We start from the raw sequence: 288,358 nt of genomic DNA on the forward strand, positions 1-288,358 counted from the left end.
GGTAAGGATGATGATTTCTGAGTCTGCATTAAAACCAACAATTATTACAGTCATTATTTTTCTAAATCCATAACGGAGGGAAAAAAAGCTGAAAACCTGTAAGTCAAATTGTTTTCAAGGCTTCTACTGGCACCCATTAGTTCCTTGCAGCTCCCTCCAGAAAAACTGCTTAAATGCTGTTTCATAATGCTGTGCAAACATTCCTCTCATGATGACAGTCACATACAATTATACTTAATTGTGCTTTTTTGCTTTGTCAAAGTATAAGTAATGTTTGTTGCTTAAGTTTCCTAAGCCCTGCACTTTAATGCACATCCTCATTTACATGGTTGTAAATATTTTTGTGAACTGCAGCTTTCATTCCCACACTTAATAAGCTGTAAAATGCAAAAATATAAATGTCAGAATCACCTACAAAAAATCTTCAGTTTAATTTAAAGCTCTATCAACAGTCAGAGGGAGAATGCCATAGCAACTAAAGATTCTAAAACTATAGATTTATATAAACCAAATAAAAGCAAGATCCTTGTGGAATAAATACACATGTTCAAATTCAGAAAATAACAAGAAAGAATATGACTTTATATTTAAAATTTTGATTTCAAGAGTGCTGAGCTAATGTAACAGCAGAAATAATAGCATTTTTATGTAAATGCCTTGTAGCTCAATGTCTGAGGAAATGGCTATGGCATCTTATATCCTATTTCTTTTAAGGAGAAAAAAATATGGGGCATGCCTTCTTTTTCACTGTTCAGTTTGCAAACAGAAGCAATGAGGAATGAAGGCAATAAATTCAGACTCAAATGGAAAGAGTTTTTTTGTCCAATCAGTATTTTCAAGGACAAAACAACAACTCTTGTAGCAGTTGGATTCATATGACAATAGGGTTGCTACACCAAAACTACAACAGGGCCAGGGACATTTTCCTCCTGGCCCAAAGCAAAATTCTCTCCTGCCCTCTTGGTTTTGTCCTGTGGGACATAATGACACACCTTTGAAAAAAGAGAAACAAAACTATAAAAGACAAAAAAAACCCCAAAAAAACCCCAAAATGCCAGACAGGTGAAAACTACATGTTAAATGTGGAAATTTCCTGTAAAGGAGGTGATTTTTCCCATTTAACTGTCAGAAAAGGACAAGGACCTGCTTGTTTCCCATCTGTCTGACTGCTCCTTCAGAAAGATGAAACTGATGATATGGTACAGGGATTCCACAGCACCAGGAGTAAACATTTCAGAATTCATATCACAAACCCAAGAAAAGCAATATCAATAATCCCCTTCCCTGTCCCCTTCTGATAAGATATGAACAGATCAGATTGGCCCAGCTTTCATGGCACTGATTAGCTCTCAGCAGTTTCTTATACTGCCTCTGCAGCTCTACAAAAGATATCTGTGAACCATCTGTTTCCCTTTCTAATATTTTTTTTATTCCTTTGTTCATTGCTGTTGAGAGGACTGTTTCATCAATCTAGTTAGGAAGGGATAAGTAAGCAGTTTGCTTACTTAAGCAGTAAAAACGTTAATGAGCTCCAAGTTACGTGCCATCATTAAAAGAAATAGACACAGGGTTTTGGCTCTTTTGTCCTCACTGTACATTGTTCATCATCCCAGATGGAGTGGCACCTGAGACCCAGAGAAATCCAGGTCCATGTGTCCTTGGAGTCTCTCTGTCTAAGAGCCTTGTCTAAAACAATAAGCAGAATATTGTAATGGCCTTGCACTTCTTCCACTTCTAACCCAAGGAACCATCTGCTGTTGACTTTTTCCAGTGAAATTTGTTCTGTGTGTGTTGATCACCACTACATGTCTGTCCCATAAAAAAAGACTAGACTGTTTTTGAATTTATTCACTTTTATGAAGAGATATTTTTGGCACATGCAGCACAAATTTCACGACCTGATGCACTGTAGAGATATTACCCTGTTACCTACATGAAGAACAACTTTTCATTTGTATCCTGATGCTTCCAGAGCTCTATATAGTATGGCACTAAATATTGCAGAGATTTCACATAGAGGGAAATGAAACCTCACTCAGAGGCAAGTGAAACCCCACTCACACCAATACACTGAGTCAGTTACCACCATATGGTATGCTCCGTACCCTTGACTCCCTGATGAGGGAAGTATTTTGGGGCTTTTTTTCCTTCATTTATCCTTCCAATTCTAAACAAAATTAACCAATACAAGTTTTCCATAAGTGAAAAAAAAAATCACAAATCTTACTCCAAGCAAAGTTTTGGTCCATGAGAAAAGAAACACAGGTAAGAGCAAAAGAATTTGGATATTCTACAGAGACCATCTTAAAAGGACTTAAATACCACACCAGCAATGAGAAATACCAAATTTTTAAATAAATCAGAAAAAATAAGTCATATGTTAGCATTTAGGAGTGGCAGGGTGTGACAGTGTCATAACTTCACCATGGCTCTAGAACAATAACATAGATTCTGTTTCAAAGGTTTTAAAACAAATAAATTAAAATGAAAAAACAGTAAGTGAATATGAACAAACAGGGAACAAGTGAATAATATATTTTAATCAGAATTGCACACTGTTAATGCAATAACTCTCTTCATGGTGCAAGTCTCTTAAATAAGTGTATTTATACATTGAAAGTTTTAATGTAATTCTACATAAATGTTTTCGTTTTCTCCTTTCCACTGTCTAAAAGCCATCTGTGATCACTTACTAAATATAACCACAGGAAAACCAACAAGTCCCCATAGAAAAGGTAATGCAGTTGTGAAACTGCAAATATTTGCCCAAAATCAAAACTTTCTGGCTTGCTTCCAGGCACTGGATTTAGCATCTCCAAAGGTTGTGAGTAAGTCTTGAAAATACATTGTTATTTTTCTATTTCCTTGCATTAGGGTGTAATTCCAGGAAAAAAGCTAAGTGAGGAAACAGGCTAAGCAGAATTCTATTATTATAATGGAATATTATATGGGTGTTGAGATTTGTACAATCCCTGGGGGCTGCGGAGTCCTGCGATTGTGCAGGGTGAGGGCGGTGCAGGCTCTGCCTGTGGAGCCGGGGGAATTTTTCCGAATCCACCATCATTTGCCCCGGAAGCCCGGTCAGCGGGGTCCCCCTTGGACATTCCTCCGTCACTCATCACCAAAATAGGTGAGCCAGCTCTGCTGTCACAGTCAAGGTCTGTCAGCAGGATAAATAACGAATGCCACGTTTTGTATAATTCTAACGCTGCTGGGTCCCAAGTTGGGAGCTCGTGTCAGACAGCACAGCCAAGTTCCTGCCATAAGGCAAAGTCCAGGGCAGTATCTCTGTCCATGGAAATCCATTTTAAGGTAGCCCAATCTAATAATTCCCGAACTGAGTTTTCAGGAATGGAGGTGTGCAATATGCTAAACACACCTTTCCAGACCAGTACGACAGTGTCGTTCTGTGAGCCGCTGTTTGCCATTTCTCAGTCATGTTGGACTTCCCGGTCCCAGGGGGGAAGGGGAACAGCGTACCTCTAGAGAAATTCGGCTTTGCTCGCAACAGCAGGACACTTCGCAGTGTGCAAATCACATCGGGCAGCACCAAATATTACCGCAGGCCTGGGCCTTAGGGTATATCACCATGTCCCGCAGCCATAGAGAGGAGGAGGAGAGAAGATCCAGCAGGCAGGAATTGTGCAGCAAGATTGATTGATTTAATTATTTTACAAACCTTTTATAGACTTTTTTCTTCATAGTCTAATTGGACAAAGGATCAGCCACCCCTGGGGGTGATTGGCTAAAATCCTAAAACATCCATTGTCAAAATATTTTTCTACTATACCATAAACAAGACTTTTCAAGGTTGCAGGTGGCTTGGTTGTTTACATTCTCTGCTACCTCTTCTGTGAGAGAGAAAAGTCTCTCACGGACTTAGAAAATAGCAAGGAAATCCTTGCTAGCAGCATTTTTGTATCTACATACCTCGAGCTGAGGAAAATCCTTGCACAGAACCCTGTGGATGCGTGCAGTGTTCACGCTGAAGAGCGGCAAAGCTCAAAGCCATTGCTGGGCTTCAGTTCTCTCCACACCACAGAAGGCAAAGAACGAAGCAGCTGGGCACCGGGTTAATGTCCTCAGTGTAGTGAGTTTCAAATGTCCAGCCAAGAGCTGCTTCACAAGCAGATTCAGCTGAGAATGCTCTGGCTGCTTCAGAGAGTAAGGCACAGCCGTTGCACTCCATCACACAAGCTGGCCAGAAACAGTTTCTTACAGCCGCACTGTTGCAGAGTCCACGCAGCTTGAGCGCACGCAGAAGGAGGCGTCCAGAAAGAAGGCATTCCTTTAGTAACCCCCTTCTCTGTTGGGGTGGCTCAGCCTGCTCTCAGGCTAAAACCATCAAATGTCAGTCACCAGAAGAGATCACTGCGGTCTAGGTTACCTCCCCCTGGGTGGCTCCCAATCCTAAATTACCTCCCCCTGTTCCAGAAAGTTCTCCCTTTTTTCGTTATTAATTGGTTCCCTGTTACGACTCCCTGCCTCCCTGTTTTCCCCATTTGTTCTGAAAAATTGTATCCTCCCCTCTGCTTGTACCCCATTGGTTGTTTTCCCTTTCCCTGCCTTACTCCACCCCCCCATAAAGGGGGCTAGCCCGCGTCTCCTCGGCGCTCTTTGCTGGTCCCTGGTCCCTCCTGCAAATAAACCTGTTGGAACTCACACCAGAAGCCCCTCCCGCGTTCTTTGCCTCCGGGCTAACGTGAGCCTGATCATCTGCTGCCTGACGTGCTTCCTCTGAGGAGGAGCCAGCGCACGCACCCATCTCACGCTGATTCAACTGAGCTGTCCAGCGAGGACGCTGTGGAGGCTAACGCTGCGTCCCCTCTGCCCGAGGGCACGCTGGGGCTTGTGCTGACAAGCCCCCGGTTGCGTTACTTCTCCAAGCAGCCTTGAAACTGAGCACAACACACTGCGGCTTGGGAGCTTCCCTCTCAGATAGACGTGCCCTCACGTTATGCACTCTCGCAGCTCCGTTGCCGACTTGCAGCAGCTGCTGCCAAAGAAAAAGGCTCCAGAAGTAAAAGCCACTTCTGGGCTGAACCTTCCCCTTGCCTCATGTAAAGCAACAGAAACTGTCCGCTGCACTCTGTACTTCCCTTCTCCGCCGCATCTGCACTGTGATCTCTGCATCTCAAAGCATAAACCTCGGCACAATTCTTTCCAGGGAATAGTGGAAGAGAAATAGGTAGCAGCACAAGTAGCTGCAAGTTGCACTTTCTGTTTCCGACTGCTAACGTGAATCCGCAAACAAGCGAGTGGCAGGCACGCTCCCTCTTGCAGCCTGTGCGATGCACACACTATCCCGGTGCTCTGCGCCTTCATTCTTATGCTCTTTGTACCATGTCACGCTTTCATTCTGCTGGAGTTGAACCATCGTCTACTTCTCGCACAGAGAGCACGGTGCCGGCAGCACAGCCCTCCAGGCTGCTGCTTCTGCTGAAACACGCCTGGACGACGCACTTTCTCTCTCAGCGCTATGTACCATCACCTTCTGTGTGCGTTGTAGCCTGAATCTTAACAGAAAGCTTCTCAGCTACGTCTCGCACATAGAACTGTGCCAGGACAATACATGTTTTATTACCCCTTCTCTTACCAAGACTATGGTGCTGCGTTGAAACTGTGTGCCAGGGAAAGGCTAATCCTGCAAGTGCTTCTCTCCTGACACATTTCTCTGAGCGAGAGCTACACAGACAGTTTGGACTCTGTGAATCAGAAAGGCTATGCTTGCACATAGTGCTGAGGAAAATCTGTGCACAGCGCGCTCTGGATGCGTGCAGTAGACACACTGAAGAGAGCCAAAGCTGAATGCTTCAGTTCTGTCCCGTGCAAGTAAGGGGAAGAACGAAGCCTCAGAGCACCGGGCCTGCGTGCACATCGCCAGGCTTGCAAGACGAGCATGGCTGCCTCTCCCCCGCTTTCTGAATTCATTCTTAGCATTGGGAAGGAGGCAGTTCAAGGACCGTTACTTGTGCTGCTGCCTAGTCCTCTGCTACCTGGACGTGGAAGCAAGTGCACTTCCCTGCAGTCTCCGACTTTTGGAGAACACAATGGCAGGATGCAGCGGAGTAGGGAAGTACATACCAGGGTGCACTGCTGAGTTTGATGTTCCTTTTGAGCGGAAGGCGAAGGTGCAGCCCAGCACTGGCTTGTACTACTACAGCCTTTCTCCCTGAGAGCTGTTGTTGGAGGGTGGCAACAGAGGTGCGAAAGACACAAAGAATGGGGACGCCTATGTCCAGAAGAAAGGTACAGAGCCACAGTGTGACGTGTGCTTTTTGAAGGCTGCTTGGAAAAGGGGTAGTTGCAGGAACACCTTCTGCTTTGGCTGCATGGACCCTGCAGCACTGAGGAATGAAGAAAGTGCTTATCTCCACGCTGTGGGATGGAGCCGGAGCGGCTGCGTGTTACTTTTCGTGGCAGCAAGAACATTCTTGGCTGACTCGGATAGTGAAGGCGTGTCTGCTGGACTTCTGCAAGTCAGTGCGCCGCACCCACAAGCCCGGTGCTCTGTGGTTTTCTTCTTCGCCTGCCTTACGTTGTGTGCATGGAAGAGAAGCCCAGCGATGGCATTCAACTTTGCAGCTTTTCAACGTGCATACCACATGCAGAGCTACTGTGTGCTGTGCACGGTTTCTCCTCGGCTTGAGGTCCAAGGATAGCCTTTCTGTTTCGCAGCGTCCATGCTGTCCACGTAGCTCTTGCTCAGCCAACTTTGCTCGGGGAGAAGTTCTTGCTGGAGGAGTCTTTCAAAGTGCAAGATCTTTAAGCAGCACTGCAATCTGGGCCACGCGAAGAGGTGGGGAAGAACATGCTTTTGTCCTGGTACCTTGCTCTGTGCAAGACATCCACGGGGATCTTTTGCTCCCTGCGAGACTGCAGTGTGAGCCGTGGTACTTGGCGCTGAGAAGGACCGGGCAGACAGTCCCGCCAGCTGGACGGCGTTTCGCAGCTTCGAAAAGGAATGAGGTCTGTCCCCAGAAGGTAGTGCAAAGACGAGTTGCTACAAGAGTCCGGGGGCAAGCTGCAGGCAGGCCGGTTGTCCTGGCTCTGTTCTCTGTGCGAGACGCAGCCAAAAAGCTTTCCCTTTCGATTCAGATGACAAGAGAGGCAGAATGCGGTGGTACCGTAGCGCTTAGAAGGAAAGGGGCACGGCCCAGGTGTGTTTTGGCAGAAGCAGTGCTCTGCAGTGCTTCGCTGCTGGCACGGTGTTCTTGTGCGAGAAGCAGGCAAGTGTTTGCCTCTGGGACAACGAAGGTATGACGGGTTAGAAAAGACGAAGAATGAAGCCGCAGAGCACCGGGCTCGTGTGTGCATTGCACGAGCTTGCAAGACGAGGGTGCCTGCCTCTCCCCCGCCTGCCGAATTCATGTTACCTTTTGGAGTGGGTAAAGTCTGTGATGGCTGCCTGTGCCTGTACATATTCTCCTCTAAGCCCTGTATGGGATCATTTCTGTTTAGTCTTAGGTTCTGAGATTTAAAACATATTACAGCAGATGGTTCTCTGAAGGAAAGTACATAGTGAAGAATTGTGTTTGGTGTGGCTGACATGCAACTAGGGGAAGGTGTAGACGAACACTTGCTTTTTCTTCTCGAAGTTTCTTTTAAGGGAGCGGCTGCTGAATGCTTTCATGGTAGCTTCAAGAGTGTGAGCTGTGACTGCAAGTATATGTGAGAATGAAGGTACAGAGCTGCAGCTGCTAATAGAAAGGGCTAGTTTAGGAACGCCTTTTGTTTTGATACTTGCTTCTCTGCAGAGATATAGCTGCATGGATCCTGCAACACTGAAGGTGTATGAAAGTGCATGTGTCCAAGTTGTGTGAGGGAGTTCAAAGGCTGTGAGTTACATGGTGAGCCAGCAAGAGCATTCTCAGCTGATGCTGATTGTGAACGAGCTTTTATCTAGAGTTCAACAATTCCGTCCCTGGGCGTTGAAAGAGGCGTACTGAGATCTGAGAAGGAATGAGTGTAGACAGATGCTGAGGTGTGTAGTTGAAAAGCTGCGGGGAGAAAGGGCTATCCGGCAACGGTTTCTTTCCTGGCGCGGGAATCATTCTGGTGCCTGAATTGTGGTGCTAATTAAGGCCCTCGGATGGAAAGGGGAAGTTTCTTGTGAGTGGTGTGTTGAGTCTTGCTGAGACCTTCTGGATCTGCCGCCTGAAACAAAATGTCCTAGAACAAAAGAGCCAGTGCTGGCTATCATTTTTCTTATGCAGCTTTGAACTGCACAGCACACATATGTATTATGCTTCTTTATTTCAGCTGCATGCACTGTTAGGTTTTTGCTCGCTCCCTGATTCCAGCTCCATAATTTTCATCTGGAAACAATAGGCTTCATTTCATATCCACTTTGAAGTTTAGCACCATGCTAAACTGGGGGTATGAGCTTTCCTTTCAGGCTAAATGTATGATCACATTTTTCTTTCAGTCATGCAGCGCTCCTGAAACGGAACTTAACTGTATCAAGTGAAAATATTGTCCACAAAAGGAGTCCACTCAGCCAAGCTGTTGCTGTTTTCACGTTTAACTGGTATTCTGTGAGCTTATTATGGACCTTCTTCCTCAGTTACATGTCCCGTCACTTTTCTTCGCCCTTGCTGAGCCCAGCTTAGAAGTTTACCACATTGAGCTCCCATATCAAAACACCTAGAACAAAAAATAAGCGCTAACCTTCATTTTCCACTTGCAGCTTATAAGGTGCAGCACTCACACCTCTGTGCTCTCAGCTCTAAGCACCCTCGAGCACTTTCAGTCTCACAGAGTCCAGTTACAAAACTAGAAACGTTCAGCAGCTGGTCCCACAGAAAAAATTCTGGAAGAAAGGGGCAGTGCCAGAATTCCCATTTCTTTTGCAGCCGATGAGCTGTAAAACCAACAATGAAATGATTCGTCTTCCTTTCCAGCACTATGCAGGATCACGTTCTTTCAGTGTCCAACAGCCGGGATCCATAATGTGGCTCTTGCACCAACTGCTCCCATACCATCGGTGCCAGGACAAAAAAGCGCTTGGCTTTTTCCTGGCCACCGAGAGCGCTCATAAAAAATAACCACACGATGGCGCTGTCGAACTGCAAAAGAAGGCCATGTGCCTCACCTAGCTCTAAACAACTACAAGAGCCGATCCAAGCTGAAATCACTGCTCTCTAATCAATTGTATCAGGACAAAACGAGTTTGCTCATCTTCCCCTTCCAAGTTCAAACTCGTATTTGCACCACACTCAAACGGCAACACGAACTCCCTTCCAGCTCTTGCCATGCCATGTCTTCCTCCCTCTTGCTTGCCTTGCCATACTGTTTCTGTCGGTCCTTGCCTTGCAGAGCCTACCTGTCTCTTGCCTTCTTGAATTTCCGTTTACACCCATTCTGTGCCTTGACTTGCCTGCCCTTTTCTTGCCTGGCCTGGTTTACTTAGCCCTCCCTGTTCCTGCCTGGCCTACTCATTATTGGACTTTCCTTCCTATGTCCTGCCTTGCCTACGACTTCTGGGACTTCTTGTGCCTAACATTCCATTAGCTCTCCCCTCACTGGTCTTTATTTCCCTGCCTCTCCCTTTATTTGCCTAGAATCACCTACACTTCGGTTGCATTTGCCTTTGCCTGCAGGCAAGGCAAGCCAAGGCAAAGGAGTGATATTCAAGGCAAAGCAAAGCAAAGAAGACAGAGGCAGAGAGAGACAAGGGAGACCTAGGCAAGGGAAGGCAAAGCAAGGATAGTCTAGGAAAGACTAGGCAGTGGAACTGAAGGCAAAGCAAGGCCAAGTGATTCAGAATGCCTTGCCTTGAGAAGCAAAGAACGTAGTCCCAGTGTTGGTGGAGCAGATATTCAGGTAACATAGGAAAGTAAACCCCAGGGAGACATTTCTGGCCAGGCACCTTCGTGTAGAAGCAATTGGTGGACGTATTGTATATGTTGGTGCTATCCAACTTTTCGCTTGGTAAGTTCCTGAATGAGGGTGGCAATGCTTTTCAATGGGAAGGAAAGCACATAGCCCCAGTGTTTCAGGTGCAGATAAGGAGCTGGATGTAAAGGGCAGCAGCAACTTTCCATCCTGGGATATTTGTTATGGAAACACTTCTTCAATTTGTGCAATTATGGAGCTGGTATCGATCTTTTGGAGGTGGTGTCCTGAAAGATTCATTTTGGCATGTTGTTTCCACTTCTCAGAGGTGGTCTGCTGGAATCCTGGCAGTGCACTTCTTTTGGACAAGGTAAGAAGCTATGCTCAGAACTGTTGTGTAGCTGCTATAGTGCCCAGTAACTGTGTTCTGGTACCTTGGCATGGAATCAGATGGTTTCTGTTTTGCAGGAGGGCATCCCCTTTCTTTTGAGGTGGGCTTATAGTTGCTCTCTTTGGCAAAGAAACCAGTTTTTGATTTGCAGTTGGATTTTCTTGCTGAATTTACTGTCTCTTCCTAGAGTAGGCAGCTCTGTCGGTTGGAGCTGTTGAACTGGTACAGTGGGAATGCAGAAACCGAGCTGTAGAACTGTTTGTCCCGGTACCCTTAGTGTCTGAACAGTTCCTGGTGCCGTTGTTTTGGATCTTGACTCTGTGAGATGGCAGGACTATGACGGTACCTAGAGCTGAGAAGGGGAGTGCAGATACCAGGGTGTGTGCTGGTAATTTGATGGGTACAGTTGAACTTGTAGCGTTTACTTCCCTATGGTACCTGAACATTTGCTCTACTAACACTGGAGCCTGAACAACAGTTCACCCACTGCATCCTTTGATTTTCCAGGCAAGGCTTGGTGATGGGTGAACAAGGCAAAAGAAGGCAATGAAATGCTAGGAAGGGTAATAGAAATTGGATGCCCTTCTCCATAACAGAAAGCACAAAGTAGCTGATCCCATGCAAAAGTGCCGGAACACTCTTTCTGGACTGTAGAAGCAGGTGAGGTAAGGCCAGGAAAAATGGGTGGGGAAATCAAAGAGGCGGATGGCTATGCAAAGTATTTCTGTTTCCTTGCCCTTCTCTTCTTACCTCTTCCATGCCTTATTTTGCTTTCCATGCCCTTCCCCTCTCTCACCTTGCCTTTCCTTTCCTTCTCCACCAATGTATAGCCACTCCTCCATGTCCTTCTCTTGACTTTCCTATTAGTTCATTGCCTTGCCTTTCTCACCCATCCCCAAGTTTGACTTTCCCTTTGCTTTTTTCCCTGGCCATGCCTGGACTTGCCTGCTCTTCCTATTACTTTCTATCCCTTGCCTACATCCCAGTAGCCTTGGTTGTGAAGCCAAATCTTGCCTTGCCCTTGTACCCTTCTCTTCCCTTTTGTTATCTTACATGCCCATTCCCCACCTTGACCTTCCTACAATTTTCATCCCTAGCCTTGCCTACCCTTCTCTTGCCTTGCCCTGTCATTTCTACCCGAAGTTGCATATCCTTGCCATTTGTGGCACTCTCCTTGCTTTGTCTGGCTTCCCCACGCTTTCCCTTGCCTTACAGACCCCTCTGTGTTCTTCCCGTGCACTTCCTACCATGCCATTGCCTTGATCACTCATCTCCTACCTTGACTTAACTTCCTCTTTTTGCTGGCCTTGCCTTGCCTTGCCTTCTCTTCCTATGACTGTCATTGTCTTTCCTACCCCTGCTTTGCCTTACCTTTGCCACCCTACTACTGCATATCCTTACCATTCCTGACCATTCCTTCCCTTGCCCTACTGAGCCTTCCCTGTCCTACCATTGCCCGTCCCACACCTCCATTGCCTTGCTCACTCATTCCTCATCCTTCGTGTCCCCGTCCATGTTTTCCTCACCTTGCCTTGCCTTGCCTTCTCCTCGACTTCTCCTTGCCTACCTCACACTTGCCTTCCCTTACAAAGCCAATCCTCGACTTGCCATGGCTTCTTACCACTCCCTTGCACTTCATTGCCTTGCATGCCCATCTCCTGCCTTGACTTGCCTATGACTTTTGTCCCTGGCCTTGCTTAGCTTTGTCTGCCCTTCCTTTGCCTTGCCTTTCCCATCTGAACCTTGCAGTTCCTTACTGACACCTCCATGTCCTTCCCTTGTCCTTACTACCACTCTGTAGCCTTGCATTGCCATAGTCAGTCACACCTCATGTTGACTTCCTTACCCTTTTTTTCCTGTCCTTGCCTTGCCTTACTTTCTTCTCTTATGACTCTCATTGCCTGGCCTACCCCTTTATTGCCTTATTTTGCCTTTCTCTGATAGGTAGGCTGTACCTTGCACCAGAAACACTGAAGAGAAGTGCTTTCCTTCCCAAAGAATGGAACTGATGTTTCCTTGCAAGAGCTCACCACCAGCATTTAGATACCATTAATAATAAAGATCAGACAAATAGATAGACCCCACATGAAAGGTGGTAGGACAGAAAGTCCTCCTGATATCAGCTCCCTGGGCAGCCTATAACCTTCACCCTAAACATTGGGGTTACATGCTTTCCTTTCTATGGAGAAGAACTTCCTTAAACTTTCAAAAGCCAGCATCAAAACAAGGATATGACCTTCAACAATGAACACATTCAAGAAATACTCCCACACAAAAGAGGGAAGGACAGAAATAACTTGCTGGCATTTACTTCCCATGGGCAACTTACAACCTGTAATTTAGACACTGAGGCTCCACGCTTTCCTTTCCAGGAAAAAGGCCTTTCCATCACTTCTGTAGGCAAGCCACTGAATGTGGATACGACCTCTGATAAGGAATACATCCAAGGATTGCTCCCACACAACAGAGGAAAGAAGAAAAGTGATTTGTTGGAGAGGATGAAAGTTTGGTAAGAAAGTTTCACAGATATGTAGGCTTGGCAGAAAGATCTCTGAATGTAGAAACTGAGGATGAGATAGAAATGAAAGCAAGTTTTGATATAAAGTAAAAGATGTTTTGCTGAAACATTGATCACTGAATAACTGAGAAGGCAAAGGTTGGAGATGAGTTGGAAGGAGATTTTTATGAATAGGACAAAGGTATGTGACTACAAACAAAGACATGTTTTTCACCAAGTAAATAAGTCTCAAGAAGAGCGTAAGTAAATAGAAAACATGTTTTTACCAAAAAGAGAGATATCACAGGCAAACAAGAAATGTTGATGTAGGAAGAAGAAGAGAGGTCTGAGAATTTTCCACTGTAAGCTTAAATTGTAACTTACTTACTCTTGTGATTGGATAATAATGACTATAATATGGTGATGGTAGTAGTTATGATAGGCTATGGGCAAATGTGAAGGTATTGTGTATGGTGCTTATTGGTCGTTATGTATTAAGATACTCTGCAAAGAAAAGTATAAGATGCTTTGTAACTTGAACAGAAAGTGGCTTCAGGTATGCCTACAGCTGGAGCTGGCAGCTGTAGGGCTGGCTCTGGATAGTCACTCCCTGAGCTGCTATAACTTTGCCTATGCAATAAACAGCTTTCAAGAGAGCCGCCTGAAGTCCAGACATTCTTCGTGTACCCTTCTCCTATAGTGGTTGATGGCATTTACCTCTCATGGACAGCCTATTCCCTCACCTGAAACACAGTGGGTAGATGCTTTCTCTCCCAAGGAAAAGGACTTTCAACAGGCTAGCAGTGAAATGGGGATAAAGACTCTGAAGGATTGCTCCCACAGAAGAGAGGGCAGGACAAAAGTGATTCTTTGGCTTTTACCTACCATGGACATCCAATAACTTGAACCTAAAATGCTGCGGTGACATGCTTTCTTTCCCCTGGAAAAGCACTTTTTTACACTCTCAACAGGCCAGCACAAAACTGAGGATACCACCTCTAATAATGAATATGTCCAAAGATTGCTCCCACACAAAAAGAGGGCAGGAGAGAACTGACTTGCTGGCATTTACTGCCTGCTGGAAGGCTACAACCTATATATGAAACACTGGTGCTATGTGCTTTTCTTCCCATGGAAGCCAGGAACTTCCATGGGAAGAAAAGCATTTAGATACCACTGTCAATAATGAGCATGTCTAAACACAGTCCCAACACAAAAATGGTAGGACAAAAAAGTTGCTGATCTTTACTTCCCAGGGCAGTTTGCAATCTGTACCTGAAACACTGTGGCTACATGCTTTAATTCCAATGGAAAAGCACTTGTGAACATGCGAAAGTGTATGATGCTGCATATAGCTGAGAAGTAAATTGCACAGCACTGTGAGGTGTGTGCAGTTTACATGTTGCAAGGGAAAGGTGTATGCCACTTGATGTTGGAATACATGTTTGAAAATGAAAGGGTAATGTATGTGAAATCTTTCTGCCCTGGAACATTTTGTTTGAGAGTAGTGACAAGACTTTTTCTGTGTTGGATCTGCATATTTTGTGGTTTAGAAATAACCGTGATACATTTACTTCTTTTGCAAGTGCACACCGCCATCTAGTGGAGCAACTGAAAGGTGACATTGGGAAAGTAAAAGCCAAGAAGTGCTCTTTTTCTCCTGCCACCTTTAGTGTGGGATCAGTAAATGGAGCGGTTCCTTTTGGGATCCCGCGTCGGGGAGAGTGAAAAGATGTGAAGATATATAAACCTGAAAAGAATGTGAGTAACATCGTGTTATGTGAGCACTTCAGGTACTGGGAAAGGAAGGTAATGCCTACAAATGTAATTTTGTTCCAGGACCTTATTTTTGGGAGCACTTGCTGGATGGTTTCAATTTTAAATATCAGTTCCACAAGATAGAAAGAATGTGCTGCTGAGAAGAAAAGCACATAGCACCAAAGTTCAAGGGGAATAAGGTAAAGGTGAAGTCAGCAACAGCTTTCTCCTCTTGCCCATTGTGTGTACAAGGTTTCTGTGTGACATTTTCAGTTTCGTAGCTAGTGTCTTCAAATGTGAAGTAAGTTGATATTACATACAACTGGAAAGGAATTCATATTGCCCCTTGGCTGTGGTGCGAAGTAAGTGTTTCAAATGGAAGGTGAAAATCCTATGTAAATTCTTTCTCAGTTCAGTGTCTGCTGCCATTAAAAAAGTCCTAGAACAAAAAAGACTATGCTGGTCATCAGTTTTCCCCTACAGACTTAAACTGCACAACACACATTGTTGCTATGCTTTTTACTTTCAGCTTTTCTCTCTTGCTGAGCCCAGCTCTATAACTTTAATCTGGCCACAAAAAGTGACAGGCACAAAAGAGTGTTTGGGTTTAACATACATATCGAAGGATATCAACAACAGCATGTCACTGGGGCTTTGAGCTTTCCTATCCAACTAGAGGTACTAACACATTCTTTCTAACATGCAGGTTTTAGGACGAACGGTTCTGGCAGCTTTCTCTTGCTGCCTATATACTGCACTACAAGCACACCCAGGTGCTGTTGGTTTTTTTCCCAGCTCCATATACCTTTACATTTTTTCAATCTTGCCGAGTCCAGCTACGAAATTGAAAACATCTGGCAAAAATCTTGGTCACAAAAAGAGCCACATCAGAAAAATTTTGCTGGCTCCTCCTCTAACTTGTTCTGTTTGAATTGTAAGACACATCATAGAGCTATGGAGTTTCCTACTGGACTACATGTTCTGTTGTAGAGTTCAACTTCAGAACTTAAAAGGTTTAGTAAAATGTTACCATATTAAATGTCCTAGAACAAAAAGCCAGAATTTTCCACTTTCTTCTTACAGCTTATAAACTGCCACACACACAGGTCGATGTGTTTTCTTCCTCAGCCCTACATACATCTGTACATTTTCAGTCTTGCAGAGACTAGTTAGAAAATTAAAAACTTAAACTACTCATCAGCTAGTCCCACAGAAAAAGTTCCACAGGAAAGGGCAAGTTCTGGATTGAACCTTTCTTTTCAGCTCATAAACTACACTGCCAATAATAAGACTATTCTCTTTCCTTCCCAGATATAAGCAGGATCTCGTTCTTTCAGTCTCATAGAGCCAGGATTCAAAATGGAACTCCCTCCACTTACTGCTCTCAAGCAAAGCTGCCAGGAGAAAAAGCTCTTGGCTTTTACCCTGTCTCTGTCACTGTTCAACTGTTCGGTGTTTATTTGCAAAAAAAGTAAATGGCCCATGGCTAACTAAGCAACTCAAAATGCAGGCCTAAAGCTAAAAACATCATTACTCAAAGTGTGTCAGGACAGAAAGATGCTTGGTTTCAATTTCTGGATTCAACAAATGAAATTTATTGCTGAGTTCAACTATTCAATACAATCTAATTTTGTGGGCTTGCTTCCACAAAAAAGGTGCCAGGTTAGAAAACTGTAGCTGGCCTTTACCTATCACCGGCAGCCAGAAGAGACCAGAAACACTAGGGCTGGATAGTTTCCCTCCCGTGGAAAAGCACTTTCAAACACTTTCAAGAGCCCACCATCAAAATTTGGATAACATATCCAATAATGAATATGTCCAAGGATTGCTCCAACACAAAGTTTTCAGGACAGAAAGACCTTGATGGCCTTTGTCTCTGATGGGCAGCTGCAGTAGACTAGTTGTTTCCCTTCCCAAGGAAAGGGAGACCCAGCTTCGACATTTGGTGTACAGCTCCAACACTGAATATTTCCATTGAATTGCTCTCACATAAAAGGTCCCTGGACATAATGGTCTTGCTGGCTTTTACCTCTGCTGAGAGTATTTTATCATCTACACATGTGATAAGGAATACATAGAGAGACATAACAGGAGTTGTGTACTACCCTACGTTTGGATAGCAAAGGGCATGAAGACCATTGGTGCCACTTAGGTGGATGGAGACAGCAACACTGGAGGTCTCAGGGGAAGGAGTTAAATTTGTGCACAGGTGGACTGTGAAGGTTTAAAAACCAAAACCAAGGGGTTTCTTCTGCTTGGGGTCCCTTTTCAGAGGCACTCAGCTCAAGCTGTTTCTGTATTTCTCTGGCATGACTAAGTTGCTGGAACAATGGAACAGTTTGATACTATATTATCGTAGATTTAGTGTTGAACAGGTAAGGAAACCTGGTCTGTCTATGTGAGAGTGGAGCTGTGGAGAGAGTCAACCAAGGCATCCACAAGGCTCATTGGCATTGCCCGCTACAAAGAGGCTTCAGTCCCACCAGTTAAAGTATCTGGTAGTGGGAGTGTGACTGCAAGAGTACTTCTTGAATGGTCCAAACTGGAGGTTTCCTTAATACAGAAATGCAGAAAATGTGAGAAAACAGTGAAGTCCTTGAATACTAGCTCACCTGTCCTCTTTCAAAAGTATTTCAATCATAAGTAAAGTTGATAGGTCTTATATGAATCTAAATTCACAAGTTTGTATTTTCAAGAGACCACAGGAAAGGCTGAGTGGCTCAAAACAAGGCAGGAAAGCAGTGGAGGGAAAGAGTGAGCTCTGCGTAGGTGGGACAGTGCACTCACCTCCTCCTCCCACCCCCACCCTGGCTCCTTGAGCTTTCTTGCACTTGGCTGCATAGCAATTGTTCATTTGAGAAGTCAGCAGCAGGTGGGCACTGTAATGGGTGTGGTAGAACATCTGGGACCTCCGTACGCCCTGAACTGTTGCCAGAAGTTTTGGCATTGTGTAACACTCCAGGTGCAAGATTTTGGAGCCAAAATTAGCATTGACCTGCCTGGGAGAGGGCCCCAGGGGTCTGAAACCAATAAGAAGCAGCAAGGTGCGTGTCTTGTGGCACACTCTCCTGCCCTGGATTTAAAAGCTCTTGACACAATCCTGGATGACTCTCTCCCCCCTTTCCCTCACCTTTACATTCGTTTTCTTCTTGAAATAAATTTTAAGCCTGATGGAAAAAAAAATTCAAACCTTCAAACCTTCAAAACCTTGCCAAGTGTCTGATTCTATCTAGATATTCCAAAGTTCCCAAGTGCCTTATGTTGTCTGGATGTTCTAAAGTCTGCAAGCAAAAGTTTTTTATATTGAAATCTCTGAGAACTTTATTTTTTCTCCTGCACACCACCTACAGTATATCCAACTACCTTCTCCTAAATCTGCTGAACAAGACCAGATATTTCCCTTACTAGAAGTCTTTCCCTAGGGAATTTCACCAAGATTAAAATCTTGTCAAAATTAAGTCAGGATTTAAAATACTAAAACCGTTAAAGATGACCTTGAACTCTTCTTACCCATGCTGGAGCTGCCTAGGTTTAACCGACACCTGTGAAAAAAAAATTACACTGATCGTGTACTACACAGAATAGATTTCTTTTAATGTGAGGAAAAAAATTATAAATATATGCACATAGCGTAATATTTGTCTATAATTATGACTTAATCACCATTGTTATTGTTTCAAATTACAAAACTCTGCCAAAAGGTTTGCTTAGAATTCTCATTTTTCTTTTCATATCAACAAGCTAATTTTGTGGACATATGAAAGTAGATATTTGCCTTTTATTTTACACAAGCAATGATATGTTTTATTGAATTATTGCATGGAATATTTGTGGAATAATTAATGGGATTATTGAATAATACACATTCAGTTAACTCACCAGTCATTCAATCCTGTCTTGGGGTGACCTTATGATGTGTATCCCATATCGCTGCCTATGCCCAGAAATTAATTATTGGCCTTTCTATGCCTCTGAACTGAGCCTGAGGGGGGAAGAAAAAACTGAGCAAAACTTTCTCAAAGCAGTTTGCAGCTTGTTCAAGGTCACATAAAGATAGCAGGTTTTTTTTCCAGCTGGGGCAGGGGAGCGAGGAAGCACCTGGCTTGGAGCTTTTCCAGTCAGCTTTTGGCCAGTTTTTCCAGTTTCATGTTCTCCGGAGAGAGGCTGAGAGTTGAACTTCTCCTTCTCTGGAATTTCGGATTTTCTCCCTTTTCTACTGGACTGCTTGATTGCTGTAACATCAGAGCACATCGGGAGGACTTTCCACCGGGCACAGAAGGCCTGGCCCCAGCCCAAGTCCCAGCTCCGAGGAGACCAAAGGGAGGACTCGAACACTTTCCCAGGTTTTTCCTCTACAGCGAAAGATTTTACCATTTAACATTATTTTCCTTTCCTGTGTGTTTGTTAAATAAATAGTTTTATCTTCTTCACTTTCCTTCAAGGAAAATTTTTTTTTTTTTTTTTTTCCCAAACCTGGTGGGGGGAGGAGTGGTTGTACCTTCTCTCAGAGGATATATTTCTAAATTTGGCCAAACCGGAACAAATCCTTTCTCTTGAATGAGATCCTGTTGTTGGGCATACTGTTGTACTGTTTATTTAGTAAACTTTTATTTACAGAAAGATACCACAGAGCAGACTCCAAGGGAAATGAAGTATGAAAGAAAGGGACAAAAAAAGGGACAAAAGAATTGTTTCCACTGCAATAGCTCTTTCAAGTACAAGGGCTACAAGAAAAAAAAATAAAAAAAGGGAATTGTAGAATTGATATTTCTACATTTTGGGGTTTGTGAGAATGGGGATTGTGAGAAAATCCTTGAAATTCCAGTTCTGATTCTGATACTTACTTTTGCGTGGAGAGAGCACATTTCTTAGCCACATCAAGATTGTATTGTATGTTAGCAACTACAACTGGACTTTATACTTAAAAGAAACAAACACTTTCTAGTGCACTAAAAAAACCAATTTCTTATTTATGGGAGTATCTGATACCTGTATGTACAGGGAGAGCTGGTGGTTATAGGCTGCCTTTCTTGTGTTCCTGGTTTTGAGAAATATTTTTTATATAATCCTGAAAAATTCTTATCAGGGTTGCTTCTGTAAAAGCAGTTTTTCTGTGTATCCATTTAGAAGGTCTTAATGTACTTTGTGCCCTTTTGTACATCTGAAAAAAAAAACTAATGGAACGTGTTTTTGAATAAAATAATATGGAATTGTTGCTTTCTTTTTGAGATTTCTGTAATGTCAAGTACCTAATGTTAAATCCCTCTGCTATTAACAAACTGCTTGTCCATTTCTCTGGATGAGCGAAAAATAAAGTACAGTTTGAAGAGTACAGATGTCACTTGAGGACAAAATAAAAGGGAGTGGTAGAGTCCTAAGCCAAAACAGATATCTTAAAGATTTAGGATTATAAACTTTGTTTCTTTGTACGGCAATGATAGAGTATGTGCTGGTTTAATATTGTTTGTGTGCATATATACACACTGGTAAGCTATATATAAAAAATCTATATAGGTTTAAATTATCTGTAGAGAATGTATTAATAAACCAGAAGGCCTAAAGATCGAACACCTTTGAGATTTTTTTTTTTAGACCGCAGCTCATTAAATCTCCCTCTAGCAACTGAATTTTTCCAAATTATTTTCCTATCTCACTTGGAAAAGTTTGGTGACTGTGTGTGCCATCTGTTTACTTAATGGTTTTGGTTTTAATTCCACAGAGAGAATGATTATCACTGTTGTATTCTAGGATAAAAATTTATTAAATTCTGCAAGTATGTTGAGATCAAGAAACACTTTGCAGTAAATTTAAAGGGAGTCTAAACTTGTTATCTGACAGTTAATTCAGAATTAAAAGCTATTTTTTCCTCTCAAGAACACTAAATGAGAAAATGAAGGCCATAAAACTATGTTTTCAAGATGGATTATTCAAGATTTCTTGGAAAGATATTTGCAAAATATACTCAAGTGACAGGAGTCAGAGAGTGACAAAAGTTGATAGCTGTGCAGACCTTCTAGCCTTGGTGCCGTGAAAGCCGTGGGACAGATTCAAACCCAAGGCAAGAATAAGAAGCAAAGAGGAAACAAAGCTCAAGGTAACAATAAGAGGCAAACATGGAATGGACAAGATGCCATGACCTACGCCTCTGGCGTGAAAGGACGATTAGCCAGGACAATTGGCCTCTGTTGCAAGAGGGAATCTGTAAGGACCCGTTAAGTGTTGCTATGGGAATAGGGGCAGGGGGGTTTGAGCCTATGGAGCAGTAAACTATAAAACGCTGGTAATTTGTACAATAAACTGGCTTTGCTTGCTAACACCCAGCAGAGTCCGTGCCACTTCAATCTATGCAAATGGTGTACCCGCGCAAGGTGTGTGAGAAATCGCCTATCTGGCATCCAGTGGAGAAGCCCCACAGAACTTGAAGCGTCCACTGAAAGGAAGTGGGAATTCAGCCGAACAATCCTTTCAGGTTTTGAAGATGAGCTGTGGGGAAAATAGGCAGTAATATGTACTCAGAAGAGAAGCATGTTTATGAACTTATGTCTAAACTTTTGGAGAAGCAAGTCAGTTGCTTCTTCCTCTCTTAAGCTGATTCTGCGATGGGCTGAATCACACGTTAGAAGGTTCAGCCCTGCCATGGCTTTTTCAGTGGAACTATGGGATGAAGTGGGGGTGAAACTTTGGGATAAAGGGCTAAGGGTCATAAATTAGTAGCCGATTTGTTGCCTGTATGGTGAGCAATTTTAGAGACTCTTAAAGCTCAGGAAGCTGCCTGGGAAAAGTTAGCTCCCACTGCTGGCTCTGGCTGCAGCTCTCCTGTGCTGCCCGCCGTGCTGCTACCCACTGCTTTGCACACCATGCTGCCTGCCTCTGCCAGCTCTCCTGCACCACCTGCTGGGCAGTGCCTCACCGTGTCGGCCCCTCCAGCAATTCAGACCCCCTGCCAAAGCATTTTGGGAGAGTCTTTGCCTTCTTTTGTGCCACTGCCATCCGTGGAGCCGCAAGCTACTGGCGCTCCAGCACAGGCTCTCGCAATGCAATTTGTCGCTTCTGATGGGGACTTGGAATTTGACGATGATCCCTTTAATCCCGGACCTTTTGACAGCAAACCAGTTCTGGGAAACGCAAAACGGAGCGTGGGCCAGCTCCGCGCGCAGACACAAATCCCTCAGCAGCAGCAGGAGTGTTTCAGCCTTGCAACCAGCCACCTCTGGTAGTTCTGGCTTGGATCTCGCAACCGCTTGTACAGTAACTATTTTGGACTCCTCCATCCATTTGAATCCCCACACAGGTCAACGGACCTGTAGGACAAGGATGGAGTGCGTTGGTTTTGGGGCGTTCCTCAACTACTTTAATGGGACTGTTTGTACTTCCAGGTGTAATTGATGCAGACTTTTTAGGAGAAATCAGAACCTTGGTTTGGACTCCCTTCCCCTCATGTACTCTACCCCAAGGGTCCAAAATTGCTCAATTAATACTTTTTATAGCACTGAAATCTACTAACACAGTGCAAAAACAGAGCAGGGAAGAGAGCTTTGGATCCACAGGAGCGCCTCAAATCTTTTGGGCTCAGCAGTTAACTGTTCAGTGTCCCACTTGTAAATGTAAACTATCCTGGCAGGGACAGCATGTCATGCTCACAGATATTGCTATGGGATGTTACAGTCATTTCACAAGACCTGATGTTACAGTCATTTCACAAGCTAAGCGGCCCCCTACGTGGCCACTTATTGTGGTTCCCCAAGCACTTACTGGTTTTGGGGAGAGCAGCACCAGCTTTCACAGCAAAGATTTCATTCAAATTGTAGGTCCTGAGGGACATACTGCTACCATCAAGCCTTTTATTTTACAAATTCCCATGGTATTATGGGGCAGTGACATGCTTTCCCAAATGGGAGTCAGGATTGGATCTGATTTTTTGTAGGCACCACTGAGCAGTGCACTAGCCTAAAGCTGGTCTGGAAAACTAACAACCCAATTTGGGTTCCTCAGTGGCCCTTGCAACTGAAAAATTACGCGCTTTACAAAATCTGGTTAAAGAACAACTACAAGCAGGATATATTGTCCCCTCCACAAGACCTTAGAATTCTCCTGTATTTGTCATTCAGAAAAAGAATGGTAAGTAGCTTTTGCTTAATGATCTCAGAAAAATAAATGTTGCTGTTATGCCCAGAGAATGGCGAAATCACGGCATAAATCCAAGTCAAATAATATGGCCAAAGCAGAGCTAAGACCATGTTTAATGGAAAGCTCGTCTTTTATAGTGTGGTTTGCAATAAAGAAATTACGATTGGCTTATTCACTCACCACCTCTCAAGGTGATAGGCTGAGCAGTAAGACACCCATTTCCAAATATTATTCTCACAAGACTGGAAACAATTCCACTGTTCTCACAACAACTTGCAGGTGCAGAAATGGTTTACATTCGTACAAATGGTTGTCCATCCAGTTTGCATGAGAATGAAAGCTTTCACAGAGAAGCTGTGAGAAGCTGGATTTCTCTAGCTGCTCTCTTATGAGAAAGGAAAGTTTCACAGGAAAATTCCTCTGCTCCTGCCTTTTAGCATCCACAAATAAATGCAGTCAGGGAAGATATGGGAGCCCTGCAGCCAGGACTCCCATCACCTACCATGATTCCTTGAAATTAGCACTTGACAATCATTGATTTAAAGATTGCTTTTTTTACAATTCCTCTGCACCCAGAGGATGCACCGAGATTTGCCTTTTCTGTGCCCAGCTTAAATATGCAAGATCCTTTGCAAAGATACCACTGGGTGGTTTTACCCCAAGGGATGAAAAACAGTCCTACAATTTGTCAGTGGTTTGTCGCACGGGCCCTTAGCCCAGTACGACAGGCAAAGCCTCATGTGTTACTCTATCACTAGATGGATGATACTCTCATTGCAGCTGAAAAACAAGAAGACATGAAGGAAACCTTGGCCCTTACCTCAGATGCTGTAAAATGTGCAGGATTGCAAATAGCCCAGGATAAGATTCAACAAATGCCCCCGTGGTGATATCTAGGTTGGCGTATTAGATCCCAAACTGTACAGCCACAGCAATTACAAATTCAAAGCAAAATTTCTACATTACATGTAGCGCAAAAATTACTAGGAGTTATTAATTGGGTAAGGCCCTTGCTGGGAATCACAAATTCAGATCTAGTTCCCCCTTTTGCATTATTAAAAGGAGAGCCTGACTTGTCTTCCCCAAGACATTTGAATCATGAAGCACAATTGGCCTTGCAAAAGGTAGCAGATGCCATTGCCGGGAGGCAAGCATCATGATGTGCACCTGATCTTCCATTTTCACTGATTCTTTTGAATCCTTCACTACAGCCACATGATTTGTTATACCATAGGATGCTAATACGGCTGACCCTTTGCTTATCATTGAATGGATTTTTTTACCTGATCAGATGACAAAGACAATTGTTACTCAACATGAAATGTTTGCACAGCTTATCAGTAAGGCACATCAGAGATTGCAAATGTTGGCAGATCATAATTTTGAACAAATTTGTGTACCTATAACCACTGTTTATCTGGATTGGCTTTTGCAGACATCAGGACCTTTCCAGTCTGCACCTGCTGATTTTTCAGGTCAGATTACCCTCCATTCACCACCTCATAAATTGTTAACTACTAATTTTAATACTCTTTTAACCTAAGCGCTGTGAGACACCTTTACAAGCTCTTACAGTATTTACTGATGGTTCTGGAAGATCTCACAAATCTGTTTTACTTTGGGAAGATGGTAAGACTGGTACGTGGGCCTCTGATGTGACTGTAGTTTCTGGGTTCCCATAAATTGTGGAATTAGCTGCAGTTCTTGGTGCTTTTCAAAAATGGCCCATACCTTTAAATTTGATAACAGATTCTGCTTATGTTGCAGGTATTGTTGAAAGAAATGAAGCTGCTGTTTAGAGAAAAGTTTCTAATCTAGTTGATCTTTTTCAGTGGTTGCAACAATTAATTTTCCTTTTAGACACTAGGCAACACCCTTATTTTGTTATGCATGTTCACTCTCACACAACATTACCTGGTTTTATAGCAGAAGGAAATTGACAAGCTGATTTGCTTGCCTTTCCTGTTCAAGTACTTCCCGATCATTTTTACACAGGCTAAACTTAGCCATTCCTTTTTTCACCAGAATGCTGCAGCCCTCTGTTGCACATTTGCTTTAAAGCGCCAAAAAGCGAGAAACATCATTGCTGCTTGCCCTGATTGTCCGCATCATAATTTTGTGACAGACTCACTGGGAATTAACTGATGGGGCCTACAAAGCCTTCAGGTATGGCAAACTGATTTTGCTCACTATCCTGAATTTGGCCACCTCATATGTGTTCACTCATCCATTGACACGTCTCAGGTGCATTGTTTGCATCATGACACAGAAGAAAAACTGCCAAAGATGTTTGCCATCATTTTTTGGCAGCTTGTGCTGGTTTGGGCAAATTTAGAAATATATCCTCTGGTAGAAGGCAGGTTACAACCATCCCTCCCCCCACCAGGTTTGGGAAAGAAAAGAATTTTCCTCGAAGGAAAGTGAAAGAGATAAAAACTATTTATTTAACAATCACACGGGAAAAGGATAATAATGCTAAATAATAAAACCTCTCTCTGTGGAAGAGAAACCTGGGAAAATTTCAGAGTCCTTCTGTAGATCTCTCTTCCTCCCCTTCAGAGCTGGGATGTGGTGGTGGGCCCGCCTCCAGGGCCAAGGCCTCAGTGGAAAGTCCTCCCAATGTATTCTGATGTTGAAATAGTCCAGCAGAGAAGAAGGGAAAATAATGAAGTCCCAGGAAAACAAAAGTTCAACTCTCCAAAGGAAAAGGAGCTGAAAAACTGGCTGAAAGCTGGCTGGCAAGCAAGCAGTGCTTGCTCCTGCTCCTCTCTCGCCACAGCAGAACACAGAGAGGAGTCTGTATCTCTGTGTCCTTGAAACATGCAAACAAACTACAAACTGCTTTGAAGAGTTTGCTCATGTTTTTTTCTCTCCCCCCTCTCAGGCTCAGTTTAAAGGCATAGAAAGGCACAAAATTAATTTCTGGGCATAGGGCAGTGATATGGGGATACACATCATAAAGTCACCCCAAGACACAGCTTTTACAGCTTTAGGGATTCTCCAGCAGATTAAAACTGATAGTGGTCCTGCTTACACTTCTCAACAACTTTCCTTCTTCACCTTGTGGGGGATGTCTCATATTACTGGCATCCCTCACTCACCCACAGGACAAACAATTAGTGAATGTGCTCATTCAACACTTAAGTGTCTTTTAGCACAACAGAGAGGGGGAATACAATGCATACCAATGGAAAGGCTACACAAGGCACTGTATGTTTTAAATGTTTTAAATTGCTGTGGTGATGGCAAGGTTCCCCCTATAATAAAACACTTTTCCACTTCTAAGGAAATGTCATTAGACATAGGGCAAAAAGCACTGATACCTTTTCCTGCTCTTAAAATCAAGAATCAAACAAGGTTAGAAGGGAAAAAGGGATTTTACCTTTGTATTTGTTTTAAGGATCCTTAGGTGCACTATGTCCAGGTTGAATGCACCCCAATGCACACCGCAATGCACACCCACAATAGATCAAGTATAACATTATAGGTCTTACTAATTAGCATATCTATCAAAAATTCCCCATTGAGAGGCCTGAGTGAGCCCCCCTCCCTGAGGACCCTTCCCCTGGATGGTTCTATCTTAGTTTACAAAATATGTTGTGGAGAGGACCTTGGTGTCTGGGGCGTTCTGATCCCTAACTGTGAAGCTTCTAAAATGTTTAGTCTCTTAGCTTGACAAACAAGTCCAAGAATGTAGGCAAAAAGTGCTGAGAATACAGAAGTTATAAAAAGGTATAACAGGGGTATAAAAGAAAAGGCAAAAAATCATCATGGCATCAGCACAAGTCCTTGTAAAAGACAAGACCCAGAAAGTGGAAAAATCATAGGTCCATTTCCCCTTATTACATGGGGTAGGGATTATGCTCATATTTCCACAGATACTGGTCCTTGTTGGGTTCCAGACAAGAACATTAGACCCTTCATGACCACATGAACCTACTCACACGTTCTTCATAATGTCTGCTTAGGTTCACACTGAGTTACACAGGTTCTTCAGTGAGTATATAAGACAACTATTTCTATGCCTCCCTTACCTATATTCATTCACTTTTCTGTTTCTCTTAAAGTTCTTAGCAAGAACTCTGGGAAGGAGACAACTGGGAAAAGGCACTTTGGGTCAACTCTTTCTTTCTCTTCTGCAGAGTGTGTCTAGAAAGTGTATATCTGACCTATGATGTGGTGGGCCATTATTGTCTGTGTGACTGTTGATGGGAATGATGGGTATGTAAACTAGGAATGAGGTTTGCTCAAGACATGCTCCAACAGAATATGGGCAATAGCCTACAGATTTTGTTGCACAGCATCTGCTCAGAAAAGCTGTATCTTCCTATGTATACATAGTCTGCACTGGGAAGGAAGTAAATATAAATATAAATATAAATATAAATATAAATATAAATATAAATATAAATATAAATATAAGATCTCTCACTTCTTATACAACAGTTAATCATAACTCATTATATTTTTCAGCACACAAACTGTTCAGCAAGGCCTTAGCAGCGAGGACAAACTTGATTAAGGTAAACCAGAAAAAGAGCTGAGGCTTCAAGGCACTCAGAGGTAAGAACTGTATCTGCTTGCATGTTCTCAGGAAGGAAGAAACAAGGTGTGCAAGAGAAATATTAAGACATGCATTTTTTGATAAACTCCATGAATGTCTGTCTTGTTCCTAAACATGGTTATGACAAGAGAGGATCCGCATGTCACATCCATTTGCCATTAAGGCTATAGTACTTTTGAGCAGTCACTGGGAATAAACAGAACTCTGTCCAAGCAAAGTAGTCATGAATCTTGCCTCTTCCATTACATGAATTTGTAAAAACTGATGCACTGGGCAAAAGGAAAGTGATATCAACACTTCTATCTTGAAGTATAAGCAGTCAGTTTCCTTGCAATAAGCAAGCCCCACAAAAAGAACTTCGAAAAACCAACAAAACTAACAATGGAAAACCCAAACTTATTCATGCAACTTGGAAGAATAATTTTGACATTATGTTCAATTTTTTTATTTTGAGAAAAAAGTCATAGTTACAATGACTGGACTCTACAAATTAAGTTATAAATTAAGTTAAACTAAGTTAAGGAACTTGGTTTGGTATCATAAAAGTTGAATGGCTTTGAATATTTACATTTCTTATCTCTGAAAAACGTTGCCAGTGGCAAATAAATGTTACTTTGAGTTACACTTCACAGCACACAATTATTGAAATTTTGCAGGGACCGCCATATTATTTAAAAATATGGCAGATATTTAGAAGCATGATACAACTGAAGAATTAAACCACAATGTAAATAAGTGTCTGTCCTGGGGTGACTGTATGATACTGTATTCCCCTATCGTCTGCTTATTGCCCAGAAATGGGTCCTGCAGCTTTAAGGTGGGTCCAGAAGATGGGGGAGAGATGCTGGGTGAATTCTTCAGCACAGCTCATGTTCAAGGACTCACACTCTCCCAGGTTCTCACTGCTGCAGAGCTGAGGGAGCAGCTTCCTGCTTTTAGCCTGCCTGTTAGCTGAGGAAAGACATTTTTCTTTGGACTGTGGCAGCTGCTTCATCATCATCATCATCATCATCATCTTCTTCTTCTTCTTCTCCTTCTCCTTCTTCTTCTCCTTCTCCTTCTCGTTCTTCTCGTTCTTCTCCTTCTTCTCCTTCTCCTTTTTTTCCTTCTCCTTCTTTTCCTTCTTCTCCTTCTCCTTGTCCTCCTTGTCCTTGTCCTCCTCCGTCTTCTTTGTCTTCGTTGTCTTCTTCGTCTTCTTTGTCTTCTTTGTCTTCTGGAACTGGCCATCTTTGCTCCGGTCTAAAACACCAGAACATCGCCAGGAGCCCCACACTGTGGCCCGAGAAGGAACTGGTCAGCTTTGCTCTGGTCCAAAACCCCAGAACATCGCCAGGAGCCCCACACTGTGGCCCAGAGGGGAGCCCCTGGGACACCACACCCTGACCCCAGAGGACCTTGGGAGAAGCCAAGCAGGACTCTAAAACAATTTATCAGGTCTTCTCCACAGCGAGAGGTTTTATTATCTAACATTATTCATTTTTTCCTTCCTCGTGGCTGCATGCACCCTGCTTGTTAAACAAACAGTCCTTTTTTTCACTTTTCTCCAAGAAATTTTTTTCGAACCTGTGGGGGAGGGGCTGCCAAAACCTGCCTTCCATTAGAGGACACTTTCACCTCAAGATATTTCCTCCTATTTTGTCTCAAACTAAGACAGTGTCTAATGACCAGATTTATTAAATGCAATTATGGTTTATCGAGCAGCTTTATAATAGTAGAGTAGTTCAGACAGAATTTGGAGGAATAGCATGTTCTGATGCTTTTGGTTTGGTTAAGTATGTGTATGTGTGACTTTAAGTATGCAAATAAAGTTCTGAAAATGACTTCTGTTTCCATAATAATTACAATATTTTTATATGGTATTTATATGAGGTGTATTGATACCTATATTTGTAAAATCAATATTTTTCTATTGTTCAGATTTCTTGCCTGAAGTGTCAGTTTGCGATAGAGCAGGGAGGAAGAAACAGAACAGCTGAAAATTACTTGACTAATAAAAAAGAATTCAAACAGCAAAGAAGTTTTTGACATCAATTTGAGAAGAGGAAAAAGGACACAGAAAGAAAAGCGAATATGCCAAAGGAAATGGGGCTTCAGCTGCTCGCAGGCTAGATTAGCTGTGGAAGATGAAAGTAGATGAGTAGTGTTGGTTCCTGAACCTCTGGTTTGCTTTAGCATGAGAGAAAGATCTACAGTCATGTGCTGCCTTTCAGGTCTTCTACTGACCACTAACAAAATGCATTGTTTTTATATCACCATGAGGAAATTGAGTTCAACAGATTTGGAACTAAAAATAAATTAAAAATAATTGTTCTTGTCAATACCTTATCATCGTCTCCATTTAAAGGATGGGCCTTACTTTCTATCAGAGTTGCTTGGCATTTCACAGGGCTTGCATATGCTGCATAACATGTATAGACAATAGAACTCTTTGGACATTATCTAGATTGCCAGAGGAACAGTACCCTCTCTACTCTTGTGTGTAAATGTGTTAAATCAAAGAGAAAAAACCCTGTACAAATTAAGAAACAGTCTGTCAGAGACTGGAAAAGACAATCTGTTTTGAGACATCTTGGGAGCTTGGAATGTGTGGTACGGGGTGGGTCAGGCTTTGCTCTGGTGAGGCGGTGCCCTGCTGCATGCCGCCCAGATCCACAGTGTCTGTCAACCATGGCTCACTGGAGGCAGCTCCCCAGTGCCACCTAACCCACCCTTGGGTGGCCAAAAGATTGGAAGTCCCACTTGGGAAGAAGGCCCAGGATGGGCCAAGGCTTTAAAAAGCCTGGCCAGAGGGCAAGCACATTGTCCTTTAACCCTACTCCTAATCTTGGAGCCTTGAATTGCTGGAACCCAGGATTTGGTATCAATGTCTGTTTTTCTGTATCTTTCCTGTCTTTCTGTTTTTCTCCTTTTCTTCTTCTTCTAACTCTATTCTCATGGAACATAACATTGAATGGTTTCAAAAGTTTTCTATGTTCAGTGGGCTAAGTCAATGCTGTAGTAAGTGATGTCATATTGCATTTAGTCTTTTGCCAATGTTCCTTAATTTTCTAGTTTGGCAGTGAACTTTTGTGTAGTTTTTTACCTCTTGAGAACATTTGGTTGGAATTTTCTCCTTTGTGCTTACCCAGAGCAAAAGTACCTTGGTTTAGCCCTAGGTTTGAGTGACAAGGGCGTTACACAGTCACAGAGTGCTGAAGACATAACATGCTCTTGACTGATTTACATATTCAGAATTACATGGGAAACTTAACAGCAGCATAGTATTGAGAGAAAAAAAATTAAATCACATTGACATTAATGTTACTGGAGAACATAAACCCTTCAGATAAGGGATTGTACAGGAAGCGAAACTGCTTACATATCCAGGAAAAGTTACAAGAATCCAGCAAAAGCTAAGATAAAGTTCTTGGGACACTGAATATTGAAAAAATTATCCACCCTCTGGGCATTTGTGGTGTTCTGCCTTTAGAAGATTAAGCTACTTCTTTCTTTACAAGTTTTGCTACACTGGACTCATTTATGTAACAACTCCATGTAAAATACATTTTAAAATTTTTATAAGCAGGGAAGTGTAATTTAAGCTATGGATTTTTTTTTTTCTTTAGAGTAAATTGATAGGGCTGTTACCTCCTGTAAAATTTCTGAAAAATATAGCAGCCAACATTTTCATTTGGGGAAGTTTCTTTCAGAAGACAAAGTAAGATTACTTTAGCCAGCCATTATGACATAACTAGACTTTATAACATATATAAGAGAAATTGGAATAGAGGGCTATTAAAAAAAAAAGGGGTTTTGTCTGATATTTTTGCCTTTTCCCTTTCTTGGTGTAAGCCATGTTGGGTTTGCCTTCCAAAGAACACACTTGTTTGTTTTTCTGGTTATATAACCCTTTCTGAAGTTTTGTTTAGTGTTGTGACACTTGCATCAAGCTTTTCCTGCCCCTGATGTGCATTGATTGAAGTGAAAAGAAAACAAGTATTTCTGGGCTCCTTGGAAACCTTCCCCTGTGACTGATTTTTACAGTCCCTTTTCCATGTTTCTCTATTGGTATTAGCCTTTTTACCTCAGTTGTGTTCCTTGCTGTGATCATATCCAATCTAGATATTATCTCATATAAATTCCCTTAACCTAAATATTTAAAGTAGTATCACACTGGTAAATAGATCTATTTTTTTAAAAAATATAACTTGGTCCTGTTTGAGGATATATTTCTACTGCAAGCACATGAAACCTCCACCCGCTCCCTGCTTGCATTGAGATTATTGAGGATACCCCCATCAGCAGCTCAGTTTAAAAGCTGACTTATGTTTAAACCTGACATTTCAAAGTTTTTCAAGTTGAGTTTAGGATTTTGGATTAGTCCTGCTTTTGCAGGACAAGGGACTGTTTAGTAAAAGCTGCATGGCTGCATAGATATTTTGTATTTCGTTGCATTATTTTCTTCTCTTTCTCACTGTGCAAAGAGAAAATAAGAAAGGGATAGCAAGCTACTAGCTGGCAAATTGCACATCACCTTTTCTGTAACTCAGGTTCAGCAATTTTTCTTGTATGGCCTGTTTCAATCACTAATTCATGCTTTATGTGCTTTGTTATTCTTAAGGAATTTACAAGTTGGCAGTATTCTTCCAAGCCTCTCAATGCAGCGTGCCCTCCTCTGGAGCATCTTCTTGACCCTGCCTGGCTGCTTTGCAAGCTTCCCAGCATCTCCAAGTGGGTGACTACTTTGGCACTGTTTAGAGTGCTCAGAGGTCTGCTGGGACAGGTTAGAAAGAGATGGATCATTTTCATGTCTTGAGTTCTGTTCAGCTTTAGTGGCATTTAAGGAAACAAAAATGATAATAGAAAAGCTTGAAAGATTAAACCACTTTCCTTAATATTACTCTTACTTCATATTTTCTTAGAAAGACACATTTTTATACTCAAGGCTCTAAAATAATAAGCAGAGAAAATGTGAAGCATTTCTTATTCATTTTCGAGGAATTACATAGCTTTTGGTAATTTATCCTCCCACACACATCCCAGACAATGACTTGAGTGTTCACTAAGGAAACATAATTGTGGCACAAGTAACAAGGCACAAATGTCAGCATGGTTTGGGATGCGCTCATTCCCATTGGTATCAGCCCCTCCCAGCTGGACCCGTGGAGAGCAAAATGTGAGTTAAGACTCTTAAAGTTAGGAAGTCCACAACTTAGCAGGCATACAAATGTCTCTGCTTATCCCTGTTATTTTTCTGGCAGCTATTCAGAAATGTCATAATGTTGTTGTCACTGCAAGAACAGAAGAACTTAAAGTAGTAGTTTTCTATTTTAGAGAAGAGCTTCAATATTTACTAGATGCTCCAGAGCTGGAGGATAGAGTTTCTCTGTCATTGCTTTAACAACAACAACAACAACAACAACAAAAGAACCTGAGTATTTTGTACTGTTACAGTCTGGGTTTTTGTTTTACTTTCTTGTGATAGGGAGTTATTTTTGGACAGAAAGTTTGGGGATGCTGAACTAAAACTGGCTTCTCCTTTTATTCAGCTTTGTTTTTAATTTGATGTCTACTGAAACTATCAAAATGTCAGCTGTTATAATTGAACTGGATAAGATTTCTCCAGATGAGATTGAGAGCAAAAAGGATTCCAAGCCAGATTTTAAGGAAGGCAAATTCAGTGAATCATGTGCTGATTATCACGTTTTTCAACTTCACTGCTCATGTTCTGCACCAGCTGGTAAGCATGCATTTATATAACTTACTTCCTCAAATCTGTGTCTACTTACTCATGTAACATGTGGCAATTAAACCGTAAGACCCAACAAGGAAAACATAGGAAATGTTGCTGTCGTGCAGGCTTTATAGGATGTAATTTTCAGCTCAGATAAAGGGAAGAAACAAATGTTTGTTTAAAAAATATTAGTGTCTCCTGAACCCTCTAGCACATGGTGGAGATAGCCCAGGAGACTGTTACTTCGGCATTATAGGAAGATGAACTTTCCATAGGAGAGGATATAGTTTTTGTGTAAGTTAGAGCAGCCCGAGCTGCTGCTCTGATAGGACTTTATAAAGTGTGTCTATAAGCTGTGCTCTCTAATGCCTATCACTGTGGCTCCTCGACTGTTGTTTTCTGGGGTTTTGTCATATATAAAGAGGGAACTGCATATTGCTTCTTTTTATATCACAGCTGGTGTTATGTATAGGTAGAATAGGTCCACAAAAATGTCAATTTTTGTGACCATCATAAAACTTTAATTTTTCCCGAAGATTCAAAGTAATGAAAAATACAGAATGTAGCTGCCTCAGATTGTCTAATATAACCAAGGGGAAACACATCTGCAGATAATCAATGGAATCTCAGTTAATCCCTAAAAGTCTTCTTAACTATTGGATAGTTCTTCACCTAGGAAATACCTTCTAAGAATTCTTTTCTAAGATTTCTTTTGGACTACATCTATATTGTGGCTTTCACAACCCCAAAAGAATAATTTGATTTTCATCATGTTTTCACTTGCCCAAACTTGAACAAAACACAGTGGAAAATATCTGAATGTAATTGATGCTCTATGCTGTGGTAGGACAAATGAAGTGTAGTGGAAGTCTGCACCTTTCTGATTGGCTAAAGCAGGTGAATATATGAATGAGATGGTAATATTTTTAACTCTGCAACAAATGTTTGGAACATTTTCTAGTTATAAATTCAGTTCTTACACATCAAAATGGTCAAATAGTTGGGATCTTTCTTTTGCAAGAAAAGCAAATGGCTTGTGCTTTCCCTAATAGAAATTTTCTAATTTCTGTTTCTCTAAAGCCTTCAGTAACTTTCGTAAAAAAGAATTTTCACAGTCAATGCACTTTTGAAATTTTCTCTTGTAATGTCAGCAGGGTTTGTAAGGTCAGGAATAAGGTGTCTGTCTGTTCCCCTGGAATCCTATTACATAATTTTAAAAATACCTCTCCTACCCCATAAAAGTGTCACTAAAGAACTTGTGCATGTGCTAGGTGATTTGCTGAGCTATGTTCCTCAAATGTCAAACAAAACTTTTTAGCCTATCTTGTTGATAAAGAATGAAATGAACTTCCAGCATAAGTAACATACTGTTTGTGGAACTAAACTGCTCAGAATTCTGCACAAAGGACACAATATAAAGCCACATTTCCTTGTTGGGTTCTTCCAGTTTGAAAAAATTATTCTTTTCTTTCAAAAACAATTTTGTCTTGTGAGTGTTGCAAACACTATTTAATATTCCTGAAGCAGAAACAGTGCTAACAAACATCTCTGACAAATGTTTTGTCAGAGTTTGGAGATTTTCTTGCTTCATATTTTTGCATAATGGGCAGAATAAGTAAATACTGATGCATTGTCTTAGTGTTTTGGGGGTGTTATGAAGGATCATTTAAAGGAAATGCCATCTCATAGTTTGCCTTCTAAAATTTTCCTTGATATATTTATTTTACCAGTCTTTAAGCAAGCCTTTTGTAGTTTCTAGTGTTGTGCTGTATTGGCTGAAGTCTGAATGGAGAAGTATAAGCAAGTCTTATTTGGCTTCCACATGTCTTTTCCTAAAAGGAACTTCTACTTGCTCAGCCATGCGTATTGATAAAAATAAACAGCTCTTGGTTATACTACAATGATGGACCCTATTTCTTTGAGTAGACTATTTCCCAACAATGCTGCTTGTCAGGTAGAAGAAAACTTCAAGCTATGGTAATTAACAGAAGTTTTTCTCTTAGAATTTAGGTTTGGGTTTTGTTTTGTTTGTTTTCAAATATGTGCCGGTTTGGGCAAATTTAGAAATATATCCTCTGAGAGAAGGCACAACCACCCTCCCCCACCAGGTCCAGGAAAAATAAATTTTCCTCAAAGGAAAGTGAAAGAGATAAAAACTATTTATTTAACAAACAAACAGGAAAAGGATAGTAATGCTAAATAATAAAACCCCTCGCCCTGCTGAGAGAAACCTGGGAAAATTTCAGAGTCCTTCTGTAGATCTCTCTCTCCCCCTCCTTGGAGCTGGGATGGGGTGGTGGGCCCACCTCCAGGGCCAAGGCCTCGGTGGAAAGTCCTCCCAATGTATTCTGATGTTGAAACTGACTCGCAGAGGGAAAAGGAAAAAACCCCAAGTCCCAGGAAAACAAAAGTTCAACTCTCCGAAGGAAAAAGAGCTGTGGAAAAAAAACTGCCAAAAGCTGTCTGGAAAGAAAAGCAAGCTGGGTGCTTCCCTTCCCTCCTGCTCTCCTGCCGCAGCTGAAAAAAAAAGTCGCTATCTCTGTGTGACCTTGAACAAGCTGCAAACTGCTTTGAAAAAGTTTTGCTCAGTTTTTCCTTCCCCCTCTCAGGCTCAGTTTAAAGGCATAGAAAGGCACAAGAATTAATTTCTGGTGTAGGGCAGCGATATGGGATACACATCATAAAGTCACCCCAAGACAAAACAGTAATATGAAAACCTCCAGTGAAATCAACATCCTGCATCTGGGTGCTGGCCCTGAGGTTTGCTAATGTTGGTTTCTCTGCCCCATGGGACTCCACTTCCATAGCTGCAGCCTTGGGAATCTTATATTGAGTGTCACTGAACTTTAGATTTTGTTTTTTTGAAAAGAATTTAAAGGACTCATGTAAAATTGTTCATATCACCAACAAATGGTAGGAAAGGGTATGTAAGCTATGAAAACATTAGGTACTCAATGTTAACCTACGGAAAAGCAGGTTAAAAACACATCCTTGTTCTTCTGTTCAATTTGCTGTTCACAATATTGTTTCTTTTGAGAGGCTTATTGTTTAAAATTTATTATTCAGTGCTGGTCATATAATTCTTTTGGTACATAAAGCAGAGAATTCAATATAGAGAGATTTCACTTAAGAAAAGCTTTTTATGTAGTACTGATGTGTTGCTAATTTTAAACATATGACCTACAAAAAAGTGAACACTAACAAAGTACAGTGCTATCCTGAAGTACACTCTGATGTTCAAGAAATGTTGCTCAGACAGAAAAATATTAACCATATTTTTATTTTGTTTTATTTTCAATTCTGATCCAAGTACCAATTCTGAGATATATTTTTTTGGGATCTGCACATACATCAAAATATATTGCACATACATCATACTGCAGACTAGTAACACTAGAATAAGAACAAAAATATTGACAAATTCTGAGTACAGATTACAGATTTTTTTTTCCATTTGGAGCCTTATTGAAATATTTAGGGGTTTATCACTTGCAGAACAATATTGAGACACTGGTTTAAGAGATGAAATGCATAACCAAGATCAGTTGATAAATGCCCCAGGAACAGATCAGAGACTGTTGTTGGCTTCCATGGTGCTCGGATTACCTGGACTCTGGGTGAAGGCTTGAATGGAGCAGAAACACTTTAGACATAGCAGATAATGTGGGATTGGTAGGTTTTTAGAGATGTCAAGCAATCTTTAAAAATTCAAGCTTATTTTGATTTTTAAGATACTTACTCTGCAAAGAAGAATTTTTAATACAATATACAGCATGAATGCAAGTGTCACAGCCACAGCAGTTTGTCTTCACCAATGGAAAACAGGCTGTTCCTGATATAGAAATATAGAACCATTTCTCTGTTGTACTGGCCAGAATTTCCTCTAGGACTGGGTGTATTTGCTCTTCAGACTTCTCACAGCCAGCAAAGCTTATCTGAATATTGCAGATGTAAATATTTGTGCAGATTTAAACCTTATTATCCCTGATATTTGCTTTTTCACTTCATCTCTTGTTAGTCAGGAAGAGACTGAAAACATTCGACCTACAATCTTTATTGGTCAAGTCAGAGTACAGCACTTGAACTGTCCTGAAATTAGAAACGCATGAAATCACATGGGTTTGACTCTGTGACTTTTAGTAGAATGGCTAGAAAAACACCTACTTTTTTTTTTTGCCTTTAATGTGGTTCTTTCACTGATGAGCTTTTTGGGGCATCTTCTATAGTGATTGCAGGTGAAGAGAAAGGGGGAAGAAGAGAATATTATTTCATACAGGGGTGGAGACTGGGACTCAAATTTGTATAGTATCCCCTTGGTCTTCAATGCTGGCAAGAGTCAGTCTTTTTGCTACTAAGCCTAAAGATGTACCATGAGCTACAACTGGAAGATCTATCGTTCTTTGACACTGCCCTCTGAACTAAAATTTCATTAATAATACACAAAATGAGCCTATATCTAAAGAATAATTCAGAGTTAGCAGAGACACCTAACATACTGAGGCCCTGGGGGTCATGACTTCTATCCTTACATGGCTTGGATAAATGGAAACTAAACTGAATACAGAAATCTAAATTTTCCCAGAGGCATAATTTCTCTTCTGTCCTCTTCCTTCATTTAGTGGGCTATTTACTTTCAATGGAGAGTGGAGTTGTTCAACAAACTCCGAGAAAAGGCACTAATGATTTATAATAGTGGATTTTATTTCCCAGACTATCTCAGTAGCAATAGAAGTATGTCTATGTAAAGAATATGCTGACCTCACAGACCAAACTTTCCTTGATTTGAAATGTGAGGTCAATACTTGCAAAACAGATGAGTGCAGGCTTGGTAACAACAGTGAAAGCAAGAGTGAAATCTGAGCAGTCTTCCTGTAGCGTAGTGTATCTTGTACACATGTCCTGTATCCTGTAGCACAGTGAAATACTTGTATCTTATCTGTTAGAAGTGGGTCTGTATGCTTAAGTCCTTTTTACTTGAATAATGAGTATAAATTGTTATGCAGGTCTGCAGTATATTAGAAGATGCAAAATGATGCAGTGTGGATGGGGAGGTCACTGAGGAATTTCAGGTTTCTTAAAAGTTAAGTCTTGATTTATGTGTCTATATGCAATTGTAACAACATGTTTTAAAAAACCAAGTCTGAAACCTGTGAGCATTATAAGTAGAATGGACTGATGGCCACAAATCAATAACTTTGGTAAGTAAAGGACACTCCTCTGGTGATGCAGAATACAGTTGTATTTTGTGTTTGAACACGGACTTGACTGTAAATTCTGATGGCTGTGTTTAGACAATATGCAGTGAGGAAACAAATGATGTCATTCAGTACATTGTATATAAGTTACTACTTGCAATGTTAGAAACCCCAAATACAGGTTGTTTCATTATCACACCACCAAAAATGTATAGAAACTCTGGCAGACTTTATAAACCTTTGTGGTATTTATATCAGCATTGTAATATGATCTACATTAATCTGATTCAAAAAACCTAAAACAACAATCAAAGAAAAAAAACTTCCTGAAAATACAAGTTTAGTAAAATTTAGAAAGGACATCATGGGAGAGAGGGAATTATGTAGTGTTATCTCTGCAGGCAGCTGAATGTTATAAATAAAAAGTTCTGAGTGGTTCTGGAAGACGCAAGTGTGTTTTTCCAAAAGTACATGGTGAGAAAGGATTTGGCTGCCTATTAGTCTCAGTCCTAAAGTGTGCTGTTTTGCTGGTAAAATAATAAATTGGGAATGGTATCTTCAGGAATTATGTATCTATATATGCAAAAGTGTTCATAATCATTTAGATCTCTCTCATTTTTGTGCTCCTGCCTTTTGGGGGGGAAGAGGAAGGGCATGGTGAAGTCATTTAGATCCAACTACATCAACCTCTTGGGGCAGTACAATTATGTCAAAACTTTCTGGTTGTATAGTTTTTGGAATCAAGTAGCCTCAGGCTTCTGTTTTAAAGATTTGACTGCTTAAGATTATTATTTCTAAAATGCATATATTCTTTTGTATATGAAAATAAAATAGCACTTCAAAATAGCATCCTAAATTACGTTATGTATCATAAATCTTTTCAGTAAGCAACGGTCTTCCTTATTCTGCTGCTATACTTTTGTGCTCTAATGCAATGGGCTTTCTGTAAACTCAGATTGTAGTCAGATGCTAATATTAATTATTTTAAGGTGTTGATAACAAGAAAGGTAGCAAATTGTTTAACAAATTTGATTCAAAGGCACAGAATGATGTATGTTGAAGATGAACTGTTTCAGTCCCAGCCAAGTACTGAGATGCATGCTAATTTCTACAGTGCCTTCTTGAATATTTTGAAAAAAAAAATTTCTGGTGCTTCCTTTTAGAACATAAATTCTCTTGTTAGCGAAGTCTTCTTCTGGTAGGTACATTAACTATCCTTTTCCTTAATTTGTTTTTCTCCCATTCTTTCCCTGATCTAATAAGAAATAACAGTCCAGTCATAGTGCACATGGCACTGGAACCGTGAATAAGAGGTTAAACGTGATTTTTGCTTTCCCTACCTAGACATTGAGAAAGGACTAAATATCAGAAATTCATGAAATCACTAAAATAACATGAGTCAGTCCACATTTAAGCTTTTTCTGATCTTATCTTGGTACACCTTTGCCTTTTACATTCTAAAGGTTTTGATTGTGACACTCAAAAAATATTCAAGGAAAACACCCTTGTAGAAGTATTAGTTTACTCAATCTTTCCTTCACCCAAAAAACATTGTGCTGAACCCGAACAAGGGAACTAATGAATTATTTAACTGAACCACCATCAAAATCTCATGTTGCTGTACTCTAGATTCCTATTGTCTGATTCTCTTTTGCCCAAGGATGAGACATACAAGGTCTACATGCTTTCTCTTCCAGGATCCTAAGGCAAGCTCTGTTAGTGTAGCTTTAAAAAGAAAAATATAATGAATAGGCCCTGTCAGCTTTGGCAAGGCAAAATGGGTCTTTTTGACTCAATGCCACTTTGACAGAATAAAGACTGGATTTAATAAAGCCAGTCTTTCAGCATTTCTGAAGTACCTCAATCAAAGTACAATTATATTGACCTGCGCATCTCTTAATAATGTCTGTCTTGAAAAATCCATGAACTCTGGAAGTTGTCTCTGATAAAATAAAAAACAATGGAAAAAGAATATGAATTTTGCTAGGATGGTTGGGTTGCCTGCTCTTTGAGTCTCTGTAGAACACCTAGTTTGAGCTGCTGATTGTTGCTGCTCACTTCAGTTGACTAAACTTTCTGTCAAAACTAGACAAAGTGGAGTAACTCAAGAATAAGGAGCTCTGTCTATATGTTTATGCACCCTTTTTATTTTTATTTATAAAAACCTAAGGAGAACATAAATCTTCTCAATTAATGGATGATCAAAATAAGTTGAATGAAGTTTATTCCAATTGTTGACATCTTATTCTTCTTAGAGTGACTTTGCATTGTCCTCTGACTAATTTAACTAAATGATGTAACAAATGCTCAGGGGGTTTTGTCTTTTTTCTTCATTTCTGGAAGAACACACTTTGTATACAGTTTTCACACAGGATATGACTGGCTTGTTCACTTACCTCAGGAAGGAAATAATGAGGGCCATTCAAACAAGTACCAATGTTTTTTCTTAGTTTATTTATAGACATCTTGTCATCCTCAAAATTCACAAAGTTTAATACAATACATTTTTCGCATGTTCTCTTTCTGTTAATAGTATTTGTTACAGTAGAATTAAATGTGATGCCTATTACGGTTTTTTTTATAAAATTTTGTTTCCTGCTGTTCTAGTTTTGATTTCCATATGTTGTCCTTCTGAACTCCTTTGGTTTCCTGGGAAAAGCAAAGCACAGATAATGTGGGAGGTCTGGGAGGGAATGGTTATGCTTTTCTGTCCTTTGCAACCCAAAGGAATTCCTACACAGACTCAGGTCAAAATCACTTGTTTGATATCCTGTTTGGCAACAATCAGTATCTGGTATTTTAGAGGAAAAGAAAACAGGAAAGCCTGTTGTTGGTCAGGTTTCCCGTACCTCCTCAAAGATATCCTACCACCTGATCCAACTTAGCAGCACTGAAGTACTGCAAGAGTTATTGCACTCAGCTTGAGGAAAATCAATAATGCAGAGTTTAGTCACTTGAGATAGATGTTCCCATACCACTGCCTTCACCTAGTTCCAGCCTGGGGTAAAGGGTGCAAAATGAGTCTGGGGGAAAAAAAATTCTCTAGAAGTGATCATATGATTACCCCTGAAAACCCTAATTAACACTAGGAATTTGACTCATAAACTTGTTTTCGCATTTTGCCGCCAATGTCTATTCCTTGCTTTCTGTGTATCTCATATTTTTAAAAGTTTAACAAGGTCTGTTACTCTCATTTTTTCTTCACAAGGAAATATTCTCCTCTTCTATTGTTTTACTCAGCATAAAGCACTTGAAACAATCTTCCTCTCTGCTCAAATTTCTAACTTTTTTCCTTGCCTTTGCACAAAAGTAACTTTCCTCATCTGCCCATCAACATTTTTGGTTTCATCTCACTTGGGACTTTTCACTTCACATTACATGTCGTCTTTTTTTTTTTTTTTTTTTTTTTTTAGCATCAGTTTTCTCATTTCTTTACACTTTTGAAGTGACAATTATTTGTAAGTATAATATATTTTAAACATGTATCTTTGGTTTCTTTCTTAAAACCAGTTGTTTATCTTTCAGTTGCTTTCAGTACCTTAACATTCTTACACCACTTTTTTGATTCTCTAACTTGTTTCTCATTGTGAGACTGCAACTTTTTCTTGTGGTGCCAAATGGAAGAGTTTCCACAGAAACTGTAAATCTTTGTGCTAACTTGGGCTAGAAAACAACTGGACCTTAAGTTTTGACTTCCTTCTTTACTCTTCAGCCTTTCCAATTTGCCCCCTCTCGTTCTGTTTCAGGGCTGCCAATAAGCTCTATGTTTATTACTATTTTCACATTTAAAAGAGGAAGAACATAATTGTGGAGGCACTGTGTTCAGTTTTCAATCCTCTGTCAACATTTGTAATTTTGCAATTCCTTTTAGATGATCTTGTTATCTTCAAGGTTTAGTTCTTGTACTTCTTGCAGTAGGTGCTAATATATTACAAGATGCTTTCTCACTGCATGTTCTTCGGCATGATTTTAGTAACTAGAATCAAAGAGGCAGAGTAATTGGCAGTGTTTGGGACAATATACAAACCTGTAAAATTTCTACTAATCAAAATATCGGAGGTGACCAGTATTGACACTGGGATTTCCAGTGTTTTCTTAACATATAAATCATAGTCTTACAGTTGCACTACAGATGAAGTTATAGATGTGGTCTCTGTCTCTGCTTTATTTTAAGACTTGGAGCAAAAATTAACTTTTTAATATTTTCTTTTTCTTATTGTTGAGGTTTAACCTCTGCTGGCAACTAAGTACCATACAGCCATTTGTTTACTCCCCCACCAGTGGGATGGGGGAGAAAATTTGAAGGATGAAAGTGAGAAAATTTGAGGGTTGAGATAAAGACAATTTAATAGGTAAAACAAAAGCAGTGTACACAAGAAAAGCAAAAAAAAAAGAATTCATTCCCCACTTCCCATGAGCCAAAAGCTTCCCCACTTTCTCACTTCCGTGGGTCAGCCATCTCTTGGAAAGCAGGGCTCCATCAAATGTACTCATTACCTGGAGAAGACAAATGCTATCACTCCAAATGTTCCCCATTTCTTCTTGCCCCTGTTTTATATACCGAGCATAACAGCACATGGTATGAGATATCCTCTGATTCATTTGGGGTGAGGAGTCCCAGCTGTGTCCCTTCCCAGCTCCTTGTATGCCCCCAGCCTACTTGCTGGCAGGGTAGAGGGAGCAGCAGAAAAGTCATTTGCACTGTGTGAGCACTGCTCAGCAATAATGAAAACATCTCCACTTTATCAACCCTGTTTTCAGAGCAAATCCAAAACACAGCCCCATACTAAGCAACACACTTATAAAACTGTGGTGAATTTACTCAGGAAGAATGCAGAATTTTGCCCTGGCTGAACTTGGCAGCTCCATGTGGAGTTTTTAGGACAAAAGCTAGAGAGTGGTGGAAAAGCTGCTGTCTATTGACGGTGAGGAAGCCCATCTCCAACACTGAAACTATGATTCAACAGTTTCTATAAAGAGACGAGCCTGTGATGTGCATGTCACTGACTGATAGACTCTGGAATCAATCACTAAAAATAAATTAGCATTGTGTTACTTAGATAATGAAATATATTCTCATAATTTTTTTTGTTTTTTAGGTGTTGGAAGCCCTCTTTGATTTACTTTACCAGAAATTGCTATGTTAATAGGGTGGTTCTGAGAACTTCAGCCTCTGTTCTTATCATGCAGTCTTTCTACAGAACAAAAAAATCAATTGATAGGCATAGCTTCATGGCTAATTTCTCTTTGTCTTGTGTATTCTCCTGTCAATAACCTTTTTCACTCCATTTCTACTTGATTAAGATGGAAGATTTGTACCTGCATATATGACAGTACAGATCAGTAAGTAAAATGCGCTTTGACTTTTTTACATCTGTGTTCATAGAATCATTAATTAATTTCTTTGTATGAGTGTTGTGAGAAACAAAAGCTCATCCTGTGCTTCCTTGAAATCATTGAACAATGCATTTCAAGTTTGGACTATGTGCTATCCAAGCCAAGTAGAACCTAAGAGGGTACCTAGTATCCTCAGTCTGAGAGAGACTATAAATTTTTGTATTAATGCAATAATAATAAATAAATTTTAAAAAAAAAGAAAATAAAGATAATATTAATAACAATAATAGTAATAATAACAATAATAATAGCAAAAAAGTGGTGATTAGTGGTCCCTGCTGTTCAGTGGCTTCTTTGGAGTCCTTTGGCTTTCGTAAATTTATTGAAGTATGTAGGGCTACTTCTAGTTTGGGGAGCGGGGTCCTTTCTTTCTCCTTTTTTTCTTTTTCCCTGCCTTAAACTGAGCCTAGAGAAAGCTTGAGGAATCTGTCTCCATCAAAGAGCTACAGTAACTTTAAGCATTTTTAAACATTCTCTCAATGTTCATATTCCACTTTCTGTGTTGTGATTCTCATCTTTCTTAATGAGAATTTGAAATAAATGATGTGATTTATAGTTCAACACATCCTCTTTAATATGAAGAATGAAAAAAAATACATCCTTCTAAGGGTTAATGTATTTTCTTGCAAAAAACATTTTTAGATAAATTCTAAATTTCTGCTGCAGTTGCACATAAGCTTTGTATAGCATTGTCAATAAGAAACCTCTAAATATATACAAATATGGTCTGTTTTGAACTTATTTAATCTATACAACCAGCAGCATTCATCCATTTTTATTTTAATAATGACTGATTTTAATATTCAACCTAAATTGTCATAAAATGGCGTGTAGGTGTTCCTGAGCTTTCGCATCTATGGGGATAGTGCTACAGGACCAACTTAGGAGGATGCTGATGGCATGGTGCCATTAGAACTCATGGTTAGTAATCACTGACCTGTGTCAATTTCTGAATCATACAAAGGATACATGGAGTACCATGTCGGCCATTTGGTATGCCAGACACTGCTCTAATAACTGTGTTCCACACTGTTAACAACATCAGAGCCATCATGTGCTTGTGCCCACAATTGTTTAATTTGCTGGCAGATACATGGCCTGAGAAGCTCAGCATGTTGAAGCTACACAGAAAGTATGCTCATTCAATCAAAATTCCATTAACAAGCATTCTTTTTTTGTCGAGTTCCTATTCTAGAAAAGATGGAGAAACAATTAGAATGGCTGGGTTTTGCTAATGGAACTTCACATGTTTTTTCTCGTGTGTTAAACACCTTTTTATAAGCACCTCATAGTCTGGGGGAGAGGGAGGGGAAGGAGGTATTTTTGTACAGTAATAGCTACTTTTAAAAAGATAGACATATTTAACTACAACATGACAAAACCAGACTATCAGATGGGATTTCTTCCTGGAGGATTAACTACTTCTTCCTCTTCCCCATTGCCTTTTTTTAAGCTAAATGTTTAAAAACTTCAGGAAGTTTGACATCTAAATCCCAGTTCTTACTGAGTATTTTTATATTTGTCTTACACTAAAGTCTTGTTTTGGTCTAGTTCCATACTAACATCTGATTAAGGTTAGCCTTTTCATTTTCAGAATTTGGAATCTAATATTTGTGTTAATACATTCCTGCAACACAGATACCAGAGGGATTGAGTTAGAACTCATGTTCAAATAATCTTTTCCAGATTAAAGCAGATTTGCTTGTTTTCTCACTACTGTCAGTTCCCAGTACAAAAAACTGAAGGACTTACTGTTTTACCTGAAGGTAGAATCTGTTGAAGGGAAAAAACATAAAGACATTGATGTTCAATGGTTATATGTTTTGATTATTACATTTTTTTGCTGGCTTCTAGAAAACAGAATAATTTTAGTTAATCTCGTTCTTATCATTGAAGATGTAGCTGCATTATTAAGTGTTTCAGGGAAGATCACAGGGCAGGTATATACTGTATTATATCCTCTGTTAACTGCTTGTGTGTACATTCTTCCTCTGCACTATCCACTGAAAATTAATCATCTTCTCTCTGATCTGAATGTGAACACAAGCAGTTACCACTTCTGGGCACTACACTGTTTCTCATATTGATTTTTTTCTTAACACCAGAAAGTTTCAAAAATATCATCCCTGCTTTATTCCTCCATCTTTTGATTTGAACAGCTACTTGTAATAACTTCTCTTTGAAAACTGGAAGGTTCATGTTTCAGAGGAAGATTTATCATTTAAATGCTTTGCAGAAGGATCTTTTTATTTGTTTCTTTTGTTTGGTTTGTGTGGAGGGTTTTGCTTTATTTTGAAGCTATATATTTATTTGATAGCATAAATATTAGCCCAAGGAGTTCCAGGTATTGGCTGCATAGAAATTATTTACAGTCCTGGCTTATTTCCTTCTTTAAAACTCAACATCTGTCTTGATCGAAAATGATCACACACTACTTTCATACAATTTTGTGTAGTTTGGTAAAATTATAGATTTTTGTGCTTACATATTTATGTAGTTGCTTACATCCACCTGAAGTGGATCTTCAGTTGGTAAATTCCCCAAATCCTTCCTGCTCAGAAAAATTGTCTAAATAGATTTCATAAGACTTAACCTTTTTTGAATCACTCCTTGTTAAGGATAACATTCAATGGTCATAGTTTATCAAAAATTTCAAATGGATGTTAGAAGTTAAAATGTTCACTATATTGCTGTAATTTTTTCATTAGTTCTGCCCATCTTCACTCATCTGAGGTGTTGTTGGTATATTTTGATCCCACACCACAAGGGAGTCTGGACAAAATTTATGTGCTTATTTTATCAAACTAAATATATAAACTCAACATTTTTCATAGCTTCATAGCAACGTACAGTATATTTTTTTTTTGAGTTGATATAAATTATATAAATGAATCCTTTCTGTTATGATCTGGTTTATAGACAGAAGAGCACAGAAAATTAAGTCTCTGTGTATAAACCAGAAAGAACTTTGAAGGTTCAAAATATACCCAAAAAAGGTGATTAAAATCAAACAAGGTTAGATGTTGGTGCTAAAAAATTGATGTATTTTATTTAAAAGTAAAAGAGGCAAAGAGAAAGAAAGAGAAAAGAAAGAAAGAAAGAAATAGAGAAAGAAGTGTGCATGGGGGGTGGGGGGACAGGGAGTGGTGACAGGGGTTAGGTGGAAGCATATCACCCATCTGAGGGACCCAGTGATGTCTTGCTGCTCACCTCCATCTGGTCTGCTGGTGGTGAGGGTCCCCCGTGGCCACGCCATGCTGTGCCATGCCACCACACGCCGCCACACACCGAAGAGTGTAGAATCCAGTGGATTAATACACGCTTTGGGCCAGGTGGGAATGCCCACGTGCCTCTCTTGCAGGGGGCCAGTTTGACACTGCCCCTTGCAACACTGAGGGTTTGTTGCATCATGTCTGGTATAGGGTCTGGGGACCCCTTTGGGGAGGCCTTTGATGGGCCATGACACCCCCTCTGCTGTCCTTCACACAAATGTGGCTTTTTCCCCTCGTGAGGGGCCCCTCAGCTGGGCTCCTCTGCACATTGGAGGATGGGCGTTCACTGTGCCTCTGACCAGAGGTTTTTCCAACACACACACAAAGCCTCTCCTCCCTCCACCCTTTGGTTTGAGGGTCTGTGCGAGCCTGGCAGCTGATAGCCCTGGGGCTGTGGTCTCCACTCCTAAGGTGTTAAGCTTGTGCTCTGTGGATGTTCCCAGCCCTGAGTTATCTTCATCAGCGAGTGGTGTAGGGCCTCTCAGAGCCCCATTCAGGGTGTGGTAGTCTTCTCTGAAGCTTTTGTAATACAGTTTCAAAAGTCCTTCATGAAAATGTTTAAGTCACAAACTACAATATTTCAGTTACTGACACGGACAAAACAAGTAGTAGGCCTTACAAAGCAAATCAGATGAAGAAGAGTTATAAGAAATTTCTCTTAGTACTTAGATACAGGAATACCTAAAGTGGTGTTAAAGAATGCACTACAGATGGGAATTATTATTATTATGGAAATTTTAACTGTTTGGCTATAGAACTGGGAATAAATACTGCCAATTAATGTGAGGATGAATTATAAACGTTATATTGATTAGTTTTTTTCCATCACTGGCTGATACAAACAAAAGGAGCATGCTCTAGAAGAATAGGAAATAAAAGAAACCTATGGAAGAAACTATTTCTATCACAATAATATGAAACACATATGTGATAAGGAGATACAGCAGCAAGAATTTTTTAATTCTTCACTTTGAGAATATGTATCAAAGTGCACACATATCTGAGGAAAAATTCCAGATAGAATCAAACACCAAATGCTGCAGAATGCAAATGTTTTATTTGTTGCAAATATGCCATTAAAAAAAAAAAAAAAGGTATTTATAAAAGGAAAACTGAAGTCTTAGAGGTACATGAAGAACTAAATGCAAAATATGGTTTCAGAAATGTAGATTGTATTAGGAAGAACTCTTAACTTCTGCTGTTTAAAATTAATTTCTTCACAAACACAATGTGAGCCAACTTGGCTAATAAGAACTTAAATGAGATGGACAATCCCAGTTAGTAGAAGAATTTTAAGTGCTAAATTACAGTGAGAAAGAATGAATGATTCTAAAATGGTATGTAATGTTGTAGGTATATATTAATCACATACTTTCCATTGAGCTTAAGCAACATGCAGGAAAGTAATGGAGTCTCACATTTGGGATTTAAATGCTGGAAAACAACAGAAAAAGGAAATATTTACATGTTCTTTATGATTTTTAAATGCTCAAAAAACCCAAAGTATTTTGTCCAAGAAGCAAAATTACAGATTTCCTATACAGATCTAAGTAATAAAAGAGGAAGATGGGAAGACCATTAGGTAATAGAAAGGCTTTTATTAAATCCATGTAGTACAGCTACTTCACAAACCTGCAGCTCTTCTCTTACATACTTGTATTTCCCAATAAAATGAAAGTCTGAACAAATACAACAAACACAACAGATTTTACAGCACTTCACTTTATCATTTTTATTGTACATTAGTCCTTTTCCCAGGCGAACCTATTTATTTGAAGCATGTCTATCTGCTCTTGACTGTGCTGTCGCACTCAGATACATATGACCATGGGCTGTAAGTGGCTAGCAACAGTTCCTGTATTAAGGAAAATACATTTTATAATGTGGTTTTGGCCAGCTCAGTATCACTGGACCTTGATTGTTGGTCCCTGGAGGCCCTTATGACGTCCCATGGAAACATTACTGGAAAAGACAAATAAAGTGGTGCCAAGAACTAAGATGCTGGAGAGACAGTCGTCCAAGAAGCAGAGCTTCAAGTTTAAATGTATTTGATCACATATATTTGACCATAACACTAATGTAAATTTTTTGTCTTCAATTTGACCTGTAGTTCTTTGAATCACAGAGATTATTTTCTCACTGGGAATTTTTTTGGCTCCCTCTTGATGCCAGAGAGCAATACTTTGAACTGCGGGATCTCTCCAGCCTTGACTGTGTTGTATCAATCAATTTAATTTATAGTAGATAGTAGATAGTAAGTGTTGACTAAAATTTCATCTTATTGAACAGCCTTGTATCTAATGATCCTAAATGGTGGCTTCCAGCATTTTGATACGCACAAATGAGAACTCAGGAGGGGAACAGCTTTTAATTTTGTGGTGATAAATCCTTACAGTTTTGAAAACATGAATATTTTTCCTGTGGCAACTTGGACTAAAATGTGAAATCAGTTTATGTAGAAGGAAAAAGGAAAAACAAAGTGAAACTCAAACCCAAAACAAACAAACAACAAAACCCAGCATGTTTTTCTCATCTGAAGTTTTTTTCTTTTCAACTTTTTTTGAAGGTCAAGCAGAACAACACATAAGAATAATGAGAATTGATCTATTAACAGATTTCCCAGTGTTAATTTCTGTTTTTCAATAAGACTTTCTGGGAGAAACTAAGATTATGATTCTATATTGTAGTCTAATTTAAATGGAGCCTTCTTCAAAAAAAGTAGGATTTTTTTTCTGTTGCTAAAAAAATTGCAAGTTCTAGACTTATCAAGATAAGTGCAGGCTACAGTTCTGGTATTCCTTGACTAAATAGCAATTTAACTCAGTGTTAAACTCAACTGTGGTTTATAAGGACATGGCAAAAGACAGAATCTTGTCTGCAGTGCTTTGCTGGCTGAAATTTTTCTGGGATCAGTGAATTTGTTTTCTAAAAGGAGAAAGAAGTGCTTTACTAAGTAACTTATTTATTGCAACAATTGGTTTCCTGGTTCCTGTAAATTGATAATAAAATGTTATCTTTTACCTTTTATGTTATCTTTTGTCTTTTGAACGTTGTCTTAGTGACATGAATGGTATTATAAGATGTCCGGTCATCAAGAGGACTCAGTTCCATTGTTCAGAACAAGTTTCAATTTTAAAACTTGGCCGTTAAGTTACACTGAAGTATACAGTTCTGTAACTTTTAATATTCCATTTGTTACATGAAAGCAAATTCCACTGTTCTTTTCTGTGCAACAGTCTTCCTATACAAAAGCTATAATTCCACAAATATCTTTACAACTAAATTGAACTGCATACAAGTATGTCTCATGAAGCAATACACAGGTATTTTCAAAATTTTAAAAGTATTTGAGAACTTTTGGTGGTGCATGATTGATTTTCTTGATTGAAAACTAAATTGTCTTTGGAAATATTTGGGTGTCAGAAAAGCATTTTTCACTATTTTTACTAACAGAAACTTTTTTCCCTGTCCAGTTAGTTACAAAGCAGTTAAAGCTTATTCTTTTGCACCTATGCCTTTAAGTTCTGTATTTGCTTCATGTAGTGTGAATTATGATGTATTTCTGCTTGCTGCTTTTTTTTTTTTTTTTAATAATAGAGTTCAATTTCTGAAAGAGGAGCAGGTTGAAGGCTCTTCCTTTTTTTGACTACCTTGAGATTGTTCTTTTGGCTTTCTCTCTCGTTTTGGAAACATGAAAGTGGTGTAAGAAAGGCTGACTAAATGACACCTCAGCTACTGCATGACTGATGCGAAGTTTTTCTGCTCTCCCTGCTCTAGTCCTTATCCCAGGAGAGACCTTGAGTAGATGTCACAAGCCTTTGGCTATTTTCAGGTTTCTGGAGTGAATGAGATAGTAGCCTGAAGGAACAAATGGTGGAACTAGTTAAAAAAGTGTCTTCCTCAAGTTCTTCCTGGCCCAGATGCCTGAAAGGAATAAATAAGGATTGCTCTTGCTAGAGTGTAGCTAAACTTGTCTTGATAGATAGCATATTTCAAAGCCCAGGTGTTGATAACATGCTTTCTCTACTTTTCAGACAAAGAGAAACTCTTCTGTGTTTAGCTCTTCAAGGGAAGAATTGACTGCAATGAACAGTTTATGTAATATGAAAACCCCATGTTAGCCTTTTAAACCAAAGGTTTGCAAACTGTCTAGAAAATTTTCTCAAAAAAATGGTATGCTTTCTTTCACAGCGTGTAGAATGCACAGATAGTTCTATGAGGGCACAGTTCTCTTCTTGCTTGCTTGAAGCTCAAGCTCACAAACCGACTTCTGCTGTGGCTGCAAACACACAGGACCTTGCCTGTCAAACCACTGTCCCAGTGTCACTTAGTGCTCCAGCAGCTCTGTGTCCCAAGGACAAAGTCCTCTGCTGGACTGGAACTTCTCTTTTTGGGAGGCATGCTACCTCTTGGTGGCATGGGAAAACTTGGGGTGAAAATATGTTTTGCTACAAACAATTCTCAAATGTATTCAAACCCTTCAATGGATTTTGGATGACACTCAACATACATGTATAATGCACGAGGGAATTACTGATGATGGAATGGAAAGCATTAAAGAAATCCCCTGCCGTCTGGTATTGCTGATAGTTTGCTGGCGCAATGACTTGCAGATTCCTGTACATACTGCCTTTGAGAAGACATGTAAATATTTGTCTCTGGCATTATCATTAAAAGTTGTAAATATGTTTGGGAGGAAGAGTATGACCAAGATCAGTTATGTGCAGAGGAAAAAAAAAGGAAAATCAAGATCTACTTTGAAATAACCTGTAGCTGTTATCTACTAACAGTTAAAGCTTTGACAGTTTTTTGCTGACAATACTTGGTATGTAGTACTTGCTTATCATTGTTTTCCAAATGAGGTCATATGAACTTTAACTTATATTATTACACTTTCAACAAGTGCCATTCTGAGTTAATAAAAGTGTCTGTAGTGTCTCTGGCTAAACCAAACATAGCTGTTTACACCATGGAGCAACCAGGCGTAAGTGATTGGGTTTCATAGGCCAGGGTGCAGGTCTTATGTTTTTGATTGTGTGAGCCTTATGATGATTTACTAATTAATCAAAAATAAACAGGAAGAAGTGTGATTCAGATGGAAAACACATTTCCTAATTCCAATTTTATGATCTGTTGCTGCTTCATGCCCAGCCTTTCGTCTCAGTGTACAAGTGCTCCTCAAGGCTTGGGGCTGGAACGAGGTGACGCTGCTCCCATGGGTCCCACTTCTCTGGTCTTGGACTAGCAACTGGACTTCAGTTCACCTCAAGGCTGCTGAAAGATAGCTACTGCAGCTTCCTCAAGCCAGAGAAGGGAAAAGCTTTGTTGTGGTTTGACAGTGGCCAAACACCAGGCACCCACGAGAGCCGCTCACTCACCCTCCCCTGCTCAGCTGCGCAGAGGAGAGAAAATTTAAGGAAGGGTTCATGACTTGAGATAAGGACGGGAAGAAAAACACTCCAAGGGCAAAACAGGCTCAACTTAGAGATACAAAGTGAATTTATTACTAACAAAATGAGAGCAGGATAATGAGAAGTGAAATAAACCCCTTAAAAACACCTTTTTCCCCAACCCCTCCCTCCTTCCCACCAACAGCACAGGGAGACAGGACATGGGGGTTTTGGTCAGTTCGTCACCCAAGGTTTTCTTCCGCTTGGCTCAGGGAGACAAGTTGTTCCCCTGTGAGACTGTGGGGTCTCTCCCAGGTGAGACAGTTCTCTGCAAACCTCTCCAATGTGGTTCCAATCTCATGAGCAGCAGTCCTCCCAAAACTGCTGCAGAGTGGGTCATTCTTCCACAGGGTGCAGTCCTCCAAGGACTGGAGGCTGCTCCAGCCTGGAAGCAGGGGCCCTCTCTCCACTGGGTCTCCCATTGGATCACAGCCTCTTCCAGGCATCCACCTGCTCAGGCGTGGGCACCTCCCCCATGGGCTGTGGGTGGATCTCTGCATCCCCTGTGGATCCCAAGGGGCTGCAGTTGGATCTCTGCATCCCACGTGGATGCCCATGGGCTGCAGGGCACAGCTGCTTCACCATGGTCATCACCACGGCCTGCAGAGGAATCTCAGCTCTGGCCCTTGGAGCACCTCCTCCCCCTCCTTCTTCACTGACCTTGGTGTCTCCATGTAGTTTCCCTCACAGGTTCTCACCTCCTCCTCTTCTCTGGCTGGAATTAAAACTGGCCCCTCTTGGAATTGTAAAAGGACGAGAGCCCAGGGATCCTGGCAGGGGGAGGAATGCAGTCCAAAACCAATGTGGTTGATAAGCGCAAACTCCCTTTTATTAGCAATCCAAAGGCACTTATATAGCTTATATAGCTTGTTAACTCCTAAGTGGCTTAAAGCTTATCACAGCACATTTCTATTTCTACATAATTGGACTTACATTGGCAAGCTTCCATAGTCATGTTATGATTAAAAGAATTTGGTGTTCACCCCTCCTGTTCCCTGGTTAGCACCTTATCAGGACAGCTGCATCGTTTCAAACTCCCTCTTTATTCCCAGGCTTGTTTCTCACACACAGGCCTTTTGCTTCTAGGCCTATTGCTTGTACAGTCCTTCTATTGATCCCATAATTCTATCAATGATCCATGCCCCTGATCCTTTAATAATTGCAACAGGCCCCCACTTTTGTTTTGATTTCTTCATAACTATGTTATCACAGAGGCATTACCATCATCTCTCATAGGCCCAGCCTTGGCCAGTGGCATGTCCATTTTCAGAGCCACCAGGGATTGACTCTGCTCGATATGGTGGAAGCTTCTAGCAGCTTCTCACAGAAGCCACCTCTGTGGCCCCCTTGCTACCAAAAAGCAGGCTAGCCAAGCGAAACCAAACAACACACCACAACGGAACACCTGGGCAGTGAAGCTTTGAAAAATGACTGTGAAAAAGCCCAAAGCTCCCCAGTCCCACACATACTCAGTCCCACACCTTAAAGTTACAGCAACCATTTTTGGACATAAAGAAGAGGATCATGAAATAGACCATCATCATAATTCACTCCAAGAAACCATCTAAGCAATGCATGAAAATGTTATAAGCAATGATAGAAATTAGGTATATTTTCTCCTGTTACCAGCTAGTCTAGTGTTCTGCTGCTTCATGTCAACTCTAATTTAGCATCTCAGATATTTCAGATGCATTTACTGTAAAAACGACTAGAAATGAAACTGTAAAATCCTGAAGGATTGGCAGGATTTATCTTATTATCATTTTTTAGGTGATGTGAAAAAATACCATAGATCTTTAAGCAATTGCTTTAGAGTGAAGACACAGATAAAACAGATTTCCGCAGACAAGGTGTAGTAATACTTTGTATTCTTCATTCAAGCATAAAGTGCCTGAAGCATCTCAAAGAATATTAGAAATGTTAGTATACATAATAGTAGCTAACTGAATACAGACCTAGGATTTTGCATAGCATTACAGAATATGATGATGAGGAGGAGGACAACTCTACTCTTTTGATTGCTCAATTAATTCAGGTTTAATAGTAGCAATATTAACAAAGATGTAAAATTAATGAAAGCTCTGTGTTCATTCATCTGGCATAATGAGTCTTTGATGGCTTTTATAGAGGAGAACAATATTGCTGTACCTTGTTAAAAATTCTGGGCATGATTTTTCAACATGAAGTGTTTGCTTCTATCATTCAGTGCTTTGCAGTGTCCTGTCCTTCAGGATTTTTTAGACTGCTGACTTGAACTGTGATGCTGTTAGGTTTCAGATACCTGAATGAAGAAACTGACTTGTAGTTCAAGTCAAAGAGAAAATATCTCCAAAAACCTTTAATGTTAGTAGAAGTACTGTAGAAATCATTGTGAATACTTCTAAGACACTGCAAAGCTACCAGCTAGAAAAATCAACCTGTTTTCTTTTTGGAAGTTTTTTCCACTCTTCAACTGAAGCATATACTTCAAAAGAAACTTTCCCATTAACTTGCACAAAATCTCAATATGAAGAAACACAATACTACAAAAAATGTAATTGATGAAGACTAGGTACTTCCATAGGAAATCATCTGTTCCAAAGTTCTGGTCTCATTCCTTGCTGTACCCTGTGGTGGGCTATATGCCATCTAATGACTTAAAAATAAAGATGTATTTTAAACAAGCAAAATCAAACCACAAATGCCAAAAGGAGTGTTATCTTGAAAGTATCTGCCATCTCTTGGTATTTGAAGGAACTTTTATTGTCTTGATATGCATAGATACTCATCTCTGAACACACAAGGGCATACACTTACTTTAGCATTATTGTTCCACAGCTTCAGAAAACAGCTGCTAGGTCATCTGAGACTGTCTTGCCAACTCACCACATTTTGCTTCCTGAAAATGAGAGAGACATAGAACTGTGCCAAGGGGGGCGAACACCCAGAGCTCTTCCTTTGGGCTTATTAAATTCTGACTTTGAATGTATGGCACCTTGGGGTTGGGGGACTTTTAAAACTTAGCAATATTTTGAATTTCAACATACTCACATCCTAATCTGTTGCCATAACGTACTGCTTCAGATCACTTAATTTTTTATGGCCTAACAAATTCCAGTTCTCTTGTCCAAGGTGACATGGGCTCATTGTCATGGAAGGTCAGCACTTTTCCCAATGCAGCCATTTGCAAGCTGAATGGAAATGTCTAAGTGACAGTTGGCCATCATCATTTCAATGATGAATAATCATGATTTCCTAGGCTATTTCTTCATTTAAGTTAGTTCTTCAATACTTTTAAAAGGGAACAGGAATGCCTGTTCCTGTGCTTAAACACTGAATGTTAGTGTCCTCTCTCTGGTCTGGTTAGTGACATGAGAATTATATACTACACCAATTTAAGTCATTAAATATTTGAAACAGGAATTAATGACTTGTTTTTTCAGTGGTTGCTGGGTGTTTTCCTTATTTGAGTAACTAATATGCTCTTGCTGATATAGCTCAATTTTCAGAAGCAATTGTAGGGAACTTGTGGCACTGGAATAGATTTCTGAGAACTAGTAAACACTGAAAGCAAGAAGGTTGCACGAGCCTGTTGAACTGTAGGTAGCACATTATGAAAGGAAGGCATATGGTCTAGCAATTACATCAAGGCATTAGGGTTTCCTGGTTCCCTTTTCAACTGCTCTACAGTTCTGCTTTGGTGGCTTTGAGTAAGTCAGGTGAGCTTTTTAAAGCTCAGTTTTCTCATTCATAAACTGCTTTAGTACCCATGGTCTCAAGATGCTGTGTGTTTCCTGCCTTTTAAGTTAAGAGTTTAATCTCTATGTATTTGTATATTGCTGCTATTCATTACCAGTGGGTTCAAAACAAGAGGGGATTGAATTACAGAAATGGACAATCAGTATCAGAAAATACTACAAAATTTAGTTGCAATTACAGATAATTTAGACAAGGAACAGTTTAACTGCCAGTGTTCAAATCAAGAGAAATTACTGTCCTATCTAGAGAAAATATGGTTTATAACTATTAATTATACTTTTTTTTTCACCAGTAAAACTGGTGCTGAACTTACAATTTTTGGAAGTTTATTGTAATACTCTATAAGTGTATGTTAATTCATCTCAAGAGCCATGGCAGAATTCACTGTCATGAAACATATTTGGCTTTTATTGTTGAAATGAAATGCTATTGACACTACTTGAAGCTACTCAGCAAAAGATACACTGCATCTTCAAAATCTAGCAACCTATACGAAAGAGTTTTGCTTATGCAAATATATTTTCTTTTGGCATTTTATGGCATTGGCTGTGGGATTTTTTGTGTTCTCCAAATTAATATATCAATATGGATTTTACAAGGACACAAATGTTATGAGACGACACGTCCATAGGACTTGTGATTTTGTGACGCTGGTGGGTATCAGTGAAGTGAGAAACAGCCCAGTCACAGCAGAAACATCTTCTGCCTCCCCTTTCTCTCCCATTCCCTGTGTTTGGTTCCACCTGCAGCATAGAGTATGCACCAGCTGTTATGTGCATTGGGCCTTTTGAGCTGCTTCAGCTTGCAAATCTGGCAGATAACTTCTTTTTTTCCCTTCTTTCTTTCCTTCTTTTTTTCCTCCTGTTAATTTTTTGGTTATGTTAGTTAACTGAAGGATCCCTGGCAAGAATTTAATGGATGCCAGAGTGAGAGCAAGGGAGAAGGCAGAAGTTTGCGGCTCGGTCAGGGGAGAGCAAGTTTGGTGAGGCACAGAAGCAAAATGCTTTTGTAACCAGCCGGAATGACTTACTGCTGCCAGAAGTGTATGCAGCTCATTCTCTTCCACTTGTCAGTTTTTCAGTTTGTGACAGATGTCAGTGCTGAGAAATTTTGCAGTCTCCTTAAGTTTGCAAAGAACGTTTTTCCTTCTGTCTTTCATTTTGCCTTAATTATTTACTTTTTTGGTGTCTTTCTAGTGTGACCATTAAGTAAACCAATGAGGCAGGTATAACAGAGCTTATTTAACAACCCCTTGTTTATACACAAAGGCACTCTTCCTCCCACTTACTCCATACTGTCCATAATCTCCAGATGGAACCCTGTGGTACATCCTTTCAAGTGGGTGGTCAGTCTGTGCATATTGGAGTGCTCCCAGATTTGCCTGTGGAGGCTGAAGTGACTGCACTGTTGAGCTCTATTATTCTCTCCACTTTTTAGACGCTTGCGGATCACTGAATGACAGCGTATTAAAAATATTCACAACTATTAAGTGTTTCTTGTATTTTCTTATTCCATTGGATTTAAAGCCATTTTCATTTCATGAGAACTTTCTACATAAATAACAGACAAGATAGTTGCTTGAGCACTGGGTTATACTTGGCACCTTTTGCTGTCTCTTCCCATAAACACAGCTTTATCAGGTGTGATTCACAAGGAGCTGCAGAATCTGAAAGACATTACAGGAGGGATGGAAGTTTCCTCAAAGAAATGTGTGTGGTCATATGACAAAGTAATTGTTTTTATAGAACTGCACTAAAATAATGAATTATTACAATACACTGATTTATGGGGCAACCTGTAAAGGAGTAGTTTGCCATATTTTTCTTTTTGCCTTTTATCTTTTTTAGATTTCAACAGTATTTCAAAATAGGTTTTCTTGTTATTGTTGTACAAGCCAATGGTGAGTCCAGCACCATGTAAATCCAATTTGCTGCAGGCTGAAACCAGTAGTATGTAAAAGCTTCTTACATAGCGTGTCTTCATATCTCAGATCATATTAAAAGTATTTTTACTCTGATAGCCTGAAAGAAGCAGAAGAATGCTTTGACCTCTTATTCTTCGACCATTACCAAAATGCTCACCTTTACCCAACTTTAATTGTTAATACATCCAAGCACAGAGGCTAAGAATTTCATTAACTCATACTCTGCTGCTGATTCTGCACTGCTTGTGGCTCAATCTAGGATGTAGGAAAAGTCCTGGTGATATATAGTTTGTTGGTGCTTTTCTTCCTGACAATCTACCACATTTACTCCCACCCAGAGCTCAATGTGCATCTCAATCTGCAGCTTGCAGACCAAGCTACTTGCACCAGATGTATTCCTTAATAGGATATAAAAATAACTTTAGGTCTTATCAGTAGTAAAAACTGAGACGAAACACAGGTTGAAGTTCAATTTTTAGCTTAATCTACAAGTCTGATGAAGTACAGAGCTAGAAAACAGAATGTCAGCAGAACTTATGGTAAAAATAGGAAGAAAATTATAGCAAATGCACCTGGTGAGTCCAATCCTTGGTTTAAATATTGGCTGCAGGGGAAAGCAGAACTAAGCTTTTAAAAAAACTGGATTAAGTTACTCAACAGGGAAAATAGGTTTGTACAATATCACAGAATCACAGAATGGTTTGGGCTGAAAGGCACCTTAAATATCATCTTGTTCCAACCCCCTGCCATGGGCAGGGACCTCTTTCACTAGAGAAGGTTCACAAAACCATAGAATATGGCAAGTTGGAAAGAACCCACAAAGATCTTGGAGTCCAGCTCCTGGCCCTGCACAGGACCATTCCCTAGTCACACCATGTGCCTGAGGGTGCTGTCTGAACACTTCTTGAACTCTGGCAGGCTGTGACCACTTCCCTGGGGATCATATTCTGGAGCCCAACCACCCTCTGGGTGAAGAATCTTTTTCTAGTACACAACGTAGACCTCCCCTGACGCAAATTCAGGACATTCCCTTGAGTCCTGTCACTGCCAGCAGATTGAAGAGATCAGTGTCTATCCCTCCTCTTTCCCTCACGAGGAAGTTGTAGACTGTGATGAGGTCTCCCCTCAGTCTCCTCTTCTTCAGGCTGAATTTACCAAATGAGTTCAGCTGCTCCTCATACAACTTCCCTTCAAGGCCCTTCACCATCATAATTGCCCTCATTTGGATGCTCTCTAATAGCTTAGTATCTTTATTATATTGCAGTGCCAAAAAATTCACACAATACTCAAGGCAAAGACACCCTAGTGCAGAGCAGAGCAGGACAATCACCTTCCTTGACCAGTTGGTGATGCTTTGCCTAGACATGGTTGGCCCTCCTGGCTGCCAGAGCACTGCTGACTTATATTCAACTTTGTGCTGACCAGAACCCCTGGGTCCCTTTCCATGGTGCTCCTTTCCAGCGTCTCATTCCCCAGTCTGTCCATATATCCAGGGTTCCACATCTGGGGTTCCTCTATCTCAGGTGCAGAATCAAGCACTTTTCCTTGTTAAACTTCATATGATAGGTGATTTCCCAACACTCTAATTTGTCGAGGTCTCTCTGCAGGGCCTCCCTGCCTTCAAGGGAGTCAACAGCTCCTCCCAGTTTTGTATTGTGTGTGAACTTGCTTAGTATCTTTTCCAGTCCTGTGTCCAAGTCATTTATGAAGACGGAGCCCTACAGAACCCCACCTGTGACAGGTCCCCAGTTTGACATCACCCCATTCACTATAATCCTTTCCACACAACCCATGGGCCAGTTGCTCACCCATAACATGATGCATGTATCCAGCTGTGTGCTGGACATTTTGTCCAGAAGGATACTGTGAGAGACAGTATCGAAAGCTTTACTGAAATCCAAAACTATTACATCAATGGGCTTCCCTTGATCAGCCATGTGGGTTACTTTGTTATAAAAGGAAATTAAGTGTGGCAAGCAGGACTTTCCCCTCATGAGAAGCCATGCTGTCTGTGACTGATGACTGCATTGTCCTTGAGATGTTTTTCAATACCTCGCAGAATAATCTTCTCCATAATTTTACCAGTGACTGAAGTGAGACTGACAGGTCTGTAATTTCCAGGGTCTTCCTTCTTGCCCTTCTTGAAAATTGGGACAATATTCAGCAGCTTCCAGTCAGCTGGGGACCTCTCTAGATTCCCAAAACTGCTCAAAAATCACTGAAAGAGTTTTTGCAATGACATCAGCCAGCTCTTTAACGATTCTTGGGTGAATCCCATCAGGCCCCCTGCAAAATATCAGGGTTGACTGGGAGCTGATCATTCTCTCAGTCATAGCCCTCCAGCTCAGGGCACTGAAGACCCCCTTGGTCAGTGATCCACGTTGAGGAAGGAGGCAAAGAATGCATTAAACACCTCTGCCTTGTCTCTGTCCCTGTTTGTGAGGTTACCATCCTCATCCTGCAGTGGGTCAATGTTATTTCTACACTGCCTTTTGCCATTAATATATTTGAAAAACTCTTTTTATTGTCTCCCACAGTTCTGGCCATCTTCAACTTCAATTGAGCTTTGGCTGCATGATTTTTCTTCCTACAGCAGCAAGCAGCATCTCTGTATTCTTCCCATGTAACCTGACATTGTTTCCACTGCGAATACACCTTCCTTTTCTGCATTATTTCCAAGAGAAGATCCCTGTTCAGCCAAGATGATCATCTGCCTTTTCTGTTTAACTTGTGACATTTTGGAATTGCCTGCTCTTGTGCCCTTAGAAGGTGATGTTTAGATGCTCCAGTCCCTTAATCATCTTCACAGCTCTCTGCTGGACCTGCTCCATGGCTCTCTTGTACTGAGGAACCCGGAACTGGATGCAGCACTCCAGACGTGCCTCACCAGGGCTGCATAGAGGGACAGGATCACCCCCCATCAACCTGCTGGCAATCCATCCCAGGATAGCACTGACTTTCTTGGCCACAATGCACACTGCTGGCTCATGGACAATTTGCTGTCCATCACGACCCCAGGTCCTTCTCCTCAGAGCTGTTTTCCTGCAGGTCAGGCACCATCTTGTATTGGTGCATGGAGTTATTCTTCCCCATGTGCAGGACCCTATATTTCTCTTCATTGAATTTGAGACTCTTCTTTCCTGCCCATGTCTCCAACCTGTCAAGGTGCCTCTGAAAGGCTGTGCTGGGGTACTGACCACTTCTCCCACCTTTTTGTCATCAGCAAACTTGCTGAGGGGGCATCTGCCCCTTTGCCCAAGTCATTGATGAGTAAATTAAACAATACTGGGACCAGTATTGAGCCTTGGGGACACCACCAGTGACAGGCTTCCAACTAGACCCTGTGCCACTGATCACAGCCCTCTGGGATCCACTGTTCAGCCATTTCTCAATCCACCAAACTGTCTGCTCCTCCAGTCCACACTTCCCGAGTTTGACTATGAAGATGTTTTGAGAAACAGTGTCAAAAGCCTTGCTGAAGTCAAGCTAGACAATATCCACTGCTCTCCCCTCATCCATCCAGGTAGTTTTTAGTCTACAAGGCAATCAGGATGGACAAGCATGGTTTACCTTTAGTAAATACATGCTGACTACTCCTGATCACCTTCTTGTCATCCATGTGGGTAGAGATGGCCTCCAGAAGAAGGTACTCCACCACCTTTTTAAGGATTGAGATGAGGCTGACTTGTAGGTAATTCTCTGGGTCTTCCTTCTTTCCCTTTCTTTAAGATCAGGGTGACACTGTTTTTTTTTCCAGTTCTCAGGAAGCTCTACTGATCACCAAGACCTTTCAAAGATGTTTGTGAACAGCCTAGCTATGGTGTCTGCCAACTCACTCAGCACTTGTGGACGCATCCTGTCAGGGCCGATGTAGTAGTGGATGTCAAGTTTGTCTAAGCATTCTCTAACCCAATTGTCCTTGAACAAGGAAATCTCTTCTTTCTGACCTTCTTTTACCCTGGGCACCTGGGACAGAGACTCCTGAGATCTAGCCATGTCAGTGAAGACCGATGCAAAGAAGACGCTCAGTAACTCTGCCTCTTCTGTGCCCTCAGCTACAAGGGCCCCCTTCCATTTAATAATAGGCCACATGATCCTCCTTTTGTTATGGATGCATTTGAATAAGCCTTTCTTGTTGTCCTTGACATACTTGCCCAGATTTAATTCCAGATGGGCCTTGGCCTTCCTTGTTTCACTTCTACTTACTCTGATAACCTCTCTATATGCATTCCAAGTGACCTGACCCTGCTTCCATCTCCTGTGTATCTCCTGCTTATGTTTGACAGGAATTCTTTATTCATTCACACAGGTCTCTTGACTGCTTTGCCTAATTCCTTTCTCATTGGGATGCATCATTCTTGAGCCTGGAGAAAGTGGTCCTTGAATATCAACCAGTCTCTTGGACCCCTCTTCCCTGCAGGGCCTATTTGCATGGGATTTTTCCAAGAGATCCCTAAAGAGGCTAATGTTAGCTCACCTGAAGATCGTGGTTGTAATTTTACTTGCTGCCTTGCTTCCTCTTTGTCCAGTACTGAACTCCACAATCACATGATCCCTGCTGCCAAGGCTGCTCCCAACATCTCCAACAAGGCTTTCCATTTGTTAGTATGAGGTCAAGCAACATGCTACGCCTTGGGGAATCCTCTACTACCTGTTTCAGAAAGTTGTCATCAGTGCTTTCCAGGAACCTCCTGGACTGTTTGTGCTTCACTGTGTTGTTTCTCCAGCAGATGTCAAGGCAGTTAAAGTCCCTCATAAGAACCAGTGCTGTGACTTTGAGGCTACTTCAAGTTGCCCGTAGAAGACTTCATCCATTTGCACCTCCTGATCAGGTGGCCTGTAGCAAACACCCACAATAGTGTCACCCTTACTAGTCTGCTCTTTTGTCCTTACCCATAATCTCTTGACTTGCTCATCATCCACTCCAGGATAGAGCTGAATACATTTCAAATATTGGCTTAGATACAGGGCAACTCTGCCACCACTGCACCTCTTTGGTCTGTCTCTTCTAATCAGTGTGTAGCACTTCACAAAAATAGTCATGCAAGCTACCCCACCACATCTCTGTAACTGCAATGAAATCAAAGCTCTGTGACTGCACAAAGATCTCTAGTTCCTCCAGTTTGTTTCCCATGGGGGTGCAAAGGGACACGTGACATTCCTATCTTTTGTTTATATCTTTAGATGCTTGCATTCACTGCAGATATAACCTCTTATGATCCTTTCCACACCTTATTTCTGTCGAGCCCGGCTATGTCCTCACATTCCTTCAAATCTAGTTTAAAGCTCTCTCAATGAGCCCTGTTAGCTCCTGAGCTAAAATAATTTTTCCCCTTTGAGACAAGCAGACCTCATTTGTTGTCATCAGGCTTGGTGGCATATTAACCAACCTATGATAAAAACCCCCAAAATCTGCTGGTTGCATCAGTCCTTAAGCCAGTTTTTCATTTGCATGATTTTCTTATTTCTTGCCCCATCATTCTCTGACAACTGGCAACTGGAAGAACAGAAGAGAACACAACTTGTGCTTCATATCTCTTGACCAGTTGTCCCAAAGCCCTGAAGTCCCACTTGGTTGTCTGCAGCCTTCTTCAGTATCCAGCCTTCAGACTTCATCAGTATCCACCTGGAAAAATGGTAGCAGGTAATAATCAGTGGGTCATACCAAGCTGCAGAGTTTCTTGGTAATGTCTCTTACCTGGACTCAGGGAGGTTAACATACCTCCCTTTGGATCGGATACAGTTGGTGAACTTTAAAGTTCCTTCCAACACAAATTACTCTATGATGATGTATGAAGTATTATGATTTCATAATATTTGCTACTCAAGGTGTAACACAGAAAAAAGTTTTGTGTAAAAATCATGTCAAAAGTTGTGCTTGGTAAGACAAGCTTAGGGAACTTGGGGAAAAAGAACTGGTCTTTTCTATCTTCCTATTACATTTTACAGACGACATTTGAAAATTTGTGGAATAGTTGAAACATGAATTAATTGGAATTCACGTTATTTGATTATGTATATGCTTATGAATAGTTAAAGATAATTGGGGACATAAAAAAATCCATCAGAAACAAAGAAATACATAACCTGGTAACATATGGTATTTTTGTGAATCCCTATAAGATTTCTTTGGCAAATCTGGGGTGCTTTTGCACAGCAAAGTTCTATGTTATGGTGTCTATAAAATATCATGTCTTCTGGCTGAGGCAGCGTAAAAATGAAATGAGGGGTAGGGGGAGGAGGGGCTTGTCTCTGAATCACAGAGAAAAACCCTCAAAACTATCCAGAGAACTAGAAATATACCTGTAAACTTTCATGGCATCCCATGAACAGCTGAGTAACTCTATGGTGGGTTTTTGGTTTGTTTGTATATTAGTCTGGGGTTTTTTCCATTTGATTTGCCTAGTAAAATAGTTGAATAAAGAGAAACATATTCATTCAGACTGTTAAACTGTACCAAAACAAATGCAGAGATCCTTGCAAGTGCTCACTTTCCTAGCTATAAATAAACTCAGAGCTCCCTCTAGTGAGAGTTTAAAATACAATTTTTTCTCTCATTAGGAAGTTTTAAAGGAAAATCAAACATTCCATTAGCCCATGAATTAAAAATATATGGATGAAATTGGATTATTATTTTAAATCATTTAGGAGGTGGAAAAATGTGGAAAGATTTCCTCGCAGTTCCCTGTTTCTTACCTCACAGAATGTTGAAACTGGTTTCCGGACAGTGTGTCTCACTAGTCCTTCTCTGTCTGTTTTCATTGACTATTTATAAATGAGTTCCATAGCTGAGGTTCAGCTTGGGAATCACAAGCAATTTTTTTTACTCTTTTGAAGTACAGTAACTCAATGATTCGAGCCTGTACACTTACCAGATGTGTTTTCTCATGTGTTTTCCACGATTTCCTGCTCCTAGTCACTAGTGTGTGAAATGCCTTTCCTGTGATATTCTAGTGCTTCAGTGCCTGATTTCTGTAGGAATATGAAGAAGCACTGACAACTGTGAAGACAAAGAATTGTCAGAAAGTCCTTCAATCAGGTTAATTTTGGCTTTGTTTTGAGAAATGGGGAGAAGAGAAGGCTCAGGTCAACCAGTTGATATAAATAAACTATTTTAGGCCCAAATCGTATGTCTCCCATATCACTTAGAGGGAAGCAATATCTGGGATGCCTATATGTAGTACTTTTTTTCCTCACCCTATCAACATCCAGAGACCCCCCCAAAAATGAGACACTCTCTATAATAGGAAAGTGTTGTCCATTTCGTATGAGAAATTGTCAGTGCTCCAAAGTCCTCATGAGCTAAATATAACATAGATAAGACCTAGGGAAAAGTAGTATTATGCAGTTTGACAGAGAAAGGAGTTTGGTACTATTTCCATAAAGGAATCATGGTCATGTCCTTGATATTGGGCAGAGGTACAGATGGGCCTGCTCTATCTTGTCCTGAGCTTCCTTGCCTGAAATAATAAAATCTGCTAGGAGAAAGGGTATCTCCATTTGGACATGATGTCCATGTTTATAAAAGTGTACTGGAAAACAGCAGACTCTTGGTTTTCTTCTTCAGAACAGATGAATTGGTGTGTTTATTGACTGCATCTGTCTTAGATGCCTCTCTGCTGATAGCCATTCTTCAGTTTTTATGCTGCCAACAATCTGTAGCCCTAGCTTAAGACAAACTTATTTCTAGCTGTCCTGATTGAAGGCTTTGATCATGCTGGCATTCATTAAGCATACCTCTCCTACTCCAAAACCTCAGTTCAAGCCTTGTTAGGAAAGTTAAGAATTTAATTGCTGCTAGTAAATGCCATTCAACACTGAAACTGCATAAAGCCCTTCTGGAGTTCACTTTCAAAATTAAATACTGAAGAAGTTTGGATTGACTGAGTGCCTGTGCCAAATGAACTATTTATAGGGGACAGGAGTTATCAAAGAGAGGTTCTGTTTATTTGTGTTTCTTTTTCATAAGATTTTAAAAAATAAATATACCATGTTAATTCTTCTCTACAGGATGTTCTCTAAGTTGTCTACCCTAGTTAGCTTCATGAAGCTAGTCATAATTGACTGTACTATTAATTATGGTGCTTTCAAAGATTCATTTTAACTTGAACTGATTATTTTAGGACTCACTATTAATATATTACATCTCTGAAGGATAAGCAGAGCAGCTCGGCCCTGCTGATATTTGATCACAATGTATTTTATGCAAGAGAAATGGAAATACACTTTCTAGTAACTGTGTCTGGTATATACTCTACAGTACCATATTCTCTGCTTTATTCAGCCTTTGTTTGGGTATCTGCAGGAAGATTTTGGCACTCCTTTTCCCCCTACATTGTCTGGAGAGATATCTGACTGAGTCAACATTATTTTACCTTCAGTTTGTTATGCTTTACAGGCTCCTTTTTTTGTTGTTGCTGTGGTTTCTTAGTCTGCATATACTATTGGAAAAACATCTGTGAAGTTAATGGTTTTGTGATGTTTTCCTCAGGGAGCACATAGCACTTATAATAAAACTTGGACTTACATTATTTGTCTTAAGTTCATTTTTAAGGATGTTTATTTTGTAAGATTTTGAGATTAAATATTTTTTAGTGGGCATTTCCCAAATGTTGTTAATAAAGAACTCTATGAAGAACTGGTGCAACCTGGGGAAATAAAAAATTGTATTGGGAATAATTGTCATGACCTTATCCTACTGATTTCTTTCCAAAGGTCCATCTGAAGACATTTTTGACAATCATGCAATTAAAAAAGGATGCATATAGAGTACAGAAGAACAACATTCATCTTTAAATGCAATTGAACTTGTACATAAAGGAAAATAAAAATGTGGTTCTGTTTCCAACAGATCAAGCAAGGAGATCATATTGAGTTGATACTGTTGAAGTGATAATAAAGACAAGAAAAACACAAGAGCAGAATGAAGAGCCATTCACTTCCCATAGTCACACAATTTTCCATCTAGAGGATTGAAGAGCAGTAGAAATCACTTGGTCTTGAGGCAAGAAAACTCTCAAAGACTAGTAACTGCTGTTCAAGCTAATATTGTTAATTTCCAACAATTACTATCTTAAGTGAGTCAGTTTTAAAACATACACTGTTACCTGGAAATTAATTTTGAAATAACTATTATATTCCCATTTTACTTAAATAGTTTTTCTTTTAATAAAATAGTGTTTCACATTTCTTAATTTTCATACCATTAGTTTTCATGTGGAGAATAGATTCAATTATTCTTTTGGGTGTCTACTTTTAGATTTAAGTTGTAATTGTGAAAATGGATATTAGGAATCTCTTCAATAAGTTTCAACACTTCCAAAAAATATTCAAATGTATGTTTGGAAAGATTTACTGAAAACTTAAGTGTTAACATATCCAGATAAAAAATGAAAAACATGACAGTAAGCAACATCTTTTATTTTTCTGATCTTTGACATTGCTTTCAACCATATCACCTCCAGCACATCCTCAGATCTCTGCAGATTTACACACAGAAGAAAAGTTTGTATGGCTGAAAAGATTTTCATGGGATTTGGTGCGTCTTATTTTCTTATTGTACTAAGTGCCACAAGCTTTCTGGTTTGCCAGGACACCAGCAGTCCCATGGCTACTGCCCCTCTCCAGACAGAATTATTTAAATTTGATGGTCTTCATACTAACACTGCAGATATTATTTCCTGCTTATATTATTTACAGACCTATCCAAGGGAAATGTGCCATTTTAAAGGAAACAAAATTTCGTCCATTAGAGTTTTATTTTTTGCTGTAATAAAGTATGCTAAAGTGGCATAAGGTGGATACCAGTTTCTGTCACCAATGAGCAAATATATGAGCTGTGCACACACATGTTCATCTGTATGTAGTCCTAAAAATTAGCCACTGGTGATACCTGGGTCAGTGTTTTTCCTAGCTATTTACACTGATGGCATAAACCATGTTATTGATTTGTTTTGGAGTAAATTATTGTAAAGTATCTCTGAAAGACTCCTATTTGAAAACCCTTTTCAAGTAACCTTGTATAAGTAAAGTCTTTTGGGAAAGGTCAAAAAAATATATTAAATGCTTTCCACATGAATGTCCGCATTTATAATAGAAAGCCATCTGCGTCTTCTTTGCCTTTGAACTGACTTTCCATTGGGATTGATCCATGTAGTCAGTCCCTACCTCATGGTTAGAAACCTGGGACTTTTGTTTCTCCTTCTTGAATAGTTTCATGTAGTGAAGAGTAGGGGAAAAAAGGGGGAAAAAAAAACCTGTGGAGGATTTTTTTTAATTGGATACATCTGTTGAAGTCTGTCCAAAAGGAAATAATTTTGATACAGTTAATTTTTGTGAGTTCCTAGTAGATAGTGAGTTGGTTTTGCATTTCCCAAGACAGTCTTCATCCAACTAATGGACAAAGATCCAGTGTTTAGAAGCAGTTATAGAAATGCCCATTTCAGAATGTGTAACAATAGGATGGGCAGAAACCAAAAGGGACAATTTAAATGATACATTAACCTTCCTATTTATAATAAATTATAGTAGGTATAACATCTATCACTATTTAATAATTTTTATGCACTGGTTCTATAAATTTTATTACTTTTAAGGAATTTAGAGTTGGTGCAGTAGCATACCAGAACATACCAGGAAAAGAAATCTCTGGAATTGCTACCTTTTAAAAGAATTCTCACTTATTTCTGGATGAGAGAATCTGGACTGTAGGAAAGCTACTGTATCAGGAGGTATCTACACTGTTATAAAAATGAAATATTTAATTTTGGAGACTGGAGAAAAATAGAGTTAGATCTTACATTATTTTTAGGGACTGCGTCGAAGTTTGATTTAAATGAGTGACTTGCCATCACAGAAAACTTGTAAGGGAAAAGAGCAATATATTCCAGTATGATATGTATTCACAGAATTAGTTTTTAGACCCTTTTTCTTTCTCCCACTTCCATTACTTTTCATAAATCTTCAAAAAGAATTAAAAGGAATAAAAGTTAACTATTGTACAATCCAAATTCAGCTCTAGAGAAGATCAGGCCTAAGAATATGATTCCAGTTCTCTACTACCAGTCTTTCACTAACTGAATTGTGTATAATTCCTTTTATTTTTAATTAGGTCTGACAATTTTTTTCCTCTGGATACTGACATTAAGATTCTAAAGTAGTTACATATAACCTCAGTGTTAACATTTTCCCCTAATCCAATTTTTACTTACTATCTTCCTTTGACAAGGAGTTTATGAATCCACAATTTATGAAAACTCATATTTTTTTACTGCTCTAATCTTTCAAAAGACTTTAAAATTAGTGTTCTCTTCACAAGGGAAGAGGCTGCTTATCAATAGCTTTTTTTCAAGGGTCAGATTACACCATGTTCTCTGATTATTCAAAATATTAAGCATAAAGCAGACAATAAAGTCTATAAAAACTTATTATCTGCCTTTCATTTATATATATATGTATACATATTGCTTTCCAACCTATTTTCCTAAGTATTTATCTTCTTTTTCATGCTTTTTAGTATTTAGTGTTCTATAGTGTCCTACTCTTTTTTTCTTTCCCTTTATAAACTACAGCCTGCATATTTGGATCTTACTCAATTCTTCAGCATTACAAGATGTAAGTAGCTTGCGTGTCAGTGAGTACATAATCAACTTTTGCTTGTAACTATGAATGATATTCATGTAGCTTAACTTTATTTTGCTCTCCAAATCTGTCTTTCTCTCAGTAGATACTTACAGGAAAAATGGCGTTGGAGAGATGCAAGGGAGACTTTTGCAAAGATATTGCAGATAACTTGATCATTGGAAGTTAACCTCCTTTCTGATCTTCTCAGCACCACATATGGCATCAATCCAGCCAAATTTCTTCTGTGAGCAGATGTACCCAGGTCAACCCCAGCCCTACCAGTGGGCATCCTCTTGTCTATTTGGCTGCTGGAGCCTGGTGCTGTTAGAATGCTTACACAACCCCTCAGCTGCACATAACTCACACGAAGCACAAATCCTCAGGAAAATTTCTTAATGCCTTTAGCATGTACATACCAATGCTTCTGCTTTAGCAAAGCAGCTGGGTGGGTCATGGACAAGAATTGAAGAATGCAGAAGCTCCCATAGCTGTCTGTGATAGTGGGAGTGCTATGTCTCATATAGTGTAGAGTAAAACTCCAAAATTCCAGGTGTCTCCTATCAGCTGTTTCTTTTTTTTCTCTTATAGAAGCTATTCTAGGAGCCACTGCTTTGTATAAATTATTAAATGTTTTATCACAGTAACAATTTTCACTCAGCTGGAATAACATGACATCAAATACCTTCTCCTGTGGTCACATAAATATTTAATTGGTGTGAAATGGGCTTTGGGAGAACAGAGACTTGAATTATTTCTTATACTTTCCAGAACCTTCACCATAATACTTGAGGCTGTTTGGTAGTGGTAGATGCAGTTCCATTAACAACCAAGGAAAAGGGGAGGAAAACCTGGGACTGAATGCCCAGGTGTGGGTAGGGTGCAGACAGATAGGTCCAAGGCCAGGAAAGCTCAGAAAGGAAACATTTGAGTTTTTTGAAAATGATAGTATCCCTAATATCGTGTCTGTCCCTTACTCCACATATTGTTAAAACAGGGCCTTGTTGACCCCTAGAGGACAAAACTTATGGATCATGACAGTATGCAGCTTTTAAATTGTTCCTTGCAATTACTTGTAACCGGATTATTTTCTGGTTTCAGCACCTTCTGCCTTAAAAAAAAAAAAAAAAAAAAAGAAGTGGAGTAGCTCCTACCAGCCACTGCCTTCTGCAAGTGATAGTCTGCATCCAGCCCACTTAGCAATTGTAAAATCTACATCCATGTTATTGTCATGTTACCTTTGTGGTATTTCTGTTGTTCTCTCTATCCAGGCCTGAAAGGGAGGCTACATTGACATACTTCATGGGTACTTCAAGTTCTGTCTCTTACCTTTTCTGAGAATAAATCCATCTCTGTGCATAAAATGCTCTAGGTGCTAGGCTGATACAGCTCCACAAACACAGAGCTAGTGTGAGCAATCCCCTGGGAAGGAGGAAGAACAGTACCGGTGAGCTGTTCTCTGAGCATTCAATTTTTTTTATTTTTATCAGTCATCCTTGAGCCTTCTTACACTGAAAGAAATACCCCATGGCACAAATAACTCAAATAAATAATTAACTGATTTATCCGAAATAAATATAAGACTCTGCAGGCAGTTGCAGCATGCTTCCTTTTCCTGATGCCTCTCTCAAAATATGTATCTCAAAGCATCGTCATAAAACTGACAAGTGCCTCATATTCAAAGAGGCAGTTATTGCACAGAGGTATCAATGAACATTTTCCTCCCACCATACTCAAGCGTTGTTTTGCACATTTTATTTCTCCAGTACTGATAGAATGACAGAAATAAAAGACAGAAAAAGGTTCATCCATCCAAGGCCACATTCCTTGTTTACTCAGGTTCTCACCTGCTGCTCTGTTCTGCAAACACAGGCTCCTTTTTGCAGCATGAACACTTTCCCCATTGCGTCTCCCTTCCTGCAGAACAATTCATCAGCATCAAGATGAACTGATGCATGTTATTATCATTTTTCCTGCCACATGTCACCAGGGAAGAGGTCCAGATACATAATGTTTGTAGCAATAGGGATTAATGTCTTTTTTTTATGTGTACGTTTCTAACAGGACAGGCAGTTTACAGAGAGTATTCTGAGGTTTTTCATTAGGGATAGGGAGAAGAAAAAAAGGGATACCAGAGCCATATATCCTTTAAAGGAGCAGAGAAAAACTTTAACTCTGTGTAACCATTCTTGACAATGCTAGTTGTCAAGCTAGATTTGTCAAGCTACATTTCCATTTGTTATCTTAGGGTTATTCAGTCTTTGCAACATTTTGCTCAGAACATGAATACACTATGTATTGTTTTATAAGTATGTTTTCTTTTTTTCTTTTCTCCTTTTGCAATGAATTCTTCCATGAGCCATCAGCAAATAGGAAATGGATTTCTAATCTTTCTTTACTATAAATTTTACTTTTACCTAATTTCTCATACCATTTATTTCTGCTTTTCTAAAAGGGTAGTTGTCTTGCAACCTCCTAAGCTTAAAGCATCAGCTGAACTTTAATGGGGTGAACTTCCTCTGCTTCTCACCCTCCATACAACAAATATATGATTTGTTCTTACTGTTGCTTATCATGCCATCATTATTATATTGTTATGCGCTAGTATTATTATGTTGTTATGGTACGTTTATCACTGGTATAAATTTGCGCTAGTAAAAAAGGGAATCTCTATTTTGCAGTATCCAGAATTTAGTTCAATTTTAAAATGCCAAGAAATCCTACTTGATTATTTTATTGGCAACTGAAAAGCAGATGTCTTCAGAATAATTAAATATCTGCTTACCACTATTTTTTTGTAATATTTATTTTCAGGCTAGTTTTCTTTTGCTGCTATGTTACACTTAGTTGTATTATTGCCTTCTCTCCTTACCTGAGGAGAATAGGCCTAAATATAAAATGTGTGGTACCAAAGTACCATGATCTCTAATATATCCAATGTTTCACTGGACAATGAACAGTCAGATTTATTTGCTTTATTCCAAAATATTTCTGTTTAGGTATTTAATAACCAAGTCCTATTCAGCCGAAAATAACCTGGTGCTATTTATATTGGCCAGGGATGTCAGTATTACAGTGCAAATACAACTAAAAATAGTAACAGATAACTTTGGATAGTGGTATAAATGAATTAAAACAAACAAAAAAACCCCCTCATGTTTCTTAACAAGCCATTATTTCTGTGAATTGTTACAGCTGGGGACCAGAAAAAATAGAGACAATTGACCTCCTGTTGGTTGGGATGGAATCAATTGCTCTGACTGTTAGACGTAAGGTGGAGACAGGCTGTGGCTGAGGGAGCAGCTCTGCCAACGTTTCTTTTATAGCTCCATCATTATGATGTGAATGGAAGCATTTTTGTCATACACATGCAGTCATGTGATGGGAACTATCTTTTATTCAGAAGCTACATTTACATTTGAAAAATATGCATTGGATGCTATTATAAATTATTCCATAAATACTGGGCAATGAATTTGTTTGCTAGGGTGCAGTGTACTAAATAGTAAAATCAACATGGAGTACCAGGCTTGCACAACTCCTTGACACATTTTTTGCTGCTTTCTGTCAATTAATTCCTAATCACAAAATTGATGGCTTTCATTATCATTGCCTTTACAACATTGGTTAATATAAACAGAATGATTGCTTGGAGGGATGACAAATCTCTCATACATACGCAATTTTATTTATGTATATATCATTCATGTATATGTATATATTCCTACATATATATGTAAAGAAGTATGATTTTGTCTGAAGTACCACTACACAATACTAAATATTATATTTGGAAATAGAAGACTGTCAGAGTATTCAGAAAAAATTCTGCAAGACCATTAAAAGCATAAACAGAGGGGTTTTAATAGCATCACAGAATGGTTGGGGTTGGAAAGGAACTCTGGAGATCACCTAGTACAGTCTTCCCCCAAAAGTAGGGGAAGCCTAGAACAAGTTGCACAGGATGGCATCCAGGCAGGATTTTAATCTCTCCAGAGAAAGAGACTCCACAACTTCTCTGGCCAGCCTGTTCCTCTGGTCTGTCACCCTCACAGTAAGGTGTTTTTCCTCATATTCAAATTGAGCTTCCTGTGTTACAGTTTGTGTTACCCTTTGTCCTGTTGCTGGGCATCATTAAAAAGAGTCTGGCCCCATCCTTTTGACAGCTGCCCTTAAGATATTGGTATGCATTGATAAGATCCCTTCTCGTCCATCTCTTCTCCAGGCTAAACAGGCCCATGGTGGGCTCATGGTTAAATTGTTGTTTTCATTTGTGCTGCCTCTCTTAAAACATTCGGTTTGTAGTGATCCTGCTTCCTCTCTATAAGGACCTCACCATTTGTTGCCTTTGGTTGCAGCATGTCTTGCTTCAGTTAGATCAGTTAACTGAACCTGAAACTTTGGTGTTACCAGTGATCTGGCAAAACATTTTCCTGAAGTAGTCAAAAATACGACATTGCTTCTCTGAAGTTTAAAATAGGTGGTAGAATGGCTGATACCTACCTACTTTCTCCATGAGCATGCTGGCTGGGGCAAGTGGTACATTTGCTGAGTTAGCCTCTTTTCCTCTACACATTCTGTGCTGGAGACCTATCTTTGAGTATTCTGCTATACAGTTTTGGGGAACTGAATGATCTGGTTCCAGTGACATTTGCAACTGTGCAACTTATACAGTATTTCTGGAATATGCTTTTCACTTCTAAAGGAATAAAACAGAGAAGAATGCTTCAACAATAATTTAAAATAAATGTTTTGCCACTGTTCTTAAGCCTCTGGACACTCATCATAAAGCCATCAAGCTCTTTTGTGATGCTAACAGAATGTGCTTTTGAGATAAACAATGAAACAAGAAGCATGGGATAGGTAGACTGATGTGAACAGGCATTTTCCTTTTGAGAAATTACAGTCCTCAGATTTGGACAACACCTTAAAAAAGTACTATATATCTTTTGTTTTCAGTTCAGAGAGGGAAATTATATCTACTGATTTAAAGAGAAAAGCTTTCTTATAAATTTTAAAAACAAGACATTAAAATGAGTATGTGAATTTGCTTTGGATGTATTGAGATTGACAAATATCTTTCTGCTCTTGAGGTCAAAATTATGCTGAAATAAGATACAGTACAGTAAGTCAGTTTTTGTTACTTCTGCAGCAGTAGTAGTCAGGAACAACCCTCCCTTACAGAGCAGTACAAATGGTTGAACACTGCTGAATAGGCTGTTGTGGCATTTTAGAACATGTGAAATCACAAAGCTACATACAAGCAAGAAGTAAGTATGAATTGATCTTTTTGTATTTTATTTTTGTGACAATCATGGAAATAGAACTGATAACTAATGTCTTTTCATGCACAACCAGATCTATAATTTTCAATGCATGCAAGTAAATAAATTGCTAAGATTGCTACTTTCTTACACAACACCATTTAAAATAAGATTTTAATTACAGGAACACATTCTCAGAGTAACTGACATAACTTACTAAGAGCAATGAAGCATTTTGTAATTAATCAGTATAAGTCTGCATTAATGGAATAATATTTACATTACAAAAACGCTGCTTTTTCTAAACATTTAGTATGGCTAGAATCTTACCTAATAGAAAAGAAAAAGTAAACTTTGAAAGCTGTGTCTGTATATATACTATTACTACCTTTATTTACAACCATAATCTTCAGTAAAATAAATGTAATTCCACTTTGACAGGTTTGACACTTCCTTCAGGTTTTATAGAATCAGGTATTGAATAGCTGTTAAATTTATTTCACATGAAAGCCTTTTAAAAATGGATTTGGAAATACAGAATCCTAAGTTGACCTACCAATTTAAAGGTAAATAACCTGTTATACTTAAATTGAAGATATTATATACTTCCAGCTTTCTGTTAATTTGGGTCTGCAAGGTAACGTAAATTAATGTAGCCAGTAGGATGAAGTAAGACTGAAATCTCAGCCTGAATTTAAACAGATGATAAAATTCAGTTATTCAGTACTTCTACTTATGAATACCATATTCTGTCATTTGTGTTATATGAAATTAAGATAATCAACTGTCCCTAATGAAGCAAGACAAAAGCCTTATGAACTTTATCCTAATCTTGAACTCCAATTCTCTTCCACATTCTGTCGCGCCTCTATTAAACCAATCCCAACTCAAAAGCTAGTAACTATAAAACAACAGAGTTACAAATTTCCCATCAGGCCTAGTAATCCAAATTGTAGAAAGCAGTTTTGGGAAGGAGCAACCATTTTCCCTATTTCTCTGTTGAAGTTGGATGGAATTTGAGTCTCTCTTCTTTGGGGTAGACCCTGGCAGCAAACTGGTTCCCTTACCAATCCCCAGGAACCTTAGGGATCCTGCAGTATTGCATTGCTTTGACTTTCTGGGCTGCAAATGCAACAAAACTACATTTACATCTTGAAACATTTTTTTTTCTTCATTTAGACATAAATACATACGCTTTTTAAAAATTATTTGAAATTTTCAGAGACACTGATAAATCATGAACCAAATTAAAAGCAATTTGTGATCAAAAATACATTACATTAGAAAATATTACCCCAGTTGTGTATCAGTCTCAAGTATTTGGAAAATCTACATAAAATACACAGGTATGGAACAAAGTACTGTACTTTTGCCCTATAATGGAAAAAGCCTTTTTTTTTTTTTTTTTTTTTAATACCATGTTATTGCACTTGGATGGGATGTTAAGGACACTCTTGGAAAACAATTTTATAAAACAGCATCTGCAATATTACTATTGCTTATTTTATTGTTGTGCAATAGAATAGTTCTGTAGCCCAGCAGGCAAGTTTTGTGGTGGTGGAATACAGAAGTCTGTGGGACAGAATAATCTTACCTCAGTATGTTTCTTCCAAAATGATGGGGAGGTGATTGATGTATGGTAAACATGCATGTGGGCTTGCAGCTTGTTTGGCATTGATCCATAAGATGTCACTGTCAGAGCAAATACATTCCATATTTCTAATGGAAAGCTGGAATGAGAACATTGCACCTGGCATAGGATTTTGCAGTCATGAAAAAATCTTGTAATATAACAGGAAATAGGACCAAAGTTGAGTGTGAACATGATGCTGAAGAGAGAAGTTTCTGTGAAGATGCTAGTTGAAACACCCTGTTACAATTTCATTGAGGGTGCTACAATGAAGAAAAATGAATTATGAAAAACTAAGCAATTCTCAGTAACTCCTTTTGCTTTTGAAGATGATAGGTTGGCCAACAAAGAATGCAGGCATGTTGTGAGCTATATCTAAAGTTACCATATTTGAACTTCAGTGTTTTACACAAGTTGGAAAGGTTTGACATTGTTATGCAGTAACAATACATCACTGTGCTAGATGCTGCTCAGAGGATAGCCTAATATTTTTGTTGAACTGTTTTGATTGTATTATTGTAATCCTAGGACTTTCAGATGTGGATTTGGACTTTGCTATTCTGAGTTCTGAAAAAAAGTATAGTGGAAAAATTGTCTTTCCTGAATGAACTGTAACAATGAATTTCACTTCCCATTCTTGTGGAAGTAGTATGACAAGCTCAGATACTCTTGCCATAATTTTTCCATCTTGATATGTGTGGGAAGTGTGGAAATAGATTAATGACATAAAGATAGGGGGTTTCTTGCTGCTCCTTTTAATGGTGGTGTTGTTGTTTTGTTTTGTGGGAGAGGGTAAAACAATGCAGTTGGGAAAAAATCAGATATGTGGCCAAAGAAATCCAAATAATAAGAACTAAGAGGTTCTACACAAAACTAGCTTGAAGGTGATGAAAGACTTGGCTGTCAAAACTGCACTAAGCAGCAATAGAGGGTTAATCTCTAAATCAATGAGCTGATGACCCAGCAGACCAAATCTTAGAGACAAGAAAAGAAATTCTTCCTAAATCTAGCAAGAAATGCCTAAATGGTAGCTTTTTTTTTTTTTTTTGAACTGTAGATTTAGACTATGCAGCTAAGGACTATGTCAACATCTTGTTTCTAAAGGCATCTAGCACTGTAACTCTTGAAGCTAGCTCCTTGTACTAAGAACATGATACTCAAGAAACAACCCGCACATCTGCAAAATAGGTCTACACGGTGAAAACAAATTAGATGATGGATAGTTTCATCACTGACAGTGATTTTTATTAGTCTGGCTGATTATTTTCTTCCTTACTTGAAAAATTAGGCTGTTAATCAGAAATATAATTATATTGCAGCAGTTTGATAGCTGGTACTGCAGAATTAGAGAATAATCTTTCTTGCTGTTTGCTTCAAATAAAATGTGAAATAAGAAAACTGAGATGTGTAATAAAAGAGAAAAATATCATAATGTAGAAGTTTGCCGACCTGAAAAATTTTAGGCATGTAAATTGCATGCTGCTATTAAAACGCTGCTTTTTCCTCTTCACCTGTTTCTTGATATTAGTATTTTCTTTATACTCTTTCTGTATCACTATGTAAGAGTTTTTTAGCAATGGACATTTCACTCATTTTTTCACTTCTATATAGATATGTTCCAAGGAATCCAGTGTATACCATGCACAAGAATGAGGAACTCTTTAGAATTCTAGAATTCTAGTTTAGTGTTTGACCCAAATATTAACAACAAAATTGAGCTTCTTTGCTGAGGGAAATTAAATTTTACTAAACATACGAACTGTAAAGTTTCTTTCTGTTTCTCATGTTAGCTCGATAAACTAATCCCAAACTGGAAAACTAACTCCATTCAGGGAAAAGATCAGGATGCAAACATAAATCTATAAAAGTAATCTATAAGCTTGAAAGTAAGCATGCAATTGCAGTGAGCTACAGAATTGAGTCCCAAACACTTTATATCAGTCAGAAAACACAGTCAGTTTCACGGATATAAGAAAATTCTATCTATACCAAGAGCAAATGTCTCTTAAATTACCATAGAAATGAAATACTAAAATATGGAAATCAGTGAGATTTTAAGAGTTTGTGTCTTAGCAACACAAGGTAAAATCTTTATAGATATGTTCTTCAGTTTTTTAGTTCATCTACTACACACTTTAGCATGCTCCAAAATCTGCTTTCTAGACCTTCTCCATAGTGACTGACAGCTTCATGAGAGATAATCATTGTGCTAGTGTCTATGGCAAATTTCTCCCTGTTTTCAGTAAGATCAAAAAATTTGGAAACAACTTCATTGCAAATATTGAACAAGATTAATTTTGCATTGCAGAGCTTTAAGTACTATAGAACTCCTTGACAGGTGGACTCAACAATTCTGTAAACACTGATTTTTCATACTATTTAAATGTATTACATAAAAATTGATAGCAAAATAAATAATTTTGGGTGCTGCTGTAAACATTTAATGCTCTTATCCAGACAACATTTTATACTAAAGAATCAAAAATTTTCTTGCAAATTGATTAGAAATTGTACAAGAATTTTAGAAATTACTATGTTTGAGAAAGGACATTTAATATCATCTTGCTATTTTGTGCTTTGAAAAGCTGCATAAACATATATTCAACAAAATCCTTCACTGTAGATATGAAAAATTAACTTTATGGTTTATTTTAATTAAAATTTGAAATTGTGTGTCTACCTCCTGTTTTGAATAAATCTGGTTCCAACTCCCTTGCATTTTATTTTTATTACATCCTTTATTATAACCATTGCAGTTCCAACCTCCTGAAGCTTTACCATTGCCGTCACCAGACTGGGTCAGACACAGCTTTGTCAAGGCATATTTTGAAAACCTTCAAGGACAGATATTTCACCTCTTTTTGGGTTACATGTTCTGATGATGTACTACCAATGCTGTAAAAACTTGTTATTAGTGCTCAATCTGAACCTCCCATGCCATCATGTGTGGCTATTGTCACCAACGAGATCATTTAGCACTATAAAGAGTTTAGTACTGTAATCTTTGCAAGTGATTTCCAAGTAGTTGTAGGCTCCTGGAACACCTTAGATTATTTTTCATATTAAATTAAACTAGTTTATTCCACTTCTCACAGTTTATTTATTGTAGACCCCTGACCTTCCTGAGTAGCATTTTATGGACCTTTTCCAATTTTCTAACACCTTTCCTGAATTGAGTGGGTGTGAAGTGGGAAAGCTAGACACAAAATTGCAGGTACAGCTACAGTCATGCCAAGTAAAAGGGATTAATAACACTTTGATTAGCTGGCTGTATTTCTCCTAAGGTTTCTTTATTAGTGATGCAAGTGCACAGTTGGCTGGTGTTCAAGCTAGTGCTTCCCATAATGTTCAGGTACTTTCTACTAGAGCTGCTGCTCAGTCTGAATTGACGTATGGGGATTTTTCAGGTGCAGTATTTTGCACTTGCTGAACCTCATGAGTTTCTTTTGGAGTAAGTTTCATTTTCTTTCTGGGCAATAGTTAACACTGGCTGTAGTTAACTTTTGAGGTGGCTATATTTCTTAAGGAAATAACTGGCATAAGAAACAACACAGGTGAATTAGGTTTTAATTTAGGGTTCTATTTCATCTGACTTTCTGAAAAGCACCGTGGAAGTACAAAAATTAATTTAAAGCATGACTTTCTCATAGCCTGTTCTAGTGGCAAAACAACTCAGTCCTCCTGGTCTTATAATTTGAAAGTTTTACAGATCTCAAATAATAAAGATTTTCACAAGACTAGATGTATTATGATGAAACAAGACCAAATCTTATTTCCTAATCTCTTCTGACAAAGAGCACCTATAGTGCTGTATCTCAGCAGGAAAAAGCTGTTCCTAGCAGGTTTTCTGAAATTGCAGGAGTGCAGAGGAATGTCTCATCTATTACCTTCAGTGTGCAGAGAGGCATCGGAGACCAACAAATGAGTAAGATACACAACATTATAGCTTCTGCATCTTTTCTTAAACTAACAACAAACCTTCTGCAAATGTTCCAAATCAACCCAAAATGTGGTGAGCTATCCTGAGGAGGTAAGTTTATTTTTTCCCCTTATGGTGTCAATTGGATGTGTCAGCTGCGTGTTGTGTAAGAGCAGTTATCTGTTATACTCTAAAAAAAGTGCTGGGGAGTACCTCACCAGTTAGGATGCAATTTTTATTTTGCCCACCTTTCTATAAGAGCCCATGCATGGATGTTTTGGTTTATATATGGTTGTTGAAAATGTTTTCGTAGTGGAAAAAACATTCTGAAACTAAAATAAAAAGTGTGTATCCATCTTGGTTTCTTAACTACACTGATATAGAAAAAGTAGTACAACTTTATAGTACAGACTGGCCTTTAGTAAGGGGTGGCGATTATGTAATTTTTTTCGCAGATTGTACACTACAAGCCCCAGTCAGCTATGGGGAAGTTCTGCCTTTACTGTCAGAGGAAATCTGTTGTACATATCGCCCACAAATGGAGCCCCAAACTTTGAAGGAATGCTGTAACCTGTGCTAGTTAAGTGGTTGAATTAATTTCTGATGAGTAAACAATGTTTGTATCCCTAAATGGAGAAGAGAATATAGATATTGCTAGATACAGGTTAGAATATTTGAGTGAATGAACTTAGGAGGACCAAATCTCCAGATTATTGTGGTAGGAAAAAAAATTTAAAAATTAACCCCAAAACATTCTACAGGAATTGAATGATGCTATCACAAAACTTAGCATCCAGAGAGAATAATGTGAGCAGAGAGCAACAAGGAAAGAAATAAAAACCTTTTAAGTTTGAATCTTCTGTTGTCTGGAAGGAGCCACATGGCATACACTCTAGAGAAAAGGGAAATTGTAATACATATAGCATAGAAATGGGCCACATCAGGCTTGAATGTGCAATTTAGTGTCTTCTTGTAAAAAAATTATCTCCAGTAAGGTTGAGACTCTAAGTTTTATAGAATACATAGAAACCAAAAAAGCTGGTGATGCAACTCAGGGACATGGTGTGAGAAAGGGATGGAGGAGATGTAATACAAACTTAACTCACAACGCTGAGATTTAAATGCAGCTATTACTGCATAAAGGAGGTGCAATTTTTACTTCGCTGCCCTTCACCTCAATAGGAAAACCTCATGTCTTCTGAAGGGAAACAAGGAAGGCAGTAGGAATAGCACAGCCAAGATGGTAACTGGGCTGGGGCCGGCGCTCTCCCTCAGCGGAGCCCACACACACTTTCCCGCCGATTCCTGCTGACACAGTTCCCTTCCCCGGGGTGCGGGCGGAGGGACAGCCACCGGCTCCGCACCCGTCCCTCGCCACCTCGGGCCCGGCGTTACCGCCTCTCCTCTCCCCATCAGGCGCTGCTGGCGCCATTCCCTCGGCCTCCACTGCGCGGCAGGCCGGGCCGGGCCGGGCCGGGCCGCGCCGCGCCGCACCGCTGGGTTCCCGCCCCTCGCCGCCGCAGCCGGCGGGCTGGCAGTTCGGAGGCTGCTCTCCGCCAGGATGGTTCACCATTCGGGCTCCATCCAGTCCTTTCGGCAGCAGAAAGGTAAGTACGAACCCCGCTGTCCCCACGGCGGTCGTCGGGAGGCCCCGCGCAGCTGCCCGCTTTGCAGGTGCGCAGGGAGGGGGGGGGGCACACGGGTCTCGCCGCGATTTCCATGCAGTATCGCCCCGTGCGTGCCAGGTGCGTCCTATGTCCGTGTGTACACTCGTGCCTGTGGGTGTTCGCGTGCGGGCTGTAGCCCGGGTCCTGCTCTGGAGGCGCACTGATGCTATTGGATGCTTTACCGGGTGTCAAATAATGCGGCTGCAGCATGGACGCCCGGTGGCGTGAGGTGGGCCGAGCCGCGCCACAGACCATTCCGCGCCCCAGCTACTGAGGGCCGCAGGCCCCCGGTCCGGCCTTGACCCCACGTCGGCCCCCCCCCCCGCCCAAGTTTTTTTCCTGAAAGGCAGTGCTGCTTTGGTTCTCAACTGTTGTACAGGTGAATCTAGAGATGCCTATATGCGTGATACCGACGGGTCGTTGACCCTCTAGAGTTCACTGCAATTGTTACTAGGTTTGTTTCAGCTTTTAGTCTTCATAAAATCCCGTTATCCAAATACAAAAGTAGAGGAAGAATATTAGTTGTAATTGCGTGATTGTAATATTAGCTGGTGTTTTAAGTGCAGATACAACTTAGGTTCAAACTATGTATTGGCTTGTTTGTTTGTCTGGGATTTTAATTGCCAAACAGAAGCTCTTTACTGGTCAGCAAATATAAAGGTAAATTTCCAGTTGTGATTACTATCATGTCTGGAAAATTAATCCACAAACACCAGAGGTTTATGTCCCAAAAGGAGACAGAGGAGTCCTGTTACTTTATTCAAATAAATGCCATGGGGCATTCCCCTGGGATCTCTCAAACTTTTGGAGGGTGCAGCCTCCTATTTATTGTAATTTCCTGGCTGCATTTCCCTCTCTCTTTCCCTATTGGCGGAGGTACTTGAGAGGTACAGACTTCCTGAAACACCTAATACCGAAGACTCCCTTCTAATGTATAACCACCCTTCCCCCCCCCCCCCCCCCCCCCCCCCATTTATTTGTAAAGACAAATCTCTTTCTTTCCATTCATCAGTCAGTGGAATCCTTCCCATTGTTTCTTTTATCTCTCAGTACTAGTTTTATCTTTCAGCAGGCCCACAGCTTGTTTGTAAAGACGAGTCCCTCATTCCTTTCAATCACTATAAAACCTGTATTGTGTTCATGTTAGAAAAAAGAAAATTCCCTCAATGAACTTTATTTATTTTTTCTTGGTCATGGAACCAGTATTTTTACTATGTTTTATCTCTCTAATTCTACTTTGGTGGATTAGGTGAACCAAGATTTCTCTCACTTTGTTCTCTTTCAGTCATTAACAAACTTTTTTTTTTATTCTTATAGCATGCCATAAATTATGATAGGAAATGGTATTCTTTATACATAAATCATGAGGTTACTGGATTCTGCCTCATTCAAGTTCTTCTCTTTGACTGGTTAGTTGAAAATAAATAATTCAAAGCACTTATTCTATTCTGGTAATCCCATAATAAATTTACTTCTTTGTTCTAGAGGTTTTGCATTTAATGCCAGTCTTGTGTGCAGTAATGAGTGGTGCTGTCTCAGACCGTAAAAAGTCTAGTTTAGTCAGGTTCAAAGGTGATTAATTAGTATAAAAACATATTTTTTCAACTGTCAAGTCTACATTTATAAAAGCATTAGATGACTTGGAGCCACAGTGTTAGTCCTTACTTTTTAATCAGAAAATATTTCTTACATTACAACAATGGTTAGCAAGCTCCAGAATCATTGTCATGGCCCTTCAGAAAAAATGCAGCTGTTCTGTAATAATCTTTAAAAAACCTACTCCAAAACTAACTTTCAGTGTTCCAGTTCAACTTGAACTATGTTCAGGTTCTTTGCCTTATGACTGATGAAACTCTGTGTTTGCACAAGTCATAAAACTTTGTAATAACTAAATGAGCTTTGCCAGTTACTTTTTGAGAGGAAGATTTTTGTTCTCATCTCCTTATTCCTGAAGAAATCCTGATTAAGGTACCTTGCCAGTCATCAGGCTTTGGAAAAGAGAGGATGCTCTTATGGAGCTATGTAACCTGTATATTACTGACTAACATGAGTATCACTTTCCCAAACTTCTCAAATGCAGTGTGATATGTACAAAATGTACCTGAGTTCAGCCTCTGTTTTTCTCAGCCTAAAGCTTTTAGGAATGGGGGAGGACAGCATGTAATCTTGATCAAAAGGCTATAGCAAAACTAAGCAAACATAAATCATAATCAAGAATTCATCATTTTATCATGAGATATTTAGAAGAAGCTGAGCATCTGGTACTCTGAAGTTCATAGGCACCGATCTCAGAAGCAAAAAACATTGTGTCTTTTTTCTTTTAATTTAGTACTTTGTATCACTCTTTATTTAAAATTTAGTATTTGGTTACTGCAATTTCTAACTTACTGTTGCTGAGATTTTGACTAAATGTTTGTTTTCTAGCTGCTCACAAAATAGTGCCCTAAATTTCCTGTTTTTTACAGAATCAGTGGTACTTCATGAAATGGCCAACTGCCCATCACAGCTGTGTCTTGTATGCTTCACTTGCTTAAAGACCAAGCTTCATTTCTTTGGGGGGGATTGAAAAGGCATTATTTTTACGTGGATTCTCAGTCATATAGGAAAAATATATATCAGCAAATCTCATAGTTCCAGAAAACAAATAGAAAATACTTTTAAACTCTTCAGAAACAAAACCTAGCTTTTGCCAGGTAACATAATACTCAAACTCACTTGCTAAAGAGGAGTAACTTTTAAAATGGGAGGCAGAATGGGGTAGAGAGCATTTTTTTCCCCTTACCTACTCTGAGCACTTGTTCTAGCTGAGAAGTTGTGGTTTCAGTACCAAAGCTGTTTTTACAAGGTTTGGAGGAATAAGAAGACTGAGTTCTCCGGTCTCTTGGGTGTCTGGGAGCCTTCAGCACGAAGGAGAGAAGAAAGAAAAAAAACCCCTATTTATATCCCAAGGATTTGTTACTGTTTAGAATTTAGGTGTTGTTTTTCTTTAATTTATCTTTCCCTTGTTGACAGAGTGAGGAGGTGTTCAGGGTAGGAGGCTGCTGCCATCCTTTTGTCTTGCTCTTTGTTCAAATTGGTATGCAGAGTGAAACCCTCAGTTTCAAAACTTACAGCAGAGCTCAACATAGTTTTATAAAAAGACACAGAAAGGGTTGAAAAAATGAATCTCATTCTTCTTCATCCCCACAATTCTTGGTCTTCTACTTGTATCCAAAGATAATGTCTATTGAGAAGAGCAGTGTCCTAGAGGTAGACTAATCTGTGTCTCTGCACAGCAGTGTGTTAGATCTGTTTAGCCATTTATATAGTATTTTCTGGCTATTTTTAACCTCTGCTTTGGCAGAAACTGATTTTCTTAAATTATTTCCCTCAGTAATATTCTCAGATAAAAACCATATTATTAAATATATACCTTTATAGTTTTTACTTTTCCAAAAGGTGATGCAACCTATGGCCTCTGAGGAATTATGTCAGAGGAAAGGGAAATAAATGTTTATTATTTACTAGATTCTTCCCAACCATCCTTTACAAAGAATAATCTTCTTCTTCAAACTTTAATATACAGGTTTGTTTAAAACTGGTAAGTAATTAGTAGTTATTCATACAGGAGAAATAAGATAATGTTGATAAGAACAAAGATAATCTCTGCAGGTATTTTGTAGTTTAGTAATTCCAGGGAAAGATAGCTAGTTAGGAATCGCAATCTTTTAAATGCAGGACATAAAAATATATCACAGCCTTATGGTAGATTTTGTGTTTTCCGTAATAGGTGCGAGACAGGTGCTAAGCAATTGTTTGTTTTATTAGGGAACTCTACTGAAAACTTATATTCTTCAGAAGGAAAGGCAGTCGAATTTGCAAGAGGCTCTTGTAACAGATACTTGGTTGGGTTTGAATAAACCTGTGTTTAGGGTGCTGATCAAGGCAACTACTATGCTTAAAATTTTAAACATCTAGGACTTTTGTCCTGATACACAGACTGAATTTTCCTGCATACTTTGCTGGGTGCTTTTATTAACTAGTGTTGTTTTTTTAATACCCCTATCAAAGCTTTTTTATGAGGGAATTCAGTTCCCTCATAAGAAAAGGAAAAAGAAAACATGTTTGTGCTTTAAAATTTAGTTGTTTTCGTATTGGTGTATGAGATTTAAGAATGTGGACTGCAGATTGAAATCCAGTGGGTAACTTGAGGTGCTTCTCATGTTTCTTGTCAAGGAGTTCAATGTTTCCTGGTTCAGTGAGGCAGGAAGGTGTTAATCAACTTCAATATCCATTAAGTCTTTGACAGTACTGATTTAGCCTCTCAAGGGATTTACCTTGGAATAGCTTGAATTGAGACTTCTGAAGAAATCAGGGCTCTCTATAAAATATGTATTTCTACATGTATTCCAATTCTCATTTTTTCCAAATATTTTGATTCATTTTGTATATTATCCACTTGAAGTTGTAGTGTGGTTTAGAGGGATTGAGGATTGGCTTGAGAATCTCCAATAGCTCTGCCTTCACAGGGGAGCTTGTTGCTTTATTAACTTCTTTGTTAAATCACTTTGAGCTACTTTGAGAACCACTGTTGTAGAGTAGAGCTTGCTGGTATGGTTGCTTTACTCTGATTTTAAGATCTTAATGACCTGCATTCTAAAACAACTTGTGAAATTGATTTGCATTTCTTGTGAATTTAAATGAGAATTTGTAAACATCACATTTTTATATTGCTCCAGAGTTTTCAGTATTCGGGAACTTGGATTTGTGATTAAGAATCTCATGGAGAATTCTCCAAAGATGTTTGGTGCTTCTGTGGCATGAGTGAACCTAGCAAGCTTAATAATCTGAAGATTCTGCTGAAATTACTAGAAGATGGAATTCTGTCATACAAGTAATGAGAGAATGTGACCCTTCGCTACTGTTGTCCAAAGCAGAAAGGCCAAGTTTTCATGTCAGTGTGAATAAAGCAACTTATTTGGGCTTAGCTCTTCAATTTTCATTCCAAGGAGCACTAACATATACAGAAAATTTCAAAGCCATCCTCATCTTGACTCTGAAGGCTGAGAGCAGTGCAGCTATTAATACAGTCCCTTAAAACAATATCATATTTAAACAGTGTTACTTAAAATGTTCTTTCAGGGCTCTGATAAGCAAGATTCAATGTTTAATATTTGCTCTTACTTCTTTTGCCTGATGCAACTGTTCAACCTAGGATGCACTCCATCTTTTTCACTCAGACACCTTTGAAGGGCCCATAATATGTCTTTTTATTCCAGATTGTGTTGCTGGGGGTTGTAACTTCAAAAAAATGTAGAGCTTTTTGGAAAAAACCATTAAATATGACATATTAAACCTTACATTACGCAGGTGTATGAGTGCTGTGGAAATGAGTCAAATATAATTCTTTTTTTTTCCCTGAATGAGTATTTTAAATGAGAAAGCCAAGGATATCAGAAAATTTTGAGATGTCGCTTAACTCTATCTGGATACAGATGATAATGCTGTGATTAGATGTCTAGGCATTAACTTCCTACATTCTGATTTAAGTATAGCTTGATATAGTAGTATCTATGGACAAGCCTTGTACCTATTCCACAGCTTTTCAAAATTTCCTGAATAAGGACCTATGAAAATAGGCAACCCTCGCCACCACTCATTTTCTCTAGAACCCTCATCAGTTATATTTCATTGGGTATCACCACAAAATTGCAGGTTCCTTATCTGCCTTCATATTTTGATTTATTTATTCTGCTTTTTGTCATTTTTGAAATCTGATAAATGAGTATGATAAATTAAACAGCCCTGCCAGTTTATGTTCTGTTGTAGTAGTATTTTGAATATATCAGTTTTTGTTGTAAAGTCTTGCAGCAAAATCAGCACTAGTCAACGTATTTTTTGATTAGAGGTATTTTAAAGTTCTAACAGCTATGAGAAATTGAAACATTGTCTTAGCTAATAGTACCAAGAGCCTTGCATTACAGTTAATGCAGATGGCTAGGTAGTACTGGGAAATTAATGAAAAAAAATAGCCATCCATATTTTAGACATAGTGTGATAGCAGAAGGTAGCTATGCTAAATTCACAAGTCTGCTGAGCAACATGAAGATTACTTGCTTTCTCTTTGGCCTGTCTAAGCTGAAGAGAGTGTCTGTGTTGTCTTGAGTCAAACGTGCAATGAGGTTTGCAGAAAACATTATACATGTGGTTACCCAGGTTACAAATCTTTACCAAACTTGTTCTGGAATTAGGTCAGTTCTATATATTCTACAGCATATGTTACAGTAGATTATTTATCAGAGACAGGTGTGACTCAAAACCAAACTGCAGTGTACAGCAATATATTTTAACAACTCTGAGCTACAATGAATACAAATTCATCATTGTTTTCTCAGAAAGAGATTCTGAGCCTGCCTCAATTTGGATTATCATCTGGCTTGTGAGGGCTTTTAGCCAATGCAGTTACTTAAGGGAGGAATTGTTCATTTGTCTGACTGGTGAGGTCACGGTTTCATTCACAGTACATATGAGTATTTAAATGAGGTTTTGAAGAAACTGGTACCTTAAGTTGTCCTTTTGCACCATGTCTAATATTCACACATCAGGCAAATAGCAACATCTATCATGTAATGGTTTGATCTGCTTAAAGGTAGGGTCTTCTGAGGGGGGAAAAAAGGTACTGTGAAAGCATGCTGAAGTAGATTCCATCTGTAACTCAGGAAAAGGAAGTGTAGGTTGAGGAGTATCTGCAGAAATCCCTTTTGAACAACAAATTGCCATATGGTTTTCATTGATTTCTTTAGTAACAACATAGGACAAAGCCATACATGTTTTGTTGCTTCTTGTCTGTTGTTCTTACTGGATTCCTGTGTAGCCCCCTACCACAAGAAGGATGCACAAACAAAGGAATTTAGAGTTTGCTCAAATCTGCATTGAAAAATTTATAAGTACATCACAGTTGTGCAAGAGTTGTAGCTAGTCACGTATGCTCCAGATAGCTCCTGTGATGATGGCAAGCTCTGGAGTTAGAATATGTTTGAACTGTCATATTCTATTCTCTGCTTGTCGGATTCAGTAGAATTACTCTTGCTCAAGAATTTCCTTACTCCTTACTGTTTATTTGTTTAGTAGCTTCATCAATAGTATGTCTTTATAATCCAAAAGGTCTAATGTAAATAATATTTGCATTCTGTTATCTTTCTGATTCAATACACAAATAATAGCACTAGTTAGTGCTTTTAATTAATACTTTTTTTTTTTTTGTCGGAGGACAAAGTCTTTTTATAGCTGTGGGCTCATTTGTTGTCTGTCCTGGTTTAAAGGACAGGTGTCTGCCAAGGAAGGCGGGAACCTCCCTTGGAATGGAAAATGTGACCCCCTTCCCCCTAAATTACTATAACTTTGAAATTACAGGGCTTTCAGGCAAAGATATGGGAAAAGGAATAAGAGTTCTTTACTAGTGCATATATATATATGTATAACAAGACAAACAAACAATACCACTGGCAGCAACAGCAAACAAAACCAGAAGCCCAGTAACAACCTTCTGTCGGCTGTCAGGCCCTTTCCCCTTGGGTGCAGTTCTGCTCACAGCCGGCAGGGGCGCTGGTGGCTCCCGGCCGGGCAGGGTGGGAGCGATGATTCCCCCGCGCCTGCAGGGGGCGCTGTGGCGCAAGCTCGGCTGTCTCTCTGTAAGTGGGTGATGGTGGGCAGGCTGGCGGGAGAGATAGGAAAGGGGCTTCATCTACAAACCCACAGGGGCAGCTGGTCCCGGTGCCCCTCCAGATGGCAAAATGGGCTGTGGCAGGAACCTCAGAGCAGCAGCTGGAATGGCAGAGGCAGGCACACCTGGTGTGGCAAAAAAATGTAGCAGAAACTCTGCAGCCTTATCAGAAACCAAGGGGTGTCCTGGCAGGCAGGGAGTGTTGGGTTGAAGTGTACTGAGAAACCTGAAGCAGCAGCAGAAAACAGTGGGGCTGGGCAGCAGCAGCCAGGCTCCTACAAGCAGCTGGGAGACGCTCCCTTTGGAGGGCGTTGGAGGTCAGGGTCCTGGGTTTTCCCCTGAGGCACCTGAATAGATGGTGGGGGTCCTTTGCAGTGAGATCAGGTGTTGAAAAAAGGTTCCAGTTCAACGGCCACTCTTAGAAGCAAAGGCTCACCCATAGTATGAGAAGCAGTAAAGGGCTGGACCCTGTGGTGGTAGCAAATTCTAGCTGTGGTAGCAACAACTTGACTGTTCCCCTCCAGTCCCAAGAGCGAGAGAGAGCAAGGAGCTGAGCCCAGGCCTCTCACCCCGCAGCCAAAATCTCCTGGTATCTCTGCACTTCCCAAGAGAAAGCCCCCCAGCTAGGAGGGTAGCCAACTGCACCCTTCCCCCTCCTCCTTCTCCCAGCCACATTCTTTGTCTCTTAGGCAACAAATGGGAGAAAATTCCCTGAGAGAAAGAAAAGAAAAAAAAAAAAAAAAAAGAAAAAATCCTAACCTCCAAGACAGTCCTTTAGCTTCCTTTTTGGTGTGGTTACTTTAAAAGTAACTTAATAGTATGAGAAAGTAGCAGCAAAAAAGAAGAGGGGATCAAACAGAGAAAATATTGGGAGAAGCAGGCAATCCTAAGAGTTTCCAGCATTTTTGAATGAGTTGAGAGATCATAGGGAGGAATTTTTAAAACACATGCACAAAAAATTAAAAAACCCCAGATACAGATAGGTGTGTATTGATGAAGATATCTGGAAATGGTAAGTGGGTGGGTAAGTAGATAGATAAAACAATACCAGTTGGTGAAAGCAGACTTAAGCATAATGAGCAGGCTTCTCTGTGTAAGCAGCACTCCTTAGTTGGTCATGCTGAAGTAGGACTGTACACCAGGGATTTCCAGATATCACAACAGAGCCCTCTTCACATAAAGCCATTTCAGCAGGACCAGCTTCCAAATTCCCTTGCTAAAAGAAAGGGGACAAAGTAACTTAGAGCGACAAAGTTCAAATTTTGAAGAAGGTGGTACTGTGGGTGTATGTATGCGTGCATAGAGCCAAACACTTCGGCAAGAGAAATTCAGTACCATCTAAATGCAAAATCTGTATGTCTGAATATTCTGCAGAAGCTGGTTCTTTCAGGTGACCTGTGCAAGAAACTGCAAGACCTATGCATTACCATTTGGTCTCACAGAAAATAGTTCTGGGTTTGTATTACAGAGTTGAAACATGGCAAAAAGTACTGCTGGATTTTGAATGGTCTTAGTGAAGAGGACTGAAGACTTATATTCCTCTTGTGGAGAAAACTTGCATTTTGTTGATACATTTAATTATATATATTTTTATATTTTTATATATTGTAAAAGCTTGCTTTTGATGTATATTAAGCATTCAATAAACATTTGTATATCTCTGAATGTTGATCTTTTCCAGAGAAAAATTTTTGTATTTTCAAAATTATTTAGCTGAAATTCCACTGAGGAATGTCACACTTGAGGGACTTAGAAGTGTTCACAATTGTTACAGTGGGGATTCTGTAACACACATATCAAGCAAGGAGGGCCGTGGAAAAGCAATATATATGGACCGATTCTTGACAGATGTTTCAAAGATGTTTATTTCCCCAGCCGCATGGCCCGGGCTCTGCCGAGCAACAGTTACAGTCATGGGACCTGAGGGTCCTTGCCCGCGCAGGGGAACACAACCAATGGGGAATGAGGCTGACCAGGGGCTAGGGAAACCCTGTGTCTCCCCTCTAGGGCTCCTCTCCCAGGGCTACATGGCAGGGGGGAAGGAACCCCAACATTTCACCTGTTTATTTTTAACAAAAGAGATTTAAAACTTAACATTGAAAACAACTGGATAAACATAACAAGAATGGTTTCAAAACAAAACAAGCCACCCTCCTGAGTATTTAAATGTCCAAACAGATTCTCCGGAACATCTTCAGGCTGACAGAAGGGAGACAGGACTCTCCAGGCATGCAGTGGGGAAACTAAGGCAGGAGAGGGTTTAATTTCTTCCCTCCCCCTTTAATCCCCCACTCGGCATTGGAAAGGGATTTTTGGGGAAACAATTGGCAAAGGTATGGTTTTGTGAGGGAAACCATGGAGGAAAAAACGGATTGGGAATACACTGGGGGTAATAGGATATAGGGTAAAAGGGAACGGTGGGATTAGGAAAGGGAGACTGTAGGGGGGGCCTACAATGGAGACATTGTCTAACATGACTACGATTTTTAGCATATATACTGCCTTTTACAGAAACACCATCAGGCCCAGTGACCTTCAATGCTTGTAACCCTTTTCTACCTTGTACAATTTTGAATTCCACCACCTCTCCATCTCCCAAGCTTGGGATGTATTTTTCAGAGTTATTCTTTTTAATAGCAGTTCTTTGTCACATCTTGTTATAAAACCATAATTTTGTTTAACATTATACCATTTTACTTTTCCTAAAACTTTACCTACGGTGATTTTTTTCCTTTTTCTGAGTGGCTGCTGTTTTCTGTCTCGCTGCATTTTTGCTTTCTCTTTTGCTTGCTCCCGTGTTGGAATTGCCAGGGCCGCTAGTGCTGCTGGGGCCGCTGGAGCTGCTCGTGCCTGTGCGCTCTTCCCGGTGTCGCATTCAGGGCTGTGTGGGCTGGGCTGGGCCGCACTGCTCAGCTCTCTGCGCTCCGCCACTTCTGCTCTCAGCTGCGCTGCCGCTTCTCTCGGTCAGGCGCTCACGGGGCTCGCTCCACCACGCGCTGCGAGGGGCTGGGCGGGCACCGCCAGGTTGCGCCGCTCCCGCCGTGCCTCGCTCCACTGCCGACACTGCAGCTCACGTGGCTCCGCCCGTGCACGGGAACTGCCTCGCTGCTGCTCGGAGAGGGCTAGGTCCATGTGGCCGGGGTCGGACGGACTCTGAGGCATGCTTCCCTTTGCCAGGACACAGCTGACATTGCTCAACAGTCTCGGTAATTAAATAATATTCACGAAAATATTCTTCCATTGGCATATATTTTGACTCAAAAATTAACTGTGTCCAAACCGTGTTCCAAAAGTCTTTGGTAAGAATTAAATCCCAAGAAACATACAAAAAGTTCTTAAACAATCATGCCAGGAAGTGTTTCAGTTCCTTTTGAGCTTGAATTTAGCTAAAATTTAGAAATCGTTGTTCAAGAATCTTTTCAAGTTTAAGATAAATGTCCATATGCGGCTCTGAGAGCCAAGAGTCTTTCCACGGTTCCTCCATAGTTTAGATATGGAATAGCAAAACAAAAACAAGAAGAGGAATCCAGAGTTTCTTTACTCACACATCAGTCGCTTAGGGATCCGGGATCGTTCTGCTCGCAATTCTCCACCGTTTGTTACAGTGGGGATTCTGTAACACGATGTATCAAACAAGGAGGCCAGTGGAAAAGAATATATATGGACCGATTCTTGATAGATGTTTCAGAGATGTTTATTTTCCCAGCTACATGACTGAGGATCTGCCGAGGAACAGTTACAATCACGGGACCAGAGGGTCCTTGCCCATGCAAGGGAACACAAACCAACCAATGGGGAACGAGGCTGACTGAGGCTAGGGAAACCCCATGTCTCCCCTCTAGGGCTCCTCTCCCAGGGCTACATGGCAGGGGGGAAGGGACCCTGACACACAATCAAATTTTCTAAAAGATTTTTCAAAGGTGCAGGTGAGTGCTCTGTCAGGGCTTTTGATAGCACTTGGCTATCTAACAGGAATTGCTAGGAGTCATGTACCTAATGCTGTTTGCAAGGTTTTGGAATTTTTTAAAAAGTTGACCCTTAGTACCTAAACCATTTTAAAAACAGGTCTGTTTACCAGAAAATTCAGTAATTTCTTAAAAATATGTATTTAGACCTGAATAGGCGCCCCTAGTTCCATCTTTTATAGATGTGTTTGTTATATGATCATGGCTACACCCAGAGTTGGTCCTGAATTTTGACTTGGGCAAGCTGCAAGCTTCAGTACAAGTCATGTAGTCTCCTGAGGACCATTGGTAGATAGTGTGTTCGTGCATGTATCATTGAAGCAACTGCAAACTAAAGATGTAAAAGCTATGGAACCCTGTCAGCAGCTCTCTGCTCTCTACAGACTGGAGAGTTCCTGCCTAAGCATCCAGGAGATATCACTGGATGTAGGGGTAGAAGAGTATCTGAAGACTGTAAATGACGTGTTAGAGGAGGAATGACTTCAGGGAGAGAGAAATCAAGATGCTTTAGGATCATCAATTTACAACCACTACAGAAGATTTTTGTATTATGCAAAAGCAAGGATTTTCCAGATAACGTGGTTACATTATAAGCAGATTCTGTACATTCACCAAGCACCAGTGCATGTCTCTTGCTATTGTGAAGTGCCTTCATACACAGAGTTCATTAAAAAATGGAGGAGAAGGACTTTCAGAAACAAAAATAGTCTAGAGGAATGAATGCATGAATTAATGAATGAATATTACCGCAGGCCTGGTTCCTACGGTATATCACCGTGTCCCGAAGCCACAGGAAGGAGGAGGAGGAGGAGATCCAGCAGGCAGGAATTGTGCAGCAAGATTCATTTATTTAATTATTTTACAAACCTTTTATAGACTTTTTTCTTCATAGTCTAATTGGACAAAGGACCAGCCACCCCTTGGGGATGATTGGCCAAAATCCTAAAACATCCATTATCAAAATATTTTCTACTATACCATAAACAAGACTTTCCAAGGTTGCAGGCAGCTTGGTTGTTTACATTCCCTGCTACCTCTTCTGTGAGAGAGAAAAGTCTCTCATGGACTTAGAAAATAACAAGAAGATCCTCACTAACAGCATTTTTGTACCTACAAATGAGTAGTAAAAAGATGCTGAAACATGTTCCTGTTAATAATTCACAGTCAGGATATGCAGGACTTTGAAGTTCTTGTTTCAGAAATCCAGTATCTAAATAAAATGGAAAAACAGAGTGGAAAAACAACCTGTCATAAAAAAGTAGTTCTCATTTCTGCTGTCCTTCCTGAAGTGTAGTTGGACTCAAAGATATTTCACAGTGATTGATTTGATAACTATCTTGAGCATACTTGAACTTAAATAAAATTTTGCCATAAAGGTCTAGTGGATGTAGTCTGCACAGAAGCCCCAAAAACCCTCACTAATAACAGTAGGATTACAGTGCATGTACTGGAGATTCTGATTGGATTTACTTTTATGGATTATGCTTTTATTAGCTGTGAATAAGAAATGATGTCTTCTGTATTGCATTAGCAAATGTAAATAGTGGATGAAGAGGAATTAATAAGATTGCTTTAGCCATGCTCCAAAAGGATAAGGAGAATAGGCTATCAAGGTGAGAATAGTACTTCCAAGTTTTGACTCTGATCTTTATCTCCTGGACTGTCAGAGGTTTGTCCACATCTGAGGCATGAAACAAATACCTTTTAGGATATTACTTTGAATTAAATATAATGTGTTGGTAGGGAATAAGCAAAACTTTCTATTTTTTTGTGGTGTCAGAAAGGAGCATCTCCAACTTTTTATTACTTTATATTGTGGGAAATCTCAAAGTAAACCTGAGATTGACTTGTATTCAATCTCAGGCATAAAAAAATTCTGAAATATGAATTCATAAATGCTTGTACTTTAAGTGAAGTGTTTTCTTTAGAGAGCAAAATTATTTTTCATGTTGTGGTGACAAGGATCTGTTCATCAGTCTGGCTGGCCTGTTTTCCATCTTGGCTGCCACTTGCAGCTTTTTGACGAATTTTGGCATGTTGGTTCTGGAGTGTTGTCTGAGGGGCCTACTAGTGCCATCATCTAGTTCATGTATAATCTATTAGACATTATTAATTTCATACCTATGGCCATCATAGGTATTCCCTGTCAGTCTTTTCTGCCTAAGCAGAAGGAATTCAAATTTCTTGCAGCCTGGAATGGAAAGAAGGCAAAGCAAGGCATCAAGTAATGGATTAAACTGGCTATTCAGCATTTTTTCCTTTCCCTTTTTTAGGGAAAAAAAATGAAGAGAGAAGTGCTTTCAAAACAACTATCCCTTTAATTCTGAAAAGCATTTATACCAGTGCTAAACTCTGTCTGAGGCTTTCCAATTTCCTTTTCAACTTTCCAGTATTTTGTGTAGAAGACTATGGTAGGAGTAGTGTATGACAAGTATCTGTTATTTTGTGCTTCCTGGAGCCCTTGCATGGGCTTCTGAAGAGACAGGGAAGCAATAAGTGGCTAAAAAGAAGGTCACATTTTTTGTAAATTTGCATATGTGAATATGTTGAATATATGAAGCTGTTTCTTCTGCTGCACTCATCTGGGGATCCTTTGTGTGACACTGGGGCCTTAAATTACCCATTTCTACATGGTTATGAGATTTTTAGTTCATTTCCAGCATGCTTGTCAAGCTGCCAAATGTCCATTTATATTTTATATGTCTGATATATGTGTCCATACTTCAGGGAAAGGAAGCAGCAATGAGCACAAGGATGCTAGCTTCAAACCACAACTGTTACATTACTTATGTATTATTATGCAGAGAGAAATGATGACAGCTGAATTCACATCAGCAGCTTTGTCCAGAACATTTCATAGATTTCATCAAGAATATCCTCAAAGTGTATATTTCCATGGAAAATGCATTTAGTTAGACTTCTGGTTTACTTTAGCCTCTTTTATCTTCATTAGGGTAATATCCTCTTCTTTTTTCTCTCTTCATTTGAAATAAACTGTTTTCAGGAGGTGAAGGGCTGGAGGGGAGGGCAACACTCCATTTTGTTGCTGCTATTTTCATTTGTTTACTTATTGTTAGGTGATTACTGAATATAGTTTCCACTAGAAACTGTGTATTAATGTGGTTTTGGTTATGTGGTGTCTTTCCTATGCTGCTTTGCTTTTGTCAGAAAAATTAATCCACGATGTCAGAGGTTTATGTCCAAAAAGGAGACAGAGGAGCTCTGTAACTCTATTTGAGTAAAGGGAGAGGTGGCCATGGGGCATTTCCCATAGGGTCTCTCAAATTGTTAGAGGATGCAGCCTCCTTTTTATCCTAATTTCCTGGCTGCATTTCCCTCTCTCTTTCCCTACTGGCTGAGGTACTTGAGAGGTACAGACTTCCTGAATCACCTACTACAGACCCCCCTTCTAATGTGCATTCCCCGCTCCCCCCCTCGCCCCCGTTTTACTTTGTGTCTCTGTTTTTTTTCTCTAAGTCCAGGAATTTAGTGTGGCCTTGGATGAGCAACAGTCTGTGTCAATTAGTGGAATTCCTATGGAATTTATGGTTCCTCCCATTGCTTCTTTCACCTATCAGTATCTGGCTTTACCTGCCAGCAGGCCCACAGTTTGTAAACACACCTCCCTCTCATTCCGTTCACTTATGTTCCATGTCTTCATTTTTTTTGGTCATGATCTATCTTTTGTAGAAATAACGTTTTCCTCACTGATTCTGTTGAAATATCATTTTATACTTTTCTAAGTCACTGCAAAATGTTTCTTCCTAAAAATGGGATATAAATATTGGATGACAATGAAATAATTATTTCATTTTATGCTACACAATAATTGCTGAATGTTCCGGTTTGGCCAAATTTAGAAATATATCCTCTGAGAGAAGGCACAAACACCCCTCCCCCACCAGGTTCAGGAAAAATAAATTTTCCTCGAAGGAAAGTGAAGGAGATAAAACTATTTATTTAACAAACACATGGGAAAGGAAAATAATGCTAAATAATAAAATCTTTCGCTGTGGATGAAAAACCCGGTCTCCTTGGAGCTGGGGCTTGGCCCAGGGCCACGCCCTCTGTGCCCGGTGGAAAGTCCTCCTGATGTGCTCTGAGGTTGAAAGCAGTCCAGTAGAAAAGGGAGAAAATCCAGAATTCTAGGGAAGGAAAAACAAAGTTCTCAGTCTCTCTCCGGAGAAAAAGAAACTGAAACAACTGGCCAAAAGCTGACTGGAAAGCAGCAAGCTGGGTGCTTCCTTGCTCCCCTGCCGCTGCTGGGGAAAAAAACTGCTATCTCTGTGTGACCTTGAACAAGCTGCAAATTGCTTTGAGAAAGTTTTGCTCAGTTTTTCCTTCCCCCTCTCAGGCTCAGTTCAGAGGCATAGAAAGGCACAGAAATTAATTTCTGGGCATGGGCAGCGATATGGGATACACATCATAAAGTCACCCCAAGACACTGAGTTATCAATTCTGTGGGTTTTTTTGGGTTTTTTTTAATACTTGCTAAAACTAGTCAGGTAGCAGATCAGAACTTTTATTACTATTGCAAGCTTTCTGCAAGTAATTCTGGATGTTGCTGGACAAGTGAGCTTCTAGAGGTAAGTGTTGAAAAAAGCTTTTAATTATATCTTACTAATAAGAATTTGCTTTTTTTTAGAATTTATTTTTCCTAAGTATTGGTATCAGGGTTACTAATAAGATTATAACTGCATATTGGTGTATTCTAAGAAGTGAGCCAAAGTAATACATTTGATGAGAAAACTTTATTATCTGTCAACAGAACAGTATAGTTTTAGGGTGTTGTTTTGCCTGCAGATTGTGTGAATTTTAAAGTTACTTAGCTCTGATGGTCCAGTTTTCTTCAGATTTGTAAAATATGCTTTTATTTTTCATTTTTCACAATAAAAAACACCTAAGAATCTGACCAAAAATTACCATTCGTCGATAGTAGTCAAAAAAATCTGAAGATAGTAGTCAAAAAAATCTCCCTCTTTCCCTCTGTGTTTTTTTTTTTTCCTTTTTTTAAAAATTAGTCTAATAATCTGGGCATCCAATAAGTAAATACTCTATCACACTGCATTATAGAAGCATATGGAGACTGAAATACTGATGGTTCCTATCCAAGAGCCTGAACTGAAGGGAGGAAAGGTCTGGGCGAAGAAAGGCTTGAGACTGGGAAAGGGCAGAAGATCTAATCCTGCTAGTTATATCTATGGTAATGATGCCTTTCCTTGGTCTTAAGATCAAGAGTCAAACACAGTTAGAAGGGAAAAAGGGATTTTACATTGGTATTTATTATAAGGATCCTTAGGTGCACTACGTCCAGGTCAAATGAACCTCAATGCACACTGCAATGCACACCCCGCAAAAGATCTGGTATAACATTATAGGTCTTACTAATTAGCATATCTATCAAAGATTCCCCAGTGGGAGGCTCGAGTGAGCCCCCCTCCCCAAGGAACCGTCCCCTGGATGGTTCTATCTTAGTTTACAAAATGTGTTGTGGAGAGGACCTTGGTGTCTGAGGCGTTCTGATCCCTAACTATGAAGCTTCTAAAATGTTTAGTCTCTTAGCTTGACAAAAAGTCCGAGAATGTAGGCAAAAAGCACTAAGAATACAGGAGTTGTAAAAGATATAACAGGGGTATAAAAGAAAAGGCAAAAAATCATCATGGCATCAATAATATTTTTTCCCAATGCAGGAAAAAATAGTGCTCTTCAGAATAGGAAATAACACTCAAAAATACCATATGTGACGTTATTCTATAAAATATTATTGTTTTGTGATCTTCTTATCTTCTTATTTTTTTCTCAGTTTAATGCAAATTTGCTCTGTCAATTTTTTATAAAATTGTATTGGAGGTTAGGAGTTGCATCAATTTTAGTTCATGAGAAAGGAAGTCTTGAGGATGGCACTAGGAAGTATGTGACAATTGCTTAAGGAACAGAGCTGTTTCACAGTCTCGTGATTGTATGTTCTGAATGAATATAAGATACAAAGTAAATTTTCCACAAATAGTGCATTTTTCATTGCAGGAAGTCATGCAAAGATTCAGTCTGTAATGGTGGGAAACTGATTGTTCTACATGAAGTGCAATTTCTTGGTAAGCAGGTGGTTTTTGCATACAATTGCCATCTTGCTCTATTTGGAAGGTGTTTCTTTGAGAGTAGTTGCAGTTGGAGTATTGCATGCTTCTATAACTGCAGAGGTCACATATATTTGTCTATGGCCAAGTTGTCTGAAATGGAAACCACATTTTTAGTAAAAAAGTGCAGGAAAACCAGCACTTCTCAATAGATTACTTAGGAAAACCGAAGGTTGTAGAGAAACAGCTCAGAATTTCCATTTCTTCAGTTCTATAAAACCTTTACTTTTTTATGCTTAATTTAAAAAATAAATTTGCATATATACTATTAAGAATTAGATACTTGAACAGTAAAATATCCCTTACAAACACTATTAGTATAAAGAGATCATCTGCCTTATCAGCTTGCAGTATTAATCTCATAGATATGAAAGTTAAGCTTTGTAGTTTGAGAGGTGGAACTTCGAATAACAGCCACCATTAATTTGCTGGATATCTGATAGCAAAGGTTTCTTTCAGGAGGCTCTTTAAAAGTGGGTATGGTTGTGCCAAAAAGATGTCTCTGTTCCTTTGCATCTTTTATTTTCTTACTTCTTTTCTCTGCTAGTTTGCAGAATTTGTGAGATTCATATTTGACCATTTTTGACTTCTTATTGTCCCTTCTGTTCCCATATTTTGAACCTTCATCATGAATAAATAAAAAATCTTCTGTCTTCATTCTGCTGTAGTTGCTGTATTAGCTTAACTCTTTACTCTCTTACTCTGAGGAAAGCTTCCAGAACTTTATAAGAAATTAGGTCAGAAAATGTCTCTGGAGGCATCTAGATTAAAACTCCATTCCATCAGCCCAACTTTGAAACTAGGTCAGATTGCTCAGGGCCTTATCCAGTCAGGTTTTGAAAACCCGTTCCATGGTCTTCTCCGTCCCTGTATTTCAGCACTTTTGCTGAGATGAATTGTTCCCTTATGACCAGTTGAAAATTTCTACATTGCATCTTCTCACTATTCTCAGGTGTCTTTTTGTTGGGCATCTATGTATTTCTCCCTTCTCTCTTTAACTCCCTTTTTAAGGTAGTGGAGTTTTCTTCAGAGGGGATGTGCAGATAAGTGGTGTCTTAGACTGCTCTGGTAAAGTGCTGCTTCACCAGCTGCTCTTCCTGTTCCATGCCCTCTAGCTTCTTAACCATCTTTGTCATCCTCCATTGGACTGCCTTCAGGATGTTGAGGTGTCTTGTACAGAGGTGATACTGAAATCGGCTGGAAAATAAACTTTCTAACACAATTTAAAGCATTATAAAACAGGCGTTCTTTATCAGTGCTGGACATGTTACAAGACTATCTCCTTTAATCTAATGTGTGTGACAGGACTTTACAACAACGTATCTATCCATCATAATCATACATATTCATTATAATGTACCTCCTAGATAATACATAAACATCACTTTCCTAGAACTGATTTGCATGCAAATGCCTCCTACTGGAAGTCCTTTAATGGCCCTGGAGGGTCCTCTAAAGGGATCTCTGGTGGTTGTGTTCACTGAATGCTTCGATATTACAGGCTACCTTTCCTTGAACTTTTTCTTTGGGCATCTGCTATTGCTTTTTGTTACATAACTTGCCAAAAAACCCACTGTAGTTCTCTTTATCTATTTCTCCACTGTTTCCGGCTATAGTTATCATCCTGTGTGCATACCTTTGCATCCTTCTATCTTTTTTGCTAATTTGTCTTGAAGTGCTATTCAGCAGCTTCAGGGGAACTGAAAGTTTTTATTTTCTATGTTACTCATTAGGAACACCCCAAAGCTGGATGCTGTTTGAGATGTGGTTGCAGGAGAGTCAACTAGAGAGGAGTAATCTCTTCCCATGACCTCCTAGCTTCACACATGTTGAAGTAGCTCAAGAAGGAATCAGCCTTTGTTTCTGCAAGGTCTCCTCTGCTTACACCACTGGGAGTCAACCTGTTGAATGGTGCAATGTCAATTATTATAGCAAATAGCCACTGCCGTTAATTTCTAAATTAAATTAAATTCAATTAAATTGTTTTGTTGGTTTCACCAGCAAAGTGAGGAGGAAACTGTTCAAAAGAAGTATGCATGGGCTCTGTTGGTTGGTGTGAATGGTGAATGGTTTGGCTGCTGGAGTGGTTTGTCTTGAGAAGCAAAAGCTCATTAAGTATTTGAATAGGTAACCGGGCATCTGTGAAACATTTCAAGGCACCAAATACTGAATGCCTACTAATTTGGAATCCTGGCTGTACTTGGAAGATCTTATAGGCATAGATGACTCAAAGAAGGGCAGATCACCAACTGTAGCTGTGCTATTTTAATTTGCCTTTAACCCAACACACTGAATGAATTGGGCCTAAAAAGTTGCCTTCAATAAAATACCTATAATCAACTAATGTGTCCTACTAGTAGCAAAAAAAAAAGAGAATAAATCGTTACCCTCCCTAAAGCAACCTTTCAAAGGTTTGGGTTTTTTTTGGTGGGGGTGAAAAAACACTAAGGGAAGACTCTTCCATCAGTGTGACAATTTGTCAGTCAGGAATCAGACTAGCAGTGATTTCAGTACTTAAGAAAACTAAGTTCTTAGGGCAAGTGGGCAACCTTCCTGGTGTGAAGTATAGAAATGTGCAGCATTTACAGATAGAGCTTTGGAAAAAGTTGAAGGCAACTGAATGTACTAAAGAGGACTAGAACAAAAGCAGCTGATGAGCCCCAAGAGATGTGAGAAACGTGTCTGTTACCATTGTTGTTTACATTGGTGTGCAAACCAAGATGATGTAGGTGTCTTTAGATGCAAGGCAAAATTGCATACTAAAGCTTTTCCACAAGAAATGTGTTTTGTGGGTTTTTTTTCTTTTCCCCCAAAACTTTTTACTTGCCATATTTTTTTGTTTTTTTTTTTAAGTTCATCTTTTAAAATAATTAATTAAAAGCTGTAAGCAGTAGTAAGCTATTCTATTAGTGTCTGTGAATCACACCCAGGATTCAAATAACTTAAGAGAATATTAATGACTAAACCAAAAGTTGTAGTTATCATTTTATTAATTATGTTTGAAAGAAAAGGAAAACTTTGTACTCAAACTGTTCTTAATTATTAATGTTAGCAGTGATTCTATTGAACAGCCATCACTTTACTGGAGTTTTAGAAGAATTTTATTTTCGTATTTCTTTTTCAGTCAGATCAGGATTTCACTTGATCCGATTTTAATAAATCCAACATTTAATATATGGAATGAATTTCCAAATCACGTGTAACATCCATTGTTATGACAGTGATTCAGTGAATTCAGAGAGTATCATACATCTACTTTGAAATTCTATTTATTAAGCATTCAAAAATAAATCTGCTTATCTGCATTCAGTAACTATTCTGTCCTCTGATCCTGACTGAAGATCTCCTAGAAAATTTCAGTTCTTTAAATGTGAGCTTTCTTGGCACTGCTTCTTCCAATCTGGTTTCACAAAAGATGGGGAAGTACAAATGATTTTTCATTCAGCCAATTTTTTTTCTACCAAAAAGAGAAGCTTTTATGAATTTAAAATTTTAGAGTAGCAGCACACTGAAGGCTTCTTTTATCTGATGTTTTTACTTTAGAAGTTCTTTTTCTTTAACTTAAAAATAGAAGCAAATGATTTTTTTTTTCAATTTAAATAAAATAATTTTCAGACAAAAATTGGTGATTTCCATCATTTATGTGTATCAGAAAAAGCAGATTTTAAATCAGTTGAAGGAAATATGTTATTTTTTTTTTTCAGGCTAGTTGCTATAGGCCACATATGTAACATTATGCACAGCCTAGTTCAAAATGCACTGTCAGAAATGTAGAATAGAAAGCTGATCTTTTGCAACTGCCTCACTAAAATTTTGTATTAATATCACAGGAAAGCATGGTGCTTATGGTTTGTTTTAAGAAGATACTCCTATAAGGTTGTTTTTTCTCTGGTAAGATAGGTAATATTTATTTTCATTGTCATCACTATTTATGCTTCAGTAACTAGTTCAGCAAGAAAGTAATCAAAATGAACAGTTTCTGTGATACAGTGTTTCTGATGATAATGCGCAAAGGTTTCCAATCAGCAAAATGTAATTCCCAACTTGAAACAACTTTTGAAATCAAAAGTGGAAAGATTGTGGAGACAGCTGGAATCACTGCAGCAGAAGATGTTTAATCTCTTGGTTTCTTTGCAAATATCGAGTAAGATTAATTTTTTATTTTATCTGAAGCTGAATCTAAGCAGTTGGTCAGATTTAGTATTACGGTATTAATTCAGTATCCGGGTTAAAAATCCATTTGGTGAATTGATTCATTTGGGAAATTTTGTGGTTTTTTTAATGGTGTAAGTAGAAATGTAGTTCTTATTGGAAGGCAGTTTTACTTTTATAACCACCACCCAAATTTCATGTAATAAGGCAAAATAATTGCTTTTACATAAAAGAAAGAAAAAAAAGGACAAAGAATGAAGTTGAGATTCTATGTTTTTTTTCTTTTCTAGAATGTATTCTTATTTCTTTTGCTATTTTACCTGAAGGAATAAGAAAGCAGAATTGTGGGTACAGCTTCAGAGCTTTCAGCTGAAGCCAAGGAAAAATATGAAAGTTTTACACTATCAAAGGAATGTTTCTATTGAATTGCTTCCTAGCAAGCATTTTATAAAAAGTTAATTTGTCCCTTGTTTACAGTAGTCAAACTCTAAAACACTTTTTTGAACAGGGAACATGTAAAAGGTATTCTCCAAACTCCTGTCATTCCTTCATCTCTCCCTTGTGTAATAGCATCTTGTTACTTCTCTTTTTCTTTATTTCCTTCTTTTCCCTGTTGTCTTTTAGGCAAAGAAAACTTACCCAAATGTCTTAGGCATGAAAAATAATAATTCCATAGAACCAGTTGCTGATTGATTTTTAGTTGGCTGCCATTTGATTTTGGCTTATAGGTATGTAGCTCTCCTTATCCTTTAGGATAACGATTTCTGTTGCATTCTTTTCATGCTTTTATTTAAGCAATAGAAGTTAACAGAAACTCTCTCTTAAAATTCAAACACTGAAATTGTTATCTGTCCTTGTCTCTCCCTTCACTATTTGGAAATAGAGTTAAATCTTTACTATGTTTGGAGAGGTTATATTCTATTTGTGCTTGGCATGTTGTTAGTACCATTTCAAAGGCAAGAGGATTTTGTTTCGGCAAGTTTATAGTATTGTATGTTTTTGTTAGAGCAAATAAATATACAAATAAATGATTTGTTGTCCCACATTTCCTCATGCTCCTTGCAAATTTTATGACTATTCTTCAAAATATTAGTTCTGGACATGTCAAAATGAAAAAACCTTCAAGCAGTATAATAATAATATACGCATATTTATGAGAATGAGCTGCTTTCTTGTCTGACACTTTCATTTCATGTAATACTACAATTTCATAAAGATTCACAGATACTCCTTTGTAGTGAAATCCTCTTTATAGGTTACTTCTAGAATGTAAAATTCTCCATCCCATTCCATTTTTACACTTCTGCATACCAAAAAAACCCCATGCCTTAGCTTAACCTGATACCATGATTACCCTGTCTGCATACATACTTTTTTTGCTGCTCTGTTAACTTACTTGTACTGAAGTAGGACAAAGATGCCTCACACATATGGAAGGGTTTAATTTTCTGTAAGGTGAAGCTCTGCTTTGCTCCAATAATGAATCTGTATGCCCTGCCTTAACCATACTAGGTATGGTTAGCATGACTCTTCTATACCTTCCTCTATTTTTTTGTTGTTGTTGTAGAGAAACATTAAGAATTATCAATGATTATAAAATTTTATAACCGTAATGCTAAATGATTAATTTAATACCATAGTGGGATCATTAGGAATGTCCATCCATTTTCATGTCAAAAGAGGAGGGTGACAAATTTCTGAGAGTGTGGTCAAACACTGGAACAGGCTTCCTAGAAAGGTGGTCAATGCCCCAGGCCTGTCAGTTTTTACGAGGCATTTGGACAATGCCCTTCATGACATACTTTAACTTTTGGTCAACCCTGAAGTGGTCAGGCAGTGGTCACACAAGATGATCACTGTAGGCCCCTTCAAACTGAAATTATTTTGTATTTCCATTCCATTCTAATCTAATCAAAATTTCTTTTTTTCTGGTGAGACTAGGGAGCTCTTCCCAGCTTGTTTCTCTCTGGCAGTGGTAGTTTTCTACGTGTTGAAGCTTATAATATTAACCAAGAAGTTTGATGCTCTTTCATAATGCCCAAGGCATTACACTTTCTCCTAAGGCAGAAGCAGAATGTGCAAATCAGCCGTCATCTTTAAACTGCTTTTACTGCACTGATGTTCTGGTGATACCGAAATCTGATGAAGAATAAATTTTTTAACACAATTTGAATATTAGAAAGCAGGCATTCTTTGGACTGGACACATTCAGAGGATATCTCCTCTAATTGAATGTGTGTCACAACAAGGTATTTATTCCATCATGATCATGCATATTCATTACAATGTACTTCCTAGCTAATACATAAACATCACTTTTCCTAGAACCAATTTACATGCCTCTGTCCCTTACTGGAAGTCCTTTTATGATCTTAGGGGGTCGTCTAAAGGGGTCTCTGGTGGTCATATTCACTGAGATGTCCCAAAATTTTAGGTGACCTTGCCTTAAACTTCTCCTAGGGCATGTGCTGTTGTTTCTTGTTACATAACTTTGCCACAAAACCCACTTAGGTTCCTCATTATCTGTTTATCCACTGGTTCCAGCTATGTTTAGCATCCTGTGTCTGTAGTTTTATATTCTTTTATCTAATTTGCTAGTTAGTCTTTAAGCTCTGTTTTGCAGCTGAAAATTTCTCTAATTCCTGTTGTCTGTCACTGGGCATCCCCAGGGTTGGAGAGTCTCAGGTGGTACTTTAGATAGCCTTGGAAACACAGTAGCTGATGAAAAGGCAGCTCTGCAGCTGCCTTTTCATTAGTCTTCCATTTGCCTTCCTTCCCCTGCAAAAGGTTCAGTCCCTCTGAAGGGCCTTCGAAGGCTTGGTGTAATGTAATGACCTGACTGGGACAAAAGGCAGCCTGCAGCATCTGTGGATGGAAGGACAGGAAAAGCAGAAGGGTCCATAGGTATGCTCTTGGCAGCCTAGCCAGGGCAGCATCATTACAAATTATTAAGAAACCTTCCAGATATGGAAACAAAAAATTAAATTGAAGGCAACTTTTTTGTTTTACTTGGAAGACACTTATTTTCCTCCGTTTGAAGTGTTCTTCATGGCTCATGAAGTGAAACCAGACATCTATAAATATAAATAATTAGAAAATAATTGTCAGGTCTTGTAAATCATGGTTTGTCATTGCTTTGTGTGCTGATGCTCAGAAATGGTTGTCAGCTGAACATTGCTGTCTTTAGAATTAATATATCATCAAGAGTTTTTTTCAAGTGTATTTGAAAAGAGACTTTATACACTTTGTTTCTTTTCCTCTCTTTAAGGTTATGTTTCTTTCAAATAGTTTATCAACCTTGGCAGTTTATTAAGAAATTCTGTTCCTGTTCCTGCTACTTTCTTTATTTTACTCTAATCTATTATTTGTGATGGACAAAAGAATTGCAGAGAAAGAAGCACTAGGACAATCTTTCTACTTACGCTAATTTCATATTAATGACAGGTGTTTACATATCTAACTGTAAACATTATATTATATCCTGTAGAAGAACAAGAAGTTTTTTATAAACCCCAAACGCTAAGTAAATTTTGCATGAAATTAATTTATATATATATGTATAAATAATTTCATGCTTTAGTAAAGGTTTTATGAAAGTATTTCTGACAAAAGATAATTAATTATAGAGGTGTTCAGGCTCATTATCTTCAACCAAGAAAAAAAAAAAAATTTATGGGTGGTGGCAGCAAGAACTATCAGTATTTAGTCTAGCTAGAAACCTACACAATATGAATCCAGAGGAGCATGATAAAGTTTTGTCATAGCACCACATAAAATTTTGGACCCATTTTTGTAGTCTTGATAAGTTGTTATAGAAAGGCAGATTTTAGCTGTCATTTTGATGTAACGATTTGCCTATATGATGGAATGAAGAAAAGAGTGGACAGTGAGTGTCTTGGGGTGACTTTGTGATGTGTATCCCCTATTGCTGCCCCATGCCCAGAAATTAATTTTGTGCCTTTCTATGCCTTTAAACTGAGCCTGAGAGGGGGGAGGAAACTTCTTCAAAGCAGTTTTGCAGTTTTGTTTTCATGTTTTGAGGACACAGAGATACAGACTCCTCTGGTTTCTAACAGCAGCGGCGGGAATGGGAGGAAGCAGGTTTTTTTTCCAGCCAGCTTTCGGTCAGTTTTTCAGCTTCTTCTTTTTCTCCGGAGAGAGACAGAGAGTTGAACTTTTGTTTATTTTCTGGAATTTCGGATTTTTTCCCTTTTTCTGCTGGACTGCATCAATATCAGAACACATCTGGTGGACTTTCCACCGAGCACAGAGGGCCTGGCCTGGGGCCAAGTCCCAGCTCCGAGGAGGAAGGAGACCAAAGGGAGGACTAACATTTTCCCAGGTTTTTCTCCACAGCAAGAGATTTTATTATTTAGCATATTTTCGTTTTCCCATGTGTTTGTTAAATAAATAGTTTTTATCTTTCACTTTCCTTTGAGGAAAAAGTTTCTTTTTTTTCCTGAACTGGGTGGGGGAGGGGTGGTTTGTAACCTGCCTTCTCTCAGAGGATGTATTTCTAAATTTGGCCAAACCTTCACAGTGAGAAATGGTTTGGAATTCTGTTAGCAACTGGTCTCATTGTCTTCTTCAGCATGACCCCTGTTAGGGATAGCTATTGGATTGAGAGCATGTTGGCTGTGATGGCTGGAAGTGTATAGAAATGAAATAAAGTTCTTTAGTAGACATTTTGGCTGCAGACCAATATTCATAAAATAACTCAAAATCAAACAGACATTAGACTAGCAAATCTCAAGGATTGATACATCTTTATTTCTGAAGTCCTGATATGGCTGATCCATCTACTGTGGTTGATTCACTAAAACCTTGCTATATTTCTTGGTTAAATTTTAGTCTGCTATTTGAGCAACTTTTTCCTGGGTCAACATCATTCTTGCACCTTTTGATTTTGGTCACTAGGTCCACACACTCTGCTGGGTGTTTAGAGTGGGCTTTTTAGTCAAGTTTTACTGTTCTGAATTGTGCTTCAGGAAAATTTGAAAAAAAAAAATAGGTGGGTCTTCATATTAAGTGAAATGGGTTAATTCCAGATTACAATTTTTGCAATCTCTTTAGCGCCAGCTATTCATAATATATTCACTTTTGTTTTACATCCTTAAAAATTTAAAGTATTCCTTTTTTCCCCCTTTTATGCATTAACATATATAGACATGGTTTTCAAATCCTTAAATGGAAGTAGTAATTTTAAAAAGGTCCATAATCACTTCCAGAAAAGCTTTTCATGGATTTAACTTAGGCTCTGATTTTGTGTTGGATATGCTTCCTCTGTATTTAATTCCACAGAACTTATTATAATGTTAATAATTTTATAGGCACTGCTCTAAGAGTGAAAGTGAGGCAAGTTTTGCAGTGCTAGAGAAAGTATCTTTTAATTGCTACCATTACTGGAAAAGTCAGATAAGCTTCTTAGCATGTAAGAACTATTTGCAAATCTGAAATAAAAGCTGCAAAGTTCAAATGCAAATTAAGAAATTGTTATAAGTTTAGTAACATCTGTTAAACACGAAACCCTGTCTTTTCTTTCAGATGATCTAATTGATTTAACTGAATTTTAATTAATCAGAGTCATCCTGGTGTTTAGTAGCTCTTATTAAAGTGTTTTACTTTTAATATACTTGATAGGTTCTGTAGGATGCTTCATTTGGCAAAGATAAGATCAATCTTTGTAGCTGTATGCATTTATGATGGGGGTGTGTGTTCAGTGAAGGGCATTATCAGGAAAGACCTTTTGTCACTCCTAATTTCTTGTGTGTATGTGTGTATATTAAGACGTATCCTGCAGGATGCATAATTCTGCAACCTCTCATGAACCTGTTGCAAATTAAATCTTTTTCCACTCAAGGTCAGAGATGGTTGGAAGGATGTTCCATGTTTTTATGAAAGGAGATGCAGTGTATATTTTAAAAAGTGACAAAATAATGGTTAAAACGCATTTGCATCTGGATTTGAATCAGAGAGAGAAGAATTATGTTCTATATGAGCAATTCTGTAACTTCATAAAGTTATAAAACATTAATAAAATATATTATGCATGCAAAGAAAAAATATCTTCCAGTAATATTGAAATTTTAATTAGGTGCAAAGATGAACATAGAAGAGTTACATAGTTTTGTACATTTTGCTTAATTGTGTTTGTTGAAAGGATAGCATTTTCTCTTTAAATCATAAGCTTTGAAAGAGCACGGGTAACTTTTTTTTCAGATATTTAACCTTTAGATTTTTTAAGTACTTTAGTAATAATCTCAACTTTCCCCCTGTAATTTAGGAAAATTTTAAAATTACAGATTTTTAAAATAGCTCTGTACACCTCCACAGCATTGAGTTGCCTACATGGGCCTAATGTTCAAGTACCTGAGTTGAGTTTGGTACAAAGTTTGGTGAAGAAGGTGAAAAATAAAAGCTGTCTTTTAAACACGCTTCTCACTATATTGTGCTCCTTCCTCCAAGCAGCCTTTGTCACATGCTGACTCTCATCAGTGACTTAAAGCTAACATGAAACTGCACTGCTGTTCGAACAAGAAAAAAACGCTGAGTTCTTCAGGATTGAGAGCTCTAATGATCTGAAGACAAGTTCTCAGGTGAACAGCAGTTCCACAGCCGTGAACTGCCAACACGTTATGCATGTGGCTTTCATATACGGCTATGAGCAACAAAATTGCATCTCAGTTTGTTTCAGTGTGAGCAAACAAATGTGTGAGAACAAAAACTGAACTTCACTTTCACAGGGGCAAACTGGCAGCTAGGGTTAAGGAGAATCCTCTGTTCTTCTAGGTATCCCAACTCATCGATTCTTCTGGGTATCACATCAATGTACTGTGTGCCTCTTTGTTAGCCTTTGTCTATAACTTCAGATGTGAAGTCATCCGGATCTGTGTCTCACCCAAATGCATTTAGGAGAGAAATGTATATAGCTCTGCTTCTAGATAGTGTTACTTTGCTTTGATTCTGCTACCAGTTGACTTTATGCAATAAATGTATCAGTTATAAAGCTTCCATTTTAAAAAGCTTGGGAGTTACACTAGAGTTTCATGGTGAAAAGTAGACCTGTTAAATAAGCAAATTTAAAAATTATGGTCTTAGAAAGGCTTCTGAGCTTGCTTCATCATGTGAAGATTTAGAGTAGTCTAAGTTTTTTTCTTGGTCCAGATGGAGCTGCAGTCTATTTGATGGAACATAAGCACAGTGTGTTTTGCAGTATTTGAAGAATTTATGTTCCTTGTTTTTGCAAAGCAATTCCCACACAACAAAAGTAGTGTTGCCCATTCTGAATAGAGGATACCAACATCTCTGGTTGAGAAAACCTGAAGTCTTACACGGCTGAGGCTCCTAAGGATAGCTTGTTTGTTCAGTAAACATTTTTAACATTCTTCTGGTGTGCTGTGTTTTTCAGCAATGAGATGACTGTTAAAGAATATAACCTTTTAAATTAATAACATTATTAATTAGAATAAATAAATATTTTAATGGATGCTTGATTGGTGTAGCCATTAGTGCTAGAGGTTATGGTAGCTTTCAGGCTTCAGATGCTTGATATTATCCCTGTATGGAGTATTTTTAAAGTAGTAGTAAAATACATGCACCTTTTCTGCAGAAGTTTTTCAAGACTTAAAAATATAACCTAAGCATTTCAAATAACCCTGTGACAGGGAAAAAAATATCACCACGGCAGTTGGAAAACAAACTATGAATATACAGAGTTCTTAGAAAAGAAATGTTGGATTCAATTCCCTCAAGACTAAACTTTGTTATTTATCTACAATGTAAGTGCTGCATACCTAGTAGTAGTTTCCGCTACCTAGCAGCACATAAACTGCAGTCTCATGGACATAATTATGTCAAAACTGTACTAATTGTGCCTGTTGAGTGAGTGTTGCAACTATGTTTGTCTGGTGCTTATTTTAATTTTTTTACCCAGAAAAACTGGATACCGATAGAAATAACTCAGCTTCAGTTACTGAAGCAAAATTGTTTCTTTTATAATAAAATGAATGATATTTTTGATGACACACACAATCTCAAAAGATAGATGATTCAGGACCAGAGGATCCAAAATGTTTAGAAATTAAACTTTTAAATACTTAAGAAATCATTAAAAACAGATTTACTTTTATCCTATTTATTAGATACAGGCAGGAAATATGCTAGAAGCAGGAGGGAAAGGACCTAGACATTATTTCCTGTAAATATAGGAAGGAAAATATGACACGTAAGTTGAATACATACAATCTCTGGTCCTTTTTTGGTCACATCTTATAGTAGAAACAAGACTTTAAAATAACTTTTATTTCTTAACTAGTAACAGATGAATTTAGTTTTGGGCCTGCTCTTGGGAGTTTAAAAGTCCATAACATTATAGTTCAGCCAGGTGCTAAAGACAGCGATTTTGTGCCAGCAAAAGATAGCTGCTATCCAAAAACTTTTAAAACCTCGTAAAATGAGCCAAAGCTTCAAGTATCTGCTGAGTAAATGAGGTAAAAGATTACATTTATATTTGAAAGTATTAATAAAAATTGGAATTGTTTGATGTTGTCCTGCTGGTTCTGCAGTAAGGTTTAAATGCTTGACAAATCAAATGGTGAAAACCATGTCATGCAGAAGGGCTGCTTTGTGGGCACTAGCTGCTAGCTCAGAAAAGGGTGTTGTGTAGGGCACTGTTTGGTTCTTGTTGAATCATTTTATGTTGGGATGATTATCACAGCATGGAGAGAGTGAATTTTGAAATGAGAGATGCTATGATAATGCTGTATGCTTGATGTGAGAGAGTGAAAAAATGTCTTGAAAATATGTGGGAAAGCTTCCATATTTCTCCATTGCTTCATAATATTTTGAAGTGTGTGGAAAAGCCATGCTATGAAAAGCCATTGTTCACAAAGGAGACAGAGGAGTTCTGGAACTTTATTTGAATAAAGGGAGAGAGTCCACTGGGGACTGTGGGATCTGTCCCTAGGTTTTGGAGGACTCAGGCTCCTTTTATCCTAAACTCCAGACCACATGTTGTCGTTTTCCTTTCCCTGTTGGCTGAGGTACTAGGAAGGTACAGACTTCCCATACCAGCTAATACATATTCCCCCTTGAACATGTATTGTAATTTTCCCCTAAAGTTCGGAAGTGCAGGCTGTCTGGGTTCTGAGAATCCATCAGAAGTTCAGACTGTCTGGGTTCTGCAATAGACTTGTGCAGACCCATTTCTCCTATTACCCTAAAGTGCAGAAGTTCAAACTGTTTGGGTTCTGTAACAAACTTGAGTGGCTTGATGTTCATAGAGACAGTAAGACCCTCTTTCTCCTAAAGACCCCTACAGCCATTCTTCCAGAACCTGGTTGGTTCTTTCAGACCTAGTCGTTCCTGAAGACATTACGACCCATTTCCCCTATCAGTAGTGAAGACCCCCACACCCATCGAGTCATCTGTGAAGACATTTAGACCCGTTTTTCCTATGCAGAAGTCACTGCTGTAGTTCTGCAGCTTTTCCTTCCTTCTTGGAGAGTATAATCAGACAACAATCTTTACGTGGGCCTCAGGTTAATTACCATACTACTGCCTCACATGGCATGTTTGAAAGGATAACAGAAAAAATGCAAAATTTATAACTGAGAAAAAGTGCTAAGTTCCTGCTTCCAGTGAGGTCCAGTGGGGTCTCTTATAAAAATGTTGAGACCTTATCAGGATGTCTAAGCTGTCTCCCGGTTTGTGTTCTCTGTGACATGCACAGCAAATTCACTACAGTGTCTTCTGCAGAGCTCAGGAGTCTGTGGCTGGTGCTCTGGTCTTCTGGACAAAAAATCCAGTTTATGTTGCATGGACATCGTAAATGGCTTTCAAAAAGGGATAGTGTCAATATGGGTTTGTTTTGTTTTGTTTTTTCCCCATTAAATTACAAGGCGGTTTCTGACTGGTTTAAGAGAACCTCTTTAAAACTAATTTAAAAGATGGCTGAGACTTATCCCAGATACAAAACACTAGAACAACGTGTATGTGGTGTATGAGACACATGGGACAAATACAGGTTGCAGTCATTCAAATAAATGCATTTATTTTAAATTTCTCATTCCAATCTAGATGACATTTAATGAAATATTGAAGTACTATATTCTGTATACAGATTTACCCAATTTACTGCAAAAACAGTGTACCAGCAAACTAGGAAGTGTCAATGATTTAGTTTGGAGCACTGTCTAATACTGTATGCAAAACAGATGTATCTTACTTTACTCAGAAGTGTGCTTAGCATACTAAGTATTCCTTCCCAGACATCAGGCAGCAGTCTGTCACTGCTTTAAATTAAAATACATAAAGGAATGATATACAATGGCAAGTATAGTCATTTGTACAGGTACTAAGGAATCTGAACACAAGTGCTTCTCTCCAAGTTATAGGAAAATGCAAGAAGAGAATGAGTTACGTAACAGCTGCTGTAATTCAGAGTAAAGGGAAAGGCTTCTCAGGGGTGATGTTAATGTCTGCAAGAGTAAGAACAAACTTTAAAGACAATCTGGCAGAGTACCAAAATGCATGCATGCATAGTTGATTTTAAAACTGAGAATATGTTTTTCTTCCAGGAAAAAATAGAGACCTTAGAGAGTAAATGGGAGAAAAGGATCTATCTAGTCTTTCACCTTACATCCAAGCATTTCTCCTTGCTGAATATGCCTTTGGGAATATTTGTCCTCCTCCTCTCACCTCAGCAATAATAAACCAAAAATAATACTACTGGAACACATTGAACCTGGAAACACATTAATAAGAAGAAATGTTTGCTTGAACAACTCTGTGTTGGCTTCACATGGTTTCTCGTAATGTCTCTGCAGTAGTTAAGATGTCCTCAGCAGAGGGTCAAGACACAAAGGTGGGAACCAGAGGCTTTTGAAAGTGATGCAGATGATTTGCAGTCTTGTCAGTTTGGAAAGGCACACTTAAGAATTAAGATATTTTATCTTGGTGGAAAGTGAATTAAACTTTACAATTACCTGTCATCATACATTTCTAAAATTGCTGATTTAGCTTTTAATGCAATTAAAAAGCAGGAGTAAAAACAATCATGGGGAAATGAAGAGAAGAAAAACCCCATCAGTTCTCTCTGTTTTGTTCTGCTTTTTTCTAATGTGAACCATGTTGCATGTGCTCTAGGTACCTTTAACAGGTATTACCTCAAAATATTTTATAAAGGACCTTGCAGATTGCCTTCCTGCTGCATGGTACTTAGATTCTAAATTATCTTGCAATAAATCACTTATTATGTATCTAGGTTTAAAGATTTCTAATTCCAGTTAGAACTGAATTCAAACATACTCTGTTATGATAATTGTAACAAAAATTTCTGAAGGCAAAATTGACGCTTTTGACTATATGTACCTTAAACAACAAAGAAGACATACTATATGAATGTGAGAGTAGAATTGAATTTCAGTAGTGCTATGAGCTAAGCCCTCCTATACACAGATAAGAACAGAATAGGATAACTGAAGATTTAATCCTTACTTTACTGAGCACACAGCTAAATACACAATGGCCTTTGTTTTTCCCAGGTAAATACTTCTCAGTGGATGTAGGCTTTCAATCAGTTTTTCATTCAGGAGGACTGTGAAATTTCTCCATTCATCAGAGACTGTCAAGCTAGTGATAGACGTGAAAGAAAACTAGTTTCTCTGATTCTGAACTCTTATCTTCACATATCTGCACATAAGTAATGGGTAATACAAGTTCATCTTATGTATTTGTTGAAAATAGTAAGAGGGTTTTGGTATGATTTACTGCTTTTGTTCTCCTATAACAGATTCAAACTGATTTCCTTTACCCTTCATGCACTTGAAATGTTTTTCTTACATCACCATATAAGTCATGGTGATTCCCAGTCTCAGTTCTACATACATTTTGTGTACTTTGTGTTATGTGTTCACTACCTTAGCAGTATTTAGAGGCATTATGAAATGCATATTGACACTGAACTGTGCCGTAAATCAAGTCCCTCCGGATGGGAGAGAATTTGCTGAAAGTCCTTGCAAGGAGTTTCAAAGATAAACCGAGACTTTTCCTTGAATTTCAATGCTTCCAGATAGTTGTTTATTAAGTCTTATCAGAGGAACAGAGCCACTAGCATGACTCAGGTGCAGCATAGAGCACAGAAAAGCAGGAGTGAGAGCTCTCTATCAAGATTTACACAGCCTTTTAAAGATATTTTAACCAATAGTTACTAAAAAAGTACATTATTTTCGTTTTCCTACCAATTATTCAGTAACACGACTAGGAACTGCGTAATTTTCTATCCAATCATTCCAAACTACTTTTACTGCAGAATATGGAATAGTAGAAGAAGGAGAAGAAGGTTTAGAGAACAACAACAATCCTCCATTTTGGTATTTTTTACTCTTACCTATTTACTACAAAGAGAAGCCCAAAACCTCTGAATTTTTCACCCTGTGACAATCTTACATAGTAGTCTGTCACCTAATTCACACCACTGTATTTTCTAGTTCTTGTCTGACTGTTGGTAATTTTTTCCAAGGTTTGAGGCTAAAACACTGTTGTTCAGGGGGGTAAGAACCCTTAAAAACAGGCAGAGAAATATTCTTGGCACTCTGGGTTCCTACACATATGACCATATAAATATTAAAAGTCTGCAGAAAAAGTTTTGAAGCCATTAGTGTCACTTTTGTAGGTTAAGTACTTAAGGATTCTTAAATCCAGGGATTATTTGACTCACATGTTGAGCCATTAAATCCTGATATGAAATGTAGTATGAAAATTTTGTTGATTATGGATTATTTTGTCACAGAATTTAGCAGTAAACACATTTATTCTCATTGAAAGTGGAAGAGAACTAGTAAGTTAAGCAACGGGAGGACTGGTTGATTCTCAGCTCTGGAAGCACACAACAACATGAATAAAGAACAAACCTCTCCAGATGCTGATTTTCTGTTGTGTCATTAGTCCTGAGAGGTTGGTCCATGATTTCCTTCTGAAAGAGTTAAAGCCTTCAGCACAGTTTTGGTTGCTGAGATAAAGCCTGCAAGGCTGTGAATTCTAGTGGAACTATTGTGAAAACTAGGCCATCTGCAGGAATGGCTGTTTTTTCTATCACACTCTTAAAAACACCATGTGAGCACATCAGCAGGGATTGGTTCCTCCATTTTCTCCAGTCTTTTGTATTTCTCCCAATACTATTGAATAGTGTATTTTTTCTAGTTTTGCATACCAGAGGCTGGAGAAGATCTTTACTGAGTTACCTGTTGAAGACAACTTAAAAAAAAAAAAAAAAAAAAGATTTTACCTTAACATTCAAGGTAAAGGGAAACTAGAGCATGTGTGTTGAATTGAAAGCAAGGAGTTTGTGGGCTTGTAGTGGTTTAAAACCACTAGGAATTAAACGCCAAACAAACCACTTCCTTTCCTTAATTTGGCAACTTTTGTGAAGGATAATAAAAAATGTTTTTACAAATATATTAATGGCAAAAGGAAGGGTAAGAACAACCTTGGTTCTCTACTGGATGCGGGAGGGAATTTAGTGACCACAGATGGGGAGAAGGTGGAGGTGTTTAACACCTTTGCCTCGGTCTTTATCGGAAAGACGGTTTGTCCTCAGAACAGTTGTCCTCCAGGGCTGGTAGATGGTGTCAGGGAGCAGGATGATCCCCCTGTTATCCAGGAGGAAGCAGTCAGAGAACTGCTGAGCCGCTTGGATGTTCATAAATCTGTGGGACCAGATGGGATCCATCCCAGGGTGATGAGGCAGCTGGCAGATGAGCTTGCGAAGCCGCTCTCCATCATTTACCAACAGTCCTGGCTCACTGGTGAGGTTCCAGATGATTGGAAGCTGGCCAATGTGATGCCCATTCACAAGAAGGGTAGGAAGGAGGATCCTGGAAATTATAGGCCGGTCAGTGTAACCTCGGTACCTGGTAAGGTAATGGAATAGTTTTGAGTGCCATCACACAGCACCTACAGGATGGCTGGGGGATCAGACCCAGCCAGCATGGGTTCAGGAGGGGTAGGTTGCATTTGACCAAGCTGATCTCCTTTTACGACCAGGTGACCTGCCTGATGGATGTGGGAAAGGCTGTGGATGTTGTCTATTTGGACTTCAGCAAGGCCTTTGACACTGTTTCCTATAGTAAACTCCTGGAAAAGCTGGCAGCCCACAGCTTGTACAGGTGCACTCTTTGCTGGGTTAAGAACTGGCTGGATAGCTGGGCCCAGAGAGTGGAGGTGAATGGTGCTGCATCCAGTTGATGGCCAGTCACTAGTTGAGTCCCCCAGGGATCTGTGCTGGAGCCAGTTTTAATATTTTTATTGACGATATGGATGAGGGTACTGAGTCTACTATTAGTAAATTTGCAGATGACACTAAGCTGGGAGTGTGTGTCGATCTGTTGGAAGGTAGGAGGGCTCTGCAAAGAGACCTGGAATGGTTGGATAGATGGGCAGAGTCCAATAAGATTAAGTTTAACAAGTCCAAGTGCCAAGTCCTGCATTTTGGTCACAATAACCCCCTGCAACACTATAGGCTGGGGACAGTGTGGCTGGACAGTGCCCAGACAGAAAGGGACCTGGGGGTACTGCTCAACAGCTGACTGAACATGAGCCAGCAGTATGCCCTGGTGACCAAGAAGGCCAACGGCATCCCGGCCTCTATCAGGAATAGTGTGGCCAGCAGGACCAGGGAAGTCCTTCTTCCCTCGTACTTGGCACTGGTGAGGCCGCACCTCAAGTACTGTGTCCAGTTCTGGGCTCCTCAGTTCAGGAAGGATGTTGAGACGCCTGAACGTGTTCAAAGGAGGGCAACAAGGCTGGTGAAGGGCTTGGAACACAAGCCCTATGAGGAATGGCTGAGGGAGCTGGGGTTCTTTAACCTGGAGAAAAGAAGACTCAGAGGTGACCTTATCATTCTCTACGACTACCTGAAAGGTGGCTGCAGTCAGGTGGAGGTTGGTCTCTTTTTCCAGGCAACAACTGACAGAACAAGGGGACACAGTCTCAAGCTGCACCAACTGAAATTTAGGTTAGATGTTAGGAAAGAGTTTTTTACTGAAAGAGTGATAAAGTTCTGGAATCATTTGCCCGGGGAGGTGGTGGAGTCACCATCCTTGGATGTATTTAAAAAAAGATTGGATGTGGCACTCAGTGCCATGGTTTGTTGAGGTGGTGTTAGGGCATGGGTTGGACTTGATGATCTTGAAGGTCTCTTCCAACCTGGCGATTCTGTGATCTGTGTGATTTGATTCCCTCTAGCCCCTCCAGTGAGAGAGGAACAAAAGCAGAGACTATGGGTTGAGATTGCAGTTTACTGAAAACAAACAGCAATAGGATAAAAAACCAAACAGTAACAGCAACAATATTAATAACTAAAGTATACAAAAGAAAGGTTGATTTACACACAGAAGGTGCTCAGCACCTCAATTCGGTTCCACGTGTTGGATGAGACAGAGACAAGATGGTGGACATTTCTGCAGCTAGTGCCACATGGCCTCCCCAAAACAAAGGCAAGAGGGTGAACACTCTCTGCAAACCAACATTTCCCTTCCCTGAGCCCAAGACAATGAAAAACAATGAGGGACAAATGCTGAAAAAGGCAGCGTGTTGCACTGTGCTGCTCACTCCCAGACTGCTCCACTGTGCTGGGCTTGGCTGTGGTTGGCAGTGTTCAGCCATGCTTGGCCCAGCCCCCTGCTCTGCCCAGCTTCACCTAGCTGTGTTTGGACTCTGCTCGGTCCTGCCCTGCTTGGCTCCTCTCTATTGCCCGAATATGACCAGAGGTGTGTATAATATCCACGTATGCTGGCTTGAAGAGAAGGCCGGAGGTCTAGCCGTGCAGCATCTGATTTACTGTGGCACACACAAAGGGATCGGGGTGGGGGGGGTGTGTGCTCCTTAGCCGAGGGAGCTGTCCCTTGAGCAGAGTGTGAGAGCATGCAGGTGGAGGTGAAGAAGTGAGAGAGGGGACTCTCGGTGTAGGTTCCACGCAGAAGGTTTATTCAGGTAGAACGACAGGGGGAAGAGATGAAGAGCCGAATTTTTGGCAGGGTCCAGGGATTTTATAGTGGGGATAGGGAAGGCAGGGAAAGGGATTACAGTCAGTGGAATACTTGACAGGAGGTGGGATTGAGGGTAAGGGAACCAATGGAAATAACACAAAAGACTTAGGGAAGGAACCAGTGGGGTGTTGAGTACGATAGACCTTTCTAGAATTTATGCATATTAAATTGCAGTGGGTTAAGTTCAAACACTGGGCGGAAACACCAATTTAGTGTAGTGGTTCTGTTCAAATTATCGCTTACTTATTTTCTTTCGGTGAGATAAGAATTAGGAGAAAGCAAAGCAGGCACAAACCTTAAACAGTTGCAGTACAAAGGAAAAGTTTTATTACTAAACGATTTAAAAGAGAAATAACAAGAAATTAAATTCCCCCTCCCGCTCTCCAGCCACTTTCCTCCTTTTATTCAACTCACACAAAGGGTAACAGGACATGGGATTTTAGTAAGTGTTGCAGTTCTTGATAAGTCTCTTTCATATGCTTAAGGAAAAAAGGGTTTTCTTCAGCTGCACATGGTTCCCCAACTGCCACCAACAGCAGACCTGCCCAGAAAGAAGCAATCTGCTGTGGTATAAAGCAGCTCTTCCATGAAAAATCTCACAGTTCCTTCACACTGCCAAACATAGGCTATCACATGCGGTTATTAATTTTTTTTAAGGATGAGTTACTTTAGTCTGAATACAAAGACTTTTTTTTTCGTGACAAGAAGTCTAAAAGCCTCTCAATACTTCTATATAGCCAAGCATAGGCACTCTTAATAATTTTCACGGGGAACTTTTCATCCCCCCGTGTACTTCAAATGGATTAAAGAGACAAACAGTTTGTGATATTACAGTTTCTTACCACGGCATGCAAGAAGTTTTTTAAGCTACTTGCGAGAATCGTGGCACCGCCCTTTTCTCTCCCGTCGCCATGTTCAGCTTCGTCTCAGGTGACTTGCTTTCTCTTTCTCTCTCACTCTGAAACTGCCATGTTGAAGAGTGTCCTTGTCAGGCTTTACGGTGGAGAAAGCCTTGTTCCCTTTGTGCTGCTGGCTGCATGGTGTCTTTTTCAGTTTGGCACGAAGTGTGCTGGCTGCAGACAGGAGGCTACGCCGGCTCCCGTTGACTCCGCCGGCTCCGCGTAGAGAGGAGGGAGAGGGGACCCGCCCTTCCCAAGAAGCCGTGCTGGATGGTTTTAGCTGTGTGGCAGGCCATGGCTGGTTTTAGCTGCCTGCAGCTCTGGGACAACTCCCCCCGCAGTGACCCAGGGTCCGTGCCGTGGCATTGGGAAAGCAGGGGGCAGGGGCCCCGGCCCGGCAGGGCCCAGAGGTTCGGAGCCCCTCCACCTTCTGGCAGGCGAGCTCGGACCAAAGGCAAATCCCGCCTTTCTGTGCGGTTTAAATATATAAATTGTGAGAAGCGTCATTAGTCTAAAAGACTGTTCATCGACTCAGGTTCAACCCACTACATAAATTAAGGGAAATAAATACACATAGAATTATACATAAAATAGGGAGGGGGAAACATTAACCAACTATACAAAAGTATGTAGATAACTGAACTGGGGGATTATGGGCTCTCACCCTAACTACAGAGTGAGACATTAAACCTCGGGGCCTGAGCACCACAGCTTGGTGTCTGCGTTGTCCTCAGGGGTCCGGGTGGCTGCAGCCAGTTGCACTGACACAGGTGTGAAATTAGAAGTAATAAATGTGTATGCACTTTTTAAAAAATGTATACCTGTTACACTGTAGGTATTTATACGATTTTCTTGATGGTTGCCTATACTGCAGCACACAATGTAGAAGATAAAGTGTGTATGTTCTTTTATTACCCCATGCAAAAGTTGAAACTTCCCTGAATTTTTTTTTCCCCATTTGCTGGCAGAAGAAAAGAGTTGGTGAAGAGAGAAGCTGAGATGATAATAAGTAGTCTATAAATGAGGCAATAGCTATACGTTAAGTTTAGAATTATTTCTGGAATTAGAATTTACAAAACAAGGGTGAAGAAAGAATTAAAAGGATGATGGTTCAAAGATTTGGCAGGAAAAAGGGACTGATTCACAATTTTACAGTACAGATTCTGTCAAACCTATGAACTATGGAATTGGTTATTTATATTCTCTTTTACCCTGTATTTATACTCTGTTATACTTTTTTGGTGACATACTGCCATACTGGCTTAGAGATTTTTTTCAGGCCTGTGGGTTTATTCTTTCTTGTGATTTTGGGGTGTTTTTGTTGGTTTGATTGTGGGTTGGTTTTTTGGATTGGTTGGGTTTTTTTCCCCCTGACTGATTTTTTTTTTTCTTTTTATGAGAAGTTCCACTAGGAATGCTTCCTTTAGAGAAGGAAGAAAGGCAGCTACACCTCTCCAGATTTCTTGCTCACTACTGTTTGTCTTAATAACTTTAAAAAAAAAAAGAAAGAAGCTTTATTCTAAACAGTATTCTAATGCTATTAGATGCTTTCTTCTGAGTATCTCAGTTTATTTACTTTGATTTTGCTCTTTAGATTGTGTGTTTATTTTGCACTGTTTTTTGCCTCCTCAGTGAGAGACCTACATCCACAAAATTTGAAAATGCTTTTTTTCACGTTAATTACAGCTATTATAATAAAGTACTATCTTACACCATATTTTATGTTTCTTTCAGTAAAAGTTTGTATTTAACTATTTTCAACCATTGAAACTGTTTTGTTTAAACTTGCGTTTAAAAATGCGTGGTTTATTTTACACTGCAGCACTTTACACTCTGTGTTATGAGTACACCATAACCTGGCTGGCCACAAGCAGCACTACCCTGCTCAGCTTTGAAAGCACTGTTACAGGACTCCACTTTCTGCAAAAGGACCATCCATTCTGCACAATGCACAAAAATCTATCTTAAGCGATGTACAGTGCTTTAAACTTCTGGTATATTGTTCATCCATGCAAAACTGTAGGATCTCTCTTCATCTTAATATTTTTGATAAATGGGAAAATGTACACAGAGTTGGTTTTTTTTTTTTTTATTTACCACCAAAAATATTAAACTCTGTTATTATTCTTTAATAATTTTTTTCAATGTTTATATTATTCTTATTTTTCCTACCATCTCTTTAATTACACCAGTCTATCTATATAAAGTATGTACTAATTCTACTCAAAAAATATTGGGAATTTTTTCTGAGAATGCTTATTCTTCAGTACACTCAGATACAATTCATAGTAGAATATTATCCTCCCAAAAATATCTTCTGGCATGAATTCGGTTTTTAAATCAGTTTTACTGCAGCACTTTTCCCATGGAAATACTGTAAGCCTTAGCCAAGTCATTGTCCTGGGTACCTTTTGCCTACCTGCAATTCTCCACTGAAGTTTTGCCAGCATCAGGTTTTCAGCTGAATATAATCAACCTTACTGGAATTGAATAATAGGACCAAGAGCCTGGCATTTTTTATAAACCACAACTAGGTCTGTCTTTGTAAATTGAAATCTAGGGACAGGGTTGGAGGAGAGGGAGGAGGGTTAGGGGTATTTTTTCAGATCTGACTGGGACTATGTAGAGCAGTATTGGTTATGACTGAAAATACAGTGACCAAAATAAGTGAATTCTTTTTTTGTAAGTAGATAAATGCCTAAACACTGTTCAGGGCAAGACCTCAAGCAGCACAATGCACACGATGTGTGTCTAATTAACCAGCCATTCCTAATTCTGGATCAATTTCTGGAACTGAAATACAAATTGAAGTAATCTGCAAGTTGCTTTTTTTGTCATCCAGTTCTCTTACAGAACTAAATTCCAGATAGATTTGCACTCAAGTCTGAGGTATATTGTGTTTTAAGCTCTGATTTGCTCTGTTCAGTACATTATCCTATATACCAAATGCAGACCTTACAAAGGTTTTATATATTGTTCTGAAAATACATATGCAGAAAGATGAGCAAAACCAGAACTTTGTCTTCATATTCCTATTGACTTCTTAGTTAAGTGCGCAAAATAACACTGCTTGGTAATGTACTTTGTCTTTTGTCTTACCTGATTACCTTTATTGTTGCATCAATCATAATCAGAATTAGGTCCTAAGACCCCACTTCTAACTTGTTGACTTCTAATCTGACCAACCATGACAGAATACAGAATGTGAATAAAGACATTTCATAATTGATCTTTCCCACAGAGGAGCTGTTTTCTGTCTGACCTTTAATCTCCTAAGGTGAAAAGGGAATGGAGCTGCTTTGATATACAGATCAAAGAAACCCCCACCATCCTGAATTTTATGTCTTCTTGGGCTGTCCACTCCAGTTGTTTCCTCTTTTGTTTGGCTAACAAATAAATATTATAACCTAGATCAAAACACTTGATGCCTGTTCATTTTATGCTTGGTGCATTTAAGCCCTGTCTTGGTCTATTAAAAGGCAATATTGTGCTTTCTTCCTTTTCAGTAACCTCATTACATTGTTGCTAAATCGACTCAGTTGTACCAGTGCCAGTCTCCCAAGGCTGCTGTGAGAAAGCATTTTCTGAAGATTTCTGAGAAGGAGGCCTGAGGAATAGGCTGCTTTGATGAGGATATATAGCCTCCCAGAGATTTAATATGTTGTTGGGTTCAGGGAAGAAAATAGAATGTTTTGTTGGTTTTCTAATGTTTTCTGGCAGATATGTTTACAGCAGCTTTGTAGATCTTCCAGACTGGTCAGCAGCCTTCAGAGGCCTTCTAATTCCCATGTTCAATTAAGGACAAAAATATTTTCCTTTATTTGTATGGAAATATTATTGATTAGCCAGGCACCAATTTTATTTGGTTAAAATTAGGCTTTATTTTATGTAAGACAAGATATTAATGGAGATAAACTTTATAAAGGTATTGCACAAATCTTTAGAATGAAATCAATATTCAAAGCTACTTACTTTTCTTAATTATGTTTTTTATGGTAAGTACACCTCCTTGGCAAAAAGCATCACTCTACTTCTTTGAACTGTTCCTTTCTTTACAATGGTATCTCTCCTACTTTGTTAATAAAGATCAAAAGTATAGGTTGTGATCTGCAAATAAGACACTTAAAAATGCTTTTAAAGTACATCTCACTAACACAGATATTGTCAGGAAAGTGTATTATTTTGTTTGTTAGAGTGATCATAAGATAGTCTCATGTTTTGTACAAATTAACAGCATTCTTTAATATTTTAAATTTAGTATAAGTCCTGCCTTACTGAGCGGCACTAAAAAGCAACATTTTGTATTTAACTTCATTACAGTTTTTGCAGACAGAAAAAAAAAAGCATTTTTCCTTTCCATTTTGATGCTTTCTAAAATTCATAAATGTTGCTGTTTCCCCCAGAGAACGGTGACAATCACGACATAAATCCAGGTCAGATGATATGGCCGAAGCAGAGGTGAGCCATTTGATGAATAGCTCGTCTTCTATAGTGTGGTTCACAATAAAGAAATTACATGATTGGCCTACTCACCCACCACCTCTCAAGGTGATAGGTTGAGCCTTAAGTAAGACACCCATTTCCAAATATTATTCTCACAAGACTGAAAACAATTCTGCTGTTTTCACAACAACCTGCACCTGTGGAAATGGTTTACATTCTCTCAAACTGTTGTCCATCCAGTTCGCATGAGAACGAAAGCTTTCACAGAGAAGTTGTGAGAAGCTAGATTTCTCTGTTTCTGAGCTAAAGCATGAGAAAGGAAAGACTTCACAAATGCTTCACTAGCTGGAAAATTTCTTTGCTCCTGCCTTTTAGCATCCACATATAAACTAAAACCTGTTTCACTAAAAGTAATTTCCTTGTGGAGATGATGAGAAAACGAAGTCTTAAAGCAGTTCTCAAACAGCTATAAGGAAAGAATAGATTTGGGGCCTGTATTAGAAAATGAAGAAAATTGGATGAAGTAGTGTAAGGTGAGGATGTGAAAACTGCTATTTTCAAAATTTAGCTGAATCATGTTCACTCTAAACTTGGTAATGTGATTGTTGAATGGGAATACTAACAGTTCTTATGTGCATAGGTGGCAATCCATGTTGTACCGGGGGCCTAAAAGACTAAGAGCTGTTGGTACCAACATATGGCCCCAATGTAATAGAAGACTTAATTTTCTCCAAATTCTGTGTGCATAATTATAACAGTACTCCTTAAAGATGTAATGAGCTAAATGCCTTTATTTCTCCCCAAACCCCCAAAGAAATTTTTAATTGTGTTTCCATATAATGTACCTTAAATATTATAGAATCATAGAGTGGTTTGGGTTGAAAGGTATCTTAAAGATAGTATCTTTCCAACCTCTGTGCTGTGGGTAAAGACATATTCAACTAGACCAGCTTGCTCAAACCTATCCAACCTTGAACGCTGCAAGGAATGGGTTATCCACAACTTCTCCAGCAATCTCTTCCAGCGTCTCACTACCTGCAGAGTAAAGAATTTCTTCCTAACATCTAATCTAAATCTCTCTGTAGCGGGTTGAGTTCGAAACCAGGCAGAAACACCAATTCAATGTAGTGGTTTTGGTTCAAAATATTCATTACTTACTTATTTTCCTTCTGTGAGATAAGAATTAGGAGAAAAGCAAAGCAGGCACAAATCTTAAACAGTTGCAGTACAATGAAAGAGTTTTATTACTAACAGAATTAAAAGTAAAGAGACAATAACAAAACAAAAACAAATCCCCCCCCCCCCCCTCCAGCCAGCACTTCTCTCCTTTTACCTAGCTCACACAAGGATGACAGAACATGGGATGTTAGTCAGTGTTCCAGTTCTTGAAAAGTCTCTCTCTTATGCTTAAGGGAAAAAAGGGTTTTTCCTTCAGTTGCACGTGGTTCCCAAACTGCCACCAACAACAGATCCGCCCGGAAACAAACAATCTGCTGTGTGTAGAACATCTCTCCCATGAAAAATCTCACAGTTCTTTCACACTGCAAAACATGGGCCATCACATGGGGTTATTCATCTTTTTAAGGATAAGTTCTTTTGGCCTGCACACAAAGGCTCTTCTTTGCCACAAGTCTCTAACAGCCTCTTGCTACTATAACGCCTGGCATCGGCATTCTTCACAATCTTCACAGGCACACGAAGATACTCCATCCCCCCATGTTCTTCAAATGGATTAAAGAGACAAACAGTTTGTGGTATTACAGTTTCTTACCACGGCATGCAAGAAGGTTTCTTTTAAGCTGCGCGCCAGAATCGTGGCACCGCCCTCTTTTCTCCCAGTCGCCATGCTCAGCTCTGTCCCATGTGACTCACTTCTCTTTCTCTCTGACTGACACCGCCATGCTGAAGAGTGTTCTTGTTCGGGCTTTACGGTGGGGAAAGCCTCGCTCCCTTTGTGCTGCTGGCTGCGTGGTGTCTTCTTCAGTTCAGCACGAAGTGTGCTGGCTGCAGACAGGAGGCTCTGCCGGCTCCCGTTGACTCCGCCGGCCCCGCGTGGAGAGGAGAGGGACCCGCCGGTCCCCAGAAGCCGCGCTGGATGGGTTTAGCTGTGAGCAGTCCATGGCTGGTTTTAGCTGTGAGCACTCCATGGCTGGTTTTAGCTGTGAGCACTCCATGGCTGGTTTTAGCTGTGAGCAGTCCATGGCTGGTTTTAGCTGCCTGTGGCTCTGAAGCAGTCCCCCCCCAGCCACCCAGGGTCCGTGCCACAGCGTGGGGAAAGGGGGAAAGGGGCAGTGGCCCCGGCCCGGCCCGGCGGGGCCGGGAGGCCCCGAGCTGCCCCCACCTCCCAGCAAGCGAGCTCCGACCAAAAGGGGAAGTCCCGCCTTTCTGTGCGGTTTAAATATGTAAATTGTGAGAAGCGTAATTGGTCTTAAAGACTGTCCATCAACTCAGGGTCAACCCAATACACTCTCATCTTTTAGTTTAAAACCATTCCCATTTGTCCTGTCACTTACCTGCCTGTATAAAATGTCGCTCTCCTTCAATTTGCAATAACTTTTCTAAAACTTGTAGATACATAAAACCATAGGATATTCTCCGTTGGAAGGGACCCATAGAGATCATCAAAGTCCAACTCCAGGCCCTTCCCCAAAAATCACACCATGTGCCTGAGGGTGCTGTTCAAACACATCTTGAACTCTGGTAGGCTGTCACCACTTCCTTGGGGAGCTTATTCTGGTGCCTAACTACCTATGGATGAAGAGCCTTTTCCTAATATCCAATCTAAACCTCCCTTCACACAGTTTCATGCTGTACCTTTGGGGTCCTGTCACTGGTCCCCAGAAAGAAGAGATCAGTGTCTATCCCTCCTCTTCCCCTCACAAGGAAGTTGTAGACTGCAATGATGTCCCACCTCAGTCTTCTCCAGGCTGAACAGACCAAGTGACCTCAGCTGGTCCTTGGTGCGGCTTCCCATAGGCACTTCACCATCTTCATAGCCCTCCTTTGGATGTTTTCTATTATTGCGGCACCCAAAATTGCCCCCAGGACTCAAGATGAGGCTGCAGAAGCTCACAGCGGAGGGGGACGATCACCTCCCTTGACTGCTTGGCAATGCTGTGCCTGATGCACCCCAGGACACAGCTGGCCCTTCAGGCTGCCAGGGCACACTGTTGACTCATATTCAACTTGCTGTTGACCAGGATTTTTCCACGTCCCTTACTCTTCTCTAGCCTCTCCTTCTCCTGTCTGTCCATACATCCAAGCTTGCCCCATCCCAGGTACAGAATCCGACATTTTTCCTTGTTAAACTTCATGCAGATGGTGATTGCTGATCTCTGTAATTTGTTGAAGTCTCTGCAGGGCTACTCTACCTTCAAGGGAGTCAGCAGCTCCTCCGAACCTAGTATCATTGGCAAACTTACTTCTTATCCCTTCAATTCCTGCACCCAAATCCTTTAACAAGATATTGAAGATCACAGGGCCAAAGATGGAGCCCTGTGGAACCCCGCTATTGACTAGTCACCAGCCTGATGTCACCCTAATCAGTTTAGCTCAGTGTGCCCAGCCATTTGCTTACCCATTGCATGATGAGTTTATCCAGCTGTGGAATGGGCATTTTGTCCAGAAGGATACTGTGAGAGACAGTATCGAAAGCTTTACTGAAATAAAAAAAGATTACATCAATGGGCTTCCCTTGATCAACCATTTGGGTTACTTTGTTATAAAAGGAAATTAAGTGTTGCAAGCAGGACTTTCCCCTCATGAGAAGCCATGCTGTCTGTGACTGATGACTGCATTGTCCTTCAGGTGTTTTTCAATACCTCGCAGAATAATCTTCTCCATAATTTTACCAGTGACTGAAGTGAGACTGACAGGTCTGTAATTTCCAGGGTCCTCCTTCTTGCCCTTCTTGAAAATTGGGACAACATTCCAGTCAACTGGAACCTCTCTGGATTCCCAAAACTGCTCTAAAATTGAGAGAGGCCTCACAATGACATCAGCTGGTCCTGGATATCCTCAGATGAATCCCATTAGGCTCCATACACGTATAGGGATCCAGCTGGCCCAGCACATCCTGTACAAGTTCAGGGTCAGCTGGGAGTTTATAATTTGCACAGCCATGGTCCTACTGCCCGGGGCAAGGCACTGGGGGCCCCTTAGCACATCACTGGTGTTGAAGACAGAGGCAAAGAAAGATTAAACATCTTTGTCTTGTCTGTGGCAATGAGAACACATGTATACTTTAAAATTTTACGTCTCTCATCCTGTCAGTTAATTATATAATTTCTATCAGGGTAAAGGTTTCTAAATTAATAGACTTTACTTCAGTTTTTCCTCTGAATTATCCTGATAGACACCATGTGGGAGCAAGGCCAACCTCATGTTATATTATGAAGGAGAGTTTTGGGCAGCTTGCAAGTGGTTCTTTAATTCCAGCAGTTGAATTTCCTGCTGCTTCCAGAAGGAATTAGGTCTTTGCTTCACTGGTCTGAGTGTGAGATGTAATTAGAGGAAGTAATGTAATTTCTGGTTCTCCATGAAAGCGCTGTAGTAGGTCTGTGCTTGAGGGTTTCCTTGTTTGTTTGTTGTTTACTCCTCATTTGTTACAGTTGTGACAAAAATAAGACCATTATCGGTGACTGAACATGGACTTTGCCAGGTGCATGCAAAGCCGAATTTTATAGTACAAGGCACGTCTTTATATACTGTAACAAACCAACAGTTCAGCAGCTACCAACTTCAGCTTCTAGGGTTACATGTTTTACATCTTCAATGGCTACAGATTGCAATCTCCTTGCCCAATCTCCCACTAACTATCCTACTCTTTGTCTCACCTCCTGCTCTTTGTCTTGCCTCTTGCCAGACTAGGCCCGCCCATCTCTCCCAAGGCCCCACACTCACCAAAGCCGTTATCCCTGGCTACACTCTGAACCCCTATAGACCATGGCTGTTGAAAAGAAGTTTGCAATCCAAGGTGCAGAACAACAGAATTCTGTTTGTAAACCTAACTTAAATGGGAGGAATGTCTTCTGCATTCTTTAAATCCTTAGATTTTGTTGCACTATTGGTTTGTTTCCCCTGGTGCAATTGAAATGCCTAGGTGAAAATGATGTCTCTAGAGAGTATTAAATAGAGTTCCAAATTAATGGGGATATCAAATGGGAACCCAAACACAAATATAAAACTCAGAAACTTAAAACCAGCAAAACGGTTATTCCTTAATTTTCTTTTCCAGTAGATTCTCTAGGAATCACTTTTAACCATACCTGGTATTTTTAGTAGTGACCTGGAAGTAACGTCCAGAGGTCTTGAGTACTGAATATCTCACTAAATGGAGTGCTGGCCAACAATAAGCACTTCAGAACAGAAGCTGGGAGTCTTTTCCTGGGAAACAGCATCTCGGGGATTTTTATTTTTGCAAGGGGCAACTCTTTATAAGTAAAAATTATTGTCCGTGCAAGGCCTATAGCCAAAACGGCTTATGGGCTTCTAAACTTTTGTCATTGTGGCTGTTACAGTGCTATTGGAAGGTTGAGTGCTGTTCTATTGTCAAATCAAAGAAAAAAGCTGAAATATTGGTAGAGTTCCATTAAGCCTTCCTTGTAACGCTATACTGAAGCTCTTTCTAAAGAGCTCATCAGAAAAAAAAATTTAAAAAAGAGGTGATCTAGTATAAAAATCTCTGGACTATCAAAGTAATAGCTTTCTTTTAATCTAATGGATAAGGTATTGTTAAAAATTAGAAACTGAAGCTTGCACAAAATGTTGATCCTGTTTACAAGATCTATGGGGAAAAATTCACCATCTCTGAAAACTGTTATACCAGGTTGCAGTATTTTAAATCATTAATTGATCTTATAATATATTTTTATAAGTCCTGTCGTGTATGTGTGTTTTCATTGAGAGCTTTCAGATAATTCCATCAGTTCCTTTGTCTTTCCTCAGCTCTGCTTCTGGATTGAAGGTTGTTTCTCACATCTTATCATGAGAGAAAAGAAAACCTAGCAGAAGTATAGGCATTTACAATTAATTTTATATGTTCATCTTTTCACTGTACTTAAACCTGCAAAAGGTTGAAATAAAATTATGGTATTTAATTGAAGTAATCTTCAAAGGCATGATTGATTTATAAAGATGAGGCTCAATGTTATCATCAGTGTTATTTGTGTAGGGAGATGACATTGAAAAATAGTATCATAATGACTTACTATCATTCAGGATGTAATTACTGGCCAGCCTTGAAGTTACACTCATCCAAGTGGCTGCATTTAAAACTTTTATTAGGAGTAATATTGAACTTGATGATCTACGGTTGCATTTGATCATCTTAAATGTCTTTTCCAACTTAATTGGTTGTATGATTCTGTGTTGACATGTTTATTTCACAATGTAAAAGGCAGTTAAGATGATCTGAAAAATATACTTAAAAATTTGGATTCCAAAACTTTCATGACATTCTGATAGTGTTGAAGAGAAAGAGGTTTCATCCATGTAGGCTGCTTTTAGCCACGTTTAGTATGTGTCTCACGTTTTCTTTTTCTTCTCAAGATAAGGGTTAATTAATTTTTTTCAGCCATGATAAGACTTTTTAAGAGTGCTAATATAGTAACAATATTTGATGCTTGTCAGTGATTCATGCACAGACCCAGACCGGCAAGGAATCTGGATTGTTTATTCAAAGAAGTGAGCTGGTTTTATACACTTTTCTAAGGCACAGTATTTCCTTATATGGTAATCTTCACTACATGACCTATCCCGTGTTGCCACATCAGCAACACTCTTCCTTTTATGGGATGATCACTTGCTCTTTGCCTGCCCGTCAGCTCCCGGCAGGTTCCTCTCCGTAGGGGTCTGCCGTGTGACACCTCCTCCCCCCAGGGTCCGGTGGAGACAAGCCTCTCTGTGCCGCCATATGCTCCTTTGTGCTGCCATGTGCCTCTGCAGGCAGGTTTTACAACTTGTAACTCAACTTTATTCCATCTCTTCCCACAATTCCCCCTTTCTTGTTTTATACAAATAAGAATTACGAAACAAAACCCTTCTAACATTAGAACGTTTGGCCCACTGTTTGAACCAAATAAGCTCCGTTCTTCACAAAAGCAGTATCTTTCCTATGAACAGCGGGATAGATGAAAACACCCAATAACTACTCCTATGTGTGAAGACAATGATTAAATAGATTGAACTTTGAGAAACAACATAAAGTTGTCTAAAACTTTTACCATCAGTGTCTGCAATGCCTGGATGGTCCTGTATCACAGTGAAGACTTAGAAAGTCTTTCCTAGGCAAGACTTCCAAGTTTACTTTGCAAGAGAGTCCAGCTTTTATAAGATCAAATCAACAAGTCAAAGTGACTTGATTACACTTTTAGGGCAAAACCACCTGGGTCTGATGGTATAATCCCCAGTCAGCCAGGTCTAGGGCTTGGCCAGAGCCTCAAGCCTTGACTGAGAGGGTTTCCCTAAAATACTTACACAATTGCTTAAAAACTTTATTAGTATCAGTTAGGAACATGACTTCAGAAGAGTTTATCTTCCCTACAAGCTGATTATGAAGCTGGAGTATATAAGGCTGGTCAGACCACTCTTGCAGGTACCCATCTTGGACTGGAATCTGTAGAAACACAAGCATATCCTCACCCTCAGGTTATTAACGGAAAGGGGCCTTCCCATTTCCCACTTTCAAGAGTCTTAACAAGTACCTTAGCTTTTTCTAAGTGAGCCTGTGATCATTCTGAATGCAATTGAAAAATTAAGAACATATAAACCTCTTTGCAGTCTTTTGCGGGGGGCACATCCCATACCTGCACCCCCCCTTTTCTGTTCTAACAATATGTAACAGGAACATCTTTCAACTTACCAAATTCAAGAAAATGTGTAACATAACATGTAGTTTTCTTACTATGAACAGTAAAATAATGCATCTAATAAACAAACAAGCACTCATCGAGCAAAAATAAGCAAGGTAATATCATCAACTGCTTAAATACTGTACCATTTCACAGAATGTATATAAATCCAGGCCTTGGACATTACAATTATAATAACATTAGCTCTCTATGTGGTTTCAAAAGGTAACAAGCCTACTTTCTGCTTGAAAAGATAGCTTAAAAATTATAATTACTACAGGAGCATCCTTAACAAAAACCAATTAGAACGATGTGTCTCGGGTTGAAAGACAGGTGTCTGCTAAGGAAGGCAGGAGCCTCCCTTGGAATGGCAGATGTAACCCCTTTCCCTCCGAGTTACTATAATTTTGAAATCAAGGGCTTTTAGGCAAAGATGTGGGAAATAGGAATAACAGTTCTTTACTATTATATATATAACCAATCAAACAAACAACAATAACTATGGCAGTAACAGCAAACAATCACAAACCCAGTCCCAGCCTTCTCGGCTGTCAGCCCTTTCCCCTGGGGTGCAGTTCCGCTCGCAGCCGGCAGGGGCGCTGGTGGCTCCCGGTGAGCAGGGCAGGTGCGATGGTTCCCCCGCGGCTGCAGGGGGCGCTCCGGAGCGAGCTCGGGGAGCACGCGGCACTGGTGGCCTGGGATCCCGGGAAGGGATGGAACAAAGAAGCTTCACAAACCACTGGGCAGCTGGCCCTGGTGTCCGGCCGGACTCTCGGGAACAGCAGACTGGAATGGCAGGCTGGAACGGCAGGCTGGAGCAGCAGGGATGAGCACAAACCCCGGGTGGCAGACGCGATGTATCCAAACAGGGAACCCCCCCCGGAGGTCTAGGCAGGCAGGGCGAGCACGGCTACAACACAGCGAAGACTTGAATCAGCGGCGGGGCAGGGTGGCCACAACCCAGCCTCCAGCGGGGCAGGGAAGGTGGGCCGGGGGTCCTGGGATCTTTCTCCGCAGAAAGAAAAATGGCCGAAAAGAACCAGCAGCTTCTCTCCCCGAAAAGAACCAGCAGCTTCTCTCTCCGAGAACTAGAACATCGAGAGTGAACTGACCCCACACGCAGGTGAAACAAAAGAGTAGCCAGGCATACCCCACCCCCAGCTCTTTGTTTCTTAAGTACCCAGCGATTAGGAACAGTATGGGGAAAATTCCTTTAACAGAAAAAAAACTAGAACTCTTAAAACCCCAACACAATGCAAGGTGTCACAAGGTGATACAGTAAAAAAGCAATCTTTGAGATAGGGTCCAGGATTGTGACAATATTTTAAATAACGAAAACAGGAGAGTTCTATGGACCAGCTGCAGGAACAACATACCTAGCCTGCAGGCTGCTCCCGCACAAAGTGGTGCTAATGCTGTAGCCCCCCCCACTCCCGAGGAAGGGGCTATTGGTCCCCTCAGTCCTTTTGTCTAGTACAGTATCAGCTCCCGCATGTCTGCAGGAAACAGGAGCCCTGGCTGTAGCAGCGCAAGTTGGGCAGCTGCGCGGGTCGGGTGGCTGCGCAGGTCCCGCCAGCTTGTCTCCTCACTTCGCACATGCAGAGAGCTGCGCTTGTCCTGCCAGATCCGCTGTGTCACCGGCGCGGTGTTCACTGCCGCTTCTCAGCTCTGCTGTTTGCTCACCAGTGTGGCACTGCTCTGTCACGTGCTTGCTGCCATGTGCTCGCTGGCGCCGCGCCCCTGTAGTCCCGCACTCTTGCCCCACTGCCACATCTTCTGCTGTACTCTCACAGAGGGCAAATGGAGAAGGAATACGCTACCAGGAAGGGCCTCCCTGGTTCCAGCCACTCACCGCAACACAGCTCCAGCTGTTGCTGCATGGCACGGGGCAGCGCAAGCTTTTCTACGGTACCATCCGGCTTCCCTCCAGGGTCAAATGGGTTGGGGGACGAGGGGCCAGCTTCTGATTCTCTTCCCACAGCCCCAACAGACTTACGGTGGTTTGCTGGTGGCGCAGAAGGGGTTAGCACAGCTGCTGCGGTGGCACAAGCATCTTTCTTTATGTGGTCTCTGGGTGCTGCATGCGCTATGAGCACCTTACACACTGTCTTCCATGGACAAAAAAGCTTTGTCAGCGCTGCGTTGCCTTGCGCTACTGGGTCCCACAACGCATCTTTTAAAGTGTCCCATGTCCGAGGATCAAAAATATTTTACTATCTAAAGCTGAGTCACAGTCTTTTGCCCGGAACAAGAGTCTATTCAAATCTGTAGGCTCAACTTTCCTTCTGTGTTTCTTTAAAATCTGTTCCAGTGTCTCTGCGATGTTCTGTTAGTGGGATATACCATCCCCCATCGTTCCCCGTGGCTCGCCTACAACTTCAAGTGATTAATCGCTGGCCAGGTTTCCTGCTTCTTTCAGCAGCCCTTCAAGTCCCATGGGGCTCACCAATGGACGCACAGTTAGGTGTATAATAAACTCCTCACACGGAGCACCGTTTGTCGGCAATTGACGCAAGGACCCAGACCGACAGGGAATCTGGATTGTTTATTCAAAGAAGTGAGCTGATTTTATGCACTTTTCTAAGGCACAGTATTTCTTTATATGGTAATCTTCACTACATGACCTATCCCGTGTTGCCACATCAGCAACACTCTTCCTTCTGTGGGATGATGACTTGCTGTTCACCCGTCTGTCAGCTCCCGGCAGGCTCCTCTCCGTAGGGGTCTGCCGTGTGACACCTTCTCCCCCCAGGGTCCGGTGGAGACAAGCCTCTCTGTGCCGCCATATGCTCCTTTGTGCTGCCATGTGCCTCTGCAGGCAGGTTTTACAACTTGTAAATCGACTTTATTCCATCTCTTCCCACAGATGCTGTGGTATTTCTTTTCTCTGTAGGAATATAAAATGAAGATAAAGGTTATCTAGTTTGAGTCTAGCTTTTATATAAAAAAAAGGAAAGTATGGATGGCTTATTCAAATACAGGTCTAATATATGAAACTGAATACCTCTTGTATGTGTGGTGGTCTTACAAATAGATAAGAAAACTTCCGCTGTTACTGAATAAGTTGTTATTCCTGAAATAAGTTGTTATTCCTTATTAAGTATTTCTTGGTTATGGTTTTTCAGAATTTAATAGACTAATTATCCTACATTAAGGTTTTGTTTGTAGATGCAGCTGCCAATCAGAATGAGCTTATTCTTTAACAGTAGGTGCCTGTTACATCCACTGAGTATTGAAAACTACATGATCTTCCACACTGAGGTTTCACACTTGACACTGTTAAAACGCTTTCGCATTTAAACGTAATGAAAAACACTGCAAGCTTTTCTTCATAATTTATGTGATTAAAGATTCTAATTGTAATGATGCTATTGACAGAAACACTTGAGATTTATCAGGTTCTCAGTCTGGTTAATGTGTTTTATGAATGGCATTTAATTTTAATTAGTGTTGTACGGTATGTAAAGGCAAAGGCTTTACACAAGTTTTTTACAATTAGGAAGGTATTTTTTCAATCACACTTGTGATGAGGTGAATGTAGAGGCCCAGAAGAAAAGGGGCTAATGTGTGTGTCTCAAATACCAATAGCCAGATGACCGTGGAGTCAATCAAGAATTGTTGGTAAGGCCAAGCTGTGAAAAGAACAGGACGTAGCTGCTGAAGGGGGCCATATGGCGGTAGGATATCTCTGGGACATATGTCCTCATTCTAAGTCCTGGAGATAAGCACAACACAGTACAGCAGAAGAATGAGGTTGAGAAGTGGGTATGGTCTGTTGACCAAAGGTCGACTCAGTAGGGGAGGATTAAGATCATCAAAGACCCTTGACCCTCTGAGCCCTTTCCAAAAAAGTCTAGAAGAACAAACTGCACTTGATAACTAATTTGCATAGAAAGTGAGAAACTTAGCTCCAGGGCAGGGAAAACTTGTCTATGAAATGGGACCCCTGCAAAGCCTGTGCAGTGCCTCCAGGACCCTGGACACCCCATCAGTTGAATCAACACTGGAGCCAGGATTGGTGATCTTTCATTCTTTCTTCCTTTCTTTCTTTTCCCTCTCCCCCTCTTTAAACTCTCTCTCCTACTCTCTCTCTTTTCTTTCACCCTACCCTGTACTCAAAATCCACTGCTGTGTGTTTATACTAGGAGATAAGGGCCTAACATGCTGATTTCCATGCCAAGTGTATAATTCACTAATAGAACTTTGTAAGCTTTTGCAGACCCTCTGACTTTTGTTGTTCCTTTTTAACCATGAGCATCTGTGCATTTGTGTGTTCCCTTCCCTTTAGGGGTGGGGTGTCACAATGAGTAGTTGGTAAGACTTGCATGTTGTCAATATTGATTGTGTATATTATTATAGAGCATATCTCTAAAGCTGATCTTATTGATTTGACTCATATAGAAGCTACTCCTTTTTTATGCTAGATTTATGCTGGATTAAATAGGGAATAGTTACTGGGCTGTTTTTTATGAGGTTGACACTGATCCAGCCTTGCTTCCAGCATTGAGTTAACAATGCATATGGACTAGCTGCCAAACTTTCCTCATTTAAAATTAGGAGCAAATGAAAGACACATTTTCTTCTTAACAGTACCAAAATGATCAGCTGAGTCGATATTTCACACAATGAGGCATAGCAAAATTTTTCCTTTATGTTTCTAGTGGCCAAAACCTGAAGGCCTCTGAGAGGTTGCTTCATTTAGAGTCTTTCTAGATTGGCATAATATTGAGCATGCGTTAAATTGTGCTTACTAATTTAAAAACCAGAAAAGGTTATCATATTGTAGCTCCATCTTTCCTGCCTGCCCTATCAGAAAGCTGAGATGTAGTACAGCTCTCTGTTCTGACTTCGAGCCATGTAGAGATTTGCCTCTATAACAGGAGTCCCCAGCATTCCCTTGGAAAGAAGACTTTCCAAGGCGGAAGTGCTAAAATAAAAGGGGCAGGGTCTAATTAAACCATAAATATTAATCACCTTTTTCAACAACATGAGAAATTTCTATACTAATGCTATAATCATTTCCATGCTTATTCTAGCTGCCAGAGGAATATTTTGTAGGGAAAGAACCAATAAATGGGGTTGTAATAGAAAAACAAGTATTTTGGGTTTTTTCTGCTAGGTGTATACATGTCTGCTATTGCAGATGAAAAGATCCCTGAACAAGCAAGGACTGTGTAACAAAGTTCTAGTTGGAAAGACATAGTCTAGAAAACAGCTTTATGGAAAAGAGAGGAAGGAATGAAAATAATTTCAGTAAATCAATTTAGTGACCCAATTGTTGATGTTAGCCACACGCTATTCATGTGCCAGAGCTCGGTAAGCATTTGCATGCAACAGCAAGTGCCATCAAAACTAGCATATCACAGAACTGGGCTCTGACACAGTAGCAGAGTATGAATTACCTTTTTTAGATTTTAAGGTGGATCATAACACTAGCATAACAGCAAATCTGCCGTGAGGTTACTTTCCTGTGACTCTCTTTCTCCATGCAGAAGCAGCATGGTATTAAGGAATCTGTTTGAAATGACGCAGGGGAATATAGAGTAAGACAGAGAAAAAGGGAATAATTTTCTTTTGAATTGAGGCACTACCTCATAAAAGAATTATATTGTATTTTTTTATACGTATCACTGAAATTGTGGTTAAAATTGAATGCTGGTATGTGTTATTTGCATTACCATAAATTTCTTTAGTTGTAGTGATTCATCTTGCTACACATACTGACTCCAGTATAGATGAAAGAAACATTTCTCTTTGACAACAGTAATAATTATGCAGTGGGGTCCATAGTCACTGACAGCCTATCCCTGCTTAAGAAATCGATCATTAAAGCCATCCAGAACAACTACGAAGTACATGTCTTTATATATTATTCTATATTACCCATTGCTGTGTCTAACTACTGTAGATTTTTGTGTAATAAACATGTCCATTTAGGAAGAGCTATAAAGGAGACTCCCTAGAAACCTTGGAAATAGCACAACAGACATATGGGGCATTGCTCTGCTCTGAACAAGGCATTGTCAAGTGCCCCAACCCAGTGCCCACTGCATTCTCTGCTGTCACACAGCATCCATTTCATTAAGAAGCAGAATTCTGTCTGCTCATACTTATTTAAAGACCTTAATTTATGGCACCGTCTGAGGCAACAGAAGCTTACCTGTCTATCTTCACCTGGTACTAAATACTTTTCTGGCCAAGAACAGTTATGCTGTGCTGCAGAATTGGAAAGAATTGTCCTCAGTCTAACGAAGTTCTGCGTTTCTTGATAAGAGAAACACACATAACAAAGCATTTTCCGTGAGCTCGATGAAGTTTTTAAAGGAAAGGCCCTTTTAAACCTTAGCTATTATGGTTATATATGGGGGTATCCTGCTAATCAAAGGACCATCTTTGTAGACTCTGATGTTCAGGAACACATTTAGTGCAGGCAGCTTGGTGTGCAGCTGCAGGACAGCTGCAGATTGAGCTCTGGGTGTCAGGAGCCTGAGACAAGAGGCCGTGAACTGCCCACCCTTTGCATAACAAAGGGCCTGGGGACCTGTGGGTCCTAGCAGGTGAGGGGACACTCAGAGATACGGCAGGAGCCCATGGCCCTGGCCCCAGACTTTTGTGCGCTTAGTGAGGGTATAAAACCTCAGGGTTTCCTTTTCTCCTCCTCAGAGGCACCCAGCTCGATCTGTTACTTGTTGCAACATGGTTGAATTACTTAAAGGATCCAGAGGTCTGAGACTCTGCTGTGAAAAACCTGGTGTTGAGCTGGTAGGGAAACCTTGTTCTGACCATATGAGTGTGGGATATGCAGGCAGTCAAGAGGTGCACCCATCAGCTCACTGGAGCCACTGAGCCTCAGTCCCAGCTCAGGTGGCGCAGGTCTGACTGCAGCAGTGGCTCTTGGATGGTCAGACAGGAAACTTTAAAAATTGTGTTTAGATTAGAAAGAGACTTGCTGGGTGTGACGTTCTTCTTTGAGTGGCACAGATTTTGATGGGGAAGGTTCCTTGGAAGTTCGTGACACTTCAAGAAGGATAAATGTTTAGATTACTTACTTATTTCTAGCACAGCCAAGAGAGGTAAAATATATGACTAAGAAACTAAGATTTATAAAAACATGCTGTAAATTAAATTGTACTGTTAAGCAGAGAAATAGTGTAGTGAAAGAGACTAACTACAATAGTGGACTTGGATTCTGCTGAGTGTTGATTTAATTTTTACAACGACTGTGTGTGTCAATGCTCTGTATTGAATCACGAGTTGTATAATAATGAGTTTTTCTTCCATGTAAACTTAGGAAAGCTACTTTATTTCTGTGTCTCTCAGAAGCAACTCTTAAGAGACAAATCATTGTCACAGCTGCTTTGTTCTAAATGACCCTGGAATGTTTGGGGTCTTTTTGCCGCATTTGTTTGTTGCTCTACAATGTTTTTTCACAAAGGTTACCCAATAGGTAAAAGGATTAAAAGCATTAATATATTTCCATAATGGTGAAGGGGAAATTTTTGTAGTTTTGAATGGATAATGTAAATATTTTACAGAATAGAATACTATTAGCAGCTGTATTTTTGTTCATTAGGTTATTTTTTAATAACTTCAAACCTTATAGCGTGACATCTTTGTTTAGTTGAGGAGTTGCTTATTAAGTGGTTTCATAATTAGCTATCTTTCTTTGTCATTGCCTAATATGGTAGAGCTATGTTATTTTTATTTTGGCTTTTTCAGGTATGAATACAAGCAAGAGCGAGACAATGAAAGAGCACCCATTAAAACCTTCTAGAAGATCTATGCCATGCCTCGCCCAGAGCCAAACACATCCTCAGAGCCTGAGCAAGCATTCATCATTTCTGCAGCCAAATCGTGTGCAGCCACAGCTCCAGCCCCAGCCTTTAAGTGCAGGGACATCGATAGCTACAGTGGATGTAGTGTCAGAACGAGGTAGGAGGTTCTTCTCTTTCAGGAGTTTGTTCCAGCACTGATAAACTCTGATTTATTTAGAGATCTATGGTTTGTTGAAGAAATATTTTTGCACAAAACACCTGCACATACCATATTAGCAGGTTCTTGAGTGAATCTTCATAATGTTTGAAGTGAGGTTTAAACTAGTTTTTATTTTTCTCAATAATGACATTATTTTCTTCTCACTGGAAACAAGACAAGAAAGTGTTGCTCATTTATGCTGGAGAAGAGTATTCTGTAGTCTGTCCTAGGTGAAAAAGAAAGAATAAATATTAGGCTTTTGGCAAAAAAAGTCTTTATATATGAACATGTAGGAGGAGATGCATTCATTCACAAACAGTAGAATCAGGGAAGAGTGGTATGGAGAGAATGAGAGCGAATGGAGAAAATCCCTCCAAAATTTAGCATGTGTTGGAATAAGGAACTACTGTTATTTTAGGATTTCTAATTTTAACAGATACACGTGCCTTATCAGAGAAACTAGTCTAGTTGGAATCCCAATCACTATGTGTCACCTGTTGCCAACTGTTGCCATCCTGTATTGCCAGCTGTGTGTGAACCTTTGTAGAATAAATTAATTTACCTGACTTCTGCTACTAGATTTTGATAAGTCTTTCCTTAATGTTGACAGACACTGGGCATTAATTATTGTTCTAGTGAGTTATTTTATTGAGTTAAACTTTTCTCAGGAATAGACTGAAAGTGTTCGTTAAAGTGATCTTGCTGTTTTTTCTATTGATAGAAAGTGCTCTTCAAAATTTCAGTCCAAAGTTTTTTATTTGAGTTACAGACAGCTTTAAAAAGTTTTTTTTTGAAGTAAAGATTCCTTTACTTACAAAATACATGTGAATGCTGATACAGACACTGCATTTATTCCAGCTAAAGTGATGGAGACTTTGGAAAACAACTTGCTTAAGCTGTCTGATACAGAATACAGTGATCCATTTTTAGGTAAGTTCTTGTCTGAACTGAAATAATGACAAATTAATGATTCTTTGATTACACTTGCCATATTTAAGTGTGGAAAGGCCATACTTAACCTGAACTTCCATTTTTTTGAAAGAAGAGACTAAGTGTGACGAAAGAAATGTATGCTGTCTTAACTTTCCTGATACTGTCTTAGCTTTTGGACTTAAAGTAAATAGGAACTAAAGACAGAGAAGTGTCGTACATTCAGTATGTCCTTTTCCCATAATAATACTTCATAATACAATCATTTGGAGCATGTACTTGAAATTCCTTTGAAGTTGTTATTATTCACTTATTTTTCCGGTATAGTCATGTCATTCACTGTTGTTGTGGCTGCAGTTCTGTTGTTTTTGTTTTCAGATATTTTATATATTTGCTTTAGATATTTACATATAAAAAGCATTAAAATTTGGGAAACAAATGGAAAAAGAAGTAATGCAGAAAATAACTGTATTTCTGCTGTATTACTATCATTTTGATATTGTAATTAAGTCAGAGTAAGTAGGAAAGAAGTTATTCTTAGAATAATCCCATCCTTGTAACTGCAAATTGAATCTGTAAATACACACATGGGTAGTAATTTACAACTTCCAAAATTAAGTAGTTTTGAAATTCCCTAGCCATCTACTTTACCCATACAGACACAAAGATATTGCTGCACCTTGCACAACTACTGCAAAAGATATTTTTCCTCACAGTTGATGAAGCATCAAACTATAAATCGTAAAAAAAATACTTTTGTAGGTACTCCAGCAGTTTGCTGGAGTTTGAAAAATAAGCTGATTAATGGGTATCATCATCTTAGTGAACATTTTCAAACTGCTCTCCTGAGAACATGAAAGCAAGCTGAATTAAGTGAATGTGGTGACTTTTTAATTAGGCAGTGTTGTAGAAATGTAGGCCAAATGGCTTTCTCCCCTTCCTGAGTTGTCTGTAGACAAACTTGTCTTGTGTGAAGGAGATTAACAGGCATCAGATAAAGGACTTCAGTGGAAAGCTTCTCTTTTATTTCAGTTGGCTATAGATGAGGCCATGAATCTGTTGGACAAGTTTAGTTAATGATATTAATGGATTTATGAAGTAAAAAGTTAATATATAATAACCTTTGTTACTTACACAGATAAGGACATTATGGATTTGTGTTATTTTTCCTCTGTCAGTTTTAGGTGTTAAGTAGTGTTTTTAGTTTGAGGAATCGGTAAATTCAATCAAAGTGATAGGCGTTTGTAGTGGGTTCAGTTTGTAACCGGGCAGAAACACCAATTTAGTGTAGTGGTTTGGTCCAAAATACTCATTACTGTTTATCTTCTGTGAGGTAAGAATTAGGAGAAATGCAAAGCAGGCACCAAACTTGAAAGAATATAATGAAGTTTATTAACAGACCTAAAAGAAGGAAAAAAAATTATACCACCTTCAGAACTCTCCTCCTCCCCCCACCTTCCTCCCTTCTCTCACTGACAATGTGAAAAAACAACCCTTAAGATGTTCAGTCTGTTTACCACTTCCATAATAACCTTGTTCAGTCCATTTAGAAAGAGAAGTCTCTTCTTGCTCGTGCTATGAAAACATTATCACAACGAGACAGCCGCCTGGGTTGGTTCTCTGCTCGCATGTGAGTCCCTTCCCCTGACTTGCGGCTTTTCCCACAACTGCTTTCAAGGGTCCACTCTTGAAGTTTTTTGGGTACAATTTTAAGGTTGAGCCGTTCAGAAACAAAAACAGAGGCCCTTCTCCTTCCCTGGGAGCAAAGGGTCTTCCTCATCTTCATCATTAGGACTATCTCTGGGAGCATCTCTAGGAACTGAGGTTTCCCCTTTCCCATTTGGAGCAAAAGTCCTCATCTGGTCCATCTCTAGGGACTGAGGTTTTCTCCTTTCCCGTTTGGAGCTGAAGTCCTCATCTGGTCCATCTCTCCCTGTCCAAACTTCTCATGAAATTACAGCTGTGTCAGCATCTGCCTATCTCAGCGCAGGTGCTTTTGCTTACGAGCTGAACACTCCACCCCCCATATCTTCATGAAATTACAACGGGATACTCTGATATATCCTAGCTTCACAACAGACTTTCAGCTTTAAGCATCTCCTCTTTCTCTTCCCTCAGGTTTTCAGCTCTTCACAGCACTAAAAGGGTTAATCTCACCTCAGCCTTGCAGCTGTGTGGCTTATCGCTCTTGGTCACCTGACCTCTGCCGGACAGAGGTGCCGCTTTGCTGAAATCTTGGCTGCAATGGAGAGGAGGGGGGGTTCTGAGCCGCTTTGGCTGCCCACAGCCCTGCTGGGGGGGGGGGGGGGGGAGGAGGGTCATCCTGGAGCCGTGGCCTGGCCCGGCCTAGCCTGAGCAGGGCCTGGGCTGGGCCCACTGGGCCCCGCACAGGGCCGCAGCCACCTGTCCCAGCGCTGGAAACGAGAGAGAGCTTGGGGGGGAGTTTGTCTATTCTTAAGTGTGTATCACAGAGGCAGTCACAACTTTAAGTGGCTTAAAGAATTGTCCATATTCAGACTGGCCAGCTGATAGGTTCTATCAGGTCCCAGAGGAAGCTGTAAGCACCCCTTAGCAAGGACATCCCTTCCGGGACTATGCTTGCTAACCTATGACAGCATTGAACTTCTATAACATATAAAGTGAACTTTGAGGTTTCAGACATACTGGAATGCCCCTCCTCCTGACTCACTCACTCCCCTTCCACCTCTGGTAGGAGACACAAAAGGTGGAGATTACCAGGTTGAGATAAGAACAAAAGCAACACTCAGTAGCAATTGAAACATCACTAACTACTTTATTCTTTTTTAAATTCTTTTTTTCCCCCCTAATTTAGATTAGTTATGAGGATTTGTGCATAATAACTCATCTTTTAAGCAGGATTATCTGTCCTTCCTAGATAATGAACAATTTTGGTGTGACAGATACCTTGTATTCTGAATGTATCCTGAATCCAATTACTATAACGTTTATATATAAAAAACTCCATGTTTGTGTGCCATGCTGCAATACAGTGAAGTGACAAATGAAGAGCTGAAACAAAACTAACAATCCCAACAAAGACTCATAATAACTGTATGATAAAAACTTTTTTTCAGTGCTCAATTACAGAAGTGTTTGTAAGTCAATTTTGTGATGTCTTGGTAAATTGAAATGGACGTATCTATATATGTATTTATATGTATAACCTGTGCAATATGTACAATGATTACATGAAAAGAGGGACTGAAAGATGACAGAAGATATGATTCAAGAAAAGCAAGTTCAGTTTCTGCGTCAATAGAAATACAATGTTTTCATTATGCCTTCTAGAATAATTTTCTCACAACTTTGTGGTCAGTGCCTGCATACATAAGTGCTGTGATGGCATGTTGCAGTATCCCCACTGCAACACTGTGACATCTGTTCTGATTGTGTAGTGAGATGGATGAAAAGCTGCATTAGAACAGTTTGTCCTATATCCAGAGTTGTCCAGCTCCCATATTAGAGCTGGTTCATGCCTGGAGAGCTGGTAGTATGGATGAAGAAGCTATGTAAGCTATTCAGTGCTCATTGAAACATAATAAGGATTAGTCTTTGGACTTAGTATTGCGGTTCAAAATATTGATCTGCTTTAGGCATTTAATCTAGCTCTACCAGTTCTATACACCATCTTAACTCCTCTAAAGAGCAATAATATATGCCTGACACCCGTTTTAAAAAATGAGAAATATTCTGTGTAATGGTTACCACTGTCTGAAAGTTCATAAGAAATTGTACATTAAGAAAAGTCTGCGTTCGTCTGTTATCATAGTTTTTCATACCGAAATATACATACACAGGTAGATGAAAACTTTTCTATGTTATGTGTATAATATAGTATTCCAGATGCACAGCAAAATAAAATAACACCGAAATCCATCACAATGTCATTTATATAGAAGTCTAGTGATGTTCTTCTCCAAGATATTTACTTTTTCTAGGAATAAAATTGGGACAAAAGGGAATTATTTTCTTGACCAATAATCTCTTTCTTACTAAATCTTTGCAAAGCTTGCAAAGCTTGTCCTTAAATGTGTAAAGGCTCAAAGGATTGAGTATAGAGTCATCATATCAAAGTTTGTGAAACAGAAACTATTTAGGAATATTTATATTAATTTTCCTGTCCATAATTACGCCACATTTCATTTGAAACCCTTTTGCTACCATACATTATTGTGTATGTATAAAATATATTGGTGGATTGCATGTTACAGAGAAATCAGGACAAGTGCTTTTCATTCCCTGTCATAAAATTGAAATGCACTCTTGGGCCTTCAGAAAAATATGATAGTAAGAAAGATAGGCATGCAGTTAAGAAGACCCAAAAAGAAAGATTCAAAATGTGGACTTAGATATCTATTTCTAAACTGAATACTTCTGCATTTTTGTGTAAAGGGATTTCCAGAAAAGAAATTGTCACCAATGCTTTATCGTGTAAGTGACCTTACAAGGCAAATCTTATTGTCATGCATTAAGTGTTGCCAAATTATATGTCAGGAAGTGTTGATAGGTTTTTGTGATGTATGAAGACTGAAGTTAGTCATCCTGCCTCTATATAACAAGATAGCAAAACAAAGCAACTGCTAGGATGAAGAGATCTGTTATTTGCTTAATTAATGCTTGAGTCTTTTTAAAACCACTTTATACTTGACTGTGGATCCAAGGTGACATTATTTAGTTACATGTTCCGTTGTTTTAACAATTATATGGGTGTATCTGCTTTAAGTTTGTACTTAATTAAAGTGAAGTCCTTGACATACCAAATTGAATACTGAAATTCCCACAGATTTTATTGAGATAAGATTTGGACTCTACATATAGAATTAGAAGCTTATAACCCTTTTCTTTGATTTAATACCCTTCTCCTTCTTTGCAATTCAGCTTTTTTTTTTCTGTCTTATTTTTATAGTATTGGTAAAAGCTAAACCATTTCATACAGAAGCTTTTCTGACTCAGAGTCATAATAGCATATTAATTTTCCTTTCTGTAACAGGTCACTTGGGAAAATTGTATACCTAATTTTAATAACTTTTTTCATAAAACTTTTTCTGCGACAACAGTTCCAAAAGCTCTCAACCACCACAAAAGTTTTAATTAACATAATTGAATAGATCAAATACATCAGCAAGATGCCGTTAATTGGTTATACTAATTTAAAAATGCACGATAGTTGCTTTGTATTGTAATACTGCAAGCACATAGTCTTTTAAATGTAAGGTTTTGTAAAATGATTGATATTTAAATCTTTCTCCTGTTAGTAGATACTCTGAAAACTGATACAAAGAGGTCATGTAAAGGCTCATGTACATTCTGTTTGCATTAGTGAGAATCATTTACCTGAACAGCTGTATTGGGTTTGTGTGGTAAGTATTAGGTAGCTGGGCAGGGCTTCAAGGGTGGCTTCTATAAGAAGCTGCTAGAAGCTTCCCTTATGTCTGATAGAGCCAATGGCAGCCAGCTCCAAGACAGACCTACTGCTAGGCAAGGCTGAACTCATCAGTGACAGTGGAAGCACCTCTGGGATAATACATTTAAGAAGGGAGGAAAAAAATATACAAGGGCGACTTCAACTGGAACAGAGATTCTCTTGCAACCTGTGATAAAGACCATGGTGAGGTAGACTGTGCCCCTGCAGCCCATGGAGGTCCATGGTGGAGCAGAGATGCACCAGCAGCTCATGGAGGACCCCATGCTGGAGCAGGTTACAGCTTCAAGGGGCTGTGGGAAGCCCATGCTAGAGTAGGCTCATGACAGGACCTGTGAAGAGAGGAGCCCATACTGGAGTAGGTTTGCTGTCAGGACTTGTGATCCCATGCTAGGGCAGTCTTTTCCTGAGGGACTGCACCCTGTGTAAGGAACCCATGCTGAAGTGGTTCATAAGTGGCTGTGGCCTGTGAGAAGAACTCGTGTTGGAACAGTTTATGGGCTGTTCCTGATGGAGGAACCTTATTCTGAAGCAGGTGAAGACTATGAGCAGTTCCCCCTTGAGGAAGAAGGAGAAGCACAGTGTGTGATGAACTGACCGTTGATGCGATGCGAGGGGGGGGGGGGGGTGGAAAGAGCATTGCGTCTGTCCCGATCGTGTCCTTGTCAGAGCAGCTCTGGGGGGTTGCTGCACAAACGCACTCGGACACACTCTGACACACCATAGTTGGTGGATACTCGCAAACACTCATACACACAGAGCCGGACAGCTCCTGCAGCATCGTCGGGGACAAAGAGGTGGGAGGGGTCCTTTGTATGGAGTTCCAAGGGGTTTATTGGCGTCCCCACTCAAAGGGATCCAGGAACAAAGAACACAGAATACTGAGGGGTCCGGGGTTTTATCCAGAGTGGCACTGGGGGCAGCCAGAACATCAGGGACCAATCTTCTGGGGGCCAAGGTGTGGAGAGGACATGGGGTGACAGGACAGTGACCAGTGGGGAAGGTGAGGGGTCCGGGAACCAGTGGGGTATTAAGGAAAGGAGAACTGTCTAGAACATGGACTTAAAAGGGGTAAAAGGGAGTGGTCTGAGCCTGCCCACCAGCGGACCTCCACTGTTTTGGGGTTCTGTGGCTCCTTGGTCACTCCTTGTGACTGCACTCGTGGTGTACTCAACCACTGCAACATCTCCCCCTTCTTTACTCAAAAAGAAGGCTTTTCCCACAGGCCTCAACAAAAAACTCTTAAGACGACTAAAAAGAAATAATACCAGAAAAATGATCAAAATCGCCCATAGGGTGGTTGATAATTGAGGGCACCCAACCCGACAGTCCCCGCTTTCCCAGGAGTCCGTCAAACCATCTGCCTACATCCTTCTTTAGGTCTTTTATCTGGTTCTGCATCTTCTGGATCATCATGTGGATGCTCTGGCTATGTGAGGAAGGGTTGAAACAACAGAGTCCCTCGAACTCCTTGCAGCCGTGCCCATGTGCCAGTAACAGGAAGTCAATTGCAGCCCTGTTCTGGAGCGTGGCCTGCCTGGTAGTTTCCTCGTCTTCGAGGAGCTGGCTGAGTGCACTCAATGTTAAATTGGCTTGCTTGCCAAGCTAGCACTCAAGGTGACCAATATCACCTAAGGCCTTGGCGGCCACCACCCATGGAAGGAATAGGGGTGCCATGGCCTTCTTTGTATGAGACCAAATGACAATTTCACTATTACAATTTTCATCCAATTGTTGAATCGATCTCTTTTGGCAGGCCAATTGAGTTCTGTTACGCCAATTGATAATTTGGGTTTTGTTGGGTGCTAGCAGGGTAAGCTGCCCAAGAGTGCACGGCCCTCCTCGAAGACAGGAAGGGATTCCAGCCCAAACCCTGTCTCCGCAAATAAGAAACACTCCCTGGGGGAGCATTCTAGATTCGATAGTGGATGCTGACAGCGTGGGGCTGGTGTAATCGCACCAGTAGACAGCATCGTACTCTCTTTTCGTGGGGTTGACCTCTTTGGTGTAACTCTTTTTGTTATATGCCAATTTGAGCCACTCAGAGTTGGTTAATTTGTATCTGAATTGGACACAATAAGTGGCTTTGGAGGACCCCAGTAAGGCCAGTTCTTGGGGCTCCTCTAGTGCCTGTGGCAATATCTTTGTCCACTGGTCCCAGGTGTCCACTGGGTTGGGCCTCTTATTGGCAAAGGGGTAGTCGTTAGGCTGGAGGAGGATCCCCACCAGGCAGGTGGACAGTGGGTCTTCCACACCAGTCATTGAAAAGCATGTGTGGTCTTGGTTAATGGCCTCAGCCAATGTGACCCAAATGTTGGCCTTCAGCTGTGGGATGATCCACGCAACAACATATGGTGTTACTGATGCCTTTTCCTGGTCTTAAAATCAAGAGTCAAACACAGTTAGAAGGGAAAATGGGATTTTACCTTGGTATTTATTTTAAGGATCCTTAGGTGTACTATGTCCAGGTCCAATGCACTGAAATGCAGACGGCAATGCACACCCCCAAAAGATCTGGTATAACCTTATAGGTCTTACTAATTAGCATATCAATCAAAAATTCCCCAGTGAGAGGCTTGAACGATCCCCCCTTCCCAAGGAACCTTCCCCTGGATGGTTCTATCTTATTTTACAGAATGTGTTGTGGAGAAGACCTTGGTGTCTGGGGCACACTAACCCCTACCTACAAAGCTTCTAAAATGTTTAGTCTCTTAGCTGAACAAACAAGTCCAAGAATGTAGGCAAAAAGCACTAAGAGTACAGAGGTTGTAAAAAGGTATAACAAGGTTATAAAAGAAAAGGCAAAAAATCTTCATGGCATCATTATGACGCAGGAGATCATGATGAGGCGGAGGTAGGTCTCCATCCTGGTGGAATGGGGTTTTCTGGGCAGGCTCCTCTGTGGGGTTGTAAATAAAGCTAACATAAATCAGGATCAAAAACATTAAAAACCTTACAACTTGTTGGTTCCCCTTTTAACTTTTCTTTCCCCTCTCTTTTCCCCCTCTTCAAAAAAAAGGTAAGTAAGGGGCTTAAGCGTAAGTGAGGGATCATGGGTTGGGGAAACACATGAGGGAAGGCAACAGGGGCACACTGTCTGGAGGTGGCGCAAGTTTGCTGTTGCTGTGGCCTGTCTACTTGTGCCAATGTCTCCTCCAGGCAGCACTTGTCTCGTCCTGAAGTGGTGTTGTTTCTTGTGTTTTGTCTCCGGTCTCCTCAGGGGTTGCTGCTGATGGTCCTAGGTAGGGCTTTACATTTCCTCCCAGCACCCACTTAGGTCCTGTAGGGGTGGAAACACATGCATAATCCCTTCTCCAGGTAATGAGCTGGAAAGGGCCCTGGATCTGATGGCTGTCGGGGTCTTCGATCAATACCAGTGGTTGCTCCTTTAATTTGGCTTGTGTCAAATTAGTGAAGTACCAGAATACAGGAGGGGTTGGCTCTGAGAATGAGTTATTCAAAAAGTTTATTGTGAAAGGAGCCTTACAGAGTCTCACAATGGGAGAGTTAACCTCTGTTACTCCATGTTGTTGATCAAGGACCCTCTTGATGGTTTGATGGGCCCTTTTGACAATGGACTGTCCTGAGGGGGAATGAGGAATGCCCGTGGTGTGCCCCACATACTAGAAAATTCCTGTAGCTGTTTAGAGACATATGCAGGACCATTATCCATCTTGATTTCATCTTGAGCCTCAGCAATTGTGAGTCAAAAAGTTGAATATTCATATCACTTTGTGTGTTTTTTCAACTACTGTAAAGGAGGTTATGGACTTTTTTATTTGAATGCTAATAAAAAACCATTTCTATAGGCCTTCTACTAAAAATAGCAGTCACTTCTAGTTTAAGATAAACATGGTAACATTTCAAGCATAAAGCTTTTACAGGAAAAGAAATATGTTATTAAAAAGTGTATACATAAAATGAATACTCAACTGTGGCTGTGATAATGCTGTTCATTTCTGTCTACTATAATCTAAAATGAGCCCATTGTTTTCTTCTGGTTTTCCTTCAGATGTAGGAAAGGATAAAGATACATATACAGATGATTCAGAACATGGGAATTATGATGCTCGTACAGATCAGTCATTGCTTATTCAAAATAAGCTCACCAGGCAGAAAACAGAACCTCGAACTAAATCGTCTTTAAAGGTAATGGACACAGAATTCTATTAAATTGTATTGACTGTCAGAATGTGCTTAAATATTTTTAAAATGCAATTTTTAAAGCAGTACATATGTTGCAGCCTAAATAAATGGGCTTCTCATGGTAAGAAATTTTGGTGGCTCCCAAATTGTTGGAAATGATAAAATTTCTAAAATAATTTTAGTTAATGGTTTTAATTAACTTTTAATTAATTGTTTTAATAAATCGTAAGCAGTGTGTTAAGTCTTAAATCACTTTTAGTTAGCATTTAGCAAAGTTGTCATAAGCTGCTATTGTGGAAACACAACTTGGTAAAATGACTGAAACTTTTGAGTTTTGTTAAACTAACCTTGATGTGCTTCAATGAAGAAAGCCTGGGAGAAGAGAGATGCATTGCTGAAATTAAATACAAGGAGTGCAGAATTTATGGATCACAAGGTCATTTTGCAGAAACCAGAAGATAAAGAAGAGACTAAGTATATGTGCTGGAAAGTCCCTACTGGAGGAAAAAGATACTAAAAAGATTAAAAATATGGACTAATTAGGATGTGCAGAGAGAAAAAAAACCAATTAAGGGTAGAATATTAGTTAATGAAAAAGAATTATGTAATTTAGAACTAATGAACATTAATTTCTTTGTTTGCTAGAAGTGTATAAATAGGTTAAAAACTTTTGTATCATTGTCTCTTAGGAGGCTGGAATTTTGTTGGCCACACACACACCTCCTGGCCAAGAATAAAATAATGCGTTACTTGCTAACACTAAGAAGACAGTGTAAGAGGATTTTATTTTTTCTGATGATTTTGGAGGTGTTGGCGATTGAGAGACGGGATGTAGCTTGATGCAAGCAAAAGCCATTTATTGTTTCTACAGCATGGCTTATATACCCTTTCTACTACCGTAGTGAAAACTACAACATCCATGTTTCCTAGCAACATTGATTAACTACCATCTTGTATGATTACCTTTAAACAAGACACAGTGTAATACATAACGTTCCTTTTACTTTCTTCGAGTTCTTTTTTGCTGTTCTCAGGGCTTGTGGCCCACTAAGGTTAAAATGTCTGTATGGCCTACAAACTCTGCAGAACTTTCTGCTCGACTTCCCAACTGTCTCTCCATATGGAGAATGTTAGTAACATTATAGTTTGACCAACAGAATCAGTGAATGGAATTCTCTGTACCAAAAGCAAGCAAAATTATACAAAATCAAGGATTCTCATGTTTTTTATTGACGCTTCTAAGAGGCAGTAGCCTTTTTCCAATAAATTTATTTGCACAGAATTTAGGATATAGGATTCTGGGCACGGAGTGGAATTCATATTATCTGGAAGGCCTCAAGAAATTCTGAGAGTTTAGAAGAACTAGCTTCATGTAGCAAATGGTCAGTTGAGAGTGATCTAGCTAGAGTATAAGATCCTTCTTCTAAGCAGTATCAAAATGATATCTAGACACATTGAATGAAAGATAAAATTCACTTCTGTGTAGGCAAGTGTAGGAGTATTTTCAAGAATCTCAGCTAAGGCACTGGAAAAGCCATCTCATCTCACCAGATAAATCTGGCATGCCGTCTTGCTTAGTAATTACTTAATCATACTATTCATCACAATGCATTTTCTCCAGCAGTACATCTACTGTAATGTCAGAGGTTTATGATGGATTTTCTGTTCAAAACATCCATCTTTTTTTAGTCATACTTTCAACTAGGAGACCCTTAATTCTCCTTTTCTCCTTTCCATTAAGCATAATTGGTTGCAAACGTATGAAAAATGACTTAAGCTCAAGAAGTTCTGAATAATTTTCTTTGTCACACACTTGAAATAATGAATTCTGCAGATAGGGTATTTTTACCAGTGATTCTGTGATTTTTGGTATATGCCTATAGGCATCAGTAATCCTGTATTACAAACCTAGTTATGCTTGAATTACTGTAAGCTTCTGTGCTGTATGCACAGCACATATGGTATGCTCTTCAGGAGACCATTATAGAGTTCTCTCATGGACTGTACCTGTGGCACTTTGTGATTTTAGCATTGAATTCTGTACAGCTTTATAGCTGGTAAGTACGGTCACATATTTGAAGTGTAAACTGATCTGTCACAATAAAAAGTCTCCTCAGTCTGACCAGGTAATGAAAATGAGAAACATTTCATTAGCCAAGAATACAAGGATAAAAGCATATTCTTCTTATCTTCTTTTTAATGTTTCTAATTTTGGTTTGTTTTGGAAGGGTTGTTGTATACCTGACAGACTCAGGGGAAAAATTCCTAAAAAATTTGTTTGCAGTTACTTCTTGATGCCATTATCTTTCTCAGTGATAAGCTGCTTGAATGTTTCAGTAGTAGTGAACATGTCTTGCTCACGTGATGAAAGCTAATACACTTTTTTTTTTCAGGAATTGTTTCGTTTTTCAGATTACATACATGATACCCCCATAAATCTGATTCTTGTTGCTACATTTAAAATCTTTGGAAAATCAGATACTTTTCTTCTAGCAACCAGATGCCAGTGTATTAATCTACTTTTCTTGTTTCCATGATTATGATTTATAATTGGTAGTTTAGTATAGTGTAGGTTGTTATCATTTCAGAATCCACAGATTTCATATTGAAAAAATGTGAGTCGCTCAGACCCATGAAAAAGCTGTCATTGTTATCTATCTCTGCCAATGTTTCATCACCGACTGCTCTTGAGATTGCATAGAAAGTATTACTTCATGTATGTGATTCTGCCAAGGGGTCTCACAAAGAAGAATGAGGCCAACAAGTGTCTATTGAGCAAAAATGAGTAGTATCTGCTTTTCAAGGGAAATGTAGAAAATGAGGAGGTCCCTGAGTGGCAAGTTGATACTTGAAATGTTCTAGTTTCTTTAGGAAAGGGAAGCAGGCTTAAAAAGACTTTATCATTTGAGTGGAAGGCAACATTTGTCCAGAGAAGTGGCAAAATCAGTAGCAGCCAATTATTTTCTTTACCTATTGCTATTACATGTATAGTAGCACGATAGGAGTATTTGAGAAATTACACTTCAATTTCCTTCCATTCGCTACCTCACTGTTACTCTCTTTGATCTAACAAATTTTTTATCTAGGTAGTGCATTTTGCTATCTGGCAAGGTAAAGAAAGGATTTTTAGAACAAGGTTCATATTATTATCACTGTGGATTCAGGAACTATGAAGAAATACTGCCTATACAATAGCCTAATTTGCTGCCTTTTTCTGGTAGTCCAAAAATGCAGTCTAATAACACAGAAGTAAATAAAGCTTAAAAGCAATGATAACAGATAAAATCACCATCCCAGAATGGAAGGATGTGGTAAAGTGCAACAAAAGTTAACTTCATGTTTGTGCTTTTAGTGCTTGGCTCTCATCTCCTGTGAGGTTTTTTTTTTAAAGCAAAAAAAAGCTCAGAAAATATTTCAGGAAATGCAGGGTAAGTGGCAAGTAATAACTTTATCATAAAGATGAAAATTTTTAAAAATAAAGATGTAAAGAAAAATTTCTTGTGATCATGTTAGTGTGCTTCTTAAGACCTCCCTATTAGACCTCAAGAGCAAATAGAACAGGTTAAATATTAAAAAGCCTCCTCCTGTTTCCAAACATCCTCCATTGCTGCTCTCTCATACGGTAATATTGAACAGACTTCCTTTAAAAAGTTTGCATATCACCTAACCCCCTTCTTTCCTGAAGTCAAATGTGTTTTTCATAATATATACAAATGCATTTTTCATGCTTACTCTCTAAGTCTGAATAGAATATAAATGGAAAAAATGTCCTCTGTGAAGAAGCTAAAATAATTGCTAATCCTTTCGTTTACTCCTAAAAAGTTAAACTGAAGTTTAATTAGGAAGGTCAGATATTTCTGGAAGTCTTTGTTTCCATAGAAAAAGGCTATGTTCTACACAGCAGTGTAGTCACACAGAAATACGATAGTGTGGGTAATTATGGCAGCCTGTTATGTTGTCTTTGATGCCCAAGATAGTTTGGATGTCTTTGCATATGCAAATGTCCCCAATTTTCATTCCTAGGTTATTTGCACAAGAAGAATGCTAAACCAATATACACTTAAAATCATCAATCTGTTTTTGAAATTATGTAATTGAAAGGATGATTCTAGTAAATCTGTTTATCCATTCCTACAAACACAAAAAGATGAGATCTAACTTAGATGTGTGTTTAGAAAATTTCACATAAAGAACGCCTTAGATTATTCTTAATCAGAGTATGTTTTTGAAATGTAAAAAATGGGTATAGTAGCACTTCAAAATGCTTCACAGCTATTTCTATATAACTTAAGAAGTCTGTAAACTTACTGAGCTCCCAGCTTTGATTTTTAAACATCCTGAAACAAAGCAAGCATTATTTAGGTATCCCGCTTTTGTCATGGGAATAAACCCACTGTAGTTAGCATCAGAGATGTATTTATTTCCAGAAAATACTTAAGGTATGAGCTGAATCATAAGCTCTGAATGTGGACACTAACCGCTTAAATGGTGGCATCCTTTGGCGTGAATATTACTGAAGATATTAATGCCAAGTTCATGGTAACAGTATTAGGGAGAATTAGTGATCTAAATAAATGAGGTGGTTTTCATGAATCAGCCAGTAATCTTTCAATCTAATAGGATTGTATAAAGAACAATAAATTATATTGGAAGAAAGTTTTCTTTTATTAGAGAAAACCATTCCACTCAGAACAGGAAAGCTATTAATGTGGATTTTTCAGGTAGTTGCCATGCTGAAGAAGTTAACAGATCAGACTTTACCTCTGTCAAAATTCAGTTCTTCAAATTGTTTCCATGGCTACTTCTGCTTATACATGATTTAATATCCCTGAATTAATCTGTTATTATATCTGAAAGATCTCTTAAAAGCCAAGACACGAAGAGGTATGGAAAACTGCTTTTCCTTGACACACCTCTGGTAACCAGTGTGTTTTTGCATTTTAAGTGTCTTTCTGCTCTTCTTACTTCTCTCTTCCAAGCTGATTTTCCTTGCAAGTATACAGAGTTATACTGTATGTGCATGTATATGTATCTGTGTGTTTGAGAGTATACATATACATATATACATATACGCACACACAAACACACACACATATATACATATATGACAATTCATACCATCCTTTTTGGGCTCTAAGACACCATGCCGACATATAAACATCAGTGTATGGTGGTGTTTACAAATTTCTAAGTGTCAGCAGTATGCCTGTGTTTCCATGAGAAAGCAAATACATTTCAAAGTCTGCTTTTATGTCTTTGATTCTTCTTCTACTGTTTTCTGGTTCTACAACTTTTCCCTGTGTATTTGTGTCTGAAAAAATGCTACTGGCGGGGTGGTACTATTATGGAGTGGTGGAGTTGAGACTCAGTGCTTGGATTCAGTACTTGCATTTCCAGTGGTTGCACCACTTTTTCTACTGGCGGATTCTCCCCTCCCCTCCCCTCCCCTCCCCTCCCCTCCCCTCCCCTCCCCTCCCCTCCCCTCCCCTCCCCTCCCCTCCCCTCCCCTCCCCTCCCCTCCCCTCCCCTCCCCTCCCCTCCCCTCCCCTCCCCTCCCCTCCCCTCCCCTCCCCTCCCCTCCCCTCCCCTCCCCTCCCCTGAGACACTTAAGTAAATCCCTCTTTAGTATGTTGCTTCATTATTGGTAAGGGTTTAGTAAAATTATTTTTCTCTAGAACATTTAGCATCAGAATTCATGAACTGTGTTAGGAAGGAAATTCATTCTGTTCCAAACTTCATCACCATGACATAAAAAAAAATGGGGAGAGAAATTCAGCAAATTTAGGGTGCAATTGTAAAAGAAGACTCCTGACGCCCAGCTGTGTGTAGCCATCTACCTTTAAGATCCCAGGCTCCAGTCTGTTGCTATATTTACTTTCCTTTATATAATTTTACAAATGTAATCCACATGATACCACCCACACAGAGAAAAGCTAAACTTCATTCTCTACACTGTAGAGACTAAATAAATACATTCTGCTGTGGAAACTTAATTCTTGAGTACTGTCCATTGTCACTTATTTAAATGAATGCTCCTGTTGCTGGTTATGACTGACAATTAATATTTTCTGTATGTTCATATAGATGTGAAACTTTGTTATATTCTTTTTGCTAAGTGAACAACATTCCTTGAAGTCAGAAGCTGAAATAGACTCTTCACTGCCTGAGCTACACCCCAGTGTAAAAGCTGTTTCTCCCTGTTCTGGATATGTTCAGCCAGAGCAACCTGCTCTGGGCTGAGTCCCATGGGCTCTGTGCCTCCTGCTAGACTAGCACTCATGTTGTGCTTTTATTGATGTTTTATTTATAATTACAGAGTATGAGGGTAGTAGATGAAATTATTTTTTAGATATACTCTAAAGCAACTAACAAAGTACATCTGCTAAGAGGTGTTGTGAAAATACTGTTGTCAGCCTCTGTGTTTATGTGTACATGTATATAAAATATGTAGAAATCATGCTCATTTTTATTGCCATCTCTGGAAGATTTCAGGAGTTAAGCAAATAATAAAATATAATGATTAGTCTTGTTCCCAGCTTTTCATTTAACATTTATATGTGAAAAAATGGTAATGAAAATTTTATACATGAGACAAACAAGTTATATCATTTCTTTCATGTCAGACTTGATTTACTGGATGTTGATAGTAAGTTAGAATAAATTCATTTATTAAAATAAACACATGTATAATCTAATAATGCAATATTTCGTAGGCTAAATTCATACTGAAGTACTTTTATTATTTTTCTGGAATAAAAACACCCTTGTCACTATTTCAGCCACAGTCAATAATGACATGCATTTAAGCAGACATCAAGTTGATCAATCAAATAGGTTGAAATAAAGAATCACAGGTTGGAATCTTAGTTGTCTATAGTTTTCACTGTACAAAACAATGCCAACAAAATTTAAGATTCATCAAATGGCTGTGTAACTCATCCCCTAGGATAATTAATGCAACACAAACTGCTAAAGGCTGTTTCCAAAAATGGGTCAGTGGTCAGAAGAGTAGGGATTAACATTGCAAGCTTAAAAAGACAAAGTGGAAATGCACATAAAGTGTCTCTTCGTGTGAAGGTGAATGTTATAGGAGTTTATCTTTTTGCTTTGACTGGAATGCTGTTTAGTGTGGCTGAATATTAAAATCTGACTTCAGTCTGTAAAATAGTCAATATTTTATATTATTAATATAGTAAAATATGATAGTATCCTGTTGCCAAATATAACATGCACAGTGGCATATTAGTATATTTTTACAGAATAATATTTCATCTACATTGATACTTTATGTTAATAGTCATGTCTGACTAGCTAATTGACAAGTTTAGTAAGAAAGTCTGTTTTAAGAGGAGGACTGTACATGTTTGGGGAAAGAAGAAGAGTGATTGTTTTAAACATAGTGATTTTTCATTTATATAATATACATTAATGGTACAGTAAATTTAAGGGGATATTAGAGTCAAAAAGTTTCATCAATTATATTAAAGTAATGGTAAGTTTCTACACAGTTTAAGAAACTATACATATTTCTTTGTAGAATTACAGCCATGAAGCATCCAATAAAGCCAATGTGTCCCAAATTCAAAAAAAAGAAGAGCAAGCAGTTTTCCCATAAATGAGCTGTCAAAATCCTTATAAGTGGTCTTCTGGGTTTTAAAAGATTATATGGTTATGGGGGCTGCTGGACAATGTTATAGAAAGTTACTGAATACATAGAAACCTGAGCTGACATTGGCTGAACATGGGGCAGGCAGTAGAGGGAAGTATCTGGTTTCCTATACGTGATCTCTCCTAGGCAGTACCTTTGATGTATAAACAAATTAGAGAGAACCTTTCTTGTACTTTGAATGTACTTGATATTTAGCTGTTGCACAGCTTAAGCTGCAAGTACTTGAACAAGTGAATGGGAATTTTCTCGAAGTTCATTAAAATGTAAACACCTATAGAGATTTTGTCAGCCTTTAAACGTTGCTGTTATGTTAGTTTTGAGGAGAGTTGTCAGTGGTAGAATGAAGGTGAAATAAATGGTTACAACATATATTGTACCTATGTGTGGTTCTCATTAACCTCTAAATTCACCTAGGTAGTGTATATTATTCACTATTTACCAGGATAAGGTGGAAAAAAAGACAACATACTACTATATTAGGATACAGTGAATACCATGTAATTTACGTGAATCTAGAATTTGCTCCTGTTTTGAGAATGGTTCCAACTCACTCTTTAGAAATATTTGTTTCTATGTATGGTGTGAAAAAATGATAAAAGTTTAATTTACAGATCAGAACAGCAGTGAGAAAGAAATGAAGCTGAAATAGTCACAATTACTGTGAACCGTGCTACTTATATTAATTGGGGAGAGAAAGATCCCGTAAACCAGATGTTCCCACTTTGTGAAAAGGGCATTGCTAATTAATTAGAATCTGAAAAATAGTTTACTGAAAAATCCCTCTGTGTCGGCTAAATACAAGGAAGTTCTTTTTATACATTTGAATAGAAATGTAAACTTTTTATTTTATAGCTTTGCTAAATATTTGCATTGTACTTCCACCTTTTTTTTTTGTTTGAGCCAAAACTCCTTTTTCTAGGATAAATTGATCAATGTGTGTTGCCTTGTGTAAATTTCAGTTCAATGATAGTGGTAGTATTTTGAATTTTACACTTTCAGGCTTCAAAGCAGTGTGTCATGTGATTTGTGTCATGTGATTTGTTTTACTAATCACAAGCTATGAAGCAACCAAAACTGTTGACACATAATAAAAACAAGAAACTGCAGTAGATCTATAGTATCAAAGCCTCAGGTAATCGTTTACTCAAATGCAACCCAGCGTATTATGATTTTGCATAATGAACAAGCTTGAGTGAAGTGGTACTTCACAGCCTCATAGCTGAAGTTCTTCTATTTAAAGACTTTGAAAGAACAAGGTTAAGTTAAATTGCTGAGTTTACCATCTGAACTATATTGCAATACTCTAAAAGGAGTTTTTCAAAACAAACAAGTTTTCATATATGTGTAAATGTAAGAAAGCTAACAGATGGATACTGTTTCAGAAAATCTGGAGGAGTAAGATAGTGGAGAGGATGAAGAGGATAAGAGAATGTGCATTCATCCTTTTATACACATTTTTCAGATGAAACAGAAAATCTTAAACAGAATAAAGGAGAGTAAGGTCTTTGCACAAAATATTTCTTCTGATGCTTCTGATGCTTTTCTCCTTTTCTGATCCTTTTCTCTGTTGAAAAAGGTGAAAGAATGAATCAGAGATGTATTGGTCCAAACCAGCAGATAAATAATAAATGATGTGTGCTTGAATGCCCACTGTAGCAACAGTTGATTCCTTGTGCTAGGTACAGATAATATACCCTGACTTATATATTTAATTGAAATTATTGCTCCATGTTCTCCTTACATGTTATGGAGCTCCTTCAGATCAACTGAAAAAAGCCAACTAAATCACCATATAAATTATTTTACTGGTACTCAGTTACTTAAGTAATTACCATATTACTGCTAATATAGGTGGTCAACATTGCTTGTGAATTGCACAAAAGTTTAATTAATGGTGCCAGTAGCATTAAAGTGAATCAGTCATGAATTCAGAATAGTATAGGCCAGGTTCATTGCATGAATGTGGTAAGTGACTTTACTATTGCACTTCTCAGCCTGTGGGGGTTGTTCTCTGAAAGTGGTCTGGGATAAATAGGGATAGAAGATTTCTTTCTACTATCTTCACTGCTCATTATGTCTTTAACACTGACCCCAGATAATTCTGTTTGGTATATTCTGTTTGGTATATTCTGTTTGATGAAGTTGAGGTTATATTTGGGTACTGTCATTAATCTGAGAAATAAAACATGTTTTTCTAAGACTGAAGAAAATCAAATGTTTCAGAAATGAGGAAAGAAAGGCTAGAAATAATAATCCAAAGAAAGGCAGTAGAAGTGTATTCCAAAAAGATAGATGTAACTTGCAGCATGTCTGTGCAGAAATTGCATGAGCAGAAAATGTGTTAGAGAAGTTCCAGATCTCCCCTATGGGGGAGTTTTGGCCAGGCTTTTTGTATCTGATTGTGCCTGCTTCATGAACCATAAAAGCAGCCCTGGTCTAGTTTTGTAAAATACTTGTGCAGGAATCCTTCATTGTTGAAGAGCAGATTAATTGCTTGTGTCTTGAACCTGAAAAAGTATGGGTTTTAAAAATTTGCATATTCAAGCTTTTGAACCTTCAGTTTACTACCTCACCTTCAAACCTCTACATCTTATAGCTTTAGATCATTAAATCTATAACATTATAAAAATAATAAAAAAATAACATTTTTACTACCATTCCCATTCAAACTTCTTAGAAGGGGTGACAGACCCTATATTCCATGCACTATCTTGGTTGACACTCTTGACTACCTTAATTTGGATTTCAGATATTGTTTATCTGAATATGAAGAAAGATATTGAGGTGCTGGAGTGTGTTCTAAGAGGGATCCAGGGCACAAGTCTTATATGGAGCAGCTGAGGAAGCTGGAGTTACTAGTTTGGAGAAAAGGAAGCTCAAGAGGAATGTTACTGCTCTCTACAACTACCTGAAAGGAGGTTGTAGCCACATGGAGGTCAGCCTCTTCCAAGTAACAAGTGACAGGACAAGGTAAAACATCCTCGAGCTATACCAGGGTGTGTTTAGATTGGCTGTTAGAGAAAATTTCTTCACTAAAAGGGTTGTCAGGCATTGGAACAGGCTGCACAGCAAAGTGCTGGAATCACCATCCCTGGAGGTATTTAAAGGATGTGTAATGTGACCCTTGGGGACATGGTGTAGTGGTGGGTTTGACAGTGCTGGGTTAACGGTTGGACTCAATGATCTTAAAGGTCTGCCATTCTAAATTGAAGCTTAACGTACTTAAATAATGTTCCCAAGTGTAAGATGATGAACTCCTTTGTAATGGTAGATGGTCTGTGACAGACTGTTCCTTGTTTTTTTATTTTGGGAGTTAAAAATCCAGAGAAGGAGGAAGAATCTTGTTAGAATGCTTTTTTTCAGTTTTGCAGACTGAGGAATTCTCAGAAGCACTAAATGTGTAGAAAGCCAGCAGTGAGAGATGTGGGCATAAGAAAAACGTTTCACATAGAAACAAGTGAGCTGGTATCCAGTATTTATAATGCTGGTATCATGCATTTGATACATGGTTCTACTTATGAATAGTGTCCCTATTGGGTATAACTCTGAGTATTGTAAAATTCATACCCAAATAATCCAAACAGGATTAATTTCTAAGACCAGCATCCTGTTTAGAAGATGCAGCATTGATAAACATTTGGTCTCATATATGATGGGTGTAATGTATACTACTTGGAATGCATAGTTTTCTGGATGGTTTGTGTTTAAATGAGTGCTGCATTATCCAGAAGATGATGATAGTTTCTCAGTTTACCTTTTCAGATGTCAAAGTCTTCAGAACCTGGGGGTGCTGGTCAACAACTAGCTGAACATGAGCAGCAGTGTGCCCAAGTGGCCAAGAAGGCCGATGGCATTCTGGCCTAGATCAGAAATACAGCAGGGCTGTGTTTGTCCCTCTGTACTCTGCACTGGTGAGGGCACACATTGAGTATTGTGTCCAGTTGTGGTCCCCGCATTTCAAGAGAGACATTGAGGTGCTAGAGTGTGTCCAGAGAAGGGCAGTGGAGCTGGTGTGGGGTCTAGAGAGATTAAATCTTATGAGGAGTGGCTGGGGGTACTGGAGCTGTTTAGTCAGAAGAGGAGCCTCAGAGAAGTTCTTCTCTCTAAAGCTACCTGAAATGAGATTGTAGCAAGATGGGGGTCAGCCTCTTCTACCGGACAAGAGGAAATGGCCTCAAATTGCATCAGGGGACACTCAGATTGGACATCAGGAAGAATTTTTTCACTGAAAGGATGGTTAAGCATTGGAACAGGCTGTCCCGGGAGGTGGTAGAGTCACCATCTGTGTAAGTGCTCAAGACATGACTGGATGTGGCACTCAGTTTAGTTGTGAAGGTGGTGTTTGGTTGGACTCAATGATCTTGGAGGTCCATCCTAATTTAACGATTCTATGATTCTATAGTCCATCACCAGTTGGTTGGATCTCTGTTCTGAATCATGCAAAGCAGAGAATGCAAAAATAGCTTGCATTAGTAGCAGCAGGTAAAGCAGGGTTTTCCATATCAAGGTCAGATAATTCCTTGTGTTTGCAAGCATGGTGGGAAGGAACTAATCAAGATTTAAGCATTGCTAACATGGCATTGAAAAAGCACTTCAACTAGATTATCCATGCAAACATTCCGATCAATAGCATTTCTTTTTTAAATTTTTAGATTTATTTCTGTCTTGGGGAAAAACAAGTATGTTTGTTCTATAAAATTTGCACAGGTACAAAGCTGAGAAAATTGCTTTAATTAACTTGCCTTTATTTTTTCTTTTTAGTTCCCACTTGAAAGTAGGGATTAACAGAAGTTCATATCAATACCCACCACACAATAATTTTAAGGTTTTTGCACAGCTGAAATAACTGGAATATGAGTTTTGTGAAGCTATTTTATTTTGTTTTGGTCTAATTAATTTGAAATCCTGAGCAACTGATGCGTATCAACTTTTTGTTCTTCTGAATTTGTTGCATAGTCATCCTTCTGATATGTGGGTATTTCCATGGTTTAGTGCTGTGTTATAAACAGTTCATGATGGGGCTCTTCATCTTTATAGATGCCGTATTTAGAGTATTTTTGTTTTATCTTTGCTAGAGTGATGCCATGGCATCATCAGGACTCTTCTTCAAAGATGGCAAAAAGCGCATCGACTATATCTTGGTCTACAAGAAATCAAGTCCACAGGTAGAAAAACGAAGCACATTTGAGAAGAATTTGAGAGCAGAAGGACTGATGTTAGAACGGGAGGTGAGTCTTGTAGCTTATGTGGCATAAAACTCCCCCTTTATAACACTGTCTTACTTTACTGAACTGATAAAAGATTCCTGACAAAATTACAGGCTTTTCCAGTCAGGCTGTTCCCTTCATCTGCTTAACTGTATTAAACTAATAAGAAGAATAGTTTGATAGTGTGTGTTTAAAATGATTTGGGGATACATGCTTGTATACAGAAGTGTAGTGCAATACAAAGGGAAAAGTTCCAGCTTTTTATACTTGCAGAACACAAGAAGCTTCAGTAACCCATGTTGTTGCTTTAATGTATAACCTCCATGTCTTTCAGCATGATGTTAAATGTCTCACTGTTTTTCAAGGGGTTAAGGTTGTCACTATTCTGGTTAATCCACGGCTAGTAATAGTAGTATTAATATAAAAATGAAAGAAAATGGAGCCAGGGAAACAGCCTTGGATTTTTGCCATCTCATGAATTACCTATAGAACAGGTATATATTTAGTCTATTCTGATGTAAGCTCCTATTGTTCATGTATCTTTCATCCTGATTTTTCAACTCAATAGAATTGTAATACATATTCTGTGTTTAAGCAATGAGCTTGCAAGTTATAGCTCACAATATAGCATGTTGAATCTTCATAAATAACTAACCTCCTAAAATTTGGTTTTAAGGCTTTTAAGAATTGTTACAGTATAGTAGTAAAAATATCTGGTTTTGTTCCAATTTAAATAAATAGTAAAATCTTAGCTTTTGTCAGTTCAGAATTATTGATATTCAGAAACAAATGGTTTTATAAGATCTAAAATGTTTTGTTTTCTACTAGTACTTTATTTTCTCCACATCTTTTGAGGAAGTAAAGTGTTTGAGGTAGTAGTATGGAACGGTGATATGACTTTATAGAACTGATAGGTAAAACAGTGAACATTTTAAGTGTTATTAACCCTTTAACACCACTTTCTTTTACCTTTACTTACCAAACCTTGCAAACTCAAGTTTTCGGACGCTTTAATCAGACTCAACTCAAATATAAAAATATCTACTTATAAAATCTCAGGCAAATACATCTGCGAGAAGGGTGGGGAACTGAAGTGTTCATAAGAGAAGGTGAATATAGAAATCTATAAGGCTGGAACTCTTGTTTTATGTACAAATAAATTAGTGATGAAAAACATTTGTGTAGAGTATACATTGTAAATTTAACAAAAAGCGGTCTCAATTCATACACATTTAAAAGTTCCCAGCAGGTATCTCAATTACTGAACCATTCCCTTGAGTTACCATTTTGGCAGAGTGCAGCCTGGAGCCTTCTCTCATCTGTTCTCATGTCTCTAGCAGCTGACCACTCTTCTCCTTTAATGGGACACACACAGAATGGTTTTCAATCTGCTTATCTAAGGTGATTTTGTGGAGATTTAAAATTATTCCATGTAAAATTTATTGCATGTAAAAAGGTGCTGCATAAAGTCTTTACTTAAGTTCATGACCAAAGATCTTTCCCTACAGATTCCTTTTGTCCCACAAGTCTACACATACTACAGAGTTTGTAACGGAAAAAAGTTACTGATTTTTCTTTGTCTAGAAAAGCACTTGTTTTCAGAGTTGTATGCCAAATTCAGGCCTAAAATCAGAATTTGACCCTGAAGAATGCTTCTAGAAGGGTGGTTGCCATAAAGGTTTAAATTATTAATGTGTATTTGTATGTTACTGCTCTTTACAGCCAGCTGTTACCAACAGTGATATCATGTTTGTTAAAATTCACTGTCCATGGGAGACATTGTGCAAATATGCAGAAAGAATGAACATCAGGATGCCTTTCAGGTATTGTGGAAACTATTTTAAGAAACCTATAATTTAGTGCTTAATATTGACAGTCCATCACTTATTTAAGGTTTAAATGTAGCCTTTACTGCTCTGTAGCCAGGCATGCTCATATTTTAGTGATGTGATAGGGAGAGGAGAAACTGCATTCTTCCCCATTTTTACACAGTACCCTGTTACTTGTTTTCAAACTTGCCTTCTAAATCAAATTGAGCATATGTCTTTAGAAAACATTGTTAGTAGTTCACACATTGTTTTGGATGTTCTTGGCAGAGTTTCAGGTGTTCTCCATCTGAGCTCGAGTATCCTCCATGATTTTAGAGTTTTTCTTAAGTCTTACTGAAAGGCAGGTGAAATGACAGAAAAATCTAGTGTCTTCCATGTCTCCAATATAAAACATATTGTCAAAATTTGAGTAAAATGAGGTCCAGTAGCTTTCCTTAGGCAGAATAATGGATTGAACTGAGTCCTTTGTTTGAATGCAAAACAAGTTCTATCATACATTTTTGCAATAAATATTTGTTCTTAATTTATGGGACTGGTTAATATTTCCTGCAACAATACATTAGTCTTTAAAGGAGAAAATGTGCCTTTTCAAATTGAATAATAATGTTCTTAGAGAGAGAGAAGACCATGTAGTGTGCTGTAAACCTCCTCAGGAGTTAAAGTGGTAACTAGATGCCAAAGTTGTGTGACTCGTGGAAAATGCCCTTACAGCACACCTTTCTCACTCAAACTGCCAAGTGCTCAATCTTCCATGCTGTGACAATGTGGCTCTCTTGCATTGGTCCTAAGACAGAAACAGTCATCATGAAGCATCCATTGTTCAAATCTTGCTCCACATACCCAGTTCTATAAAGAGTTTTCACATCATTCCATTAAGCCTTCAAAGGCCTTTCCATAAAAAAAAAGTTTTCTGTAACAGTCATCTTCCATGTATTTAAGAATATTATTATAGTGCTACTTGAGCTTATCTAGTTCAAAAAATTGTCAAATATTTTAAATATGTGTTTATGTATGTATGTATACATATATAATCTAAATTCCAATAAAAATTTTTTTTTCTTACTTTTGATACATGAATTCACAAAATTGTGTTTTACCAGTTGTTTGAATTCTTCATAATTTTAGTTGCTTCATAGGTCCATAGTGCTCTCAGAACAAAAAAGGCTGACTTTTGCAATCCTACTTTATTTGGAAGGCATTCTAGGTCATGTTTATTTTTTAAATAATTAAATTACATGTAAATATGCTCTCTTTATTATTTCCCCAAAGTGTCTTTATTCCTGGACTGTTGCTTTAGCTTCTTTTTATCCAATTCATTTCAGTAAACCAAAAGTAGATAAAATACTAAATTTTGCAATTTCACTTTTTTGGGAGTTTTGCTGTACAATGAAATACATATATTTGGTAATAAATTTTTCCACCTCTACCTCCATAACAGAACTGTGAGAAATAGTAAATTGGTCAACATTTCTGTTCTGTCAAAAACACTTGTGTTTGAGGTGTTGAACTTGCTTTTTTTAATGAAACATTCCTTACCTGGATGGTATATATTGTTTTCCTGAGGTAACCATTCAATGGACAAAGGAACCTCAAATGATCCAATTCTCCCACAATTAGTGATTAGTCAGTGAACTAGAGTATCTTCCTCCCAAAAAGTTTTAGGTCATCCTTAGGTAGTTTTAAGTAGCCCTGGGAGGAGAAGAGAGTTTGAACTTGATGATCTTTGTTGAGTACCTTCCTACTTGAGATATTCTGTAATTCTAAGAAGCAAATTATTTCTCTTAGCCATTATCTGTTTCATCAGTGGTTTCTGACTGGTTCTAGTAATAGTTAAAGAAGACAGATAACCTTCCCTGCAGTATTTTAATGCAGTATACCCATTTGCTCTTGCACAGTCTTGCAAAATTTTTGCTTTTAGTTATGGTCACTGAAATATACCGTATGTTAATATATTAATAACACATGAAGAATTCAATTCATACTTTTTAGTTTTGTTTTGCTCAATCCAGGAATCTAAACAAAATCAACAGAATTATTATTTCTCTCCATTTCTGAAAACTAAAAATACTTCTGAGATTTACCCACAATCCTAGAACTGTTTTAGCATGGCATTATACCAAAATATGTTGGCAGATATATATGTATCATATATGTAACACAGATGGAATTTCAGTGTTTCAATTGCAGAAGGAAATTTTTCTAAAATTTCAATAGACAGTGTGTAGTAATCATTATTGTCTTGTATATAAGGCTGACTTTGCAATACTGCTTTATTTCGAAGAATATCTGTATGGTTTCAAACAGGATTTGCATAAGCATCAAAGTTAGATCATGACTGAATTACAATTTTTTAACTTTTATAGGTATTTTTATTAAGTATATGATCTGTCAGTAGAAATGCAAATACTATATGTTTCCAGAACTGAGACAAAGCTTTATTTTTTTTTGTCTACAAGTATCTCATGACACACAATTGTTACTGTTTGTAATGAATAAATTATTTGTATCTGTAACTTAGGTGAACTCCATCTGTGCAAAACAGCTAAGGGTAACTAAAGAGAATTAAAGAAGGGTTTTGTTAAAAAATGTCTGAAAACCCTTTAATAACTTCATTGCTTCATTTACAATTCTGCCTAGCAGTACTAAGTGTCAGGCTGCCAGCAGTCTGCAGATTGGTAGATACATAATTTTCCAATGGCCATGTATTTTCCAGGCAAGGTATCTTTCATCCTCTTTTTAATGTATTAATTTCAGTGGTTCTTCAATGTAAGTAATGTGCTCTAATCAACCTCAAATACTGCCCAAGTGTGCAGTTGCAGATCTTGTTAATGCCTGAGGAATCTGCAATATCAAGGCCTTTGTGTGGTTGAAATGTGATGTGAAATTATAGGGGGAAACCAGAAAAAAAGCCTAAAAACCTGAAACTAGATGTGGAAAATATTACCATGCAGCAAATATGTCTCCATTTGGTTTCAAAATAACTGTTCTCAGAAGACTTTACTGGGAATTTCTGATCCTGTTTCTCTAAGTGTCTATAACTGGTGAAGGGTGGAGAGAAAAGAACTGTTAAGTGACTTATTGATTAGCTATCATTATTGTCAGTAGCTACAAATCTAAAATGTAATTTTAGAACAAATGTAAAACTTGAAAAATGAGAAACTATGTTATTTTAATGACTTTATTTCAGTTGCCTTTTTAAAGTGTTTTTCACCTTTTTGTCTATGAAAATGCATGTTTTAAAATGTCCAGCATTCTTTTATAATGTATATGTCCTTATCAACTGTGTTCTACTTGATTAATCACAGCTGATTTTTGCTGTTTTTTCAGGAAAAAATGTTATTACACTGACTGGAGGAGCAAAACCATGGGCAGGTTGGTGGGTGATGTGTAGCTTCTAATTTTGTCAGATAGTCACCCTGCTAAAGAAAATCCATTCGCAGTTGTAAATTTATCCATGAAACTTGGAAAATTAGATTATTTTCCTGAAAACTCAAAATATGTCAGCTCAAAGTGTTAAAATATTCATCTGTAACAAGGTGCAGTACTTTAAAGCCTTGCCAGTTCTCATTTTAGAAATGTAAAAATGTTTATGTCGGGGCAACAAAAAAAAGACCTTATCCTCACAGCAAATATTTAATACCAGCTCTATCTCTGCCATTATATCTGCTGACACCAAGGCATACTTCTTTAGCATGAAGGATACTTTTGAGTGTATGTCTGAGATTCTGGCAGTCAGTTACTTTCTTAGATATGCAAACATACTTTCTCTCCTGTATGTCCTCGTGATAGGCACAAATCAATGCCACATACTGAAGGCTGCTTTGACTTTTTATTTGCTGGCTGAGAGACTAACTTGCAAAACTCATAGCTGGTGCTGCTGTTAGTGTTTTTATCAGCCAGAAGAAGGTTACAAGAGGCCATAGGGGCAGGTGAAATGAACCTGGAAGTGCTGGGGAGTGAGAATGGGGGACACTGAGCTGTAGTTACTCCCCATCACTTAGTCAGACATAATTATGTCTTGTAAATCCTAATCCTCAATGGAAAAGATACATGCAAATATTTCATATGTAGGAAACTTCCTGAAAGAGTTCCCTATCACAGGTTTTCTTGAGATGGATCTTGAGATGAGATTACTTTTGATTTAGGTTCTCTTATTGTTACTTTAGATGGTAAAGAGCTCTTACTATTTGTCTGGAACAATTTAAGTAGTCTCATGATAACAGTTTCCAAGATGATCAGCCAACAACAGCCAAAGCCCTGTTGAATGGTAAAGTGAGAAAACTTTAAACAAATAAGCTGATTAAATATGTTGAAATAAACCAGCTTATAACATAGATTTACAACTGCATTTTGTCCTCTTCCCAGTTGATATGCTTGCTCCATTTTAGCATGCATTATGAAAGATGTGATATGCTTTTAATAAAAGGCAAAATCAACAAGCTTTACTTCAAAATTGTGTCATTCCATCTATAATCCATCTGGTGAGTCCTGGATATTACATAAATTTTGTTTTCCTTATTGAGAAGGACAGATGTCTGAAAGATGCAACTTAAGTTGCACAGTACCCGTGAATTGAGTAGTAAGTAATTTTCATGCCAGATTGATTTTTTATTTGAGACAAATGCTTTTACCTGTGATTTACTTTTGAGAATTTGGGTATGAATATTTTTCTGCCTATATTTTCTGGCACTTTATATAATTCAATGCACAAAGGAATTGTGTGAAACAAAAGAAAGAAAGAAAATCTAAAATTGAAAGCTAACTCTAAAATTGCTGACATATACCTCACATGCATACTTTAACTTCTCCAACTGTCATTGTTACCTTGAATCTTACAACTTTTCAAACTTGACTGCCTCTGTGTAATTTATTTAATCTCTTGTTAAAATTTCTAAGTTATTAAGTAGAGTTTATAAGAGCTACAATGAACTATATTAAAATTCTTGTATATCAAAATATTAAGGTTATAAAGTTTCTGTAATTTAAGAATTCAAAGTAACAGTAGTATATTAGACCTGCTGTGACATGTACACTTCTCTAACTTTATTGACATGGTTATATGATAGAGATATATATATCTATAAATGTTCTTTAAAAAGTCTGCAGAAGATTATTAGGTGCATGAATGAAAGGACAAGATAAATGTCATACTTAATTTTTTTAATGTGGTGTCTCACTATTTATTTATACACCTTAACATTGTATTTAATCCTATGAAGCTTGAGTCCTATTCATAGAATCACACTACAGAAATAATTTTGTCATATTCATTATGGGCAATATTTGGAAAGCCTTCAAAGAATATTCTCGAAGGAAAGAAATATGCATATAAGTAGGGTAGGTATCAAAAATTCTCTGAACTCTCAGACTGAAAACTGAATAATCTAGTAAAACAGTCTTGTAATTGCCATATTGTATCTGCTGATTTCATGCAATGGCATCAAGGAAAAGAAAATGAAAAGATAGTTGTCTTAGTATGCAGCTTTGCTCTGCCCACTGAAATGTTAAAATCACTTAATACTTCATGGATAGAGAGCCAAAAATTACTTTGTTTAGCAACTGACCTGCAGTATGTTTGCTTTGCAAAAGGATTTTTAAAATGTTTTGGATTTCAGTCTGCACACTGAAGTCAAATTGTTGATATCATTCCATGAAATATAGGTATTATAATTTTCTTCTTTTTTTAGTGATGATTGTGTCCATATGTTCAATCTGTCAACCCTAACATGTTTCCCATTACAGTACATGGAAACACACCATGCCCAAGTAACTTGGTGGCATATAGTTGACACTTCTGGCCAGTCTTGAGAGACACAAATACCGAGCAAACTACTGGGTGGTAATTGCTGTCAAAACTACCTAACATGACTGGTGAAGTTGCTTAATTCTGGTATCTCATTCCATGAGTTTGATCAAATAATGCTAAGATCATCTATATACTGCGTTCCTTTGCATTGCAGTCTGTTGAGTTTAATGTAATCTGCAAGGATTTTTGGATGAACTTGTTCTGCAAAACAAGATTAACCAACCAAATAAATCAGAACTGAGAATGGAAGTTGAGCAAAGCTGAAATTACAAGTATCTTCATAAAATATTAAATGGTATAGCTAAGAATGAAATGCACACGTATTTCAGAGTACTACCCCTTAGTCCAAGGTGCGTAGTGTTCCAGTAGCACCAGCTGGAGAGGTTTCAATAAAAGCATACCTGAAGCAGTATCCCGTAACATTACAGCACCATTCCACTGCGACATTTTTGATCTCATTGCCTGAGCTACTAACTTCCCCAGACCAGCTCTCTCTGCTTTTACTCTTACTAAATAGGCTACATTCAATAGAATAAGTGAGGAATCTTTTTAAACTGCTACTTATGACCTAGAAAGCCACTCTGAGTAAAAATGCTAATACTTAGTCCTATGATTTAGGCAAAAATTTGTATTTAAAGGAAAGCTCCATGAAAATGCAGTTTCTTCTTCAACAGTAAAATAATGTAAGTCAGGAAAAAATGTCTCTCTTGTTGGATCATTTTTATACATTTTTAAGTTGCAATATGCTATACCATCTAGCACTAAAGGCACTAAATTTTGTCTCAGAAGAGAAACTGCAAATGTAATGTGGACACAAGCATTAAGTTATTCCAATGCTGTTTTTCATGTTAAAAGAAGCAGCCATGAATTTTAAACCAGAGCTAATTTCTTTAACATAATATTTATCTACTATTTTTTTAGGTTTTTGTATGGGAGAAATGATCAAGACTTCCCATAACCAATTTTAAAGTACTTTCATAATAAAAAAATCTGAGATTAGATGCCTTGTTTTTCTCTTCTTCCTGATGCATCTGCATATTTTCCTCATTAAAAAAGAATTCTGAATTTTGACTAAAAAGTCAGCATGTATACAACAGAAAAAAAGAGTTCAAGAGAGTAAAGGGAAACTGCACTTATATAAACTGTTCTAGGAGAACTTTCACTGGAACTAATAAAGATAATCAACTCACTCACTAATGTATTACTAAGGAGACACTTTAGGGATCCACCTACCTGTGAATTGTATTCTGTGTTTCAATTTCATGGACATATCCTTTGGCTTATAATTGTTGGTGTTGAACACAAGTGGTGTCCCTCAAGTGCAGTATCAGTTACAACAGAATGGGCACCAATATCTTGCAATATATAATAAGAAAATTTTGATAATTTTAAATATAAGTGTAAAATCCTTCTCCTTTGGCTGAAATTTCTGTCTGATACTGTATGAGATAGGGGTAGAATGTTTTTGCTGATGTTGATAATAAGAAGTACATTTTCACAAGGGTCACTCTCTTGCCTGAGAGTGTCTTCACCTATTACTCTTTATTACGAACATTATGAAATTATGTTCATTCATTATGAAATACTATTAACATTATGAAATACAACTTTTTATTATGGACATTGTTAAATGTGTAGCTGTGCTTCTGCTTAGCACAGGCAATGAAGTATTCACCTCAGAGAAAAACATTTGTTGCTTAGCTTTACACTTCTTGTCGATATAAAATATATATACTTTATATATATCATGCATACATATTCATTGAGTAGAGCCCAAATTCCACTGAAAAAAATACTATTTAGGGAATGTTTTTCTCAAATTCAGACTGTTCTGAATCTCTGATGTGCTTATTGTGTCATGATATAGTACTTGTTTAATTTGAGATCTTCTCCTTAAATAACCATCTTGCATTGCAGTTGAATATGAAAAAGTATAAGTGAACAAGGAGTGCAAAATTGAAGTGAGCATTTGCTTGAAAATTAACTGCACTTGACTAGATTTACGTCTGTATAAATGATGTCCTGAGACATCAGTTAGGCAAGATGCCAGCAGAAAAAAAACATTTATGATGCCAGTATATAATCAATAGCCAGAGATCTGCCGGGATGAATGACGCTTCTCATAGAGATATGATGGAACTCCGTTTATTCTATTGTCAGACCCATAGTTATACCCTAATTCCCCAGGCACGCGTAAGCAAGCTCCATACTATTGGGTTACAGCTACTGTTCACGCGGCCTTTAATGGCAAGTGATTGGTTACAGATTAATATGCACGTGCCTAACTAGCATAAGTCTTTCTCTTTCTGTGGTCAGCATCCCCCTCCGCAACATCCTGTCAGCTTGCCACATCAGCATTGCTCCTCTCTTTTTTCCCTAGTCAAGGACAGTTCACTAATATAGCTTGGATTGTGCACGTACACATGTCCCTGTTCACTCAGCCATTTCTCTACAATAATCTAATTGAAGATAAAACATTGATGTTCTGTTTGTGTTTTGTAGTATCAATTTTTAGGAATCTGTAGGAAGCCATATCTAGGGGGGGGGTTTTGCCTAAATACTGCATAACCATTCTGGTGTAACATATCCTTTATTTGACGTCTAGGTATACTGTTTCATAAGGCAATATCAGCTCTTGGACTTTTAAGAAAATTTTGCACAGGAAAACTTTGTTGCAATTAGAAAACCATAATCTGATCCTTAACACTCTCATATTTACTGAAAAATTTTATTAATTTAGTGTCCAAGCTGCCAACCAAGAGAGCGGGGAGGAGTTTCACTTGCTTTTTTCAGTGGGGCTAGAGAAAGTAATTAGATATGTTCTTGACTAAAGCATAAGCATCCACAGTTCTGCCAGATGAACTATCTTGGAAAATTAATTTCTCCAGACTCAATACTGCAGTCCCATTTTGAGCCATAATCCCACAAGTTTTAGGATGAGTTTTACTCAAGTAAAATATTCAAGATGGATCGCAAATAAATATTGTTCATTTTGCTTTTTAACTCCTTATTTTCTTTTAGTTACTTAATGTGGAAGTTTCCTGCTTTCATTTCATTTCTAGTATGATGTCACTAAATATGCAATGCTGGAGATAGGAATAACAGGGAAAGTTGAGAAAGTGTAAATCTGATGTCTTATTGTCTCAGTTTGCAGAGGAATATTAGAGAGCTGAAAAGTTGGTTGCCGAGAAATCCAATGAAGCTTGATAAGGAGGCTCTGCCTGATCTGGAAGAAACAGATTGCTACACAGCACCCTTTAGCCGTGCACGCATGCACCAGTAAGTGCTGGGTTTGGAAAAGCAGTGCCAGAAACCACAAGGATTTTCTGTTTTCTCACTTCTAAGCAAGTGCCGTAGAGGTAGCTGCTAACAGAGTGTCACTGGCAATGCCTAGTATCATATTTGATATTTTTCTCTTAAAGCAAAAATCTGCTCTGTGTTACTTGCTATTTGATGCCCACTCAGTAACTTCATCTGAAATTTGACTGAAAAATGAATGTTGCCTTTTTGGTTTAGGAGTTTTTTGGTTTTTCTTTCTATTACATTGCAAAATGAAAATACTTGCTCAAGTTTTCATTGCTTAGTTACTTATTTTACTTAAGCAAAACCTGATGCAGCTGTTGAAATTTGCACCACCAGAACCAAGCTACAACCGGTGATGATTTCTCTCTTATCAGATTTGCATTTAAAAAGATCTTTTGCTTCTGAAAATACAAATATATATACAGTGAAACTATATGTGTTCTAATCAGCGTGTTGACAACGGTATAGTTAAACTGTGACGTAAATTTTTTCACTACCCAAAAAGTTAGGTTTTAAAATTCTGACTGTTTCTTAATTTTAAAGGTGTTTTGTCATAACTGTTTTAGGAGAGAAAAGTGAATTTAAAGTAGAAATATGAATTAGGATAAACAGGATTTTTCTGCTAAGTAAAGAAGCTATATCCAAGTGAACTGACTTTATCCCAGAAAAACAGAGTAATTGCATTATAGTCTCAATTTCTTTTTTTTTTTTCCAGTAACTTACCATACTGCACTAGATCAATCCCCTGGCTTTGGTGTTTTCTTCTTATCAGCTCAGTTGACATAATTAATTGTAGTAGTATCACTTTTGGCACAACTGAGCAGGAAAATGCTCCTGCACATCAGATTTCTGGTGTTCAGAATGGAGCCATCTGGCCAAGGATGCTTTACTTAGCTACATCCTAGGATCCTCTATGGGAAAATGGTTGTGGAGCTGCTACCCAAGTCTCCAGTGCATGGATTTTTTTTTTTTTTCTAAATTAGTAGTTCTGGTGGTTCCACTACACAGACAACTGTCAACTCATAAGTAATTTTAATTTAAAACCACCACTGTTACTGAAGATCTTTAATTAATTATATCCAGAACAGAAATTAACTAGATAGTAGGATGTTTTTGATTTCAGTTTTAGTTTTGTATTCCCAAAAATAATCTGTGATAAAGATAACTTCATTGGACCTACTCTAAGGGTGTAAAATCTTATGTCTAAGGAATCTAAACATGCAATAAATGTAAAAAGAAAACACTTCAGCTTTGTTGAACAGCTGTGTTGCAATGATTGTGCATTGTTTTGAATACTAAGACATTCATTATTTTGATAGTTTTACAATAAACAACAAAGACAGCTTCTTCAGCAATTCCACAAGAAGTAGAATTGTGCATCATGTGCTACAGAGAACTAAGTACGAAGATGGAAAATCCAAAATGGGTGAGAATGCTGTATTTTTACCTAACCCAAAGCTATAAAACTTTACATCTTTACTTGGCTGAAAAAACATCATTTGAGAAAACTCAATTAATTTTTTCCTTTCCTTGAAATCTTTTCATTCACACAGTAACAGAGTTGAAACAATGTCCCATCGTTTTCTGCCTAAATATTTCAGTGAAAATTTGTAGTATTTTTCACTTAATTACTCATTCATTAAAACAAAATAGATTATCATAACTTTAATTATTGAGAGCCACAATAAGGATAACGTATACCTCAGAAAACTGACAATGTTTTCAAGGACTGATCCTAGTATTTCACCTACTATCCATCAGTTTCAGTCCAGCAGAATCAATGTGTACTACACTTGATTTATTTGATCGGAAGACTAAATTAGTTTTATATCAATACTCATAATACGGTGTTGGTTTTTAGAAGGTCTCACTATCCATTTTCATTTTCAATGACCAGGGGATGTATGCATGATTTTCTATTTTTAATGCAGGAATTAAATTAAGGATTAAATATGAAGAGGCTTATGAAGATGATATCAATTACAGAAAGTTGTTGCTTGAGTTTCTGAACAAAAGCAGTAGTAAGAAAAACAGGGAGAGTAAGTGTTCATATCTAACACCTTTGCAGCTGATGATGGCAAATTTCGTTATGAGATTAGTTTAGTATAATTTCTATATTTGAACAGACAAATCTGAATTCTTGGCCAAACTCTTGGCTATGGATCTGCTCTTAAAGGCTATTGAATCTTCTTTATTGTACCTATCAATGGTTTGTTGTTTTTTGGTTTGTTTTTTTTTTTTTTTTTTCATTTTTTTATAATGTGCTGTGCTAGTACAACAAATCTGGTTTTAGGAAGACTCTAGGAACTGATCCAAAATTCAGTAGTCAGTCTGGCACAGAGCACTGCTCTGATATGAAGTTTCCAGCTGGCTTTTATTTAAAAATACCAGGTTAGCTTTTAACCCTGCAGGGGTTTCACTGCCTCAAGGATTGTCTATCCATACCACTCTGCGTATGTCAGATCATCTGGTCACCCATGAATCTGTATCATGTGCTCTGAGGAATACAATGTGAATGTTAACTATCTTCTCACACTCAATCTTGTACAAGCACCCAACCCTGAGGGAAAAGTTGCAGACTTTGGCCCTTTGGCAAGTTGCTGTCTAGTTTGACAGAACCAGAAATCTTGAAGGATCAGCAAGACCTGCTAAAGTAGTTGGTGGGATTATTGATTAATTGGTATCTTTAGTAGCATTCTTATTATCTAACACTACGTTACATTCTCCAAATGTAACTTGAAAATTCACACGACTTGAAAAATGTGCATAAAAAATTGATATCAGAACTAATGCTTTTTTGGTTTTTTTAGGTATTAATAGGTTACTAAATAATGGAACATATGAAGCAGCATTTCCACCACATGAGGTAACCTGGTAATTTGATTTTTAGTTTCATATTCAGATTAAAGCTTGCACTAGTAGTTTGGGATCTTACTTTAATTCTGTCCTGCAACTTTTAATTTAATATTGTAATTTGTTAATGCTTCTTTTATTTATAGCTTTTACTTTAATACTGGCTTTTAAAATTTTCTATATTTGGATATTATAATAACATCCTGGAACATTTTCTCGTTGAACTAGGATATTATAATTCTTCTCTGATTTTTATGAACTGGACATTGCCCATGGAGTTCTTAATGAGAGTATCAGTTGTTTCAAATTGTTCCAGTTAGTTGTATTAAATATTTTTGCTTGCCACCTACAACAGGTTTTTTTTTTCTAATAGCTTAGCCACTTGATCACAGTTCGGGAGACTGCTGAATTATTTCCCATTTAGTATTTTCAGAATAGCTCTGGATATCTTCCACTACTTTTTCCAGTAGTTTAAAGTCTACTAAAGACTGTAGACCCACAAAATAAATTAAAAACCTGTGTAAAACTTCAGAGGGTTTTCAGAAAATCTTTTGCTGTTGAAAAAAAGAAGCAAGCCACACATCTTCAGTCCTTTGAAATGCTGTCAGGAGAATGGTAATTGCAGCTCTGAACTCTGGGTGTTTTGGCTGAATATTGTGACTTGGTTTTGTGTTGCAAAAGACTGGGCTTTACAAATGGCTGAGAGTAATTTTTTTTTTATATGGTATTAATAATTAAATACTAGGAATACAGAGAAGGAGTATTTTAGAAAAATAATTTAACATCATTGTTAATGCTTCAGCTGTGCGTTACTAACTTCAAGGAAAAGCTGGCTGTACTACCAGAAAAGCCTGTGAAGCTTTCTCTGGCATCAAAGGCATGCTGTCATATGCATTTTATATGTTCCTTTGTTATGGCATAAGCTACTGTTTGCACATTTCAGTTAAAATTAGTGAAATCATATTTTTAAGGCCCTCTTACCTTGATTACTGCTTGACTGATGCTAAGAACTAGTGGTAGAACACTCAATTTTTTTTTTCAATTTTTTTCTTTGCCACATGAACAAATAAGACTGAAAATTCAATCCCAGTGGGAATGCTGAGACTTGAACTCTTTTATGGGTAACAGTGAAGAAAGAAGCAGGAAAAAAATTAAAGCTGGGTAATGCTTTGCAGTCATTTTTCCAGCCTACTGTGAGAATAAGTTGATGTTCTCTTCCTAGGTGTTCCTAGATGCTGCAAAGGTCACACTCAGTGTTGACATCTTTGGCATGCTGCTTTGCGGACTGTAAGGAGAAAGGAGTAGAACCTGGACTGTTTGCTCTGTTTAGCCTTGGTTTTAATTCATTCATAAGTCAGAGCATCAGCAGATCTTCTTGCTGAGGATCAGATTGCAACAAGTAAATGTGTTCTTTGAATTGCAGGGAATGTTCAAGATTTCAAATACATTATAAAAATCTAGATGGTTTAATTACCTAGATCTACCAGGGCCAAGAATCTGTCTGATCACCAACTGAAGTAAGGCACTGAAGAACTCTACTCTCCTCACAAGAAATGACTTGACTCACTTGCAGTCAATTGCTGAAATATTTTCTTTACCATAGCTGAGTAGTGGGAGTTTTTTGGGGGAAAAGTTCAACTAAGGGATATGTCCTACTTCAGAATTGGAGCAAAATTACAAATGCAAGAGATTCTGCTCAAGATTGTTCTAGCAAATCTGTGTGTTACCTCTTGACTGCCAAGCATGAGGCTATTCTCTTAGTCTGTTAGGTGGTCTGTAAATGTCAGATATGGCCTGGAAGGACTCGTTTTAGATCAGGCTGTTTTGCTTTTAATGCCTCAAGAGTCTTATGTAGCTTCAAAATAATACCAGTTCTGTTTCCTTCATCTTAGAAAATATGTACCACAGGAATTTTTCTGTACTGTCAACAGTAGTGAAAGAAAGCCGTAGAAAAATGTCTAGGAGAAATACTAGAAATTTCTAAAATTTTATAGATGAAATAAAAAGATACCACAAGCATTTCTTGAAAAATCTAAGTAGGCAAAAACACACAAGTAGGCATCTATTAGTGAAATAGAAACAATATTGAGGTCATATAAAGAGTAGAGTACTTTCTTAAAGTCTTGTATTAATATGTTTCAGTCATTAATTATTAGAGAAACTGGCCATTTCAGAAGTGTATGTAAACCCTGTCTCTTATGTCAGGCTTACAGTAGCTCCTCATGACGTGTTCCAGATGTGCTCAGAATAAGAGACCTATTTATTAAAGAACATTTCTATTAAAATTTTAATCAAAAATATCAAAGAAACTTATACATTTTCCATAGGGCCTGGTAATGTACTTAAGTTTCTTTGTGGTTTTTTTCAGGGAAGCCACAAAAGCAGACATCCCATCAAAACACATGGAGCACAGAATCACAGACACCTCTTATATGAGCGCTGGGCACAGTGGGGAATGTGGTACAAATACCAGCCTCTTGATTTAATCAGGTATTAGTACTTTGAAGATTTTCTGACAACAGTGTGCTAACTATATTCATAAATTCCTTGTGCTTTCCTCTAATATTTAGATATTCCCTATTATCGGATAAGGCTGGAATTCTCTAAGTAGCTTCTTTTGGCTGGTCGTTTGTAGGGCTGTTGATTTCAAATGAGTCTGCATAAAATACATGTAGTTCCAACTACTCAGGAATTAGCAGTGTGAAACCTAAAATACAAACCCATAATGTCGTCTGCTGATCAGAGACACTTGCCCCTTGTGAGAGCACCTTTGAGAGCAGACTGTGATCCACATGGACAGTCAGAGTTACCAGATGCAGAGGACTTAAAATGCAACCCAATTTAACCTTTCCATGTGGGTTTAAATAAGCTGTTATTTATATGTCTTAGTGTCATAGGTTACCAAATATAGAGAAATATATGTAATTTAAGTTAAATAATGGTGATATTTGGGGTTCATAGTTTCCTCCTCTGACATTGAATACCAATAATTCATTTTCCTTACTGTAAGTTTTTATTCCTGATCTGAGTCACAACCAATTATTGGTGGAGCTAAGCATGTGCCATGGGACAATTTTATACTGTATCATCCTTGATTGACTTTCTGATCACTGCTATTTCATCTGTTCTAGCAATTGATACCCAAGTTTTGAAGAATTAAAGTTCAGTCTTCAGTTTGTGTTTTCAGAGCATTGTTTTCACTAATAATAGTTTGAAATATGTCATATTATCTACGTATGATTATCTATCATAAATGTTTTTTTAAATGGAATACTTAGGTCATACTAACTTTATCCCTTTCCAGATTTTTTGTTCTGTGTACATCTATTTATCTATCTATCAGACTGTCCTGCCTTTAATAATGTTGACACTAGCCCATCTACTTAGTCATTGCAAGGACATGAAAATTACAGAAGCACTAGAGTTATATCCTTGTATGTTCTCATAAGTCTGCAATTAGTGTCACTAAAATGTTATGCTAGCCTGAAAAAAACCTGTTTGGTAAACTGACAATTTTGCCATAAACTTGTGATGGTAGTTCCTTGTTAGAATTATTCTACTACTGTGTTTAAGTAGAGATAGATAGAGGTCACCATGAATTTTAGTTTTAAGCAATGTATGTGTTTCCTTTTCATGTAGGCGATACTTTGGTGAAAAAATTGGACTGTATTTTGCCTGGCTGGGATGGTATACTGGAATGCTTATTCCTGCTGCACTGGTTGGGCTGTTTGTTTTCCTCTATGGGTTATTTACAATGGATTCCAGCCAAGTAAGGTAAAATTCTGTTTAGTAATATGTAATAGCCTGTTGAAAATTAAGAACAGTCTGGCACAACTTACATAGCTATACTTTTAAATGTTTTGCAGATATGGTAATAATGTAAAAATAACCATATAGGATATTGGGTATTTGAGTCAAGTACATACACTTTGTATATCTGTTTTGCATCTAGTCAGATGTGTACCACTGGCAGCAGCCATTTTTATCACCGCATCTGCAGTGATTCCCATTAAGGAAAAACAGACCACTCTTAAGGACCATTTTTCATGTTGCAGATACTGCAATAGTTGCTGATCTAATTAAGGCTAACAGGTGAAAAAACAGACATATTCCATCATTACCTCCATCTTGCTATAACTTCTACAGTGTAGTACAGTTACTAAGCTTCAACTTTTGCCTATGTCTTTTTTTTCTTCTTCATTAATAATTGCAAACTTGGAGTCTAACAAATCTTACCTGTGTCAATGTAACTTGCAGCCAGGAGACTCAGCTTCAGGGAGATTACAGCCATGTGAAATGAACCAAGTCTTCAAGTTTCCCACTGTTGTGATTTTGCTCTGAGAAGGGTTTATGTCAGTTTAGATGTTGTGATGAGGGTGCTCAAGTGATGACTGTACTTTTAGGAACTCTCTGAGGATCCACCCTTATTGCAAAGTTTTCCATCAGATGTTATCAGACAGTATTAATGCTCTTAAAACTGCAGCTGGTGCTCCAAGCAGTTTGGGGGCTTCAGCTGTATGTATACTTGGAGTTGGACTTCATAGAAAATGTTGTTTCTCTAGCTTTGAGCAAGACTATATTCAAATTTTATTTAGGGATTTTGCTTAACTTCTATTTCACAGTGAATTATTATATTCTACAGTGCTGTAATGAACACTTTTTTAAAGCTTGCTTTGTACAGCAAACTCCTGAGAAACTGTACAAATTCAAACCACATTAAATACAGTTGAATGCAATAAACTTATCAGCCAGGAAATGATGCTATCTATAAGATACTGTTCTCTGTAGTAGGACTGTTTTTCACTATGTCTTCAAAATGCAATGGATCTAAGAGGATCAGCCTGTTCTTTGAGCACAGGGACTACAGCTGTTAAACTGTCAATCTTGTATTTGTCACATGCACAATGGCACAGTTCCAACAAAGGGGGAACAAGGGGCCATAATCTACTATTATCAAGGTATAGCTTAGTATTTCTTCCATGTGGAAGAGAAAGGTACATCACTGGCAACTCCCTGAGAGAAAGAACAAAATTTCTAATAATTTCATTCTTTCAATCTGTAAGCTATTATGTGCTTTTATATCATAGAATATCCTGGGTTGGAAGGGATTCACAAGGATCATTGAAGTTCAACTCCTGGGCCTGCATAGGACAGCCCCGAGAATCCCACCATGTGCCTGAGAGCATTGTCCAAATCCCTTTTGAACTGTCAGGCTTGGTACTGTGATCACTTCCCTGGGGAATCTGTTCCAGTTCCCAGCTGCCCTGTGATGGAGAAACCTTTTTCTAACATCTAACCTACACCTTCTCTGACACAGCTTCATGTATTCTCTCTGGTCCTATCACTGGTCGCCAGAAAGAGGAAGTTGTTAGACTGCTATGAGATCTCCCCTCAGTCTCCTATTCTCCAGGCTGAACAAGCCAAGTGATTTGAGCTGCTCCTCATATGGCTTCAACTCTAGGCCCTTCACCATCTTCGTAGCCCTCTTTTGGACACTAAGAGCTTTGTATCTTTCTGTCATGGTTTGACACTGGCCAAATGCCAGGCACCCACGAGAGCCATTCGCTTACTTTCTCTTGTTCTCAGCTGGGCAGAGGAGAGGGGAAAAAAGTTAAGAAAGAGCTCATGAGTTGAGATGAGGACTGGGAGCAAACACTCTAAGGGCAAAACAAGTTCAAATTTGAAGGTATAAAGAAAATTTATTATTAACAGTCAGAGGAGGATAATGAGAATTAAAATAAGCTTTCAAAACCACCTATTTCTTCCCCCCCCAGCCTCTCCCTCCTTCCTGCCAACAGCACAGGGAGACAGGGCCTGAGGGTTTTGGTCAGGGGGAGGAGTCTTCCCTCTGCTATGGTGTGGGGTCCCTCACATGGGAGACAGTTCTCTGTGAATTTCTCCAGATTGGCTCTAATCTCAGGAGCAGCAGTCCTGCCAAAACTGCTGCAACTTGAGTCCCTCCCACAGGCAAACAGTCTTCCCAAAACTGCTGCATCCGCCCACTCTGGCGTGAGCACTTCTCTCAGGGGCTGCGGGTGGATCTCTGCATACCCTGTGCACTTCGGGCTACAGGGGGACAGCCTACTTTACCATGGTCCTCACCATGGCCTGCAGAGGAATCTTGGCTCCAGCACTTGGAGCACCTTCTCCTCTTTTTTTCCACTGACCTTGGTGCCGCCATGTTGTTCTCCCTCACATGTCCTCACTTCCTCCTCTTTTCTGTCCAGAAGAAAAACTGCTGCTCGTAGATACCACTGCCAACAAGTTCCACCAGTTCAAAGATTCTTGCAAGATCCTGCAGCACCAAGAAGTTGATCTCCTCTAGGTTCTGCATTGAGGAGTCACTCGCCATATTTTTGCCACCAGTCAGGCGGCCCCGCTGCCACTGCACGGGCAGTGGCAGCCACCGCGGCGCTGGTGCTATTTAATGCTTCTCTTCATAGGGGGTGCTGGGAAGGAGAAGCCACTGCTGCTGCCCCTGCCCTTCTGCCTGCAGTGTGGCTAGGGGGCCAGGCAGGCAAACCTCATCGCAGGCTGCACCACGATAGCCCCTCACCACCCTTGGAATAAACAGCGCTGTTTTGATTTTCTTCTTAACTATGTCATCACAGAGGCGTTATCAACTTCTGTAATTGGGCCAGCAGCCAGTCCATGTTCAGAGCCATCAGAGATTGGCTCTGTCCGACATGGTAGAAGCTTCTAGCAGCTTCTCAGAGAAGTCACTGCTGTTGCCTTCCCCTGCTACCAAAAAAACTGGCCGTGCCAAATCAACATATTTCTTATCTTGTGGGTCCCAAAACTGCACACCGTATCTGAGGTGAGGCTGCACCAGCACAGAATAGAGCAGGACAGTCACCATCTATGTGTCATATGCTTCTCCCAGGAAGATACGACTTGCAGATGCAACTCCTGTTTAACAGAAAAATGCAGTTATCTTCCTTGCTGAAGGTTGCAGGGTATTATGAATCACATGAGCACAGTGGTAGCCTAGCCTTTGGGGGTTTCTGTCCTCTGTTTTTTCCCTTGGCTGTTGCTTAGTAGCTGCAGAGAAAACAAAGACAAAACACGTTTGAATTTGTCCCTGTAGGGGCTGGTTGTATTGGGTCTCATCCTGAGGTAACTCAGTGTCATGCTGTGCTTCACAGAGTGCCAGCGTGCCCCAGCTCTCCAGGCTCTATTCCAGAAGCAAGAGACTGAAAGTTAGGTAAACCACCATATAAGCCCTATATGCCTACAAGGGAAGGTGAATATTCATATATTTATTATAGCTATCATTAGCCAGTGTTCATTTCAAAATACTGTCAGAGGGTGGGTTATTGCAGAAGTCTTAACCATGTGCTCTGTGGCAGCCCCACATCTGTAATCTGGATGTGTTAATTCTGTGGAGAAGGTGCTACCTGCCTTTGATTGTGTGAATCTGTGCAGTCCTTCTGGTTCATCATGACACAATACTGTCGTGTCAGTGCATTGCCATGACCGTGTTAGTAAGAACAGCTGTGTAATGTGTAACTCAAGCTGATTATGCCTGGCCTGATTAAATGTATGTAGATATGTATCACCTTGTGTACTTAGGCAATTCCAAAGGCCACTGATAACAGATGCTACTCCTTGCCCTATTTTCTTACTTAGCCTGGAAGGTGTTGGTAAGGATTAGACAGAAACTTTGTACCTAGAGCAGGCAGGAGTTATCCATTAGCAGGTAGATGGACTGTACACCTGCTCTTATTCTTGCTGTAGTCTGGGACTGAGAGATTATTTATCTAGTGTTTCTGCATTTGTTTAAAGAAAATTCTATATAAGCACCTGTAAGAGTCTTAAAATCTATAATTTGATTTTAAGCACTGCATCTACCACCATACACAAATGCAGTGTTCAGCAGCAATCTGGAAGAAACAGAATTTAATATGTTACTTTAAAAAAATCTAGACACAGGAAAACCAGTTGAAATCAGAAATTTAAACATAGCATTAGAGCATTATGGCAATGTCAGAACTGGCATGTTACCCCAGGGTCAATATTATTAGGTGAACACTGTTTCCTGTGAAACGGCTTTATTACACTTGTTATGAGGAATCTGTGGATGTTAAGAAGAGTTGATTTAAGTATGATAAGTTCTGTCAAAAAGCTCTATTTTTTTATCTGTCTTGTGTACTACAAAATATGAACTTAGCAAATGATCAAATCAGTTTTGCAGAAGGATGCTTTGCTCAGTGATATGCCTTCACCTCCCAGGTGCAGGAAGTTGCCGTCAGCCTCCCTCTAGCGGCTGCTGGCAGGAAACGATCGTTTTCTTTTTTTTTCCAGATATCCATCACAGTTTCAGCAGAGAAGTAATAAGCAAATACAGGAGTATATGTTGCCATAGAAACAAACGTTACTTACCATGCCAACCATAGGTTTTGTGCAGCAATTATTCGAGGGTTATGCAGAATGCTATCGCATCTAAGAACTGGTTTGTCTTGTTTACAACTTGTCCAAGTGCCTGCCTCTGCTCCATGCTCAGGGTCTGCTAGCAGTTTGCTCTTTATATATACATACTAAAATATTATATAATATATATTACATGTTTTGTGTATATATATATATTAGCTTGTGTCAGAAGTCCATCTCAGCTCAACACAGGGCCATAAGTCTATGCCCTCTATGTAAAGGAAAGATTCTCTCTGTAGTTCATCTCTGGCTGCCATGGGCAAGTTGGAAATGGAAAAGAAGGAAGGATACCACCAGAAGGGAGCAAATATCCCCCTCTCATACTGACTTTTGCCTCTTGTCATAGTGTCTCTCTTCTTTGCTCAGTTAGTTTCAGGAAAGCAGCAAACTTTCAGGTCTGATTGAATAATTTGATGATTTGAATGTATTGTACATTAAGGAGGAACATTAGATGGGAAGACAAAAGCCCTGAACACACACTGTGGTGTCAGAGACTAGACACTATGATAAGAAAATATGCATGTCTGTCCCATGTTTAGAAGCAGAAGTTCCTCCATTCTACCCATTTCTCTTTCCTGTCACAAAATAGTTGCATAAGATCGGCAGTGTTAACTGAAATGGACATTGAAATGGAAGATATTCTTTGTCTTGCATGGGTTTGGAATCAAGCTTAGTAATATTGTGGTTGCAATAAGGCAGCAATGAGGTCCCCCAGGGTACTGAGTTTATATACTTGGCAGCTCATTGCAGGATTCCATTGCAAAAAGAAGGTAACCAAGAGAAAAATCAGAGAATTTCTGTTGAAGAATCTCCATAGGAGCTCCCAGGACATTTGGGTTATATTCATAGTACTTGGACATGCAGAAACAAAAATGGGGAACGTGAACTTGTATTTGTTGTTTCATATACTTTTAAAAAGATTTTGATCCAAGTGCCCTCCTTGAGCTAAACTGGAGGAAATATGAAGTTATAGTCAAGCAGAAGGGCTTAAGTAGTCCTACAGCAGTCCTGTCACTTGGGTTCTTTGAACAAATTAGATGCAATATCTCTTACCTATCTTTATTCTCAAGTTAGATGTGAAGTTGGTTAGTCTCTATAAAAGTAAATCTGATGCTTTGAAAGAGTTTGGTTTTGAATGTGTTTATAGATATCGTTAATTATCAGTGTTATAAATTGTTCCTTTATTGTCAGTCAAACAGAAATGCCAGGCATGAACTCAGCATATCTTGAGCTGTCTTTGCACCATGTGCTTTAGTCAGATTTCAGATATATAGGTGAAAACAGTACAAAGCAACTTACATTGCTCTTATACTGAAGATTTGAGTTGCAGTAACAATTAACATAGCACTTGTCACAAACACTTGTGTTACAAATGTTACTGCTTTTGCAAAGTAGTGCGAAAGCATGTGACCTATTACTGTCAGTATAATTTTGTGAAACTTCATGTGTTATTAAAAACAAAGCAACACTTTAACTCAGGATATATAATATAGAAAAAGTAGTATTTACCGTCTTGAATTTAAATTCAAAGTACAGTACATTTTGGCCTTATATTTGATAGCAGTTTCCGTTATCGCCAAACCATTATAACATATGATTAAAATGTGACTTTTTGCACTTAATAATTTGAATGAAAATGTAAGCAAGAAAATTCTCTGATGTGACACACACTAAAATTTCATTTACTCTGCAACTCTGAAATGTCTGGGTGTGCTCATTCTGGCTTAACAGTTTCTCAGGACAATTTCTTTGCCAGGTTCACATTCAGTGAATTGGTGATTCTCGTGTTATGTGAAATATGACCAATGATTAATACTTATATTTAATCTTTTATTTATATTTACTGTTATGCCAGAAAGTATTTAATACATGCACTCATTTGGAAATAAGCATAATCTTCCAAACAGTATCAGAAGTGTAAATACAGCTTTTATGAGGAGGAGAGATGAAAGTGCCATGTTTATTAAAACAAATTAGTTAGGATTTCCTGGCATTTGTTTTATACTGCTACTTCCCTAGTGTGTCAGGATCATTTCAGGCATGTCATCATTGCTAAAGGGTAGGGAAAGGTGCTTGCTGAGGTTCTTTGGGAAGCTGCAGTTTTAACTGCAGTTAAAATTTGCTTAAAAATTCATTTTTGCACTTCTGTTAGTTCTTTTTTGCCTTTGTTGAGACACTTAGTTATGTACTATGCTTTGAATACAAATGGTCCCAGTAAAAACAGTGACTTCATCTTCTTAAATCTTAGAATTCTTAAACATCAGAATGTGGCTTGAAGATATTGACCCCCAAAATAGGATATTAAAGTGGACGTTTTATATTAGTCCTATACATAAGTTCTTCTGTAGAAAATAAAAATGCAAATACGTGAAATACTACTGCAAGAAATCCCCTTTAGTGGGTTTTTACACGTGGCTGATCTAAGTGTGTATACATATCATCCTGTGGAACAGACCTTCAGCTGATATAAATGGTGCCATTTGATTGAAGTCAATGTAGATATACCAGTGTTGTCTGTCCTCTTAATGTTTGGTATCTTCTGAATAATTTAGAAAAATAGGCTGTAAATGCATTTGAAGGGTAGTGAGCAATTTTTTTTTTCTGTTTGTGATATTTGGGAGAGAATTTGCTAGTGTGAGAAGTGTAATATGGTGCCCAAAAATACTGTATACTACTCTGTGGCCCATAGTATCAGGTTCCTGATTTGGGATTAGGCTTTTCAAGCCAAATATTCACTTTTAATTTATTTTATTTGTCCAGTTTTGTGGTGTAGGCACTGTTAACAAACAGAGAACACAAATGGCATAACCTCAGAAAATCTTGGGAATGCTAGAAGTGTTTTTATAACCTTTATTTTCCTCTTTCATACTAAAGCAAAGAAATCTGCGAGGCAAATGAAACCATTATGTGCCCTATGTGTGAACGCAATTGCACACTACAAAAACTCAACGAAAGCTGCATATATGCCAAGGTAATTATTGTACTATCGCTATCAAGATAATTTTGATTGTATAATGGCTGCCCTTGTTTCAACCAAGCTTCCTAAAAAACATGTTGTTTCTCTACAGATGTTATTTTCAGCCTTTGTAATTCATCTTTCTAATAAGAGAATGCTCTGAAATGATCTGGGCTTTTTAAAAAATTGCTTTCTTTGAGCATTTCCTTATTAATATATTCTTATTATTTTCCTCAACTTATTGAGTCCCCTGTGAGGACTTAATAATAAAACTTTTTGTAATGTTTTTCCTACTTTCCTTTTAACTGACTTCTTACACTGTTCCCCTTTCTTGCTTTGTATTTGAATTTTTGCTCCTGCTTTGCTCTGTCAAACTAATGCAAAGACTTTATACAATTAAATATTTTGCTACAAGAAGCTGTTTTTCAAACTTAAATAATCACAAGGATCTCTGCATAGATGCAGTGTTTGCAAGTGAGCAATCTATTTTGATGTGTGGTATGTTCATAATGCTGGAAAAGCAGCCTTGGCTTTTATCTTGGTATTCTTTATCCCATAAAATAAATCTTTCTCAGAAGCCTGTATTTATAAAATGTGATTGTCTCTTTCCATGGCATTACAACAAAACTGCGGCAGTGTCAAAGAGAAAATCAATTTTGTATTAGATGTCAAAATTTCTTATAGATAGGACCAATGCTGAGTGAAACTCAGCATTTCAAACCTATCTGTGAAAATATTTTTTAAAATTATTTATGTTTACCATTTACAAATTTAATTTTCTATTTTTGGATTAGAACACAGAAAACAAACAAAAATTGTCTCCTTTCAAGATTTGTCTTTTCTGGATCTCCCCCAGCTGGGGGAGAGATAGAATTCTCTTTGAGAGGGAATAGGATTACCATCTGGCCACTCAAATGGCAAAGAGAAATAAAAACCAAAAAATAGCTTTATGAAGTTTTTTCTAAAGGTTATAATGCAATGCCTTAACTCACTGTGATGTCTCTAAAGAAAAGTTCACAACAGCTTCACTCATTACCTCTTGCTATGAACTGCCAGGTTTCTAGCAGGGATTGTGATTCTGCTGATTACCACTGTGTTGCTCAATTTGAGCAACAAATACCTAAACGTGTGTAAGCATTTCCACTGTGTTTGCACCCAAATTAGTCAATGAAAACAAACTGTAATTTTAGAAAACAATTTCAAATCAAATGGTCCTTTGTATTTTCTGAAACACTGTTAGTGCCATAAGTAAGTAGAACTAACATATTTAAAAATAAGGCATAGGATCTGCTCTCTGGAAAAGAAAATGGCATTGTCAGCATTTTCCTCTGGTTTTGTCATTATGGGAACATAATTTACTTCTCTGGCTACCTTGTACATAACCAATGAGCTAATAAGCAAGGGAAGCTATTCATGATTAATTTCAAGTATCAGCACCCTTATTCTGGAATATGTGTTTTAATCTTTGCTCATTCAAGTAGCTCATTGTAGAGTACATAAACATTGAGTTAATTAGGAACAGTGAGTTCCTCTAAGTGATGTTCATCTCCCCAAATCTGCTTATGTCCTGGGACCTGCCTCATTTATGTAAGGCCTGTGCTCGTGTTTCAAGTTATTAAACATGCTGTCAGGGGCTCTTCCTTAAGTATCTGCCAAGTTTCCCTGCAGAGGATCACTTTGGACAGAACAAATAATTGCTGGAAAAAATCATATCCTTCAAATGCTTTTTCTGCCAAAGTTTCGTAAAGCTAGAGACAGAAGACAGAAGATGCCTTTTTCCTTATTGTTCCTGCACATTTCTTTCATCCTGTCCCACTCCCGTTTACAAATGCTGCACTGAAGTGATGTTTATAATTTAAGGGAAAGGCAGGTAATACCTTTATAGTAGTTGAAGGACTGAATGATCAGGCTCTCATTTTCGTCCACATTAAATGGACTCTTTGATCCGTGGTGATTGACATGGTCTTGGGGCTGGTCCTACACCTATCACACTTTGGCCTTGACTTGGGGCAGGGTGTTGATTCAAGGTGGATTTGAAGTGCCTGAAGTCTTACCTGATGATGACAACATCAGTCAGATATGTAGACTAAGCAGGACAGAGTCCTACAATATTTTGTTTCTGCTTAGAGACCTTCTTGATCAACAGAGTCTCAGATTATGCATTTAGCCTTTAAGAGAATCAAGTCTTAATTTTGAGTGTGGTGCTATAAGACTTTCACCCAAACACTCTGTGTGAAGACAATGCCGAATCAGGAGCCAAGTATTTATTTTCTACGCATAGCAACATTCATTTTGCTGGGTTAGGTTTGCTTGGTTGGTTAGTTCATTTTGGTTTTTCTTGAAAAGATGCACTCTTTCCTGAGCAGAATATCCAAGATCACATCTTCACACAGATCTACATTCAAAACCAATAATATTCATCAGATATATTGTGCTGCTTTTGTTCACCTCTCAGATTTTCAGTCTCATACCCATTATGTTTGTGTTTTCCTTTATGGAAGCAAAAGGAAAAAAAAAAAGCAAAAACATATTTGATTGACAGTTGATCCTACTATATGATCCTGGCATGGAACATACTGGATTTATTGATCTTCAATACCAAATGGTCAATTCCATTTAAGAACCTTAAAAAAAAAGCAAATAAACCCATAACTGACATACAGATAAGATGTGTTTTTAATTAAATTCTCACAATATTATAATAATTTTACTTAATAAGAAATAAAATATAGGAAAGAAACACTGTTTCTATTAACTTTTTCTGCATTCATGAGTTAGTTTTCTTGATTTCTGAGGACAAAGTAGTAACGCCAGCCTTTTCTAGAAGAATGAAAATCTGTCTTCAGTATGAGTTGCCCTTGCAGCACGCAGCTCTCGCAGGAGCAGATTAGGTAACTTGCCTGAGGCAGGCTGTCAGCCCCCAAATCCTGGCACACCTGTACAGAACATTCCTGTTGGCTAGTGTAACTTCAGGTATAAGAGAAGGTCACAGTACAGCAAAACATAGTCTGGTTACCTGCACCCTTCCATTGGCATAAGGACAGGTTTATTTTCATGGTAAAAGCTTAAAAATTGGTTCTTAAGCCAGCAAGAGAGTCAACATCAATGAAAGGAAAGTTTTTTCAAGAATATTCCATCTCAAGACATTCTCTTCTTGTTTCAAAGAGTGGGAAATCACCATTAATTTTCTGTATGGTTTAGGACAATACATATCAGAGGTACTTTTTCATTCCTTTTCTCTCTCTCTCTTCAGGTCCTCTTTTAATATAGGCCTGTTGATAAGTTGATTTGCTCTAGTATTTCATAGTGATTTGTGCTTATTTTTTTTTTTTCAAATAGGAATTTGAAGCCTCTGCACTGCTTAGTAATTGCCAACATCATCTTAAACCACCTTTTTTAGAAGAAATGTAGGCCTATTATCCCTGGATAAATTACATTGCTATAAATTGGCAACCTTAAATCTACGGAAAGGACATTGATCTTACCAGCTTCCTAAATACTGTTTCATATTATGGCTTGAATATTAGAAATTTCATATTTTTGTAATATAAATCGTGGTGTTTTCATAAGTGAGACATCAAATTCACCCACTCAGATGTTTAAAAGGCATGCAAAACCTAATTTTCAATCAATACTTATTTTCAGTAAGCATGAACAAATAAATGTAACTAAATATAAATAAATAAGTACTTTATATTTTAAAAATTACTTTCAATCAGTAAGCCTTAGGCTTTGCAGCTGAATAGCTGTTCTGACCAAAAAATCTTATAACAAAGAGTAAGATAAGGGGTAAATCTAACTTAAGAGAAGAGCATTCATGAGAAGAAATTAACTTCACAGTTTAGAATTATGGAGACTTCTGGGAAGTGATATTTAGAAACTATTTAATGTTTGTTGGAGTTTAGGTGCACAAGCCTTTTAAGAAGGAGAATATGTCAACAATTTGAGAGGCTGACATGTCTGGATAAAAAGGAATACATGCTATTTTTACCTGCAGAGAAGCTGCTAAATACCTAGGTAGAAGAACAAAATGGAATCAATAGAAACATTAAGTATGTAGAGGGAGAAAAGTGAAGAGTTTTTTTGAGCTCATAGAAAACTTAAAATAGAAATGATTGAGATTAAGTTTGACCTACCATATGACAAGAATTCTGCATGAAATTTTAGCTTGTCTGGACATGGACAAAACAGCTCAGTGTCTGTGAAACAAAATGACTGATAATGCATGAAGTGATACTCTGGAACAGCAGATTTCAAATTGTACTGGAAGTCAGAGTGTGACATTAACAAACCTTGGTAGAAGAAACATGCTAGTAGGATTACTTAGTAGAATGCTTAGCCTTTAGTTTCCACCACCAGTTATGTACTCTGGGATTGTCTGGGGCAAAAGATGAGGTGGCAGTGTTATTTTTTCCTGATGTATTTATATTTTTTATTCAGGTTACACATTTGTTTGATAATGGAGGGACTGTCTTCTTTGCAATTTTCATGGCAATCTGGGGTAAGTACATTTTTACTTGTTTGGGTTTTTTTTTATTTTTAGATCACCTGTCTATTTTATATGATTACTTAATAAAGGGAGTTTATAGCGCTTGATAAAAGTTAAAGAAGGATTATGATTTTGCCACACAAACTAATTTTTTTTGTTTTCATTAACTTAAATTTCTATGCCATTGATGAGTAACGTCTTTTATGGCTAATGTAATCCCTGTCTTTAGGGTCTTGAATGTCTTTAAGCCTGAATTTTATATTATTCAGGCCAAAATCCTTTTAGAGGCAGACATGTAGGTTAATTTACTGATCTTGACCCAATATAAAAATCACATCTTATAGAGGATTCTTATAGAATAAGTGAGAATGGTTTTATGGGAGCTAATTAGAGGAAAGTATAGGAAAGGTTTGATGTTAAGTGCTTACTGCAGTTAAGGTATTTACATTCAAATTCTTAATTTGAATCTCTCATTATGTTCACACTGACATCACGCACACATCACGTTGCGGGGCTCAAAGTCAAGCAGGGGGATAATCCACAGAGGTCACTGTTGAACAGGAGTTACCAAGAACAGTCTTGCCTCTTGTAGAAGGTCAGTGTAATAGTGCCATAAAAGACAGATTTAATGGTTTCAGCATGCAATACTTGGTAGAATTAGCTTTAACTGCAGCTAATAGGATTTTGCTGCTGGGAAATAGGGAAGAAGAATGGAACAAGAGATAATTGATTCTACCAATGTACATGTTTGTCAGTGTAAACCCTGAGAAAATTACACTAGTTCACATACATGCAGCTGTCAGCATTCAAGCCAGAGTTTTACAGTTTTGAATGAAATGGTACACAACAGCTCTATTTATGTAATGTGTATGAAAAAGTATTAATGATTCTAACTTAAAGTGAAGGAGGAACACATGTCACAAATTTTGGAGGCTGGCATGGTAAGAGGAAGTAAAAGCATACAAACAACAGCAAAACATCAAACAGTCACATGGAAAACAGAAGCACATCCCCATACATGCGAAAATTATGATTGGATTGTTAAAAATTAACATGCTATAACTAACGGGCACACTTCGATTACTTGCCTCAGTGCTATGTCTTCATTTACTCCTAATTTTATTATTTCTGCCTTGCAAATATTAATTATTACTTTAAAAAATTCCTAAAATATAGTGCATTTAATTATATGGTTACCAGTGCGGACAACACAGGTAGCTTCTTAGCATCTCTTCATCTCTGTCCTAAAGTTCTCCTTCAAGAGAACTCTTTCCATTTTCAGCTGAGGCCAAGGTTCAAGTGTAAGGAGGAATTTGCTTATATGACACTGCTTTACTACAGGAAAGATGGCATTGTATGGGCTAAGGAAGGTGAAAGCTGAGCATTACATTTTTCTTCATATCAAGCATCCAGAGTGATATTCTCATGTAATTTAAGTGAATGTCTCAGATTTTCAGTCTGCTACCAAACGTGCTGGATACAATGTTAGAAATGAGGTTCCGGTATTGATGTGACATATGCTGTTTTTATGACTGAACTCCAAAAGAATGGCAAAACTGCATATATGGACTCAAATCTTTAATATTTTAAATTTTAAATACCTGTTTTGCCCATATTCAGTGTGACTGACATAGTTTCTCTCTGAGGTGTATGTGCATGTAATTTACTCACATATCAAATAAAACCTCATTGCAACATTCACAGACAGTTAGTGAGATAACTCCATTCCATCAACATGATCCACAGTCTCCACAATAATTACAGTGTTTTAGCAGAGCATAATGACAAGACCATATCCCACATGTGTAGTTTTCTCTGCACTTTATTTTGTTTATTCTATGACTTTACAATTGTTTCTTTTACATATTCTTTGTTTCTTTCTTTCTATATAGACATGTCTAGTAATTGCAAACAGATAAACTATGCAATTATTTGCATTATACTGCCATAATTTTACTCTTTAGCTGGACAGAACTGGACCATGCTTTTTACGATACCTGTATGTGTATCAGAGATAATTCCTTTCCTCTCATGTTAAGTATTTCTTCTATCTAATCTGTACTGACACATTTTAAATAATTTCTACAGATCTAGCCTGCAATTCAAACAGATCAGTTTGATAGAGGAATAGAAGCTTGTCATCTTCCTTCCCATTGATAGTGATTTGAATTCTGTGTCATCTAGTCAAAGGTTAGATGTAATTTGTATTACTCAGTAATTCCATTCTCCCCAACAAACTTCAAGTAATCCAAATTAAATAATCCAAGTAAATCTAATCAATCTTGTCATATTCACTCAAGAAGGTACAAATGTAAATTTGGGAAAACAATTACCTGAGTCATTTATCAGATAGAAAGTATATTTTGATTGAATAGTTTCACTTCAAAGTAGTTAAGCTGAGGATTTTTTTTTTTTTGTATTGATACTAAAATATCTTTGCAATTCTAGTCAAATTTTTCTCTGTTACATTGTTGACCAAAGTTACACAAAGCAGAATCTTACCTGGGTGCTATTTCTCGATATTATTTCTAAAAAAAGCAAGTATAAAAGCCATCCAGGAAAACCATAGGTTAATCATTCAATTACAAAGTAGAGGAGTGATGCTCTGCTGCTGAACCCTGCATGTTGTTTATTGGTGTATCTTGTGATTTTCCTTACTTTTCAAGACATTGTTTACACAGTAATGGCTGTAAGGTAACAACTGCCAGGTTGTTTTCGAAAAAATGAAAGGGTGTAGATAACAGGCAAGAATATAATCTGAAGCAAGTATTACAATGCAGGGTGGTATGGTGTGATGTCAGCCATTGGAATGCCATCAGATGGGCACCCTGCGTTGTCTTCCTCTGTCTTGTCTGCTGTGCTGGTTTTGTCATCTGATGCACTTCTGAAATGCATATCTGATGCACTTCATATCGTATGGCTCAAGAGAGTTGTCTAAGTGAAGAACTGAAAGAATATTGTAATGATTTTTTTATATATTGCTTGAAAGATTTGTATCCCTATACACTGGCTACCTCATGGTTTAATTCAGCAGTCCCTCACATGTAAGTCCAGTTAACCACTTTCTGACATAAGAGAGAGCAAAATATGAGGGCCCTGATGCATGATTTTCTGAAGATAACTCATGTCCTCCCAGCAACACCCATTCAGCACCCACATGGGTGGTCAACTTTCAAAGCTACTTCCTAATCTAATTTACTGGCAGCTTTCAAATCTTGCATTTAAGCTGGAAAGGGCATACTGCCAGAATTTATTTTGATTTTATTTTCTATGAGAAAAAAGGTGTGTTTGGCCTCTCAATATTTGTTTAAACATGTAAAAATAAGGTCTGGGAACATGATACAGATGTTTGGAGTATGATTGCACTTCAATGCAAGTTTTTACATACTCATGGAGAAGACAAAAGCAATCATCTTTTTAAACCTCTTAAAAGTATTTTTACTTCTACCGATATAGCTTCATCCTTAGTTCTGTAATTGACACTGGATGACTAAAGAGTCTAGCTTTTTTTCAGTTAATCAAGGTTTGGGAGAGTTTTTTAGCTATAGTTTTGAACTTGCCCACAATCCTTTGAACAGGTTCACCGATACTAGGTATTATTTTCCTGATATTTCAGAAGTTAAAAAAATAGCTTGTAAGGAGGAGATATGGAGTTAAGAGGCATATTGCTTGAACTAAAATTTAAAAATAATAAATTAATGTCAGTTGAAAACTAGTTTGACTGGAGTCAATGATGTCCTAATAGTTCAGTAAGACCAGACCATTTAACCAGCCCTGTGCAGAAATAAGAAATGTTCTTATGCAAAACACTTGTACTGTTTCTTACCTGGGTCACTCCTTGTATCATCATAAAGCCATCTGTGGGAAAATGGCTCAGACCTTAGCACATATAAAATATCCAACAAGGCCAATTAATGCAGATCCCAAAATGGCTCCTACAATGATGCCAACTATTACTCCTTCTTTGTTGTTTTTGTCTGGGGGAAAAAGGAACAAAGATGAAACCTTTGAATGGGAATAAGAAATCTATAAAACCAGTGAGTGAGACATTTCACCAAGGATCTGAAACACTTTTGCAAACTATGACTAAACCAGCCTCTCTGCAGAAACTTTCTGCCTTTATGAAAGAAAACAGACATCTCCATCCTTGAGGTTTGGAGGGATAATGGGGGTTTAGGAAAAATATAAAGGCAGCTAAATGAGTTTGTAGTCAAATAAATAGGTTTCAGGTTTAGTTATTGAATCAACCACTATTTTTTAATTAAATAAATAAGCAGTAATCATTCTTTGAATGCAATTATTTGTAAGCATTTAAGCTAGCAGTTAAAATTGCAGCCTCTGAATTTCAATTTTTGTGTGTGCTAGGTTAAAAATTCAGTAATGCTTCTTGCACCTGTTCAGTTAGAAGAATAAATGCATTTCTTCAAGATTTTCCTCAAATTTCATAGAACTTTTCTTCAAGGTATTCCGTTTTTCTTGGAACTGAACTTGCTCTGCAAGCCTCTTTCCTTTTCAATCAGTGTTATCTAAAAATCAGGTACATTGTAATTATTAGCTATGTATTAACTATGATGGGAAACATGAAAGTCTGATAATCCTTCAGTTCTTAGTACAAACCGTACTTTCAGTCCTGTGTTAAAAGCTTGAAAGCTAATTAATGCAAAAAATTACTGTGCCTTCTAATCTTTCCTTTTCTTTTCTTGAAGACCTGATTCAGAATAGCAGGATAGAAAAGTGCCGTGACAGTTTTATGTGCTGTTGTTTTCCCACGCATACTCAACTTGGTAATTAAATGTACAATGAGTAATTCCTTTGGAAGTGTTTGTAAGAAGTCATCTTTGGTCACAAAAGTTTCTGAACTTTAATAAGTTGACGTGCTGTATGTTTTAAATCTAATTTCTACACATCTGCTTGGAAGGTCTACTCCATTGTAAATAGGCAGTACCTGTCACTAGCTTCTCTCACTCTGGGAAGTGTTAAATAATGAATTAAAGAGTAAATAATTTGAAAAAGGCATGTTTTATTTTGGGTGAGTTTTAGTTTTAGTCTGTACTAGGTCACTTGTAAGTTCACATGTCTCATAAAGCCTCCAGTTCAATTTAGAAAAAGGTTTTATTTCAGCATTATAATTTTATTAAACCATTTGGACTTTAGTTTGATCCTTACCTTCATTGACATCTTTTGTATTAAGTGATGCAGTAGAAGGATTGCTGGAATTATGGTTCAGCTTTTTTGTCTGCTGAATGGGGTTGAAATACGGGGTAGGACTGTCCTGCTTCACCATGGGTGATGTCAGAGTGACACTGATGGGGAACAACAGGGTGGGTTTGGTTGAAGAGTTATCACTGGGAAGCACTGAAGCCCCAAGAGTAGTGTAGATGACTGTGGAATGACTTGGTGTCACTGTGCAACTAGGTGTAGGTGCAGCACTTTTTATCACTTCAGAAAAGTCACCAGTTGTTCTAAATGTTGCTAAAGACATTGGTCTTCTGTGGAAGCTTGTGGCTGAGTTATTTATTCCATTTTTGGGGCACATTTGAAGAGAAGGTGGTGCCATCAGAGGACCTCAGGGGTATGCCTTTTGCCCCACTGATCGTTTCTGTTCTTTTCATTATATTCTCTTTGGTATTGGCAGCTGCTGGTGCAGCATGACTGGTGGTAGAAGGACTTACATGCAGAACAAATCTCTGTGAAGTTAGTTGCACTGCAGAGTGACGGTTTTCTGTAATTGAGCTATTTTCTTTACTTGTTTCTTTTACTTCTCCAGCCTCAGCATTGCTTTTGTTCCATTGCAGTCTTACAAGCAAAAAAATGAGTCATTCCACAGTAGGATTGCATGGTGTTGAGTTCAGAGTTTGTTTTATACAGAACCTGCAAGACATTCACTTTTGTTTATGATTTTATTTTACCAAACCAAGTTACTCGATGAAGACCCGAGTAAGTTGGTAAAAGAAGTTAGTGTTACACAATAGAAATCTCACTGACTTACCATGTGTTGATGCTGGAAACTTTATGTCCCTGAGTATTAATGATATAAGAATCACCTAAAATAATTTTGATGATCAGCAAAATTGATCTCTTCTTGATCAATATCAATTGCAATATTGATCTCAGTGTGCTTATGGAGATGATGTGGGATAGCTCGCATGACTGGAACATTGTCATGGTGTGGAAGGTATCTTTTCAGCTTTATACCGGCTAGCGCTTGTATTTCAATGCCTTAGAAAGCCCCGAGCAGCCTTGAGAGGTAGCAAGGGCGATCTAGCACTTTGGTAGCTCTAAAATCGGTACCTGAATCAGCTGCAGAGCAAATACCATCAGCAGAAGCAAAGAGGGAGAAATATAGCTCCCTGCTCGCTCAATTCCCTGCAGTTAGAAGCTTTCAAACGAGACAGACAACCAGAGATGTTCGCAGGAAAGTCGCTGAGCTGAGTGAGACGGCGTGGCCTCTCCTCGACCATCTTTTATTAGGAGAAGGGGAAAGGGGAGGACTGGGGGCGGACCCAGGGTGACCGGCCAGTCACACACTGCTGAAGAGTCTGAGTTACATTTGGCTTTGCCCGCGCTTGGAACAAAGGACCTCTGAGCACATGTCTTTGGGAGGGGGGAGGGGAGGCTCGGAACAGGCAGCAACATCATGGAGGGCTACACACTCTATAGGAGAGGTACACCAGGAAGGGCTTGCTTGGTGTCAGAGTTGCCCTGTGTGAGGCAAGACTTGGAATGTATTCAGCTCTGACTTGAGGTGGATGAGGAGTAAGTTGAGAGCTTAGGGGTCAGGATAAAAGGGGATAATAGTAAGGTGACACTATTGTGGGTGTTTGCTACAGGCCACCTGATCAGGAGGTGGAAATGGATGAAGTCTTCTACGGGCAACTTGAAGTAGCCTCAAAGTCACAGCACTGGTTCTTATGAGGGACTTTAACTGCCTTGACATCTGCTGGAGAAACAACACAGTGAAGCACAAACAGTCCAGGAGGTTCCTGGAAAGCACTGATGACAACTTTCTGAAACAGGTAGTAGAGGATTCCCCAAGGCGTAGCATGTTGCTTGACCTCATACTAACAAATGAAAAGCCTTGTTGGAGATGTGAAGGTTGGGAGCAGCCTTGGCAGCAGGGATCATGTGATTGTGGAGTTCAGTACTGGACAAAGAGGAAGCAAGGCAGCAAGTAAAATTACAACCACGATCTTCAGGCAAGCTAACATTAGCCTCTTTAGGGATCTCTTGGAAAAATCCCATGCAAATAGGCCCTGCAGGGAAGAGGGGTCCAAGAGACTGGTTGATATTCAAGGACCACTTTCTCCAGGCTCAAGAATGATGCATCCCAATGAGAAAGGAGTCAGGCAAAGCAGTCAAGAGTCCTGTCAAACGTAAGCAGGAGATACACAGGAGATGGAAGCAGGGTCAGGTCACTTGGAATGCATATAGAGAGGTTATCAGAGTAAGTAGAAGTGAAACAAGGAAGGCCAAGGCCCATCTGGAATTAAATCTGGGCAAGTATGTCAAGGACAACAAGAAAGGCTTATTCAAATGCATCCATAACAAAAGGAGGATCATGTGGCCTATTATTAAATGGAGGGGGGCCCTTGTAGCTGAGGGCACAGAAGAGGCAGAGTTACTGAGCGTCTTCTTTGCATCGGTCTTCACTGACATGGCTAGATCTCAGGAGTCTCTGTCCCAGGTGCCCAGGGTAAAAGAAGGTCAGAAAGAAGAGATTTCCTTGTTCAAGGACAATTGGGTTAGAGAATACTTGGACAAACCTGACATCCACTACTACATGGGCCCTGACAGGATGTGTCCACAAATGCTGAGTGAGTTGGCAGACACCATAGCTAGGCTGTTCACAAACATCTTTGAAAGGTCTTGGTGATCAGTAGAGCTTCCTGAGAACTGGAAAAAAACCAGTGTCACCCTGATCTTCAAGAAAGGGAAAGAAGGAGGACCCAGGAAACTACCTACAAGTCAGCCTCACCTCAATCCCAGACAACTGTAATCAGTGGCACAGGGTCTAGTTGGAGGTCCGCCACTAGTGGTGTCCTCCAAGGTTCAATACTAGTCCCAGTATTGTTTAACTTACTCATCAATGACTTGGGCAAAGGGGCAGATGGCCCCTCAGCAAGTTTGCTGATGACACAAAGATGGGAGAAGTGGCCCGTACCCCAGAGTGCTGTGCATCCCTCCAGAGGGACCTGGACCTCATGCACCAGTACAGGCTGAGGACTGACCTGCAGGAAAGCAGCTCTGTGGAAAAGGACCTGATGGACAACAAAGTGTCCATGAGTGTGCCCTGTGGGCAAGAAGGCCAATTGTGTCCTGTGGTGTACTAAGGAGAGCATTCCCAGCAGGTCAAGGTTAGTGACCCTGCCCCTCTGCTCAGCCCTGGTGAAGCACATCTGGAGTGCTGTGTCCAGCCCTGGGCTCCTCATTTCAAGACAAGGAGGTCCTGGAATGGTTCCAGTGGTGGGTTATGAAGATGATTAAGGGACTGGAGAATCTCTCTTAACATGAAAGGCTGTGGGAGCTGGGCCTTTTCATCCTTGAGGAGAAATGACTGAGAGGGGATCTCATCAATATATCTAAGTATCTGAAGGGAGGGTGTTAAGAGCATGGAGCCAATTTCTGCTCAGTGTCAAACAATAGGACAAGAGGCAATGAGCAGAAACTGATGCACAGCAATTTTAATCTGAATGTGAGGCAGGACTTCTCTCCTGCTTGCACTGGAACAGGTTGCTTGAAGAGGTTGTGGAGTCTCCCTCACTGGAGATATTCAAGAACTGCCTGGATGCAATCCTGTGCCATGCTCTCTGGATGACCTTGCTTGAGCAGGGAAGTTGGACCAGATGATCCACTCCCTTCTAACCTTACCCATTCCATGATTCTGGAACAAAAGCTTATTTGCGTAAGAAAATTCCATGGTTCTATAAACAGACCTCATACTCAGAAGAGAATAATTCAAAACCACTTTGCTATAGAGTGAGGTAATGAAACATATATGGAGGGTGTTCCCAAGGCAATATTTTCTGGGCAGACAGCAATTCTAAGAGCATGCTGAAGAGTTATGCTCCCTTGTGAAGAATTAGAATTGTTACAATTAACCTGGAAAGTTGATGGATAATGTTTTGTGACCTTGAGCAGTGATTGTCATATGAATGCTGCCAGGAGCAGATTGAAAACTAATTGGTCCAGAGGTTATGAATGAGGCTGAATTTGTGTGTGGACTTTTTTTGCTATACAAAACTGGAAACAGCATATTAGGCATTAACTTTTCAAATGTTAGATTGAGAAGAATGAGAAAAACTCATCTTGAAGTCACATGATTGTACTAGGTCTGCTGTTCAGTATATGCTGCTCAGTGGGGTTTTGACGAGGGGTATTTTTTCTATGTATGAAACAGATTGCGATCATCTGGTGTTTTAACTCCCAAGCATGAGCTCTCATATGACAGCACAGTAAATTGTATAAGTTATTCTTCAGCATCATTATGTAATTGGGTGTCCATGTATGTGGGTACTTTACCACCTGATGTAAGGAGATTTATACCTGCAAAGACTAACTATTTCTTTTGTCTTCAAGCCTCTCCTACTTTCTTATGCTTTTTCCTATGGTTGTTTTTTTTTGAGGGTTTGTGTTTTGTTTTGAGGTGGTTTTTTTGGGTGGGGGGAGCAGAGAGAATAAGGGCTGGTTTTATTAATTTGTTTGTTTGGATTTTTTTGTTTAGTTTTATATTTTCCCCAGCTGAGCTTCTTTGTATGTAACACTGTTAAGAGCAATGCGAAGAGCACATACAGTGATGCTAGGTAGGAGTCAGCTATGGCTAATGCTTTATCAATGGATAATTAAAATCGCATCAAGGTATTTAATTTCATCTTTATTCTTATTTATTTTGTCCTTTGAAGGTGGCACCATTATTTGAAACACATGTTCTTATACAATGTCATTTAATCTGTTTTAAAATGTATATTCCATTTCTCCACACTGCTTATTTTCCAAGTTAAGATCAGTTCTATAGTGAAGGACCTATGCTTGGAAAAGATTTGTAATTTTCCTAACAAAAAGAAAAGAGAGAACTTCTGCTTGTCAGTTAAATTCCGGATAACCACTTTGATCCCAAACAAGCAAGCCAAAGAAAACCATGTTGAAGTTAAATTATCAGCTCCAATTCTGTTTGCAGTAGGAACAATAGACCTCCAGAGGACTATTAAATGCTGTACTATCTGAATATTAGATTTTGATTCATTAGTAGAAATATCTGCAAAAAAAACCCCAAAACCTTGAGAAAAAACCCCGAAGTTTTCAAAACACACGCTTTCATTTTAATCGTATTATTGTTTCAATTCAGTGATGTGTTCTTTACATGATTTTATTAATAGTCATTAGTGAACAAAATGGTTTTGGTCAAATTGCTTATTATCCCTTCACTGTAAATACACTACATAGGGAAATTGTGCTCCATTCACATTGACTGTAATTTTTAATTCCTAGAGCAGTGTACAAAGGAGTCAGTATCCTTGCTGAACAAATTCTTTGTCATTTTTTGTGATTGTCTTGATTTGTGTAAGCTTTGTGGGGAACCATCGAGAACAAACCTCCTTGCTTTGAAAGTTATTGTAATTGTCAGGCTGTATTGAATTGCTTCCTTGTGTGTGCAATACTTAACACTTTTTTTTTTTAGTGAAACATCAGTGTTCATACAATTTAGAAAAATACTGAAGTTCTTCAAGGACAGTCATTGCCTTTAGAGCTGAATATGCAAGCAGTGATGTTGCAGTAAAACAGCAGTGCTATAGATTAGCCAAATTTATAGAAGAACCCTAAACTTACATTAACTGGTCGAGTAAGTGTTTAAGGAAGCTATGAACAGATTATTAATGGAAAAAACCAAAACAGATTGTGCTATTTGGTTCACTGGTATTCACATTCCTCTGTACCAGCTCAGTGAAGATCAGTGCAATAGATAAAGCCTGAAGTGAGTAGAACTGGGACAGTAGACAGTAGACATGGGATTAGGCTGAAGTTCAGTTACCTAGATTAGCTTGACCTTTTCTTTTTTGGCAAGAAAAAGAGGTTTTTACATACGTTGGTCACCATCATGTTTCTTCAGTGGGTTTTGCACTCTGCATTTTTTTCTGTGCTGATAGAGTCACATTGCATCTGAGACCTGTGTCAGCTGAGTAGAAAAAAAGCCAGTTCCAGAAAGGGGAAGGTTGAAATTTCTCCTTCAGTGTATGGCTTTACAAAGAGATGTAGTGGCCCTTATTTAAGGTCACCAGGATGTGAATGAATTTCCCATAAAAATGGCCCTCCAATGTAAACCTGAGTATGTAAAAATAGGTTTTTGGTGTGATAAAATAATTGCAACATTTCCTGACCACAGCCCAGCACCTGCCAGTGATAGGCATAATGTCTGCAAAACCTCTGCAATTGTCAAGAAAATAATAATTTCAACTTCTTTTATGGATAGATAATACAGTCTTTAGATCTATAAACTCAAGTGACATTCTTTTGCCTGTCATTAAATTGAACCTTTCACCATTTCCCATTAGATTACTTAGGAAGTAATTTATGGAGTAAATGGTGATGTGATTAACAAATTATTAATGGCACTTTTTTGATCTGAGATAACATGTTCATATTTGCAGAATTTTCGAACTTAACAGAAGCCTCAATTTTACCTTTGCATCTATGAAATAAAAATAGACAGAACATATAAAGTAAGAGATAGACTATTTAACTTTTAGAATTCACAAAGAAATAATTGCAAATCATGGTCTCAGAAATGTACTGGATGTTTGGTCATGTGGCTCTTGGCTCTAAAATTCAAATTGCTCTCCAAAAATGACATTCTTCTAAATTTAATGAGTAATGAACATTACATTTTTAAGCCTAAATGTATTTTAATTTTTGTCCTGAGAAAAAATAGTGTTTAAATTTTTAGTAAACTACAAAGAGGAATATAAATATGAATTTTAGTCTATAATTAATTTAATTTTTATCCTCTGTTTACTATTTAGCAACCTGACAAATATAAGTGCACTGGCCTAGCTTCTGAAGTGTTTCCTGTCAGTTTCCGGTAGAATTAAACTCAACAGAAGCAATAACAATGTAATTTCTAACAGAAGTTTGCTGTAAAGTGTCATATATGAAATACTGCTCTCCATCATCAGCATTTAAAATGGCTCTGAACTTACTCTGAGAGAAATTCTATACTTGCTTGATAAGGAGCATAAGTACCCACTAAAGAAAAGTATGAGTTGGAGGGAAATACTGTCATTGCTTATGATTGCTACTTCTCTGCTTTAATATTTGAATTACGAAATGGGTTTTATTTTTCAATTACTTTCTCAGAAATACACTCTAAGTAGAATTTGACTACAACAGTACTGATTGCCTTCCCTAATACAGTATAAAAGAGCACATTAATCAGATCCACTAATAAGCATAGAAACCCCCTCGGACTTAACTTTTAAGCTCTACAAAGATTGAAAGAACCTGTTGAAATACTGCTGTGGCCCAGAGTGCAATTAGTCTGTTGGGGAGAGGGGAGTGCAGGTACAATAAGGATGGCTGCGAGACAGCGGTCAGGAACATGCCATGCTGGTGAGGCGAGGTGAGGTGGGGCAGCCCTTCTCTGCATGTCTGGGATCCAGCCCAACCAACTTTCTGCTGACATGACTCAGCTCTGTCCTTACAGAGTCCACAGAAATTGCAGTGTTTTTAGTAAAGTGGGCAGACAGTGCTTATTGATTAATAATTTCAAAGTCTTTGAACTAGTATTTCAGAAGGGTGACTGCTTCCTGTAAACTATGGAAACTGTTGCTCTGTGTATGACACAACTATTAATTTTAAAAAAGATAGCTTCTTTTTATTACAGTTTCCTACAGTACACTTGGTGAGATGAGAACTGGTAAGGTCTGTCTTCTACAAAATAAAGCAGCAGTTTGAAATTTCCATTAAGAAAAGCATGCTGCTAGAAATGGATCTGCTCCTATCTCCAAATACGTTCACAGTGGCAATGATTTAAGAAAACAATGTAAATCCGAATTTTCTGAGTTTATCAGATGTCATTAATTTTTACTTTTGAAAATATAACCAGCTAGGGATCTGAATGTTACATCTCTTTCTCCTCTCTTTTTATCTTACATTCAAAAATACTGGATTAAATTAGGAATGAAAAAGGCATATCATATAGAACTTCATATGCTCATCCAGTCAACTCGTGACTTTTTTCATTCTTTAGTCCTTTCTGGATATTTATTCTAGACTGGTATGTGGTGAAGAGAGACTCAGAAATGTTTCAGTATTGTGTGACTATTTGAGTGGAATTACATGATGTTGTCATCTGTTTCCACTTTATATTTTTAAGCAATCAAGTGCAAATACCTTTGCATAACTTATCCTTGAGGTAAGCGTTGAGGACATGGTATCTACAGGAGGTATTTATATAGAAGCAACTGGTGTTGTTTCTTGAAAATACTGCATGGACAAGTGGAAGTTTTTCTGTGAGATGGACCAAGTTCTACAAGTTCTAATATCCCTTTGGGGGGAAGTAAATTGTTTAGTGGCATGAGATGGGGTGGTCTGTCACGGGAGGGAGGACAGAGTTGGATGCTGTGGGTGTGATTTTCTGATTTCTGGTTTATTTCTTTGGAATCTAAGATTCTCTTCAGTGTGTATTAGCTAGCTTCCAATTCACATTTATTCCTGTGTCTGGGTGGACATCTATCTAATAGGTTGACCATGAGATCTGAAAACAAGCACCACAAGTTTATGTCCAAATCTTACACAGCATTAACCAAATGACAAGTCGTGCTGGGGTCAACAGTATTCACATCTGCATGCACACCTTATGGTGCTGATAAGCCTTTCTGAGAGTTTTTTTTAAAAAGAGGTTGTTTGAATAGCTGTATAATATTTGAAAAATATCAAGATCTTAAATATATAGTCTGAAATTCTGTCCAACTATATCTGTTGAAGTGGTATGAAAGTCCTACGCCTCTAGTGCTGTCCTGGACTGAAGCATTGGCCTTGCTTCAGTGTGCTTGCTCTCTCTTTTGTTTGTTAGCAATTTAACTCATCTCTTATGAAAAGTGGAAGCTTTTTACCTCAGTTACTTAACATCTAATAGAAGATGTTTGTGACTGAATTCTTGGCTATGAATTGTACACCTGCAGCATGGTGCCAGAAGGCTGGTGCTGAATGCTGGCCCACTGTTCCTGGAAGGCAAAACCTCCAGCAGTGAGACAAGGTGTGATCAGATTTGGAGCTGTGGCCCTATGCAGGCAAGGTGGTTCAGAGTTCTCCAGGAGTGTAAGAGGAAACTAAGCAATCCTTCAGATGTAGCCAGTATTTTTTAAGTGGCAGTTTCAACTCTGGAGAACACCACAACCGTGTGCAGGGCTACAGCCTTGGGGAAAAGTGGCTGGAAAGCTGCCAGCTTTAAGTTTAAAAGGACCTGGGGGTGCCAGTTGATAGCTGTCTGAACATGAGCTAGCAGTCTGCCAAAGTGGTCAAGAAGGCCTGTGGCATTCCTGGCTTGTGTCAGAAATAGTGTGGCCAGCAGGACTAGGGCGATGACTATCCCCCTGTACCCAGCACTGGTAAGGCTGCACCTCAAACAATGTGTTCAGTTTAGGGCTGCTCACTGCAAGAGAGACATTGAGGTGCTGGAGTGTATCCAGAGAAGCATGGTGGAGCTGAGGAAGGGTGGAGCATCAGTGTGATGAAGAGCAGCTGAGGAAGCTGGAGGTGTTTAGCCTGGAGACAAAAAGGCTCAGAGGGGACCTTATTGCTCTATATAGCTACCTAACAGGAGGAGGTTGTAGTGAGGTGGGTGTCAGTCTCTTCTCTTGAGCAGCAAGTGACAGGATGACAGGAAATGGCCTCAAGTTGTGCCTGGGGAGGTTTAGATTGGATATTAGGAAAAATTTCTTCACTGGAAGTGTTGTCTGGCATTGGAATGGGCTGCCCAGGGGAGTGGTGGAGTCACCATCCCTAGCCGTCTTTAAAAGATGTAGTAGATGTGGCACTTATGGACTTGGTTTAGTGGTTGATTTAGCAGTGCTGGATTAACAGTTGGACTTGATGTTTGAAGAGGTCTTTTCCAGGGTAAATGATTCTATAGTTCTATGATTTTAGATCTTCATCGGTGTGAATACTGGCAGTTTAAGGGCTGTAAGCATAAGATAACTTACATAAGAAACTTTCGGAGGTGTACAATGGGCAGAATTGCAGACTATATTGCAGAGCATTGAATAAATCAGTAAATCTTTAGTGATCTTTAGATCTTTAGAGTGATCTTTACCACAATTCTGGACAAAAGGAAAAGAAGTACAACATGTATATTGAGATTTAAAATTCTGAAATGCAGTGTGCTCAGGGAAAAGCAGGGGAGGCACCAGATAATTTTTTCTGTGGGAAACTGGAGGCTTGTGTGTTTCCCTCTAAACTAAGTTACCCTGAACCCTTGAAGAGCAGAGAAAATCTCTGCCAGGTCAAAGCAATGGTAGAACATGAATGGTCTCATCTTGATGTTCAAATGGTTGGATTAGTCATGTATGTCTTGTTTTTCTAGAGCAATAATTGATAAAAAGTCAAGGCTTATACTTTTCAGAGTGTGGAAATCAGAACAAGAGATGATTCAGTGAGAAGTTCCTATCAACCAGAACTGGAAGGGCTGGATTGCATGGAGAGCAATTGGAAGTGGGTGGTATTAGTAGTGTGATGCAGTAAAATAAAGTCAGGCTTTAGGAAGGATACTTTAGGAAGGTTCCAGGCTTTCTGTAGAATTGGACATATACTTGAATTTCAAAATTCTGTTGTTTTTTTCACTGTTACTTAGACTAGAACTTTACACCACAGCAGAAGTTGTGTGAATTGCTTTTCTTCCAACATACAAGGCTTTTTATATACCTTTAGCTTTTTTCTCAGTAGCCCTGTAGCACAGCAAAATTACTATGAATTCTATTCTACTATGGGAAAGAGAACATTGCAGCTTTTTAAGACCTCAGATGAGTCTGGAAAAGGTACTTCAGTTGACAGGTGTAGTTAACAACTTGGCCTTGCTTCATCTAGATAGAAGATTTCATTTATCACTGCATTGTCAAATGCTTCATGCACATACATAACATAAAAGACATCATTTATTTTTATTCATATAATACTAGAACCTATTATTGGTTGTGGTAACACACAATGTCAGTGAGAAAAGGTTGTTTCACCTCAGGTTACTCAAGTACAAACTCCATTACTGCTTAAATGGAGACGTGGGTGCTGTTCTTGTTAAGAGCATCTGAAAACTTACATCTGTAATGAATACAAGATCCATGCTTCAAAGAATAAAAGAACATACAACCTAGTAATAATACTCAGGGAAAAGTTCCTTTCGTTCAACAAGCCATTATTTATGGGTTGTGGTATGGTGAACTTCTGCTAAGTTCAAGTTGCTGTGCTTTAGTATATTATATAGATAAGTATTGTGTATTTATGTAGATATAAGTATAATATATTTAACTAATTATAACTGTATCAAGTATATATAGAAACCCCAAAAGATATTAAATATAGTACAGAAATGTAGATAAAGGTAGGAATATGAGGCTATCTTGTGCAGTTTGAGTTAGAAATACTTCTTCTGAGCAGTTGGCTTTCTAGAAGGAAGCAAATTTTCTCACTTCCTATTTGAATTCATTGTTTTCCAAGGAACAGTTTGACAATTCTATGTTTTGTCAGGAATCACACCCTAAACAAGGTGTCTTACCCTCACTGACAAACTACAGTGTGTTGGAAATTTGGAGATATTTATTAGTTGTAGTTATCCTACCAAAACCCCTAAGTACATGGAGAATCTGATTACAGTCTCTCACCTAGATGAGGAATAATTGTCTAAAGAATTATTCTAATAGTAAAACTGTGCAGTATAAAACTGATATAGCTGGGAAAGAAGTGAGGTTGTCTTGATTTGAACTGAATAAAATGAGATAGCTCTTAGCTCTTTATTAATAGATGTCATTGTGAATATGTATCCTTGTTTCTTCAAGGAAAAATTTTATGTTTTGAATACAATTAAAAGTAAAATGATGAATTTGAAGGGATGGCAGTGTCTCATATTGACAGGTACCTATCTCTGTACAGATACTGCAGACAGCAAAAATATGATTCTTTGATAAACATTGTAAAATAGTGTTTTAAATTTAACAGGGATTATCCTGAAGTTAATTAGTTAGTTTTTAGATTCTACAGGGAAAACTGTCAGAAAGTGTCTAATGATACGTATTACATTGCTGATTTTCTTAAGATCTGCATGGCCCTTTTTTTTTCCCCACAACTAAAGTAGAGTTGTTTTCCACAGCAACAGTCTTTCTAGAGTTTTGGAAAAGACGGAGAGCTGTATTAACCTATGACTGGGACCTCATAGACTGGGAAGATGAAGAGGTAAGAAGAAAGAGAAGTAAACATGTAAAGCCTTGCTATCAGCATGGTTAAAGTCTCAGTATCAATCCAAATTGTATGTCAGTCATCTGATTTTGTCATTCAGATGATATTTGTATTTATAGCACTAGTTGCAGAATACAAAGGTATGCTTGAGTCTGTACAAGGATACTTTGCCTTTTGCAACTAACATTGTAATTCCAAATATAATTCTGCATATTAAAAGTATCCTTTGAAAAACCAAGTGGAAATACTTCCCGTACAGAGGATGGGAGATACTTCTGATGTCAGCACAGATGCCTTTCAGTTCCATGGTTTCTTGTTCTGGAAATTCCTGATCCTGCACAACAAAAGACAAGCAACAGGACAGAAACGAGATTTTGTATCCTTTGGAGAGGCATAACTTAATCCTTGAACATTCTGTGATCAGCATCAGCAATAATAAAATTTTATTATTCCATAGATCATTAGTCAACATAGCTGTAATTTACCTATACTGGTGATTTATTGCAGTTTAAGTCAATAGACTTAACTTGTTTTACAGCTTTCCATAGATGGGTAGATAGAAGCTGGTGGCTTTTAATAAATGCTCTCATAACACAAAAAGCACCATTGTAACTGGCCCTAATTTATAGTTTTCTTACCAATTTTTGCAGACAATCTAGTGTCTAAGTCACCAGTATAAGCCATGATTCTTTTTAACACACTCACATAGTGGGGAAGGCTCCTATGGTTTCTGTTCTTTGCTGGTCTCTGGCACTGCTTCCAAGGATTTTCAAAAGAGCCAGTTATCTAGGTATTTGAGTTGAAACATTTAAAAAAATCATTTGTATCAGTATAATTTTCTACTTTATAGCACATGTATGTCTGACTGTTGAGAGAAATAAGTAATACAACAAATGGAATCCACCCTGTCATTCCAGGAAGAGCTGCGTCCCCAGTTTGAAGCTAAATATTCCCAAGTGGAAAGAGTAAATCCCATCACAGGAAAACCTGAACCTTTTCAGCCTTTCCCTGATAAGCTCAGTCGACTGATGGTGTCTGTCTCAGGAATATTCTTCATGGTGATGTTTAATAATATTAGAATTATTGTATTGTAATTAATCTTACTCTGATGCAAATAGTAACTCAGCATGAGTGCATTCATTAAGATTAATGGATTTATATAATATAGACAAAACTGTCTCAGTCTTCCTGCTTGTTCAGGGATCTCTTTCTTTCACAAGATGGAATATAGTTATATTGTAAAAGAACAGTAAAGAAATGTTTTAACTAATCTTGGTTTTTTGTTCTCTCAAATTCTGCTCTCCAGAACAAATAACTACCTTTAAAACATTTGTTTTGTTATTTCAGTGGATATTATTTCAGATGTGATATCTTTTGTTCTAATACCTCTGCTCATAAATACATACCTGTAGATTTCACTGGTCCTTACTGCAGTGTTTGCAGTTGTGGTATATCGACTGGTAGCCATGGAGCAGTTTGCTTCTTTCAAGTGGTATTTCATCAAGAAGTATTGGCAGTTTGCAACATCTGGCACTGGAGTCTGTATCAATTTTATGATCATCATGTCGCTCAATGTTGTAAGTCTTCTGTTCTTTTAAAGGAGTGGTTAATTTAAGAGTAATTTTTACAAGCTTACTGAGTTAACCATATATTAGATATATACATGTTCATGCTTATAGCAGTGTCTGAAGCTAGTATTTCAGTGGATTTTTCTCCTCTGATACCATGTTTGTCAATGTTTTTCTCTAATTACTCCTTGATTTGTCACTACGCATCTTTGCTTATGTCACCAGGTTACAGGGGTACAGATTGCTGCTTTTTGCATTTGTATTTTTTTAATATTAGCTTTTGCAATAGATCTCCAATTGGAATGACATTGTTTTCTTGGCTGAGAATTTGCTTTCTAGGTTGTTTTTAGTTAATGACTTTGGATTCTTTCCTTTCTTATTTAAAATTCAGCTATGATATCAGTGTTGCACAGTCCTAGAATCACTGTGATATGTGGTTTGGTGTAAGTTTTTTCTATCATATAAAAGCACAGGTTTAATCATTTGCTCTTATAGCACTACACGGATAGAAACTCTATTCTTGCAGCTGCAGTATTATTTATTGTCTTTCTGTTCCCATGCAAGCACAAACAGATAAAAAGGAATAATAACCCAGCAAACACTGGCTTTTAATTCTCTAAAGGACATTGTGCACTCACTGCAATAAGAAATAATTTTTCCAATCAGAGTCATGTGTTGATTAGTGTTATTTATATATGATCACTTCACATAATAAAAAGTACATTCAAGTGAACAAGCAAAGCTATCAAAAATAGCTTGCTATTTATAGTATACTCAAGGAAATATATTTCAGAGTTGGCAACTTCCTGGGGCTAAGGCATTTAAAATAAAGACTGGAGATAGTCAATATATAGAGAGATAAGGAAGTTTTCAGTAGAAGGCTGATATCCTCAACCAGTATCCATATTCATGCAAAGGAAAACAGTACTGTGTCAAGGGATTTTTCCTACTTTTAGATTACGTAAGTCCGTTCTTGAAATTAGAGGATAAACATCTAACTGTTGATTAAGAAAACCATTGATGTCTGAATATTTCTCTTGATCGATTTGTTTTTGGTTTATCTTTATTGTATATTTAATGTATATTTATACATGCTTATATACATTTACATGGATAAAGAGAATGGGACTGGAGGAGTTTAATGAAGTCTTTATAGAAAACTATACACATTACATAGCTGCAGCATCGCTGTCCCTTATCTGTCCAGATACCTGTAGAGCAAGAGAATACCATGCTTTTGATGCTTGTTTTCATTCTGGATTTGTCATCACAACAGCCAGGATGTCCTATACTTACATCACCTAATTTCTTTTTTAGGTATATGAAAAGGTTGCCTATCTCCTGACAGACTTAGGTATGTAGGTCTTTACTAATGATGTTGTTCTTGCTGGCTATAGCGTATACCTTTGTAATTCCATAAAGAAGTGGTTTGAAAACTTCATCTATGAAGTATGTTTCTGGCATTTCCCTCAGCAAGTGAGAAATATCACAGAAAGAAAATAAATTATTATTTTGCTGAGGAAATAAAATAAAACTAAGGAATTTATTTTTCTACTTTTAATGTTTCATAGTATACATTGAAAAACAGTAATCTTATTTTGAAGCAAAAGTTGAAACATATTCTTTCTTGCCTGCTAAAGGGTTTTTTCCATTTTCCCCAAATGCTTGTTTGTTTCTTACTGATTTTTAATTTGATCTTTCATATGGAAAAAAAAAAGGTTAACATAAAATTAAATTGTCCAGGATAAAAATGTCAAGTCATGAATTTTAAAGTAGCTCTAATTCTGTAACATTAAAATTTTATACTGAAGCCTCTAGCTGTGATTAGATATGTACATGAGATAAAGCTTTCTAGCTTATAGGAAACAAGGAAGCAAAGACAGAATTTAAGATCTCTGTCTGTGTCAATGTGTAGCTGTTTAGTGTTTTGTTTTACATGCTCACTTTTAGCCCATGTCAAAATATGCAAGTGATCTTGTCTTGGTTAAAATGCCAGCTGGCTGCCTAAATTCTACAGCTCCCTCTTTTGGTTAAAGTGTTAAACGAGGTGCTCAAAACTTCATAGTGCTTCAGGTAACAGGCAGCTGAACAGGCTAGAAAAATTCAGAATGTATAGTCAACTTACTCAAATTATTAAAATATTTTAAAGTCTTTTTTCATATTAAACTGATTTCTATTCCTTTTAAAATATATGAGAATGGGAAAGAAAATAATTGTTGAAGTGTATAAGCAAAATACACAAATTTTTTACAAAAAAGGTTTCTTGAATTAAACATAATGGAGCATTAGGTGTTTGAGCTAGGTAGCTCATTCTTCTTGCTAAGGTGTTTTACATCAGAAAAGGACACCCTTCTGGGAACAACTGTCCGTATGTAAAGCTGGTATCCTGTATATTGCTACACAAATTTAGTCATTGTTAGACCAGAGTAATTAAGTAGTACAAATTTTAACTGAAAAATCCAGGAAGTTTAGATTTACAACTCATATACTTTACAACTCATGTGCTTTAAAATTTTACCAATGTACTATATTCCAAGTTTGATACATCCATCAGAGATGGATTTTGTAAAAAATAATTAGTAAACGTTATCACAAAGTTCTAAATCAGACATAAATAGTGTTCTACAAACCTTAAGGAAAGATATCCAAGGCAGGGCAGACCCATACAGAACACTTGTAGCCCTACTACACATTTCTACATTTCTTTCCAAAAGAACCTCTGTCCTTTCCTCATTGAATTATAAACTGTTTGGCACTCCACAAGCATTATGATAGGGAAGTCCTGAGGATGAAGTGATGGTCTTACAGAAGTATTTAGAAGGTGAGAAGCTTGGATGAGAAATCAACTGGCTTTTAGTTGATTCTTTCACCTCTGCTTTCCTTGGCTTCTTTCCCCGACTATTGCTCTACTGATTCCAAGCGCTTTTGGGTTTTTGGGGGGATTGGGTTTGTTTGGTTGGTTTGTTGGTTTGGATTTTGTTTGTTTGTTTTGGGGTTTTGTTGTTGTTTTTGTTTGGTTGGGTTTTTTGGGGGTTTCTTGTGTTGAGTTTTTTTCTTTGAATCAAGATACCTTCAATCTGAAGCCAAAAAATGCACATTGGTTTATGAATTATTCATGGCAGTGAAACAGCTACCTTCCCATAGTATTATGATTAATTCTGAACCAAGGGGCTTCTATCTTCTGTTTCCACATAGAAACAATGCAGTCTGAGCTGGGGCAATGAAAATAAATCAATTGCAACCTAATGGGGCAACCATGATTTAAAACCCTCACTTGTTTTGTTAGCGTTGATTGATTTGTGAGCAAAATTACACATAACTCAATTTCTTTTTTGTTTATATAATGTATATTGTGTCTTTCTGAAGAGCACCCTAGAACAGAATCTGAGTGGGAAAACAGCTTTGCCTTGAAAATGTTCCTCTTCCAGTTTGTCAACTTGAACAGCTCCATCTTCTACATCGCCTTTTTTCTTGGCAGGTAAATTATCTTTGCCAATTGCACTTAAAAGAAAACTTGCACAGAATTCAAAATCTTCACTAATTTTGTAGATTTGAAGAAAATACAGTGACAGTTTGAACTGTAAGGTTTAGGTATGAGTTGGTTTCTGGGCATAATTAAAGCATGAAATATTTTTAAATGTATGGAAGGGTTGGACCCTTGAAATGTTTACTCATGAAACTAGAGTAAAAATTCTACTTTTTTATGGGGTGTACCTGACTTTCCTACTAAATAAGAACTCAGAGCTTTTGAAAATGCAGCCAATTCCTAAATATGGGTCTGTATTTAGCCCTGTGTTAATAGGCTTTATTAATCTTTTCTTGTTTATTCCCCTTGAGCAACATTTCCAAGAATGCATTTCTGTAAATAGTAAATATTGTCTGGAAAATCTTATACAAGAGTAGGAAGCAGAAAATCTGGCTCCAATTTTTGTGTGTATCTTTAGCTTAGAGCGTGAGATACAGCACAGATCTAACCTTGCTTCATCTTTAGTTCAGTTTTGTTATGGTCACACTTACCAATCCCGCAGAACCTACAGAATATTTCAGGGTATCTTCTATAAAGTTCTATAGTATCATTTCAGGTCAAGATTGTTTGGAAAGAAACTAATGAAAACAAACAAGGAAAAAAAAAACACTAATAAAGACTGTTGGTGATAATCTGTTACATTCGGTGGTGTATTCAGCATACAGTATTAAAATTTCTCTGTGTCTTGCTCTCTCCTGTATCTAATATAGAAACCCAGGCATGGGTTTCTTTCTCTCTTTTATAACTTTCACTGAAGTCGTCAAGAATTGTGATTCCTTATACAAATCAGGTGTACACTTCACATGGGCAAGCAGATCCATGTGCTGCAGCTAATTCCTATTAATTGTAATGGCTTGCTTATCTCCTTAGAAGTAGATTAGAGTCTGAATATCTAACATCTAAAATCTCTGAAGCTAGGATTTTTATTCAGGACATAATAAAAGTTTAGGATCACTTGCAAAATGATGGTCCTTGTTTGCATTCTGAAATGTACATATCCTACGGACACCAAATTTAAGCCTATGTGATTTATTCTGTTGGTATTTCCTGAATTCAGTGGGTGGTATGAAACAACTACTGATACAGGGTGTTCCTGGAATGTTCACTGAGAAACAGAAATCTTATTTTCCAGATTTGCAGGCCGCCCAGGAAAGTACAACAAGCTTTTTAACAGATGGAGGCTGGAAGAGGTAAACAATCCTGTTTTCTGTTCCTGTGATATTTCCATGAGTAAAAAGAAAATGGCTGCAGGACATGAATGTCCATTTTAAAGATTTTATTATTCCAAGTGCAGCAAATACTAAACTCTTATTTATAGCAAAGGATAGGATAGAGGAGACGTGTTTTTCCTTCTGTGTTCTCCACTCTGCCCAAGACACACAAGTTCTTTCTGCCTCTGCCTTAGGGAAAAGTCATCAGTGATAGTCCCTTACGTCACAAGCACTATGAGTCCTATGGGAATGGAATCTCCTGGTATTTGGAACTTTTGGTTAGAGGACATAAATATAATGCCATCAGCTTTTGTATCAACTTTATAAATTTTTGTCAGCACAGAAAAAACACGGATCTGTTGGAGTGGGTCCAGAGGAGGGCCACAAAATGAGTCAGAGGGCTGGAGCATCTCTCCTGTGAATACAGGCTGAGTTGTAGATATTCAGCTTGGAGATGAGAAGGCTCCAAGGAGGCATTATTACTGCCTTTCAATACTTAAAGGTGCTTATAAGAAAGAAGGGGACAAACTTTAGGGCCTGTTGAGACAGGGCAAGGGATAATGGTTTTAAACGAAGAGAGGCTAGATTTGGACTAGGTATAAGGAAGAGATTTTTATTTTTATTTCTATTTTTATTTTTTTTATTTATTTTTTTAATTTTTTTTGTTTTATTTTTATTTTTACTATTATTATTAGGAGGGTGAAACATTGGGACAGGTTACCTAGAGAGGTGATGGATGTTTCCCTGGAAACATTCAAGGTCAGGTTGGATGGGGCTTATCTAGTTGAAAATGGCCATACTTATTGCAGGAGTTTGGACTAGATCATCTTAAGGGATCCTTTCCAACCCAAACTAATATATAATTCTAATATTTAAAAGAAGAAAAATATTATTTTCAAGATTTAAGTTGAATGTTAGAATTGCAACTACCAGTATGCTGAAGTTCCCTCTTTCCTCTGAAAAACAGATTTCTTCTATTGCAACTTGGTAGCGACAGAGTAAAACATTGTACCTTTGTAGTCCATGATCTGAAAAAATGGTTCTGTAATTACTTCACATTTTGATATGGCAGTCTATACATATATCTGTAGTTAAGATACCAGTACCAGAAATTCTTCTGGTCTCTCTATAAACTCAGATTCTTGCAAATGAAATACTGCTCCATTCTTTTGAAATTGTTTATTGGTCTAAGTGAAATGGTCTGTATAATTTATCATACATCTAGCACACATACCTTTAATTTAGTCAATATGATCTAATATCTAACAATATGTCTAAAGGTTGTTTAGCTGAAGTCTGTTAATATTTATTTTATTAATACTTCTTTTAATATTTCTGCAGATGGAGATTAGTGTTTTTCACCACACATATTTAATATTTTTATTAACATTCTGAACAAATAAAAATAAAGGAATTATCTGATTTTTAGCAATAGATCTCTTCCACTTCATTTCAGTGTCATCCTAGTGGCTGTTTGATAGATCTCTGCTTGCAAATGGGAGTTATTATGGTTTTAAAACAAATGTGGAACAACTTCATGGAACTAGGCTATCCGTAAGTTCAGATGTTAAAGTTCATTTTAAAAATAGTAAATACATGACTCAGTGATAGGGAGAAATGGTATTATGTTTGGAGAATGTTTTCACTTGTTGTACCTCACATATTGTCACTTTATTCCCAAGGAAAGCATTAACTGTTGCTCTAAGATAAAGCTTCTCAGAGTATGTTAAATATCTAAATTTTTTATTATGTTTTCATTTTCCATAATACAAACAGAGGTGTTCAGCCTCTGAAGAGACTAATGAGCTAAGAGTCTTACAGTTCTCTTGAAACTGGAAGAGTATGTTTCCAGTAAAAGTTTGATCATCAAATATTGATCTAATTGAAGTCTCGACCTTGAAAATATGTTAGAAATATGAAAAAGTGTTAGAAAGGGTTTTGCTCAACACACATGCAATTGCAGTTGTTCTGCAAATGAGGGATAATGTACTGTATGTTGTGGAATGAGGAGTTTTGAAAAGGAGGAACCTACTTGAACTACCAGGCTTCCTGTCTTCTCAGCCAAGCAGGATATTAACTTCATCTAAAATTTATTTTAGAACATGCTTATATTCTGTTACGGAAAGAAGTGTTTTGTTTTGACAAAACCATTGTTTGCAACTTAGGCAACAATTTGTCTTTCAGTAACAAGATAGATCAAGAGCCAAACACTAAATTAGCTTGAGAAAAAAGAGCAGACTTTTTATAAAAATACTTACAAGAAAGTTATTTCCCATCTTTAGTCTCTTTTCCATAATATCTAGAAACAAGCAGTAGTCTTTAATTGGTCCATGTGTCAGTACTGGATAATATTTTCATTTGAATAACAGTTTAATTTATGAGCCTACTATCTCCTTAATATTTATAACTACTTTGGGAAAAGATCTCTGCACAGCTTTATGAAGAATAGTCTTAAATATTTCCACCTTCAGCATTCAGCAACACCTTCTTAAATGCTTATTCCTGCTTTAAGAAAAGAAATATTCTGTAGAGCACCTAGATCTTTAGGTTTGTTCAAAAATATGTGTATTCTACTATTTAGTGTATTCTAGTATGGAGTTCTTACTGAGTTCCACTTATTTGGTTTGTCTTTTACAGGATTGAAGATAAAGTGCTATTAACTTTTTAGTGCTCTCACTATGTATGATTTTTTTTCTTGTTCTTCTTTTTATTTAGTCATTCAGGTAAATCCTAACAAAAAATAAAAAGTCTATGCAAGCATGTTCTATATTCTGAAAAGCTTATTTGTACAATGCCAAACATGCTACATTAAAGACATAATTAAAATTATAATGCAGAATTTTGAGATCTTTTATAAGTTCTTTGCATTGTATCTAAGATGATATTGTAAAATTTTCCTTAAAATAGCTAAGTAATCATCCAGGTGCATTTGAAAATAGGCCCACTTATTTCAAAGCAGTACCAGAAAGTATTTTAAATCTCTGCACAGATAGAGTCAATAATATTCTCTTTATGTAATAAAGTTTATTACAGAACTGGTGGTCACGACGCAAAATGAAGAGAAGAGGGCAATCAATGGAGAATAAAATTTCTCTTCCTCAGTGGGAAAAAGATTGGAATCTGCAACCTATGAATCTCCATGGTTTAATGGACGAATATTTAGAGATGGGTGAGCAAATCTGGGAGGTGTTGGTTTTCTTCAGAAAGTAGAACTGTGTTGCATGTTAAAAGATTTTTTGAATTTCCAATTTCTAATCATAGAAATGCCTGTCTAGTTTTACAGTTTGGCTTTACCACCATCTTTGTTGCTGCCTTCCCACTGGCACCTCTTCTGGCACTGCTTAACAATATCATAGAAATCAGGTTAGATGCATACAAGTTTGTTACTCAGTGGCGAAGACCTATGCCTGCAAGAGCAACAGATATAGGTGAGAGAACCTAATGGCTGTCACTGTCAGGTATCACTTCTTTGTATTTTCCTCTTTAAAACAGAAGTATATCATGTGTCAAGATGGTAATGTAACCAACAGATTTCAGTGACAACTTTCCTTTTAGGCAACAAAAGGATAGTTAGTTGCTTTGATAAGAGGATTCCTCAACTTTGTTTTCCATTTACAATAAGGAATAGCTTGAATATTGAAAACAGGCTAAAAGTATTTCAGGCTTCTGATTTGTGGAACTCTAGGTCTAAAATCAATTGAATTTAGAAATTAAATAAAAGGACTGAATGAAGTTTTAATTTAAAATTGCATTAAATAAGAAATCTCTTTCCAGAATCTCCTATTTGGCCTTTATAACAAAAAATTATGGTTATGCCTTTGTTGCTTAGCTGTATTTTCTCATCAGGGTGTGCCCTATTGCAGGATTTCATTGGGGTGGCACCAGTGGTTTGGCTGGAATGTGGGGACATGGCTTTATCTTGACTAGTTTTTCTGTCTCATAATTCACTCTCAATAAGAAAAGAAAACTGTATGACTAATAATGACTTTATTATCACTAGTATGACTTTATATGACTTAATATGACTATAAAAAAGTGACAACTTTGTTGTAATTTCCCTTGTTTCTAGGTATTTGGTATGGAATTCTGGAAGGAATTGGAGTTCTGGCTGTCATCACCAATGCCTTTGTTATTGCCATTACTTCTGATTACATTCCACGTTTTGTCTATGCATACAAATATGGTCCCTGTACAGATCAAGGGTACAGACAAGAAAAGTAATTAGGATATTCTTTATGTATACATGCATTTTTCAGTGGAAGCACAATTTACTGCTGTATTTTTATGATAACATAGATACATTTCTTTTACATCTGTGCAAACCTTCACAGATGTAAAGTGCAAGTAAGTCAGCCATTCCAAAGAGTTTGCAAAGTAGCTAGTTATATAAGTGGAAAATCATGTCTTCCCTTCTGAATGCAAACAAAAAGGTTTGTACATTGCATCAATTTTCAGATCTTTTCTAGGTAAGCTTTTCTTCTTCTCTGCAATGGGTCTATACTGTCTTCTCACAGTACATTCCCAAACACATGTATATGCTCCCAAAAATAGAGATTTACTCTTCCTGAGCTGTCACAGGAAAAGAGAGTTTAAGGGCAAAAAGAATGAGGTGGGATAGGATGAAAAGAGACAGTATCAGAAAAATGTTAGTGCTCAATGCACACTACCCATTTAAGAGAGAACTGTGTAATTCTGTTTCTTCTTTTGCCAGTAGTGATTTGAGGTATCACAGCAAACCTGAAGATTCAGATTATAAAAGGATGCCTCATGCATCTCTTCTTAAATTTTCTTTGATTTTCAAATGTGCTTTAGTTAAGTTACAAGACAGATTTCAAAGAAGATAGGACATCTTACATGTCTGTGCTTTTCAAGCAACAGCAAAAATTCACTCCTACAGTCATAAATCAATATATTTATGTGATTTCTGTAATTAATAGTAATACATTTTTGCCTTTAATATAACTGTTCGGTATATATGCACTGTTCATTTTACTATTTTACTGTTGAGGAAAACTCTTTGATTCAACTCATAAAACCTTTTTTTTTTTTTTTGTATGTGCTGCATTATTGGTGGCAGATTCTGCAAAGGTGTTAAATTATTCTGCTCTCTGCCTTTGTATACATCTTTCAAAGTTCAGTAATTTTAGGAAACAGTTAAAAACACTGTAGCAACAATTTTTGGTTTATATCTTTCAGTAGATAAGAACCAAAACCATAAAAAGTGCTGAAAATAGACTTCTAAACAGTGCTATACCTGGAACAGATGTTAGTCTTTTCTTTCCAATAAACTTTGCTTCTCTGCATGAAATTTTAGAATTGCTTTTCTCTTGATAAGCAAATAAAATATTCTGCTCACAATATCTGATAGCAGAATATGTTTACATACTGTATGTTTTTTGTATAACCACTTTATGAAGAAAGTGCTGCCCATACGGCTTTTTCTTTCAGATGCTTAAAAGGATACGTCAACAGCAGTTTATCAGTATTTGATTTGAGTGAACTTGGGATGGGATACTCAGGATACTGTCGGTATGTTTCAATGCTTGCAAGCCATTATCTTTCATGTCTCTGTGAATCATTTAATTTAAAAGCTTTGCCAGCTGCCAAGAAGAGTAAAAATCCTCATTTCAATTTTGTTAAGCATTCTGAAATCAAATAATTAAAATACACAATTAAAATTTTTGTTACCTCTCTAACCCAGGTTGGGATTGCAAACAGTTATGCAAGATGAATACAAGAAATTCAACATAAAAATGAAATATGACATGAGTTCACTCCTGTTTTCAGACTTAGTTTTGCAGTGAGCATCAGTTTAAATTAGAATCATATTTCATTTATGCAAACTTTGGAGAATCTCAAATGCTTATAAGCAAAGACAAGAACCAATTCAGAATCAACACACTTAACACTCCAGCTTTTTAACAATAAAATAAACTGTTTGCTCTGGATTTTTGAAAGCAAAAAGTACTGTCTCATAAACAGCTCTATTTAATAGCCTATATTCTGGACAGTTGCTCTCCCTTTCTGTATAATTCCTCTTGAAGTCTGCTTTCACTTCAGTTTCTCTCCTTTTAGCCAGATCTGGGATGAACTAGAGACCACTTGACCATGTTTAGGTTTTTGAGCACAGGTTAACTTCCTGGGTTTCTCTTTGCTTTGCAGGTATAGAGACTACAGAGCTCCACCGTGGAGTTCAACTCCATATGAATTCACTTTGCAGTTTTGGCATGTCCTGGCAGCACGGCTGGCCTTCATAATAGTATTTGAGGTTAGTTGTGGAAGGGAACAATTCCTTTCTACCTCTTAAAAGTCTGAATTGATTCTTTATAGTAGTCCTATAAATAAATTGTCATTTTAATCATTTGTTCGTTCGTTACAGTCAAGGGAGAGGAAAAAAATTATCTTCCTCAAACTGTTGTCTATCAGCTGCTTCAAACAGAAATGACAGAGCATGCACTTACTGTAGAGCTCCTCTAAAATCGTATTTCCTTAACAGCCATCTTTATACATCATGTTGGTTTCCTACCCAATCTTTCATATTTTATTGAAAAACAAGGAATGCAGGTTTTGTGTATGTTAGGCAGTTATTACAAGATAAAATCTGTGTCAGGAAAATACATGACTCTAGCCTAATATAAAAGTAGAAATGTGTATACTAAGTTTGAAGAACGTATTGCATACTACCCAGGAATCTGGTTGCCTATTTCCATTATAAGCCTGAAAGAAGACTGTTTATAGGTAGCGTTTACATTTGTGGATCAAACTAGCATATCCTATAGTCACATCTTTATTTAAGTCACTAACTATACCCTTTGTCTTACTTTTTAGAAAACTTCAGCACTTGCCCGTTTCTTTTAGATCACTCATTTACTCACATGTGAGTGTTTTTATTTAAAAAAATGGAGTTGCCTTTCAGTCACAAACTGAATCTCAGTTCCAGTTTTGCCACAGACTTCTAGGCTCTAAAATGTAGTCCTACAAAGGAATACTTATCAATATTTTAAGCAATTATTTCTGTTTTTCTTTTCAGCACCTTGTTTTTGGAATAAAGTCTTTCATTGCCTACCTAATTCCAGACATACCCAAAGACTTGTGTGACAGAATGAGAAGAGAGAAATACTTAGTCCAGGAAATGATGTATGAGGCTGAACTGGAACATTTGCAAAGAGAAAGGAAAAAGAATGGGAAACAGTATCACCATGAATGGCCTTAGTCACTACCCTGTTACAACAAAACCACTGTTTGAAATTGGAGAGTGAAGTTTCAAAATTGTCAGTCTGGCATCAGTGTGAGATTGGTGGTGGTGGTATATAAATGCTCTTGCTGGGCAGTACAGTTGCATACTTTGGTTGGCACTGAAAAATAGGTGTTTCCAATGATGACAATGAAAAGCCTTACTTATAACTGGTCTGTGATGAACTTCAAGGACAATTGGCATTCAGAAATGTACAGACAGATTAAAAACCTGGGCACTGTTTTAAAAAAAGACAATGAATTTTCATATCAGCATGATGAAAACAGAAAATTACCTGTGAACCTATAGAGTAAGGGAGTGACTAAAACCAACTTTTGTGACATCTACTACTTCTACAGCTTCTGATTGCTGAGCTCCATCTGTAAGACCTCTAAAGAAAAGAGCGGTTGTTGCCTTTGTGGCCATGACTTGATCTTTCAGGCTTACTGTTTTGTCACGTTTGCCCTAGTCTCTTACTGAGATTGTGGATGTGGTCCTACCTTAAAAAAGGGGTCTGTGGCTGCTAAATATTTACTATGCAGTTTAAGATTTGCACATCAGTGTCATTCATTTATCCATCTAGTTGAAAACCAAAAAGTCCAAATTCAGAAAGAAAACAGCAGCACTAGGAGAACACATTGTATTGCCCACGTTGCAGCTATGTTTGAAAATTCTACAGCTGTTGAGTTGTCTTTCCACTTCTGTGTATGGAAAGGCCATCTCCACATGCTTCCAGGATGAAAGAACTCATTTTCATGCTGTGTTACTGTTCCTCTTTATCTGTCTGGGCAATGATTCCATGACTTCACAGAGTGCTAACTTGAAACACTCCCATGCAGTGCAAATGACTTTCTCTTCAAAATACAATTTTATCTTTATAGTATGCAAGCTTCTGCAGATATATATGAGACATACAGTATAACATTGTGGCTTGCTTGTTCAGGAAAGGAGAAGAAGAGCAATTTGTAACAATGTCCTTCCTATTGTAATAGTAAACATTGCAGTAATGTACACTTCTTTTATTGGCCTAAATATGTCATAACACTGGAGTTGGATACAAACAAATATGTATACAGATTGTATATAAATGCATAGACACACAGTGGTTACTCTTAGATTTACTATTATTATTATTATTATTATTATTATTATTATTATTATTTGTATGCCTTGTTACACTGCGGGGGCATTTTTTTGGTAAAATCACTAAAAGGTAGATGTTCATTGAAGAATCAAATTTCAGTTTTTATGTGCAAACAGCATATTGCAGTGTTGCTTGTGGTTAATAGTCATATTTTGGTGATGAAATTGTCTATTACTAACATTTCATAATATGGGAAAATCACTTAACATTTAAACAAGTTTGAAGGGATACCTTGCAGGGAAGGGAATGGAGAAACAGAGTTACGGTTATTCTGTTTCTCTTGTACAATTTCAAATAATGCTTCTCTATATTGGGCGAGAAAAATTTAGGAAACAAAAAATCAGCAAAGCATAGTAATTACAAAGTCTGCAAATTTTAACATTATTTTTAGGGATAAAGTGGCAGCAAAATCACTGCTGACAGGTAAGAAAATACCTGAATTTTTACTATTTACATTATCCTATTGAAAGTGTGATTCCAGTATTCACTTGCGTTTATTAGCACAATAATTTTACTTTGTTTTATTTTGTTTTATTTTATTTGAATTAATTTTAGGATTCAAGAGCCCATCAAAGTGGGTAAATAGGATCTGTTGTATCCAGAGAGCCTAGCATCAGACTTCTAAGTTCTTCAGTTGTTTCACCATATTCGTGAGATTTCTTGGTTAATTCTAGCTCTGGGACCAGACAAGGCAATTGTAGGAGTATCTACAGAAAGGAGGAAAGAAATTTGAAGATCTGGTCCAATCAGATACATTACCCATTCTTTCTGTGATAAAGGGCTGATGGAACTCATCTTGCCATATTTTGGAAAGGCTCCAAAAGGTTCCTTCATATTCTGGGTTGTGCATTAAGTTCCTCAGGAGTCATTATTAGAAAAAAAGTTAGTGCACTCTCCTCAGTGCTAATAGAATCACAACATTTGATTTAATTTATTATCTATCTGTCTCATTCTATGGATTGTCAAACACTGTTTGACAGCATTAACCCTGTGTCACAGTTTTTGTTTCTGTGCCATAGTGATCATACTTCAATTCTTCAGAAGGTCACAGATGAGCTCTTTTTAATGTTTTCTCTAAAAACAGAATGTCTTGGCTGGTCCAAGGTATAAAGATACAGGATAAAATCAGCCAAAAATCAGAAATACTGATCTTTTAATACTCTCTTGTTTCTGCTATTGATATTGGCACATCAATACATACTTAGGCAAATTCCAATTGGACTTGAAAAACCACATTAAAAATCTTTTTGTATTTGAGATTTACATATATATATTATGAATTTTTTTCAACACTGGTACATAGGAGTATATGAAAGGCAAGTGTGTAGATCTGATATGTTGCATTTTATGCACTGGAAAAGCACAAGAAGTTTGGGGAAACACTGTGTGTGTCCTTTACTTTTGGAGGACATCAACAATGTGTAAAGGTCTTGCCACTATCTAGCCATTTGCTTAAGCTGAGAAACCTTTTTGCTAGACTTTGCTTAGTATGCTGTTTTCATTGATTGCACGTTATTTTCCTAAAGAATAAGTCACACACTGTCCTCAGGAATAATGTATTTTTTGAATGGTGAATGATCTTTTCATATTCTAAGTATTGTCTTTTCAAACAAATGACTAGTATGACTAGACTGTGCATGCAGGCTGCATTTGTGAAATTTGACAAAGCTTTAGAACCTCAATTTGTGCAAAAATGCTTTAGATCGTTGCAGATCTAATCTATGACAACTTTGCTCTATGCACGCGCCCTTAGAGAGACTGCATGAGCAAGTAGATTTTTTATATATAAAGTATTTGTTCAAAAGGTGTTAATTATTCTTAACCAAATTCTGCATCTTGATTCAGACAAAAGAAATGTACATTTCAGAAATGGCACAAAGTCCAGATACATGATCTACACCTCATTTCTTACGACTTTTTATTCTAAATTTGTGCCTAATGTATGAGATCTGAATTTTGGTGAATAAAAAAAGGAAAATAAGAATTCTGTTTTATTGGCCATCCTAATGAGAGGTTCCCCAAAGTTTGTCTCCACAAAGAGGGAGGCATTAGAGTATTCACAACTGTGTGCTAAGGCTTGCCTGAATGTTGAGCGCAGACTCCCACAGCACACTGATTGAGCATCCTTGGATGGATACTTGGAAACAAGGCAAACCTCATGATGACTTCAGTAAAGCCTTTGAAACTGTCACTCATGGCATCCTTCTGGAGAACGTGGCAGCAGGTGCACTCAGCTGAATTAAAGCTGCCTGGATGGCCATGCCCAGACAGTGGCGGTGAATGGTGTTTTTCCAGTTGGCAGCCTGTCAGTAGTGTGGTTCCCCAAGGTTCAGTATTGGGGCCAGTTCTGTTTAATGTCTTTATCAATGATCTGAACAAGGGGATCAAGGGCATCCTCAGTGAGTTTGCAAACAACACTGAATTGGGTGGGATTGTTGATCTGTTGGAGGGAAGGAAGGCTCTGCGTAGGGATATGGACAGGCTGGATCAATGGGCCAAGGCCAATAGAATGTTCAGTACGGCAAAGTGGCAGGTCTTCTCCCTGGATCACAGCAACCCACTGCAGTTCTACAGGCTAGGAGCAGAGTGGAATGCTGCCCTGCAGAAAAGGACCTGGGGGTGCTAGTCAACAGCAGTTGAACATGAGCCAGTGTCTGCCCAGGTGGGCAAAAAAGCCAACAGCATCCTGTCCAGTGTCAGAAAGTGTGGCCAGCAGGACCAGGGAAATGATTGTCCATCTGTACTCAGCACTGATGAGGCCACACATTGAGAACTCTGTCCAGCTCAGGGCCCCTCAGTTCCAGACAGACATTGAGGTGCTGGAGCATGTCCAGAGAACAGCAGTGAAGCTGGTGAGGGATCTAGAGAGATTAAGTCATAGGAGGAGCAGGTGAAGGAGCTGTAGTTGATTAGTTAGATGAGGAAGCTCAGAGGAGTCTTATCACTCTCCACAACTACTGAAAAGAGATTGTAGCAAGGTGGGAGTCAGCCTCTTCCACCAGGCAAATAGTGACAAGACAAGGCGACATAACCTCAGGCTGCACACAGTAAGATTCAGGTTGGACATCAGGAAGAACTTTTTCTCTGAAAGCGTTGAACAGGCTGCCCTGGGAGGTGGTGGAGTCATCATCCTTGAAAAGTGTTCAAGAAATGACTGGACATGGCACTTAGTGTTGTGATTTATTTGTCATGGTGATGTTCTGTCAAAGATTGGACCCGATAATTTTTGAGGTCTTTTCCAACATTAATGATACATTCTTTCCTAACCCTTTTTGTTAAAGGATTTATAGAGAAAATTGTGACAAGGCTAAAATTTTGATAATGATGAGAGATTGATGCCTTTTCCTGGTCTTAAAATCAAGAATCAAACACGGTTAGAAGGAAAAAAGGGATTTTACCTTGGTATTTATTTTAAGGATCCTTAGGTGTACTACATCCAGGTCAAATGCACCCCAATGCACACCACAATGCACACCCCCAAAAGATCGGGTATAACATTATAGGTCTTACTAATTAGCATATCTATCAAAGATTCCCCAATGAAAGGCTCGAGTGACTCCCCTCCCCAAGGAGCCTTCTCCTGGATGGTTCTATCTTAGTTTGCAGAATGTGTTGTGGAGAGGACCTTGGGGTCTGGGGCACACTGATCCCTAGCTACGAAGCTTCTAAAATGTTTAGTCTCTCAGCTTGACAAACAAGTCCAAGAATGTAGGCAAAAAGCACTAAGAAGACAGAAGTTGTAAAAAGGTATAAAAGAAAAGGCAAAAAATCATAATGGCATCAGATGATAAGTGAGGTTTTGGTTTTTGTTAGATGTTTGTTTGGAAGTACATATCTTCAGTAGTACAAAATACACATCAGCTGTGGCTGTCCCCTTTTTGATCAACAACTTGTCATAACTTGTGTTCTGAGGAACAGTTAGGCTCAATTGTGTCCTGTGGAAAGCTCAAAAGGAAAATGTTTAGACAGACTAGTAAAAATAGGTTAGTAGATAAATACCTTCATGGAAAAATTAATAAATTTCCAGAAGTTTCCTTCATAAAAAATTCTGCAGAAGGAGAAATTCCCTGGGAAACAAAGCTTCAGGGCGAGTATTAATATGAGGAAAGTCAAGAATTTTGGTGATGTTTTATTCTTAATGTGCCATTATGATGATCAGTCTAATCATGTGCGTAATGCACATCTGCTCTTTCCTTGCTGCAGCTTCTTCCACTGCAGACTCCAACTAGGAGTGTTGCCAGAGAGAATTTCTGGAGCCATGGGATCCAGTGGAGTTACCTGCAAAGTCCTACATGGCATTGTGGGACTTAGTAAACTTTTGCATTATGTCACAGTTTGTTTGGAGGCAAATTAGCATATGCGTATTTAGAAGCATCATAACATTTTGGTTAACTGAAAATCATCCATGTCCATAAATTGAAAATAAACTGTCTATATACATAGTTAGCCTGTAAATGTCACAAATTTTCATTAAAACTATTATGAACTAGATTTTATATATATATATATATATGTATGTATGTATATATATATATGTATATATATATATATACTGGGCAATAGCTATATTAATGAAACTCATTTTATACAAACAGCTAAATATGAATGCAATAAAGTTGATGGAAGATTTTAAAAATCATATTTTCTACTAAGTTTCTATTTCTATTAAGAAAATGGACAGAGATAAAAATAGTGGTAACAGTAATCACTTACAGTGCAGTAGTACTTTGAGAAGCATTTTAGTTTTTGGAATCCTCATAAAGTGCTGATGTTGCTTGCTTGGGGGAGAAGTTTGAAACAAATATAAGGGCAGCATTTCATAATAATTATTTAATGTTAAGACTGATTCTAGAATTCAAATAGAATTCCACTTCTAGGCAAGCCTGTTATTTTGTTCCAATGTATATTTTGTCTGACTAAAATGCATACAGTGACACTTTTTGAAAGTGTTTAAGTGAATTTCTAACTTCTATTCCTGTAGGGGAAAATCTAGCAGCTTTAAAATTCCCTAAATCTTTTCATACTCAACTTCATGCTCGCAAACCCCATGTTTGTCTGAGGTAAAATGCAGCAACCAGCATGTGGAGGGTGAGAATGAGCAGAAGGCAGCAAAGGGCTCATATTCACTCCAGCAAGTTTTGCTCCAGAATTGCAACAGGCTGTGAAAAATAAGGGTTTGAGGATAAAATATGGGACAGCCCTTCTTTTTTTTTTCTCCTTTGACTCATTCTTTACTTATCCTCAGTATTTTATTACACGCTGCCTTCTGGGTTACAGTTCAGTTTCCAGGGCAATTCTGTAACAGCAGATTTTTGTACAGGCTGTTTTTTGATGTCCCTTACTGAGATGCCAAAGCAGAAAGTGCACAAATACTAGTTTGTCTGGTGCTTTTTACAAATCAGTATGCATTGATTGGATGGAGTAGCGTGAGACAGCATGGGGTACCTCTATGTGTGCCGTTTCTGTCCTTCAGTCACTTCCCCAAGCATCACAGTGTTTTCTCCTTATGTCCTTTCCTACACATACACATACATCCTAAATACCCTACACAGTTGTATAATTTTAAATTTCTATAATGGATTCATTTTGACAATTTTTATCGGATATTGCCATTGCAAACACATTTACTAGAAATTTGGATTGTCATAATCTTGGCATAACCATAATAGCACAATGTTGCCACAACAGCACAAAGTTCTAATGGCACAACAAGGAATGGTAGGGAAGTCACAATTCCATGGTATACAGAAACTTTTAAAATCCAGGACTGGGATTTAGTCTTGAAATGTTAATGGTGTAGTCCCTCTTCACTGCACTGGAAATGACCTTGTGTTAGTTCTTTTGGCTCATTCTAACTTCTTGCTACAACCTCTGTATTGCTAGTTGTTCTCTATAGTTTGCATTCTTATTGACATGAGCTACTTGTTAGGATGCAACAGGGTGAGAAATTAGGATTAAACGCAATGGAGTCTGAAGTTAGTGACATTTTAACCACTGAGAACGTGATGATTTTTTTGTTAATAATAAAAAATAAAAATCAGATCATATTTTCATTTCATGTTCTATTTAAATGACTTGGAGTTTTGTATTGAAAAATCTTCCAAACTGATGGCTCTAGTTTTTACCTAGAGTAGTATCACTGAAATTTCAGTTCTTTGAAACAGTCTCATGTAAAATCTAACTGAGTAAGATAGTTCAGTCATTTTTTACTCTGATAGTCCTGGCTAACTTGCAATATCATGATCATAAGTGATTTCTTAAAATGTGTATATATTTGAAATTTGTGTAATATTTAAATACAACTCGATTTCTAAGTAAGGAGTAAGAGTAAAATTTCAGCTATTTTTTCTACTCATAAATCCACACTTAGTAAGTAATATTTAAAACAAGTTTACAGTATCAGAGAGCGTGTCTGAGAAATTTACTTTTCTGTGCAAAATTTTAAGTTCCTCCAGCATGGCAGCTTTCAGTTTCTTTTGTGTTTTATGATTGCTATTACAAGCAGCTATGTACCCCAGAAGTAAAAGACTTTACTGAGGAATAAGTTGTAGATCTGATTAACTATTGTAAGACACTTTCGGCATAAATTTGTCTTTGGGATGCTGTTTACTTTATCACGGTTTACATATACAAATGCAACTACTTGCTGTATCATGCACATTTGATTATTACTTTTTTTCAGTAATAAACTTGGATATCTTTGAAAAATGCTGTGAGCTTTATTTTTCCAAATATTTAAAGATACTTAAAAGCAATTTATACTTGAAAAGTGAGTGTTCATGAGCTTACATAGTCTTGTAAGAAAGTAATTTCAGGGTCATACTTGGCTCAGGCATTTTTAACAATTAAATATTTGATTATTTTGGTCTCAAGGCACAGCTAGACTGAGTTTTCAAATTTTCAGTCATTTATGTTGTACTGCTTTCACTAGTGACTAACAATTTCTTAAATTTAAGCTCTTCTAGGATTTATCTGTTCCTAGTTTCATAATCTCAGTTTTTCAACCAAATTGGACAGGCTAGATCTGCCACTGGAAGGATCAATGGCTCAGGATGTAGAGGAAATGAGAAGATAACTAAACAACACTGACATGAATATTTAAACAGAATGGGGATTTCTCTGAGTTCCAGTTTTGCTAGGACTTATCCTTAAATCTTGCTAGAAGGCTAAATAATGATTTTAGCCATACGTTGTCACGTATGACCCATGTGTTGGTATTAGTATAACCCTGTGCCTGGCTCCATTACAAATACAGAAAATACTTGTGTTCAATGAGCAGCTTTAGTTGTAACAAAACTAGCCTGGAAATAGTTGAAGAAAAATTCTTCAGCATATTTCTTCAACAGCATTTGGAGAGAATGCAATTCTAGCCAACCTAACTCACTTTTTTTGGACATTAAATGGATTAATTAAGATTCTCTTTTGTGGTAAATGATTTGAAAAGATATTAAGTCTGTAGTGAATCCAGTGTTGCCAAACTTGTGAAATGCATGCAGAGCATAATGATACTGCTTTCAGTTCCTTAAGAAATATTCAGAGGAGACTTGATTGTCTTCAGAGTTACAGATCTCTGAATCAGATATCCTCCAACTATGAGTAGAGAGGGTTTTATGATCCTCCATCTGACTATATAGCTTTATATTGGTGTTTTGAACCACTTTCACTCAGGAATTATTTTACATCCTTATGCATGATAGTTAGACTTAATACAACCTAATCAGTAAGGTGTGTGGCCATGAGATACAAATGATACAGATATATTTACTGAGTTTCCATCTTTGCTTTGCTAACAATCCCAACTATGGAAGCAGGAAGGGAAAGCATGCCACATGAGAAAGCAAGCAGCTAGCCACACTCAGCTATAAGATTTCATGAGATTATAAAAGCAGTGTAAAAGGGATTAACACAAATATTGACTTAATTCTTAGTTTCTTGACAAACTGTTCCATGCAAGCAAGGCAGTGTCATTTACAGACTGCTATTTCAGTTCTCTGATTAAAATCCTGGGACCACTTCCAGGGATAGGACATGAACACACACAGGGGAAATAAGTTCAAGGACCAGGCTGACATACATCTACGTTATAAAGATGGTCACTGATAAAGCAAAAGCAACAGCTGGGCTCTTCAAAGAAATACAAGATGAATGTATCAGCTGGGTCCATGAGTCATCTTTGATATTTTTATTCCTTTTGTTTCATTCAATTGTGCATTTTGTTTAAAAACAAATATATTTATCGAAAAACTATATCCAGAAGTTTATCAAGGTGAGAGGTGATCTGTTGACTTTGATTTACAACCAGCACATTTTAGAAGAAATGAAAGAGAGCACTGAGTGGTCTCTGCTTCCAAGACATTGTACCAGACAGATTATTTTGCCTAATAATGTGTCTTTTTTTCAAAATTCGGCATGAGTTATCAATTAGGAGGCATAATCATCATTAAATTGTTGGTTTATTTTCTTTGTTGCATAAAAGTGGATCTTTTTGAGCTGAAAACTAACACAGATAAAGAACTACCCTGAATTCAAAGTAAAGTAAATTTGTTACTCTCTCCTATAGCTTTTACAATGAGAAGTTATAAAGAAAACCTGAATTCCACAGAGGAAGCAAACAGTTATCTTGGTGACTGAAAGTCCTGTCTGGTCTATACAAGGTTCCTGTGAGGAGACTTTTTCAGATACCTGGGTATAGGCTCAACCTGACCTCTTTTCTCTCCCTCCATCAGAGGGCAGCTCACTGTCTCACTTTTGTGAGATATCTCACAAACTTCTCTGAAGTCTTAATTTATCTCAAGTTCACCTTTGAACATTTCCCTTCAATGATGAGTTACTGAACAGAGCATGTGATGCAGATGTATTGCAGCTGCATCTGAGTGGGAGCTTCCACAACAAAATTCATGAAACATTTCTTCCAAAATAGCAGTGCTTCCAAAACCCCGTTGTCTGATCATTTCCCAGGTCTGCCAAGAAATTAATAAATAAAAATCTGGCCTTTATTGCTATAGTGAGCAATTGTTCCCTCTTGGTCACCTACAAGCTGATAAATGCAGTTTAAAAAGTTCTTAATTTTTGAAGCTGAAGAACTAAAGTTTGATTAAATATCCCTTGTCCCTCAGCTTCTAGAGGCGAGATTCTCTGCTCATATTTGTATATGAATTTTCCTCAGGATTGTAACCAGGGATCTGGTGATTATTTTCTTTGTTGGTATTATTCTCGAAGCTGTTATCTGTTCTGGTTTTATTTCCAGCAACTTTAGGCAGTTTTTTCTCAAAGTCCATCTGAAAAAAAGAAAGAAAATATGAAGCCTGTATTCACTACCTTTTTCCTTTGATTAAAGGAAAATTGTTAAAACAGTGCAAGAAAAAAGTTATTCATTCCTTTTTAATGAGCTACAAAGCCTTAGACACCTGGCCTTAGAATAGTTGGCCCTGTTGCTGTGGGGGAGGTGGAAAGGAGCAGCTCAGGTGCTGGTGAGTGCCGCACAGCCTGATTGTTACTCCCCGGTGCTGCTGTGAAGGGCAGAAGCCACAGAGGTTCTGATGGTGGGGATGGCAGCAGCAAGAGAGCTTTGTGAACATATGAGTTCTAAAGTCTTTTTGTCTGAGCTTGGTGGAAGGTGATAGCTTGGTGAACTCTCTAAGGTGTAAAGTGCAGTTTTGTCTCCACTTGGCTGCTGAAGCAGGGAGGCAGATAGATGGAGATCAGACCCTGTTTCATGAGCTCCTGGCTTTCCTGAGGGCTGTTTGGAGAGTCTGAGTCCCCGTATTTGATGAAAACAGGAAAAATAGTTAACTTATTACTCACCAGGGTTTGGCTGATCTCCTTTCCAGTGTGTGGTGCTTATGCAGCATACCTTGCATAAGTTCAAAAGCAACTGCTGAAGGCTGGTTAGTTCTCTGCTCAGCACGTGCCCTCATGTAAGTACACGCATGTGTTCCCACTGTTCCTGGGCCACAGCAGGGCCAAGCTGATGGGTTCAGGTACTTACCTCCAGGCTGTCATGCTGCACACCACACCAGAGGAAAATTTTGAGTCTTTTGGACCAAAAGCAGAACAGGTTGCAGACTGGCTTAATTAACACTGGTGGGATGTCTTCTCCTTTACTAGTTCCTGGAAAAAGAAAATAATAATACATGAGCCTATGGATAGCTAGGTATGAGCCTTGGGAGCCTCAGAATATGTGAAGTAGGGAAGCAGGATCAGAGCCCACTGCCCCCTTCTGAGTCTGTCTTAAGTCACCTGCTGGACTTTTTAAAAGCATTTTTTTATATATATGTGTGTATATATATATGTCTCTGTATGTTTAGAACACCAACCTGTTATAAGGCTTATCAACAACCCTGTGATGGCACAGCCCATGGAGCCGATGGCACTGAAGTACAGGTAGGACAGGGAGTACCAGGTGTCTGCCAGCAAAGGCCTGTGAAGAGGTGAGAAAAGCAGCTAGTGATGAGCAACAGCTGTGTTTAGGTTGTTGCCTGACTGTGCCAGCAAAATGCAGCTCATGCTGCAGTTGATGTGTCATCTGGCATCAGTCTGCACTCCCAGCCTGCTCTGTGGTTACTGCCTGCACCCCAGCTGCAGGTGGGGATGGCACACTTGGCAAAATGTAGGCTTAAGTGGTAATAGGAAAAATACCTCTCTGGAGCCACCGTGGGAGCTGCCGTTATCAGTGCCTCAGTGGTGTTAGCCAATGTGCAGTTGAGGGTGGACAGTTGCAGAGGGATGGACTTTGTTGGTGGTGCAGGGTAAATGAAAGATCCGGTACCAGCCCAAAAAGCCAAGCTGATCCCAGCTAAGAGGCCTCCGAGAGCACCCTTGGCAAGTATAGAAAGGTACTGTTAAAGATGATACGTGGAAAGTGCTTTCTGTGAGTTAGGCAGGAGTAGGTAATGATGGGTTACTGTGAAAATAAATTCTGTTCTCTCTCAATTAAGGTATAAAACACGGTGTTTTAGTGCCCTTTATTTATAAAAGTTGAAGCAGAAGTGTGCTCAAAGCTGTGATACAGATTTTTGTTTTACTTCTGCTAACCTCATGGGGCAATATGGAATGAGCTCATGTTGTGTTTTGAGTGAAAGTGTGAAGGCAAAGCTATTGAAATCACTCTGTGCCTCCCAAGGTTGGTGCAAGTATTGAATAATTTTTTCTTCTTAATGAAACTCAGAAACAAAAATAATTTTTAAGAAAACCCTCATGTGAATCTAATCACCAATTATTCCACAGTTGGGTACACTTAAATTCAACAGGATACATTTAGACAGGGAAAAGGCATGTATAAATAGATCTTAGATCCTCAGGCACTAAAACTGAAAAGCAGCTCAAAGACCCAAACAATTTTCAAAACTGAGTTTTAACCAAAAAATGCCAAGAGATTTTCTTTTAGATCAGGATTTTTTTCCTTACCTTCCAGTTAGCACAGGGAAACACAATTCCCAGAGTAAATAATCCCAGCATGGGCCCCCCACACATCCCATGGATGGAGAGGGAAGCCTGGGGGTGTAGAGAAGAAGAAGGAGTTCAGGGAGCTGCTGAGGGAGAGCATGTCCAGTTCTGATTTTGGTCTGTAATTTTCAGTGGGAAAATAGTGAGGGAGAAGGGATAAGTAGTGATTTCAAGGCACAGTTGAAGAGAGAATCATGCTCAGTATTGCTTCCTAGCAGTGAGTCAATAGTGAAGGAGTTAGGGGATTTATGATTTTTTTTCCCCTACGTATTCCTCTCAGGAAAATGTCCACAGAAAGGGTTTAGATGATCTAGCAGCCATCAGAGCTGGCAGCATTATTTGTTCAGTTCATTGCATTTCTGTTCATTCCTGAAGCAAGAAGTACCTGAACAACTCCTCCCAGCAGTGATGCTGCTGCAGCCATTGAAGTGCACAGCACACCATAAAATATACCTGGGAAAGATAAGGTAGTGAGGTTCTCAGTGCTGGTTAATAGTGGGGATGGTTTCTAGCTCAGTAGTGTCTGAGATGACCAGGCAGCACGGAGGAAATTCCATTTCTTTTTGGATGTTTAGAGTGGACCATTACACACCCAGCAGTGTCTTGTGTGAAGTCTCATTGCATTTTTGGTTGATTGATTTTTCTTACAAAGTAGAACAATAGCAATGAAATTAATTTAGAAGTTATGCTTCATGTAGAAATGTTTCTGTTGCCTTTAAATATCACTTTTAAAGTAATCTAATAAATGAGTTGAGAAATTATAAACAGCATGGCTTTTTTCCTTTGAAACCAGTTTTAACTTTGTGGTAGGTGGAACTCTGTACGCAGCAGTCTTGAGTAAAGCCAACCAAAACTTATGTGCTAGCACACCTTGTTTTTGGAAGTAAAAATTATCTTTCTAGGTCCAGAGTGAAAAAGCTAATAGTAAGTGGAAAAACAAGAATGGAGGAGACTAGAAGCAGTTAGAGAGATAAAAAATATATGGCTTTGGCTCTTTCGTGATATTTATGAACATTAATAGAATTCTCATGGTATTAATATGGTATTCATAAAAGGGTTATGATCTTACTGCAATAGTTGTAAAAACTATCCTAAAAATTAAAGTTATGTTGGATGCTTGATATGTTGATAATATTTTGTGGGGGGTTTTTTACTTTTTTTTTGCATACTTTTTCTCTGAAAAGCTAAATAACTGCTTATGCAATACTCTGAATAGAAATTACTTACGTTATTACTCTAAAAGAACAAGAAGTACTACTATAGAGTAATGCGGTAATAACTACATCAATATTCTTACTGTGTTATGAAGAGTGTTTTCCAATATTTTCAGTAGGCCAAAGTTTTCCAAGGATTTTGAGCAATGGTTGTTAATGCTAGCTTATATTTTTTCTCTGCCGTATGGTGCTGGTACTTAATGTTACCAAAGCATCAGGCTGATGTTCACCTTGTGGGTTTATAAAGGGTTACATTCCTGTGGAGGCTTCCAAAAAAGTGTTTATGAGGGAGTCTCTCTATGCAGTGCCCTTTGCTGCTAAAGAAATGGATCTCATCTAGAGTACCCACATAAGCCTTTGCTGATCCACGTACTCATCTTCTCAGAGAGGTTTGGGAAACATTTCTTTACCAAGTCTTCAAAGGTAACAGTTGCTAAAGCATTGATGCTGGCAGCTACCGTGCTGTAGAAAGGGTAAGTAAGAGTGGTAAGTAAATAGGAAGTAATATAATCTGAAATCAAGTTGTATTTATAAAGAAGTTCTTCCTCTTGTTCAGCATTAATGCTCTTCAAGAACTGTATTTTTCATAGTATTTTTCATGTGTGCTGCTTTAAGTGGGGAGGTTTCTGCTACTTCTGGAATTGCTGGGGGCTCTGCTTTGTGCTGGCATGGAACAAGATAGAAACTCATCCTAACTGACCCTTCCATTTACAAGTTTGCAAAGACCTTAAATATAGACATGTTCCAGAATTAAAACTTCACTCTCTTACAAATTGAAGGATATGTAGTCACCACTCTGATCCTCCATGAATAGCCCAACTTTTAGCTAGGTGAGTGAGCCTATCTTTGGTGAATACAGTTCAGATAGACTTGTTGAAACATTTATACCCCTGACTATGATTTTATGGCTCTTAAGTAAAGACAATTTCACCATGAGCAGCTCCCAAGGGTACTTTCTACACTGTATGGGTAACATTATTCTAAATGTATTTGGGATAAAAAGATGCTGGAGATATGGAGTTAGACTTTGTCATAAACCATAGAATAATTTAGGTTGGAAAGACTGCTAAGATCACAGAGTCCAACCGTTAACCCAGCACAGTCAAGTCCACCACTAAACCAGGTCCCTAAGTGCCACATCCACATGTATTTTAAATACCTCCAGGGGTGTAACATAGTTCAATAAGGAACTACTGCTACTTCCTAGACTGTTCTAAGAAAAACATCTGGGCTTTTCTTAGCGTTTCATATTTTGACTTCATTCTGGGTTCTCAAGAACTTATCAAAAACAGCTAAAATGTCAATTCAGATTCACAGACCTTAGTGTTCCACTGAATGCACAGGCGACAAACAGTCCTGGGACTCCTGGCATCGAAGAAAAAATGTCCATAACAAAGTATGGCATGAGCTGGGATTGAAGGAGCACAAGAGCAACACGAAAAATTAATGAAGAGTTTCCGAGGTAATGGAAGAGAAGTAGCTGTTTATGAGCATGTTGCTAAATTCTGGTGTTGTCCCAAATAACATGGCATCAGATTTTGAGCAAAGGGGATGTCTTTTGGCAAAAATGCTCAATTGAATTAGTACTGCAGGAGTGCCAGAAAAGATATTATTGTAGCCATGATCTGGCAACCACCTTAGTGCCTGAGTGCTGAAACGACATAGAGCATTGCACAAAATTTAAACTGTCCTGATATGTGCTATATCTGAGCCCAAAGCAGCTCCTAATTATCATAATGGACATCTGTACCTGATCAGGAGCTGAAATGAAACCAGCAGTCCAAGGATCACAGCTCTTGTAATAAGAGTACATTACCAATCCACAAAATACTGCACACACTAGGACTGTCCAAAGTCCCAATAAATTCAGGTAAAGTGCCCTAGAGCAAAAGAGAGAAACCATTTAATGGAAAATAAATTGAAAAGTTCTTACCAGATACTTATTCTGAACTTTTTTGGGAGATCCCTTAATCCCAACTGGTTATATAATTCAAACTGGCTGTATAATTCAAAGCAAGATTTAAAAAAAGGAAAAGTACACCATCCTTACACTATAGGGCAAGAATAAAGTTTCCAAGCAACTCCATACAGCTGGAAGAGTCATGTAACCTCTACACAGAATGGGCTTCACTAAATGCTGGATCTGTCATTCCTGTCCATTGTAAGAACAGATTTTTGCCTGTTGGGAGTTGTTGATGCTGTACTTCCTTTAAAGCACACAGAATATTATTTCCAGTGTTACCATGCAAAGTAACAGTCTTGGTTGTTTTTCGCTATTCCATGAAATGGATGTGGGTGACAGCATCTGCTAGGAAGATTGTGTGGCTGTGGTTCAGCAATCCTGCAGGTTCTGAGAGCTGCCAGATTTTATAGAGCTCACATCCTGTTGGACACTACCTTGTGCAAGATCTATTGCTAAGGCCAGTTCAGAATGTGCTAACAGGACACAAAGGTTAACCCAACTTGTTACTAGTGATGTTCTCATTGGTGTGACTTCTAAATGCTTTTCAGACATTGAATTTTCTACAGGATAAATTCATATAGACAGTCATGACCTACAGAAAAATTGTATGTTTACAGAGAGCAAAAAAGCTAACTGTTCGAAGAATGAAAAAATTATCACCTTTATGCTTTAGCCACATGTGCAAGCAATTGGCCCTAGGTGTCTGAAAAAAATATGATTGTTTAGTAAAACACATCTAGCTATGCATATATTACTGCTAAAGTTGAGAAAGGTAGTAAGCTGGAGACCTGTATATCTATATTGTGAAGATTAACTTTGTTCTTCATTGATTCTGATTATTCTGATGCTGCAGAATTTTAAGAAATTATTAAGATTTAATTTTATTTAGATAATACCTTGTACTATAGTGCCCCACTAAATCAATAACAACTTTTAATCCAGTATAACATAAACACAGTTCCAATAAATATATTTTTACAATGAAGCTGTAGATAGCACAACTTCTGTGTTGGCATCTTTGCCATACTCTCCTTCTGAGGATTATGTTATCAGCCTGATCATAAATTGCTAATCTGCAAGAGATAAATAGCTACCTCTTTTTCCCCTGCATATACTTAAAGTCATTTTGAGCCAGAGGTAGTAAGACTGTCAGAGCACAATTAGCTTACTACCACCTAATGGGATCCCAATATTTATTTAGTATAGCTGATAAACTTAGTGTTATTCTTGATTAATTGCAGGAATAGGTTAATGACAGGTAGCTTACAGTTTAGCATGCTTTTCCGATTTGCAGGAAATGCATCTCTGTATTGTGGACTGATTGACTCCATAGAGCCCTAGCCATGTAAATGTTCCCCCAATAACTATTGTCCAGAAGGTATGTCGTCTCAAAGGATCAACGTCAAAGCTAGAAGAAAGAAATAAGCTATTTAGTTTTTTTTATTTAAACATATTTTTTTCAGCAAGAGGTAGGTGATTTTTTCAGAACTATCTGACCTGTCCTACCATCTGAATCAAAAGTTCTGCATTGGTAATACTGTTTTCCAGCACAGATAACATCTGATGTGTTTAAGTTTGGAAGTGTTTTTACTTTTATATTGGAACACATTGTTTTCAAGTCAGGATAAGCAAATATCATTCAGACATAGAGGGTCACTTAATTGAGATTATTCAAATTTATAAGCATGCTTATGCTCAGATATAAGACCTGTGTCATATTGTAGCAGATCTACAAGCTGTCCTGCCTGGGACCCCATCTTCTGTAAGGAACAAGGTTCCTTAACAAACTCTTAAAAAATCCACTAAACTTTTAATAACACATCATTATGATGTAACTTCCTTTACATGAAATTGCTTCAGCTGCAGTGTTATCTTTTGTACAACAAAATTCCATTACTCAGCAAGTCTGACTTGTGCAAGTATATCTTTCTGTCTCAAATATGTCATTTTTGCAGTTCTCCTTATCTTGGTAGAGACAGCAGATAACATTTGACCTTGCTGCTGGATTCTGTCAGTGACTTCCCTTGATTAATCAACAAATGCCCCAAGCAGTCAAAGGAAGATCAGATTTCTATCCCAGTGCACTGATGCACTATTGCTAGCTGCTGTAGTGTGCAAGTAAAACATAATGTCAGTTTTATGAATAGAAAATGAAAGATGTATACAATTAGCCACTGAGAATAGCTCAGTTGGTTAGAACATAGTGCTTATGGCATCAAGGTTTCATGTTTGATCCCTGTATGGGCCATTTACGTAAGAGCTGGACTTGTTGATCTTTGTGGGTCCCTTCCAGCTCAGAATATTCTGTGTATGAAATTGGAAGAAATAATTGGGCTGCATTTGTAGTTACATGAGGAAAAATGGCAAATCTCCCCTTCAGTTCAGCAGACCTTTGATTTCTTGAAAGAGTTATGCTTTCCTAAAGGTCAAATGCATTGCCAATAGCTGAAGAAATGAGGAATGGACTTCTCTGAGTCACTGAGGTTGTTTAATAACCAGTCTGAGTATTTTTGGCTTACTAAGGGTAGGGTTTCTAAACATTAAATATACAAAAAGGAAAGGTTTGCATCATTTGTTTCTTACTCAAATATGTTTAGCCGAGATCCTTCATGGGCATCTTCCCAGACTTTGGTCGATCCACCATTCAGACTAGTTCCTCGAATCAAAACCGTCACAAAGCCAGCCACCATAACAATCATTTGAAATGCATCTGTCCAGACAACAGCTTTTAATCCTCCCTAAAACAAAGAGAAGCTGTATGCCCCCAATTTTCTTTCCTGTTGCTCAAGTACTGAAAAATGTAGAAAGACTCCTTATTTTGACAGTTCATGAGCTGTATGTACAGCACCTAGCAAATCAGGGCTCTGCATTCTCCCACAAAGTGTGTATTTTTGCAGGTCAGAAAATTTCACAGCCTAAATAGTTTGTCCATGGGCATATGAGAGAATACTTGACTTTCAGTTAAATGCTTTTTTTTCTGCCTCCTTTATATGCATTTGAAGAACATATCATGGTGTGGAACAAAAGCGTAGGGAGTTTTGGCCTGTTCCTACATCCCATAGGACTCTGTACATTCTCAGAGCCCAGTGGTCCACAATTAGCCTAACAGAAAAATAGCACTGGAAAGTTTGCCATTCTGCTTTCTTACATAGCTACTTTCATATTTGATCAAATCAGTACTAGAGCACATAGTAAGTGTTTTCAACAAGAGGGGAGTGATATACTGAAAAAAATATTTAGTGGCAATGAGAATGGCAATTAGTTTGTACCCTGAGCCCCAGGGCTCTGCTGCTTCATTGCAAATCTCTATACGGTATATCTGTTTTGGAATTTGGAGTCTCATGTTGCTTCCACTCAAAAGAAAGGTTCTCTGACCTGTTGATTGTCCTTTCTAGGGTTTAGCACTTTGTTCTTGAGCACAATTTTCGTGACAGTGTTTTTCAGCCTATAATTTGTAAAAGGTAAGAAACATCTTCTCAGAAGATGACAGGGGAAGCTTATTGCCTCCTTATCTGGACTCTGTCTCAAGATGTCTAGTTTAAACCTTGAGACATACAGCAGAGGATTAGAGAGGATTATTTTTTTCCTCCCAATAGATTTCCTTATAATACAGAGTGTAGAAAAAATTTATCTCTATGTTCTCCACAGGAGCCATCCTTCTCTGATATTCTGTCATGTTTAAAGGATGGTCAAATTAACAGTCTGTGTTCCAACTGCTCAGTTATGCCTGTTACATACCAGAGTGCAATAGAAAGTGCAGACAATTCCTGTTGCAGCTACAGAACCCCAGAGATCAAAACCAGTGACTGCAAAACCAATGAAAACAAAATTGTTAGCGAAATAGAGGTAAGTCATCTGTAAGGTAGCAGAAGAGCTGTAATCCTTTAGCTTTAGAAGGATAGGAGCAATTATTAATTTTAATATTTTGTGTCTATTAGGAGCTTTGCTGGATTGTTCAAGTTTTGTAGAACTTCTGGATACTGTTTTGCATTGTTGTTTTCTTTCAAATTGATATTAGCTAACTTTCACACAAAAGTAACACAGAGAATACTTGCATAAAGCACAAATGTCATTCTAATGGGACAGAACTTTACAAGCAGTGCTTCACTTCTGTTCTTAGTCCAGAACTTTCTCTTGAGAAACCAAGTTCTTCAGAGACTCCCAAAAATCCTAAGACAAAAAAACCCCAACCCCTAAGTAAATTTCATTACCTGCATCTAAGAATGATTTAATGCTAAAATGTGCTGCATTAAAACAAATTTCTGTGTTCATTTTGCCTCATAAAGTTTCTTTGCACAAGGTGCACAAATTTTGGTTTGGCTGATACTGAAATCTCACCCACCAGTCATAGTCTGTGAGAGCAAAACTATTTGTAAAGGTGCTCTTATTAGCAAAGTTAGTGTGGTGTAATAATGAATGAGAACTTTCACATGAAATTCAGCTGCATGCCAGAGGAAGGAAATTTGGCGCTGTGTGAGTGGTGGGATAGAACAAACTGAATGCAACTCAGATAATAAACAATAAAAGAGCCTCACAATCTCTTCCTAGTCAGTTTTGGTAAAATCAGGATTTGGGCCATGATGATTGCTTGTGCCCTATGGCAGTAAAATTACAAATCCCATCTATGGTGATAGTTGCTCTATGCCTAGTTTGCAAATATTAATTGAAGAAGTCTGGGGACAGACAGCAGAACAGCATTCATCTCTGGCTACGGGGAGAAGAATTATGCCCATGGAAACCTGAATACAAGAGACAGGGACGGGGGAATCAAAGTACAGAGTATGGTCTTGGATCATCAGCTTGTACTGTGAACTTTGTCAGGATGTTGGGAAATTGTTTGCTTCAAATCTCTTCAGGTGGTATTGAGTGGAAAGGAGAGCAGAAGAGCACATGAGGATCCTGCTGATGTTTGGGTGTGAGAGGGACCTGGGGAGTCTACAAAGTGAAGGCAAAAATCTTCTTATAGAACCTTTGAGGAGGGTTGGGTTTTTGTCTTTATCTATTTTTGTTACTTCATTTACTCAAGCAGTCCTTGTGGTGGTGTTATTTGAGGTAGCAGTGTAGTGCAGCATAGGAACTCACCTTGGTTGAGTGCCAGTGATGGAGCATAGACCACTATTCCTGTGTAAAGGATCTGAAGGAGTAAAAGTTCATTAAAAATTAGGTATTTGAATGTTCGGTGATAAAGCTTCTAAGAGTAGGGCTCTGAGCAAAATACCAGATCCAGGGGTTTCTTTAGATCACCTTGTATTGTATATGGCTTTCTTTTTCAGCCCTTAAAAGTTAAAATCTTGTGTTTAATTCCTTTCTGAGGGAAGGACCATTATCTGTCTTCGTATTACTTTTTTCTCCATTGCTATGACAAATAGATGACAAAATATCCTCATGAAATAGAAAGAGGGTATCTCCAGAAAACACAAATAGTGATACAGAAATAAAGTTGCATTGATCTTAGAAATTAAATTTTCATTTCTCCATTCAATCCCTTTCAAAGTAACTGACTCAATACCCTTTACATGTAAAATATAAGAGAACTGATGAAGAAACAAAGCATCAAAGTCAGTAAGCATTCAGATCTATTGCCAAAGGTTTGGGAATTATTAAAATGGAATTAATGCAGAAAGAAATGTCTCCTAATCTCCCATCAAATCCCATCTTTTCATTAAATACACAACTAATGTAACCTTTCAAGACAGTCACAGCAGTGACCATTACGGGACCGCAGCTACCTGGGCATCTGCCCAGGATACCTTGTGCAACAGTTTTCTGTTCAACTATAGGATAGTTCACCTCAGTGTCATAAATGGGTAAATAAATGTACCCACTAAAGCTTGACCAGCTTCTCAAGGAAGACAGAATCCACTTTTTTGGGAAGAGAGAGGCTTCAAGTGAACCTAATGAGACCAAGAGTATGCTGTGAGAGTACAACACAACATCCAAGTGTTAAAGACAACTAAAATGGCATTCTTAATACTAAACAGGAAAAGTTAGGGAATTTAGACAGTTAAAAATGTAATCATACTTTCTTTTTAGCGTTCATAGTTCAAGTGAAAAAACTAAGAAAAACAGAATACTCATTAAAACATCTATTATAAAAAATGTGCCGTGTGAGACTAGTCTGTGAAAATCAATGTTGAGTGAAATTAGTATATAAAAACAGAGTTAATGTTTTCTTACCGTCTGCAGGATGTAGATCAGTGTTGCAGCAAGACGGACAATCTTGTTAAATCTTAACTCCAAATACTAGGAAAAAGCATAATTTCAGTAAAGTGCACATGTAGCATCTGTGACATGGATGGTACCCTTCTGTTAGCCCTAAGTAACACCTTGCTGTGCAAGTAAACTTGCTGTCAGCTGGCATGGCTGTTATGAGTAGTAACAAGGGCTGCAGGATTGTCATTACATATAACAATAATTACATTTAAGAAATCTTCTCATCTGTACCATGTACTTGAAATTCTTTATTGGGTTGCAGTAATCAATACCTGCTTTGTACCAGGAATAACTGGAACATCCCAAGAACTACAGAGAAATTTAAACTTCATTTGAAAGTATATTCCAACTATACAATGAGAAAACTTGAGTTCATCTCTAGTAGAAATAGCATTGACTTCAGTAGTGACAGAAGTGGAGCAAATGGTGAAGCAGCAACATGGAGTTTCCTAGTGCATGAGCTAAGCTGACTTTCCCACTTGTTCTGTCTCAGTCTAAAGCCAAATCTGCACACCAATATGGAGAGGCAAGAGGGAGGATCTTATGGACTTCCAGGTTCAAGGATGTAGAGAGGTGTTGCCACTTTCAAAAGAACTGCAGAGGTGAGTGGATCTCTAGACCCAAAAGCCCAGGTTTTAAGGCTGAATCACCACCTGGGGTCTCTGTAGAGTCTCTCTGCCCTGCGGCAGCCTTCATGCAGGGAGGCTCTTCTTGGGCCATAGGCCCATGAGCTCCTCCGCAGACACCAGGCACAGGCTGTAAAAGTTTTCTCTAGGCTGTACACTTTGTACTGCCAAAGCATCTTCTTTCTTGAATTTGGTCATGATGATCTTCTGTTTCTTGCATAATAAACCTCACAGTCTGCCATATAAATACATAGCTAATTTATGTAACTTGACCTATTTCTAAAATAATTCATGAAGCCAACAGTCATCTTTCCAGCATGCTTGAAGGGTCTCTCTGTCTACAATGACACCTTTGGTTTTTCAGATGACAAAAGTAATTAGTGTTCTGATCTTGGATCAAAACCAACTAGAAAATGCAACTTCTTCCAGCAATGGTCAATTTTACTCTTCACTGACCTGAAAATATTTCAAGTACCCAGGAAGATCTGTTTGACCAAAGCCCTTCCTTGGGTTTGGGCTCAGCGAGCATGAGCAGCCTTTCTGTTACCAGAAAGTTCCTTGAGAACTAACCCCGTTTTGTCATCCAATTCTTGCTTAGTTGAAACTGCCCACAGAGAGTAGCAACCAAATGTGCAGAAGTTGATTGAAGTGAGTAAGAGGCCATCCCAAATGGTCAGTAGCTGTCCTGTGGATAAGCAGGTTATAAGGGCTGCTACTGAACTGTATTATGAAGAAAATAATGTGTTCCAGGGAAAATGCCAGGCAAAAACTCTCAAAAACTCAGAAGTCATTAATTTCATTTCCTAGAGAATGCTTGAATTCATTCTCCAGCCCTGACTTTTTTATTTTCTTCTTTCTTTTTAATTTTTGGAATAGGCCTGCCACCTTCTTTCTCTTCCTTCCACCTCAGCTATTAAGATATAGTAACTTGACCAAAATTACCATATCTAGACTAAGTTTGAATTGGACAGTATTGAATGTTGTTCTTAAATTCTGTTTCTCTAAACCAGAGTGGAATACTTAAAAGACCAGAAGCATTTGGATAACCTTAAATATTTTCCAACTGTAACTTAATTTCGTGCTGGTGTGTAAACTCATATCCTGTCTGTGCTATATGTACACAACAGGAGCTCTAACCCTTAGATTATGATTTCAATTTATGCAATATAAATAAATAGTTTGAATAATGCAAATGATTTCTAAAAATAATGTATCAACATATTTGTTCTGTAAAACACTGCAGAAAGCTTTCTGTCAAAGATTTTTCTCTAAAAAATATATGCATGATACTTAGTTATGCTAGAGTCGTGCCTTTATCTTATGATTTTTACTTACCTCATAAGTGCTTGTGATGCCAGATCTATAAAAGACAGGTAGAAAAAGTTCAGCAGTAAAAATTATGACAAGTGTATACGAAAGAAAGAAGAGCACAAAGGATGCCCCATAGCGATAAACTTCAGAGGGTGTCCCCAGGACAGTTACTGCTGACATGAAGCTTGATGTAAGAGAAAAAGCTATGGGTCCACATGTCATCTGCTTACCACCCACCAAAAATTCCTTTGAAGTTTTCTTTTTCCTCTCCTTAACCGCAAAAAAGACTCCAATGCTGGCAGAGACTAAAAATAATGCTGCAAAAACAACATAGTCCCAAGTCATGAATTTTTTGACTTCTGGAGCTACAAAGTTTGGCATCGCACCAATTGTACAATTCTCTGATGGAAGATTCTGGTTTACTATGTCTGGTGCTCTAACCAGATTAACTGTTGACAGCAAAGTTGAAGCTTATCTGTAGCTCAGCAATGACAAACAATAAACTGAAAGACAGTTCAGCCAGAAGACTTTTTCTAATCCAGTTCACTTTTAAGGAGTAAAAAAAAGGTAGCAAAGGATGAGTAAAGGAGGAATGCACTTAGACCCTAGTACTACGGGTGTTTCTGCCAGGCAAGCTGAAGCAAGGGACTTAGCTATGAAACCTGTAGTACAATCCCTTTTTATCTGTGATGTATAACTTTAAGGTTAAATATTAACGTGGCACATTGACTTGATCCAACTCTTTTCTAACATCTCAGCATTTTAAAATAATAAAATGAGAGCAAGAGAGAAAAAAATAAAGGAGAGAGAAATGAAGGAAAGCACAGTGTACAAACCTGTCATCTCACTAGCGAGTTTAGTTTCAGAGGAGCAATTTCGTCATATGGCTAAAAGCTGATCTTGAATGTTAGCAATAGGCTTTACAGTTTTCCTTTGACATTCTAAGTGTGCTCCTTGGTAGAATCTCTGGAAGTTAAGGCAGCCATAAGAAACTGAAGCATTTAATGGTTAAAACTAACTATAGTGCTTCCCCCCCCCCACCTGCTGTAGCCCAGCCTTGCTGTGTTTGGAAACCCAATAGACCTCCAGATGAGCAGAAGTGTGGTTTGTGCTGCACTGTCTGAGGATGAATTTCAGTTGGAAACTAATTTTTAACTGACTACTAAAGACAATATGGTTTTTATGGGTTTGTGTGAGGAGTGGCTTATTTTTTTTATCCATATACAACTTGGTTGGACGTACAGGACAAGAGAATCACAGAAAAGCAGATTGGACAGCAACATTTATCTTAACTATGTCTTTGGCATAATTTTTAAAATTCAATTATTAGGTTTTCCTTTTGTGTTTTTGTTTTAAATAATTGGATATTCATTTCATCTTCATCAATGCCATAAAAATACTTTTTGTGAAGAAGTAGGAAATGACTTGTCATCCTGAAGGATTAACTTCTACAGAGAGGTAGTTGTGTGTAGTCACAACCCTGAAGGAAGGCTGGAGGGTATAATGTGAAGAAAATCATAAAAGAAATGAAGTAACCTGGGAGAGCTTTTAATAGCAGAAGTCCTTTTCTTCAGCCTTGTTGTGGTTGGGGATGGATGCCCATATCTCCTTCTTGAGTCATCAGTAAATAGAGGTAGTTTTACTGTGTCAGTAGCAACTTAGTGTGTGTCCAGACCCGAAGTCTTGCCTGTTCCCATCCGTTGCTTAGGAGAAAGGGATTTGACTGCTTCTGTCCATGTGTGCAGTAGAGATTGTGCAATTTTATAGTTGATTTTTGTGAGACTGAGTGGTAAACAAAGGTAAGCTGAAAGTCCTCTTTCTATCGCCAAATGTGAACTAAAAAAGTCAAACAAAGATCCAAACCAATATGCAAAGATACTTCTTTAAAGGTACTGCTTCACCTATAGACAAAACACTTTTAGTCTACGTAAGTTAAAAATAAGAAGTGCATGTTTGGATATATGACCCAGCTCTCTATGAAAGCCAGGATATGGATATGGCAGTTGCCATAGCACTGCATTATGTCCTGTAACCTGCAGGTGGTGAGATGGAGGGACCAGATGAGACAGCAATGAACCGCTTTCCATTATGTGGATTAGTCAAAGTGAGTCAGTATAAGTAGCATTCTGAGAGTTTTCATACAACTGTATCCAAGTATACACCCATCACTAGTTAATATTTCTCTTTTGTACAGACCAAATGCCTGAAGATGTTATTCTCTCAAAAAAAGAGCCAGGCCTTCCTCTGCTTTTGGGGGTTTTTTTGCCTTTTATCCCCCCTTTTTCCTCTTCTCCTCTTAGAAGTGTGGATATGGATATGGATAATTTCTGCATGTTTTATTTAATACCTACAGGGTCTTATTAATAAATGTCTCTGGCAATGGTAAAAGCTATGCCATTACAACAGGGAGGTTCTGGGGTCAACCATCAACCCAGTCTAGTAAGAAGCTAATTTAATGGTGTTTGTATGCAGCTTGTAGGGCTGACCAGGAAAACCATAGATAATCTTGATCCAGATCTTGATCACTGGGACATCAAATGAATTCACAAAAAGATGCAAAACCCTCAAACTTGAGGGTATTTCTTCTTTAATTTGAGCTGCTGAACTGCATTATGTAAATAAGACAGCATCAATCTTACACTGTTTAGAGGGTGGAGAGCAGTTTATAGAGCCTGGGATAAAAAATGAAAATATAAAGCAGATGAAAGAATAATCATCTGGGTCGGAAGGTTTCTCTGCCAGTTATGTTACCAAAGAAACTGTAAGTGGAAGATCCCTGTAATACCCATTCTAGGAAAATAAGTGTAGTGTAAAAAATTCCTATTGGCATAAATATAAGCATGCAGCAATTTTTAAAAAATTATTAATCTTTTTTTCTAGCAGAAAAGTGGGGTTTTTTTGAATTATAGTGTTTTACACAAAGTAGAAAAAAACTACTGGAATAAAAAAATGAAAATCAAGCTAGAAATGTAAATTTGTGTATTTATCATGCCATAGACTTCTGACACATTTTCAGCATCATGTCATGGGGTTGAATAACCGTTTTGGCTAAATCTCACATAGAAAAGAATAATATCACTAAGAAATACAATTTCTGAAGAAGAAATATTTTTAAATAGTATGGAAACATTTGTTATTCTGTCATGACGTTATTCTGTATGTGGGAATAATTGGGGTTTTTTTCCCTGAAACAATAAGAATTTTTTTTTTAATTTATCTATGCAAACTCTTGTGAAACTAATTTTCAGCCAGGGTAACCCAGGGAAGAAGCTTCACTTTTTGAAGATTCAATGGCTCTTTCAATATCTGGCCAAGAATCTGACAAGAAATTACAGCTTGAGTGTTTCACTTTTCCACTCCAGGTTGTCTGCGTCTGAGGTTCTATTTTAGGCCTCATTTCCACATCTGAAAAAAGTGCTTGAGGATAGCAAAGGTAAGGGTGTGGACTAATGAGCTGCAGCCTGAATTCCTGTAGTCAGGCAAGAAAACTTGCAAGGAATGATCTTGTCCATGAACTGCTGTACCTTTTTGCCCCTGATTGTGGAGAACATAAGGACAGCCTTTTAAGGGGGAGAGGAGACATAGCTTGAATGAATGTATATATCATTGCATCTTTCAGTCTGAGATTAGGAAAAAGTCAAACCCTAATTCAGCATTATATTAGCTTGAGAGTTCTCTTCTAGTGCTTGCAAGATGCACCTGCCTTATCCTGATATCCAAAAAAGTGATGCTGTGTGTGCCACACCTTGCATATTTACAAGCAGTTCCCTAGGAGGAAGCTGAAGACACCTCTGCCTGCTGCTCTCACCACCACAGCTACGTTTCCCCTCTTTTTTTCTTTTCTTCTTTTTTTCCTTGAATGAGAGCTTTCCGTTTGGAGTAAATGCCAGTTTGACATGATAGAAGTCATCCCTTTCTGAGACCAGACTAGAATCATGTCATCTAATGCTTGATGATCAGATCATGAATGTTTTTCCTGGCTTCAGCTGAGTTAATCTGCTGAATACCCTTTGTCATGCGTAACAGATCCAGGACCTGACCCTTGATCAAAGACTGACTGCTAGTACTGAGAAGAGGAAAAATGAGTTTTGAATTCTGAAATGACTTAAAACTTTTGCATCTGCTGCACTTATTTTGATGCTAAAGTCCAGTATTTGAGTCAGATTTGTCCACTGTTATAAACATAAGCATCATTCTGTAACACAATATCAAGTCACATGTAAAATTTGATATCCGTTTCTTGATATCCACTTGGTGCTACTCTAAAGGCTTAGATCTATACATAGAAAATAGAAGAATCAAGATTTAACTTACAAAATTAAGATCTCCTCACAGGTTGTATACTTTGCATAGTATCCATAAAGAGCAGCAGCCTCTAAATATTATTATAAAAAATAAACATTACATATATTTCTCTAAGGAAATAATTTCTAACACCTAGTTCAGAAAGTTTCTTTATTTAGTATATTGCTTTCCACTAGAAATCATTTGAAGTGCAACTGTCAGGTAAATAAATACCTGTGCAGTACTGAAGGATATTTTTTTTCTTCTACTAATGCAGATAATAGAATAAATTCTGTGAATAATTTATTTTGCTATATAATAACTGTTTTGCTGTACCCTAATACATGACTGAACTATTTTCTTATTCCTTTTCAATATTTTTCAATATAAAGCTGTGAAAAATTCACAGAAATAGTCACTGGAGCATTTAAGTCACATTTGATTGGAGAGGTGAAAAAGAAATAATAACTAGTTTATTGAGGAGAAGTAAATTTCTGGAGAAAAAAAATGCACTGAAACCTGTGTCTTCCAGAAATCCTGTTAAACTTAGGGATTATTATCTTTTCTTGACAATGGACTTTGGCTTTTCTTAAGAGGCTCTTCTTTAATGATTACTCTTTCCTCAGAAAGTCATGCTCATTTATCTATAAAAAGATCATTATAGTCCAGTAGTATGAGGAACTGGAGGTATTTCTTAGAGTTTCAAAATAGATCATTCTCTGGGGACACAGAGTCCTCCCCATGGGATTGTTCTTCCCTGGAAGTGCCAGGTCACATCAGGGCACCCGGTGGCAATTGTAGCCAGTGGTAAAGACCCTTCCAGTCCTTCTGCTTCCCTCTGTTTTCACTGTAGGATGCAAAGTTCATGGAGTTGCTTGCAAGCATAATTGTTCACTTTGAGAGTATTTTTCAGGAGAAAAATGCGTGGTTTACACTGAGAATTGGGTTTTCTTCTACAAAGACAGCCAGAAAGTCGCATGGGAAGAAACACTTAATCTGAAATCCTGGATTTTGAATAGTGATATTATCAAGAAAAAAATCCAGCTTAAAATCATATGTCAGTTATCATTTACCCCTCCAAAACTATACTGCAGTGGATGAGGGTCCCTCTCTATTATGTGGCTGCAATTGCCCAAGGCCCTGAGCCATCCTCACATCTTCCCAGCTGCCTGTCTCCTGGGCCCCTCCACAGGTCCATGCCAGCCACCCAGCATGTAGGGCTGGCTCCAGTCCTACAGTTCCCTTGAATTTTATTGTATAGGGAAAAGTAGGATATAGGAAAGTATTTTGCTGCTTCTCTACCCAGGGAGTATCTTCCTCTGAAACCTGTAAACTTGCAGCAGTGGACAGACATCAGGGCAGAGCAAATACAAGACACATCACATCCTGACATGATAACTGGAGAGTGCTCCAAAACAGGATGGGACATTTCCCAGTTCCACCTTTCAAGAAGTATTTGCCCCAGGGTCTACGTGGAAAATAGAGATGACCAAATAAATAATTTTCCAGAAATGGCACAGATATGATGTAGAAGGATGTTTTTATCCAACTGTCACTCAAAATAAATGATTGGCTGCTGCAGTCTGACCACAAGCTGGACAGCCCAAGCAATAGCACTCATAACAGATAGGAGTGGGGTGAAGGTGTGAAACAGCTGGTGCCAATCTGCTTGAGACAGAACAAGATGGACAGGCTGCTGTGCTCTTGGTGTGGAGACAAAGGAAATAAGGCTGTCCTTTGGTCATCTCTGTTTTTTAGCTGACTTTGCCAATGAAAGACTCTGTGTGAGAGAGAGGGAGTACGCATGAGGGTGAGCATGACAGGGAAGGGGAGGAGACTGACTGAGGGAAGGCAGGGCTAGGCTGCACTGTGGACATTCATACTGCACTGGCTATTTGAGATCCTTACAGGGAAGAGTACAATACTACTCTTGACTAATAACCAACAAATAAACATAACTAATTTCTGAGAAAACATGACTTATTTTCTGTTTGGCTTACAGATTTGAAGACTAAGGCTGTTAAATTTGGTTTTTCTTTTTATTTGCTGAACAAGTCAAGTGGACTAGCAGAAGGGCAAGTTGTGCATTCCAGCGTATCTCAGCAAAAGACAGCAGTAAAGGACTGAACAAAACAGCAACATTACATTCTACTTTTTTTTTCAAATGAGTAAAAGGTACAGCAAAAGTAGGGCACTTTTTTGCATGAATCAAAAAGCACTTTGGGGAGAAAGAAGTAGAAGCTGTGAAGGAAAGAGGGGGTTGAGATCTCACTGCAGGTTATTTAAGAATAAAGAAGCAGAACATACTTTAAGGGAATGAAAAAGTAATGTGTGCTTCACTATTTCTATGCTGTTAAAAGCTTCAGAAACCAAAGTCATCTGATTTGGTCTTCAATTGTTAATAAATCATAGACATACCACCTTAACGCTGCAAAAGAAGCATTTGGAAACAGGCAGCAATCCTAGGAATAGACAGATGATATGTACTTGACAGGATTGCTATTAAGGGTCCATACAGAAGGTCTGTGCTGTTTATGGGCAGCTTTAATGAGCATCCCTAGTTACCATAAAGCTGAGGATCACAAACCTTCACTCACTTGTGCTTACTTCTTTTGTCACCTTCACTTTTCATTCTTAATACACTTCAAAGGTTTCTCTTAATCCTGTTTGCCTATATAATTTCAGTCTCTTTATGTGCTCACATCCTTATCTTTATATAGATTAGAGTGCAGCATTAATACACGGCAAAAAGGTTTTGTGCATTTTTCTGCAGAGAATAGCTCCTCTTGAACTGTTTGTTATATTCTTTGTTATCATTGCACTCCCTCAATTACGATCTCTTCTTTTCTTTCCCCAAGCTTAAAATAAATTAAGTTAATCAAAAAGAGCTAGTTATAGTTAAAATAATCCATCAAAATAAGTAAATAAATAGCATTTTGCTTGCAACTGTACAATATATTTTGTTTGAAAGAATCAGGTGGAAGAGCTGGCCTGCTCTAATCTTGCCTCTAATACATGTGAGGTGGCCTGAGATGAGGCGGAAAGGAACTGGGCCATTGCTTTTCCATAGGTCTTTGCCCTTACAGACCTTCCCATCTGTCATACATATGCGAGCCTAAAGTCTAATGCTTTACTAAAATCTCATGACTAATTTAAATTCAGGTATATGAACTCAAGTAAAGGTTCAGACCCTTACTCAGGTTGCCTTTGCTGTAGAGAGCAGAGATGCTCTGCAGTGAGACCTCAACAAATCAGATAAGCAATCACCAATTGTATGAAGTTTAACGAGGAGAAGTGTTGGATTCTACATCTGGGGGGACAGGGCAGCCCTGGTTGTGTGTATAGCCTAGGGAACAAGAGGCTGGAGACCAATGCTGTGGAAAGGAACCTGGTACTGGTCGATGGAAAGTTGCATGTGAGTCAGCAGTGCCCTGGAAGCCAGGAGGGCCAACCCCATCAGGCACAGCATCGCTGGCTGGGCAAGGGAGGGGATTGTCCCACTCTGGTCTGAGCTGGGGTGGCCTCACCTCAAGTGTTGGGGGCAGTTTTGGGCTCTTCAACAAAAAAAAGACATTAAGCCATTAGAGATTGTCCAAAGGAGGCCATGAGGAAGGTGAAGGGCCTTGAGGGGAAGCTGTATGAGGAGTGGCTGAGGGCACTTCATCTGTTCAGCCTGGAGGAGAGGGGACTGAGGTCAGACCTCATTGTGGTCTTCAATATCCTCACGAGGGGAAGAGGAGGGGCAGGTACTGATCTGTTCGCCCTGGTGACCAGGGACAGGACTTGAGTAGATGGCATGAAGCTGAGCCAGGGGAGGTTTAGATTGGATATCAGAAAAAGGTTTTTTACCCAAAGGGTATTGAGCACTGGAACAGGCTTCCCAGGGAAGTGGTCATACCACCAAGCCTGACAGAATTCAAGAAGTGTTTGGACAGTGCTCTCAGGCACATGATGGAATTCTTGGGGTGTTCTGTGTAGGTACTTGATGATCCTGATGGGTCTATTCCAACTCAGCATATTCTGTGATTCTCTTTTTATCCTTCCTGAAGGATAAGATTCTCTTTTTTTCTGTCCTGAAGGAGGATAAGAAGTGGTAAACAGAAGAAGAGGTGATGAAAACTTCTAAAGGGTGCCAAAAAAAACCTTATTACATAAAGTGAGCATTAGTGTTGCTATGACCCAGCCCACTGCGGGGCTGGGGCAGCAAGATGCCAATCAACCCCGGACCCTCCCCTGGAAGACACAAACTCGGAGGGTGGGTCGAGGGGCGGCTCAGAAGCTTAAGCCACATCCCCCCTGGGCTGTGCCCAGGTCCAAGCTGCCTCCCCCTGTTCGGGAAAATCCTCAGTTACTCAGTTGTTCACTGGTTCTCTGTTATAACTCCCACCTCTTGGTTTCTCCCAGTGGTTCTTGTTGAATTGTATCCTCCCCCTGGCTTGTAACTCATTGATTGTTTTCCCCTTTCCCCATGGTTTTCAAACCCCCCTATAAAACTGAGGGAAAAGCTCCCGGCGAGATCCCCGATTAATATCATAGCCATGTTCTGGTTGCAAAACTTCTGACAATAAACCTGTTGGAAGCTAGACCAGAACCCCCTCTCTCTTCCTTTATCTCCGAACTAACGTGAGCCTGTATCATCGGCTCCTGTCGTGTCTCCTCTGCAAAGAAGCCAGCTAGCAAGCCCAGCTAGCGCTTATCCTGATGCTGAAGTCTTTTCTGCGACGTACAGAAGTAACACAGCTGGACTCTCTCTGATTGAGGGCACACCAGAACTCGTGCAATGAGCACAGAACTGCATTACATTAGGAATTGGAGAAAATATATTTGGAAAACAGCATTTGCCCCTAGATAGTGGCTAGTGGAGGCATTTGTGTGCAATGCCACCTCAGCCTGTTTCATAAGAGCTGAGCATGTGCTTGGCATCTTATGTGAAGCTGTACGTAATTGCTTTGAAATCAGATAAAGGGATATCATAACAGTGTGAATGGCTGTAAAAAAGTCTCTGAAATTTGCTTATGCAAAGTATTACTCCAACATCTGTTGATTCTGTTTGATGAATTGGTCAGTTTTTCCTGTTCATGTGCTGTTGACTCCAGGATAGCAGGACACTTTTGTTTTACTTGCATGGGGAAAGCAGAGGTGTAACTCAGGCATAGCTGAATGAAATTTGTGCCCTGCTTGTCTGGGGACAGATAGGGGAAGCAGATTACTTTTCAGACACAGACTCAAGAAAGCATCTCTGCACAGGTACTGCACAGGGACTCTAGCTCTCAGCAGTACCTTCTGATTTTGACAGGGTAAACTAAAGTAATACCTCTGGGTCACCTCAACTGTTAGGAACCATAATGAAGAAAACGAAACCTCAGCTGGAGGCATACATTAGCAGCTCTTTTTATTTCCTTTAGGAGTATATAAATAATTGCTCTCTCCTCCAAAGTGAATGCCTTCCTGATGCCCAGGAGAAACATTTGCAGGGCACTGTGACTGTGCTTGCAGCCTGTTGCCTATCACCAAACCTATAGGAATATGGGGTCACCAGGATTTTGGTTTGGGAGCTCCAAATTCCACCAATGAGGGCTTAGGCTGGGTTCACTCAGTATGTGAAAAATCAAAATTTAAATGGAAGGCATTTATAGCTAAATAGAGTACCTTTGTGCTGTTAATTTTCTTTCCTGCTGCCTGCTGAAGCTTTTCTCTCACAAGTGACAGAAAAAGCAGATAAATCTTGTTAGTACCTAGGTGACAGCTTAAATCACAGAAGTTTTTGTTTCATTGTTTATTTTAAATAAGTTTCTTAAGTGCTGGCAAATATCCCAGATTTCTTCACTGAAAGGGTTGCAAGGCATTGGAATAGGCTGCCCAGGGAAGTGATGGAATCACCACTGTTGGCATGTCCAAAAAGCATAGGGATAGGGACATGGTTTAGTGGTGGACTTGGTAGTGCTGGGTTAATAGTTGGACTTGATGATCTTAGAGGTTTTTTCCAGCCTTAATGATTCTATAATTCTATGAAATATGACATTTTGCATGATTGTGCCTGCATCTTATTATATAAAGTGTGATTGCTTCATGGCTACCTGGTCGTCCTTTCATTTTGTGTGGATTTGTGTGCACATGTATGTATAAAAGTACAAATCACAGAATATTCTGAGTTGGAAGGGACCAACAAGGATCATCAAGTCCATCTCTTAAGTGAATGGTTTTTACAGGGATTGAACCCACGCCTTGGTGTTATTAGCACCCTATGTATGTTTGTGAAGTATGGGGATCATGGAGATTTCATGTATATTACTTTTTCCACTAGTCATGTTGGTTTTGTTTGGGATTTTGCTTTTTTCCTTGTATATTAGAATACTTTGGGGTGGTTCTCTGCTTAAGCTGCAAGGAATTTAATGTTATTTTTATGCAGTCTGAGTCATTTCCTCATTGGGAATCTTGACTCCAAGTACACATGTTGAACTGTTTTGGAAAGCTGACCCCTGAAATTATACATGTAAAAGAAAAATATTATGACAGTAAAATGCTATCTAGGAATAATAGTAATTAAGACTTTGAAATTAAGGACATTGCAAATGAACATCCATTTAGCAATAAATTCTAAACCATGATTTTTTGCTGTATGTGAAGGCCTGTGGTGGAAAACTGCAGTTTTAATGCAGTATATATTGCTGAAGAGAGATGAGCATTTTGTCCTCACATGACACATGAAGCTCTAAACACATCTCTCTAAGATGAATAGCTTATATTTTATTTTATTTTATTTTATGTAAATGTGAATGTAAATGTAAACAGGCCATCTCTCCATTTAATCTTTATTCAATGCTGCCTTGATGGAACGAAAACTTAGAAGTAGAATAAATCTTGCCTGTTCCCTGCAGGCTTGAGAACAGATCAATTATTTTGCTTCTATTTTGGGTTCTTTTTAAATCTGTGACAGGGCAACTGAAAAATTCTGGGTAAATCACTTGCTGTTGATAGTCTGATAACATCACAGTGAAAGAATTTTTGGCATGCAGATGAAAGGAATTGTTTTTCAGCATTCTGGCTTTTGTAACTGATCTTCTTGGTTCTCCTTCTTGTACATACCACACCCAGTGCAGAGTAGTAGCTTGCTGAATTTTTGGATAATCTATTTACTACTGTTTGGGTTTTCCCCTGCTTGTGTCAAAGTCTGGGGTTTTTTTGGTTAGGGGATTTTCTGCTTTGGCTTTTTGTTGGATGTTTTTTAATTAGCATACTTGTTGTTTTATCTTTGGTGTTGTAACATCTGTGGAATATTATCTTTTGCTTTCTCATTAGAGGAGGGAAGGAAAAATAAAGGGCAGAAGTCTCTTTTAGATTTACTTTTTGAGTAGGCTTTCTTTGCGGGTGAAGACTTGGGAACAGGACTTCTGATGTGATGCCTAACTCCAGTAAACGGGCTGCATGGCTCTGGATTAGTAATTCACGCTTTCATCTTCTTTTTCCATTGGAAAGAAAAATAAAAAAGATCAGGTGCTGAACTGGAGCTGTTGGAAAAGACATGGCTAATCAGCTTTTTAACAGGTAGCCAAAGGTTGCTGCATCTAGTGGTGCTGCATGGGAAAACACTTTCAGATTCCACTCACAAATGCAAAAATACACATGTTGCCATATTCCTACGCCTTTTCTCAGCTCCATCGCTATAATTTGACAGGCATTTGTAGTTACGACCTAGATGCTCTTTATAGGCTGTAAATCTTTGATTTATAACTAGGACAAGTTGTAGGACACTTTGTTCTCAAAATGTTGTCTAACCTGGTAACTTAATTATGCTAACAGAAAGGAGCCCTCACAGGACTATTTCTCCTGACTACTGGCATGTTCATTAAATATTTGTGAATTCATTTTGCAATATGCATAGTTCTTTATAATTTTTCTTCCTAAGATATGATGACTAAGCATAGCTCCATGATACAGAAACAGCTGAGAACTGACAAGTCTGGAGAAGAAATGAGATAGAAATAATCTGGAAATAATAACAAAGAGTTTGGAACACAACTGCATATAAGGCTTGGACTAATATTGTTTTGAAAACAAGTGGCTTGGAAGGAGTCAGTTTTTTCTTTTTGGAACTATGAGTGAAATTTGCAGTACAGGATTTGATCTGCTTTTATATTGATGTGATGGAGACATAGGCAGTGTGATTAAACATCTTGCTTATAAATCAGTAGTAGTAAAAATCATAGAAAGAGTACCACTCTTACACGTTACTTTCATATTTGCACCACGACTTTCTCAGGAGTTGACTAATTTAGAAAAAAGACATAAGGCCTATATATAATTTATTGAGTAAACACCTTTAAAATTGGGGTAAAACTCCTATACCAACACCATTTTGTTGTTTGTGTTCTAGTGAATAGTATTTCTGGGCTTTGTGTGGGTTTAGATGGTGTCAAAATAATAGCTAAATAGAAAATACTGAACTCAAAACCACTTCAAGCTTTGATATTGGTTCCTCTGTTTTTTGGAATAACTCAAGATAGGTGTAAGTTGAATGGCAAATTCAGCAACTTCCCACATTATTAAGGAGAATGAATCAGCATTAAGAAAGTACCTCTTTGTTATTTTTTTAAAGGTTCACAATCTACTTGACACGTAGTATAATTATACTGATGTATAGTATATATTTATTTTTATATTATATTTTTATTTATATGGCATTATATATTATATGTATTATATATTAAATTATACTATATTTGTATTATATAAGACTTAACAGAATTATACACATGCCAGGAATCCAGTATAATTCTTGCTGTCCATCTTTTTAACTCCCTAATCTTGCTTACACAGGTGTGGTAACTGTCTCAGTTCTGCACTGTCTTACTGAAAGAAAGCTGACAAAGATGTGGCTGTGTTACTGAATTCAAACTAACATAGAGAAAACAAAATTAATCTAGTTTTTTGTAAGCAAAGATCAGGACTTTTTTTTCGAAGAATGGAATTAACTAAGCTGTCCTAATATTAAATGATAATTAATAATATAATTAGCATATTGTTATTTTATAGAATATTAATTAATATTTAAATAGTAAAGTAACTCCTAAGATAATGTAAAGTAAAACATGCTTTTGATGCTTAGTGAAAGATTTTTTGTAGTTGTTGCTGTTCTGTATAAAGTTTCCTGGAAGAGGGCAGGTGATGCTCCACATCCTACCTCTTCATGCACACGTGGTAGACAGAAATCAGAATATGTCAAGAGATTGCTTTCCTACTAGGGAATCAGCTGTCTGGATTTATCACATGATGATATGAAATGAAAGAAAAATTATTTCTGAAGACAACCTTAGATAATGTTCAGAGGAAATAAAAAATTGCATATATTTATTTTCTATAGCATCTCAGTTTGAAAAAACTGGGAACATGTTACCCTCAAGATAACTCAAAATGAGATACTCCTGCCTAATCTCATAAATCTCTTCACACGAAACATCACCCAATCTCATAAATTCTTCACAGTTTTAGTTCAAATTCTGTTGTCATTGAAGTCCTGTGTAAATCAGTAGGAAACATTAGAAAAACAATGCAATTACTTTTTAATTCCGTGGACTGGTATGTAATTCTATTCAGTGCCACCATAACTGTCATGATGCATTGTTTTGATTAATTAATTACACGGTCTTCTATAGATAAATGACTTATAAATTGAGAATTTCTCTCACTTTTTACTAAATGAATAGAGAAAAAGCCAGTGACATTGCCCACAAGAGCAAGTTGACAGTGGTGTCACCAGGCTTTGAAGAAGATTTTGCTGCTGAAATACATTCACACAAATGCATACTTCTCTCATGCTCAACAAATATATCACATCTGCTATGTATTAATTCTTGGTATTTTTCATAGACTAATGTGGTGTGCTTTAATTTTTCAGTGGATGAAGCTCCTGGTTCTAAATCTCATATTAATGAAGAAAATCAAACCATGACGAAAGTCTTTGGGACAAATGAAGAAGATTCTACATCTTATGACATTGTTCTCCTACATCTTAATGGTATCTCCTGTTTCTGCTGCTTGTCTCCAATCTTTTCTTTGCCTTTGTAAAAGCTGTAAATTCTCTGGAAAAAAGGAGTAGTGCTATTTCTCACAGAAACAAGGCTTCACTTCTGACTATAACTGCACAGTTATATTCAAGTACAATCTTAGAATCATAGAATGATTTGGGCTGGAAGGGGCCTTAAAGATTACCTGCCACAGGCAGGGACACCTTCCATTACATGAGGTTTCTCAAGGCCCCATCCAATCTGGCCTTGGACACTTCCAGGGATGGGGCATCCACAACTTCTCTGGGCAAAAGTTCCATGTGAGAGTGTGCATATGTCACTTCTGTGAACATAAATAACCTGTGTGAAGCCATTTGTAAGGCAAAAAAGAAGTTGGATCAAGACAAGAGCAGATATCTGAGAGGTACATTAAATACAAGGTAAGGTATGGTGAAAAATAGAAGGCTGATCAGGTGCTTAAAGAATTTAGAAATTACTGGGTCTGGTCTATGTGATTTTGTTTTTCATTTTGAAGAGTTATAAGTTTTAGAGCAATTTCACTAAAAAATTAATGGAGATGACCTACACTTTATGAAACTATTTGCTATACTTTTCACTGGGATTACTTTACATCATTGCTGCTGCTTTAAAACTCTGATATTACAGATGATGTTGTCAGAGTCATCATAAATAAATAAAGGTATGAAGTGTGTATGTATGTGTGTAAGATGCCCTGCCAGGCAGGTTGAAAAAGGGGGGGTGCGGGAGTGGCGGACAGAAGGAGAAAGTAAAGGTATTTTGTGGGGGCCAGTGGGCCTACGGACCAAAGGACAAAGGGAGTCCATTGGTGGGACCATCCCTAAGTCCAGAGATCCCTCCCCATGTTAGGATGACTGAAAAGGCTTCCCCCCAGGATGCTTTGTTCATTATGTTAATGTACCCCCGTTCTGCTTCCCTGGTTGGCCCATTGGCCTCCCCAGCCCTTGTTACCTTACAGGTCCCCGATCTAGAATGTCCTCCACTCCCTGTTCCCCCTTTGGCCCTTGCCCCCTCACCACTCCCCCAGAGTTTCCCTATTGGCTCCCATACCCTAGCCCTGCCCGTGTACCACCCTCATGCCCCCAGATCACTGGTCTCTGATGCGTCCTCTGCTCCCCTATATAAACCTGGACTTCGTCCCTGGACCCCTTCATGCACGTGGCTGCATTAAACCTCTCCTGTGGAACTCCATGCGAAGATCCTTCGTGGCTCTTTACCCTCAATCCATTCCTGGAGCTATCTGTGTGTGGGGGGGGACGACATGTATGCAAGTGTGGTGCCCTCGCTGAGCAGCTTCCTCCTGGAGATGCTTCTGGGAAGGTTGCAGCACTGTACCGTCAGCCCATGCTGCGGCAGTACTTTGTTATACATTGCTGCTGGCAATGCCTGTTATTAATGTAGTTGTAAAGCATAGTGTCTCCTGTGAAATCTTCAGTCAAAGCTTTTGAAAAAAATGTTCATGTGTGGCTATGTGTCTTTTTCAGGTACAGCAACATAAATCCATTTTCCTGTTCTCTTCTCTAATAGCTCCTTGGACAGACAAAATAACCCAGCAAGGAAATAAGACACCATGCTGAAAAATTGTCTGCCTTCTACAGTTCTCCATCTGGAAAATAAATCAGGTAGAAAGAAAAACAGTAAATCAGGAACAGTGGGGACTTACAAAAATGAAGTTAATGCTAACTTAGTTAGAGGAGACTACAGAATGAGCATGATCTTTTCTTTTTTTTTTAGCTCCCATCACCCCACTCCTCATCTGGAAAACAAAAAGTCAAAAGTAACAGGAAAAAATACTGCCACAGAGCTGGGTGATCTTAGTGTGGGGATCATGTAACCTGGTTTTTCATTTACATGGTATCCTTGAGTGTGTGTGTTGATGTAGAAATGAGTATGTTCCTTATGGTTTAGAAGCAGATCACTTTCTCAGTACTCCAGCTACGTGTGTTACTATTCTCAATCTGCCTGAGTCTTGTGGATGCAAGCTGGAAATAGAGTCTGTTCCTGCAGACTGGGGCTTTGATTCTCCTACTGTAGTAGATAAGCAAATCCCAATTAGATTGATGGAGATTTATTGATGTCTTTTGGTGGGGGGGAAATTTGGGTTTCTGCTTGTTAAAAGGGACTTAAAGAAGGGTTGAAGATCAGACTTCATAGACAAGGATGACTAAAGAGATTATTTTATTCTCCTTATGTACAAATTTAAACCTCCTTTTAGTGGTGAACTTCAATTCTTGTTTGTTCAAGAGGTAGTTGAACTTGTAGTGCACTGGTAGTGCAGGGGCACTGCTGTCACATTAGCGAAGCTTCGGAGAAGCCTCTTTTTTCTTTCAGAGGAGAAGATGGAGCAAAGTACTCTCTTCTCTTGAGGGATTGGAAATGTCATCTGAGTCTTTGCAGCACAGATTTATTTACTCAAAATTAGTATTGCAGATTAGAAGCTGTCATGGTTTGACACTGGCCAAACATCAGGCACCCATGGAAAACCACTCACTCTCCCTCCCCTGCTACCGCTGGGCAGAGGAGAGAAAATTTAAGGAAGGGTTCGTGAGTTGAGATAAGGACTGGGAGAAAAACACTCCAAGGGCAAAAGAGGCTCAGCTTAGAGGTACAAAGTGAGTTTATTACTAACAAAATCAGAGCAGGATAATGAGAAGTAAAAGAAACCCTTAAAAACACCTTTTTCCCCAACCTCTCCCTCCTTCCCACCGACAGCACAGGGAGACAGGACATGGGGGTTTTGGTCAGTTCGTCACCACCCAAGGTTTTCTTCCACTTGGCTCAAGGAGAGAAGTTGCTCCCCTGTGAGACTGTGGGGTCTCTCCCAGGGGAGACAGTTCTCTGCAAACCTCTCCAATGTGGTTCCGATCTCATGAGCAGCAGTCCTCCCAAAACTGCTGCAATGTGAATTCCTCCTATGGGCAAACAGTCCTCCCAAAACTGCTGCCATGTGAATTCCTCCTATGGGCAAACAGTCCTCCCAAAACTGCTACAGAGTGGGTCACTCTTCCACGAGGTGCAGTGCTCCAAGGACAGGCTGCTCCAGCCTGGAAGCAGGGGCCCCCTCTCTCCACTGGGTCTCCCACTGGATCACAGTCTCTTCCAGGCATCCACCTGCTCTGGCGTGGGCACCTCCCCCACAGGCTGTGGGTGGATCTCTGCATCCTGCATGGATGCCCATGGGCTGCAGGGGCACAGCTGCTTCACCATGGTCACCACCACAGCCTGCAGAGAAATCTCAGCTCTGGTGCCTGGAGCACCTCCTCCCCATCCTTCTTCACTGACCTTGGTGTCTCCATGTAGTTTCCCTCACAGGTTCTCACCTCCTCCTCTGAACCCCACCTTTATTTTGATTTCTTCTTAAATATGTTATCACAGAGGCATTACCATCATCCCTAGCAGCATGTCCATCTTCAGAGCCATCAGGGATTGGCTCTGCCAGACATGGCGGAAGCTTCCAGCAGCTTCTCACAGAAGCCACCTCTGTGGCCCCCTTGCTATCAAAAAACAAGGCCAAGCAACACAAATGCTGTCCTGGCTTAAAAGCAATATAATATTTATAAAGAAGATTACAAACATATTTCTAAAACTGGAGCTGTCAAAACAGATCAGTCAGGGGATAATTTTATCCAGTAGATGCACCTTACAGCCCTAAGACATTCACCTTTCTGGTCCAAGTTTTACTAAATTTGAAACAAATACTGAAATCCTCTTTTTCACCTCCTCAAGAGTAATAACAACTGAGCCTATGAGACACAATAGGATTTTGTGCTATTAACTGCCTCCAAGCCCCTGACCTCATTTCAGAAGTGATTTTGCTGGCTTTTCCCTGGAAAACACTAGGGTGTCCAAAGCCACATCCATCTTGGAAGCACAAAGCACTGCCCCAGCTCACTGGGGACTGCAGCATCTCAAACGAACAATATTTGCTTCTTAAGCTGGCTTGAAGTCTCCTAAAGAGCAATGTGCTAAATTCATAGGATTTTAAATAAGTCAGTATAGTTGAACAGCGGTGGTTTAATTAAAAGTTGAGACATTTTGTTCACTGCAAAAAAAGTGCACCACTGTAGAAATGCTTCTGTTTAGAACATCACCTGAATTTTCCTGAAGAAAACACAGAATAAAATAACTCAAAAAAATTAGGTGAAGGATGAATCTAGGACAAACAGCAAATTTACAAAGTATGTTCATCATGAGTTTTGAAAGGAGATGGAGAAGGAAAAATTAAGAGGTAATAAAAACCAACAAACTTTCCCAACTCATATGAGATTTCAGGACATTTAAATGTGGTATCAAATGGGGTTCAAATATTTTAATAATTGCTGGGGAGTGGGGAGCCAGTTTGAACACTCTGAACCATAACATCTGTATCTTATAAAAAGCATGGAAATAATATTTAGAGAAAATCAAAAGAGTACATAGGTTGTAGTGATATTGTAGCAGATAACAAATATTTATTAGGAAAGAAAAGTTCGTTGCTGTTTTATTTGAATTGGTACACTCACCATGATGTAAAAGTGTAGTAATTAATATTACTACAAACAAATATAACTACAAACAAGTCCAATAAGATTTCAGTATGACAGACTTTCGGTAGGGTAAACAGCAGATTAGGGACAGAGAGACACAGAGCAAAATTACAGCTGTCTGTTGTTCTAGTCTAGGTGGTGACATCTCCTGTCTCTTGGAAATTCACCCTCTAGTCACTAATGGCAAAATTGCCATTAATATTAGTTCAGATTAGAAAGCATTTTGTAATGAGAATATGCTGAGATCTTTATTTACAAGTTTTAAAATTAACAAGTTCTGTGTTTACATTCCACTAGCTTGTTTTAAAATAAAAGGATAACTCTAGTCACAAACATCTGTTTGTAGCTAGTTTAGCACTGTAAGAACTATGGTTTGTGCTATCATAACTAACAATATGAACTAAATGGGAACATCTGCTTCACCATCACAGTGTCCTCCTCATACACCAAGAAAACGTGAATTACTATGAACACTCTCATACCACCAGTTTTATCCAAATCCTTTTCAAAACCACTTCAGAGGAATTACAAATATTGTATGGCTTAGAAAATAATGAAAGCTTAAAGTCCACAAACAGCCTCTGGACTTCTCTGAGACTGACTGTGAAGGGTAGCTTCCTCTAGCTCCTGTGAGGATTATAATGTATTGGAGGGAGAGCTGGATCAGCAATATTGTTGCCCTAACAGAAGAGAGGGTTGGCTGAAGGACTGTAACTAGCTGTCTGCCTTTTCTCTCTCATATAAATTTCAGTGATCTGTACATATCTGGTTTTCACCATACTTCCATGGGGCCTCAACTAAAGAGGATCTCTGTATCCTCCAAGGTCTTTCAGTATTATTACCAAACATTTAGCAGACTTGGATGACAGTCTCTGTGGCACAATACTCTAAACATATGTGTAGTAGTCCTATAATCTTGTTTGCAGATGGTCTAGATTTTGATTCTATGGATAGTGCCATGGATCTCAAGTATGGGAATGCTGTCAGGGTTTGGGCAACTTTTGGTCATAATTCAAAACTAATTCAAGCAGTATTTAAATGCTTACTTGAAATATCTTTCCACTTGGAGATTTTATGCTGACAGTTGCAAGTATTATCCAAATTGTAGAATCATGGAAAAAAAAGTGTATTCTTATAGAAAATTGGCTCATTTTACTGCAACCTATCTAAAGCTCTCTAAAACTAAGAAAATACTGGCTATGGGATAAACTTGTTCAAAATAGAAAGATATTTCCATTTGACTTTTTATGGGGATTCATTTTTAATTTCCAAAATATTTTTTAAATTGCTTCTCTCCTTTGGCTGTTTTTCACTGCCTGATTCTTTCTGACCAGAGTTGTTCACAAATGTGTTCACAAACACAAAAAGTGTTTCTTTATTGATAATTACCAGATTACCTCTCTGATTTGGAGCTTACTTCTGTTCAGGCTGAAATCTCAGTTTGTCTCAGACATTTCCATGGGCCTAGCAGTTGTTCTAAATTGTGTATGACAAAAAAAGAGCTCTAAAATCTTTCACATCAAAGCAATCTGTGTCTCCTTGCTTGTGAACTCCAAGGAGTTCAGAAGTGCAGTCTAGTCCTCTTTGACATGCTAACAAAACATAACTGGAAGGACTGTTTTCCTGACTCATGCTATACATTGCAGGTAAGACTAAGACAATGCCAGCAGGTATTTTATAGCAAGCACTTGTCTCTACTGTTTCAGACCCACCCTGAGTCTCTGTTGGTGACTCCTGCTGTTTTGCCAAAGGGATGGAAAGAAGCTATTTCCTACACAAGGCTGAAATGTCTCATTGGAACTAACAAGGCCATTAGACTCCATGGTCAGCAGCCACCACTGTTTTAAGAGTTAAAAAAAGGAAAAAATTCAGCCACAGACAAGCAGATGTTGTGTTGTGATCACTGATCACCTTTGAATTTTTGGACTACTGCTTTGTATTTTCCCATCTCTTCATTGCCTTGTTGCCCTTTTCCTAGATATTAAGAGAAGTGAGATGGTACACACTGTTGATTATTTATATGCTCGGTGTGTGGCATTACGAGGCTAGAGCCTGTAGGACTTAAGATATAAAAATAGCTATCTGTCTTAGCTGAACTGATGGCAAGAGAATACAACTTCTCTAAAGACACATAATGAAGATGGGAGAGTTGAGTTCTCCATTCAGTGGGAAGAACTAATGAATAAATTTATCATAGAAACATGGGATGCTTTGGGTTGGAAGGGACCTTAAAGACCATCTAGTTCCAACCTCCCTGCCATGAGCAGGGACAGCTTCCACTAGACCAGGTTACTCAGAGCCCAAATCTATATGTTTAGAAATGTTAAGGAATAGTACGTTGTATGTCAGAAAGAAAACCAGAAAGAGATCTAAAATTACCTAATTGTTTGTAAGAAAGAATTTGATACAAATGTTTGGTTTTGATACTACAAATATTTTCTCATTGACATTAAACACCTGGCTTTTAAATGGAAAATTAACAGTAAAGAAGGTGATCCTGGTTTGCAATTCCATAAAGACAGTAAGCAAAGCTCAATAACAAACATGTCCATCTATGTATCTATCTACAGATGTGGATAGATGTACATACATGTAATAGTATGCCTTACATGTTGAATTTTAGCCAGTTCCCAGATAATACTATAAGAAAATAATTTCAGTGACTGAAATTGATAGACTTGGCAAAACACCAAGCGTTAGCCAGCAGTGAGGCGGCATAATATGTCCCAGCTAAGTGTTTATTGCAGAAATTATAGTTAATCTTCTTTTCTCCAATGCAAACTCCTGGAGCCTTTGCCACAACTAATACGAAAACATTTCTCCTGAATTTCATCAGATGGAGCTCTTTGCAGGTGGAGCTGTTTGAGCAGCATGTCAGACATCTCTAAGTAGAATATACTGCGGCTACTGCTGCAGCACTAAAGCTGGACCCTTCTTGCTCCCCTGGGAATAGAAAGGACACGTGCAGAAGGACAGGAGGAGGTAGAATAGGGAGAGGGATGGTGGCTGACCACGGAGGAGAAAGCAGCCATGTTCCACTTTACTAGCATTGTCCCCGAGCCACATGATCTTGCTTCAGGAGCTACCTTCATGTCCTCCTATTCGGAGATCTCTGTGGCTTTCCCAACCCTGGAATTTTTTCCATTTAAGTCAGGATTCAGGCCTGCTCATAAGAAAATCACAGAATATTCTGAGTTGGAGGACACCCACAAGGATCATCAAGTCAGCTCTTAAGTGAATGGCCCACAGAAGGATCAAATCCACACTCATAGCATTGTTAGTACCATGCTCTAACCAATGGAGCTAATGTCAGTGGCATTGGGGAATAATTCTCATCTATTTCTCTATTTTCCCTACTGATAATTTGGCTTATAACTTCTGTAATTAAACTCTATGTATTTAATCGCTAAAATATATTGTATGTACATGCTCACATATACTTTGCATATTTCTGGTAAAATAAGAAATGCTTTGATCTATATAGTCCGTTTATTTTCTAATTTCTTGAATAATCTTATTTCCTACTATCAAAGAGGCTCTATTAAGCTGCTCTTTCCTCAGCTCGTATGATGCAACATACATGTCCTGTCACCACCAGGGCTGCTGGGACACCAGTTCAGAGTAGCCAAGAAACAGCTGGAGGAGGCAAATGGAAGCATGTGATTTTTCTTATGTTTACCTTGGCATTTTAGAAGACCTTTTCCAGAACTGAATATTCATTTATACCAAAGAGAGGAAATAAGTAATTTATGTTAAAATAAAATGGAGAATGAATGCAGAATAATTTACTACAATTTAAAAGCAGCTCCAGCTTACTAAAAACTACATCTATATGTTTTTGCATACTAGGATGTGATTATATGGCCTAGAAATAGCATTTCACTGCTGAATATATTAATCCCAAAAAAGTTAATCTGAAGGTTTTTTAATGAACAATTATTTCTTCTGTTTCTTATTTTATAATTTCAAAGAGGTGAGTTGAAGCTTCAAAATACTAAGATTTTATTTTTTAAAATAAATACTTTTAAGTGTTTTAAAAAACATTTAAGTGTTTAAAAAATATTCTTTGAATTGCTATCTCTACAGCCTAGGTGACTGGGAAACATTAATAACTCCAGTTTCCACGGTTTAAGAACACAACCCAAGTATCACAGTAGTTGTAGTAAAAATGTGTTGGTGACTACACTGGTTTGTTTCTAAGTTTAAACTGCCTAGTGTAATTGGTTACCAAATGTTTGTGAGGAGTGGAGGAGGACAGGTAGGTATTTTCTCTTACCTATTCCAGTGATGCCTCAAAGAAGTTGAGTTGTAGCTCTGTAGAACTGTGTCCTCACCTGGGAGCTCGCTCCAGCCTGGTGGAAGGGGTGTCCCTTGCGAGAGGGGAATATGGGGGGCTTGTGGATCACTGGTACCTGTACACAGCCTTTTGCTTGTTTGGGGGCCCTGGGGCCAGTATTACAAGAAGGAATGAGACATGTTTACTTCTAAGGATAGAATGAATTATATTTCAACTGTATAATACTAATTTCTTCACGGCTTACCTTTATTATAGAGATGTCTTCTGTTCTAAACATAGATACAATACTAGGGTGCTATGATAAAACCTCTTCCAGAGAAGATCAGTTATAGTGTGGAATGCTATTAGCATATTTAGGCTGAAATTATATGACAAATGCCACAATGAATAAAAACAGAGTACAATAAGCTTGATAAAAATCAAAGCTTTCCATTATGTCCCAAGTCATCTTTATTAAGTTGTGCCTTTATTGCCGTAGATGTCCATTCATTTCTTGTCACTTTCAAGAAATGCCAGTACACTAGTTGCTCAGCCTATAATATTATAAGGCATGAAACAAAATTAGCTTAAAGATAATTCTAATTCAACAAAATGCTGGGTTGTTCCTCTGTTAACTGTAGGAGATGACACAAGGAAACTTCATATACTTTTCATATTCAGATGAAGATTTCTGTCAGGCTGATTAATTTAAAATGGGCAGAAAACCATGATCTTGCATTTAGCATTCCTGGAGATATTTGAAAGATGCGTAGATATGGCTCTTATGGACATGGTTTAGTGGTGGACTTGACAGTACTGGGTTAATGATTAGACTTGATGATACTGAAGGTCTTTTTTAACTTGAACGATTCTGTGATTCTATGATCTTGATTTATTTTGTTATTGGCTTGTGCAAAGCTCCCAGGGATTCCCTTATTGAAAGGAACTGCAAGATCTCTATCGGCCTTTCCAAAAAGTTTCTATTGAGTTTTTGATACCCCATACCTTCCTCACAAACCATTTAGATTACAACTTTTGAAGCATTCTAGAGGGATAACCTAGCCCAGACACTGTGCTATTTCTGATATTCAAGCCCATTCCACCACATGACACTATAGTTATAGGCTGTAAAGCTACTTTGGGTTTCTCCATGTGCTAGTAATTTGTTGTAATGATTTTTCTAGTTCTTCTCCAAAAAGAACATGCTTTCTCTAGAAGAAAGTCAAAATTAGCAATTGATGTTTACTTCCTTGACACTTTTCCAGTAATTGCTCATATCCCAAATGATTGTCCACTTTCTATTCAATGCAAAATCCCATTAAGTACTTCTTGGCATTTATATAAACTCTGAAGGACCAGGATAATCATTGGCATAAGTAATTATGCTTTTAAAAATACATTATAAATCTAAATCAAACTTTTTTCCTTCAGAAGGAGATAATAGTCCCTGAAAATGGATATATACATTTGCCAGAGTTTCCAATACTGAAAAAAATTACAGGTTCATGTAAAAAAACTTTCAACTTATGCATAAACCCTTAATTTTTCCACATATTTTTCTTCAGATAAACTGCAAATTACTGAGTCTTGAAAGGGGCCCCCAAAACAAGTGATTCCTACCACAGTATTATCAGACAAAGCAAGCAGTGGTTAGCTTGGCCAAATCAATGTTTACCACATGTTCATTGCATTGACACTTGCCAAAATATGCCTTGTAATTGAGACTTTTTCCTCAGCTTACACCTGTTCCTTCTCTTTCCAGATTGCTTCCAAAATTCAAAAGACAATGCTACAGAAAAGCCAGCAGGACCATTATTTACACAGAAGCTTGATAAGTTAGAAAGAATTTATAAGAGTAGGTTTCTTAACAGGAGCAGTGATGTAAATAACATAAATAAATTTTAGCTCTTGGGGGAAAGAAAGGGGCAAAATCCTTTAATTTACTTCTGGTTTAGTTGTGATCCATTTTTCTGTTATTGCTTTCCCACATTTGGAAGGGTTGAAAATCTTAGAGGGTTTGAAAAGTGATGTGAGCCCATCATCTGAAAAATATTTTTTAATTTCCACTGTGACCTGACTAGAGATCTGGTATGTTTTCTCTGTGGCTTATTCATCCTCTCTACAGTGTCTTCCTCCTTCCCTTAAGAAGACACCACAGCTCACAGTAATGTGCGTACTTATTGTTAAAAATTTTGTAACTTAAGTGTGACTTCAGAAACGGAGTCTGGTGCTTTATTAGACCTACAAAAGGGAATACACTCTGCAGCCCCATCTGTAAGGACTTAAAGGGTACAGTTGCCTGTCTCAAACACTGTCAAAGCCACAGAAGGAACTTGCCATAAGAAAAGCTATCCCAGCAGGAACTTGAGATAAGTACAGAAGGGAGGAATTTGTGATGGGAAGGCGCATTCCAGGCCTGGTGGAGGTGAGATCTGGTTAGTACATCCTGGTTAACACATCCAGATAAAAGTGGGAAAGGAAGCAACTTCTCATTACACATATCACCAGTCAACCAAGATCACCCCAAGTTATGGGACAGATGGCATCTGTGACCACCGAAGCACCCCCAAACTCATTTCTGTGGGGTTCCATCAGAGGACTCTGCATGATCCACACTGTTAAAACTACCCCCCAGGGGAGGTGCCTGGCATTCCCACCTGAACATGTATTAACCTGTTGAAATCTTTGTTTCATGGGCTTCCCCGAGAGATGAAGACAACGACTATCACTTCAACCAACAGACATCTGAATTGCAACAATCAAGTCTTGTAGCTGGATCCATGGTGGTGATATCTTTCTTCTCCACTATTTTCCTCTCCACAATCTGCCTTTATCCTTTCTTTCTCTTTCTTTCTTTTCCCTATACATTTTAAGTGATATTTTCATACTTTTATATTGTCATATTACTATCAATAATAACCAAAATGGCTATATACTCCTTTCCATTGCAATCAAATAGTTGTAAAATATACATTATACACACACACACACATACACCCCAGTCATTCAGTGTCACTTCATTCTAATTGGCTCCAAGGGATGTTTTAGCAAAAACCTCAGTTACCCCACTTTCAGAGGTGGGTTGTATCACCAGCCCATGAAGCATGATCTTCTCTGCAACAAAGGGAGAGAGGGAGGAGACTGTAGTGTAGATTTGACTACTGAGATAAGGACAGTGCAGGCATATTGAAAAGACTGTTTTGTTCTTGAAAGCAGTATGTTGATTTTTCTTTTATAAAAATAAAGGTAAATACCAGCCATTACGACAACCTGTTCTTCCCACCCCCCACCAAAAAAAGATCATTTGATGCACAATGCCTTTTTCACAGGTATGGTGTGTTGTGCCCTCCATCTTTTTGTAAGGAGATGAGAAAAACAAAAAATTTTATAACTGCAAGGAAACTAGAATTATCCTCAACCTTCTTCACAACATCAGAAAAAACACAACTACAGATAAGCTGAAAAATAATAAATTAAAGCTTAATCACTCTGCAAATGATAAATAAAATAAATGGCCATCACCCCAGATAAAATACTCAGATTAGTATTTTGAAAAGTGCATCTACTTGGTATTTGCTGCTGAGCTGCAGCCCCAAAGAAGGTTCCTTAGGTTGGAAACAATACTTCTTTTTATTCTCACGATCATAGATTAATCACTTTAAAAATGCAGAATTTCTCTTTCCTGGGTTGTGTTGGTGTTGCTCCTAGTCAGGAAGAAAATTTCAACCATCATCTTTTTTTGTAAAGGGAAAACTGAAAATTTTGTTTTTCCAAAAGCCTGACTGAACTTCATAGTGTTTTCTCAGAGTCATAATTTAGCTGTGCTTTTGAGGTCAACCTGTGTACTGATGTTCAAGATTTTCTGAGCAAGCTACCTTTGTCATTGGCAAAGTTAGAGACAAAACCTACAGAAAATATTTCTTTTGTGAAGAAAACAGTCTCATGAAAATTCCTTGGCCAGAGAAATTATTGCCAAGATTATCATTTGAGTAAAAGCAGGTAAACAAATGGGAAAATTACTACTTCTCTCAGCCATCTGTACAGATGACTATAAATAACGTAGTTGGCAATGTGCTACACGTAGACTGTGTGTCAAAATTCACAGATGTGTTTTTTTGGTTCAGGAAATTAGCAATTTTTTGTTGTACCTAAAGTTATGTGTATATGGATTTTTATCTGGAAATCCCATTGTAGTCTTAGTTACTGTCTGCATTAGTTTTTCCAAAATAAGAATATGCTTTTGTTACTATTATAATGATGATTTTATTTTTACATCAGAAGATGTATTTAATACACTTGTCAAATAAGTTTTTTGTAATAAGCCAAATAATTTGTAAGAGCTAATAATTTTAAGTGCCTAGGCTTTACTACCTGATCAGATAAGCTATGAAAAACCTAAATAATAATAATAAATTCCTCAGAAGGAATTTAAGACCTCAGCTCTTAGTGATAAAAGTAATTTGTGTCTTAGATGGTCCATGTAGGTATATACTGGCTATCCTCTTCTAGGCTATTCTTGTGTCCTATTTGTTTAGCTGAATAATATGAAATTTAATTTCACTGTAAATTCAGTCTAGTTGTCTGAATTCAATGGGATGTGTGAGTGGGACATGTAGGTGGTGCTTATTCAGAGACATATTTTTACCTTGTCAAATATTCTACTGATTCATTTTTAGTAAACATATTACAAAGTGCTCATTAATCTATGCACTATCTTCAACCTATGCTGAAGAAAGATAAAACTAAATCAGTAGAGAGATTCAATATGAAACAGGAGAAGTCAAGATTAAACTTAATACTCTGGTTTTTCCCCCTAAGGGAGGTTAAGTGAATGACAGTGTTGTACAAACTTTCAGCTTTTTCTCTGTGCAGTTCTGACAATGATTTTCCAACACTGATATAAACTGGTTCTCCCCTCCCACCCCCCCACCCAAATTTGTGCCCATTTTGGCAACTGTGCAGTATATTGCTCTGACCTTGCAATGATTACAGTGAAGTTCCTGGGATAACAATATTCTACTCCCTAACTTTTCTACCACTAAAGCTGCTTATTTGGCCGAGTCACTTGTCTTGAAATTTTTATATTATTTGGCCTTTACAGTGTCACAAAATTCAAAATCTTCTTTGCTTTCTCAAATCCATAACTATTTCTCCTCCTTTCACTTCCATAGTTTCAGTCTGTAACTTCAGCTTATTCCTTTTCAAATTATAGTAATTCTTTCATTGTGAAGTTAGATCATGCCTAAAAGAAGGAATTCCTAACTTTATTAGGAAAGACAAAAAACTAAAACAAATAAAAAATTTTTAAAAGTGCAACCAAACCAGTAATGAAGATTTTACCCACCCTTTCCTGCTTCTTCAGAGCTGTATTGTATACAATGACTGAACATTTTTGCTCCTGTTAAGTAACTGCTTTATTGCATCACATTGCATTCTCAGAGGTCTCCCTTTGTAGCTATTCCAAGGCTGTGAATCTGGCTATTTTAGTTCTGCAAGTTCTTTCTATCCTCTCTCGACCAATATGATGACCAAAAAGAAGCCGGAATGTCCCAAAAATGAATTTTGACTATTTTAAATACTGAAGAACAGGAACATTGAAAGCATGACAGAACAAAATCAATAAACAATTTTTGTAGATACATTTACCTTGGGAATGCCTATGAAAGGCTGGATCACCCTGATATATGTTCATATATCCATTCCCATGTGATCTGCAGGTCCTATTTCATGTATAGACCCATTAGAAAGTTGGCCAAGGGAAATTTTATTTTCTCCTAATTAGCCTTTTGTAATAAGAGCTACTTTTGTAAGGATACAAATGAGCTGGAGGCTGTGACAAACAAGATGTTCCCTACAAATTTGTTGGAGGAGAAAGAAGATTGGAAATCTCTATATCCACACAGAAGGAAAGCATCTTTCACCACTGTCAGGAGTTAACTTTGTGATGGTTAACTATTTACTCATGTACTTTGGTAACAGGCTGGTCTTGGAAATAGCTAAAGGGTTGTTTAAACATATAGTCAGTATATTTGCACTCTCCTTTTTGCTGAGAAAATAACAGTATTTTTCATTGAATGCTTAAATTTTAACATCTTTACCGCTATTATTTTTTTAAATAACCTGTTTCCTGAGCTTAACTTTCTAAATTAAAATGCTATTTAAATTAATCAATGCAGATATATTTCATATTCCTATATTCCCAACCATAAAGTTGCAATAAATTTTTTATACATATTTAATGATTTCAAGGCTGTTAATTTTAAAATTAACCGCAATTCAAGAGGTCATTATAATTTCCGTTTTAAAGAAACTTGGATGGAAAACTCAGTTCTTTAATGAGTGGTTTATAAATTTCCAAAAACATTATAAATCAATGTTAAAAAAATTACACTCAGCTGGATAAAGCAATGTAAAAGAGGAGCATTGAGTATTTTCACCTATACTTTCACAATTCACATAAAAATAATCAGGGTTTTACTCAGTACTTGCAAATATACATCTCCAAGAGAAACAATTAAAGTTAGGGTGAAAAAGAAGCAGCATATTTGCTACAATACTTTTCAGTTCCTTAGAGATTTTTTTCAAGTTTTAATAGTTTACAATAGAATCTACTTATAAAAGAATCTACTTCTGATAAGACAGATTTTGGATTTGAAGCAATTGGTTTTGTTTAAAAAGTTAAAATGAAAACCATTGGAAGGTAAATTGAAGTTAGTGAGATACAGTTTATGATTCTGATAACAGAATTCCTGTAAATATAAGACAGGGAAAGAATCCCATCATTTTCTATGAGTCAAGGTACTACTGGCCAATTATAGCATATACACTTCCAAAAATCAAGCAATTTGATAAAAACCTGAAGAGAAATAAAAGTAACAAAATCCTGCTTTTCAAAGATGTCACAAGCACAGTAGGGGATTACTGATGGCAGTAGTTTATTTTTTTCTTTCTTCCTTTTGGATGATTTTGACTTTTCCTGTGGTGTAAACAAACAAGGAAAATATTCCTGGAATATTTTCTATTTGCCAGGACATCTAATTTAATAAAAAACAGTGTTAAGCATAAGTGTAGGTAAATTTTTCAAAGATCAAATACAGAAGCAGTGCTTTATTAAAGCAATAATTTATGTGAATTTCATTAATAAAGATGTTGCTATTATAGCTACAGGGCTCAGAATCATTTCTGGAACAGAAAACATCCAACCACATTGACACATTTTGAAAATTATGTACCTTGCATTTGAAGGGACACAGAACTGTTTAATGGCTCCATCCCCACATTAACCTTCTACTCAATAGTATTTTATTTCAGAGGAAAATTATGATATAAAATAAATACTACTAGATTTAAATCTGACCACCACTCTTGAATGATTAACAACTGTTTTAAGACCACAATATAATCAGAGAGGCATTTTTAAACTTCATTGAGTGTTGGGGTCTATTACCACAGGCCTGGTTCCTACGGTATATCACCGTGTCCTGCAGCCATAGGGAGGAGGAGGAGGAGAAGATCCAGCAGGCAAGAATTGTGCAGCAAGATTGATTGGTTTAATTATTTTACAAACTCTTTTATAGACTTTTTTCTTCATAGTCTAATTGGACAAAGGACCAGCCACCCCTTGGGGGTGATTGGCCAAAATCCTAAAACATCCATTATCAAAATATTTTCTACTATACCATAAACAAGACTTTCCAAGGTTGCAGGTGGCTTGGTTGTTTACATTCCCTGCTACCTCTTCTGTGAGAGAGAAAAGTCTCTCACGGACTTAGAAAATAGCAAGAAAATCCTCACTAACAGTATTTTTGTACCTAAAATTCCCCCTTTTTGTTTTATAAGATAACAACTCTACTATTAATCCTAAATAGAAATCTACATCAGTTATTAGTTCTAAATATGTCCTTAAGGCTTTAATTATCTGACTCCATAACAAGAAATTTAAAGTTCAGTTTCTGCTTGTAGAAGGACCATCTGCCTGATGGTTGACATCCTGGTCATCATCACAAGAGTCATTAGGCTGATGATCTACATTCTGGTCACCATTTGGATAGTTGGCATTCTGGTCATCATTTGGAGGTTGCCTGTTCTGCCTCTGGTGCCGTAGGTCAGGGCGAACACATTTTGCAGGTAGCCACCGTACCCCAGTATCTGTGGAAACGCAAGCATACCCATGACCCCAAATGATAAGCTCATGTGGGCCTTCCCACTGGTTAGTGATTAAATTCCATACCCAGACTTTTGCCTGGGGCAGTTGTCTCTCGCCTGCAGACTGCAATGAGAGCAAATGATTCAGAATAACAGGATTATTTGAATTTTGTGGTACTGTAAGGTGATTAATTGTATACAAAGCTTTTGCTAGTCGGCTCTGTGGGGTTTCTCCATGCATTCCCCTTTTCTGTTTGTCCAAAACACGCTTCAAGGTACCATGAGCGCGTTCGACAATGGCTCAGCCAGTAGGAGAACGTGGGATACCAAAGGTATGGTCTACACCCCATAGGTATAAAAACTGACGCGTCTTCTCCGAGGCGTAGGCAGGACCATTATCGGTTTTCACAGAAGCTGGCACGCCCAGGACTGAGAAAGCCAATTTCCAATGGGCAATGACATCACGGCCCTTCTCTCCAGTGTGAGCAGTAGCCCATATAGCCGAGGAGAAAGTGTCAATAGACACGTGCACATATTTCAGCCGACCAAATTCTGGGATGTGAGTTACAGCCGTTTGCCAAATCTGCAAGGCTTTTAGCCCTCTGGGGTTTGCCCCCGCTGGCAAAGGCGCAGCGAGTCTGTGACAGTCAGCACAAGCGCTGACAATGTCGCGCGCCTCGGTTGGCGTTAAATGAAACTGCTTCTGCAGGGTATGTGCACTTTGATGGAAGAAACCGTGCGATGCCTTGGCTTGTGCAATTTTGTCAGGCTGAGGCCCTACCCACGCAGGGTTGGCCAGCATGTCAGCCCTGGCATTGCCTTCTGTTAGAAACCCTGGTAAATTGGTGTGGCTTCGAATGTGCAGAATGTAACACGGAAGCAATAGAGCCTGAATTGCAGACCACAAGGTTTGCAACAGCGAAAACAGCTGCATTGTTCACCTCCTTCAGAAGTGAACAATCTAAGCGTTGGGTGATATCTGCTACATAAGCAGAGTCAGTAACCAAATTCAAAGGTTCCTGTGAGAATCATTGAAAAGCCATGGTAACAGCCCTTAATTCAACTAACTGAGCAGAGCCTGACACGGATTGGTGTGTTAATCAACCACCTCAAGGGCAGTGTAGGATACTGTGTGCCCTTACGCACAGTGACCTCTGCTAAAAATTTGTCCCAATCCGTACGCCCCAAGGTGCCAACATGTCCCGCCCCCAAAGGTTAAGGGCAGTGGTAGCAACATAAGGCCTAATTGTAGCTGTGGGCCCCTCTGAGTCCTTCACCACCACAAGCCGTTCGCTTAAATAGCTCTGTGTGGTTCCTCCTACTCCTGCGATGGCCAATCCCACCGGGGCTAAAGGCCATGAGGGAGGCCACGCAGAGAAGGAGATGATAGTTACATCAGCACCCGTATCAATCAAACCTCGAAGCTGAGTCCGGGGTGGACGGGCGTTCGGCAGGATCAGGGTACATGTCATCTGTGGCCTTTGGTCAGAGATGCCTGCAGTCCAGAAGGCCTGCGGAAGTCCCGTAGATCCACTGCCGTTATCTTTGTGAGTTTGTTGCTCTATCCTGGGGACACAAGACTTAAAAGGCACTAATTTAGCAAGGCAGGTCTTTTCAGGAATAGTTACAGGGGGTTTTTGTGTGGAGACCATAGCGCAAATCTGACCTTTAAAGTCAGCGTCAATAACTTCTGAGTGCACTAAGATTCCTTGATGGCCAACGTCAGGTTTTCCCACCAGCATTGCACTGGATCCCTGGGCTAAGTGTCCATATACGTCGAAGGGAACCTTATAAATACCGCTAGAGTCTAAGACGACTGTGGCTGTGGTGTGGACGTCAAACCCGTCTGATCCCTGGGTGCCGTCTCCAGGGTGGCTGAGTAGGCCTGTGCCTGTACCTGTGCCACTCTCTGGGGGAGCGACGGCATCGGAGAGCAATTCCCCCTCCTTACACCCCGGCGGAAGTTTCCCGGCAACGGCCGACCATTGGCATGAGTCTGGGATCTACAATAGTCCGAGCAATGCCCTGGCCTGCCACACCCCTTGCACTGGGGGATCGCTGTGTTCTCTTTTTGGCTCGGCTTAGGCCGCTTCTGTTTCTTCACCTGTTTTGGTTGCTTTGGTTCACAACCAGAAGATGTGTGAACAGGCTGCAGGAACGCAGCCAAAGCAGACCTTCTCTGGTTCCCAGATCCCACCTTAGCGCAGGTTTCGACCACGTCTGTTACCTCAGGATCCCCTGGTAAGGCATCTATGATTTTTCTGCACTCCTCGTTTGCGTTATCTCTCACTAACGGCCTTAACAACAACTGTCTTAACCCGTCATCCTCAACCTGCTTCTTGAGAGAAGCAGCGACTTTCTCTACAAAAGAGAGGAATGACTGATTTCCCTTGAACTATTTCAGTATATCGCTTTCTGGGTGCTGACAACTCTATGGTTTTCAACAGGGCAGCCATGCCGACCTGTGTAGCTTTCTGCAGGACGCTAGAGGACAAGTTACCCTGTAGACTGGGATCAGAGAAGGGACCAGTCCCCATCAAAGCTTCCACTCCTGCTGTCTGTCCAGGATCAGCAGCAGGGAGCTGCATATTTGCTAATGCAGCCTTGCCAGCCGGCTTTCTCTAGGTTTTTTCAAAAACTGTAAATTGTACAGGTTGAAATAGCATTTGACCTAAGTGTCTGATATCAAATGGAGAAAGCAAATCTGTATTTATTACCCTTATTATTTACATAACCTCAGCAGAACCTAGCCCATATTGTGCCACCTTGGATTGGAGGTCCTGAGCAACTTTCCAAGCAATTACCTCATGCTTGTCATGCTCTCCTGAATCCGGGAGAGCCTTATACACTGGGAAAGCTTGGATCTCTTTTGGGGAACCAGTACCATCCTGAACTTCTGGCACAGCCTGCGGATGGAGTGTAACAGCTCCCCGGTTACCCCCAGAATCCTCAGATCTATTTGGCATTCCAAGGATTTCTAATAACCTCCAGTCACCCTCCCCCAATGCTTGCATCTTAAGAGACTCTAGGAAGCGATTACGATGCGTCGGACGTACAGTTACCGTGCAGTCCTGAAAAGTCCAGGGGCGAGACCGGCACAGCCTTTTTCTTCGCTGCGCGGCTACAGCCGCCTGACGACCTGGGGCCAGAACCTCATCTGCCTCACTTCCTGACGAGGAATCATCAGGCAAAGGCAACTTTGGGGTGCTGGGAGTAAACAGAAATGTACGGGGGGGGGGGAGCACCTTGGCTAAGTTCGCCAGAGCCAGGACAGACAGGACAGACTGCAGCTGGCTGCGCAGCAGTTTTTACAGCAGTTTCTTTACGGGAGGCCGTCTCGGCCAGTTCTGACCGAGCCGGTACTCAAGCTGCAGCCACCGTCTCTTGGGCTATGGCTGCGCTCGGCGCCGCAGCCGGCGCCACGCTCGTCTCTCGCACGGCAGCCGCGTTCGGCGCGGTCGCTGCTTCCGCTGCTGTTTCGCGCTCCCCGGGCGCGCTCGGCACCGCCGCCTCTGGCCCGCGCTCTGCGGACGCGCCCGGCTCCGCCGCTGGCCCGTTCTCTGTGGCCGTTCCCGGCACCGCCGCCTCTGCCCGCCGCTCCGCAGCCGCTGCCGCTTCGGGTTTTCCCGCGGCAGCGCTGTTCCCGGTTTTGCCGCCGGCCGCGCCGTTTCTCGGCTCGGAGTCGTATCTCCCGCTTCTGGCGGGGGGGGCGCGGGCGGCGCGGGCGGCACGGCCGGCGCTGGCACCGCTTGCGGAGCGGGCTCAGGCATTCGCCGCTCTAACAGGCTGAGCAAGTCCTCCATCCTACGGGATAGGTTTCGTAGCTCTGACAGAAAGGGCAGATGCTGCATAAAAATGTCCATGGCTCGGTTCTGCGACTGCGCAGAACAGTCCAGCGCCAGGGAGGGCAGCGGACCATAGCCAGGCAGTCCCAGGGGAGGCACGCCCGGCGCTACGCCGGCTAAGTTAGATCCAGGTGCATAGGGAAGCGAACTAGGAGGCTCTCTGGGCGTCCAAGTTGCTAAGCCGCTGATCTGCGGCCCTGGATAAGCCATGGCTGCCGTCCAGCCAAACGGCAAGGCAGGCTGTGCGCCCTGCCTCTGCCCCGACCCCCCCGCCTCTGCTGGCGCGGGGTTCCTGGGGGCTGCGGAGTCCTGCGATTGTGCAGGGTGAGGCAGTGCAGGCTCTGCCTGTGGAGCCGGGGGGGTTATTCCAAATCCACCATCACTTGCCCCGGAAGCCCGGTCAGCGGGGTCCCCCTCGGACATTCCTCCATCACTCATCACCAAGATAGGCGATCCAGCCCTGCTATCACAGTCAAGGTCTGTCAGAATAAATAATGAACGCCAGGTTTTGTATAATTATAACGCTGCCGGCTCCCCAGTCGGGCGCTCGTGTCGGACAGTGCATCCGAGTTCCTGCCATAAGGCAAAGTCCAGGGCAGTATCTCTGTCCATGGAAATCCGTTTTAAGGTAGCCCAGTCTAATAATTCCCGAACTGAGTTTTCAGGAATGGAGGTGCGCAATATGCTAAACACACCTTTCCAGACCAGTACCACAGCGTCGTTCTGTGAGCCGCTGTTTGCCATTTCTCAGTCCTGTTGGACCTCCCGGTCCCGGGGAGGAAAAAGAACAGTGTACCTCTAGAGCAATTCGGCTTGGCTCGCAGCAGCAGGACACGTCAGAGAGAGCAGAATCACGTCGGGCAGCACCAAATATTACCACAGGCCTGGTTCCTACGGTATATCACCGTGTCCCGCAGCCATAGGGAGGAGGAGAAGATCCAGCAGGCAGGAATTGTGCAGCAAGATTCATTTATTTAATTATTTTACAAACTCTTTTATAGACTTTTTTCTTCATAGTCTAATTGGACAAAGGACCAGCCACTCCTTGGGGGTGATTGGCCAAAATCCTAAAACATCCATTCTCAAAATATTTTCTACTATACCATAAACAAGACTTTCCAAGGTTGCAGGTGGCTTGGTTGTTTACATTCCCTGCTACCTCTTCTGTGAGAGAGAAAAATCTCTCATGGACTTAGAAAATAACAAGAAGATCCTCACTAATAGCATTTTTGTACCTACAGGGGTCCCTCCCCCCTGCCATGGGGTCCTGGGAGAGGGGCTCTGGGGGGGGGGAGACACGGGGTTTCCCTAGCCCCCATCAGCCTCGTTCCCCATTGGCTGTTTTGTGTTCCCCTGCCCAGGCAAGGACCCTCTGGTCCCGTGATTGAGCAGTTTCCTCGGCATCCTCAGCCATGCGGCTGGGGGAAATAAACATCTCTGAAAATATCTACCAAGAATCGGTTCATATATATTCTTTCCACGGGCGTCGTTGTCTGATACATGTGTTGCAGTATCACCACTGGAACAAATGGTAGAGAATGCGGGCACATGGCAATGACTGTCCCTGGGAACAAAGAGGTCAGAGGAGAAGGGGTTTTTACACTCGTTTAAAACATGAGGGCTAGAAACTGGGGACAAAGGAGTGGAGAAAAGGGGTTGGAAAGGTCCTGGGACAAGCTCCGGATTCCCGTCCAAGGCAGGGTGCTGAGGAAACACGGGTGAGCCAGGAGGACAATAGCTCTCCTGTGCTAAAAAGCAGTCTGCTCTAGCTGTGTTTTCCAGCGTAGGGGAAGAGGGGTCAGGGACACAGGGGTTGGAAGAGGGTCTAAGGGAATTAACAGAGGGTTTTTGCGGTGGCTTTTCATGTACTGCTTTTTTCTCCGGCGAAGTATAACTTAGTAACAGGAGAGGAAAAAATTTTGAAACTGTTTCATCTCCCGATCATCTGAGAGAGGAGAGTTTCTCCCCACCTTATCCCAAAATTCAGATGATCTCATATCCTCGGAGGTCAGATTAGGAAAGTACTGGAAAAGCCATCGCACAAAAGATTGAACTAGATTTTTAGGGTATTTATGCCCAGTACAAGAAAGGTAGCTTTGAACTTGGTAGTTTATTTCTCTGTGGTGTGCAGAAACCTCAGATCCCATTATGAATACAGCACCACAAACCTCAGCCCTAAATCGTGAAAAAGAGGGGAAAATAAAGAGAAAACTTGCACCGGCGCCAGCATAAGACAGGAGCCCCTAAACCAGCAGGGAAATACTCACCAGAATTCTGGATTTACCACAGGAAAGCAGGTCCGGGGAAAAAAATAAGGGAAGTGGGTCTTCTACATTCCAGCCATTCCCTCGCCACATGGTGTGGGGGAGGGTACAGGCTGAGGCTCTGGGGTCGCTGTTACACAAAAAGTAACAGCTCACTACAAAGAGCTGTCACAGCAGGATGTGCAGAGTTAACTCCAGCAGACACGCAGCTGCTGGGACACCTTTAAAGTCTCTCAGAACTGAGGTTCAAAGATAGCATGCTGGGCGCCAAATGTGGAATACTCACAGCTTTTACCGGCTAGCGCTTGTAGTTCAATGCCTTAGAAAGCTCCAGGCAGCCTCGAGAGGTAGCATGGGCAATCCAGCATTTCAGCAGCTCTGAAAGCGGCAAATAGTAGCTGCAAAGCTGATACCACCAGTAGAAGCAAAGAGGGAGAAATGTAGCCTTTGGTTTGCCTAATTCCTGCAATTAGAAGCTTTCAAACAGAGACAGACACGCAGATGTTCGAAGAGGGAATGCAAAGCCAAAGAGACATTTGTTCCAGTGGGGATACTGCAACACATGTATCAGACAACGACGCCCGTGGAAAGAATATATATGGACCGATTCTTGGTAGATATTTTCAGAGATGTTTATTTCCCCCAGCTGCATGGCAGAGGTTTGCCAAGGAACTGAGGCAATCACGGGACCAGAGGGTCCTTGCCCGGGCAGGGGAACACAAAACAACCAATGGGAACGAGGCTGACAGGGGCTAGGGAAACCCTGTGTCTCCCCCCCCAGAGCCCCTCTCCCAGGACCACATGGCAGGGGGGAGGGATCCCAACAATTGAGAAAGTTAGATTTTACATGGCTTCAAATTTTCCACCCTAAGCAGCTAATTTTTGGATATGCCAGGGAAAGACTTAGCATGTGGAAGATAGAGACTGGAAAGAAAAGGATGGGTTTTCTGATGGTACTGAAATGAACAAATAATATCCATTGTAAGGCCTCAATCAACTCACTTAATGAGATTTTTGAAAGGGGTTACAATGGTTCTTGTAACTCTGAGTAGGACGCATGGGGGAAATACCAATCAGATATTCTCAAGAGCTCAAAACAACTTTACTGGAAAACTTTAGAAAGTCAGGAAACTTTGGTAAAAGATTTAGTACAACATCCAATCAACATAAAACATAGAGCATTAACTTGGCCCATTTGATTTAGCAAATATAAAACCCATTTGATGTTATGTTACTCCAAATGTTCCAAGAAGAGGGAATTAGAAGAAAAAGAAAGAGAGAAAGACAGAAAAGATGCAGAAAAGCACACATACAGCTACCAGCTCCTGGGTTCCAGTGGTATTCAGATAGAAACTCCAAGATGAAGGTAGGGTCAAGACAAATGCTTTGCCTTGTGCTCAGCCTTAAATACCCCTTGGTCTTCCTAGGCCTTTCCCCCAGGTGGGACTTCTTGTCATTTGGCCACTCAGGAGCTGAGTTAGGGCAGAGTGGAGCATTGCCTCTGGTGTGCCTGTGATTGGCACCACTGCCAGGCTGGGATAGAGGCTCCAGGGCTGGGGGCCGTGGGGCAGTTCAGTACCTCACCATGGCAAGGCCTTGCCTGCTCCCAACACCCCCACTTGCATTCCAAAATGTCTTGAGACATCAGTCTTTCCAGTCTCTGTAAATTCACATCAGCATCATTGGTGTTTTCTTATATGTTTTCTTCTCCTTAAGGAACCATAGTTTGTGAGGCAAACTAACCAGTAACTATACTGGTTATTGGGAGACTCCCTGTAGAAGCAAAGAACTTTGTTCCTTAATCCTGTGCCATGGCATGCATTGTGAGAAAAGCAAAGCATGTTCCAACTCCAGGAAACTTACATGGTTGTCAGATAGTGTAAATGCTGTCTCAGA

The 288,358-nt window shown here is 38.9% G+C and overlaps 3 protein-coding genes across 4 annotated transcripts; 1 reads left to right on the forward strand and 2 right to left on the reverse strand.

Moving 5' to 3' along the window:
* Positions 1–32,718: 32,718 nt before the first annotated feature.
* On the forward strand, positions 32,719–225,142 carry ANO3 (anoctamin 3; the record flags this gene model as incomplete). Of its 2 annotated transcripts, none has more annotated exons than XM_082283859.1 (27): positions 32,719–32,893; positions 140,873–141,085; positions 141,986–142,057; positions 151,513–151,649; positions 164,391–164,543; positions 166,245–166,345; positions 169,679–169,723; positions 175,305–175,436; positions 176,780–176,886; positions 178,271–178,326; positions 180,682–180,803; positions 181,953–182,087; positions 189,618–189,714; positions 194,140–194,200; positions 211,539–211,621; positions 212,542–212,682; positions 213,037–213,201; positions 214,510–214,546; positions 216,559–216,670; positions 217,851–217,908; positions 219,386–219,483; positions 220,953–221,098; positions 221,205–221,357; positions 221,999–222,146; positions 223,378–223,458; positions 224,092–224,197; positions 224,960–225,142. In XM_082283859.1, the coding sequence occupies 27 exons, from the start codon at positions 32,719–32,721 to the stop codon at positions 225,140–225,142; spliced, it is 3,117 nt and encodes a 1,038-aa protein (XP_082139985.1). The 2 variants fall into 2 exon arrangements, with proteins under 2 accessions (XP_082139985.1, XP_082139986.1); XM_082283860.1 differs by lacking the exon at positions 32,719–32,893 and adding an exon at positions 81,857–81,902.
* MUC15 (mucin 15, cell surface associated) lies at positions 196,958–200,026 on the reverse strand (the record flags this gene model as incomplete). The annotated part of the gene is given in 7 exon segments (XM_082283713.1): positions 196,958–197,095; positions 197,097–197,134; positions 198,015–198,070; positions 198,072–198,165; positions 199,355–199,753; positions 199,842–200,005; positions 200,007–200,026. Coding segments are annotated over 7 exon segments (909 nt in total).
* Positions 225,143–235,426: 10,284 nt separating the features above from the next.
* On the reverse strand, positions 235,427–249,460 carry SLC5A12 (solute carrier family 5 member 12; the record flags this gene model as incomplete). The annotated part of the gene is made up of 15 exons (XM_082284144.1): positions 235,427–235,585; positions 236,296–236,417; positions 236,624–236,727; positions 236,946–237,124; positions 237,714–237,800; positions 238,138–238,205; positions 239,316–239,428; positions 240,286–240,374; positions 240,717–240,846; positions 242,197–242,337; positions 243,513–243,667; positions 244,668–244,735; positions 246,012–246,063; positions 247,107–247,172; positions 249,104–249,460. 15 exons carry the CDS (start codon positions 249,458–249,460, stop codon positions 235,427–235,429), a joined length of 1,890 nt encoding a protein of 629 aa, XP_082140270.1.
* Positions 249,461–288,358: the final 38,898 nt, after the last annotated feature.

The sequence above is a fragment of the Coloeus monedula genome, assembly GCF_965178545.1.
Source record: "Coloeus monedula genome assembly, chromosome: 6".
NCBI classification, from domain to species: Eukaryota; Metazoa; Chordata; class Aves; order Passeriformes; family Corvidae; genus Coloeus; species Coloeus monedula.